At 33.7% G+C, this 258342-nt stretch overlaps 1 long non-coding RNA gene across 1 annotated transcript; it reads right to left on the reverse strand.

Annotated features, from left to right (window-relative positions):
- Positions 1-98092: 98092 nt before the first annotated feature.
- Positions 98093-238107, reverse strand: LOC141516161 (uncharacterized). The gene is made up of 3 exons (XR_012476620.1): positions 238035-238107; positions 232730-232899; positions 98093-98148 (listed from the first exon to the last, which is right to left on the reverse strand). It is a non-coding gene; the product is annotated as an uncharacterized LOC141516161 (long non-coding RNA).
- Between the last annotated feature and the right edge of the window lie 20235 nt (positions 238108-258342).

Genomic DNA, 258342 nt, shown 5'->3' on the forward strand with positions numbered 1-258342 from the left:
GAATGGAGGATTGAGCATAGGACCTGATCTCAGAGGAGCTGAGCTGTAATCCCTAACTCTAATATTCTGATTTATGACCTGTGACTTGGAGCAAGAGACTAATAAAAGATTTCCTACTTCTCATAAGTTTATTTTGAGGATCACCTGTATCTGAAAGTACTTTGCAATTATATGCACTACTTAAAAGTCAACTATTATTTTCTTTGGGTAATCATTACTACACTTGTGAATAAGAGATTGTTCTAATATCTGAATTTTTCTTAATTATTAGTTCCCTTATCAGCAAGAGGACTGATTTTCTCCCAGTTTAAGGTAGGATTGAATGTTCATGGAAGGTGAAACCCTTCCAAGAAATTTTTAGGTTTATAGAAAAAAGAGGGTTCAAGAGGATGTGGCTGATTGATTGATTATAATCATGGCCATAGTTTACTCTAGCTTTGATGATCCACTTAAGGAATGATCTGTCTAAAATTTTCATTTATTTTCACTGTCATTTTTTCTGGGGCAGGTGACTTTATCTATTTCCATTACCTCTCCTTCCTTTGCTTCATTGCTTCCCAGTAAACTAACCATGAGTTTTCTGTCTTCTTAAATATATGTTAGGGGTGTTTTGTCTCCAGATGAATAATTTTTTTAGAAAGATTTTATTTATTTTGAGTTTCACAGTTTTTCCCCCATTCTTGCTCCCTCCCCATCCCCCACAGAAGGCATTCTGTTAGTCTTTACATTAGTTCCATGTTATACATTGATCTCAGTTGAATGTGATGACAGAGAACAGATGAATAATTTTTAGAAAAGCATTTTTAAATTAATATATTTTATTTTCCCCAAATATATGTTAAATTATTTTTTTAAGTTTTAAGTTCTGAAATCTATTGCTCCTTCCTGAGATGGTAGGCAATCACATATGAAAATCATTCTGTATTTAAATAATATCACTTCTTTTTTCTGAAGGTAGAGACTATAAATTCATCATTAGTTCTTTGGAATTGTCTTAGATCAGTGAATTGCTGAGAACAGCAAAGTGATTCACAATTCTTCACGGTACCATATTACTATGACTATGTACTAGGTTCTCCTGATTTAGTTCACTTCACTTTGAATCAGTTCATGTAACTCTTTCTGGGTTTAAGAACCATTTATTTTTTTAAAACTTTTTTCTTATTTTTAAAAATATTTTTATTTATTTGCTTTCCCAACAATATGCAATGGTAGTTTACACCAATTTTTTTGGAAGGGTTTGAGTTTTACAGTTTTCTCATTCCCTCTCCTCCTTCCTCCCCCTGACATAAAAGAATCTAATATGACTCTACATGTGCAATTATGCTAAACATAGATCCATATTAATCCTGTTGTGATAGAAGAAATAGATCCAAATTGAAGAAGGGAAAAATATTAGAGGGAGAAAAAATATAACTATTAAATTTTAAAAATTGTAGATAGTAATCTTTGGTCTGATTTAAATTCCACAGTTTCCTCCCTAGAAAGGAAAGGTATTTTCCATCATAAGTCTTTAGGAATTGTCTTTTTCCCAAGAGAAATGCAGAAACTGTATGAATACAATTACAAAACATAATTCAGAAAAGATCCAAACAAATTGAAAAACAACAATCGCTTATGGTTAGACCAAGTTAATATGACAAAAATGGCAATTCCACCCAAATTAATGGAATGTAATAAGTTACAGGAAATCAACCCAGGATCATGAGATACTTAGCTGCATAAAGCTTTTCCAACTTGCGGGTGGGATGGACTGAGGAAAGGTCTCATTGACCTGGTTCTTGAAACAAGGAAATGATTTCAGTAGATGGAGGTGATTATGGAATCCTTTAAAAGAACTGGGGATAGCTTATACAAGTCCTTAGGTAAAAAAATGGCCAGGATAAGTGCCAAGAATAGTTGGTAAGACTTTGACAGGAAACTTCATGAAAAGAAGTAAAAGTAGTTTGGAAAACTAGACTAGAATCAGAAGATAATAGCCCACCAATGGAAGACATAGAATTCTGTATTTTCTCTATTCTGAGTTGATGACCACCAAGAGCTTTTGAATGACACAAACACATGTAAGCCTTAGCAATATGAATTTGACAACTGTGGGAAGCATGGATCTGAGGAGGAGAGAAGTTTAGGAGCAAGAAGTCTAGTTGAGAAACTTAAATAGTCCAATGGAGGGAAAATGAAGCCATGAAGCACTATGTTGGTTTTACCCCCCAAAAAAAATCTATATTTCCTCTATTTTTAGCACAGTGCCTTGCATCTAGTACATGTCTAATACATTTTAAAATTTAAATTGGATATAAGACTGTAGCAAGGAAACACTTTAAAAAAAATTCCTAATAGATTTTTCTCTAAACCATAAATAAAATGAAATGCCATTGAAGTTAAACCTCAAGATATCTCTCAGTAGAAATACGTTTCCTCTGAAAGTAGTTAAAATATACTATTTTGATGTAAATATTCTTCTATCAAATATTAATTTAAAAACTCAAATAAGGAGTTTGATGAAAAAGAGTGGTCATTATTGTCACTTTTTCATCAACGTGTTTTGTTAAATGAATGAATGTTTCTATTTCTACCCTCATCCCCTTAGCCAACAAAAAAATCTCCTTTTCCCAAACACCAAGTCAAATAATATTAGTGAGAAATATAGATGGCACAGCTTGGAGTATGTTCATGAGTGGTATGATGAACCTGGAATTCCCTTCTCTTTCTCACTCTTCACATGCAGACATACAAGTGGCATTGCCCAAACAGGTGACCTAAGGGTATGATACCACTTTTTTTTCTTCTTCATAACATCATTTTAATTTCTGATTTTGTGTCACTGAATTATACTCCCTCTCTCTCTCTCTCTGTCTGTCTGTCTGTCTCTCTCTGTCTTTTACTGTCTCTGTCTCTCTTTCTTTCACACACATACACACACACACAGACATACAGACACACATACATAAAATACAATATTAGGACTTTAAATATTCACCAAAGGTCTGGAACCTAAAGAAGCAATTTTGAAAAATAGATTATTATTTTTTAAATTTTTTCCACTCAATTCCCAGGAGGTTATTAAAAGACAAGAAAATGACAAAATTATCCCTACTCATTCTTCAAGTCATAATCTGGTTGTTTTGTTGTGTGCAACTGTCCACCTTGTTTGGATCATAAAATTAACTTTTTGTGATAATTAAGACTTAAAGATCCAAATTCTCTTTTTTTTTTTAGATTTTTCAAGGCAATGGGGTTAAGTGGCTTGCCCAAGGCCACATGGCTAGGTAATTATTAAATGTCTGAGGTTGGATTTGAACCCAGGTACTCCTGACTCCAAGGCTGGTGCTCTATCTGCTGTGCAACTTAGCCGCCCCCTCCATATTCTCTTCTACCAAAGAATGTGAAGCCAGATAAGTAAAATGATTTGCTTATAGACATATAGGTTTGTTCATTCTAATCTGGACTCTAACCTGACTTGTGCTAATGCATTAGTATTTTACCTTTGCACAACTTGAAGGTCATTCCCTGTATATACCTAGGTTACTTTTGCCTTTACTGTTCCACTCAGTACTAAACACCAAAGCCAGTCTAACCATAAAAGCTAAAAGTTTGCCTATACCCTCTAGTTTGGACTAATACCCAGTATTCTAAAATTCAAATTTCATCTTGACTACCATTTTCCCAGTTCACCTCCTGTCCATGGTCCCTATCCTGATATGAACCATGACCTGATTTGGGTATCAAGAATGTCAGTTATGTTTTAATTGATAAAAGCATGAATAAAAAGAAAAAAGCTTCAGATTTATTCATTTAAGATTGAAATTACCCTCAGAAAGAAAATAGGAACTACATTTTTCTTGGATAAATTTTCTAATATCACCTTGCAAATGGCAAATTCAGCATACAAAACTTAATATACTCTAGAAGCTTGTGAAATTTTGAAGGAGATAATGAGTTGACAGAATGCAACCTAAAAGGTCAATGAAAGATCAAATACAAGACTTTTAAAAAGGTAATGTAGATAAAAGACCATATCCACTCCCTGACTTTAATGACATTTTGCAGATGACGGGATAAAGCAAAGAGCAATATGAGCAATACTGAAGTATTTGCAAGCCTATGAAATGCCATTTGAAAGCATCCCTGGACAGAGCAATCAACAGATTATACATCTCTCACAAAGGGCACATCTACATTAGCTGTTTCAATTGAACAGTGGGGGAAGGGATTGTAGCAGAGAGCAGACATGATTTGATAATTCTTATATCTTCTATTGATTTGAATTCACTTCAATGTAGACATACCCAGAGGGAATACCACTGAGAATTTTTAACAACCCCATTTTTCACAGCTGAAAAATGCCTAAGAATCCATATTGTGACTGCTTCATATTTAATGAAACACTCCTGTGAATTAGGCCTGCTCAGGTATAGATTAGAAAAGATTAAAGAAAGTGAATCGACAGAGGTCACTTGAGTTGTCATGGAACCAGGTTGAGAAAACTGTGTTTATTACTTAGTTCCCAAGTCATCCTGAACCTTTAGTGTTTTACAAGAAGAGTAAAAGGAGAAAACTCTCTCCCTGTGATGAATATTATATGACTGTAAGTACAAGGACAGTTCATTTATTCTTAATCTGAAATAGATCATTCTGAGTTACTGAAAAATTTGAATGGTGGACTTCAAGCAATTCCTGGGTTAGAAACAACATGTATTCCCAAGGTTTAGTTGTAGGAAAATGTTTATCTTCCCTCCTCCCTCCTCCTCCCTCTCTCCTCCCTACCCCTCCCCTCCCCTCCCCTCTCCCTTCCCTTTTCCTCTTCTCTTTTCTATTCCCTTACATCTATTTTTTTCCTCTTTTTTCCCCTTTTCACATTTTTGGTTGGGGTTGGGAGAGGGGGGGAAAATGAGAACTATGTAAAATTTCCCAAAGGAAAATTCTTTCATAATTTTCAGTCTCTTAGTTAAACTCCTTAAATAGGGGAGTTTAAAATAACTAACATTGACAGTAATGAAGTGGCTCAAGATGATGTCTCCAGTTAGGGACCAGAAATCTCCTGCACCTCTCTCATTTCTCTCCCCAACTTTTCCTCTACTTCCTTTACTTAATTTTCAAAATTGTTTTTGAGTTCTAAGATAGTTGAACACTGTTTCTATTTTTCCTTGGATGCTTTGGATAAAGAAGCTTGGATTTTGTCAACTTCTGGGTGTGAATTTTGATCCTCTAGGGGACCAAGTAATTTTCTACAATCCAGTTCCTTTTTTTCCCTGTTTACTCATTTCCCCAGTTTCTGCCCTGGTTTGGAAGTGCTTCCCGAGTTTTTGAGTGCTATTGGGACACTCCCACAAGGACTTCAGTTCGTTCAAGGTCTTATGAGAGGCTCTGACTGCTCTCCTGACCTGTACTTTGGTCTGTGGATGTCCACAAACCCTCCCTTCTTCCCTGGAACTGTGAGAAGGGTCTCTGCTCCACTATGGCAATGAGTGACCCAGAGTGTGACCAGGGTCTGAATGTGGACAAAGCACCAGAGTCCTGTCCCAGGGACAGAGAAGAAACCTCAACAGTTCCCCTCCCACACACACACATACCCTTACCTTCTGTGGACTGAGTTCTCTGGGGGAGAGCTGCCAGGTGGCTCCTGCTGGGCAGCTCCATGGGCCTGTTTCTGTTTCCTGGGATCTTGGCTGTGCCAAGGTCCAAGCCGGATCCCCACTCACTCTGGCAGTGGTTTCCCTGCTGATCTTCCAAATGTTCCCTGAGTTGGCAGGTCAAGGAACAACTTCTGCCGCCAGGAGCCGGGACTTGCCAGACCATGAATCTCTGATGGGTATTGAGAGTCCAGCCTTAACCTAGGAAAAGTCACTGCCTCTATTGTGATTCCAAAAGTTACTCTATAGTCTCCTTCCAGAATTATGGGATACCAGGCTATTAAAGATAGAACCTTATACATCCAGACCTCAAAGATAAGATCAACAAGAGTTATTTATGAGAAATAATTTTAGAAAAATAAATGCAGTCTTTAAAAGAATTTATAAAACTTATAATTAAGCTGAAGTAATACAGTCGTGAAATAAGATTCCTTGTGTCTGTTTTTTCTCACCTTCTGACTACCAGAATAATTATCGAAAATAGAAGCCAAGTTGCATATTCTCATACTTATTGCTTATTTATATACCATTGATCATAATCTCAGTAAAGGGAACTGTAGATATTTGAACCATAGGCTACCAAGGCTGAGTTACTCCAAGTCAAAACTTCTATTTCTCCCTTTTCTTCCTAATCTTCTCTTTCGAGAACCATTCAAAATCACATGTTAAAAAAAATCCACTTTTTTCCTGTAGTTTTTTTTTCTCAAGATGAAAGGGAAGGAAATACAACTTTTAATGTTTCTGTGGACAGTCAAATCTTTGAAAAAGGTGTTATATTGAAACATATGTTAGGATTAAAGAAAATGCACAAAATAAAATCTTCTAAATTTTTAGCTGGAATGCCACATCCTTGAATGGAAAAATCAGTTGAAATCTTGAGTAATTGGGACTCAACAAACCAAAACAACACAATAATTTCAAATATGTGATTTCTTTTTCCTTTTTTTGGAGTAAGGGTGTTAGTGGGAAAGTTGGTCCTTTGTTTTTTTTAATGAAAGATTTTATTTATTTTGTTTTATAAATTTGCCTCTATTATTGCATCCCTACCCCCACCCCTCACAGAAGGCAGTCTGTTAGTCTTTACATTGTTTCCATTGCATGCATTGATCTAAGTTGAATATGATGAGAGAGAAATCATATCCTTAAGGAAGAAAAATAAAGTATAAGAGATAGCAAATTTACATAATAAGATAACAGGTTTTTTCTAAAATGAAGGTAATAGACTTTGGTCTTTGTTCGGACTCCACAACTCCCTCTCTGGATACAGATGATATTCTCCATCACAGATAGCCCCAAATTGTGCCTGATTGTTGCACTGATGGAATGAGCGAGTCCTTCAAGGTTGATCATCACCCACATGTTGCTGTTAGGGCATACAATGTTTTTCCAGTACTGCTCATCTCACTCATCATCAGTTCATTCAAATCCTTCCATGCTTCCCTGAATTCCCATCCCTCCTGGTTTCTTTCTTTCTTCCTTTCTTTCTTTCTTTCTTTCTTTCTTTCTTTCTTTCTTTCAGTTAATATGACTTTATTTATAGATTGCTAAAATATTTTTGTTTAAGAATAAACATAATAGGGGTGGCTAGGTGGTGTAGTGGATAAAGCACCAGCCCTGGAGTCAGGAATACCTGGGTTCAAATTCGGTCTCAGACACTTAATAATTACCTAGCTGTGTGGCCTTGGGCAAGCCACTTAACTCCATTTGCCTTGCAAAAACCTAAAAAAAAAAGAATAAATATAATTCCCCCTCCCCCACAAAAATATAGAACTTCATGAGAAATAAAGTAAAAAAAAATGTGTTTCAGTCTGTGTTCTGAAAACATCAGTTCTGTCTCCAGTGGATCACATTCTTTATAATGAGTCCATCACAGAAGTTACTTCCATATTTTTCCACAGTTGTTATTGCTGATTATAATTCCCTCTATCCATTCCTTCCCACTACCATACAGTATATTTTTTCTCTCCTTTCACTCTGCCCCTCTTCTAAAATGTGTTGTAGTGTAGCTAAGTGGCACAATGGACAGAGCACCAGCCCTGGGGCCAAGAGGCCCCAAGACCACATACCACCCCAGAGACCCAGCAGCCACCTGTCCCTGTGGTCCCAGACAGGCCACCCAGTACCAGCACCTTGCAAAAAATTTAAAAGAAAATGTGTTATATCTGACTATTCTCTCCACGATCTACCCTCTCCTCTATCACCCACATCCACCCTCCTCCTGTACCCCTTCTCTCCTTTTTACTCTACATGTCTATACCTTATTACATGTATATGCTATTTCCTCTGTGAGCCATTTTTGGTGATAGTGAAGGTTCCCTCATTCCCCCTCACCTATCATTGCAAGAAAAAAAAAATTTATATGAAATAACTTAGCCTATTACATCTCTCCTTTTTTCTTACTCCTAGTACATTTCCCTATTAGTCAGTGACTCCATTTTTACAATATATCTTCAAATTCAGCTCTCTCCCTTGCTTCTTCTATAAAAGCTCCTTCTACCTGCTCTATTAAATGAGAAGGTTCATATAAGTATTATCAGTATCATTTTTCAATGCAAGAATACATGCATTTCATCATTATTAAGTCACTCATAATTTACCCTTCTCATGCACCTTCTCCATGCTTCACCTGAGTCCTGTACTTGAAGGACAAGCTTTCTGTTCAGCTCTGGTCATTTCAACAGGAACATTTGAAATTCCCTTGGTTCACTGAAAGTTCACCCTGGAAGAGGATGTTCAGTTTTACTGGGCAGTTGATTCTCAGTTGCATTCCAAGCTCTTTTTGCCTTCTGGAATATTATATTCCAAGCCCTATGATGTAATTAGTAGCACCTTAATGTAGGTGCTGCTAAGTACTGTGTGATCCTGACTGCAACTCCACAATATTTGAATTGTGTTCTTCTGGCTGCTTGTAATATTTTCTCTTTGATTTGGGAGTTCTGGAACTTGACTATAATATTCCTGGGAGTTGTTTTGTTTTCAGATCTCATTCCAGGGGAGATCGGTGGATTATCTCAATTTCTATTTTGCTTTCTGCTTCTAGGATATCAGGGCAATTTTCATGTAGGAATTCTTTAAAAATGAGGTCAAGGTTCTTTTCCGGATCATGACTTTCAGGTATACCAATAATTTTTAAATTATCTTTCCTGAATCTGTTTTCCAGATCTGTGGTTTTTCAGTGAGGTGTTTCACATTTTCTCCTAATTTTTCTTTTTTTTTTTTTGGTGTTGAAGTATTATGTCTTGATTTCTTGTAAAGTCATCAGCATCCTTTAACACCATTATACATCTGAAGGATTTGTTTTCCTCAGAGAGCTTTCTTATCCCTTCTTCCATCTGGTCAGTTCTGATTTTTTTTTTTAGGTTTTTTGCACGGCAAACGGGGTTAAGTGGCTTGCCCAAGGCCACACAGCTAGGTAATTATTAAGTGTCTGAGACCAGATTTAAACCCAGGAACTCCTGACTCCAAGGCCAGTGCTTTATCCACTACGCCACCTAGGCACCCCAGTTCTGATTTTTAAAGCATTCTTCTCTTCAATAACTTTTTGAACTGTTTTATCCATTTTATCCATTTGACCTAAGCTGGTTTTTAACATGTTATTTTATTCAGCATTTTTTTGGAATTCCTTGACTAAGCAACTGATTTCATTTTCATTTTTTTCCTGCTTCTCCTCTCATTTCTTTTCCCAATTTTTCTTCTATCTCCCTTACCTGATTTTCAAAATCTTTTTTTGAGCTCTGTCATAGTCTGAGTTCAACTTCTATTTTTCTTGGAGTCTTTTGATGCAGAAGCTTGTACTTCCCCATTTTCAGATTGAATATTTTCATCTTCCTTGGGATCATAGACAAAGTATTTGTCAATGTTCAGGTTCCTTTTTTTCTTTTTACTCATTTCCACAGCCTGTGCCTGGTTTTGTGGTGCTTTCTGAGCTTTTGAACTTTATTGGGACACTCCCACAAGGACCTCAGTGTATGAGTTTCTGACTGCTCTCCTGGTCTGTGAATGACCACAAGCACTAGACTGCAATCAAGATATAAATGAGGTCAGATTCCCAGATTCCTGTTCCAGTATAGAATTTGGAAGTCTCCCTCCATTCCCTTACCTTTGGTGGGCTGAGCACTCAGGGCACTGCTGCCTAGAGTCACCTGCTTGCTGGCTCCATGGGCCTGCTTCTGTTTCCTGATCTTCTGTTTTGTTCTGTTTTTTTTTTTTTATATATTAGCTCTCTTTGAATGTTAATATATTTATTGGAAAAATAAGTAATTGAAATGAAACATATTCTAATCATCTATATTTTCAATAGTTATTGTAACATAAAAAAGAGAACTTATGTTTGAAATGATGAATTTAATCTTCAATCACAAAAGAAAGATTAAATAACATCCAAATGTTTTCCTTCATTCTTGAAGATCATGAAATCAGGGAGGTGACAAGCACATTAATTGGATTTGAGTGAGGGAGTGCTGTGCTAAGTCACTTTCTATTCCAGAGTCATCAGGATCCAGTGACCAGATATGAATCAGGACCATTGGAGATGGCCCTGGATGTGAGACAATAAGGGTTAAGTGACTTGTCCAAGGTCACATAGCTAGGAAGAGTGAAGTATCTGAGATCAGATTCAAACTTTCTTCTTCCTAACTCCATCCTCTGCACCACCTAACTACATAACTGATTATATTATATAGATATTCCATGATAATTGAAGCCAAATTGTTTTTGGTCTTTCTTTAATTGACCACAAATTCATTTAGCCCAAACATTATAATTCTGAGAAATTCTACTTGCAGATTTCAATGTAGTTACTTGACCACACACACACACACACACACACACACACACACACACACACACATATACACATATATATTCTTGTAATTCTGCATAGTTCTTCATTTATATATTTAGCACTATTCATTTAACTGCCAAACACTTCTTTCTTTTTAAATTTATTTGCTTATTTTGAATTTTACATTTCCCCCCAATCTTGCTTCATCCCCCCATCCCCACAGAAGGCATTCTGTTAGTCTTTACATTGTTTCCATGGTATACATTGATCTAAGTTGAATGTGATGAGAGAGAAATCATATGCTTAAAGAAAAAAATAAAGTATAAGAGATAGCAAAATTACATAATAAGATAACAGGTTTGTTTTTTTTTTTAATAAAGGTAATAGTCTTTAGTCTTTGTTCAAACTCCACAGTTCTTTCTCTGGATATAGATGATATTCTCCATTGCAGATATCTCAAAATTATGCCTGATTATTGCACTGATGGAATGAGCAATCCATTAGGGTTGATCATCAACTCCATGTTGCTGTTAGGGTGTACAATGTTCTTCTGGTTCTGCTCATCTCACTCAGAATCAGTTCATGAAAATCATTCCAGGCTTCCCTGAATTTCCATCCCCCCAGTTTCTAATAGAACAATAGTGCTCCATCACATAGGTATACCACAGTTTATTAAACCATTTCCCCAATTGATCGACATTCACTCAATTTCCAATTCTTTGTCACCACAAAAGGCTGCCATCAATATTTTTGTACAAGTTTTTACCCTTTTTCATAATCTCTTCAGAGTATAGACCCAGTAGTGGTATTGCTGGATCAAAGGGTATGCACATTTTTGTTGCCAGTTGGGCATAATTCCAAATTGCTCTCCAGAAATATTGGCAGAATTCACAGCTGCGTCAATAATGTATTAGTGTCCCAGATTTCTCACATCCCTTCCAACATTGATCATTGTCCTTTCTGCTCATATTGGCCAGTCTGAGAGGTCTGAGGTGGTACCTCCAAGAAGCTTTAATTTGCATTTTTCTAATAAGTAATTATTTAGAGCAATTTTTCATATGACTATAGATTGCTTTGATCTCCTCATCTGTAAATTGCCTTTGCATATCCTTTCACCATTTGTCAATTGGGGAATAGCTTGTTTTTTTAAAAAAATTGACTCAATTCTCTTTATATTTTAGAAATAAGTACTTTGTCAGAAACATTAGTTGTAAAGATTGTTTCCCAATTTACATTTCTTTTGATCTTAGTTACAGTGGTTTTGTCTGTGTAAAAGCTTTTTAATTTAATGTAATCAAAATTATCTAGTTTTAATGATGTTCTCCTACTCTTCCTTGTTTATAAACTGCTTCCCTTTCCAGTAGATCTGACAGGTAAATGATTCCTTGATCTCCTAGTTTGCTTATATATATATATATATATATATATATATAAATATATATATATATGTATATATGTATATATGTATATATTTATTTTTTGTCTAAATCCTGTATCCATTTTGATCTTAACTTTTTTTTAGTTGGAATTAAATGGAGTTAATTGGCTTCCCCAAGGCCACACAGCTAGGTAATTATTAAGTGTCTGAGGCTGGATTTGAACTTAGGTACTCCTGACTCCAGGGCCGGTGCTCTATCCACTGTGCAACCTAGCTGCCCTGTTTTGATCTTATCTTGACAGAGAGTGTGAGGTGTTGGCCTAATACAAGTTTCTTCCATACTAACTTCCAATTTTTCCAATTTTTTTTTTATCAAAGAGAGAGCTTTTATCCCACTAGGTGGATCCTTTGGGTTTCTCAAACATCAGATTACTATAATCATTTCCTACTACTGCATCTAGTGTATTCCACTGATCCACCATTCCATTTCTTAGCAAATAGCAGAGAGTTTTGATGACTGAAGTTTTATAATATAATTTTAGATCTGGCTAAACCATGTTCTTTTGCTCTTTCTTCATTAAATCCCTGGAAATTCTTGACCTTTTATTACTTGCAACTTTTTCTAACTCATTAAATTAATTTTTTAGAATTTTTATTGGTAGGGCACTAAACAAGGAGTTTTATTTGAGTAGAATTGCCATTTTTATTATATTAGATTGGCCTATCCATGAGCAGTTGATATTTGTCCAGTTATGTAAATCTGATTTTACTTCTGTGAAAAGTGTTTTGTAATTATTTTCAAAAAGTTTCTGAGTCTTCCTTGGCAGGTAGACTCCCAAGTATTTTATATTGTCTGAAGTTACTTTGAATGAAATTTCTCTTTCTAGCTCTTTCTGCTGCATCTTGCTTGTCTTATAGAGAGTGTTAAGGATTTATGAGGGCTTATTTTATATCATGCAACTTTGGTAAAGTTGTTAATTATTTCCAATAGTTTTTTAGTTGAGTACTTGGGATTCTCTAGGGTTTGCCATCAGGTCAAACACTTCTTTAAAGAGATTAAAAAGAGAAACTTTAACACAGACCTAGTATGAATTGTCAAAGATTATCACTTCAGTGAATCATAATTAAAAATTAACCAATAAGCCTTTATTAAATATCTACTATTGGCTAGAAACCATAAATATAAGGACAAAAATGAAACGGTACCCACTTTCAAGGATCTTATATTCTAATTGAAAGGTCAACAATAGAATATTCAGATTTGGAACAGTCATTAAAGATCATTTAGGTTAAACCCTTCACTTTAGAATTGAGACAAGTAAGGCCCAAAGAAAATAAATGACCTGCACAAAATCAAGGAAATAAGTTTTAGTTCTGAGATTAGAAAGCCGACCTCTTATTCTAATTGTATTTTTTTCCTCTACGAGTGACTGTGTAAAAATTGACTAATCTATATTAGAAAAAAATTTAATTGACAAATATGATGCATTGGTATTCACATTGGAGTTTCACTGACTCATAATTAAACTTCAAATCTAGTTAATTTGCAAAACCCCATTCTACGACATTGCTTCAATTTTGGGAATTGAATTTAATTAATTTAACTTGATAATATTTTATCTGTAGATTAGCTACATATTTTGGACACAATACTTATGATTTAGAGCTAAAATATAAGAATTTTTATTATATACTCTGTATATTTTAACTAAAATATTGAATGATCTTTGTTTCCCTTATCCTTCAGAATCATACCTACAAATGAGCTTGTCACGAATGATGATCATTTTCCTCTTTTGCTCTTTTTGCTCAACCTATTTTGATATGAGAAATTACTGATTGCTGGATTTTTTGTGAAGTGTTTTTGTTGGTTCTTACTAATTTGTATGCTAATATAAATACTGAATATTCAGTAATCAATTGGCACATTTTCTGTAAAAAAAATGAAAGGAGGGGCAGCTAGGTGGTGCAGTGGATAGAGTCCTGTCCCTGGAGTCAGGAGGACCTGAGCTCAAATCTCACCTCAGACACTTAATAAGTGCCTATCTGTGTGACCTTGGGCAAGTCACCCAAATCCCATTGCCTTAAATAAATTTTTAAAAAATGAAAGAAGAAAATAGTAAACATTTCCATAATTCAAATGCAAATTAATTTTAAAAACCCAAAATGAATAATTATTAAAATCTGGTTTGTCATCTCCATTCCTCATTAGTCATCCATATTAAGTTATGCATTAAGCTGAATATGATATGCCCTGCTGAAAGTGGAAGGTGATGATAAATTCTCCCATTTTCTTCCTCCAATACATCAAGAATCATGCACTCATGGATGAAAACAATTTCTTCACTGGCAAATATGCATTCATACTGTCTCATCTTTTAATTTTTTATTTCTCACAGATCTTCCACTGATGAACTATTTTGTTCTGCGGGCCTTTCTCTAGATTTTGGCATTATGTAAATACCAAAACTTTAGTGTGTCTCAATTTCACCACATGACTAGCCCACCTTTTCCCCAGTCATTCATTGGATTTATTATATAAATGTGGGCTGAACAATGGAGAAATGGACCAATCTTTGTCCTGGTTTGAAGTGTCTAAACAGGATAGATTATCCTCTACATTCTACAGCATACCTCCAGTACTAGGGTCTTATGTCATCTGACTTTCATGGGGGATGGCTAGAATCTGGAGCAGTGGTTTGGTGTACTAATTGAGGTGACATCCTAAGATCTTCATGTACTCTTTGTAGGTGTGCCATAGACTAGACCTGCTTTGCTCCCTTCACTGGCGCAATCCCCAGCAATGGCATCCTTGCATGTCCACCCATAAACTCATTCCTAAGATTCTGCCTGTTTTTAGGTGGCCTCCTAATCCCTGGTTGTAAGGTCTCTCTTTAGTTCCACTTTCTGAGCAAAAGTTGCTACATAAGAACTCACAAAAACAAAAAAATGTAAAACTTAATTGTTTAGCCAGACCATATATGCCCATCAATAAGCTATCATTAAATATCAGATTGAACAAAGTAACATTGATAAAAAAAAAAAAAAAGTATTATTGCCTTCTGGAGACCTCTGAAAGACCAATAATTTTAATAACACAAAAGAAAAAAAAAGTTTGTGTCTTATTTATCTCCAAAAATCATGTTATTATCTTCTATCCTATACAATCAAGCCTTGATTGACCAAGAAAATATTGAGACAGGTTCTATAAAGACAAGTAGGAGGAAAAAGAAAAGATGCCTGCTCCTCTCCTTTAAGCAATATTAGTCAGATTATTTCAAAGACTTCAAAAGGCAGCAACCCTCCAGAGAACTGCAGGGAAGCAAAGCTCAGAAGGGTCTAAAGTATGGGTTTATGCTAGCACAGTGATGATAATAATACTTAGCACCTTTAGAGTGCTTTTCAACTTCAAAGTGATTTACAAACAACTCTCACAACAGAGCAGAACTCTGGGAGATTTTATGGAAATGTGTCCAAACCTTTTTTGGAAAGTTGATCCATTAGACCTCTCCAAAAGCCTGAATAGCAGTGTTCCATCAATCTTCACCCACCTAGACATGAAATCCCTGTGGGATGTCTAAGAATATTTCTCACTGCCAAAAATGAGGTCAAAGCCACAATTCTCACTAAGGGAGGTTTTTCTTCTATTGATTTCTAATGGAAAAAAGTTACCTTTTCAGTTTTTTAAAAAAAGAATTCATTCCCCAGTTCTTCTTCCCAATCCTCCCTATGTGATTCTACCCTACTAAGTAAAACTTTTCCTGGACAGGAGAATCTGTCCCATTTTCAGTTTATTCCTATGTATTAAAAATTTCCATTTACCAAAGAGGTGAGCCTAAGTTTCTTCAAATATTCTTTTCCACAAAAAGGTTGTCCAAGAGAAAGAACTGGAATTACTTAACTACATAAGGCAGAAGTATGTTGAAATTCTGGTACTGCAAATAGTTTTCCAGTGCACCTTTCTCCAGGACAATTAATCAATTAAGAAATATTTAGGTTCTAATAGTCACTGAGACTTCAGATACAAATCGAATGCCATCCCTCAGTGAGCTTCTATCTTATATTAAGGATATAACATACTTACAGACAAGTAAATATAAGATATATACAATATAAATACAAAGGATTTTTTTGGTGAGGAGTTATAGAAAGAAAGTGGGTAGTATTAATAACTGAGGAAATCAGGAAAAGACTTCTTGAGAGGTATTATTGGGCTAAGCCATTGATAGAGCTAAGGAATCTTACTTGAAGAGTTGAAGTATTCTGGACATGGGGAAGAATTTTTGCAAAGACTTCAAAAGGAGTCTTCAGCAAATAGGCCATTTTGGTTCGAGATTGCAAAATTTGAAGAGGGTCATAAGTAATTATCCTAAAATGATAGGTTGGAGGGAGATTTTGAAGGGTTCTAGTAAGGATGTTTCAATTTTATCCTAGAGCATATAGTGAGTCTTTGGAGTTTTTGGAATAGGGGAATGGCATGATCAAATCTATTACTTTGACAGCTATTAGAGCGGATTGAGTAGAGAGAGACTGAATAAGGTATATTACAAAAGTGATGGTAGTAGTCCAAGTGGAAATTAATAAGAACCTGATCTAGACCTCCCCAAGAAATGCCTTTCTAAATATTAGTGTGGGCAGGATCCTACTTTGTGTCCCAATTACTTCAGGGAATATGTAGTTCCACTATTTAAACAATGAAAAGAACCTATTGATTATATAAATGAAAAAAGTGAGAAGAAGAAAGATGAAGTTCTTCCTAACATCACAAAGCTAATTGGGATTAGAACTCTGGATTTCTCTCCCTCAAATCCTGATATTGCTCTAGTTCACCATACTATCCCATCCACCTGAATTGCATACATTTTATACAAACTCTCCAGTTTCAAATTCATAGAGAACTTGCTCTCCAGTAATGAGGTAATGAGTTGTGAAGATACATCTTTTATTAGCAACTCAACATTGAGGTTACATATTTAGTTTGACTGAAGTAGACTCAAAGGCTTCTCTAATTCAATCAACATTAAGGAACTGGAAAATAATTAAATTAAAATTATTCAGAAACATCAATTAAAATATATCAATTACTCTCTGTTTTGTAGGCTTCAACAAAAGATGTACCCTATGTAAAAACATTCCATTTGAAGCTTTTGAAATTTTCTTTTCTCTTATATGCAAAGAGTTTGCTAGTTTATAAGACTTCCACGTCAGCCATATTATTTAATACAATATGCCAGGTATACTTAGTTCATAGGAACTCAGTTTCACAATGAACTGCTGGGACTGTCAATATTAATGTACCTCAGTTTCTCAAATTCCATTTCTCCCATCTCATTAGTATTTTGGCAACAAGTTCCCAAAAGCCAAGATTTACAAACTGCATCCTATGCCATTGCTCCATTCCTTTTCATTCAATGACCTGAATCCTCTGGATGAGTATCTTTAAGGCTCATTGCAGTTTTATGGGATCATAAAAGATCCTTTATTATTACCTATCTAATGAGATCATATTTGTAAAAGTGTGGAGCATCATTTTTTTGTCAAAACTATGCTTATTCTTTTCCTTACTCTCAGGTGACCTTGGGCAAGTCACTTAACTTCACTAGTTCTCAAGGTTCTCTTGATTCAAACAATAAATGATTTCCAAGATCTTTTTTAGTTCCAAATCCTATAACCTTATAAATGTTATTAGCAGAACATGTTGTTCCTTGAGTTGAGGGTGCATAGGATATAGAATAGAACAACTCTTCCCCAGTCAAAATGATAGGTCACTCCCTAATCTTTATAGATATAGAAAGGAGAAAATATTTAACAGAATTTTGACTTGAACTATCTACAAGGTCAATTCACTCATCCTTCTCTAAAATGGTCTGCTGATAATAGCTTAGATCTCTTTTGCGACTTAGATGTCACTCAAATCAAAAGAAGAATGGCTTTTGAAGTGAAGGATGTAGGTTTCCCTAACATTGGTTGATATTCATTCAACCTCAGACTGTCAGTAATAAATTGCCACTAGACAAGAAAAACTTCAATAAAAAAAAAAACAACGTATGTCCCTTCTGTCCTTGGTCATACTTTTGAACTAACTATATAAGATTCAACATTTTGGTATGTCTATTACTCATTAGATCATTGAAAAATGCTTTCACTGGCTACAAAATGGAAAGGTTCCAAATTGTTATCTCTCCCTTAAATTCCTCAGCATGAGAGTGAAATGAAAATTAACATGAATTTTTGGATTCAGACACTCTGTTGACTATTTACATAGAAAATAAGAGGAGTGAGGCTTTAGTATCTTGAACACCAACCATCAAGATTGGAAATTCTGAATTTACATCCTGTTCCTGATTTAGCCTTGTTAGGGGTCATGTCAAATATCAGTTGATCTTCCCTTGCACTAGATAAATCTATAACTTATAAATGAGCAGGTGAGCTGTACAGATGGAGGGAGTTGTCACACTGGAAGTTTCCATTAACCATAAAATCACTGGTCCAAACTAAATCAAATCAAGCCAAGTTAATAAACAGCTATTATCTATTTACTATGTGTCAATATAGATAATAGCTGTTTATTTTGCTAAGTTTTGGGTATATAAAGAAAGTTTTATTCTCACCCCCCAAAAAATGAAGCTTTTTTTTCTCTCCCCACGCTCAAAGAGCTCATAGTTTAATAAGGGAGATAATATGCAAAGAACCATATAAAAATAAGATATATACAGTTTAAATGGGAAATAATAAAAAAAAATGTAAGAACTCTAGCATTGGGGGGGGGGGATAAGGACCACAAATGAAAACAACAGATGAATAATTCCATTAGAAATTTGTTTTTCCATCCTATATACCGCAGCCCAGAGACAGCCTGCCTAAAATAGTTTAACCTCACATCATGTGGCTTTTATCCAATTTGGTCTTTTTTTTCTCAACCAATTCACTCTATTAATATGGAAATAAATGGACTAACAATATTGTCAAAGAAAATGGCTAAGAATATGCTGCATAGTGTACATGACAAAAATAAGTATGCCCCAGCAAGATTTATAGAGAATAAGAATATATGTATATACATACATAAATATGTATATATATATATATATATACATACATACATACACACATACATATATGTTGCTATGTGCAGCTTATCTAATCCTTACCTGGAAAGATTTGATGCAGTCCTAGGAGTCACAACCTAAAGAACAGCTTCTTTTTTTAGGCAAACAGCTTAGGGCATTGTTCTTTAATAATCTAAACACTAATTACCTGTGCTTCTGCCAAAAAAAAAAGAGCTATTCTCAGTTGTTTGTATAAAGTGAATGTGCTCCCAAAATGGAATGGAGATGTTAACTTTGATTGTTCTATATGTTCTATGTATTTATCTCTGGAATACTTCCCATTCTTCCCCAATAGAATTTCTACCTTAAATAAAGTAGGAAATATAGTAGGAAAAGGGACTATAAGACTGATCTTTCTGTTCTCAGAGAGAGGAGTACTGGATTAGAATTTTTATCTATCTTTTCCCTATGTATTTCTAATCTAAAGCATGATTGGCACAGAACAAAAAAAACTGCTTTCCTGGATGCCTTTTCATGATGTGAGTATCCCAACTCACTGTACTCCTGAGCTTGATCCCTTCACACTATGTACTGATTACAAAAAATGTTATCACAAATAGCAAATGTTGATCAAGTCCATTCATTCAAACAAATAATTAGCAAAAAATAGAATAGAAATAAACAGAAATCAGAAAACATTTGAATATATTAAAAATAAAAAAGCAAGAATGAGTTCTATATCTAAGCTCAGCACAAGTGAAAGATTCCAATCTCACTTAAAGTGAAATTTCCTGAAGCAGGATATTGAGGATTTACTGAATCAGCTTCCTATACATGTCCAGAATAGTCTTTTTATCTTCCCAGTCCCAAAAAGCAGAATCATGTGTGTTTCTCTAAAAAAAAGAGATCCAGAAAGTTTCTTCTCCCCAAAGTTCTAACATCAACTCCATCACTATATATATATATATATATATATATGCATATATATACATATATATATACACATATATGTCAATGTGTCTGTATGTGTATGTGGTATGTGTGTATGTGCGTATTGCTTATCATTAGGAAAATTATATTTCCAGAGGATTATTTTTATTGTCAAATAAATATGGATGTTTTCATTGATCCATCTTGTTAAGATGTTATCTCTCATTGCAAGTTTTCTGTCAGAGACCAGAGACTAGATCATTATTTATCACAGTTGTTGTCAAGGAGATTATTGTCCAGTACCAAGTTGGAGTGGATGCCTCTGATGATTCCTTTAGTTCTGAGATTTTGTGATTTTTGTGACCTTAAAAAGGCTTATGTTTGGAAGCAGTACTTGTGATTTTTTAAAACTAGAATCATTTGCTCTATATTTTAATCTGCCAAAGTTAGTAAATAGCCAGTAGCTACAATTCTATTTACCCACTAACTTCAGTAAAAGATAAATAGCTTATGTAATTAATATAATATCATTTTAATTTATAACTGGAAAAATATCACCAGACACTAATTTCTTTAACTACTGAAATTTAATCAGTTCACAAAATTCTGGGATCTCAGAGTTGGAAGCAACTTCAGAAACCCTTGAGTCCTAATTCAATAAATATTTATTCATTTCTCAGTTTGCATAAAGCACTATTCAGTTCAAAGAGCTTTTTAGTCATTTAAAATCACTATTATTTTATCTTCAGAATTTTATAGTATAGCTAAAAATGATTCATATGCATGTGTATACAGAAATGTGTGTGTGTATATACTTTAACTATACATATATACACACATGTATACCTGGAAACATTGGGTAAATGATAATGAGAAACATATGGAGCCTATATATAGGAATATTATTACCAAAATAATTTAAAGCAGATTTATCACTTTAGAGAAATATGGTTTCACTCCAAAGTGACTCGATTTCATCAAATAACATTTAAGCGTTTTTACAGACTATGAGACAATATCTAATTTAGAATTACATGTAAAATTGGATTTGTAGCTTAATTAAAATTTATTCCTTTTACTGATATAAGGGGGGAAGAAATTTTTTTTAAAAATTCCAAAAAGAAAACCATATCTGGACAGAGGCAACTGTATATCAGGACCATATGTCAATATCATCTATTGTTTGGATTACAAGGAAGTGGCATTCTGAAATGTCAAAAAGCTGGATAATTCAAAGAGGTTTGTAAGAAAAGAAAGAGACAGAGGGTGACTAGTGGGAAAGAAGTAGGTCAAATGTGATGAAAGAGCAAAAGCTGATAGCGCTGTCAGAGGAAGCGAATAATAGAAGTTGGAGATGATAGCAGGAATGATGTGACTTGGAGATTAATGGAAGAGATTATGCAAAGGGCTTCATGTGGAGGTTCCTGAAGGAGCCTCAAAGAGCAAACTGAGGAGAAGGGTTATCAACACAGAGAACATAATGAAGTCCCTAGATAATGATGAAATTGGAAGAGTGAATCAGATGTAGAAAGATCATCTGAAGAATCTTAAAGAAGAGAAATCAGTTCTTTTCTACACTATAATGACATAGAATATAATGACAAATTTTCTCAAAATTCAATCCATAAGCATAAAATAGCTTGGTGCTGATGCATATGTAAGGTTAAACAATGAATCAGTGATCAATGTAAACATAGAAACTATTATTGATGATAGTTAAATATACCTTCAAAATCATTTCATCTCTAGTTTGAATGTTTTCAAACTTTTTTCTTCTGATTGCACAGTATTTTCACCACTAGGATTCATAGCAACTGAATGATGAAGTTGGCAATAGAACATACTTATACACATATAATTTCCACTCAATAAAAATAAGTTGTTTTGGTTGATTTTTGTGACTTTGAAGTCTGATATGCTGGTATTAGTGCAAACATTAATTTAGTAAGTTTTGTTATTTAGTGAATATTATTATTTACTTCATTATATATGTATCCTAGGTAAACTAAAAAATAGTGCCAAGCAAGTAAAAGATATTAAGGAAAGGTATTTGAACATTTTTATTTACCTGCAATATGACATCATTAAAATTTCATGGCAAAAGCAGGAAAACTCAACATACCCTTTTGGGAATTACCATTTTAGCTAGTAAATTGCTTTTTTTAAGGGAAAAAATAATGATTTTAGGGAGTAATATACTGTACATACTAATCTAGGATGTACCTGTTTTAGTTCATAGTATTTGTTCTTATAGTTTTCCTTAAGAGGTATTCTTCAGAGACACAAGTTGAACAGGAAAGTCTCTAACTCAAAGTCTTCAGAAATCCAATAAGAAGTGCTTGTCAAATTCTCATATATTTTGAACATTGGACTAGGCATTGAAAATATAAATACATGCAAAAAAGAAAGTCAGTCCCTGTAATCATCAGACAACATGAAAGAGAGAGTCAATAAACAGACAGGCAAGGGATGACAAAAGCCAGTCTGGGCCTATTCTCAAAATATAAGCTTTGGAAAATATAGTCTTAGAGAAGGGTACCAGTATAGAAGAATTTCCTCCATTAGGATCCCATCATAACTTTTATTCTTTTAAGTCAACTTCAGATTTTCCATTCCTTGGTCTCAAAATGATTTTGTCCTTTGAAAAATGGAGAAACTTTCTAGTTATAAAACTTCTTTCTTTGGCAGTGAGATAGGTTGGAGAATTATTATGGAATCATTACCTGGAAGTGATAAGATAATTAGATAAGATAAAAAGCCAGAAAAAATATATACTATAACAACATTGGTGAATAGTCATCCATCCTCTGTTCTAACCCTTTCAATGAAGTCAAAAGAATTATATGATGATGCATTCCATTTTTGACATGGCTTATCATACATAATTCATAATGAAAAGATCCTTCCCAGATACTTCATGAGGACATAGCCCTAAACCTAGCAGGGAACATTGGAAGTTATTTAATTTAATCCTCTTATTTTTACAGTTAAAGAAAATGAGATTGAGCTAAGTCAAATTTGAACACAGGACCTCTGATTTCCGAGTCAATTGTTCTTTCCCTGATTCTTTAATATTAATTGATTTTGGTTTGTTCCTTTTTCTTCTTCTTTTTTCCCTTCATTTCTTCCTTCTCTTTTTTTCTTCCATTCTTTCCTTAATCCTTTCCTTCCTCCATCCCTTCCATATATATTATGACAACTGGAAGCTATTTAAAAAAGTAATTGAAATCAAAGATAGATGAGAACAATTAATGAAGAATTAATTCTTGCAAAGAAAACAGAAACATGATTATAAGAATTATGTTCAAAAGGAACTTTTTGCCTACTTTTGTTTCTTCTTAATATTTTTAACTGTCTAGGATATTCATTAATATAGTATAGTCAGTTGTTAGATAATTGACCTTAGAATCAGGAAGGTTTGAGTTCAAACCCTAACTCTGATTCACTCTTGCTCTGAGACAATGGACCAGTCACAACCTTTCAAATATTTGAGGCATTTCTCTAAGAGGTGCCAATCTGTAGTGACAGAAGAGATTTCCTCCCCAGAAATTCCCTTACACCAATGAAACTACAAATCTTTACATTATCATAATCAAAATCATTATCATCATCATAGTTGTCATTATTATAATTGTTGTTATTTTCCCATTTTATTTTGAAAGAGTGCCTTCCCCGCGGATCACTGCTGGGCTATACCCACTAAAGGTGAAATGCAGAAATAAGATAATATTTGCCTTAGCTTTGCTAAAGCTATAACCTTAGAGCAAGAAATCCCTCATTCTTCTACATGTTCTATTAAATGAAAATTTATATATGATATGTATAAATATATATCATATATAATATATGAATGCATATTAATTGTTATTATTCAGTTGTTCAGTCATATCTAACTTATCATGTCTCTATAGACCACAGAATGCCAAAGCCTGTTCCACTATCTCCCAAAGTCTGTTCAAACTCATGTTCCTTTTTTTCCATGACATTATTCATCTCATCTTTGCCAATTCCTTTTCTTTTAGTCTTTAATCTTTCCCAACATCAGGTTTTTTTTTCCAATGAGTCCAATCTACTCATTATATACAGAAGTATTTAAGCTTCATCTTTAGTATTTGCACTTCAAGTGAATAGTCTGAAATAATTTCTTTAAGTTTTGAATGATTTGATCTTCTCACTGTCTAAGGGATTTTCAAAAGTCTTTTCTAGAAGCCAAAATATGAAAGTGTAGATTTCTGTGGGACTCAGCTTTCCTCAATGTCCAATTCTCACAATCACACATTGCTATTGGAAAAAAAAGAGGTTTGACTATATGAATCTTTGTTGGTAATGTTATTTTTGCTTTTTATTTAGCTTGTCCAGATTTGCCATAGCTTTAGTTTCAAGAAGCAAGCACTTTTTTTTTAATGTCATGGCTACATTTTCTGACTTTAGGGATCTTTAATCCAAAAATGTAAAATGTGAAACTGCATTCATTTCTCCTCCTTCTTTTGTCTGGAAGTGATGAACCAATTATCATGATCTTAGAGTTTTGTTGTTGTTTCTTGTTGAACTTCAAGCCAGCTTTTATACTCTCCTTTTTAACAGTTGGATCAAGAAGTTTCTTAATTCCTCTTCATTTTTTTTACAACCAGTGTTATTATTTGCATATTTGAGATTGTGGATATTTCTCCCAGAAACATTAACTCCAGTTTTTTTTTAAGTTAATCCAGGCTTTTTTTTTCATGATGCACCCTATCTAGAAGTTGAATAAATAAGGTGACCAAACAACATATAGCCTAGCCATACTCCTTTTCCGATTTTAAGCCAATCAGTTATTCCATCCTCTGTTTTAATTGTTGTATCTTGGCCTGCATAAAAGATCTTTAGGAGACAAAAATAAGATGATCTGGTATGAATATCTCTTCGATGAATTGACATATTTTATGGTGATTTACAAAAAATTGTAGTCAGTGAAGCAAAGGTAGATTTTTTTTCATGGAACTTGCTAACTTTTTCCACAGTCCATCAAATATTGACAATTTGGTTTTTAGTCCCACTGTCTCTTTTAAAACCAGTTTGTTTTGGTAATTCTTGGTTAACATATTACTAAGGCCTCACTTACAGAATCTTAAAGACAACCTTACTTGAAAATAAAATGAATGCAATTGTTAAGTAATTTGAACATTTTTTGACATTGTCCTATTTTAGGATTGGGATGTAAAATATCGTTTACAATTCAATGGTTCCTGTTGAGTTCTCCAAATATGCTGGCATATTGAGTGTAACATTTTAATAGCATTATTCATTTTTTGTATTTAAATAGCTCAGCTGGAATTCTGTTACTGCCACTATCCTTAACATGAACAAAAACTCCCTAAGTTTCACTTAATTTCATCTAATTCTAGATCAGTAATAATACCATTGTGATTATGGGTGATGTTGAGGATTTTCTTGTAGAGTTTTTCTGTATATATATGTGCCACCTGTTCTTAATTCCTTTTGCTTCTGTTAAATCTCTGCTATTTTTGTCTTTAGTCACGTCCATTTTTACAGGAAATATATCTCTAATTTTCTTGAAGAGATCTCTTGTTTTCCCCATTGTATTGTCTTCTCCTCCTCCCCCCCTCCTCCTCCTCCACTCCTCCTCCTCTTCACATTGGTCATTTTAAAAAAACATATCTTTCCTTACTCTTTGCAATTCTACATTCATTTGGGTACATCTTTCCTCTTCTCCTTTCCCTTTCATTTTCCTTCTGTCCTCAGGTACTTGTAAAACTTCATCAGACAACCATTTAGGCTTCAAGATCTTCTTTGTCTTTGGAATTTTTATTGCATAGTTGCTGTCACCTGTCCAATATTGTGAAAATCTGTCTAAAGTTCTTCAGGCATTCTATCAAGCTGAATCTATTAAATCTATTCATCACCTCTATTTAGTATTCATAAGGGATGCCATTTAGGTCATATTTATTCCCGCTGATGGTTTCCCTACTTTAAGTCTGAATTTTGCAATAAGAATCTGATAATCTAAATTATTTTCTGCTCCAGGTTCTATTATAAATAAATAAATAAATATATATATATATGTAATATCTCCACTTTTGGCTGAAAAATATCTAATCAGTCTGATTTTGATCTTGACCATCTGGTGATGCCCATATATAGAATCACCATTTAGGTTGTTGAAAAAGAGTATTTACTATGAGCAGTGAGTTATCATGACAAAACTCTATCAGTCTCTGTTATGCTGCATTATACTCCAAGATCAAACTTGTCTGTTGTTCCAATTATCTTTTGGCATCCTACTTTACCATTACAACCCTCTATGATAAATGTGACATTTTTAATGCCATTTCTAGAAGATGGCAACCATAAAAATGATTAACTTTTTCTTCTTCAACACCAGTTCTTGGAGCATAGACATGTATTTCTGTGATATTGAACACTTTGCCTTGGAATTAAACAGATATTATTCTGTCCTTTTTGAGATCACATCCCAATATGACTACGTTTTTTCACTCTTTTATTGACTATGAGGTTACTCCATTTTTTCTATGAGATTCTTGCTTACACTGTACGTAGTGATCACCTAAATTAAATCCACCCATTCTCATCCATTTGAATTCACTGGCACCCAAGTTATTCATGTTTGATCTGTCTGCCTTCTATTTGACAACATTCACATTACCATAGATCATAAAATTTATATTCCAGGTTCTTCTGCAATAATGATCTTTTGTTACCAGAAACATCTGCAGCTGAGTTTGCTTTCAACTTTGTCCCCTACTATATCATTAGTACCAGAGCTACTAATAATTTTTCTCCATTCTTCCAAAATAGTGTATTGGATACTTTCTGACCTGAGGCGTCCACCTTCCAGTGCTATATCTTTTATCATTTTGATACTGTCCATAGGGTTTTCTTGGCAAAGATACTAGAGTGGTTTGGCATTTCTTTCTTTAGTGGAACATCTTTTGTCAGAAATCTCCAAGTGATATGTCCTCCTGGGATAACTCTGCATGGCATAGATTCTAGTTTAATAAAATTAGGCAGTCCCCTCTGACATAACAGGACAGTGATCTATGAGAGAATGCATATGTATATTTCACCCTCCATTCTGCAGTTATCTATGAAATTGTTCTAATTGTTTTTTTTGCTTAGAGAAAAAGAGATATAGGAAAAGGGTCCATTCTTGAATATCTTCAGAAGTGTAACTTGATTGCCTCTCTGCAACCAAAGAACAAGTTGCAAAAAAGAAATCAAGTTTGTAGTTTCTTTGGTCATTGTAAAATAGCTTTTATTACTTTCAAACTTCCTTTCTAGGTCTATGCGGCCCTCAGCTACAATAAGATTTTTGGTCTTTTAATGTTTTCTCTTTTAACCTTTACTTTAAATGTCATGAGCACCACATTATCAGTTGTCCTTCCTACCATTGGCAAGCTGATATAACAATGACTAAAAGGAAATAGAGTGCTTTGTGAGGAAAAGAGGTAGCTGACATTAGTAGTCTAGGGTATCATAACACTCCCAGAGTTTTCACTTGGGATGCCTTTGAAAATGATTTTGAAGCATTATTCAATGTCTTTCTGTTCCTTTCCTTTCCTTTTACAATGCCCATTTCATCGATTAACTGTAGCCTATGTGACAGAGAATTAACTTGATATTTTTGAACAAAATGACTTCAAATTGGAGAGGCAGGTCGTGCCCCTCATTTTTTTTCCTGTTTTTGTAGAGATTCAAGTAAAGTAGGCCCAATTTAATTAAAAGAATAATGCATGAACAGAGAATGATATTTCTGATCATAGGTTATAATCAATGAAACAGTTTTATCATGATATCATTTGCTTTCTGAGGTGGGAAAAGGTTATAAAAAATTGATATGTATTATCTATTTTATTAGCTTATTTGAAATCTTTAGTAATTAAGGCCCCAGATAATTTGCAAAACAGAAATATAGTTCTCTCATAATAGAATATTACAAAAAGTATTTACATACACTCAGAAATTTTACTGAATTAAACTGTTTCTATTGAAGTCATACCAAGTAATTAAAAGATGACAATATAAATGATTAGAGGGAGGAGACAATGATTGCTTACTTAGTAAATTTAAAATTTACTCACAGACAGCATCTTAATAAATTTTATTTTCTTTAATTTTGAAAAAGGACCTTAAGTATATAAAGATATTGAAAAAGAAAAAATCGGGGCTCCTGTACATTAAAACTGAAATCATTATAACCCATTGTATGAGATTCACTGAAAAGTATGCTACAAAATAATAATAGCCACAATGAAAATTTCCAAGTCAGTGGAGGATTTGATCTAAGCATAAAATTCAGGAGCATTCAATGCAGTGTTGGTTTTACAAGATCAAATTCACTCTCAGAATTCACTTTTATAAATTTGGCTTATATAGGACTAATGGCTCGTTCTTTTGATAATAAATAATTAGTAATGAGCTTAATCAATATTATCTGGTTATAGGAACAAGGTAAAATTTTAATGGTAAACATGGGGAATAAAGAAGTTATTTAGGCAATGTTTCAAACCTTTGGTTTTGTGTTTGTTTGTGTGTTTGTGTGTGTGTGTGTGTGTGTGTGTGTGTGTGTGTGTGATTCTAGGTTAACAGAATCAAGATGGTAAATAACAGTCAGTTACTTATTTAGCTTTCCCAAATTGCTTTCCAGGTACTTTATATAATGCTTCAAAAATAATTCTGGATTGACAGAATCCACAAAACAATCAGGAGAAACAATTTTGTAGTTCATGACAACTTAGAAATTTGGCAGGAAAAAAAATCTGTTGTATTCAAGTTATAATGGTTACAGCGCAGACTTCCCCAGAATAGGGAAGCAAGCAATAGGCCTTGAGGATGATTGAATAAGAGGCTATAGTAGATGCATCCAAAGTTCTCAGCTCACAGAGTATAAGGGGGTCAGACAACTGATCAGAAGGAGATTATGAGGACCTCTTTGCAGGCATTGGATATAGAACTCTATTGTATTTCTTATGTGTGCTGCATCACAGTCCTGGATCCCAGTCCTAGAGTGAGAAGAAAGGCTTGCATACCAGAGCTTGCAGCCACAGGGAAACAAGGACACATTTCTGAGATGCAAAAGAGTTCTTGTGATCACATACAAACAAGAATATAGGCCAGGAGGGCAGTGACCACAATGATTTTTAGATCTTACCACTTTGGCAGAACTAAAAACTTACAAACTCTGAAAGAAACAGCAAAAAGGCCTGAATTGAGAAAAAGAAGGATCAGACTCCACTTTAATTCAGAGTTAAGAGAAAAGAAATGCTGAGTAGTGAGTAAACAATAACAAGAACAAGAGAATCTGGACAAATACTGGAAACGGAATTTCAAAATACAAAGAAAGAAGACAGAAATTCAAAATTGCCACACCGAAAGTCTTGAAGAAAGTATGAATTTGCCTCAGGTCCAAAGAGAAATTCTGGGAAAAAACTCAAATGACTTTTAAAAAATCAAAATAAGATAATTAGATAAAATTGTGAGAAAATAATAGTGATGTAAGAAAATCACAACAAAGTAAAAATCTTGATAAAATAGGCAAAAAAAATTACTGAAGAAAATAACATTTCAAACTGCAGAATAAATCAAATGGTAAAAGAAACACAAAAATCCACTGAAGAGAAGAAGACCTCAAAAAGCAGAACTGACCTAATGGAAAAAGGAACAAATCTTCACTAAAGAACAGAACTTATAAAGAAAAATTGGGAAAATGAAAAAATAATTACAAAGACTCACTAAATAATTATTTAAAAAATAAAATTGGTAAGTAAAGGCTAACAATTTTATGAGAAATCAAGAAAGAAAAAACAAAACCAAAAGAATAAAAATATAGAAGATAATAAGAAGTATCTCATTAGAAAAACAACTGACATGGAAATTATATCCAGGAGAGATAATTTAATAATCATTGGACTGGGGGGAGTTAGGTGACACAGTGAATAGACTGCAGGCCTGGAGTCAGGAACATCTGAGTTCAAATCTGGCCTCAGCCACTTAATAATTGCCTAGTTGTGTCACCTTGGGCAAGTCACTTAACTCTATTGTTTTAGATAAGTAAAATTTTAAAAAAATCACTGGACTGCTTGAAAATCATGATTTAAAAAAAATAGCCTAGACATCATTTTTTCTGGATCCTCAAGGCCCAAGGCAAATTGACCTAATATTCTAGAACCAGAAGTTTATAAAAAAAATGAAAGAATCCACCAATCACTTCCTGAAAGTAATCCAAAACTAAAAACTCACAATATTATAGCCAAATTTCAGAGTTCCCAGTCAAGAAGAAAGCATCAAAAAAAAAAAAAAAAGAAGCAATTTGACTTCTGGGCAAGATGGCAGAGAGAAGACAGGCAATGTACTAAGTTCTCCTGGCTTTCCCTCAGAACTAATAGGTATCAAATCTCTTAGCAGAAATTTGATCGACAAACTCCACAAAAAGAAGCAAGGAGAAGAACATTTAACAATAAGGTTTGTCTCTGGAGGTCATGGCTGAGGTGGGGGCGGAAAACAGAGAGCTAGCGGTGATGGGGTGAGATCTGGACTAACCTAAGATCAACCAAGCTTTAGCTGTTGGAGTCAAGGTCTGGGGAGCTCCTGCAGGGCTGGAGGGTGAGTTCCAGGACAGAGCATGGCAGAGTGCGGCTGGATATCAATCACCTGAGTTCAGCTCATCTGGATAACTACAGGCTCCTTATTTTCATTTTAGAGAATGTTCCCAGAACAAATATAGTAACAGCCTCCCACCCCTACCCACCAGGCTCAGGCTACCTCAGCTGAATAGAAAGATTAACTATCTTGCCCCATAGCACAACCTACATTGTTCAAGGATAACAGTATCCAGAAGAACCACCCACTCTCTCCAGGTCTAGTGAGAGGGTCGCAGACACTCCAGAGAAAGCAACCAGCATCCTCTATTGGCCCTCCCAATTGGAGTTACCAAGCCATGTGATCAAAACTTCTTGCACCCCTTACTGGTCGGCTCACTTGGAGTTACTAAACCCAATGATCAAAGCCTCTAGGGACCTCAAAACCAAAAGTTGGTGAACCAAAACCCTCCCCAACACAGGATCTTAAGGAAATGAAGAAAAGTCAGCAGAAAGTGGAGTCCATAGAAAATTGCCTTGGAGGCAAAGACCCTAACTCAGTGAGACCTAGAACTTCTAAGGAGAATATGAATTGGACTCCAGCCCAGAAAGACTTTCTTGAAGAAATCAGGAAGGAGTTTAAAAATGAAATGGAAAATTTGGGAGACAAAATTAACCCTTGCACCAAGAAAACAAATCCTTGGAAAAATACAATTGGACAAATGCAAAAAGAAAATAATTCTCTCAAAACCTCAATTGGTCAAATGAAAAAAGAAAATAGTTCTCTAGAAACCTCCTTCAAACTCCTTCAAACTTTGGAAAACTCCTTCAAAAAGATATTGACCATTTTGTGCACAAAAGGAAAACTCCTTCAAAAAGATATTGACCATTATCCAACATTTCTGGAGAGCAATTTGGAATTAAACCCAAAGGGCAGCAAAAAATCTGTATAGTCCTTTGATCCAGCAATATCACTACTGGGTCTATACTCTGAAGAGATTATGAAAAGGGGTAAAAATATCACTTATACAAAAATATTCATAACAACCCTGTTTGTGGTGGCAAAGAGGTGGAAATTGAGTGAATGTTGATCAATTGGGGAACTGCTTAATAAACTGTGGTATATGTATGTGATGGAACACTATTGTTCTATTAGAAACCAGGAAGGATGATAATTCAGGGAAGCCTGGAGAGATTTGCATGAATTGTTGCTGAGTGAGATAAACAGAACCAGAAAAACACCATACACCCTAACAGCAATATGGAGGCGATGATCAAACTTGATGTGCTCATTCATTCCATCAGTGCAACAATCAGGGGCAATTTTGAGGTATCTGTGATGAAGAATACCATCTGTAAGGGGAAGCTAGGTGGCTCAGTGGAAAGAGCACTGGCCCTGGAGTCAGAAGTACCTGAGTTCAAATCCAACCTCAGACACTTAATAATTACCTAGTTGTGCAGCCTTGGGCAAGACACTTAACCCCATTTCCTTTGTAAAAACTAAAAAAAAAAAAAAGAAATACCATCTGTATCCAGAGAAAGCATTTTGGAGTTTGAACAAAGACCAAAGACTATAACCTGAAATTTAAAAAAAAAAAAGTAATCTTATGTAATTTGGCTATCTCTTATATTTTATTTTTTTTCCTTAAGGATATTTCTCTCTCATCACATTCAAGTTAGATCAATGTATACAGAAACAATGTAAAGACTAACAGACTTGCCTTCTGTAGGGAGTGGGAGGGAGGGAAGGGAGATTAGGGAAAAAAACTGTAAAATTCAAAAACAATAAATAAATTTTAAAAATATATTATTGACCATTTGGAAAAGGAATTGCAAAAGCTAAATGAATAAAATTCTTCTCCAAAAAATGAATGAAGTCTGTGAAAACTAATGACTACATGAGACAACAAGAATCTGTTAAACAAAACCAAAAAAAATCAAAAAAAGAGAAGAAAATATAAAATATCGACAAAGTCACTACCCTCAAGAACTGATCTAGAAAGACAACTTAATAATCATTGGGCTCCTTGAAAATATTGAAGAGAAAAAAAGCCTGGACTCAATATTACAGGATTTAGTGATGGAATATTGTCCTGAAATCATGGAACCAGAGTGCAAAATAATTATTAAAAGAATATATCAATCCCCTCTGGAAAAGGATCCTAAAACGAAAGCACCAAGGAACATTGTGGCCAAACTCCAGAACTATCAGATAAAAGAGAAAAGCCTGCAAGCTGACAGAAAGAAACAATTTAGATACCAAGGAGCCACAGTACACAAGACCTGGCTGCATCAACATTAAGGGACTGATGGGATTGAATGCAATATTCCAAAGAACAAGGAAAACTGGAATGAAGCCAAGAATTCACTATCCAATAAAACTGAGATTTCTCTTCCAGGGGAAAAGATGAACATTTAATGAAATAGGAGATTTGCAAGGTTTTCTGATGAAAAGACCAGGGCTAAATAGAAAATTTGGACTTCAAACAGGAGACTCAAGAGACACATGAAAAGTTAAAAGAAAAAAAAGAGGTAAAAAAACTGCTATCCAATAAGATGAAAATGGCTCTATCCTCATCTGGGAGAAAGCCTCTCATAACTCTGTTGAATTATAACTCTATTAGAGAATATACTTAGCCAGATATAATGGACACTCATGTCTTAACTGTGTCTCTGATAGGAAAATCTAAAAACAATGTCTCCTTAAAAAAGAGAGACAGTAAAGAGACAGGAAGATGGAGGAGACTGAATGGGGTAAATCTCATTACATAAAGAGGTATAAAGGCCCTATTGTAATAGAGGGGAAGAAAGAAGGAAGTGAGAATCCTCTGACTCTAACTCTCATCAGATTTGACTTAAAGTTAACATACATATATACACTCAGTAAAGAAACTTATCTAACCTGTCAAGTATTAAAAAGGGAAAGGGGGGAGAGGAAAAGAGGAACTAACAGAAGGAAAGGTAGGGAGAAGGTAAAAGGGAAAGAAAGCAGGAGTTGGATATGGAGGCAAACACACTGAAGGTTGTGATATTCAGAAACAAAATACTGATGAATATGGATAAAGGGGAAATACAAAGAGAGGGAAGATAGCAAGTAGGACAATAAAAAGTTAGTAATTATAACATTGAATGTCAGTGGGATGAACTCTCCCATAAAAAGTAAGCAAATAGCAGAGTGGATTAAAAACAAGAATCCTACAATATGCTATGTACAAGACTCATTTGAAGCAGAGAGAGACACATATAGAGTAAAGGTAAAGTTGGAGCAAAATCTGTTTTGCTTCAGCTGAAGTGAAAAATGCAGGGGTAGCAATCCTTCTCTCAGACAAAGAAGCTACAAAAGTAGATCTCATTAAAAGAGATAAGTAAGGAAACTATAGACTCCTAAAAGGTACCATAGACAATGAAGTAATCACAAAACTAACTATGAATGCACCAAGTGGTATAATATACAAATTCTTAGAGGAGAAGTTGAATTAATTACAGGAAGACATAGACAGCAAAACTCTACTAGTAGGAGACCTAAATTAATAAAATCAAAAGCAAGAAAACTATTGAATTAATAAATAAAACCAAGTGTTTGTTTAATTAAAAGAACAATAAAATTGATAAACTTCTGGTTAATTTGTTTAAAAAAAAGAAAGAAGAAAACCAAACTGCGAGTATCATAAATGAAAAAAATGTGAACTCACCACCAATGAAGAAGAAATTAAAGTAATAAATCAGGATTATTGTGCCAATTGTATGTCAATAAATTTGATAATATAGATGAATATTTACAAAAGTATAAGTTGTTCAGGTTAAATGAAGAAGAAATTAAATACCTAAATAACCCTATCTGAAAATAGAAATTCAATAAGCCATTATTGAAATTGCTAAGAAAAAATCTCCAGGGCCAGATGGATTCACAAGTAAATTCTATCAAACATTTAAAATTGGTTCCAATTCTATATAAACTCTTTGGAAAAATAGGTGAAGATGGAACACTGTCAAAGTCTTTCTATGATTCCAATATGGAGCTCATATCTAAACCAGGAAGAGTCAAGACAGAAAAAAATCTATAGACCTATCTCCCTGATGAATATAGAACCAAAAATCTTAAATGAAATCTTAGGAAAATGATTACAGTAAGTTATCACTAGAATACTACATAATAACTAAGATCTGTCCCAGGAATGCAGGGTTGGTTCAATATTAGGAAAACTGTTAGTATAATTAACTATATCAATAACAAACCCATCAAAAATCATATGATTATATCAATACATGCTGAAAAAGCATTTGACAAAATACAGCACCCATTCCTAGTAAAAACACTAGATAACATAGGAATAAACTGATTGTTCCTTAGATTAATAAGATTAATAAGTAGTATCTATCTGAAACCATCAACAAGCACTATTTTAGATAGGGATAGGCTAGAGGTATTCCCAATAAGATAAGGAGTGAATAAAAGGATGCCCATTATCACCACTACCATTCAATATTGTATTAGAAATATTAGCTTCAGAAATAAAAGAAGAAAAAGAAATTGAAGGAATTAGAATTGGAAAGAGACAAATCTCTCACTCTGCAGATTACCTGATGGTATACCAAGAGAATCCTAAAAAATCACCAAAGAAAACCTACTAGAAATATTTAGCAACTTTAGCAAAGTTTCAGATTATAAAATAAACCCTCATAAATCCTCAATATTTCTATATATGACTAGCAAGATACAGGATAAAGAGAAATCCCATTCAAAGAAACTTCAGACAATATAAAATGCTTGGGATTCTACCTGCCAAGGCAGACTCAGAAACTTTTTCTCTTCAGAAACTTTTTGAAAACAATTACAAAACACTTCTCACACAAATAAAATCAGATTTAAATAACTGGACAAATATGAACTGCTCATGGACAGGCCAAGTTAATATAATAAAAATCTCAATTCTACCTAAATTAACCTACTTATTTAGTGCCCTACCAATCAAAATTTCAAAAAATTACTTTAATAAGATAGAAAAAATTGTAAATAAATTCATATGGAGAAATAAAAATTCAAGAATTTCCAGAGATTTAATGAGAAAGTGGAAAAGAAGGTGGCTTAGCCTTACAAGATGTAAAATAATTTTATAAAGCATCACTCAGCAAAACTGCTTGGTATTGGCTAAGAAATAGAGTGATGGATTAATAGAATAGACAAAGTTCAATAGCAGGAAATGATTACAATAATCTGTTGTTTGATAAACCTAAAGAGTCCAGCTATTGGGATAAAAACTCTCTCTTTGATAAAAAACTGTTGGGAAAATTGGAATTTAGTATGGCAGAAACTTGGATTAGACCAACACCCTATAGAAAGATAAGAGCAAAATGGAAACAGGATACAGACATAAAATGATAATATAAGCAAATTAGAAGATCAAGTTACCTGTCTGATCTATGGAAAGGGAAGCAGTTTATGACCAAGGAAGAGATGGAGAACATCATTAAAACTCACTAGATAATTTTGATTGCATTACAATAAAAAACTTATGCACAGTCAAAACCACTGTAACCATGATCAAAAGAAATATAGTAAATTGGGAAAATTTGGAAACAATTTTTATAACTAGCATTTCTGACAAACAACTCAATTCTAAAATATACAGCAAATTGAGTCAAATTTTTAAAGAAACAAGCCATTCCCCAATAGATAAATGGTGAAAGGATAAGCAGAGGCAATTTATATAAGAGGAAATCAAAGCAAATCTTAGTCATATGAATAATTGCTCTAAATTATTACTTATTAGAAAAATGCAAGCCTGGAAGGATTTGAATGAACTGATGCTGTGTGAGACGAGCAGAACCAGAAAAACACTGTACACCCTAACAGCAAAATGGAGTTGATGATCAATCTTAATGAAATTACTCATTCCATCAGTACAACAATCAGGGACAATTTGGGGGTATCTGTGATGAAGAACACCATCTGTATCCAGAGAAAGAATTGTGGAGTTTGAACAAAGACCAAAGACTACTAAATAAAATAAAATAAACTTTTCTTCTTTTCTTTTTTTTTTTAGATTTTTTTTTTCAAGGTAGTGGGGTTAAGTGGCTTGCCCAAGGCCACACGGCTAGGTAATTATTAAATGTCTGAAGTTGGATTTGAACCCAGGTACTCCTGACTCCAAGGCCAGTGCTCTATTCACTGTGCCACCTAGCTGCCCCTAAAATAAAGTTTTCTCATTACATAATTTTGCTATCTCTTTTATTTTCTTTTTTCCCTTAAAGATATGATTTCTCTCTCTCAACACATTCAATTCAGATCAATGTATAGCATGGAAACAACGTAAAACTAACAGACTGGAGCCTTCTGTGGGGGAATGGTTGGAGAGAAGCAAGATGGGGGTAAATTGTAAGATTCAAAAATAAATAAATTTGGGGCGGCTAGCTGGCGTAGTGGATAAAGCACTAGCCTTGCAGTCAGGAGTACCTGGGTTCAAATCCAGTCTCATACACTTAATAATTACCTAGCCGTGTGGCCTTGGGCAAGCCACTTAATCCCATTTGCCTTGCCAAAAAAAAATTAATTAATTGATTAATTAGTTGATTTGGAAAAAGTAATAAAAAAAGAAGCAATTCAAATATTGAGCTACAGGCAGGATTACACAGAATTTAGCAACTTCTTCCTTAAAGGATTGGGGGCTTGGAATATGATGTCTAGAGAGCAAAGGGGATAGGAAAATTAAAAAATCAAGAATCAAATATATAGCAAAACTTATTACAATACTTCAGGGAGAAAAATGAATATTCAATGAAATAGAAGACATTTAAGTATTTTCCCAATAGATATTTTATTTTATTTTTCCAATTCCATGTTATGAAAATTTTGCAACATTCATCCTCATCCAAATCCACATTTATAAATTACATAATTTCCTTCCCACTCCCCTTCCCCAGGCTCATGAATAATGTACGTATAAATTTGTATTTAACATATTTACAGATTAGTAATTTTGCATATTAGGAATTAGGACTAAGGGAAAAGAAAGAAAACCATGAGTTAGGAGGAAAAACCTAGAGAATTTTTAAAAAATTAACATGGTGCTAATTCAGATTATCTACTTTTTGGTTTTTGTTTTGTTTTGTTTTTTCTTCATCTGGATGTGGATTACATTAACCATAAACAACAAATCTCCCAGGTTTGTCCTAGCTCTCTGAATTGTTGAGAGGAGCTACATGCATCAAACCTATAGCTATTTAAGTAATTTATTTCCTCTTCTTTTAATCTAGGCAATTTGCATAGATAGATAGATAGATAGATAGATAGATAGATAGATATAGATATTCATGCATTTCATTCAGCATTATCAAACATATTGACACAATTGGACAAAACTCCAAATACCTCTTTAATTTCATTCTCATTGCTGGTAATTTCATTTTTATTTTTGATACTGGTAATTTGTTTTTTTCTTTTCTTTTTCAAATTAAATTAACACAAGTTTTATCTATTTTATTGGGCTTTTTCATAAAACATTCAATTTTCCTAGATCGAAAGGATTTTTTTCAGTTTTATTAAGATCTCCTTTGATTATAAAAATTTTCTAATTTGTTATTTAAATGAGATTCTTTAATTTGCTCTTTTTTCTAGATTTTATAGCTGCAAACCCAATTCATAGATTTCTTCTTTCTCTGTTTTATTCATAAAGTCATTTAGAGATATAAAATTTCCCCTAAAAATACTTTGACTGCATCACACAAATTTTAGAAGGATGTTTCATTATTATCATTGTCTGGAATGAAATGATTGATTATTTCTATGATTTGTCGTTTGATTCACACATTCTTTAATGTCCCAGTTAATTTCTAGTTCATTTTTACATAGCCCTTTATTGCATGTAATTATTATTGCATCATGATCTGAAAAGTATGCTATTATTATTTCTACCTTCCTGTATTTGTTTGTTAAGGTTTTATTGGTATAGGTACCATGTACTGCAAAGAAAAAAATATATTCTTTTCTTTCCCCATTCAGTTTTCTCCAGAGGTCTATCATATCTAAGTTTTCTAATATTTTATTCACTTTCTTAATTTCCTTCTTGTTTATTTTCTGGATAGATTTATCTAGTTCTGAGAGAGGGAGGTTGAAGTCTCCATTATTATAGTTTTGCTGGCTATGTTTCCTTGCAATTCAATAAATTTCTCCTCTAAGAATTTGAATGCCATACAACTAGTTGCATATGAGTTTAATGCTATAAATCCATTGCTTATAGTATATTTTAAGAAGATGTAGTTTTGGGGCAGCTAGGTTGCACAGTGGTTAGAGCCCCAGCCCTGGAGTCAGGAGTACCTGAGTTCAATTCTGGCTTCAGACACTTAATGATTACCTAGCTGTGTGACCTTGGACAAGCCACTTAACCCCATTTGCCTTGAAAAAAATCTAAAAAACAAAAAAGATATAGTTTTCTTCCTATCCTTTTAATGAGATCTATTTTTGCTTTTAATTTGTGCAAGACTAGGATTGCTTCCCCTGATTTTTTTACTTCTGCTGAAGCATAATTTATTTTGCTCCACCTTTTACTTTTACCATACATGTATCTCCCTGCTTCAAATGTGTTCCTTGTAAACAACACATAGGATTCTAGTTTTGAATCCATTATGCTATCTACTTCCATTTTATAGGATAGTTCATCCCATTCACATTTATTTCCCTCCAGTTTACCTTGCCCATTTGTACTTTTCTCTTTCCTCTTATTCTTCTTCAATAATATTTTGCTCCCTTTCCCCTTTCTTTTTTTCCATTTTCTTATAAATTTTAGCTTGAAGTTTATTTTCATTTACACTTTCACCTTCCCTTTTTATCAATTCCTTCTTCCCTTTTCTTTTCCTTTCTGCTTCTATTCCCTATAGGGCAGGATAGATTTTTAAACTCTTGGGAATGTATGTTATTCCCACTCTGCACCAAATCTACTTAATAGGATTTACTCAGTTTTCATACCCTCCCTTCTTTCCCTTTATTATAATCAATATTTGTAGTTCTTCACCTGGTACTGTTTATTCACTGCTGCCTAGTATAGTTCTTTTAATATTTCTTATTGTTTTAAACTTGCCTTGCATTTGCATCTCCTTTATCAAAATGAACTCCTTCTATCTGATCTACTAGAAGTATTTTCTCAAAGGTGACTGATTGATGGATTGACTGATAAGCAACATTACCTCATAGCCACTAAGTACTCTCCCCTCTTCTCTCTCATTATACATACATTTCTCAAAAGTTTTGAATCACATCCAATATTATAATCACTTTATATATACTCCTTTTTTCACATGCCTTCCATAGACACATAATCTTCATGCGCCAAAGCATCATGTAAGCCAAATTATTTCATGAACTATTTGTACCACCCATCCCCGAAGCATACTTTCTCCAATTATAACCAAAGTATCAAGCAAAGCACATCTCTTCAAGATGTTTTAATGTCCAGTCCCTTTAAATATACTCTCTCCATCTGTCTCTAAAATACTAAAAACATTGCCCCATAGCTCTCCCCAACCAAAATATAAGGTGCACTCTCTCCCACTGTCCCTTTAGCATCTCAAACATAGTACTAAAATACTTGTTAGCTAAAATATGGATTGAAATATGATCACTTCCTAATATCTATGTCAATTCCTTCTAAATATGGTCCCATCCTCTGCCCTTATCGTCTTACAAACCTCTAAATATTTAGTAATGTAAAGTCACTTCTGATTTAATTATGTATAGAAGCTTTATTTACTCTAAGTATTGGGAAACCCTGAAGGTCTCTCTGAAGAAGGTAAGGGAGATAATAGCAGAGGACTACTCAGCATTGGGTACTCTCACCAGAAAAAATGCTGAGCTCTATGAACAAGACAGAATTGAAGTAACTCAAAGAAACATGAGATCCATAAGTTTAGAGTAACCACCTCAGACATTCATTATTTGTACCCAAACTGTGGTAGAGCATTCTGAGCTCATATTATTCTGATCAGCTGCAGTTGGATACAATGTAATTTGTCTCAAACATAGTCTTATTTAATGATGAAGGACAAGAACCATTCATACCCATAGACTCTAAATACAAACTCTTCAACAATGTTCAACACTTTTAACTATTTTCCCTTTTAAGGTTGTATACAATTAATTGCTCTTGACTAAGATTTGTTTTTATACCATTCCATTTACCTTTTTATTCATCTCTTGAGTCTTGTACTCAAAGACTGAATTCTTTGTTCAACTCTGGTCTTTTTATCAGGAAATTTTTAGAAGTCCTCTCATTTCATTGAACATCTATGTTTTCCCCTGACAGAATTTGCTGGATTTTTCAGAGAAGTAAATTCTTGGTTGTAGTCCAAAGTCTTTTACCCCCAAAATGTCATATTCCAGGCCTTCTGATCCTTTAATGTTGAAGTTTATAAGCCCTGTGTAATTCTGATTCTGTTTCCTTTGTATTTAAATTGCTTCACGTCCACTTCTTGCAGTATTTTTTTCCTTTATTTGAGAATTCTGAAATTTGATTATGATAGTCCTTGAAGTTTTTATCCTGGAATCTCTTTCTGGAGGGTTTCTGTGAATTCTTTAATTTTTTTTTTCTTCTGAATCTAGTATACTTGAAAAATATTCTGAATGACATTTTCAAGGCTCTTTTTTTTGATTCAGATCTTCTGAAAGACTGAAAATTTTTAAATTATGTCTCCTAGATATGTTTTTCTGGTCATTTGTTTTTCATAAAAGGTACTTACATTTTCTTCAATTTTTCCAGTTTTTTGACTTTGTTTGATGGAATCTTAATGTCTCATAGATTCATTGGTTTCTGTTTGCCCAATTCTAAAAGTATCATGAGGTTCTCCACAAGGAGGGAAAACAAATAAATAAACAACAAGCTCAACTTTTTTTATATAGAGAAGAAATATTTTCTTGTTCACAATTATTTCCCACATATGAACTTCACTGTGAGGGAGCTTTCTATATTTGTGACCACTCTTCCCACAAACATTGTAAATTGTTTGTGAAGTTTACTCAGTGCTAATGGGAAGAATATTTTGCATCTATTAGTATTACCATGGTTTCTTAACAAATGAGTGGGATTTGAATTAATCATATATGTTGACTTATTTTAATAATATTATCTTTAATAAAGCCAAATTCACTATGAAAATTCATGGAGGCTCAGACCAATAGACTATATGTATAACTTCAGTAATCAGTAAGTAGCTCTTTGATTTCATTGTGGGTTGAGGGTAAAAAAGTTCCCAATTTGGTGAAAAGTCACATTCCATTGAATATTGAAGAAAAAATTTGGAGAATGTTATATTTGAAGAAAAGACATGCTTTCAGATATGCTACTTAGTCATCATGTACACAACATGTATAACAATTAAATAGCATACCATGAAATAAAATGGAAATCATTCACCTGGATGGTTCTCAGAATGAACAGGACACAATATGTTTCTGTTCTTTGTAAATAAATTGCAATTGAGTACAAAGGAAGCTCATTGCCATTCTTTGAAACTCTTGATATTTAAAAACTAATGATTCAAATATCACAGGAAGAACATGTAATTTTTCATATTTTGAAAATTATTTTTAGAAATAAAACAAGTCCAGATTTTTTCCAGCAACACTACCAGCATCCTTTGTCAGAGGCTTATGTCCTTGCCAAAATGGAATGAGAGAAGGGTTCCTGACTCCAAACATAAAACCAACTTGATCCCAGGCTTAAATATTCAGTCACATAAACATATAGCACCCTCATTATGAGAGGGGTACCTAAGTTGAGAGTTCCTGATCTTATATTTCTGAATAGAGGAGAGAATATTTGTTTACTAATATGATCTTAGAATTAAGTTAGCTAGTAAAGACCCTCAATCCACATTCATACCACATTTGGTCTGATTATTTGGCAATGAGTGTACCCTACCCCTCATATCTTGGGATTTACACAGTTTAGTCAGATGTATGTGACTCTCCTGTTAATAGAGATTTACTTTAGTGAAGCTTCATTTTAGTGAAGAAACTTGAAAGGTAGGATAAATAAAATGGAATAGTTTATCTGATCCTATAAGAGATCTGTAATTCATATAGCACTGGGAACTTTCTGAATTATATTATGATCCTAGATAATATCCATCAATTTTGATGAGTAAATTAACTTATGAAGAATCTCATATTAAGATAGAGAATACATGTTTAAAAGGAGTGCAAGCCAATAATGAAAACTCTATAAAGGAGAATATCCCATGCATTCTCTGCCCTAAGTACTGAAAAGAACTTTAATCAAAATACTAAATTTAGCTATATTATCTTAGGTAAATCTTCCACCCCAAGCCTATTTTCCATTCTGTGAAATGAGACTATTGGCCTGAATGAGTTTAAAGTACCTGCTAATTCTAAGATCTTTTATTCCGATCAATCAAAAGTCAATCAAAAAAGGAGTGTAGTGCAATGGAAAGGGTGCTCAATCCTGAAATAGTAGACTTGTCTTGAATCATATGACTTGCTCGATGTGTGAATTTGTAAAAAAGAACTTAATGTCTAAACTGAGATAATTAAAATAATATTGGCATGCAACTTTACAACTTTATTTTAAAAAGTCCATAGAAACACTTTTTTTGCCCTAGAAAATAATTGGAAACAAAGTAGATGCTTTTCAGTAAATGAATCAAATTTTGGAAAGTGAATCTAATGATATATTATATTCATAAGGAAAAAAGTGTGAAGAATTCAGAGAACTATGGGAAGGCTCACAAGAATTAATGCAAGTAAAAACTAAAGTAAAAGAAAAAGAAAAAATCTACACTCAATGACTACAACTACATATATAGAAGAAGTATCAACCACAAAAAAAAAAACTGAACATTATATAATTAAGATCAAGGTAAGATCCAGAAAATAGATGGAAAACATCCATTTATCTTCCTTTCTCGTAGAAGTTTCAAATTAGGGGTGTAAAAATGTTGCCTAAATACTGTCAGAAACAGTAAAATGTAGTGGTTAATTTTGCAGAACACATTTTTAATTTATTATTATTATTTTTTTTAGGTTTTTTTGCAAGGCAAACAAGGTTAAGTGGCTTGCCCAAGGCCACAGAGCTAGGTAATTATTAAGTGTCTGAGACCGGATTTGAACCCAGGTATTCCTGACTCCAGGGCCGGTGCTTTATACACTATGCCACCTAGCTGCCCCTATTATTATTTTTTAAAGAGATGACTGAATGGAGATGGTCAGGAAAGGTACATATATATGTATGCATAAATTATATATATATATATATATATATATATATATATATATCCTTAAACAAATGAGATGTAAAACAGAAAGTATAAAGTCAGATTTAAATTTTAAAATGCATATATAAATCTGTCATTACAGTACTTACACTCTCAGTCATGATTACCTACCACAAAGTTTGATTATTTGGCAATGAATGTACCCTACCCACCCCCCAATATATGGGGATTTACATAGTTCAGTCAAGTGTATGTGACTCTACTGTTAATAGATATCTGTATCTTGAGAAGTCTTTTTTTTTCCTTGTACCTGCTTCCAACACAACCTGCTTCCCTCCCTTCACTCTTTATTTCCCTTTAATTTTCTTTCCTTCTTTTCTTCTTTATTCTCTTCTCTTTTTTTATATAGTTTTAGTTAATAGTTGATTCAATTAACTACTGTTTTAGAAGGGTAACTAGGTGTTGCAGTGAATAGAATACCAACTCTGGAGTAAGGAAGACACAACTTTCTAAATTCAAATCTGGTCTTAGACATCTACTAACTGCCTGACCCTGGGCAAGTCACTCAATACTGTTTACCTGTTTCTTCATTTGTAAAATGATCTGGAGAAAGAAATAGAAAATACATATATATATATAAAATATCTAAATATAGTATCTTTGTCAAATGGGGTTACAGAGTAAGATACAATTGAAATGACTGCAAAAATGACAAAAAGTTTTAAAGACTGATAAGACTGTGAATTGTTCAGATTTCATGAAAAAAATTATACTCAGGAAAGATCTTTGAGGTTAATTTTTAGGAAGGAAAGTTATTTTATTTTAATGTTTTTCATAAAATATAAATTTAATGCATATTTCAATGTCTATGTGAACTCAAAGTTGTTTTGCAGGGAGCCTGACAACAAGATCTACCAGCCTTATAATGCATCATTTTCTACAGGTGTTTCTATATATTAATACTATGATACTGTTATAACCTATCTGTATTGTTGTTAGTGTTCCATCACTATTCCATAATTTAATTTTCCATTCTCTAAGCATTGAAAATATTAGCCATTTCAATTTGCTTTGCTTCAATGAAAGATGAGCTCTGGATATTTTTTGTACAGTTGAGTACATTTATTGTATGCTTAGGATAAAGTCCTAGTGAAGGAAATGTTAAGTTGAAAGGTATAATAATGTTCTATTTTTTAAAATCATTTTCTTTTGGCATAATGCTCTGCAAAATGTTTATGAAAGCCTGTGATCAAAACAACAAATTATTAGGACTCCTAATTCCCCACAGCCCTGCCACTTGGGATAAATATTTCAACAAAATGAAAAAAAAAAATGAGAGACAATAATGGGGAATTTTTTTATGGACAGGGCAAAAGTAACCTGAGATTGAAATAAGTCTCTGAAGCCAAAATTGATAGAAAGATTAATAACATGAATGCATATTTTTCAATCAATTGATTGATATCTATGTATAGATTAATAAATTGAGAGAGAAAAACAGTAAAAAAAAATCTAAAGAAGCTACTCTGCCTCATTTATTTCTCCTCTAGCCTTAATCACTGAATGTGCATTGCCTCAGTCAAACTGAGACATGTTAAAAAATTTAGCTTAAAAAGACCAAGGTCTCCCATTGCTTCCAGGGCCATCTCCAGTCATCATAAACCATTTCTGGTCACTGAACCCACATGGTGCCAGAGAAGAAAGTGAGACTGGTAACTTTGCACAGCACCTCCTCACTTAAATACAATTCACTAGCATGTCATGTCCATCTCCCTGATAACATGGATCTCTTCAAGAACAAAGGACAAACAACAAAATCAACTAAGTGTCAGGTACTGTGCTAAGTAATGGGGTGAAAAATACAAACAAGCAATATTGTTCCTATTCTCATGGAGTTTACTTTCTAAGGAAAGAAGACAACATATGAAGTAGGCAAAGAAGAAGGGTGAGGACAAAGTCTAAACACAGAACACTGAGTCTGAAGATAATCTTGGAAAAAATGCTATGAGGAAGATGAAATAGAAAAACAGAAGCCCTCCCTTGCCTTCCATTTAATACTTTCCAATTCAATTATTCTTGCTAATTAGGTGCTAAACTCTGCTATTTATATGATGCTGAAGGACAAAATTGTTGTCAATGTTCCTTTATGGCCAATGCAAATATCCATTTATGCCTGAGTATAACTATGGTCAAATATTATGTCTTGAACCAAGGTATTTCTTACTTCTAAAGGATAATTAAGTTCTTAAATGTAGAGAGATTAAAGTTTATGAATGAATTTTACTCCAGCATTTTTGGTCTGTTTAATTTACAAAGAGAACTTTCAGTTCCTTAACTGCTCTCATTAGCTTTTTGTTGTTCACACTTTAATTTTGGAACACCACTGATTCTCTTAGTGAATAATATATTAACTACGACATGTTACTTGGCATCTAAAATGCTAAACTTGAAATTTAATACTTCAAGAATTCATGATTTTGTTTTTCAGTGAATGAATGAAAAAAAAAAGTTTTTGAGCACTTACTTTCTGTAAGTAATGGAGCAAGCAACAAGGTGACACAATTGAAAGAGCACTGGGTGTAGAGTTGGAAGACCTAAATTCAAATTCAACCTCAGACACTTACAAGCTAGATGACCCTGGGCAAATCATTTAAATGCTTTTGTCTCATTATCCTTAACTGTAAAATGAACCGGAGAAGGAAATGTAAACCACTTCAGTATCTTCATTAAGAAAATCCCAAATTGGGGTCAGACATTAATACAACTGCACAACAACAATAAATGAGCAAAGCCCTTTACTAAACATTGAGGAAATAAAGAGAAAAGTGAGAGATCTTTATATACATCCTATTCTCTACAAATTCAGATCACCTAACCTACAGAGGAATTGATCATTTAATTAGCTGTTCTAGCAAAAAATAAAAAAACAGAAAAGCTTCACATCATGCTAACTATACCCGACCTTTCTTAGCTTAACTGACATGGGTCCTACAATTATGGAAATAAAGAACATAACAGAGAAGTGATATCATGAATAGAGATTTTGACTTGCATTTAGAATTTCTTAGTTTGTAACCTTTCTGTAATGTTTACTAACTGTGACCCAGGACAAATCATTTAATAGCTGTTTTCCCAAATTTACTCATCTAAAAATGTGAATAATAATAACACTATTTCACAAACTTATGAGAATAAAATGAGAAAACAGGTAAAGAACTCTGAAAACCTTATAATTCTATAGTTTCATCACTGGATTAGTTATTGATTTGTTATTTCACAGATTCATTCTCAAAACCTTTCCAGTTAGATAGTATGCATTACAGTGTGTTATACTTATTTAAGCTTACAGAATCTAGGATTTACTATATATCACACAGTGAAGGCCTTCCAAGGAAGAAAATGCAGAATATTATCTTCAAAATTCTGTTAGATTATCTTTGAAGGTAGCTCTACACATGGGTAGAAAGAAATGTGAATACTTAGGGAGGGTTATTGGAATGTTTTTTTGATGTGGGCCTCATTCAGGAAGGTCATATAATAACTCACACCACCCCACCTCTAAACTACCAACACCACCATTACCCTTTTCTTTTGGCATGCCATTGGAAACAAATAGAATATACGTTTCCAAGAAAACTATATGTGTATCTTGGGTACAGATGTGTTTTTCAACTTATTTATCTATTGAAATAGAAGAATAGCTTTATCTTTTATAGTTCATAAAGCTATGAACTCCAAGATACTTCAAATGTTGCAACATATAAAATATATTTTGGAAGTATATTTTCTATTTAAGGCTAAAGAACCAGTCCTAGAGTTGAGTTGGACAGTGTTCAAGTATTGCCTGTAATGTTTACAAGCCAGGAAAGTACACAATTGACTTTACCTTTCAGTATCCTGGCAACTATCTCACACTATAAATTGCTCAACAGTTGGAGATTTGCCTTCAATGAAAAGAGATCCCATAGAAGTAGTTTATCCCACACCAAAAGTTTAGACTAAAAATCTGACAAAGTATATTCACAAATAAAATTAATAAAATATATTTTCTCTCCTTGGTATTCAATTAAACAAATGTTGAATTGTTGTATTTAACTTATAATATTTTTACATACTTTTTTATAAAGAAAGCCTCAATAGTAAACACAACAATTCTCTACTGAATGAAAGTCAACAGAAGGGATAAAAAGAGAAAACATAGTTTCTTCTATCATATGGTCAATCTATTTAAAGATAAAGGATAAATATGCAAAACCCATAAGAATTATATGTGATTTTCATAAAGGTCTTAGCATTTAAAAATTGGGCTACTTCTGAAACACTATAAAACTTATCAAACTGTAATGTACAGTATATCCAAGATACTGATGAATTAACTCAATGAATTCCATCCAATTGACTATGACCATTTGGATAGTAAACATTTTATCAATTTGATTTTTTTAATGGGATAATTTAGGCTTAATTCATCTGGAGTTCTGTTTCAGGAACTAGGAGGGAAATCTGATAATAAAAAGTTGTCTGTTTTATTTATCATCTCTCAAACTCAATTTTTTACCTGTAAAATGAGTATAATTATAACACTCTCAATGTTATGAAGATAAAAATATATAGTATTTGTAGAGAATCTTACAGATCTCAAAGCATTAATTAAATTCTTCTATTATTATTATTGTACCCCAAGTTATTTGAGCCAGGCATAATGTTGACTATTCTACTGGATGAGTTTTTTAAGATGAGAACTTAATCTCATATCTTTACTGAAAAAATGAAGGTTTTAGGAGACAGTCTGCTAGAGCTCTGAGCCTAGAGTCAGGAATACCTAAGTTCAAAAGTGGCCTCAGACACTTATTAGCTGTGAGACTCTGGGCAAGTCACTTATCCTTGTTTGTTTCAGTTTCCTCATCTGTAAAATGAAAGGAATGGCACATTATCTACTATCTTTGCCAAGAAAACCCCTAAATAAGGTCAAGAATATTTGGATGCAATTGAGCAAAAATAATAACCTAGAGTAACAACTTTTCTTCTCCCCTCCTCGTCTCTCATTACCTTGATGCCTTCTACAAGAATCCTTTCTTTCAATTCTGATTCAAATAAGGAAGTAGATGTCCTCTTTACCAAAACCAATCATTACACATGTAACAGTGATCCCATTTTCTCCTCTTCAACAATCAAAGTTACCTTCCAAAAGCATAGGACTGACCATTTCACACATACCCACACACAAACACTCAAAAAAATTCCATTACCAGATTTGCATGCCAAAGAGAATTTTAAAAAGGGGAAAGAAGCCACATGAACAAAAATATTTATAGCAACTCTATTTGTAGTGGTGAAGAATTGGAAATTGAAGGGATACCCATTAATTGAAAAATGGCTGAACACATTATGATAATATTGTTCTACTAAAAAAAAGTGAGTAGACAGACTTCAGAAAAAACTACAGATATCTGCATTAACTGATGCTGAGTGTAGGGAGTAGAAGCAGGAAAATGTTGTACATATTGTCAGCAACATTGTATAATGATCAGTTGTTATGGAATCAGATCCTTTCAACAGTTCAGTTAACAATACCACACACAACCAGAGTAAAAAACTATCAACTCTAAATGCAAACCAAAGAATATTATTTTCCTTTTTATAACTTCTTTTATAGTGTTTTTTCTTTTTTTCATTTTCCTTCTTTAGTTCTGAGTCTTCTTTTACAATATGACTAATACAGAAATTATTATACATGTATAACCTACATCAGATTACTTGCTCTCATGTTGATGAAGAAGAAAGGAAAGAAGGTAGAAAAATGTGGAACTCAAAAGCTTACAAAAAAAGATGAATGCCAACAACTATCTATCGTGTAATTGAAAAAGTAAAATAACATAACACTTAAAAATTCCATTGTCTCTTTATCGCCTTCAGAATATAAAATTCTTTTTTTGTCATACAAAAACCTTAAATAATCTTTCTCTTATTCCATGAAAATCTCTCCTTCTTCTTACAGTTTGTACAATCCTCTATACCCTGTGATCCAGTAATACTGATGTCTTTGTTATTCCTCTAAAAAGACAATCTATCTCCTAATTCCAGGCTTTTTGCCTAGATGTCCCATACTTGAAATGCTCTCTCATCTCCATCTTTTTCTTAAAATCTCAACTATTTTTAAAAGCAAGTTTTCCCTCACCCCTCTTAATCCTTTTTAATACCCTTCATTCTGTCAAGTATTTTTATTTACACTTAATAAAGCTTGTTTGTGTATAATTATTTACCTTAGGCTATAAACTCCTTGAAAGTAGGGACAAATTTTTATTGGTGGGTGATTTTCCATTGTTTTTATAAGGAAGGATCCAATATGTAAAGCAAGGGATTTTCCCCTCAGAAGTGTCTATGGTGTAAAGACATAAATTTATCAATAAAATGAATTTTCAGTCACTTAAATTCCATCTGGGAATAGACAGCATAGTAATTATACTATAGTAATTATAGTAATTATACTACAGTATACTTTAGAATTATACTATAGCATACTATAGTAACTATAGAATTAGTAGGAAAAATAACAAAGAGAAAGGTATGAAATTTGCTGCAGAAAAATCCCACAGTTGTATATAAGATAGCGAAGGAAATATGTTTTTCATCTATCTGAAAGCTCAAATGATAAAGAGACAATTGCTAATCAGTCAATTATCCATCAGGTAAAGGTAGAATATTAAAACTGCAAATTCTCTATCCAAAATTCATAAGGAACAATTCTTCAGTGCCACATAATCAGATAAATATTTGGACAAGACCATCTTCATCTTATGCAATTCTAAAAGTATTGGTAAAAATTCTATTATAATACCAAATCTGAAGTACAAGGAAAATAGAACATCAAAGAATTTTTTTAAATTACATTTATATTATTCATTTAATTTCTTTTTCTCCTTGTGTTTATTTTACTTAGTCTTTCAATTGAACACCATCCATTTGGCATTCCCTACATGCCTTATAAAATCTTAACTCTAATACTCAGTAAGAGCTAAATAAAAATAAAACCTTGTTTGTTAATCTTGGATATTGCAGGTGGTTGACTTTAAAAAAAGACAGGTGGCTATGTACAAATATCTAAGCCTCAGTAGGAAAATGCTAATTCCCTTTCCAGCTGCAATCATAGTAGAAACTGTAATCACTTTAACACTTGCACCAAGGGATGCTTCAAAATGAGGAACATCAGTCAGTCTGATAATAGACTAAAAATGTTCTGAGTTTGGTTTACTGTCATATTCGAAACAAATCAGTATGTTCTTTGTAGAAGTTGGGTGCATTCTCTTTGGACCTTGCTTTGTCTTCTGTACTTTTTGGAAATGCATGTACTCTATCCTCACAGCCTTCATTTCTTGCATGGTCATGAAAAAAGATATGTGAATCTAAATATAACTGAGTGAGAATCTGTTCCTTCCACACTATAACAATAGCCCTTATTTCCTTGGGAAGTTCTCTTGCTATGAAAAAAAGAATCCCAGTTGTCTCTTACATCAAATAAAAGTGATGTAAAGCTGATGAATTTGGATGAACTAGGTGTGAGAGAAGTCTTGAAATGATATCAATCAATAATTATTAATCACCTACTATGTTCTGATTTCTGTTCTAAGTACTGGAGATTAATTAAAAAAGGCAGTCCCTGCCCTCAAGTGGTTTACAATCTTGAAAACATATATTCAAGGCAAGTTATATGTAAAATAAATTATATTTAATAGAGGGCAAGTACAAGTAATAGGCTTCCTTTAAGGGATGTAATTTCAGTTCAGTCTTAATGGAGAGCAGAGAAATCAGAACCCTGACTTGAAAAGGGAGACTATTCCATGCTTAGCAAGAAATCAGAGAAAATCCAATGAGGTGAGAGATGGTGTGTCTTAATTCTTGAACAGCATCACTGGATAAAAGAGTACATGGTAGGAGTATAATGCAAACCTGGGAAGATTAGAGGGGGTTAAAAGATGAAGGTCTTTGAAAATATAAGAAAACATTTTGAAAGTAATGGGGAACAATTGGAGTTTATTCTGAAGGGAAATGAAATACTCATACCTATACTTTAGGAAACTACTTTGGTGACTAGAGGATAGATTGAAGTAGGGAGAGACACAAGGTGGCCAAAACTAACAAGATATGAAGTAGTCTAGATGTTTGTATTCTTGTTCTTATTCAAAAGATGACCTATTCAAGAGATACTGCAGAGGAAAAATTGAGATTTCAAAAACAGCTTGGATATGGAGATGAAAGAACTCCACATTGACTTTTAGTCTGAGACCCTGAGGAACTGGGTGGATGGTTTTCTACAGAAATGGTGAAGAAGGAAGCAGAGGTAGAGGAAGTGTTTAAGGTAGAAAGATAAGGAATTCCATTTTGGATATGTTAAATTTAAGATGTCTACTGGATATCAAGTTTAAGATAGAGGCAAGATAGATAGATTTGAGAATCATTAACATAGAAATGGTAATTAAATCCATGGGAGCAGATGAAAACCCCTTGGAAATTAATGTAGAGCCAGAAAAGAAGTAAAGAACCCTGAGGGATCTATGTGGGTGAAGAAGTGGATCTTGAGGAAAATCTAGCAAAGGAGACGGGAGGAAAATCAGGAGAGCATGGTATCCTGAAACTTTAGAGAAATGGGAATACCAAGGAGAAGAGTGTGATCAACAGTGTCAAAGTTTTCAGAGAGGTCAAATTAAATGAAGATAGAAAAAAGATCTTTGTATTTGGTAAACAGATCAATAATAACTTTGGAAAGGGAAGTTTAAGAGGAATAATAAGATTGGAAAGTCGATTGTGAATTTGTTGTTTATTCATTGCACACACAGACTATATGTCATTTGGTTGAAATTTAGGATTGAATATTTGCAGGAAATGGGAAAAAGGTATCAGGTGATTTGAGTTGGGTTTGGAAACTGATCCATAAAAATTCAGAATTAATGAGGTTTGAAGAGTATGACCATATATGAAAACATTTCTTGTTGAATGGAAGGGTGCCATTCTCCCAAGGAAGATGGAAGATTTGCTGGAGGTTAATTTGCATAAGGTCACATAACCAGTAAGTATCTGAGGTTAAATTTGAGCTCATATCTTCTTGGGTCTAAACTCAGTGTTTTATTCATTTTGATACTTAGCTGCCTCTATGATACAACTGTCCCTTGAATGGATACGGTCAAACTTGAACTCAAGGAAATTCACTTTGGCAACTGAATGGAGGATAAACTACAATAAGGAGAGACTTATAACAGATCAGTAAACCAGCAGGATATTAAGTACTCCACTTTCAGATGATGAGGATCTACACCAGGGTAGTGGCAGCAAAGGCGTAAAAGAAGTTTAAGGAAAATATGTTACATTGATAAATTCAACAGGTCTAGGAAATAGTTTAAATGTGAGGGATGAGAGTGAAAAGTTGAGGATAACATTTAAATTGTGAGTTGAGCAACTGGGTAGATGCTGGCATTGAGAGTAATAGAGATATTAAGAAGATATTAGGTATTGGGTTGGGGGTAAGGTAGCACGAATTCAATTTTTGACATATCCTGTGTGTAAACAGAAAATTATTTTTGAAAAAAATACAAATTTATCAAATAGATGTTGCCATGAAGAAGTACTCATAAAACAAAATCCTGTGAGCAAAATTTCTTTCTTCTTGATTTACACAATTACATCAATAGTATTTTTTACTGGAAGTAAAATTAGTGTTATGATATGATTTTTCCCTGAAAATGAAATGATTAGCATTCTGAAATTTAAAAGACCACACATGATGACATTGGAGAAGTGTTTATATTTATCAATTTTCCTTTATACCAGTCCAAAATGTACAATGTAAAGAGATGAGAAAGCAAAAAAAAAAAAAATGGCAACAAAAACAGTAAAAAGAATGTTTGGGCAAAATAATACAAAGATATATACTGAAAGAAAGAAAATAAATACTATAATAACTACAATGAGAATTCCAGGAAATATAAGGGAAAACTCCAAATATTCACAAGGTAGTTAAAGGTAGTTAAAAAGTATAATAAAAGAATAAAAGGAAGATATATTGAATAATGCTAGACTTGATACATTGGGCTTTCAAATAAATCACTGAGTGCTACTAAAAGTGGAAGAGCTAGGACCTAAATGTGAAAGGGAAAAAAAAAAGGCATTGATAAAATGGGCAAGGATAATACAAAACAAAATGACTGGACTTAGAATTAAAAGGAAATGGGTTCATATCTCATCTCTAATATTTAAAAAAAATGTGAACATAATCAAGTAATTTAATGTCTTTGAAACAAATGAGGTGTATGAATTAGATGACCTCTAAAGGTTATTCCCACCCTAACATATTTGAGTTCAAGATTCTATGAAATAGCTGCAGCCATTAGTCCTGACCTGGGTTCCAAAGTCTACAGACGGAAGTTCACACTTGGTTGATTTGGGGCTTATTGATAATACCTAATCTAATTTTGTGAGCAAAAACTATGAAGGATGTTTGTCTGACCATCTCACTGCCATCTCAGTTCTTAATATAATGTCTGGCTCTTAGAGATTAAGAATAATGTTTGTGACATTCCAAAGCAACCAGTGCTGTCTAGAAAGTTATGAACTGATTCTGAATAACTAACACTTTTATAGAGCAAACAGACCCCAAATACCTTTGAATATTACAGCTATGAAAATGCTATGAGAAAAGATAAAAACAAATGCACTGTTGAATTCCTTTTGTGTGTTTTCACTAACTGAATTTAGAAGGTTTTTGACTCTAGACTAGGGAAAGAGTCAATCAAATCATGTTGCCTACAAATTTAGGTGTCACTAGATTCCCAGGGAGAAGGAGTAGGACATAAGGAAATTAAACATTTTATTATTATGATGGAATTTAATAAAAGCATTGTCTAGCAGTATTAGAACTAGATGGTAAAGAAAACACAAAAGTCACAGGATACCAAAGGAAGGAGCTCAGACCTTACTTGATTCTCTCAAAATAGCATTGTCTTTCTCCAGAAATTCCAAGTAAAAATATAAATTCTTATGTGTCACTAGGAAGAAATTATTCATTTACAAAGGAAAGTCATTCTACTATATACCTCAGCAGTAACAAATTACATTTAAACATAGAATCAAATATAATGAAAATTATTTATATATAAGTATAACTTCTCTACAACTAATCAAATACAATTAAAAAAATATTTTTAACATTTATGACTTCCAAAAATCCTTTTAGAGAAAACCAAAAGAATCAGTTTCTTAAAGAAACAAGTTCAAGTAGTCTCAAGTAGTAAGAAATGACCTTTGTCTTAAGGTGAAAGGAAAATAAGACTATGGTCATTTTTGAATTCCAAAAAAAGAAAGAGAACAAAGATATATAAATTATGTTCTTGAATTTTTCAAATAGAGATATTCAAGATAGGAAAATGGGAAATGGATTTAGAACATATTTGCTATCTTAGTGTCTTATAGGATAATAGAATCATAGTCCTAGGGATAAATGGGACTTTAGAATTTGTGTAGTCTAGCTCTGTGTTTTTAAGGTGAGGAACTGAAACTTAGGGATTTTCCAGAGACTTGCCAAAGTTAGCAAAGATTGTAAATGTTAGAGATAAAATTACAACTTAAGTACTCTGACTTGAGAACTAGTGCATTTTCCACAGTGAAGTATACTCTAAAAACACGTAAATAAATAAAGGGGGGGGTATTCTAAGATAGGTAGAGAAAAACTCAATTAATTATACTCTTCTTTTATGCAAGCAAGAAAATATAACCACATTATAAATCATTATACTTTACCTGAATCCAAAAGAAGCAAGAATGGCAAACAATGTTAAATGTAGTCATGATAAAGATAGATGTGGAAAAGATAGAAAAATGGGGATGTTAAATTTTGCTTAAAGAAAAGATAACTGGGGGCAGCTAGGTGGCGCAGTGGATAAAGCACCGGCCCTGGAGTCAGGAGTACCTAGGTTCAAATCCGGTCTCAGACACTTAATAATTGCCTAGCTCTGTGGCCTTGGGCAAGCCACTTAACCCCATTTGCCTTGCAAAAAACCTAAAAAAAAAAAACAAAGAAAAGATAACTGATAAAAACTTAATATTAAATAAGAATGCGCTACACATCTTGTCTTTTAAGCATTAAATGAAAAGTAAGTGAATTGTAAAAAGACTTAGATAGTAAGAAACAATTTATGAATAATTGCAACATGCCTCTTTCAGACATGGGAAAAATTAAGTGCCTGAAACAAATATTTGAAAAACTAGATCAGGTTTTTGATAATTAAAGGAACTTGAAGAAATAGCTATTTTTTTTTACCATAAAATATTTCTTATATAGAAAATGATAATTGGCTTGGCCATAAATGAAGTAATATAATAGCTATTTAAATGAACAAAACTGAAAGTTAACAAAAGTGAATTATTAAGAACAAATATGAAAATGGGGAATATAGAATGCATAGGCAGAAATTTTTTTAAAAAATTACCACAAACTACTGGTAGTTTAGTGTTAAAAAATAAAAATGAAACAAAATAAGAAATTTTGAAATATAAACACTCAAATCTCAAAAAGAAAAATCAAGGAAACCACAGAAAAATCTGGAAGAAAAGTTCTTCGTCATAATGTACTTTGATATGAAGTCTTAAAAATATTTAAATAAATATCATAAGCAATAGAAATTTTCCTACTAAAGTAAATGTCAGGAACAGCTAGGTGGTACAGTGGATAGAGAACCGGCCCTGAAGTCAGGAGTACCTGAGTTCAAATCCGGTCTCAGACACTTAATACTTACCTAGCTGTGTGGTGGCCTTGGGCAAGCCACTTAACCCCATTTGCCTTGCCAAAACTAAAAAAAAAAAAAAAAAAAAAAGTAAACATTGCCAAAACAAACTTTTTGAGACCAAACAAGGAGGAATAAATCATTTTTGCTAATGAATATGAATTCATTAAGTAAAATCTTTTTTTAGGTTTTTTTTTTCCCCAAGGCAAATGGGGTTAAGTGGCTTGCCCAAGGCCACACAGCTAGGTAATTATTATGTGTCTGAGTCCGGATTTGAACTCAGGTACTCTTGACTCCAGGGCCGGTGCTCTATCCACTGCGCCACCTAGCCGCTCCAGTAAAATCTTTATAGGGATGTTAAGAAAAATTAAAAATGAGTGAACAGATTGCTTATATCTGGAGATGCTGGAGATGCAGAAAAGTTTTCTGAGTTTTTTATTTTTTATTATTTTGATTTTTGCCAGGCAATGGTCACATAGCTAGGTAACTATTAAATGTCTGATGGTGGATTTGAACTTAAGTCCTCCTGACTCCAAGGCCTGTACTCTATCTTCTCTGCCATCTAGCTGCCCCTAAAGATTTTTATTTTTTTAATTGTTTTTGTAAGCCAATGGGGTTAAGTGACTTACCCAAGGTCAAACAGCTAGGTAATTAGTAAGCGTCTGAGGCTGGATTTTTGTGAGTTTTTTGTAAAAACACCTTTTCTTTTTTACAATATTAAGAAGCAATAAAATCAGTGGAATTCATCAAGATGACCAAATATCACTGTCTCATCTCAAGAACTAGCATTTTTTTTTCAGAACAGTAAAATAGTGGAAGATTTCCCAATAAGATTAGGAGTGACAAAAATATTCCTTTTGACCTTGCCATTATTTTTGGTATTAAAAATATTATCTAGTATAATAAAACAAGGAAAATAAATTAAGGGTACAAGTACAGATGAAGAGTAGACAATAGAAAAAAAAAATACTTAACAAAGTAGACCCACCAATAAGAGCTATGAATCCTGACCAAAAAAAAATGCAACTTTAAAAATACAATATTTCAATTAATCATTAAATCTAAGTGAAAGAAATACAAATCACTTTTGTAATAACAATCAGGAAAGAAAAATAGCATTTAAAAGCTTAAAAAAATCTGTTTAATACAGTTACCAACCACAATTACAGGGAAACAATTTTTGAGTAATAATGACTCTCTAACAATGAGATGGTTAAATTAATATGCAATTTGAGCAGGCATTTTTGGACATGATCAATATGGGAATTTTTATTGCTTAGCCATGCATTTTTGGCATGATTTTTGTTTTTATATCTTTGAGAAATGGGCAGATTTATAAATTTAAAAAGTAGTTTGAAAACTGTAGGGGAAAATATGATGAAACAAAAAGGAGTAGGAAGGAAACAAAGGTAGTGAAGCCTGTATAGAAACTCACAGCCGGTATAGAGAAGGAAGAGTAATTATTGTGTAAGGTGTGTTATATGATTCAGGTGATAGAATATTTAGCCTGAAAGTCTCATGCGGAACTGGCATAAGACACTTACTAGTTGTGTGATCCTAGACAAGTCATTTAACCCTGTTTGTCTCCATTTCTCACAGTGAGCTGAAGAATGAAACACACTTCAGTCTCTTTGTCAATGATACCCCAAACTGAGTGGCAAAGAGTCAGACATGACTGCAATAACTAAACAACAATATTTCTGAGTATCTAATCATGGAAATCAGTGTTTGATACACCTAATAAATTGGTTTTGTCTTCTACATTGCCACTGTATGAGAAAAATCATAATTTGATTTCTGTTTTCTTTTCCCTGATACTTATGCCAGAGTCCCAATGGAACAAAGTAATCTTAATGTCACAAGATACAACAAAATCAATAACAGAATATATTTCAAGTTTAATCAATTAATCAGTAATAAAACCATGGTTATCTCATGGATATATAAGCATAATCTAAGATTGGAATGGGACAAATGTGATACCATTGTTTCTCTGTGTGAATCTTTTTATTCTTATCTCTTAAATGGACAGAACAGATGGACCACTTGCTGAGTCCTAAATTGAATATTAGAGGAGAAGATCATATTCCATTTGAAAAATAGGGCAGTGATGATAGCAAACCTGCTGTGGGCCTCCCTTACTTCTGACTAGCTTGGAGGTATATTTCTGATTGAGAGACCTTCCTCCCCTGTGTCAAGAAGATAGATAGTGAATATAAAAAAGATTTTTTAATGTCATTAAAGCTATTAATTTTACACACTTGTTGGTAATGAAAAGTGGCAATTGTGCATTGGGTTACAAATAGATTTTTTTTAAATGATCAGAAAATGCAAAGACAAATTAATCATCTTATCCAACAAGTATTTGACTTTAACAATGAATGGCAAATAGGTCAATATAGAAACATAAAAAACTTCACTATAGGGTGAATGTAGTCAGATTTCATAAGTCTGGATGGATTTTAGTTTGCTTTATAAATTCTCCTTTAACATAAGTGAACTTTTCCACAAATCTTATCCTCCATTCATGCCCTCTCCCTGACTCTGGCTTTCCACAACCAGAGTAACTTTAGTGCCTGGAGCAGAGGTCCTTTAGTTTGGGGCATCACCTTCAGTGCTTTCCTGCCTCAACCCGCTGGAAGTCAGAATCAGAGATGGGAGACAAGTCCAGCCTTGGCCCTGAGGAGTAAAATTTATATAATGCAAATTTACATAAAGCAAGAACTATCCTTCATGTTCAATATTTTATTGCTATAATAAAGCAAAGTTTGGATTTTACTCTACCTTTCTCCCATCTGGCAATCTGTTTCATAGCTTAGCAGTTTTACATAATTGGTGCTTAGTAAATAGTCCCCAAATGGAGACAGTTCTATTTTTATCATTATGATAGAATGATTTTCCTCCATGAGTTCTTAAAACTATAATCAATTTATTGTTTATAGATTCAGTGAAATCTTATTTAGTATATAAAAAATACATCAGAACTTTAAATTACTGCTTGTATAAAAAATAGGAAATTTTAAACTATTCCATTCCTGTCATTATTTAGAGACTATTAAACTAAAGATAAAATTAGAGATGGTAGTTTAGTTAAAAGTGACTGATTCCTAGGATTAAACTTAAAGACATAATGTAATCAGGGTCAACCATTTACACATATATATTTCTTGAAGACTGTCCACATTTCAGCTAATCCCCTGTTTCCCCTTCTTTATTGCCTAAAGTCAAACTCAAGGACCTTAAGTAGATATAGATTCAAAAATTGGTTTTGCTAACCACTCACAAACTCCTTCATATGAATAGTCACAGTTTATCTGTCATTAAATTCTCACTAAATCATGAAAGAGCAAAAAGAAGGGGAAAATGCATTAATATGTAAAGCCCTAAATAGAGAACAATCACTGATGGGAAAGTACAGTCAAAGAACAATGTTTTTTTTTTTCCTTTTTTGCTTTGATACTTCTTTCTCAACTTGCCTGTTATGAAAATATATTTAATTTCATTAAACAAGTATAATCTATATCAGATCACTTGCTTTCTTTGAGGAAGGGAAAAGGAAGAAAGGGAAGGAAATAAATGTGAAATTCAAAATCTTATAAAAAGGAATGTTGAAAATTATTATTACTTGTAATTGAAAAATAAAATGAAAAATATGAATTAATCAAATGTAGGAGGGTGATAAAATGGGTACCAATAAAACTTGCAAATCTCTCAGATCTGAAATATTAATCACACCACACCAACTTTTACTTATCTTCTCAAGATCACTGGAAAAAAGAATCATTTTAAAATTATGCACTACACATTTAGTCATTTTAAATTAAAAGCTTTTTTAAAAATTGTTGATGTAGAATAAAAATATTCATTTAATAAGAAAAGACATTACACTGATGGCTCTGAGAAGGCATATCCTATTATATCTGGAAAAAAAAATGTATATTGGGTCTTAGGGCAGAAACCATGTCTCCTCTGTCATCCAAAGAACTGAATAAACTGTTCAGACTTAAGAAATAAAAGTTAATAATGATAGGAAATGAATTCAATTTAATCCTGATAGATACAACTTTGCAGACCAAGTTGACTTATTAAAAGTGCCTGATCAGCATTTCAGAGTCACTAACGCAGATTTTCTCAGGATTAAATTTTCACCTAATTAAATTAACATTTATTAATCCACAGCTCTGAAAAACCACATATCAAGGCATTACTCAGGGAAAAGACAATGCAAAAATTTCAATGATTATCTTCATACTTTCAAGACAGAGGTTTGATAGCATTATCTATTTCAAAATTATAAGTCATTTACTTCCAGTTTTGTTATTGTTAATTCATGTCTGATTTTCATGACTCCATGAACCACAGCACACCATTGTAGTTCTTACAGTTTTCCTTGTAAAAGATACTGGAATGTTTTGTCATTTACTTCTTCAGTGGATTAAGGTAACCAGAGGTTCATTCAACCAGAAGTCAGATTTGGTCCCAGATCTTCATGAGACAGTTATGTGAAACTGGGCTTAACCCTGTTTACCTCAGCTTCCTCGTTGGTAAAATGAGCTGGAGAATGATGTTTCTTTTTATATATTGACTCACTTGCCTAAATATTTGATAAATTAGACCTTTATAAGAGAAACTGACTTTTTTATATTACTTCATTCTCCAGTTGATAAGTGATCAAAGGATATTAACATGCAGTTTTCAGAAGAAGAAAAAATCAAAGATATGTATAGTAAAAAGAGAAAAGTTCTAAATCACTATTGATGAGGAAATTCAAATTAAAAAAAACTCTAAAATATCACCTTACATCTATAAGAAATGACAAATACAAGAGGAGATAAAAGGACAAAAATGTACATTAATAAATTGTTGATGGAATTTTGAAATTTTTGAATCATTTTGGAAAACATATTGGAGCAAAGGCTAAATAGATATAAAACTATGTATACCCAAAGAGAGCAAATGGAAGTGAAAGGATATATATATATATATATATATATATATATACATACATACATACACACACACACACACACACAAGATTTGGAATTGAGAGCATTCTCTTCTATTGGGGATTGGCTAAACAAGTTATGGTATAAAATTGTGATGCAATAGTCTTGTGTTACAAGAAATAACAAATGGGGTGGTTTGGGGGGGGGGGAGAAGCACAGTGATACTATTTGAGCTGCTATAAAGTGAAAAGAGAAGAACCAAGAAATCATTGTGGACAGTAATAGCAACAGTGCAATGATAATCAGATATAAAAGACCAGTTTACTCTGACCAATAGAAAAATCCAAAAAAATTTTAAAGATTTCAGTGAAAAACTGTTATCCACTTCCAGAGAGAGAGAAGTGATGAAACTTGAGTGCCTACTGAAGTATAATTTCCTTACATCATTTATTTATTTACTGTGATACAACTAATATGAAAATATGGTTTGCATTTAGAATTAATATCATTTCAGAGGGTATGGGAGAGAAGGGGCAAATGGAAGGGAAGACAGTTGAATTTTAAAAGAAAAAATATTTAAAAAATAAATGATCTCAGGGGGCAGCTAGGTGGCGTAGCGGATAAAGCACGGGCCTAGGAGTTAGGAGTACCTGGGTTCAAATCCGGTCTCAGACAATTAATAATTACCTAGCTGTGTGGCCTTGGGCAAGCCACTTAACCCCATTTGCCTTGCAAAAACCTAAAAAAAAAATGAAATACTTTTTTTAGCTCTTTTTTAAAAAAGCATTTAATTATTTTGAATTTTACAATTTTTCCCCTAATCTTGCTTCCCTCTCCCCACTCCCCACTCCCCACCAAATGCAGTCTGTTAGTCTTTACGTTGTTTCCATGGTATACATTGATCTAAGTTGCATGTGATGAGAGAGAAATCATATCCTTAAGAAAAAAAAATAAAGTATAAGAGACAGCAAAATTACATAATGAGATAACTTTTTTTAAAATTAAAGGCAATACTGGCCTCATACATTTCATAACTACCTAGCTGTGTGGCCTTGGCCAAGCCACTGAACCCCATTGTCTTGCAAAAATACCTTTAAAAAAAGACTTTAATCAAAGGTAATAGTCTTTGATCTTTTTCAAACTCCACAATTCTTTCTCTGGATATAGATGGTATTCTCCTTTGCAGATATCCCAAATGTGTGCCTGATTTTTGCACTGATGGAATAAGCAAGTCAATTAAAGTTAATTATCACCCCCAGGTTGCTGTTAGTTCTGGTTCTGCTCATCTCACTCAGCATCAGTTCATGCAAATCCTTCCAGGTTTCTCTGAATTCCCATTTCTCCTGGTTTCTAATAGAACAATAATGTTCCATCACACACACACATATTTTATTAATCCATTCCCTAATTGATGGACATTCATTCAATTTCCAATTCTTTGCTACCACAAACAGGGCTGCTATGAATATTTTTGTACAAGTGATGTTTTTACCCTTCTTCATAATCTCTTCAGGGAATAGACCCAGTAGCAGTATTGTTGGATCAAATGCTATATACATATTTGTTGCCCTTTGGGCGTAAAAATAAATGATTTTTAAATAAAAAAATTATTTGAAAAAATAGGATTATATCACTTATGCAACAATCCTGTGTTTGACTCTAGTTCTATGAAGCAGTCTATAAAGAAGCATTAATGGCTAAAAATCTAGCCATGATTATATTATTTGTATTATAGACAGCTCTGAGATATATAGATACAATTGATGATTATAGATATGGATTATATATAATCACTGAATTCTAAGAGTTGTGAAAGCTAAAAATATACTTAAGTGGTTGTTAACTTTTTGAAAAAAGATAAGGTGGAATACAATAGTGATCAATTATTTCATAACTGTATCTGAAAGCCACCAATGACTTAAGTACCAAGATTTGAAAAAATTTAGTCTTAAAGTTGTTGAAACTGTCACTTGGTTTTGTATTCTAAGCTACCTTAAATTCACAGATTTCCCTTTGTAAAGATAAGTTAAAATTTGCTTTGTGTACATCATAAAATTAAAAAAAATAGCTTAGTAAAGATGAAGTAAAAGTTCATGAAAATCACTAAATAATTCTTTTGGCAAGATATCCTAAATAAAAAATCTTTTTTAACTATTATGCTATCAGGCATTTTCTTTGAATACCTTCTCCTCACATTATTTTGTATGTACTTAATCTGGGTATATATTGTGTCTTCCCTTTCCTTCTTCCACTTCTACCCACAAAACAAGCTCTTAGAACTTATTGTCTTGTATGTTTTGGCCACTTAACAATCTAATTGATCCATCTAATTGAATTGTAATGGAGTTACTGACTTTGAATTAGAGAAATCACTCTATTTTATTTTTAGGCCTAGATATTTGAGTGATTCAAATGATTCAATCTTCAGTGAATATTTCAATGTCTATAATCCATCATTCAAAAACTATGATAAACATTTCAAAATATGAAATAAATGATTTTGATCACATTAAGTTAAAAAGATTTTGTACAAACAAAACTAATGCACCTGAGATTAGAAGAAAAAACAGAAAACTGGGAAACAATCTTTACAGTAAATGTCCCTATTAAAGGTCTCATTTTTCAAATATATAAAGAGCAAATATATAATAAACAAATTTATAAAAACACAAACCAATCCCCCAACTATAAATGATGAAAGGTTATGAACCAAAAATGACAAATCAAGGATACCTATAGAATTATGAAGGTGATCTCCAAATCACTTTTGATTAGAGAAATGCAAATCAAACTCATTTCACATCAATCAGATTGGCTACTGTGAGAAAAAAGGGAAATGATGTTGGAGAGTATATAGGAAAACTGGAACACTAATGTATTGTTGGTGAAGTTGTGAATTGATCTGATTGTAGTCAATGGCTATTTGAGTTAGGTTCTGCCTAGGAGGAATCATAATTCAGACTCAGGAAAGCATGGGTGGAATTAAAACAGAATTTATTTAAAAGGTTACTAAATGGGGTGGCTAGGTTGCATAGTGGATAGAGCACTGGCCCTTGAGTCAGGAGTACCTGAGTTCAAATTCGGTTTCAGACACTTAATAATTACCTAGCTGTGTGGCCATGGGCAAGCCACTTAACCCCATTTGTCTTGCAAAAAACCTTAAAAAAAAAAAGGAGGGGAGAGAGAGAGAGAGAGAGAAAGAACTGTCAAACAGTGTTGACTGGGCCATTGTCAGAGAAGACTGAGGCAGCCCTGAACCAGGGTCCAATCCAAGTTTTTATGTCTTGCCTCTCATCCAGAAGGCAAAAAGGTAAAATCCCTTCCTCTATACTGGACCTGGAATCAGGTAGAGGGTAAAGCCTAAGGAAAAATATACAAATTTTATATTAAACAATGAATCAATGATAATGGGGATCTCCACCCAATTTAAGCAGCCTTTTTTTTTTTGAGCAGCCTTTTAAGATTACAATTGTTTCTGTTACAATAAGCCTCTACTTCAAGCCAATTTACATCTCAAGAGTGGGTGGTAGTCAAAAACATCTCCACCCAAGTTCTACATTCACAATTCTCTTCATCTTTCCCCTGCATCATTCCCACCCCAAAATTTATTCAGGCCTTTTAGAGTCCATTTGGGGATGAAAGTATTACAGTGAGTCCTTCATTAAGGCAGGGTCCAGGGAATGACTGACTGGCAAAGCTAGTTGGCATCCTGCAGAGGCTGGTCTTGGAGCTATACAGCTAAGAAAAACAAAACTCAAGGGGAAAAATATTGAGCAAGCAAAACCCAGAGATATTGTAACAGAGAAGGCTATTTAATAGAGGTCCAATAATTAGGAAAAAATTAGAAGTCTATAAGGGGCAAGAATTATACTTTATAATCCTAAACCAGTATCAAAATTTTTATAAGAACATGGGTTCCAATACAACACAGATTCATTTGATGAATGCCACATAAGTTGTAAACAAAAGTTCAAAAATAGTATAAACAAATGTCCTGAAAAAGCATTTTAAATTGCACCTGTCCAAAAAATAATTTACAACAATATTTTCTATGGCTTTGGCCATGTTCTCTTTGAAGAATGGATCTCTCCTTTAATTCCATTAAATATGCCAATAGGCATTATCCTGATCCACTGGCTCACTCTCATACTTAATCATGAGGTACCTGGAATGATCATGGCAATTTGCTATTACAGAGAAGAGAGGGACATGGGTACAAGTTTCCTTCTGAAGTCATACAGACATTATTTCTCAATGGGCCAGGTGAGGGAACTTTTAAAAGAACCCTACCCTAGTTGAGGCTAGGGTCATTCTTTCAAAGGTCACTTACTCCATCTGAACATCAAACCCCATAAAGTTAAATGGCTTCATTGGCATATTGTCTTTCTGTTTTATCATACCTGATGTCAGGCAGATCAATATGTTGTAATATAGCAACTACCAATAACCAGAGCTTCAGGTGGCTTGAGCACTAAGCAGAATCAAGAGTGTGTTAGGATGTCATTTGTTTTAAGAGATCCAGGGGAAAAAAAAATCAGTTGCTAATGTAATTAAGGATAGTGCTGTAAATGAAATGCAAAACAAATTGACATGTAAAAATAATAGTTCTAATTCATATATACAAAATAAAATCAGTTATTAACTGTTTAAAATATCTAAATATCTCCATACTTCTCATATAGCAATTGACTAGAGATTGCCACAGAGAAATCTCAAATAATCATTTTATCTTCCTCATTTTACATAGGTGATTTTCCCTCAAAGCAAATAACCACAGTTTAGTCCCAGTTTACATATATATAGCTAGACATTTCTCTACATAAACTTTTTACTACTAGCCATCTAGTAGTTAAATACAAATTATTACTTTCAGAATTCTTAAAAAAAAAGCATTAGAACATCTTAGGTAACTTTAAATTCCTAACATGTGTTATGATTCCAAAGCAATTGAACAATAGTAAAAAGAACCAGGCATGCAAGTCAATTAACATGAGTTTACAAAATAATATTTCCATTATATTATGCTTGAATCCACAGATGCAGCCCAGAAGGGAGCTATAATTTGTGATATTTCCCTTACCACACCTTCAAAGCAATCACATGTTAATTCCAGGCTTTAACATTAGTGTTTACATAGCTTACATGTTCACAAGAGAACCAAACACTGTTAAGATTTCTTTGAAGTTACAAGAGATCACATAACTGACAAATACATATATATTCCCTTCCATAAACATGATGATAGATGATGAGACAAAAATTACAAATTTTCCTCCTTTATCACAAAAGACCTTGTGAGATTGTTGACAATTATCAATATTGGTTTAGCATCAAAACAAATCAGATTACAAAAATTTAGTACAGTATCTCTTCCCCAAAATAAATCAGTAGATATATATATGATTAAATATTCCCAAATTCCTTGATATACAATTTAATCCAATTATATTTTCCTTCTTAACAGATATAAATTCTCAAGACTTGTTACAAAATGTAGGTAACTAAATTACTCTGTTTCTTTTTTTTTTCTTTAAGCACAAGGTGGTGACCTTTTCCTATCAAAGGTCTTCCCTCCCTCTTTTTAAAGATTCTTGAGGGCAGAGAAACTAAACCTTAAAGTCTCCATTAACCTAAGTTGAATACAGCCTTTGGTCATTATTAAGTTAACAAAAGCTTAGGTCATACCTGAAACGGTTTCAAACTTTGGCACTTACAAAGTTTTCAAATGGTATAAGTGGATAGGTTCAGAGCCCAACTTCATTAATTACTTAAAATTAGACCTTTTTAAGCAATTAAATTAAAAATTCAAAGTAAAAGGAGTAACATTTAGCTCAAGTAACTGAAACTATTTCAGATCTTAATTACACACACACACACACACACACACACACACACACACACAGAACCGAAACAACTCTTTTGTATCAAATTTACCAAAGCTAAGAAGGATACCGTGGCCGGTACCAGATCTCAAAATATAGAAACATTTTTCCTACATCTCCAGGCCAATAGATAGATGTGAATATGTCCCAATGATGTTTAAATACATATGTACACAATATACACACACCTATATTAATATTATGTTTTTGAATGTACCAATTAAGACCAGTCAAAATAATAACTTTTAGAATCAATCAGAATTTTTTGAAGAACCTCATATATAGATGAGATAGAGATAGAGATAGAGATGATAGAGATATATAATAAAATTTTGAAATAGCCAACCGATACTTAAAATTGAATGCATTCTTAACTTTATAAAGTTCAAACACAGTTACTCTATTACAGAAATATTAGTTATTAGTACAGACTTAATTTAAAGATTAAATCTGAATTTCCTAGTTCCAGAAAAAGTTTTCCCCCTTTTTATCTTAACTAATTGACAATCAATCTGCCCATTTCCCCTTCCCCCTCCCAAGGGTGGCACTTTCTCAGCTCAGTTAAATTGATAAACTCCAGTAGCCTAAGAAAAATGTGGTCATTGACCCCCTCCTTCCCAAACCAGGAAGAAGGCATGGGGGTCCCCTGTTTTCTAAAACAATTTTTGGGGGGATCTTACCCTTGCTGCAGTGAAGCATGCATTCCATATGAGACATAGGTTGGAGTTTCAAAGTTCTACAAAGGGAGATTTCCCTTCTCCTTCCCCCTCTCTCTGTAGAGGTTAGGGGCCACAGAGAATGAGAGAGAGAGCATTTCAAAGAGAGAGAAAGAGAGCACTACCCAAGGGTAATTTCCAGGAGCTCAGTTGTTTTGCTTTTATCAAATCTAATTCCTTTCAAGGAACAAGCACACAGCTGGGGGAGGAGAATTGGTACCAGACATTCCCCCATATTTTAATTCTTATCAATTTATAGGTAGGCAAATATGTCAATTGGACATATACCAAACGTCCTTCCTTAACAACCCTCACTCACAGTGGGTAATAAACCAAACATACCTCAGAACTGCCATTCATCCAGTCAGTCTAAATAGGGCAGGTCCACAACAAGGCTACTGCCAAACACCATGTGGGTTCAGCCTTGCTGATAACCCAAAAACTCAACCTTTTTCCATTTTCCAGAAAAAGGCAAACACAGAAGGAGGGCTAGAGACCCAATAATATTTCTACTTTTCTAAAAATCTAGGATCTCTAACAAGAAAGGTGTGCTCGTCTACATAGCTTGATCCAGTTTCTGAGTCTAGGCAGTCTCCTACCTGGCTTGCCAAATATGTATCCAATGGCTACTTGAGTTCAGTTCTGCCTATGAGGAATCATTATTCAGATTCAGGAAAGCAAGGGTGGAAATAAAACATAAATTTATTTAAAAAGGCAGCAAGACATAGGAAGGGCTGGGGGGAAGGAGAGGGAGAGGGAGAGGGAGAAGGAGAGGGAGAGGGAGAGGGAGAGGGTAAAGAGGATCTCCACCCAATTTGAGCAGCCTTTTAAGATTACAATTATTTCTGTTACAAACATAATTCTCTACTTCAAGTCAATTTACATCTCAAGAGTGGGTGGTAGTCAAAAACATCTCCATCCAAGTTCTACATTCATAATTCTCTTCCTCTTTCTCTTGCATCATGATCATTCTGGAGAGCAATTTGGAAAAATTCCCAAAGGGTTATAAAGCTGTGCATTCCATTTGAAGCAGCAATATCTCTGCTATGTCCATATCTCAAAGAAATCATGAAAAGGGGGAAAGGAGTTACCTGTGCAAAAATTTTGATAGCAGTTCTTTTCATGGTGGCAAAATATTTGAAACTGTGGTGATATCCATCAATTGTGGAATGTCTGGACAAGTTGTTGTATGTGAATGCAATGAAATATTACTGTGCAATAAGAAATTATGAAAAGACAGATTTCAGAAAAACTTGAAAAGACATATAAACTCATGGAAAATGACATGAGAAGAATTGGGAAAACAATGTACATAATATCAGCGATATTGTGTGATGATCCACTATGAATTACAGCTCTTTTCAGTCACACAGTGATCCAAGACAAGAACAAAAAATTTCTGAAGGTAAATACTTTCCTTAACTACATAAAGTACTGATTGACTCTGAATGCAATTTGAAGCATATTTTTTCCAATTATTTTATTTTTGCTCATGTTTGTTTTTTTTATTTTTGATCTGTTTTTTTCTTCTACAACTTAGACCAATATAGGATTAGGTTTTATAAGATAGCTCATACGTTTTATAAAATAGCACAAGAGTAACTATATATCAAACTACCTACCATTTTCAGAAGAAGAGGAAGGAAGGGAGTAAAATTTTTATCTCAAATCTTGTAAAAAATAAACATTAAAATTTTCACAATATGAAACTGGGGAAAAATATAATACCATGAAAAAACAAGTTTATTCACATATACCCTATATCAGATTGCTTAATGTTACAGGAAGAGAGGAAGGAAAGAAAAAATTTTAAAATATGGAACTCTAAAGCTTATAAAAAGATCAATGTTGAAAACTATTTTTGTATGTAATTAATTGAAAAAATAAAATGAAACATTATTTTAAAATAAACCATAGGTCAAAAATGTCTGAAATTTTCCTTTATTATTATTATGTATGATATTGAAATCTCTGTGTGATCTATTATAAATCTAATGTTAAGGAAAAGATAAGTACTTTAAAAAGGGATCTTAATTACTTTTTAAATTCTTTGTCTGTCAACAACTTATTTGCAGTTGCGATTTGTGACAAATTTGTGATGTTTATAAAATTTTATTTCTATTTATTTATTGTGTTGCTTTCTGAACTTTCTCAAGTGAAAGTGTTTTACCATGGATAGAATTAGGACATTTGGAGTTAAGGTCATTGTCAGCCTCTTTATAAATATATGGCAAATAGGAAAATGTGCTAATCCAAAGAATGGCTAGAATGTTATCAGCTCCCAGGATGTTTAACTTTGTTTATATAAATTCACAGATCATTAAACAATTAGAAATCATCTAATCTAACCCCTCATTGCTCACATGAGGAAACTGAGACTTAGAAAGTGAAATGTCTCACCATGGTCATAATAATAATTTAGGATTTAATCAAGTAAAGTTCACCTAATTCAATCTCCACATTCCAATAATCATATTATACCAATTAAGTGTGTGATAAGACTCAAGATCAGTAAAATAAAGGAGTTAATTCTGTTAAAGGAGATAATGATGAATTCATCACAATATCAAATTCCCATTGATAGGTTAGAGATGAGAAATAATGATGTGATTATTAAAGTCAATAATGTTGGCTCTTTAAAAACAAGTATATGCAAAATTATCCCTAAAATTTTTTCCAGGGTCTTCCATTCAATATTATAAGGTCAGGATGATAAATGAGTTTTAACATCTATTTCCTTTTTGTTTCAAAAATTATCTGGAGAATTGACCCATAGGAAGGCCATCATTGCAAATTAGATTTCCTATAGACCAATCACATAATCTTGAACTTTTAGAGCTAGGAGTTCAAATCTTTCATGATCTTATTTTTTCCCTAAACTAGGGTTCTTAGAACTGCTTAAAATATTACAGACAAGTTCTATTCAGAAAACAATAAGAATTTTTATCTTCCTGTTGGAACTCCACCATTCATGTCTTAGCCCATTATGACATTTGTTTCTTCCTTTTTTTAACCTACTGTTAGTGACTTACATTGAACTTCCAATGACCTAAAATGTCATATCTTTTCCAAACTACTTTCAAGCAATGTTTTCTCATTCTGTATTTGTGAACTTGATATTTTGAACCTACATATGACATTTATCCATACTGAATTTCATTTTCTAAGTGGCCAAAGAATGTCCAAGGTTTATGGATCTTGACAATGATTCAATATGTTAGATTTCTGCCATGTACACATTTAATAATCACTCCATATATGTTCACTAATAAAAATTTAAAAAAAATAAAATAATTGGATCACATTACATAAGTAGTCCCTTCTATGCATTGAACCTTATTGTTCTATGATATTTTATAAAAGAGCATGGCGGGGGCAGCTAGGTGGTGCAGTGGATAGAGCACTGGCCTTGGAGTCAGGAATACCTGAATTCAAATCCCGCCTCAGACACTTAATAATTACCGAGCTGTGTGGCCTTGGGCAAGCCACTCAACCCTATTGCCTTGAAAAAATCTAAAATAAAAAAATAAAAAAATAAAATAAAGAGCAATGAGTTAAACACAGGTCCCTGAAATACTCCACTGGAGTTCTACTGACTAAGTGACATTGAATCATCAAAACTTACTCTATACACTCAGCCATTCATTCAGTTCTGAATTCATTCCATTAATATTTTGTAGCCCACATAACTTCATCTTCTCTTCAGAAACCAATTACTTCTGAAAGAATGATGGAATGTTTACGAAAGTCTAGATAACTAGATATCTATACTTTGCTAAAGTCTAAATAAAAATCTTCCTGTATTCTAGTAATTTAGTAACTCTTAAAAGAGGAAATAAAGCAATAATGACATAACCTATTCCCTATAAAAAAAAAAATTCTTAAAACCTGCAATCACCTAAAGAATCAGGACCAAGCTCCTATATTACATGTGTTGAAAGAAGCCTTGGCATAACTTTTGTTAATGTTGGCATTCAGATGTTCTTAAATCATTATGTCAGGTGCTTAAATAGAATGTTAAAAATAATCAAAATGTTTTCAAATATCTGAGGTGTTTGAAAGGATTGAAATAAATTGAAAGGATTAAAATAAACAGATTTTTATTCTTAGTTGCTTTGAATTAATGATATATATGAAATATTTGATATATGGCCTCATAAACTGATCCTCTGAAGTTAAATGAAATAAATATTATCTGTCCATGATTCTTGTATTGTTGCTGGATTTACAAAAGGATTAGAAAATTTGAACATGAGTGATTAATTTTCTAGAAGCTAAATCTTATCATGAAAGAAACTGTATTGGTTATTTCTCAAGACTAAATGAACTCTGATTTGCTTGGGGAAAAAAAAAGGAGAAAATTCAAAGAAAGAATAGTCACCAAAAGAGTTACTATTCCATATTAAATATTTTACTCCAAGACTTCTTCTTTGAGGTGGGGTGAGTACAGTAGAGCAATAAAAGTCAGACTAATCAAAATGAAGTTCTGACAGGTTCTAGCAAGGTTTCAAAATTTCAGTTATCATCTCTTAGATTTTCTATCATCTGAAGATGAGTAAGCAAAGTTTAAGGAAATTTAATAGTACAAGCTTTACCAACAATTTTCTTTGGCCTAAACAATACTTCAAGAACAAGAATGAATAGGCTACAGTCTTTACAGGTGAAACACTCAATTTGCTTAAATTACAGATATTTTGAGGTCATTTGGAATTATACATAATGTAACATGAACTTAGAGTTATCAAAAGAAAAGTAAAATTAATAGTCCAACATTTAAGGATTAGAGATACTTAACTATCTTGATGGAATGATTATTGAACTTGGAATCAAGATACCTGAGTTTGTAATTTACCCTATTATTTCCTAGTTGCTCAATTTCCTCATGTATAAAATGACAATGGAATTTTTATCCTACTTTCTTTTACAGGATTGTTGTGTTTTGCAAAATTGTGAATGCCATAGAAATATGAATTATTAAAATGATGAGATGTCCGTTATAAAAATCACATCACATCTTAAGCAAAACAAGCAATAAGAAGCATTTCAATTTTCACATTTCTGAATTTTAGGTCCTTGTGATAAAAAAAAAGTCAAACTTCAATATGATATGACTAGAGTTTCCAAATTTGTCTAGTAGAATCTGACCTGAATGATCAAATTAATAATTAATTAATCAATTACAATTTAATATCTCCAATGGAATAAAGATTTTCATTCACTTTCAATAAGAGTATAATTTAGATCAACAGTATCAAAATTAATTGTACTTTAGCTACTTGCCTGTTCTATAAATTTTTTTAAAAATGTATTTGTTTTATTTTCTCCAGTTACATATTAAAAACAATTTTTAACATTCATTTTTAAAGCTTTCAGTCCCAAATTCTCTCCATTACTCCTCGTTCATCCCCAGTAACTGAATTTTTTATACATATGTAGTCTTGCAAAACATTTTCATATTAACCATATTGTGAAAGTAAACAAATATAAACAGAAAGAAATAAAAATTCAAGAGCAACCAAAGGAAATTAAAAATGCATGCATCAATCTATATTCAAACAAATATAATTATTTCTCTGGGGATGGATAGTATTTTTCATCATCAGTCTTTCACAGTTATCTAGGATCATTGTTTTGCTGAGAATAATAAATTCATTCATAGCTGATCATCTTACAATATTGTTGTGTAGAAAGTACACAGTACATTTCACTTTGTATTAGCTTGTGTAAGTCTTTCTGAGTTTTTCTGAGATCATCACGCTCATAATTTCTTAAAGCATAAGGGTATTCTACCATATTCACAAACCAAAATATTTTCAACCATTCCTCAATTGATGGGCATCCCCTCAATTTCCTATTATTTAACAAAGAACCACTATAAATATTTTGTTGTACATATGCATCTTATATATTTTGTTTTTTTCAATTCTCTTTTAAGATACAAACCTGGTAGTATTATGGCTAGGTCAAAGGGAATATGCATGCTCTTACAACCCTTAGAGCATGGTTACAAATTCCTCTACAAAATGGTCAAATCAGTTCACAATTCCACCAATGATGCATTAATATCTCATTTCCCCCATATACCCTCCAATATGTCATTTTTTTTTGGATTAGCCAATCTACCTCAGAATAGTTTTAACTTGCATTTCTCCAATAAATAGTGAGTTAAAGCATTTTTCAGATGATTATGGACAGTTTTGTTTCCTTTCTGAAAAGTGTTCATAACTTTTGATCATTTATCATTTTCAGAATGGCTCCTATTTTTAAAATATTGATTGTTTTTGTATAATTTGATAAAAAAGTATTTATTAAGAGAAATTTGCTTGAAATTATTTTTTCACTGTTATGACTATTAACTGTATTTCCCATCAACATATTTCATCACCCCCAATTATTCTGTTCTTTCTCTCTTTTCACCCTGTACTTTCTCAAAAGCTCTTTGCTTTTGCCTATCCCAGTCTGCCCTCCCTTCTATCATATCCATTCATTCCCTTTCCCTCAGACTTTCCTACAGGTTAAGACAGATTTCTATGCCCAACTGAGTGTGTATATTATTCCATCTTTGAGCCACTTCTGATAAAAATAAAGTTAACTCACTCCCCCTCAAACCTCTATTCTTCCTCTTCACTGTATAAGCTTTTTCTTTTTCTTTCTTTCTCTCTTTCTCTCTCTCTCTCTTTCTTTCTTTCTTTCTTTCTTTCTTTCTTTCTTTCTTTCTTTCTTTCTTTCTTTCTTTCTTTCTTTCTTTCTTTCTTTCTTTCTTTCTAAGGTTTTTGCAAGGCAATGGGGTTAAATGGCTTGCCCAAGGCCACAGGTAATTATTAAGTATCTGAGGCTGGATTTGAACTCATGTACTCCTGACTCTAGAGCTGATGCTCTATCCACTGCGCCACCTAGCCACCCTTGTGTAAGGTTTTTCTTGCTTCTTTTATATGAGATAGTTTACCTACTCTATCTTTTCATTTCTCTTTCTCCTAAAATATTTCTCTTGCTCTACAGTTTTGCTTTTTGTGGATAGCATCCCTTCATATTCAATTCACAATTTGCCCTCTGTCTATATACGCTCTTTCTAATTGCCCTAATAATGAGAAAATTTGTATGATTTATCAGTATTATCTTCCCGTGTAGAAGGGAGAGTTATCTATTTCCTGTTTACTTCTTTATGCTTCTCTTGCATCATGTATTTGAAACTTAACATTTCTTCTACCTCTGATCTTTTCATCAGAAATGTTTGAAAGTTCTCTATTTCATTGAATACCTATTTTTTTTCCATCAAGCATTATACTCAGCTTTGCTGTGGAGGTTTTTGTGTTTCTGCTTGCTTGCAATATTTTCTCCTTGACCTGGGAGCTCTGGATATGATCCTGATATTTATATTTCTGGGTATATATATATATATATATATATATATATATATATATATATATACATATATATATGTGTGTGTGTGTGTGTATACAGATATATATGTGTGTCTATATATACATATAAACATATTTGTATATAGTATATAACCTTATAAATGGATATATAGATAGATAGAAGATGGATAGATAGATAGATAGATAGATAGATAAATGTATGGATCAGATAATATTGCATCTTTCAGGGTATGATAGGTGAATTTTTTCCCATTTCTATTTGATTCTCTAGTTCTAGAATATCAGAGCAGGTTTCCTTGATACTTTCTTGACAGATGGTGTCTAGGCTCTGTTTTTGAACATGGCTTTCAGGTAGTCCAATAATTTAAAATTATCTCTACTAGATGGTTTTTCTAGGTCAGTTGTAGATATTTCCCATTGTATTCTATTTTTATTATTCCTTTACTTTTATTTTTCTTGATTTCTCATTAAGTCATTAAGCTTCCATTTTTACAATTCTAATTTTAAGGACTTGTTTTCTTCAGCAAATTTTTGTAACTTGTTTTATTTGCCAAGTTCTTTTTTAAGTAGATTTTTTTTGGCCTTTGGTGAATTTTTGTTCCTCTTCTTTTCATTTGGTCAATTTTACTTTTCAAAGTATTCTTCTCCTCATTGAACCTTTGTACCTCTTCTTTTGTACTTCTTCATTTGACCTAGTCTGTTTTTTTTAAGAACTTACTTTGGGGGGAATTTATACTGCCAAATGCAACTTGCCCTCAAAACATGTTAATTGAATGATAAAATGAGATTTAGAGAAAGCAGAAAGGTTTACAAACATTTCACAGGATTGTTGAGAAGATTGAATAAGATCATTTTTGTTAAGTGTTTTCTTCCTATACGTAGATAACTAGATAGATATATAAATAGAAATCAATATATAGATACGTCTTTTATTTATTTAGCAAATTGTTCTAAATCAATATTGATATGTCTATATATTTCTAAATGAATACCACATATTATTTGCTTAGTTTTTGGATTTGATTTGCAATTTTATTGATACAGAGAACTTTGATAGAATAAACACCTTTAAATGTAGATGTATATTTACTCTGAAATCTATAGAATTAATATTGCCTGGAACATGGACAAGTTGATTGATTTAATTAGCATCACATAACCATGAAATTTCAGGGATGGGATTTGAATCTTGTTCTTTCCAAATCTGAAAGAACTATCTGCAATACCTTCCACCTATCAATTATTATTATTATTATTAGTCAAAAAACTGAAGTTATATAAAGTATTTAATATTATTTTTTTGTCTCTGATCCAAGATATGTGGCAAACTATGTACTATGCATATACTACTTAATTCATTACTTGCTCCTGGTATAAAGAAAGTGGAGTTGATCATGTTTTTGCAATTTGGTTTAGAAATTTGACAAGAATCAAACCAAACTAAACAAGATTTCACTTGTGATTTAAAATGTCTATTTTTTATATCATCTCCTTAGGTTAGTCAATAGCACAGTGGTATTAAATTTGTTAAAAGGGCTATTAAAATATATGCTTATAATTAATCACATATATTCTCTTTAATGTAAACTCAATAATTATATATACATATATATATATATATATATATATATATATATATATATATAATCCTAATGTAAAGGAAGTCAGTCTAATGTGGAAGTCAAACTACAAAAAACCATTTACCAAAAGGTACATACAGGTTAAATTGGAGATAACCTGAGGAGGAAATTATTAAGATTAAGAAGAACTACCAAGACAAATCCAGAAATTACGCATACATGATTGTAAATCAATTTATACAAATGAAATCAGATTTAAATAATTGAAGAAAAAGTAATTATTCATGGATGGTCAGAGTTGATATAATAAAAATGATAATTCTGCCTAATCTACTTATTCAGTGCCATCCCAATTAAACTGCTGAAAATTATTTCTGAGATAGAAAAATAATAATAAAAGTCATTTTGAACATCAAGACTATCTAGTGAATTAACAAAAAATGTAATGGAAAAATTTTTTCTTAAACTGTTTTATAAAGCAGTATTTATTAAAATTGTCTGTTACTGGCTAAAAAAATAGAAAGGTAGATAAGTGAAAGAAAGTAGACATACAGTGATGTAACTTTGTCCAATGTAAAGATTTAAGTTTCAGCATAAAAATAAACTATTTGGTAAAACATCATTGGGGAAAATTGGAAAGCAGTCAGGCAGAAATTGAGTATAGATCAATATCTTATACCATTTGCCAAGATAAGGTCAAAATGAAAAGCTTTCCTAAATATAAATGGAGAAAAGACAAGAAAACTCAAACATTGAACACATTAAGTATCAAAGTTTTGCTAGGAAAAATATTGTGAACAAATAAGAGAACACTGTGAGATGCAATATGAATAATTCTCATCCCATTAGATTTTGTAAAATATGCAAATAAAGCCAATGTAGTCAAGATTAGAATGAAAGCAGAAAGCTGGAGGTGAGGGATTATGAATCATTTCTTTACTACAAGTCTCATCTCAAATATATAGAGAATTTTGTCAAATTTATAGTAATTGAATCATTCCTCAATTAATAATTAATCCATTGAACTTTTTTAAAGATCAAAATTATATATAGCATATGAAAAAATGGTTTATATCATGATTGATTTGGAAAATGCAAATGTAAATAACTGTGAAGTATCATCATCTCATACCTATGAATTGCTAAAATCATGGAAGTGCAAAATGACAGATGATCATGTGGGAAACTTGGAACATTTATACACTGTTGTCAGAACTGTGAATTGATACAACTATTTTAGGGAATAATCTGGAATTATGCCCAAAGTGTTTTGAAACTGTGTATGCCCTTTCACCCAGAAATAACACTATTAGGTCTGTTTCCCAAGGTGATCAAGTAAGAAATGGAAAAGGACCTAAATGTTCTAAGTATTTAAAACAGTTGTCTATGTGGTGCCAAAGAACTAAAAATTTAGGGGATGGCTAAAACAAGCTGTGGTACATGATTGTGACAGAATACTACTCTGCTGTAAGTATTGATGAGCTGGCTTATTTTAGAAAAACATGGAAAACCTTATATGAAATAATGAAAAGTGAAGTGGATAAGCACCAAGAGAATGTTATATCAGTAACAGCAATATTGTCCAAATATAACTGTGAACAACCAAGTTATTCTGAGCACTGTAAATACTCATTTCACATATAAAGGGACTCTGAAGGAAAATGTCAACCTCCAGAGAAAGAACTTAAAATAAATATGTATAGAATGGTTTTGCACATATTTATAAATCTTTCGAATTATGATCTTCTTTACTGTAGAGTGGAGATGGAGGGAGGGAGACCATTTGAAACTTAAAACATAATAAAAACTTTTATTTAAAAAAAGATTAAGAACTGACAATGGTTATTTGCAAAAGGTGAGAAAGGAGTTAAGACTTGAAGGAAGTCATGGATACTAGGAGGTAGAAATTGAGAAGCATACTATTTCAAGTATGACGGACAATGTAAATTCTAGAAGTTGGGAGATGGCATGCAATGTAGGAGGAACAATAAGGAAATCAATGTCACTAGATCATAGTGGTCTTGAGAGAAGATAAAAAGGACCAGAAAATTTGGAAGTGTTCAGGTTAAAAAGTCAAACAACAAAAAATAACATGTTGTCTGAGATAATGGTAAGTCATTGTAGAATGTGATATATATATGTATATATATGTATATATATATATATATATATATATATATATATATATATATGATAGCTAAATGAAAGATAGTCTGGAGGGGGTGTGTGTGAGGTAGAAAGACCAACCAGTAGGCTATTGTAGTAGTCCAAATGATGAGTGGATTTACCACTGATGTCAAAGGAGAGAAGAGGATATATATTAGGTATGGTACTTAGGTAGAAATGACAGGTCTTAGAAGCTGATAGTGGTATGAGAGAGAATGAAGAGTTAGGGATGATTTTAAATTGTGTATCTTGGGTGACAGGACAGATGGTGGTGATAGGGGAAATTTTAAAGAAGGAAGTGTTTTGGTGAAAATTTTGGACATCTTAAATGTAATATATGTGAATGTGTACATTTATCAGTTGAGACATTTGATACTCAGCTCCCTATTGGGATGAAAAAAGGTAGTTCACAGAGATTTTGAGAAGCATTCAGTGTTAGCAGGTAGATAGACTGTAGGAATTGGGAAGAAGAGAAAAGAAGCAGAAAGGCTAGAGCAATGTGATTGTTCCAGGAGGAAAAAGAAGTCATTCTAATCTCAGGAACTGAGTTGATGACTGACTTCCCCAATATATGCAAGAAATATACCAAAAAAAATAGGTGTATTTCAGTTGTCCAAAATGGGGGAAGGATACACAATCCAAGATCATACCCAATAACAGTCTCACTCAACTGACAAGCTTCCAATACAATATCCAGGTCAGAAGGGTATTGACAACCTTCCTTGCATTTGTTTTTCCCCCCTAAATATTCAAAGTTACATTAGTGCTTAATCAGGTAGTTGTCAAAATAGGGTCTAATTCTTTAGATATGTTTAGTTTCTTTGTTTCCCCTGACTCTCCTCCTTCCATCCTCCATTTCACAACTTTATTTTCCTTCTCCTACTAATTAAATTTTTATTATTTGTTTCTGCAAAGCAATGGGGTTAAGTGTGACCCAAGGTCACGCAGGTAAGCATTAAGTATCTAAGGTTGAATTTGAACTCCAGTCCTGCGGACTCCAGGGCTGATGGTCTATCTGTTGTGCCACCTAGTTGCCCCTCAGCAATTAAATTCTGACATTATCTACTGCCATTGGGGTACTTTTCTATGTATAGTCCAGAATCTTTGTGGGTGTTATAACAATTTGGATGAATGTCTCATGAGAAAGGAGATGTTGAAGACTTCATGCTATTCCTGTTGAATATTCTTATCTAAACATATTTCTACATGCAATGAGGTTATATATTGTCATGGAAAGAGTATTGAATTTAACTTAGTGGAAAAAAAGTCCTAATCCTGTATCTTATGGATAATTGCATAATTTTGAAAAAAATTTGCTATCTCTCCTGACCTCTGTTTTTTGAATTGCAAAATGAAAAGTGTAGATAAAATGAAAATATTTAATCCTATAAAAAGGACAAATCAGCAGTTTATTATTATTATATACTACATATTACACATAAAATATACATATGTACAAACATAACAAACATGTACATACACAGACATTGTTGTGTATATGCTTACACATACATAAATTATATATATAAATATATACATACATATTTATAAAATGTGATAAAGAATTTTCTTTGTCTAAGGAAAACTAAATGAGTCAATGAAAACATCTCCATTTTTATATAATTGCTTTCATTCCATGTAAAGAAACACTATCATATTTTTGATAACAAAATATTAAGTATTTGAATTTTTCAATGACCACTGACAGATAAAACTTTTGTTATTTTTTTTGCTTGTATCTATAACCTTTGTGTTAGGAGTCCTATGAACAAAAGGATAGTTGATATGAGCGAACCAGTCACATTTATCTTGGGTTATCCCATGCAGTAAACTGAAATAAATCTCTTCATTGTACAGCTTATACCAATTCTACCCTAGAAAGTACTGGCCATAATAGAGATTTTTTTTAAATTTAATGATGAAAGTAAAATAAATGATAAAACTATTATACAATCAAATTATTTTAACCCCTATGTCTCACAAATTACATTATTTTGTTCTTCAATATGACTTAGTTTTGAGATATGAAGATTCCTCTCTTTTGGAGGTCTGGATATCATAGATCACCTCTTCAGTGAGGTCAGTTGTGGTTCCACACAGTTCAGATAGTATATATATACATACATACACACACATGCATGTGCATGTGTGTTTGTGTGTATATGTGCATATATGTTCTTATGTAAGTATATAGACAGATCATATGTTTGTGTGTGTGTGTGTGTGTGTGTGTGTGTGTGTGTGTGTGTATGCATTGTATATTGTATATTGTCTCCATTTGTGAGTTACTTGGGGTCAGGAATTGTTTGTTTTTGTTTATTTTACTTTATGTCTCCAGAATTTAACACAGTGTCTCCATTATAGAAGGGGCTAAATAAATGCAAGTTCACTCGACTGACTTGCCTTATCATTTTCATAAACTCACTCCTATTCCAGGAGCCCTTGTATGAAATTATTAACATCATTTAAAACTACTTTCAATCCTCATTACTAGCCCCACAGTCAGTAAACTGCTACTTCACCTGTTCTAAAGTCATGCAAGCTTTCTTACCATTGAGCCTGCATCCTCACACAACAAAAACTTCAGTTCATAATTATCTTTTGGCCTATATGGGAATAAGAAAGGGAGGGAGGAACAGTTTAGACTAAATAGTTTTTTTTTTACTCCACTATTTATTCATACTTCTATCAAAGGATGCAAAATATAAGATAGACTTGATAAAAAATGTAGGTCAATCCATTTAGCTGCCTTCCTATAGTCTTTATTTTAAAAAATGACCAAGAATAAACAGAGTTTGACTGAAACAAGCTCATTAAAACCTTCATTTATCCATATTAACTCTCTCCCCCAGTTAAGAGAGCAAGCTTCTAGTAGGAAAGACTTCATTGATGTTCCAAAATTTTTGCCTGATAAAAATCATAGGACTTCTGGTCAAGATGGCAGAGAAAGGACAGGAACTGTCCTAAGGTCCTCTGGCTTGCCTTCAGAATTAATATTAATCAAGCCTCTTAACAGAATTTAGATGTACAATAGAAGAAAATGAACCTAGGAGAAGAACATCAACCAACAAGGTCTGTCTCAGGGGGGCTTGGGTGAGCAAGGGCAGAAAACAGAGAGCCAGTGCAGGGGTGGTAGAATGAGACCCATGGACTAACCTGAGAACAGGCACATTGGCAGTATGAGCAGTGGGCTGGAGAGTTCCAGAGCAGCAGGCAGAAAATCTCCAACATGGTGCATAGACATCAATCTGGTCAGCTCAGCTGGTCTGGAAGATCAGGGTCTCAAGCCCCCTATTTTCAGCATACTCCCCATGGTTCCAGTTGAATCCCTTCCCCTCCTCATACTTCCCTGTGGGCGAAAGGGATTCTTCCCAGAATGTAACAACCACTTTCCCCAGACTCAGGAGTGGTCAGCAGATCTCTCTCAGTACTGAGTGAATAATTAGATTAACAATATAGCCTGAGGGCCCAGCACACATGGTTTAAGCATAATTTAGATCCTATGGCTCCCCACCCCCTGACTCCCCCAGGCCTATGGACTGAGCTACAAATCAAGGTCTCAGATGCTTCAGAGAAAGCTTCTAGCAAGCCTTCCTGGCCAGACTACTTGGAGTTACTAAACCCAGTGAACTTAGCCTCTAGGGATTTCAACTACAAAGGTTCATGAATTAACCTCTCCCCCTCTTCCAACACAAGATCCTAGGAAAATGAAGACAGTCCAAGGTGAAGGGGGTCCATCAAAAGCTACCTCAAATACAAAAATCCTAACTCAGAAAGCTAGAATTTTAGAGGAGAATATGAATTGGTCTCCAGCCCAGAAAGAGTTCTTAGAAGAGATCAGTTAAGAGTTTTTAAAAAATTGGAAAAATTAGGAAAAGACACACAAGAGAAAATTAACACCCTGCAACAAGAAAACAAATCACTGGAAAATATAATTGGGCAAAGGTAAAATTTCTTCAAAAACAGAACTGACCAATTCAAAAAGGAGTTGCAAAATGTAAATGAAGAAAATACTTCTCTAAAAAAAATGATTGGAATCTGGGGAAATTAATGATTTCATGACACAAAAAGAATATGTTAAACATACCAAAAAGGGGTGGCTAGGTTCAATGCATAGAGCACCGGTCCTGGAGTCAGAAGTACCTGAGGTCAAATCCAGACTCAGACACTTAATGATCACCTAGCTGTGTGGCCTTGGGCAAGCCAATTAACCCCATTGCCTTGCAAAAATCTTTTTAAAAAACCCAAAATCAAAAAAACTAGAAAAAAATGCAAAATACCTTATCAGCAAAATGGTAGACCTAGAGAATAGATCCAGAAGAGAGAACTTAAGAATCATTGGGCTTTCTGAATTATTGAGAATAAAAAAAAATAATCCTAGTATCAATGTTTTAGGATTTAGTGATGGATAATTGCCCTGATATCAAGGAATTAGAGGGTAAAATATTTATTGAAAGAATACATCGATCCCCTCCTGAAAGAGAAGCTAAAATGAAAACACCAAGAATATTGTGGCCAAATTCCAGAGCTATCAAATAAAAGAGAAAATACTGCAAGTAATTAAAAAAAACAATTTAGATACCAAGGAGACATAGTAAGTTTTACACAGGACCTGGCTGCATCAACATTAAGGGAGTGAAGGTCTTGGAATATTATATTCTGAAGAGCAAGGGAGCTTGGAATGCAGTCAAGAATTTACTCTCTGGCAAAACTGAGCCTTTTACTTCCTGGGGAAAAGATGGACATTTAAGGAGATTCAAGAGACACATGAAAAGGGAAAAAATGTAAAAGAAAAAAAACTGCTATCCAGTACAATGAAACTGGCTATATCCCCACCTAGGAGAAAGATTCTCATAATTCCTCAGGAATTGTAACTGTATTAGAGAGAGAATATGCTTAACCAGGAGTAATAAACACTCATTACTTGTCTGTGATTCTGATAGAATGATTTAAAAATAGTATCTCCTTAAAAGGGGGATAGTAAAGAGAAGAGAATATGGAGGAGACTGAATGAGATGAATCACATTACATAAAGAGGAACAAAGGATCTATTGCGATAGAAGGGAAGAAGGGAGGACGTGAGCATGGCCTGAATTTTATTCTCATCTGATCAGCTTAAAGAAGGATTAATACACACACACACACACACACACACACACACACACACACACACACACATTCAGTTAAGAAATTTATCTTACCTCTCAAGTATTAAAAGTGGAAAGAGGGTGGGGGGAGGAAAAGAGAAACTAACAAAGGGAAGGAAGAAGAGATAAAGGGAAAGGGGAAAGAAAGGGGAGGGGGTTTGGATATAAGGCAGGAAAACACACTGAAGGAGGTGATATTCAGAAGGAATATATTGGGGAATATGGATAAAGTGAAAAAAGGGGGAAAATACAAACAGGGAAGATAGCATGGGCAATTAAGATTTAGTAAATATAACTTTGAATGTGAATAGGATGAACTCTCCCATTAAATGTAAGCAAATGGTAGAATAGATTAAAAATCAGAATCCTACAATGTATTGCTTACAAGATATTCAACTGAAGCAGAGAGATACATATGGAATAAAATTAAAAGGTTGCAGCAGAATATATTTTGCTTCCGCTGAAGTGAAAAAGGCAGGGGTATCAATCCTTAGCTCAGAAAAAAGCAACTGCAAAAATAGATAGCATTGAAAGAGATGAAAGAAACTACATTCTCCTAAAAGGTAACATAAACAATGAAGTAATTTCAATACTAAATATGCATCACTAAGTGCTATAGTATCCAGATTCTTAGAGGAAAAACTGAATGAGTTATATATAGAAAGACATGGACAGCAAAATTCTTCTGGTGGAGGAAGGATTGGAATTCAGGAAAGTCTAGAGGGATTTGCATGAACTGATGCTGAGTGAATGAGCAGAACCAGAAAAACATTGTACACCTAACAGCAACATGGGGGTGATGATCAACCTTAATGGATTAGCTCAATCCATCAGTGCAACAATCAGGCACAATTTGGGGGTATTTATGATGGAGAATAACATCTGTATCTGGAGAAAGAACTGTGAAGTTTGAACTAAAACCAAGGACTATTACCTTTAATTTAGAAAAAAACTGATAGCTTATTGTCTGATATTACTATCTCTTTTACTTTATGTTTCTTCCTTAAGGATATGATTTCTCTCTCATCACATTCAATTTGAATCAATGTATACCATGGAAACAATGTAAAGACTGGCAAATTGCTTTCTGTTGGGGGGGGCAGTGGGAGGAGGGAAGTAAGATTAGGAGAAAAATTGTAAAACGCAAAAATAAATGAAATCTTTAAAAAGAAAGATAAAAAAACTCCTTTGGTGGGAGACCTCAGCCTACCTCTCTCAGATCTATATAAATCTAACTATAAAATAAAGAAGAAGGAAGTTGAGGAGCTAAATAGAATGTGAGAGAACTTAGACATGATAAGACCTTTGAAGAAAGTTGAATGAGGACAGAAAGGAATATATTTTTTTTTTCCTGCAGTACATGGCACTTACAGAAAAATTGATCATGTACTAGGGCATAGAATCCTTATAGTCAAGCAGAAAGGAAAAATAGTGACTACTTCCTTCTCAGACAATAATGCAATAAAATTCATGTGCAATAATGGGTCATGGAGAGATAGACTTAAAACTAATTGGAAACTAAATAACCTCATTTTAAAGAATGAGCAGATCAAACAACAAATCATAGATAGAATTAATGATTTCATCTTAGTTAATGACAATAATGACACAACATACCAAAATTTATGGAATAAAGCCAAGGAAGTAATTAGGGGATATATTATATCTTTAAATGCTTACATGAATAAAATAGAGAAGAAGGAAATCAATGAACTAAGCATGCAAATTAAAAAATTAGAGAAAGAACAATTTAAAAACCCCCAATTAACTACTAAATTAGAAATTCAAAAACTTATAGGAGAAATTAATAAAACTGAAATCAAGAAAACTAATGAACTAATAAATAAAATCAAGATTTTATTTTATGAAAAAAACACTAACACTGATAAACCTTTGTTTAATTTGATTAAAGAAAAAAGAAAACCAAATTCTAGTATCATAAATGAAAAAGGTGAACTCATCACCAATGAGGAAGAAATTAAGGTAATAATTCTGAATTATTTTGCCCAACTGTATACCAATAAATTTGATAATCTAAGTGAAATGGATGAATATTTACAAAAATATAAGTTGCCCAGGTTAAATGAAGAGAACATTAAATTCTGAAATAACCCTATTTCAGAAAAATAAATTCAACAAGCCTTTCCTTAGGAAAAAAATCTGCAGAGTCAGATGAATTCACAAGTGAATTCTATCCAACATTTAAGGAACAATTGTTTCCAATTCTATATAAACTCTTTGCAAAAATAGGTTAAGAAGACACTCTGCCTAACTCCTTCTAGGATACCAATATGGTGTTGATACCTAAATCATGAAGAAACAAAACAGAGAAAGAAAATTATAGACCAATTTTCTTAATGAATATGAATGCAAAAAAATTAAATAAAATCTAAGCAAAGTAATTACAGCAAGTTACCAATAGGATAATATATTATGACCAAGTAGGATTTATCATGGGAATGCAGGGTTTGGTTCAATATGAGGAAAACTGTTAGTAAAATTGATTATATCAATTACAAATCTAACAGAAATCATATGATCATCTCAAGAGATGCTGAAAAAGCCTTTGAGAAAATACAGCACCCTTTCCTATTAAAAACACTAAAGAGCATAGGAATAAGTGGATTGTTCCTTAGAATGATTAGCAATATCTATCCGAAACAATCAAAAAGTATTATATGAATGGAGATAAGCTAGAGGCATTCCCAATAAGATCAGAGGTGAAATAAGGATGCCAACTATCAGCACTACTATTCAATATAATATTAACTTCAGCAATGAGAAGAAAAAGAAATTGAAGGAAATAGAATTGTGAAGGAAGAAACAAAACTCTCACTTTTTGAAGATGCAGTATCCTTAAAAATCATTTAAAGAACTACTAGAAACAATTAGCAACTTTAGCAAAGTCACAGGATATAAAATAAACCCACATTAATATTTAGCATTTGTAAATATTACTAGAAAGATATAGTAGCAAGACTTAGAAAGAGAAATCCTATTTAAAGTAACTTCAGACAATATAAAATACTTGATAGTTTACCTGCCAAAGCAGACTTAGAAACTCTATGAAAACAACTATAAAACACTTTTCACACAAACAAAAACAGATTTAAATACCTGGGTAAAATTCAACTGCTCATGGATAGACCAAGCTAATATAATAAAATTACAATTATATTTATACTAGACTACTTATTTATTGCCTTACCAAACTTTCAAAAAATTACTTTAATAATTTAGAAAAATTGTAACTAAATTTATATGGAGAAACAAAAAGTCAAGATGGAGAACATCGTTAAAAACAAATTAGCTAATTTTGATTACATTAAATTAAAAACTTTGCACAAACAAAGCCACTGAAACCAAGATCAAAAGGAATGTAGCAAATTGGGAAACAATTTTTACAGTTAGCTTTTTTGACAAAGGACTCATTTCTAAAATATACAGAGAACTTGGAGAAATTTATACAAAAAATACAAAAACTAGCCATTCCCCAATTGACAAATGGTCAAAGGATATTCAAAGGCAATTTACAGATGAGGAAATCAAAAGCTATCCAGAGTCATATGAAAAATTGCTCCAAATCATTTCCAATTAGAGAAATGGAAACTAAAGCATCTATGAAGTACCACCTCACACCTCCCAGATTGATCAATATGAACAGAAATGACAATGAACAATGTTGGAAGGAACTGGGATATTAATGCATTGTTGGTGGAGCTGTGAACTGATACATTTTTTTAAAAAAAATATTTATTTTTATTTTTGCACAAATTATTTTTTATACATTGCTAAAATATTCTTGTTTAAGAGTAAACATAACACTCCCCCCCCCAAATATAGACCCTCATGAGAAATAAAGTGAAGGAAAGAGAAAAAAAAAAGTGCTTCAGTCTGTTCTAACACCACTAGCTCTGTCTTGGGTGAATCACATTCTTTATGATAAGTCCATCACAAAAGCTGCTTCCATATTTTTCCACCATTGCTGCTGCTGATCGCAACTCCCTCCATTCGTACCTCCTCACTACCATATACTATATTTTCTCTCTCCTTTCACTATGTCCATCTTCTAAAATGTTCTGTAGGGTAGCTCAGTGGCACAGAAGACTGATCACTGGTCCTGAGATCAAGAGGCCCCAAGCCCACATACCACTTCTAATGCCTAGCAGCTACCCAGCCCCATGGCCCCAGACAGGCCATCCAATCCCAGCCCCTTTCAAGAAGTAAAAAAGAAAATGTTATATCTGACCACTCTTCCCCATGATCCACCCTCTCCTCCATCACTCACATCCTCCCCTACCCCCGTTACCCTTCTCACTTTTTACTCCAGGTGTCTATACCCCATTCAGTGTATATGCTGTTTCCTCTCTGAGTCATCTCTCATGAGAGTGAAGGTTCCCTCATTTCCCCCTTGGCTTCTCCCCTTCCATATCATTACAATAGCTCATTGCAATAAAAAAAAAATATTATTCTTAGCCTATTCCACCTCTCCTTTCCCTTACCACATTACATTTCCCTTCTAGCCATTGACTCCATTTTTACAATATATTATATCTTCAAATTCAGCTCTCTCCTGTGCTTCATCTATAAAAGCTCCTTCTACCTGTTCTATTAAATGATAAGTTTTGTATGAATATTATAAGTATTATTTTTCATTGCAGGAATACATGCAGTTCATCATCATTAAGTCCCTCATAGTTTACCCATCTCCTCCACTCTTTTCACCTGAGTCCTATATTTGAGGGTCAGAGTTTCCATTCAGTTCTGGTCATTTCAATAGGAACAATTGAAATTGCCCTGATTCATTGAAAGTCTATCTTTTCCCTGGAAGAGGATGTTCAGTTTTACTGGGTAGTTGATTCTTGGTTGCATTCCAAGCTCTTTTGCCTTCCAGAATATTATATTCCAAGTCCTATGATGCCCTTAATATAGTTGTTGCTAAGTCCTGCATTATCCTGACTGAAGCTCCATGATATTTGAATTGTGTTATTCTGACTGCTTGTAATATTTTCTCTTTGACTTGGGAGTTCTGGAACTTGGCTAATATATTCCTGGGGGTTGGTTATTTTGGATCTCTTTCCAGGGGAGATCAGTGAATTCTCTCAATTTCTATTTTGCCCTCTGCTTCTAGGATATCTGGGCAATTTTCCTGTAGTAATTCTTTAAAAATTAGGTCAAGGCTCTTTTCCTGATCATGACTTTCAGGTATACCAATAATTTTTAAATTATCTTTCTTGAATTTGTTTTTCAGATCAATTGTTTTTTCAAAGAGATGTTTCACAGTTTCTTCTAATTTTTCATTGTTTTGCTGTAGAATTATTGTCTTGACTTCTCATAAAGTCATCAGCTTCCTTTAGCTCCATTCTAGATCTGAAGGATTTTTTTTTTCCTCAGAGAGCTTTCTTATCTCTTTTTCCATCTGGCCTATTCTATTTTTTAAAGCATTCTTCTCCTCAATAACTTTTTGAATTGTTTTATCCTTTTGGCCTATGCTGGTTTTTAACATGTTATTTTCTTCAGCATTTTTTGGATCTTATTGACTAAGCTGCTGACTTCTTTTCCATGTTTTTCCTACATCTCTCTCATTTCTTTTCACAATTTTTCTTCTATCTTCCTTACTTGATTGTCAAAATATTTTTTTGAGCTCTGTCATAGCCTGAGCCCAATTTCTGTTTTTCTTGGAGTCTTTAGATGCAGGAGTTTGTACTTCCTCATCTTCAGATTGAGTATTTTGATCCTTCTTGGGATCATAGACAATGTATTTCTCAATGGTATTTCTCTTTTTTCTGTTTACTCATTTCCCCAGCCTGTGCCTGGTTTTGGGGTGCTTCATGAGCTTTTGAGTATTATTGGAACCCCCCCCCCACACACACACACACAAGGATCTCAGTGTGTGAGGCTCTGTCTTCCCTCCTTGTCTGTGAATGACACCTTTCCACCATAAGGTTGAGATGAGGGGGACCCTGTTCTATGAGGGGCCTAGACTGTGATCAGGATCTGAATGTGGTCTAAGCCCAAGAGTTCTGCTCCAGGTATGGAGGACAGACCTCTTAAGTCTCTCTCTACTTCCCTACCTTCAGTGGGCTGAGTACTCAAGGCTCAGTTGCTTGAGGGTTCCTGCTTGCCAGCTCCATGCCTGCTTCTGTTTCCTGCATCTGGGTTGCCATGTTGCCGCTGCTACTGCTGAGGTGACCTTGCTGCTGCAATTTCCCTGAGGGCCTGTGGTTCTTGTGCTTGCTCTGGCAGAGGTTCCCTCTGCTGATGCTTCAATTTGTGCCCCATGCTACCAGCAGTATAGGTGAGCAAACTGCCCCCACTGCTGTGAGGCATGGCTCCCAGGCATCCTGGGGCTGCCTCTGGGAGGCTGAAGTTTCTTCACTCTGGCAGGCAGTCCCTCTAACCCCATGGAGTGGAGTTTTCCCACTATTTTCCAGGTCTGGAGAATTGCTTCACTGGATCTTTCTGTGAGTTCTGTCTCTCAAAAATTAGACTCTTAATTTTCTTTTTTTTTTTTTAAGGTTTTTGCAAAGCAAACGGGGTAAAGTGGCTTGCCCAAGGCCACACGGCTAGGTAATTATTAAGTGTTTGAGACTGGATTTGGACCAAGGGATTCCTGACTCCAGAGACAGTGCTTTATCCACTAATGCCACCTAGCCACCCCTAGAGTCTTAATTTTAAGATTTTTTAAATATTTTGGAGAGAGCACCTAGGAGTGGCTCTTATGCCACCATCTTGACTCTGCCCCCCCTATCCAACTTTTATGAAGAGAAATTTGGAATTATGCCCAAAGGGCAATAAAAATGTGCATACCTTTTGAACCAGTAATATCACTACTGTGTCTATACCCTGAAGAAATCAGGAAAAAAAGTAAAAACATTACTTATATAAAAATATTCATAGCAGTTCTGTTTGTGGTAGTAAAGAATTGGAAATCAAGTGATTGTCCATCAATAGGGGAATGGCTGAACAAATTGTGGTATGTGTGCATTATGGCACATTATTGTTCTATTAGAAATAGGAGGGATGGGATCTCAGAGAGCCTTGAAATCTTGCATGGACTGATGCTGAGTGGGATGAGCAGAACCAGAAGAACATCGTATACCCTAATAACAACATGGGGGTGTTGATCAATCTTAATGGACTTGCTCATTCCATCAGTGACAATTTTAGGGTATGTGCAATGAAGAATACCATTTGTATCCAGAGAAAGAACGTTGGAGTTAAAACAAAGACCACTATCTTCAATTTTTTTTAAAAAAGTGTCTCATGTACTACATAATTTTGCCATTTCTAATATTTTATTTTTTCCTCAGGGATATGTTTTTTTTCTCTCCTCTCAACACATTCAATTTTGATTGATGTATAACATGGAAACAATGTAAGATCATCAGACTACTTTCTATGGGGCAGTTGGGAAGAGAGAAGGGAGGGTAAGAGAAAAATTACAAAATTTAAAACCTTATAAATAATTGATAAGTAGAAACTACCATAGTATATAACTGGAAAATAAATAAAATGTTTTTTTAAAAATCAGGGCTGAACTCATTCAGTATATCCATGTAAGGCATTTTCAGACTTTAAAAATTTTACCAATGGAAAGATATAAAGAAAAAGATAAATGTTATAGATATATAAATTTACCACATATATGTTTATATGCATGTATATATGCACACATATATGTATGATTATATATGTGTGTGGATATATGCACATCTACACACACACACACACACACACACACACACATATATATATATATATATATGTATGTATATGAAAATAGCTCTCAGAAACAAGTCACAGGATAAAGTTAGATGTATTTTCCTGTAGAATACTATTATTCTAAGAGTAAAACTGAAAACAGTGAAATGATTTTTCTCACTTTTATAGCTGGTGTGTGACAAAGAAAAAAACTAGGACCCATTTCTTCTCACTCTTAATCGAGCGTATTTTCAACTGAGAGAAAGGAGAAGGCCAAACATTTGCCATATCTAGTGAATATTTATTCAGCATTTTTAATAGAAATTTCTATTTCTACAAACATTATTTTAGTACAACATTTCATTAAGGATGAAAGTATTAGACTTCACACTGATCCTGCCTTCATACTTTCAATCCCCCTAAAATAATTCTTCATAACATTGTCAGAGATCTTTCTCATTTGTAGATTTCATAGATAGATATATGACTCCAATGTTTAAATCTCTTCAATGGTACTTTTTTGTCTTCTACATGAAGTTAAAAATCCTTTACCTCGTGGTGGTTATTTTCTCTTTTTTTGCAGTTAAGGGATTTATTCATGGTCACACAATTAATAAGCATTAAAAATGGCAGAACTAAAATATCTCATACTTTAATACTTAATACTTCAGTAATTGCAATAAATAAGAATATTATGAATTGGTGATATTTTTGTCTTATCATCTATCAATCTATCCCATCTTTATTTGTTGGTTCATTTATTTATATTGATTAAACCCACTGATCTAACTGGTGTAAAGAACTCCCAGGAAGCTCCCCCTATTAATTAACACCAATAACTGGCTTTATAAATTATTTGAACCAAAGTATTGCTAACTCTGAAGTCAGTTCTTTATCCTTTATACCACATGACCTTTCTAACTTTATAATATTCACTATGAGTCTTTCTTCTAAAATTCCCTCATATCAAAATAAGATTACTTAAGTTAATTGAACACCAGTCTTAATAGAAAATATTACAGGCAAGCTTCATATTAATTAAGCATATAATCAATCAACAAGAATTTAGGAAAACATCCAATGTACTAGGCACCAAGGTAATAAGTAAAAAAGAATGAAATAGCTCTTACATTCCAAAAGGGTAGGCAACAAGTCTACTGAATGCATGTATATACACATATATCCATTGTTGTCTACCTATATTATATGTGTATATTATATTTCTATATGATATGTGCACATATAAATGTATGTGAAGATATTGCATGAATAAATATGAATATAGAGAACGTCACTGAATAAGACAAGGAAAATATTGTGACCTCATTGTTGTCAAATTGTAATATTGGCATTACTTGGCATACTGCAAATTATTTAATGAAGTATATAGTATATAGTATGACCTTCTTAAGGAGGTGCTTGAAGTTAGAGAAGGGAGAGTAATGGGACATCTCAAAGAATGGTAGGTTTTTCAGTAAGTGGCAAAAATCCTCACCTAAAATTATTATCAGCAAATTGTATAACCTTAGAGTATCCATACTCATTAGGATTCTGGTCATTTACAGTCTTGTAATAAAGGAAGCCTTTGATCTGATACTTTGATCACAACTTTCAGAAAGATGATCTTTGAGCATGACAAATTAAAGATTTCATACAATAATAAAATGCTGGCTGACATGAACTGGAAAATTCAGACTGGTTGCTCTATGCTGAGTGCTGAAACATGATTGGTACTGCTATGAGCTGAGTATTTATGATTTTTGACATTCTGGAGATAAGTACACCAGAGGTAATAGTCTGCAGGGTATCACTTTGAGAAAAAGAAGATATGTAAGATAACAAGAAAATCTGTTATAAATCCTTCTTATGTGAAGTCCTACTGGAAATAATGATTTCACAGTTCTCTTGAATTTAGGGTAGTAAATGTGCCTCAATGAAAAAACTGTTTTCTTTTTCTCCAAAAAAAGGGGAAGAATAGCAGTGTGCCCAAGAAAACAAACCCTATTAGGTTAACAATAAGAATGCTTAAAATGTAGCCAAGTCAAAGCAGGCAATTGCAGGAAGCACAAAAATTGAAGGGGAATGGTATATATGTTATTTACAGTAAAGTTTCATTTTTGAAAGATTTATTAACACATTTTATTTAAAAAATAAAATGTTCATGCAAGTTCTCAGGGAAATGTTGGGAGTCCTCAGTCTCTACTATTTGATCAATTTCAGGGCACTATATACAAACTAACATTCTTGAGTGAGATCAGAGCTATTTTCCATTATCATATTAGCACTATACTCCTATCCTGGACAAACTAAGGCAGGAGGTAAAACAATAATTATAATAACTAACATTTATGTAGTGTTTTAAAATTTAGAAAGTACTTTGAAAATGGTCTCATTTCATCCATATAATGATCATGGAATGTAGGTGCTTTATAAATAACATTCCTGTTTTTCAAATTAAGAAACTGAGGAAGAACAAGGTTAAATGATTTGCCAGATGTCATATACTTAATTGGAATCGCTCATCTTCTGATTCCATCCATCCTTCTATCCACTATGTCATCTAAATCCTGTTAATATCATTCTTTTATTAGTTAAAATTAATCTCTTTTGTAGCATGGACCCTTTCTGGCAATTTAGTGAAGACTTCTCAGTAAAGTGTTTTTAAATGCATAAAATAAAATATATAGGATTATAAAGAGAAACAATTTGAAACCAAATGACCAAAATGGTTTTAAAATCCTGCTACACTTCTAATCTAAGAGGAAATTCACAATCCCATTTTCAGGTTCAAGAAAGTCCAAATTGCTCTCTTTTTGTCTGCCAACAATCAGGAAGACAAAGTAAGAGTTAAATGAAAATAGTCATTATTAACATCCTTGAGGTAGTCATCTGTCTTTTTCTTTCTCTAAGGTCAATTCCTAGCCTACAAAATCAATTCCAGCTCAAACTTCTGACTCAGTGCTTCTAAATGATCCCTCATACTGCAACACTAGTGATGTTTTCAGGGAGAGAGCATAGTAGAAACAGGTGAGACCCTTGTAAATCTGAGTAATGGAATTCTTGAGTGATTTTCTCTGTATCTTTGAGTTTTTGTTACTCTTTATTGTGTGTGTCCTTTGGGAGAACCATGGACAGTGTACTGTGCTGCAAGTTTAAGGCTCAATAACCACAGGTCAGTGACAACAGCGTCTCATAAGGTCAATGGTTGTTGGATCTTTGAGAATAACTTTTGAATATTTCCCCTATTCTTTTAGGTGAGTCTCTTACACAGGTCATAGGACTCTGACATTCTTCTCTCTCATTTTTTTTAAATTGAGCTCTCTACCAATCCCCCTCCCTAAATCCAAGATCCTTGTCTTGTCAGAAGAAAAGCATCACGCAACACAAAAGGATAAAATGCTCTTTACCCTTCACTCATGATAATGGTAGTTTATATTTTTTTATAAACTTTCTCATTTACAAAGAGCTTCACAACAATGACGTGAAGTAGATAATATATACATTATTCCCATTTACAGATAAGAAAGTTAAGTGATTTATTCAATGTCACACACACAGCTACTATAATGACAGAACTCAAACTATCTTTTAATTCTTTAATCTTTCCTCTATAGTTACTACTCTCTTTACACTGAAACGTATTTTGTACTAGACTTGTGACTTCTCCTAAAGAGTGGGAACAGGAATGGCAGGGAGGGGAGGAAGAAAAGGCGATGTCTGCCACATTTTATCTAAAATTTGGAAAATTGTTCCAACTCCTCCTAATCTTGGACTGCCCAGTCTCTGACATTTCATTGTAGTCCCTACAAGTCATATCAGCTCTCTGTGTCTCAATTGCTGCTATGAGAAAAATGGGAGAGTAACATCTGTACTACCTACATCAGGGGTGGCTTGGTAGATAGAGTACCAGCCCTGGAGTCAGGAGTACCTGAGTTCAAATCCAGCCTCAGACACTTAATAATTACCTAGCTGTGTGGCCTTGTGCAAGCCACTTAAACCCATTTGCCTTGCAAAAACCTAAAAAAATATATAAAAAATATGTACTACCTACATCAGATCACAGTGTTAAAGGAGAAATATTAGGGAAATATTTATCTAGCCTTTCCTTTAATATTAACTTGTCTGATATTTTCTGTGGGCCTCTGACTCTTTCTCCATTGTTTAGTCCACCTCCTGTGCAAAGAGGAGTCAGGGTTAGGTGAAGGAGGGATAAGGGGAAGGGTCTGAGGTTGCTTTCTATCATCTTGGTGAATTTATATTTGAGAAGAAGGTTAAACTAAACAATGGAGAGGGTGTCAGAGGACCATAGAAAATTTCAGACAAGCACAGGTAATTGTTTCTTAGAAAGGCTAGACAGGCTAGACAAATATTTCTCTAAATTTTTCCCTTCAACAGTAGGACCAGTCACTAAGCATTTACTGGATTAAGTTCTCCAGATGCAAAAAAAAAAAGGAGGAAAAAGCAACCCTTGTCTTACAGGAGCCCTTGTCTTGCAGAAGAAGCAATCTATTTTAAAACCTTCATTTTTACAGGGAAACTGAAGTTCAACAAGTTGAGTAGCTTGTCCAAGATAGTAGAGGTAGCATGCAGCAGAGCCTGCATTCAAACCTATGTTCTCTGATTCTAAAACCAGTGGGGTTTTTTATAATATTCTGCCACATCCACAGCATGACAGAATTGTTAGCAATAAAATAATTTATAAATTATATAAAACAGCATGAAAATGTGACTACTGATATTATTTATGGAGACAATTGTGCATAATGGACAGAAATAGATTATTTTGAGATGACGTAGAATGTTACTCAGTCATATAAATATTATGAATTTGCTTCTAATTGTTATAAATATCTCTTAATAATAAAACTTAGCCTGGAGTGGTTGCAGAATTTTTATTAACATCACTGCAGAAACAGGCAATTCCCCTATCAAGAAAGGTCCTGAATTGTGACAATGTCCAATCTTATAAAGCAGGCTGTCTTACCATACTTGTAAAAGTTTTTATTGAAACAATAGATAATATATTTTGATTTGCTATTTTAAGTGAGAGCTCTGCAATAACTGGGCTTCATTTATTAAAGCATTAAGTAAACCCACAGGTAAGTCAAATAAAATCACCCTGGGGCCAAATTTTGGAAAGCTCTGAAACATAGGAAGGCTTTTGTTCTCCTCCCTTTTGAGTCTTGATAGGTCCTCATCATTGGGGGTGCAATCCAGAAGACACACTCACCTTATGACACCTCTTTAACATATTTTTTCTTGCATTGGTCATACAATGCATGTTATATACTAATGAGTTTCAAACTTCATGGGGGAGTGTATAATAATATGCATGGACCTCATTAAGCAAGCACACTTGCAAAGGTCAGAGACTTTAGGTCAACTTCTGGCTAGTTCGAGCCACTTTTTGGCCTCCCCCTGGCTAAGGAAACTTCATTTCAGGTTAAAAAACCTCTCCCAGTTCAGTGATTGGACAGGGTCATTGCTTTTATGACTTTTTCCTCTTTTTTAACCTCCATATTCCTGCACAAAGGCTTGAGTCTTTTCAGCTTAACCAATGACCAGAAACTCTAACCTTTGTTCTGTATAGTTCCAACAGATACCTGTGAGATCCTAGCAATATCCTCTTAAATCCTATGGAAATCAAGCATCCTATAATTTCTCACATGATTTTATTCTTGTGTGGGATCAAAAATGCCAACAAGTAAAATCTGAGACAAAGTTATGGTTCAACACTAATTTGGCTTTCTTTTTGCTGTTTTTTCTCTTTTGGAGGGTATTGTATGTACTCTATATATTAATGGAAACTTGGAGTAGCCACAAATTAATTATGTATCCCCTTCCTGTCTCCTCTTCAACTGGTAGGCCAGTGATTCAAACAAGACTTGTTGTGATCTTGTGAGAAGGCCATAGAAATTTAGACTGCTGAGTTTTGAACTCTAAGGAATAGGAACATACAATGGGAAATCCCCTTTCTCCTCTTCATTCTTTCCTTAGCATCACCATTGTACTCTTCTACCACAAGAAGTCCCCAGGGAGAGACAAATCCTCTTCAGGCATTTCAAAAGAAGAAAGGGAGGAACATGAAAAAGAGAAAATGTCTTAACAGCTTCAGAGCAGAAATGCTGAAGCGATTGGGTGGAGTAAATTAATATTAATGCTAGGAACACTAATGCAATCACAGTGATACAACTCTCCTTCCTTACCTGTCTCCCTTCTTACTTTACTTCCCTTGATTTCTCTTCATAGTATACTTGAAAAACAGCCTGCAAAATACCAAATAGGAAGAATAGTTTCATGAGGAGAGAGATAACTCACAAAGGGGCGTGTAATTTCAGATTGGACAAGAAAATGTGATTAAAAATTAGAAAAAATGAAGGGAAAATAAACTCTTTCTTAATCACAGAGCATCTCTGAGAGGTAACATGGAAGAATAACAATAACAAATATTATTATTGTAATAATACATTTATATGATACTTTTATGTTTGAAAAACCTATATTTATATATAGGAATGTATAAAATATGAGCTTGAAAACAACTCTGAGCTATATTGTATTATTACTCCCAATTTCCAGATGAAAAAATTAAGCTAACTCAATTGTCCATTGTCATATACATGGTAAGTTTATAAAGTCAGATTTGAACCTAAACCTACCTGATTGCGTGTCTATCCATGTTTATTACACACTGATACAAAATAGATAGAGCTCTTTGGTTAGGAAAACTAGCGCTTAAATTCTACATCTGACACTCACTACCTGTTGTCATCAAGGACAAGTCACTTAATTTCTCCAATGTGTTTCCTTTCCTATATAATAAGTATCAGATTGTTTGTATTTAATGCCTCCCTCACAGGACATTTGTGTGGTGCAAATCAGGTAACATGGGTATTTTGCATCTTCAAAGTTCAATAAAAATGTCCTTTGCTGATATCTCTTTTTGCTTTAAAGAGACGGGGAAGGGGCAGCTAGGTGGTGCAGTGGACAAAGCACCGGCCCTGGAGTCAGGAGTACCTGGGTTCAAATCCGGTCTCAGACACTCAATAATTACCTAGTCGTGTGGCCTTGGGCAAGTCACTTAACCCCATTTGCCTTGCAAAAAAAAAAAAAACCTAAAAAAAAATAAAGAGACGGGGAAATTAGGTTTGATACTTGAAGAGAGGTTGAACTTTTCTGCTGTCATGGAGATAGGTCTTCTTAAGAAGCATGTGAAGTCTAGAGGACTTTGCTGTGGTTTAACAAAGAAATTGGGGTAGAACTAGACAGGATGATGTCTATATAGATCTATATAGATAGATAGATAGATAGATAGATAGATAGATAGATAGATAGATAGATAGATAGATAGATATAGACATATAGATACAATAAAATAGGGAGTTTATTAGAAAGGAATTATAATTTGACTTTGTTCAGTCCCACAATTAAAATTTGTCAGAGTGCTTTGTCCCAGGGTGCTTAACTCAAAGTAACAAAAAAATTCAACTTTCAGTATCCTAGAACCAACAGTTAGTTCTCTAAAATGCAAGAATAATTAGTTATTATGGGAAGTTTGCCGAATAAGCCTGCTTCCCTGTTTATCCTGCTGATGCAGGGAGTTAGAGGCATGGAGAAATAATATAATTAGAAACAAATTTTTGTAATCTTTTTCTGCATTGTTAGAGTGTTTAAATCTTGTAATAATAATATATATATATATAATGTACTAATATATAGAGATATCTAGATATGTAAACATATAGATACCTATATCTATGAAGATATCTCTTTAGATATAAAGAATCTCTGTATAGATATCTAGATAAAGATATTTGGAACTGATTTTTGTAATCTTTTCTGCACGGTTAAAATGTTTCCTTTTGACCTTTATTTTGACCCTGGCCACACCTCACCTGTGGATCAAGCAAAATTGCTCAGGAATGATAGAATATCCCTCTAAAAGAGGTAGGATCCCATCCTACTGCCATTCTTCCTACAGCAGTCTCCCAATTGGAGATGCAAATTACTCCTCAAAATGCTGCCCCTTCCATTGATGCTGGAGGGGAATTTAAGGAGAGTTTGGATTCATTCTCTCTTACTTGCCTCTTCCCTGGCTTCCTCTAAATGATTTAGTCAGTAGCTGTACTGTCTGAGTTAAACTATCACTCCCAAACCCCACATGGCCTTTCAATGATTTTTAACTTCCTCTTTCTTACTTTATTTTGTGATTGTAGCAACTTTTTAATAAATCTGCTTTTTTTCTTTTTACATGCACACTCCAGAGTCAGATGATCTGTGCATTTTGCACTTAGAACAAATCAGTCCCCCCATCACTCACTGTTCCCTTTTTCCTCCTACCCACATTTTTCCAGCAAGCCATGTGCTCCAGGTAAGAAGTGATATGCACTCCATGCATAAAATTCCTAGTTACAATACTATCTTGGATTTTTGGAGAGGATTTGACTTGACCCCACTTTCTGCCAGAGACTAACAAGCTTAGAGGAGTCTGTTAGCCACAAACTGATGTAAGGAATAATCGAGTTCTAGATTCATAAAGTGTCATGCCTTAGTAGGCACAGGGACTGACCTTCTGATTTTATTTAGTAAAAGAATCTCCAAGGTAAAGAAATTTAATCTAAGATTGCAGTCCAGCAAACTCTACAATTTACCAGCTTAAAGAATTGTCTGAAATATCAAGTAAATTGTCCAGTATGATATATATATAAAGCCAGATTGTTTCATTTACAGAGCTTGAATCTTAAGTCTTCATGACTTTGAGGTCAACTATCCACTAAAGCATGCTACCTCTATATGACAACACTCAACATACTTTGTAGTCAAGGTGATCTCTGCTACTTTCCAGGACTGTTGTCATTTACACCTTATTATACGTTAATGCTCTTTGATTTTTTCCAAATTCCTCCCTTACATGGTAAAATAAATTTATACACTTTAAAGAAGTGGATGGTAGATTAGAGAAAGTCTTATCCAACTCACTCAGTTTTAAAGATTTATAAGTTAAGGATTTACCCAAGGTTACAGAGACAAATAATTACACAACTAGGAGTCAAATTCAGGTTTCCTGGTTCCAAATTTACCACTTTTTGTCCTATTATACTTTGCTTTCATGCTTCTATTCTCTTTTCTGTGGTCCATTCTTTGTAAAAAGCGATACAGGTATTTTACAATGAAATCTATGCTTGAGATCTAAAATCTTTTATGCATATGTATGTGTACATAAATCTACATATATATGCAAACACATTTTTATGTTTATATGTATTTATGTGCCTACAAGTATATATGTATGTATATATTAATATATGTATATATAAGTACATAGATGATATATAGATATAGATATGGATATGGATATGGATATGGATATAGATATAGATGATATAGATATAGATATAGATATAGATATAGATATAGATATAGATATAGATATAGATATAGATATAGATATAGATATAGATATAGATATAGATATAGATATAGATATAGATATGGAAATAGGAAGGAAAGGCCATGTTGATGATTAATCCAATGAGAAGTAGATGTAGATGTCCACTGTTGTTGCAACCTGGCATTACTGCAATATTGTGGTGCCAGTACCACATTGGTATTCCAGGAAAACTCCTATTGATGATAAGTCCATCAAAAAACATGATTGAATAAATCATAAGTCAATATTTTGCCACCAGATATTACATACTGACTCTTCACACACCATCACTGGAGCACCAAGTTGCTTCATAGATCTAGTAAGAAAAATCCTACTCAAAGGCAAGGATTCTCACAGTCTCCAGACCATCACCAAAAGTCCTATTTCCTATAAAAATCAAGCCAGGGAATGAAATTGTTATGGAAAAAATCAAATGAAAAGGATGCCTTAGCACAACATACACTTTACAATGATAAACATAATGTGCAAGCCATGTCACCATCAACTTGATTGTCATAGTCCTTTTTCAATACAAAAGGCAACTATCATAATGATGCTGCTCATAATGAAGATGATAGAGATATATAGTTTCTTTTCTGGAAATTTGAGAGGAGCTGTTGATGGGAGCTTAAGGAAGATCATAATCAAACTTTTAATTTTATAGATTTTGAAACTAAGGCACAGAGATATTAAAGGATTTTGTTAGGGCTAATATAGCAAGTAGTGGAGTTAAGATCAGAAACTGGGTCTTCTGAATTCAGAATCAGTGCACCATTGTGAAGTTAGTTTGGGTATGAGTGTGTTGGGACCTTATGGTAAGGTTCTCTTATTCTCTTATTTGACCCACATCTTGGGGCACTAGGAATGGTAAAATAAGAAATGGCAACAAGAATTATGTAAAACAGTAGTGGGGAACCTCCAACCTGCAGGCCATATCAATTTGCCATTGCCAAGGCAACCACAGGCAGGACCTGAAGTTCAATAAATCTAGGAGACTTTTAAGGGTGAATTAAATATTTAACTAACTATAACCTGTGAATGATATGGTTAGGCTTCATTCTCATAGAATGTCAAAATTAGGTCAAGATCTTACCATTTATAGGCAAAGACCTTATACTGCTTTTTGTCAATGATTCTCTTAATTCTGTGTCACATAGCAAATATATTTTTGACAGTCATCCACAAAACAAGCAAAAACAAATCCCTTCATCCTTAAATATGCAGAATTTTCAATTGTTGTGGATTTATTTTTAGTGTTTTTTTTTTTGCAAGGCAATGGGGTTAAGTGGCTTGCCCAAAGCCTCACAGCTAGGCAATTATTAAGTGTCTGAGGGTGGATTTGAACTCAGGTACGCCTGACTCCAGGGCCAGTGCTCTATCCATTGTGCCACCTAGCCGCCCCCGTTGTGGATTTTTAATTCTGTTCTACTCTTCATGAGCCCACTTTTAAGCTGTCTCAGCAAAGACACTGAAATGGTTTGTTATTGGAAGTGGAAGTGGAAGCCCATTTTACAGAAGAGGAAACAAGCAAACCTTCAGAAATTGAATCCCAATAATGAAAAGGATAATAAAAACAGGATTGCTCCCCTAAATGACTGTGAAAAGGGAATGATCTAGAGCTGAATGTTGCCCAGATCATAAGCTTCCTTTTGCAAAATTCAGACTTAAAATGAAGAAAGTAAGAAAAGTTATCAGTCCTTATAGCTATGGCCTAAATAATATTTCTTACAAATTTGAAGAGGAAGTGATGACCTAGTAGATAGAGTACCTGAAAAGCTATGAACAGAGAGGTTCAAAATATTATACAGGAGGTAGCAACAAAAAACATTTCAAAGAAAAAGAAGAGCAAGAAAATGAAATGATTACATGATAAGGTTTTACAAGTATCTGCGAAAACAAGAAAAGTGAAAAGGAAAGGAAAAAAAGGAAGAATATGCTCAACTGAATACAGAATTCCAAAAAATAGCAAAGACAGGTAAGAAGGTTTTCTTAAATAAGCAATGCAAAAAAAATAGAAAAAAACAATAGAAATGGAAACATAAGACAAATTCAAGAAAATTTGTGTTATCAAATGAAAATTTCATGCAAAAATGGATATAATTAAGGACAGAACAATAAGGATTAACAGAAGCAAAGGAGATTAAGAAAAGGTAGAAAATATATACAAATGAGCTACACAATAAAGATTTGTTATTGGTAACCATAGTATGGTTTTTGATGATCAGACATGGTGGAGAATGAAGTAAAGGGGACATTAGAAAGCACTGCTAACAATTAGGCTAGTAAATGTGATGGAATCCAGCTGAATTAATCCAGCTAATTTAAACCTAAAAGATATTTAAAGTGCTGCATTCAATATGCCAGCAAATTTGAACAATACAACAGTGGTCAGTAGATTGGAAACTTTACAATTTTTAAAAAGGCAATGCCAAGGAATGTTCAAATTATTGAACAATTATGGTCATTTCCCACATCATCAAGATTATGTGTAACATTATGCCAACTAGAATTCAACAATATGTGAATTGAGATTTACAATATGACCAGAGAGGTTTTCAAAGGAACTGGAGACGAAATTGCCAACATTTATTGGAATGTAAAAAACAAGGAAATTTAAAAAAAACTCTATCTGCTTCATTGACTACCAAAAAGCCTTTGAATATGTGGATCACAGGAATATATGTCTTTTTCTCAAAAAAATGGGAGAATCAGATCATCTTATTTATTTCGGTGGTTTTCCTTTGTTTTGTTTTGTTTTTTTACTAGGCAAATGGGTTAAGTGACTTGTCCAAGATCACACAGCTAGGCAATTATTAAGTGTGTGAGGCTAGATTTGAACTCAGGTCCTCTTCAGGGCCAGTGCTCTATCCACTGCACCACCTAGTTGCTCCTCATCTTATTTATTTCTGGAGGAAACAGTTTAAATGGTACCCCAAAGGAACAGTTAGGACCATATATGGAACAACTGATTGGTTTAAGATTGAAAATGAATATGACAATAATGGATGAATCAAAGGTCAAAATTAAATTTATAGAAATAATATGCAGATTATATCACTTTAATAGCAGAAAGTATAGAGGAATTGAAAAGTTCTTGATGAGAGTAAAAGAAAAGAATATAAAAGCTTGTTTGAAGCCTAATATTGAAAGTGTTGAGAATTTGTCCCATTACCTACCAGAAAACAGAGGAAGAGAAAAGGGAAGCAATGACAGATTTTATATGCCTGAACTCAAAGATCACTGCAGATAATGACTGCAGTCATGAAATTAAAAGACACTTTCATCTTGGAAGGAAAGCTATGACAAATCTATACAGCATACTAAAAAAACAGAGATATCACGCCTTGTTACCAAATCGGTTCCTTATAGTGAAAACTAAAAAGTAGCAATGCATGTCTATGAGAGTTGAAATATAAGAAAAGCTGAGCCCCACAGAATTGATACTTTTAAATTGTGGTGCTGGAGACTTTTGGAGAGTCCCTTAGATAGCAAAGAGATCAAATCACTTGATACTTAAAGAAATTAATTCAGACTATTCATTGGAAGATGAATTACTAAAACTGAAGCTTAATTTTTTTTTGAATGAGAAGATGGAACTCATTGGAAAAGACCTTACTGTTGGGATAGTATGAAGGAAAAAGGAGAAGAGGAGTACAAAAGATGAGATAGATAGATAATATTATGGAAACAATAAAATTGAACTTAGACTTTGAGAGACAGTGGAGACTAAAAGGTGTGCAATGGTCCATGGGATCACACAAAGATGGACATGACTCAATGACATAATATAATGATAAACAACAACAAATATATATATATATATATATATATATATATATATATATATATGAGGGGGCATAAATACAACAAACAGAACACTTATACTGAAACAGAATAATTTTTAAAACCTTGAAACTGCTGTAATCATAAATGAACATTTTCTAATATAATATTTGACTAAAAGCATAAAACATTTCTGGATCTACATATAGCAGTATATGCATTCATCACCATAAAAAGAACCATAGGAGGAAAGGTATATCAATAAAGTTATTCCCCTAAGAACAGGCTTGAAAGACCACTTTGGAAGAAGCAACTTAAGAAAAATATTGAATATCTATGGAAAGAAAGTAAATACTTTATCTAGAAAATAAAAAAAAATGTAGAAAATAAACTGGGAACAAAAGTATATCAAAAGTCCTAAAAGGCTTAAACTTTCAATTGAAAATACTAATGGAAAGATTAAAGAATCAAAGGAAGACTAATAACAAATACACTAAATAATATTATTTTTCCCCCTGTGAAATCTTGAGAAGTGGAGAAAATCAAGGTAAAAATAAATCCATATATATATATATATATATATATATATATATATATATATATATATATATATTTATGTTACTATCTATAGGCCATGTAGCTGATACCTTTGATATTGATAACTAAAATTATAATTTTAGTTATCAATATCAAAGGTATCAGCTACATGGCCTATAGATAGTAACATACAATTAAATGTGAATGGAATTCAGATTATAATGTGAATGGAAAATATTTAACAAAATAAATAAAAATGCAAGAAAACATAGATGACATTTTAAAACAAAATCAATATATGACCTACAGGGATCTTTATGGATACCATTCTACTTGAATTGGACTATACAGGATTATGCTGTTAAATAGCAAAGGGGTACTTCTCAAAACTGTTAGGGTAGAAATTATACAATAAGATAAATATTGTATAGATAATAATTTCCTTAAACATGTTTTATTATTTAGTTTTGATTTTAGGATGCCACTAAGTCTCCTAGTGCATGCAATTTTAGCTTTCTTTTTTTTGATAATTATGTTTTTTATCTTGCTTAGAAAAATAATTGTACTAAATGCATTTATTCATTAGTTCATGATCACTTCTGAAATATAGTTCAAAGTTGTTAATCTCTATATTTCCTTGGCAAATATTCAGAATTTTACTTCAGTCCAAATAACATTTTGATGCCATTAGATAAAGATTTAATGTGATAAAGGCCTTTTTGATGTTCTTTTTGGGGAGGTCCTATTCTTTGATGTGTCATTCATGTATATCAAATGTTTAATAAGAGGAAACTCAGATAGAGATAAGTGCTATATACAATTATTAAGACAATTATTGGTATCCAGCTTTAAAACTGTCCAGGGATCAATGAATTTATATGCATCTGAAGGAACTGAGATCCATAACAATTTTTAAAAAGTCAGTATCAATAGCAAGATAACATATACTTAGAACAATTACATGTTCTAAGGTACTGTGACATGTTCTAAGGCACTGTGACATTAATGAAATCAGAAGAAAGAAAGAAAAGAATTACAACTAAAGATCTTGGGGAATAGAGTGGTTGGTTCTTTTCCTTCATTATCGAAGAAGACCAAAATGACATCACCGATTGACTGTGGCTGATTAGAACAATACAAACTCATAATGCTCTACCACAGGTTGGGTGCAAAGTCCCTGTGAGCACATGGAGTGGGTGCTCTAAACTTAAGGATGTCATGTTTCCTTTGAGTTGCTTCAATTCTGTCTTCCTCATAGAGAGTAGCACCCTCACTGATGAGAGCACGCCATGCTGTGCCATTGTTTCCCATGTACAATCAATTCTAAAGTTCTTCAATGAGACATTCAAGGTGTCTCAATATTGCTTTTCCTAACCTTCTTGTGAGTAATTACCCTGCATGAGTTCTCCATAAAATAGTTTTTTTGGCAAATGTATGCCTGTCATTCTAACAATGTGTCCAGCAATCTCTATAGCAATGTTGAATTGCTAGGCAGTTTAGCTCAAGAAAGGACCTCAGTGTCTGGTATCTTCGAATCTTCCTAAGACAATTTAAATGGTAGTGATACAGTTTCCTGACATGGTGCTGGTACTGTCCAGGTTTCACAGATATATAGCAATAAGGTCAGCACAATGGATCTGCAGACCTTCAGTTTGGTAGTCAGTCTAATAATACCTATTCTTTCCCATACTTTCTTTTGAAGTCTCCCAAATACTGAGCTTTGGGAATAGAGTAAGTAATATGGAGGTCTACCAGAAAAAATCTCAGATACAATATTCAGAACTCTGTATAAGGAACAATAAAAAGCCTCTTAATGTTAATGCCTTCCTTTTATTTATTATCTCCATTTTTTTCTTGTCTTCTTTGAGCATAATTGTTTTCATGTTGCCTCACCTTTATTAGAATAGAATTCTCTAAGATCGAGGCTTCTAAAATTCTTTCTGTTTCCAGTACTTTAACATAGTATCTGGCATAGACACTAATATATTCTTGCTCAGTGACTGAAGGCCAGAGTGACTGAAACAGATTAACAGTTTGTAGACTATTTATAAAGCAAGAGATATTTTCTTTATTAACACAGAAATGTACTCAGTGATTAATTAGGTTATTTCTTTTCTGTTCTTATGACAAATCTATTTATATCTGAAATGGTAATGAGAGTAGAGATTTCATATGAATGATTAAATCTGACCTCATTCTTTCAATCAGGTCATTGCTCTTACATATCCCTTCCTCAGAGGTCTCTGAAAGGGGTTCAGTAGTTTCTCTTATTATCTATTAGTTTGAGTTATCAATAACTGTGTACCCCACTTCAGGAACCTAGGGGACTAGAACCCCAGTTAGTTTAAACACTTAACATCTGTTTAAATTTTACAAAGGTTTATCTATTTCAATGATGTAATAAGAACAAATAATCAAGCTTAAGCCCCCCACACTACAGGGATGGAGGAAAAGACAAGAAAAACTAGATTTACAATTTAGCCTAATTCCAACATAGAATTGATACCATAAAGTTCAAATCCAAAGTTAGCATAGCTACAGCCTTATTCTGATCTAGATTCCCAAGTATTCCTTATTAATCAGGTATTAGTATTGGGCTTGTTGTAACACTTGATCCTGAATTCCTAGACTCCTTAATTCCTAGAATCCTTCAATTCATGCTCTAGTGGCCCACACCAGAGACTATAATCTTCGCCCTTCTCACAAAGAATAAATGAAAAGGTCCCAAACTATTTTTGTAGGCTCTATATTGTCAGAGAAGGGAATAGGAAAGCCTTAAAACTTTTATCTCTTACTACTATATGGTTTCATTGACTTAAAGAAACCTCATTCCCTCAGATCCAAATTCAGTAAAGGCAGGCAAGTGATGTCAAGACATTTTGAAAATGGCAAAAGTCAATGGGAAAAGTCACCTACTTGCAAACACAAGTCAAACCCATATAGAATGTCTATATATGCTTTAGTTCCCAAGTAGCTTATCTCAAGAATCTTATGCCATCTAAACATGTGCCAGGCCACCCTTGCATATATGTGTTCTAATGTTTAAAAGATGGATTGTAGGGATGGAGTCAAGGTGGTGCAGAGAAGCCAGGAATTTCCTAAAGTTCTGTTGGATTTCCCTCAGAAATAATATTAATCAAGACCCTGAATAGATTATGAAGCAACATACCCACAAAAGAACAGAGTGTAGCATTTTTGAGCAAGGATTGTCTTGAGTACAGGGAGACAGGGAAATAAAACACAGTCCATGGGTGGTGAGTAATGGTTAGGATCAATCGGAGATTCTTAGCTATAGGAGACATCTGCAGTGAAGACCCCTGGAGTTTGCATTCAGCCCGCCAGTTACAAAGCAGGTTAGCTGGGAAGGCTCCAAAACGTCCCCCAGACCCTTATTCAGCTTGCCGCACTTTGACGGCCCTAGACCAGTGAGCTAGCTGCTGGTATTCTCAATGAGGACAACTCAAACAATTGAATAAGACTAAAGTTCTTAATGTGTAAAGTCTTCAAGTGAGCTCCTCCCCAATACAAGAAACTTGGGACAATGCCCAGTAACAAAATTCAAAATGAGTAAGAAGAGCAAGAGAAATATAGAAAGTTAACTTGGAGGTAAGGATGAAAAAAAAAATCCATCTCAGAAGAGGAAGGCAGGAAAAAGTAGCACATGTGAAGTTACATAGGAGACTATGAATTGTTCTCCATTTCAAAAGAGACTTTTTGAAAGATCTTAAAAAGAATTTTAAAAATCAAATTGAAAAATTGGTAAAAGGAATGGAAGAGAAATTCATCATTATACAAAAGGAAGTACAAAAATAAGTGAAAATATATCCTTTAAAAATACATTTGGATAAATGGGGAAAAAAGGAAAAAGATAATAGATCCTTTAAAAATAGAATTTACCAAATGGAAAAGGATATGCAAAATTTAGTTAAAGATAATTCCTTGAAAGACAAGAGTGAAGTAAGTGGAGGCTAAAGAGTTTATGAGACATCAAGAATCAATCAATCAAAAAGAACACCAAAAAAGAAAAAAAAAATAGGAGAAAATGTAAGATACCTCATTGGAAAAACAGTTGACCTTGAAAATTGATCCAAGAGAGATAATTAAAGAATTACTGGACTACCTAAAAGCTAAGATTAAAAAAAGATCCTGGACAATATCTTTCAAGAAAACATCAAGGAAAATTGCCCTGATATCCTAGAATCAGGAGGATTAATAATCAACTATGCCACAAAACTGAATGTACTTTTTCTAGAGGAAAAGATGGACATTTAACAAAATAGATGATAATCAAATTTTCATGGTGCAGAAAATAGGACTGTACTAAAGAAAATTTAATTTTCAACCAGGAGATTCAAGTGATACATAAAAAGGTGAAGGGGAAAAGAAAAAGATTGAAATTCAAAAAGATTAAATAGTCTACATCCCTACATGAGAGGAAGATATTCATAACTCTTGAGAACTTTAACTCCTTTAGAGGGTGTATACATAAAATGAAAATACATACATAAGGCAATTTTGATGGGATGATTTAAAAATAATTGAGAAAAAAGGATAATAATGGGAGTAGGAAGGGGAGCAAGAATGGGATAAATTACATCACAAATTACATTACAGGAGAGGGAAAGAAGGGAGGAAGTTAGAATTGTTTGAATACTACTTTCTTCAGATATGGTTCAAAAAGAGAATACTATATACACTCTTTAAAAAATTGATATTGTATTTTTCCAATTACATTTTTTTCAACATTCAACATTTTAAGTTACATAATATCCTTCCACCCTCCCTTCTCACCCCTCTCCTCTCAATGGGAAACAGTCATGTGAATATTATACATGCATATTTGTATTTAACATGTTTACAGACTAGTAATATTTAGTATGAGGAATTAGAATTAAAGGCAAAGAAAGGAAACCATGAGTTAGGAAAGAAATACATAAAATAATTTTTTTAAAAGTGAATGGAGTATAACATATATTCTCAATTGGGTCTAGAAGTTTATCTTACTCTTTAAATATTAGAAGTAAAAAGGGGGAGAAAGAAAGGAGGGACTGATAGAAGGAATGGAAGGAGGGAAGGGAAAAGTAAAAGAAGAAAGGGGAAAGAAAATGAAGGGAGCTGATAGAAGGGGGCAGATTGAGGGAGGTGGGATTCAGAATCAAAGCACTGATGAGGAGAGATGGGGAGAAAGGAGCAAGAAAAGTACAAATAGAATAGAGAGAGAGGATAGAGGAAAATAAAGGTTAGCAATTATAATTGTGAATGTGAATGTCATGAACTATATCAAAAAATGGAAGCATATAGTAAAGTGAATGAAAAATCAGAATTTTGGGGGGGAGGAAGCTAGGAGGCACAGTGGATAGAGCAACTGCCCTTGGAGTCAGGAGGACCCAAGTTCAAATCTGGCATCAGATATTTAATTACCTAGCTGTGTGACCTTGGGAAAGTCATTTAGCCTTAATGCCTTGAAAACAAAACAAAACAAACAATAAAAAAATCAGAATCTTACAATATGTTGTTTACAAGAAGCAGATAGATACACACAAGGTAAAGGTTAAAAAGCTGGAGCAGAATATAATATACCCCAGCTGAAGTGAAAAAAAGCAGGGGTATCAATTCTGAATTCACGCAAAGCTAAAGCAAAATTAGATCTCATTAAAAGGGATAAGGAAGGAAACTACATCTTCCCAAAAGGTACCATTGACAATGAAGTAATTTCAATACTAAATATATATGTATCAAATTGTACAGCATCCAAATTCACAGAGGAGAAGATAAATGATTGCAGGACCACAAAGACCAAAATACTTCTCCTAGTGGTGAATTTCATTCTCCCTCCCTCAGAATTAGAGAAATCTAAACACAAAATAAAGAAGAAGAAAGTTAAGGGGGTGAATAGAGTTTTAGAAAAGTTAGACTGCCAGAAAAAAAGTGAATAGGGAGACAAAAGAATATACCTTTTCCTCAATGGTACATGGCACCTACACAAAACTTAATCATGTATTAGGGCTTAAAACCTTATGCAAAGAGGCAGAAATATTAAATGCATTACTTTCAGATCAGGATAAAAAAGACATGTAATAAAGGGTCATGAAAAAATAGACTAAAATTTAACTGGACACTAAACAACCTAATTTTAAAGAATGAGTGGAATAACAAATCAATGAAATATTCATAATTTCATACAAGACAATGACAATAATTAGACAAAATACCAAAACTTATAAAATACAGTAAAAGAAGATGTTAGGAAAAATATTATATCTCTAAATGTTTTTAATGAATAAAATAGAGAACAAGGAGATCAATGAATTTGGCATGCAATTTAAAAATATTTTTAAAATGAATTAAATTAAATTAAAAATACTAAATTAGAAATTCTGAAAATCAAAGGAGATGTTAATAAAATTTAAAATAAGAAAATTATTGAAATAAATAAATTTAAGAGTTGGTTTTATGAAAAATATACTTTTAGTTAATATGATTTTTTAAAAAGAAAGAAAACCAAATTACCAGTATTATAAATGGAAAGATTGAATTCATCACCAATGAGGAGTGAATTAAAGTAATAATTCAGAGTTATTTTGGCCAACTGCATGCTAATAAAATTGGTAATCTAAGTGAAGATATTTACAAAAATATAGATTAACAGATTAACAGAGGAGATTAACATAATTAAAATAGGAAAAGGGAGAAGAGGAAATTAAATACTTAACCCTATTTCAGGAAAAAAAAGGAAATCAAACAAGCCTACAAGAGAACTTTCCTAAGGAAAAAAAAAATCTGTACTGGAATCACAAGTGAATTCGACCAGACATTTAAGGAAAAATTAATTTCAATTCTAGATAAATAATTTGAAAAAAATAGATGGGGGCAGCCAGGTGGCACTGGGGCAGCTAGGTGGTGTTGCAATGGATAGAGCACTGACTGTGGAATCAGGAGAACCTGAGTTCAAATCTGGATTCACACACTTAATAATTGCCTAGCTGTGAGACCTTGAACAAACCATTAACCCCTCTGCCTTGCAAAGCCAAAAAAAAAAAAAAAATAGATGAAGGAGTTCTACTAAATTCCTTCTATGACAGCAATATTATACTGATTCCTAAACTAGGAAGAGTAAAAATAGAAAAAGAAAATTATAGACCAATTTCCCTAAAGAATATTTACGAAAAATTTTAAATAAAATATTTGCAGAACAACTGCAGCAAGTTATCACTAAAATATACTGATCAAATTGAATTTAAACAAGGAATGCAGGATGAGTTCAATACTGGGAAAACTATCAGTATACTTTATCATATCAATAACAAAACTAACATAAATATGATTTTTTTTTTAGGTTTTGCAAGGCAATGGGGTTAAGTGGCTTGCCCAAGGCCATAGAGCTAGGTAATTATTAAGTGTCTAAGGCCGCATTTGAACTCAGGTACTCCTGACTTCAGAGCCAATCTTCTATCCACTGCACCACCTGCCTGTCCCAAATATGATTATTTCAATAGATGCTGAAAAAGTTTTTGACAAATGCAGCACCCATTCAATATTAAAAGCACTAGAGAGCATGGGAATAAATGGAGTTTTCCTTAAATCGATAAGCAATATTTATCTAAAGCTAACAGCCAGCATTAAAAGTAATGAGGATAAGCTAGAGGCTTTCCAATAAAATTAGGAGTGAAATGAGGATACCTGCGATTGCTCAAAAATTATATCAGAAGTGTTTAGCTTTAACAATAAGTGAAGAAAAATTGAAGGAATTAGAATAGGCATTGAATAAACAAAACTCTCACTATCTATAGATAATAGAATGTTATACTTAAAGAATCCTAGAAAATTGACTAAAAATTTACTTGAAACAATTAGCAGCTTTTGCAAAGTAGCAGGATATAAAATAAACTCACATAAATTATCAATAATTACATATATTGTAAAGACAATAGCAAAGGATAGAAAGAGAAATTCCATTTAAAATAACTGTAGACAACATAAAATACTTGGGAGTTTACCTGCCAAGACAAACTCAGAAACTATATGAAAATAATTATAAAAGCACTTTTCATGTAAATAAAATCAGATTGAAATAATTGAACAAATGTCAATCACTTATGGGTATGCCAAGCTAATATAACAAAAATGACAATTCTTCCTTAATTAAATTATGTATTCATTGTCATATCAATCAAAGTACCAAAGTTTATTTTATTGAGTTAGAAAAAATAGTAACTAAATTCATATGATAGAATAAAAGGTCAAGAATATCAAGTGAATTAATGAAAAAATTGCAAAGGATACTGGCCTAGCCCTAATAGATTTCAAGCTGTATTATAAAGCAGTGGTCATCAAAACTGTTTAGTACTAAGAAATAAAGTAGTGGAGAGATGGAATAGATTAGATAAAAAAAGAAACTAGTAAATCACCATACTTCTGTTTGATAAACCCAAAGACTGTAGCTTCTGGGATAAGAACTCACTATCAAAAACTTCTGGGAAAACTGAAAATAGTATGACAGAAACCAGGTGTAAATGAATATTTTCTATCCTAAACCAAGATAAGATTGAAATGGATACAGGTTTTGGATATAAAAGGTGATATCCATAAGATAATTAGGAAAATAAAGAATAGTTTATCTCTCAGATCTATAGAAATGGGAGCAATTTATGACCAAAGAGGAGTTAGAGAAAATTATAAAATGTAAAATGGATAACTTTAATTATATTAAAAAGGTTTTGCACAAATAAAACCAATGCAACAAAGATTACAAGAAATGTAATATGTTGTTTTAACAAGCACTGTTTCTGATAAAGGATTCATTTTTAAAATATATATGGGGAACTGGATCAAATTTATAAAAATATGAACAATTCCCCTATTGATAAATGGGGATATGAATAGGCAGTTAAAGGATATGAATAGGTAGTTCTCAGATGAAGAAATTAAAGCTACATATAATCATATGAAAAAAATGTTCTAAATAATTATTGATTAGAGAAAATGAAAATAAAAACAATTTTGAAATACAACCTCACATCTATCAGATTGGGCAATATGATGAAAAAAGAAAATGATCAATGTTGAGGGGATGTGAGAAAGCTGGAATACTAATACATTGTTGGTGGAATTGTGAATTGATTCAGCCTTTTATGGAGAGTAATTTAAAACTATTCCCAAAGGCCAATTGAACTATTGATACCCTTTGATCCAATATTAGTTCTAGGTCTGTATCCCAAAGGGATCACAAGAAAGTGTAAAAAACACACATGTACAAAAATATCTATAGCAGCTTTTCTGATAGTGACAAAGAATTAGAAAATAAGCTGATGCCCATTACTTGGGAAATGGTTGAACAAATTGTGGTAGATGAATGTATAGGGACAGGACTTCAGAAAAGCCTGGAAAGACTTGTATGCATTGATGCTGAGTAAAGTGAACAGATCCAGGAGAACACTGTACACATTAATAGCAACACTGTATGATTGTCACCTATGATGGGCTTGCCTATCTCAACAGTAAAATAATCATTGACAATTCTAAAGGAGTTGTGATAAAGAAATATATATATATCATCCAATTCCAGAGAAGAAACTATGGAGTCTGGATGCAGACCAAAACTGATAATTTTCCATTTTTAAAATTTGTTTCATATTTTATGTTTTGTTCCCTTTCAGTTTATTCCTTTTTGTTTACAATATGTTGAATATGAAAAAATGTTTAACATAGTTATACAGATATAAATCATATTAGAATGCTCTCTGTCAGGGGAAGGGGGAAGAAAGTGAGGCACGGAAAAAATGCGAAACTCAAAAAACTTTACAAAAAAATAATTGTTGAAAACAACCTTTGCATGTAATTGGATAAATAAATAAATCAATTATAAAAAATGATTCTTTCTAATTTTTTGTTTTTGCATCATTGATTCATTTATGCCTGAGTGAATGTCATCGCAACCAAACTTAATACAATAGAAAGGTTTGGGAATGAAGCAAAGAGCTAGGATTGGATAAGATCATACTGAATGATATTTTAAATGATTTCTCAAGAATGAAGCAGTTGACTGTTGACTCTGTAAGAGTATGTTTCCATAAATATATCAGAGAATTGTGTTATATCTGGATGGTAAAGTTTAGATCATATATTGCAAATTAGGTGGTTAGGATTATATTTAGGAAGACAGTACAAGAGAAGAACAGACTGAACAAGAAGGGAAGGAATACATTCCTATTTTCTCCTAAAAACATTTTTACAGTTCTTGGCAAAGGGAAGCTAGGCAGAATATAATCTACTCCAGACATGGACTGGTTTTGCTGTTGTCATTGTCATTGTTTTTGGATATCTAGCACTTAGCAAATTACTTCATACATATATACCTAAAACACATTTGTTCAATTGGATTGGATCATGGTCCTTCTTATTCCTTGGGAAAAAAACACAACCCTCAGAATTTCCATTTCAGGTACTCCATTGCCATTACTCCAGGACAGAATAACAGATGTAAATGGGAGGAATTTAAGAAAAAAGAAAACTTGTATTTAAAGTTTTCAGCATAAGTTTGTAAATATATGCATACATATATGTATATATATATATATAATATATATATATATATATATATTTGACTCCCCTGCCCATATTCACTCAAAGATGATAGTTATATTTAATGTATGGTTAGTATGTAAAATAATTTAACTTTACATTAAAAAAACAAGGCTAAGTAGAAAATGTAGGAGAAGAGAAGAATGTAAGGAAATATTTCAGAGGATCATAGATGGAGAACTAGGAAGAATCTTAGAGACCATCAAGTTCAGCTTCTTCTTTTCTTTTTTACATATGATAACAAGGGTACAAGGAGGTTAAATGACTTGCTTTGTGTCCTGAAGCATGATTTGAACTCAGGTTTCCTGACTCCATAGTCCAGTACCATATATACAATAACACATAGATATCATCTCTCCCCTTGATCTAGAATATGCTGATGACAGTATTCTTTTGCACATATCATTTTTCATCATAGAGAGGAAATAAAGTTAATTAATTTATCTGGATTCTACAAATGCTCTATAACTAAGCATATGTCTGTTCCATAATATTTATTAACTTACAGAAAATAATTCTGACAGAAACAGTTCTTGTATTAGTGTCAATCAATCATTCAATAAACATTTATTAAGCATCTACTGAGTACCAAACATTGAACTAGATTGCTGGGAATACAAAAAAGGCAAACAATAGTCATTATTCTTGAAAAACTCCCTGGGAGACAACATGAATATATAAATATAACATATGTAGGATGCCAGGAGAGAATCAGCAGAGGGAAGTTATTAGCATTGAGGAGAATCAGGAAACATTATTTTGTAGAGGGTGAGAATTTTTTGTGGTTTGTCTTTAATTCTGAAGGTGGTGATGTCATGCATAACTTGAAAGTGAATTGATTTAAGTGAGGATGAGCTGCATAAAGTCACAAGTCTCACTTTTTGCTCTGGAGTCATCTAGGTACAGTGGCAAAATCTAGATGTGGTTGACTAGAAATGGCCCAGGATGCAGTAGGAGACCATGGTCTTTTTAAACTAAGTTCTTTCAAGGTCTCAGTTTGAGGAAATGTCCAACCAGAGATTAAGGCTAGGGAAGAAAGAAATGAGGCCAAGAATGTCTTCTTTTACCTAATCAAAAAAAAATAAACCTGGGAGGGGGAGTACCCTCAGGATTTCTGATCAAAACAGAAATAAATGCTAACTACATTAACTCTGAGCAATCAGGGCTCAAATAATGACCAAGTGAGGTTTGGGCTAGAACTTATTGTTGGCCAATCAATGAAAGTCAGAGTGATTTAAGTTTAACGTCTTTAAGGAAGGAATGTAGCCCCATAAACTTCAGGATATCTTGCAATCAAAATTTACAGTTTTTTGGGGGGGCAGAGGCAACTGCAGTTAAAGATATGATAGCCTATATGAGGGAGAGGAAGAATGGGATACTGCTGAAGTTTAGTTTAGGCTTCATGCAGTGAAGATAAATGATTCCAGAGTTATGAGGAACATAAAATTTATTTCCACTTCTCCAAATGATCTGAGTTCCAGAAAGGAACTAGAAACTTTGGAGGGTACAGATAAAGACTTTCGAAGGAAAGTCAAGTAAGGCAGGCTGAGTTGGGAAGATTGGGCAGGACTTAGGGAGGATGTCTTCTGCACAAAGTGTGATTTAGGGAATCACATCAGAAATAGTCAAGGAGAGTTAGCCCATTATTTGGATAACATTCTGTTATTTTAACATTACTTGGGATCTCAGTCCTTTTTACATTCCTGGGATATAAGAGCTTTGATATGATTTATAGGATACAGGGTAAATGATTAATGGGAAGATTTCCACCAGATGCAGGGTATTAGATATAGACTCAACTCACAGAGAGGCAAAAACAAGTTTTTTTTCTGAGATTTTAGAAAAATAAAACATTTCTTTAAGTTACACAAGATGGGATTTTTGTGGATAGAAAGTCAGCATAGAGATAAATTAACTATTTGCTACCTGCCTGGCATTTCCTCAATATTATTTGAGAGTTGAAGGAAGCCAGAAAACCCAGAGGCAGAGCTGAGGAGGGAGAGTGTTCTAGGCAATATGGATAGTAAAAATCCACAAAGTTGAGAAACAGATTTTCTTTTATGAGGAAGAGCAAGATTACATAAAAAGGGAATAAGATGTAGAAAATTTAAGAGAGGAAAGATCTAAGGAATTTAGAATGCCAAGCAGATTTCACATTTGATACTAGAGATGATAAGAGAGTCACTGGAATTTATTGAATGGCGATGGTAGGGTACCAGTGACACAGAGAATTATGTGCATAGAGGTTGTGATTAGAAACAAATTTTGTGGAAGGAAAAATATTGTTTGTGCCTATGTGGGGAACTCTGTTGTCAGTTACCTCAAGGGAAGTGGCCTTCCCTTCCTCAGTTTGATTGAGGAAATGTCCAACTGATGATTAAAGCTTCATTCCCCCTTTCTCCAGCTTTCAATTTCCAGATACTGAACCTGGGCCATTGATAGGCCACATTTATTCTGTGGTGACAGGGAATGATATGTTGGATTTAAAGGTCAGAGGTCACACACCTGGGAACAGGATGGACCAGTACATAGCCTGCCTATTGGAGAATACCTGAGCCAGGTGTTAGACCATTCCCCAAGAGCCATCTTTGTCCAACCCACTACAGAAATGCATTTACATCATCTGGAAGAGAAGTGCCAGCTCACTTTTCACTCTTCTTCACCCCACCTTTACCTTGCAAGGATTACTATCTCTCTTTTGTTATGAGACCACGTGCTTCCAGTTGAGATCCACTAGAGAACTATGGACCCTTATACCATGTGGCTGGACAAAGTTCTCTCTCTTTCTTCTCTCTCTCTCTCTCTCTCTCACATACACACTCACACACACAAACACACACACACACACACACACACACACACATAAACACACACCCCTTGCCTACTCTGTCCTCAAAGGGCTTACTGCTTCTCCAAGAGAAGAAAAGGTTTCAATCTGTACATTTTATAGGTTTCTATAATAAATCCTGAACAGTTTAAATTCCCAAGACTATATGTGAATTCATTCACTTTTACCAACTCTCAATCTCTACTGGAGACACCAAACTCTGGTAACACCATTGTCAGACTGGTATTTAGGATAATTTGGCAGTTGATTGAAAGATGAACTAGAAAAGGGCTGTTCAACTTTACTTAATTTTTTGTTAGTGTTTACATTGGTTCCATTTTATACATTGATCTCAGTTGAATGTGATGACAGAGAAATCATATCCTTAAGGAAGAAAAATAAAGTATGAGATAGTAAATTTACATAATAATATAATGATTTTTTTTCCTAATTTTATGGCAATAGTCTTTTGTCTTTGTGCAAAGTCCATAATTATTTCTCTGAATACAGATGGTATTCTCCTTTGCAGATAGCTCAAAAGTGTCCCTGGTTCTTGCACTGAAGTGATGAGCAAATCCATCAGGGTTGATCATCACCCTCATGTTGCTGTTAGGATGTACAATTATTTTTCTGGTTCTGTTCATCTTGCTCAGCATAAGTTCATGCAAATCTTTCCAGGATTCCCTGAATTCCCATCCCTCCTGGTTTCTAACAAAACAATACTGTTCCATGACATACATACACAGTTTGCTAAGCCATTCTTCAATTGAAGGACATTCATTTAATTCCCAATTTTTTGCCACCACAAACAGAGCTGCTATAAATAATTTTGTAGTGATGTTTTTATACTTTTTTATCATCTCTTCAGGGTATAGACACAGTAGTGGTATTGCTGGATCAAAGGGTATGCACATTTTTGTTGCCTTTTGGGCTTAGTTCCAAATAGCTCTCCAGAAAGGTTGGATGAGTTCACAGCTCCACCAACAGTGTAATAATACCCCAGATTTCCCACAACCCTTCCAACAATGATCATTATCCTTTCTGGTCATATTGGCCAGTCTGAGAAGTGTGTGAGGTGGTATCTCACAGATGCTTTAATTTGCTTTTCTCTAATAAGTAATGATTTGGAGCAAATTTTCATATGACTATGGATTGCTTTGATTTCCTCAGGTATAAATTGCCTTTGCATATCCTTTGACCTTTTGTCAATTGGGGAATCACCTGTTTTTTTGAAAACTTGACTCAGTTCTCTGTTATATTTTAGGAAGAAGTCCATTGTCAGAAATGCTAGTTGCAAAAATTGCTTTCCAATTTACCATATTTCTTTTGATTTTTGGTTACAGTGGTTCTGTCTGTGCAAAAGCTTTTTAATTTAATGTAGTCAAAATTATCTAGTTTGTTTTGAATGATGTTTTCTATCTCTCCTTGGGCCATAAACTGTTTCCCTTTCCATAGATCTGACAGGTAAACTACTGCTTGATCTTCTAGTTTGCTTATAATATTGTTTTTATGTGTAAATCCTGTATCCATTTGAATCTTATTTTGGTATAGGGTGAGAGGTGTTGGTCTAATTTAAGCTTCTTCCATACTAACTTCCAATTTTCCCAACAGTTTTTATTCCAATAACTGGACTGTTTGGGTTTATCAAACAGCAGATTACTATAATCATTTCCTGCTATTGCACCTAGTCTATTCCACTGATCCACAACTCTATTTTTAGACAATACCAGACAATTTGGAGGACAGATGCTTTATAATATAATTTTGGAAGGCTAAGCCACCTTCTTTTTTTCATTGAATCCTTGGAAATTATTGACTTTTTATTTCTCCATATAAATTTCCTTACAACTTTTTCTCACTAATTAAAGTAATATTTTGGAATTTTGATTGTTAGGGCACTAAACAAGTAGTTTAGTTTTGGTAGAATTGTCATTTTTATTATATTACTTTTGACCTATCTATGAACAGTTGATGTTTGCCCAGGTATTTAAATCTGATTTTAATTATGTGAGAAGAGTTTTGTAATTGTTTTCAAAAAGTTTTTGAGTCTTCCCTGGCAGGTAGACTCCCAAGTATTTTATTTTGTCTCAGGTTACTTTGAATGGGATTTCTCTTTCTAGCTCTTTCCCCTGTATCTTGCTAGCCATATAGAGAAATGTTGAGGATTTATGAGGGTTTATTTTATATCCTGCTACTTTGCTAAAGATGCTAAATATTTCTAGAAGTTTTTTAGATGCCTTTTTGGGTTTCTCTAGGTATTCCATCATGCCATCTGCAAAGAATGAGAATTTTGTCTCCTCCTTCCCTATTCTAATTCCTTCAATTTCTTTTTCTTCTCTTCTTGCTGAGGCTAACATTTCTAATATGATATTGAATAATAATGGTGATAATGGGCATCCTTGTTTCACCCCTGTTTTTACTGGGAATGTCTCAAGCTTAGCCCCATTGCATATAATGCTTGTTGATGGTTTCAGATAGATACTGCTTGTTATTCTAAGGAATAAACCATTTGTTCCTACACTCTCTAGTGTTTTTATTAGGAATGGGTGCTGTATTTTCTCAAAAGATAGGTATATTATTGATATAATTAATTATACTAACAGCTTTCCTAATATTAAACCATTCCTGGGACAAATCCTACTTGATCATAATGTATTATCCTAGTGATAATTTGTTGTACTTGTTTTGCTAAGATTTTATTTCAGATTTTTGCATCTATATTCATCAGGGAGATAGGTCTATAATTTTCTTTCTCTGTTTTAACTCTTCCTGGTTTAGTTATAGCACCATATTGATGTCATAGAAAGACTTAGGCAGAGTTCCATCTTCACCTATTTTTCCAAATTTTACATAGAATTGGAACCAATTGTTGCTTAAATGTTTGATAGAATTCACTTGTGAATCCATCTGGCCCTTGAGATTTTTTCTTATGGAGTTCAATAATGACTTGTTGAATTTCTTTTTCTGAGATAGGGTTATTTAGGTTTTCAATTTCCTCTTCATTTAATCTGAGCAACTTATATTTTTGTAAATATTCATTCATTTCACTTAGATTGTCAAATTTATTTGCATAGAGTTGGGCAAAATAATTTCGAATTATTACTTTAATTTCTTCCTCATTGGTAGTGAGTTCACCTTTTTCATTTATGATACTAGTAATTTGGTTTTCTTCTTTCTTTTTTTAAATCAGATTAACCAGAGGTCTATCAATTCTATCCTTTTTTCATAAAACCAGCTCTTGGGGGTTTTTAATTTGTTCTTTCTCCAATTTTTTTAATTGCCTATTTAATTCATTGATTTCTTCTTCTTTCTCTAATTTATACATGTAAGCATTTAAAGACATAATCTATCCCCTGACCGCCACCTTGAGTGTATCCCATAGGTTTTGGCATGTTGTATTATTATTGTCATTATGTAGGATGAAATAATTAATTCTTTCTGTAATTATAATGATCCATTCATTCTTTAAAATGAGGTTAGTTAGTTTCCAATAAGTTCTGGGTCTGTCTCCCTGGCCCAGTATTACATATGATTTTTATTACATTATGATCTGAGAAAGACTATTTTTGCCTTTCTGCAATTGATCATTAGGTGTTTATGCCCTACTACATGGTCAATTTTTGTGTAAGTGCCATGTATTGCAAAAAAAAAAGTATATTCCTTTCTATCCCCATTCAATTTCCTCCAGAAGTCTATGCTATCTAAGTTTTCTATCAATCTATTTTCCCCCTTAACTTCCTTCTTGTTTATTTTATGATTCAGTTTATCTAAATCTGAGAGCCGGAAGTTGAGGTCTCCACTAGTAGAGTTTTGTTGTCTATGTCTTTCTGTAACTCTTTCAACTTCTCTAAACATTTGGATGCTGTCCCATTGGGTGCATACATGTTTAGTATCGAAATTACATTATTGTCTCTGGTACTTTTGAGGAGGTTATAGTTTCCTTCCTTATCTCTTTTAGCACTATCCATTTTTTGCAGCTGCTTTGTCTGAGATAAGGCTTGCTATCCCTGCTTTTTTCACTTCAATTGAAGTTAAATATGTTTTTGTCCATCCTTTAACCTTTACTCTTTACATATCTCTCTGCTTCAAATGAGTTTCCTTGTAATCAGCATATTGTAAGAATCTGGTTTTTAATTCACTCTGCTATATGCTTAAGTTTTAAGGGAGAATTCATCCCATTCCCATTCAAATTTATAATTACAAACTCTTTATTGCCCTCCATGCTATCTTCCTTCTGTTTGTATTTTTCCCCATTTTTCCCTTTATCCATATTCCCCAGTGTTTTGTTTCTGAATACTGCCACCTTCAGTGTGTTTGCCCCTTAAATTGACCTCCTCCCCCTTTTTTCCCTTTCCCTTTTCCCCTTCTTCCCTTCCTTCTGTTAGTTCCCCTTTTTCTCCCCTCCCATCCCCCTCCTCTTTTCCCCTTTTAATGCTTGAAAGGTAAGATAAGTTTTTTAACTTGATTAAATGTTTCTAAGTTAGCTTTAAGCCAAGTCTGATGAGATGAAGATTCAGGTGTTTCTCACATCCTCCCTTCTTCCTCTCAATTACAATAGGTCTTTTGTACCTCTTGATGTAATGAGATTTTCCCCATTCAATCTCTCTCCAACCTCCTTTCTCCTTATTGCCCCCCTTTTTAAGGAGGTATTATTTTTAAATCATTCTATCTGAGTCACAGAAAAGTTATGAGTCTCCATCAGTTCTGGCTATGTATATTCTCTCTAAATGATTTACAATTAGCAAGAGTTATGAGACTCTTTCATCCAAGTGAGTATATAGTCAGTTTCATCTAATTGTATAGCAATTTTTTGTTTTTGTTTTTTTTTTTTTACCTTTTCATGTGTCTCTTGAGCTTCCTGTTTGATGTCCAAATTTTCTATTTAGCTCTGGTCTTTTCATTAGGAAATGTTGGAAGTCTTCCATTTCATTAAATGTCCATCTTTTTCCCCTGGAAGAGAAGACTCAGTTTTGCCAGGTAGAGGATTCTTGCCTGCATTCCAAGCTCCCTTTCTCTTTGGAATATTTCATTCCAGGCCCTTTGATTCCTTAATGTTGCTGTGGCCAGGTCCTGTGTAATCCTTACTGTGGCTCCTTGTTATTTAAATTTTTTCTTTCTGGTTGCTTGCAGGATTTTTTCTCTTGATAGTCCTGGCATTTGGCTACAACATTCCTTGGTGTTTTCATTTTACAATCTCTTTCCAGAGGGGATCACTATTTTCCCCTCTGATTCCATGATATCAGGGCAATTTTTCATCACTAAATCCTGTAATATTAAGTCCAGGCTTTTTTTTTTCTCTTCAGCATTCTCAGGAAGGCCAATAATTCACAGATTCTCCCTTCTCTATCAGTTCTCAAAGTCTGTGATTTTGCTGATGAGGTATTTTACATTTTTTCTATTTTTTTGATCTTTTGGTTTTGTTTAACACGATCTTGTTGTCTCATGAAGTCATTAATTTCAGCCGATTCAATTCTTATTTTTAGAGGAGAAGATTTTTCTTCAATTATCTTTTGCAACTCTTTTTCCAGTTGGTCCATTCTATTTTTGAAGAACTTTTCTATTTGCCCAAATGTAGTTTTGAGAGAATCATTTCCTTTTTGCATTTGCCCAGTTTAGGATCTGAGAGAATCATTTTCTTTTTCATTTGCCCAATTGAAGATGTGAGATAGTTATTCTCATTTTGTATTTGTCCAGTTGTTTTTTCCCAAGAATTTGTTTTCTTGTTGTGAGGTGTTAATTTTCTCTTGCAATGTATTAATTTTCTCTTGAGTTTCTTTTCCCAATTTTTCCAATTGATTTTTATACTCCTTCCTGATTTCTTCAAGGAAGTCTTTCTGGGCTGGAGACCAAGTCATATTCTCCTCAGCAGTGCTAGATCTCTCTGGGTTAGAATCTGTCTCTTCTAAGTATTTCTCAATGGGTCCCCCTTTTCTCTGACCTTTTTTTTCATCTTGGGTTGGAGGTGGGGAGCTGGCGCTCAGAGGTTTGCTTTTGAGTATCCTAGAGGCTTTGTTCACTTGGCTTAGTAATTCCAAGGACCAGCCATTAGGGGATGCTGGTTGCTTTCTCTGGAGTGAGGTCCTCAGCAGCAGGGGCTGATTTGACCTTGAAAAATGGGCTGGGTCCTCAGGGAGGGAGTTAATCTCTTTCTGTTGAGTGAGCCCTGTTGTGCTGAGGGGTGGGGGGGGTGCAGTTGTTCTCGGCAAAGGGTTCCACAGAAAATATGGAGCTCAGGTCCCTGGCCCAGCTGGTTGTTCTCCAGGCATGCTCTGAGACTCTATGTTGGAACTCACCCTCCCTTAGCTCTTCTCCCCCTGGCTAAAGACTCAACAGGTAAAGTTGGATCTTGCACCCTCCACTCACCAAAGTCTCCACAGCTGAGGCTGACCCTCTGGCTTACCCCAGCTGCCATCCCCAACACTGATCTTCTGTTCTCATCTCCTGGTTCCCCCATGGTCCCCTGAGACAGACCTTCTTGGTAGGTGTTCTTCTCCTAGCTTCTCTTTCTGGGTTTTGTTGATCAAAGTTATATTAAGAGGTTTCTTTCATGTTATTTCTGAGGGGAAAGAGAGAGCACCTATCACAGTGTCTGTCTTCTCTCTGCCATCTTGGGCCAAAATCCTCCAACTTTACTTTTAAAAGTTTTTATTTAAACAATAGACAGTATACTTTGATTTGCCATTTTAGTGAATGCTCTGCAATAGCTCAGCTTTGTTTGCTGAAGTATTTTTAGTAAATCCTCCAGGGGAGCTGTATAAAATTGTACTGCAGTTTTCATGCCATCCACATTTTGGACAGCTCTGAACTAGAGAATTGGTAAAGACTTGGGTCAGGGAGATGAACCAAGAGGTGTGTGTATGCATAGTACAGTGAAACCCTTTCATAATCCCCCAAACTAGCTACTTAATATATTCATCTCTCAATAGCTATATTTATTGATAGCATTATATATCTACATGTAGGTCTCTCAAATGGTTGAGAAACTTTTTACTATGCTGTTAATCCCATTAATATTCCAAGTGACCAATTTGTATGTTAAATTACCCATCATAATATTACATTATACACAATGTATATTTGATTTAATGGCTATAAGCCCACTAAAATGGAATTTCTCACTCAATTGTTTCCATAGATCCAAAATTCTAGAGTGATTCCTCTTAGAACTTCATAACAAATAAGTATCCATAAGTACTATAACTGTTGTCATAAAATTTTAACCAATAATTCTCATAAATGATGTTTCCATATTGCCAGTATCCTTCTATTTCACTTAAGATACTGCTAACTGTCACTGGGAATTTCATCCCTTTTAGAGTGGAATTTTATTTCTTTGCTAATCCAATTATTCTTTCTCTAGAGTATTTGCATAGAGCTTCATAGAATGTGACAAAAGATTTTCTATCACCATTGGCTATGAAGTCATAAAAAAATATCATTTTGCCTCTGAAGATAAGTATTCTAGAAACTGCTGGTGACTATACAAAATGATGATATCTTATCTGTCAATCATTTTTCCTAATAATAAATTTGCAATTTTCCTAAAAATAATTCCTACAGATTTTTAGGAGTCATATTTCTTTCAAGAATAGTCAAATTATAGAATCAAAAGAATTTTATTTGAATACTTTAGACTCTAATAAGATATAGATATTCCTTGTATTCATGAGTTATTAAAGTCAGGGGCCATACATGTAGAATAGAGCTGATAGACACCAAATAAATTTCATAGAAACTTTAATCAGATGGGGGGGAGTATTAGATTTTGATGTCAAGAAATATAGATTTATAGTAAATGGCTTCATTTTTTAATATAGATAATTGAAATATGCAAAATTTCTTCAGTTCTCTTTAACTCAATTTCTTCTCAGTAATGAGACTAGATTATAGATCATAGGTTTAGAGCTAGGACCATCTCATGTCATCTAATCCAACCTAACATTTTACCTGTGAAGAAGCTGAGGCCTAGAAAAGTTAAGAGAATTTCCCTAGGTCAAATAAGTGATAAGTGGAAGAATGGAAATTAGAAGTTAGGTTCTAAATCCAGGGTCCTTTCTATTGCACCAAACTAATTCCTTCTTCTAGGGCACTTTTCTAGAGTCTAAAATTCTATATGAAAGCAAAGACATTACCCATAGGGAATTTAATAGAAATCATTTGGCTCAGTTCACCAAAGACTGCTTAATCAAGAACTGACATTATTGCTAATGGGTTAGCAAAATATGCTTTTGAAAATCAACTGCAAAAACTTAACAAAGAAAATGAAGTTGAAGGAGTAATAATAGCCCTCTCTACAATCACTCTAACAAAGAACTAGGGAGAACACCAGCTGAAGTAGTGATCAGAAAATTGAAAGGGATGCCATAATAAGTAATCTTTCTAATCCAGGTAAGTATAAGGAGACAGTCAGAGGATTATGGACACTAGGGAAGTAATTTAGCTAGTTGTTGCTATTTGTCCTTCATTCTCGAAGACCATGATACCAGGAAGGTGATCCCTTAACATGTACATGAATTGGATTTGAATGAGGGGGTTGCTGAATTAATTCACCAATCTCAGTTTCTCCTCCAGAGACATCTGGGTCCAGTAATGAAATATGAATCAGTATAAATGGAGATGGCCTTGAATTTGAGACAGTCAGGGTTAAGTGACTTGCCCAAGATCACACAACTAGTAAATGTCTGAGGTCAGATTTTAACTCTGGTCCTCCTGACTTCAGAACCAGTGTTCTTTCCTCTGTACCACATAGCTGCCCTACCAGGTATTTTATTAGGTCAAGAAATGGTAAAAAAGCCAAAAGGAATAGGTCCTGATACATACTGTGCATTGAATGGGAAAGAGAAAAGTCACCTGTGTCAATTGGACCCTTGAAAAGTATCATGTTTAGACAGGGGTAAGGAACTGCAGGAATGAATTAAATGGCAAGAAGGAATAATGGATGCATTCCAGGGAAAGGAATGTTATAAACCCAGATTAAAACTGTTGAGAGGCTAGGTATGATATAAGGAATGAAAATGTCATTGAGCAATAACTTTCAGACTCTGACACCATGCCTGAATTGCTGATTCCATCCACAGACTAAGACTAAGACTAGTAGCTGAATAATCTGGATAGAAATCTGGATCAAGGGGGAACTTGCAATTTTATCACTCTGGAGTTTCAGAAGCTTCTAATTAGCTGCTGATCTCAACCTTTGCTGACGGTTCAATTAGCGGCAAGTCTGAAGTCATGTTACCCAACCCCAAACCTGTAAAACTCAGAAAAGAACTGCAGTAATCAGACTTTATCACATCTATTAGAATATACTCACAATTTTCAAATGTTTGACAAAACCTGATTCCTCCTCCTGCCCAGATCCCTGTAGAACATAATAATACTCAAAGAAGGAAGCTAAATGGTCTCATGAATATGAGTCACAAGAAGATAAAGGCTGGATATTTCCTCTGGAAGTGCATAGAACCTGGCCCTAAAACAAAGAATAACTTTGGGAAATAAAGATAGAAAAATAAACAAAAAACAGGGACATCAACACAAATCCAGAAGAGATTAACTTCAAAACTAAAATGCCCCAGAGGCTCTAGAAGTCTATAGCATTCTTATAGGAATATCTGAATGCTGAAAAGTTCTGAACGGAATAACCTAGAAGGGATTGAACCCTGACAGCAATGTGAGAACAGACATAATAGAGAGAATGAAGTATATAGAAAGGGTCTAGGAAATCAAAATCCAGATTAATGTGGGTTTGACTACCTATCCAAGATGGTCAAATGGGCAGACTACGTTTTGAAAAAAAAAAACAGCAACCAAATATGGACATGTGAATAATCAGAAGACATTGGCCACTATGAAGAATGTTTTCACTTCAAAAACATATATTAAATATTTATTTTGGGCCAGACACTGTTAAGTACTGGAGGTACTATTAATAAGAATACAACAATCCTCATTTGCAAGGAACTTTATATATTTTTATGGAGAGAAAGCAAGAATGTATAAAATATGAACAGCATAAACTTACATCTAATAAACACAAATGTATGCAAAGAAGTTAAATATAAAGTAGTTTGAGAATAAAGGCAATAGTAGTTGGGAGAATAAAGAAAGACTACATTCTAAAGATGAAATTTGAGCTGAGTATAAAAGAATAGAGGGACTCATGGGGCAGAGCTTAGGAGAGAGCTAGTTATGTGGGCCAAGGAAATAAACCGATAGAAAAGAAAAATTTCCTCAAATTAAAAACTCTTTTTCAAAGAGGAAAACATGGTTTGGCCATAGCTCTACAAGAATATTTATAAATAAATTAATAATAAATTAAAAAAATAAATTGGAAACAAAATATGAAACTCAGAAGAAAGAATTAGAAGGAAAATAAAACAAGTAGCATTCCTAACCTCTCTTTAATGCAGTAAATATATGCATGCAAATATATATCTAAATGCATACAGATAGATGAAATTAACTCCTTTTCATTTTCCTTAGTTTACCAGCTCCAAATGAGTTTGAATTTTATAACTTCCAACATTATTCTAAAAGAACTGATTCAGGCTTTCATACCCTTCCCTTATCCTAGTCTTTGCTCTATACCCATACCTAGATGATGATGATGACGATGATGATGATGAAGATCATGATGATGATGATAATGATGATGAAAGCTATGAACACACAGAGGAATGTCTCTTTAGGTAGATCTTCCACTATTTGTACTTTAGAGTTGTAATGAAGTGTAGTTGTTTTTGCAGTTAATGGATGCAGGTTCAAATCCTGCCTTCATTATTTACCATTTGATTGACCTAATGCAAATTACTTCGTCTCTCTGGATCTGTGTTTCTTCATTTGTAAACTAAAGAGGGTCAGAGATGCTATCCACATCGGTCTGTCATTATTCTTTTAATTGATCCCATTTATTTTGTCCTAATCTCAACAGTAGTATTTCATCCGATTCTACCATCACTTTTCTGAATTTTTTGAAAACCATTCTCCCTGAATCTAGGATGTCAAATTTCATTTACTCTTCCTTTTTCTCTATCCCAGATTCTACTCATTTGCTAATTAGATTGCCATTTCTATCCTAGCAATCAATTATTCATTAGGGAGGAGTAAAAATCCATGTTCCCTACAATTTGAAAAATGAAAATAGTAGTATTAGAACAAGCCAACAATTCATCAACTACTCTGCTTTTGGCAAAGATCTCCAATATATAATGAGAACATTGATGTCATTCCTCAACACTTATTTTGCCTATATTTAGATTGCTGTTAGAATCAAATGAAAAAAGGGATGTAAACACTTTGAAGAATATACAATGTTAAGCAAATGCAATTTTTATTTTAGAACAGAATTAAAATCTCTGTAAATATTCTTCTTGGTATATTGTATAAAATTTTTTAAAGTGTAATTGAGTGAAACTTTCTTATCAATTTCTCTGGGGTAAAAATAAAATACAGCAAATTTGGACCTCTAACTTTTTTTTGCTCAACTAAATGCTAGCAGAGCTACTTTACAACTAAATAAGAATTAACATAATCAAAGAAATTTTAAAAAGGGGGAAAAACTGAGTAATATGAATTTAGGATGGGGAAAAGGAGAATACAATAATAAATAAATAAGTGGTGTATATATTTTTTCCTTTATTTTTAGTAGAATTGATTTTTTCTTGGAGATTCAGTCCTTAAAGGAAGAAGGTGTAAAAAGATTCCCCTTCAGATAACCTCAACCTTTTTCATTTATGGCCTACACTAAATTTTTTTAAAATGTCGAGAATTTTGCCTTAAAAATGTATGCAGAACAAACATAATTCCATTTAATTTCTTAAAAGTGTTTTTTAACTTTCCTCCAATTACAATGAATCACTTATAGAGAGGGAGAGTAACTTTGTTTTCATTGATTTTCTATAAACAAATAAGTCAATTAAAATTTATAATATCATAAAAGCAGTTAAAAATTCTCCTAACAATAGACTTTCAAGAGATTCATAGTTTTGTCTTCAACTCAACCAGAAACTGAGGCATAGGAAATCTTTGGGAGAAAAAAATCCAAGGAGTATACATTCCTTTTTTTTTTGGAAGATTTTATTAATTTTGAATTTTACAATTTTCTCCTAATCTTGCTTCCCTTCCCCCACTCCCCAAAGAAAGCAGTTTGTTAATCTTTACATTGTTTCCATGGTATGCATTAATCTAAGTTGAATGTGATAAGAGAGAACTCATATCCTTAAGGAAGAAACATAAAGTATCAGATATAGCAGAATTGCATAAAAAAGATAAGAATTTTTAAAAATTGAAGGTAATAGTCTTTGGTCTTTGTTTAAACTCCACAAATCTTTCTCAGGGTACAGATGTCATTCTCTGTTGCAGATATCCCAAATGGCTTAATAAACGATCAACCTTAATGGATTTGCTCATACCAACAGGGCAACAATCAGGCACAAATTTGGGATGTCTGCAATGGAGTATACATTTCTTTAAAAAAAATTTTTTTAAACTCTTTACTTTTACCAAATGAAACATGACAAAGATTCTCTGAAAATTTATCATTAAATTTCCATAAAAGTATTTGTTTTATTGGACAGTAAGCCATTGTATTCAAACTAATTTCCTTAATAATGTAAACCGAAGTAATTAAGTAGGAGTTAAAGAAATCATTTCAGTAAACTTTCTCTAAAAGCCCTCTGAAAAAAACATATGAAATAGAACATTTATTTGATATATGATAAAGAAGTCAGTAAGATTCATCCAGTACATCAAACAATGTTTATTTCTAATTTATTTTAGAAATAATTATATCACCAGAAAGGAACATGTAATTTATCTTTTTATTTTGGCATAAAAGTGGTTACATTTCTTGTGATTTAAGGTCAATATTTTAGAAATTATAAATATGAGAAATAAACAGCTGACTACATTATTGCCAGCTAAAAAGATTGAATTTCTCTTTATGATGATTTTCCAAAATGATCCCATGGGAAGACAGGTGATGTCCTACTCTACCACAAAGTAAACAATCTTGCAGTTTGTTTCCAATCCAGATTTATGATCCTTTTACCCGGTTATGTTCAACATCTCCCACTGCTCTTCCTCCAATTGTTGACCTTAGGGCTGTGCAAGCCCTTTATCTCTTCCTTTCTATATTCTAGTTGCTAGAGCCTAAAGGTATACCCAGAAAAAAGTCATTGGGAAAATTGCACCCAACTCACTCATAATCTCATGCCTATAATAGTGAGGAACATTCTGCAAAGACTTCACTTAATAATTGGTGAGTCAGAGTCTCCAATTCCCTTTTTCATTTTAATAAGACAAGATAAACATATATAAATGAATTGCAAGTAGCATTACAGATCTCATCACATTTTCTTCTTGCCCCAAATTGTACCCTCTTCTAAGATTCCTTATTTCCATTGAGGTTGACACAATGCTGCTTATTTCTAAGGTACTCTACCACATTTTTATCCTTGACTCTTCACTCAACTGAAATGATATTATTCAAAAGTACCAGTAATCTCAGTTTTTAAAGCTCTTAATTCTTCTTGATATTTCTCTACTATTTCTTACTGTTGACCACCCCCCTTTCTGGCTTTTATCTCTTCTCTCTGAGTTGCTTAAAAACTTAAAAGTAAGCTTTTCTAAACTATTTTTTTTAGGTTTCTGCAAAGCAAAAGAGGTTAAGTGGCTTGCCCAAGGCCATACAGGTAATTATTAAGTGTCTAAGGCCGGATTTGAACTCAGATACTCCTGACTCCAAGGCCAGTGCTCTATCCACTATGCCACCTAGCCACCCCTAAACTATTTTTAAGAAATCTTTCAAATGAAAACATTCAAAAGCTTTGTTCATCAGGATCTGATTTTGTATCAATTCATAAAACTTTTCTTCCAGTCCTCTATATCATTCATGACTGCCATTTATTACTGAATAATATTACATTATCTTCATTTCCTGGAATTTTTTCAGCCATTCCCATAACAGTGGATTTTTACTTTACTTCCAATTCTCACTACTGAAAAGACCACAGCTATAAACATTTCACTATTTTGTTATGAATTGAACTACTTATTCAGGTTTTGACATCTTTGGATTATATACCCAACAACAGTATGTCTCAAGATATAGACATTTAGGCGATTTTTTTTAATGTAACCTATGTATTAGTACTCTTTCCCAGGACTAAAAAGTTTAAGTTTGGAATGGGGGCATTACCACTCATCCTTAAACTATATCTTTTTCCTCCCACTCAGCAACCCTACTCCTTTGTTATAGCCTTCTCTTCAATAAGCAAATAAGCACATAGAGGGAAAAATAAGAGAAAAGATAGCATTTCTCTCCAGCACTCAATCACTATATCCCATGGCTTTCAGAGCTTTGAGTTTAACCTAAATTAAAAGACAAAAGAGGACCTGGATTCAGATCACATTTACTATTGAAAAACATTTTTATTTTGATAAATCAAAATTAGAGAATTCATTCTCACTCAGCTCAACCTCCATCTGAGAGTGGAGAGATCAACTCTAAAGATAATCAAAAATCTTTCCTCTTATCTTACTGTTCTTTTTTCTGACTCTATCTTCCACAATTCATTCAAAAAGAACAAATAATGGTTACCAAGTTGCTGTGATCAGTTATAGAGCACCAGACTTGCAGTCAGGAAGATATGAGTTCGAATCCAGGCTCATTTTTGTGATCCTGGGCAAATCACTCGACCCTGCTTGCCTCAGTATTCTTACCTATAAAATAAGTTGGATAAGAAAATGGCAGACTTCACTGGTATCTTTGCCAAGAAAATCCCAAATGGTAAGGCAAAGCCAAGATGATGAAGGCAGGAAATCCTGGCAGTTCTTCCCCTTATCACTCCAAATACTTCTAAATACCAACTGTAATCAAATCTAGAGTGGCGGAAACCATAGAAAGACTAAGTGAAACAATTTTTCATCCCAAGTTAACTTGAAGATCCACAGGAAAGGTCTGTTACACTGGGATTAGAAAGGACCACATCACAGGCTGGGTCTTCATTATTACCATTTTTATTCTTATATGTACAACTTGCTATTCCTTTTAAATACAAAATTTTATTTGCCTTCCCCCTCCTTTTTTTCTTCTCTCCCCCCAATTTGAGGCAGTTAAAAAACCCTTTTAATATCAAATGAGCCAGTTTCTGAGCATGTGGCCCCATAGCATCAGAGAAAGAAAGTTTCTAGTCGTGTATGGCCTAATCAGGTATAAAGACAGGAACACTGGTTAATATGTTTTAGAAAGATTTTCAACAGTAAATGTCAAAAATCTTATGGATCTCATAAACACAAAGTTAAATTAACTGCAAGTCTTCTATATCTCTAGGTTCATTAGTAAGGTTTTATTGTAGCAATCTGAGAATTCACATACTTTTCAAAACAACCCGTGGGAGTGTTTGATCTTCCAGAAGCATCCTGAGCAATACCATTTATTCCACCAAAGAAGTGAACAGTCCACGGGACACCTGGGTCCATGGCAGCAGGGCAGTTTCTAGACTTCTCAACCCATGGATTGTCAAAGGAAAATCTTGCCAGAGCAGTATAAGAGTGGGAGCCCAGTCTAGCCGGGCCTCAACATAGACCTGGCCCCAGAAACCTGGAGCAGGTTTGTGGAGCTACCCGGCAGGGAGCCATGGCCTGCTTTCAGAGCACTCATCCTACAGATGGTAAGGGGGTTGGGGAGAATACAAAGGTCTCTTTGTCATCTCTGAGGCTCCATGGCTTTGATCATACTCAGATCTAGGTTGCAGTCTGAGACCACAGTCTCAGGAAAAAAGTTGCTTTATTAGCATAATGTGGTAGATTCCTTCCTCATAGCTCCAGGGTATAGGAGAGTGCTTGTGATCATCCACAGACCAGAGCATAGGTCAGGAGAGCAATCAGTTTCTCTCATAAGACCTTGAAGGAATTGAGATCCTGGGAGATGTCCCTGAAAAAAACTGCCAAAAAACCCTCAAAAGTTTGGGAAAGTGCACTACCCTGGGAGTAGAGCCCCATCTTAACAAAGAGTTAAAATCAAGTCATAGTCTAAAGAAATGAGCAAACAACAGAAGGAAAAAAATACGATTGCAGACAATTACTTTGATTCAGTGAAAGACCAAAATACACACTCAAAAGATAATGAAGTCAGAGCTTATGTATCCAGTCTCCAAGAAAAATAGGAATTGATCTCAGGCTATGCAAGAGCTCAAAAAAGATTTTGAAGATCAAGTAAGAGAGGTAGAGGAAAAAAATAGGAAGAGAAATGACTGAAAAAATCATTAAAGCCAAGTCAGGAGCTTGTTGAAGGAGATACAAAAAAATACTGAAGAAAATACCATCAGTTTTTAAATTTTTTTTAATTAAAGGTTTTATTTATTTTTAATTTTACAATTTCCCCCCAAGTCCTACTTCCCTCCTCACCCCCCCCCACAGAAATCAATTTGTCAGTCTTTACATTATTTCCATGTTGTACATTGATCCAAATTGAGTGTGATGAAAGAAAAAGCATATCCTTAAGGAAGAAACATAAATATAAGAGATAACAAGATCAGACAATAAGATATCAGGGTTTTTTTCTAAATTAAAGGGAATAGTCTTTGAATGTTGTTCAAACTCCACTGTTCTTTATCTAGATACATATGGTATTCTCCATTGCAGATAGCCCCAAACTGTCCAGGATAGTTGCACTGATGAAATAAGCATGTTCATCAAGGTTGTTCATCACCCCCATGTTGCTGTTAGGATGTACAGTGTTTTTCTGGTTCTGCTCATCTCACTCAGCATCAGTTCATGCAAATCCCTCCAAGCCTCCCTGAATTACCATCCTTCCTGGTTTCTAATAGAATAATAGTGTTCCATGACACACATATGCCACAGTTTGCCAAGCCATTCCCCAGTTGAAGGACATTTACTTGATTTCTAATTTTTTGCCACCACAAACAGGGCTGCTATGAATATTTTTGTACAAGTGATATTTTTACCCTTTTTCATCATCTCTTCAAGGTATAGACCCAGTAATGATATTGCTGGATCAATGGGTATGCACTTTTTTGTTGCCTTTTGTGCGTAGTTCCAAATTGCTCTCCAAAAGGGTTGGGTGAGTTCAGAGTTCCACCAATAATTTATTAGTGTCCCAGATTTCCCACATCCCTTCCAACATTGATTATTGTCCTTTCTGGTCATATTGGCCAGTCTGAGAGGTGTGAGGTGGTACTTCTGAGAAGCTTTAATTTGCATTTCTCTAATAAGTAATGATTTAGAGCAATTTTTCATATGACTATATAGTGCTTTGATCTCCTCACCTATAAATTGCCTTTGCATAACCTTTCACCATTTGTCAACTGGGGAATGGCTTTCTAAAAAAAATATGACTCAGTTCTCTGTATATTTTAGAAATGAGTCCTTTGTCAGAAACATTAATTGTAAAGTTTGTTTCCCATTTTACTACATTTCTTTTGATCTTGGCTACAGTCATTTTATCTGTGCAAAAGCTTTTTAATTTGATGTAATTGAAATCATCTAGTTTGTTTTTAGTGATGGTCTCCATCTCTTCCTTAGTCATAAACTGCTGCTCTTTCCATAGATCTGACAGGTAAACTAGTCCTTGATCTTCTAATTCTCTTATAATATTGATTTTTATGTCTAAATCCTGTAACCATTTGGATCTTATCTTGGTATAGGGTATGAGGTGTTGGTCTAATCTAAGTTTCTTCCATACTAACTTCCAATTTTCCCAGCAGTTTTTATCAAAGAGAGAGTTTTTATCCCCATAGTTGGACTCTTTGGGTTTATCAAACAGCAGATTACTATAATTGTTTCCTGCTATTGCACTTAGTCTATTCCACTGGTCCACCACTCTGTTTCTTAGCCAATACCAAACAGTTTTGATAACTAATGCTTTATAATATAATTTTAGATCAGGTAGGGCTAAGCCCCCTTCTTTTGCACTTTTTTTCATTAAATCCCTGGAAATTCTTGACTTTTTATTTCTCCATATGAATTTACTTATCACTTTTGCTAACTCATTAAAGTAATTTTTTTGAATTTTGATTGGTAGGGCACTAAACAGGTAGTTTAGTTTTGGTAGAATTGTCATTTTTATTATATTAGCTCTACCTATCCATGAGCAGTTGATGTTTGCCCAGTTATTTAAATATGATTCAATTTGTGTGAGAACTGTTTCATAAATTTTTTCAAAAAGTTTCTGAGTCTGCCTTGGCAAATAGATTCCCAGGTATTTTATATTGTCTGAGGTTACTTTGAATGGGATTTCTCTTTCTAGCTCTTCCTGCTGTATCTTGCTAGTCATATATAGAAAAGTTGAGGATTTATGAGGGTTTATTTTATATCCTGCAACTTTGCTAAAATTGCTAATTGTTTCCAGTAGTTTTTTGGATGATTTCTTGGGATTCTCTAGGTATACCATCATGTCATCTGCAAAGAGTGAGAGTTTTTTCTCTTCCTTCCCAATTCTAATTCCTTCAATTTCTTTTTCTTCTCTAAATTGCTGAAGCTAACATTTCTAATGAGATATTGAATAGTAATGGTGATAATGGATAATATTGTTTCATCCCTGATCTTATTGGGAATGCCTGTAAGCTTCTCCCCATTGAATTTAATGCTTGTTGATGGTTTCAGATAGATACTGCTGATTATTCTAAGGAACAGTCCATTTATTCCTAAATACTCTAGGAATGGGTGCTGTATTTTGTCAAAAGCTTTTCCAGCATCCATTGATATGATCATATAATTTTTGATAGGTTTGTTGCTGATATAATTGATTATACTAACAGTTTTCCTAATATTGTAACAGCCCTGCATTCCTGGGATAAATCCTACTTGATCATAATCATATTATCCCAGTGATAACTTGTTGTAATCATTTTGCTAATAGTTTATTTAAGATTTTTTTGCATCTATATTCATCAGGGAGATAGGTCTTTAATTTTTTATCTCTATTTTAACTCTTTCTAGTTTAAGTATCAGTACCATATTGGTTTTATAGAAAGAGTTAGGCAGAGTTCCATCTTCCCCTATTTTTCCAAAGAGTTTGTATATCATTGGAACAAATTGTTCCTTAAATGTTTGGTAGAATTCATTTGTGAATCCTTCAGGACCTGGAGATTTTTTTCTTAGGGAGTTCAATGATGGCATGTTGAATTTCTTTCTTCTGAGATAGGGTTGTTTAGGTATTTAATCTCCTCTTCTTTTAACCTGGGCAACTTATATTTTTGTATATATTCATCTATTTCACTTAAATTGTCAAATTTATTGGCATAGAGTTGGGCAAAATAATTTCAAATTATTACTTTAATTTCCTCCTCATTGGTGGTGAGTTCACCATTTTCATTTTTGATACTAGCAATTTGGTTTTCTTCTTTCTTTTTTTAATCAAATTGACCAGAGATTTATCAATTTTATTGGTTTTTTTCATAAAAACAACTTATGGTTTTATTTATTAACTCAATTGGTTTTTTGCTTTTGATTTTATTAATTTCTCCTTTAATTAGAATTTCTAATTTGGTATTTAATTGTGGATTTTTAATTTGTTCTTTCTCTAATTTTTTTAGCTGTATATTTAGTTAGATAATGACATCTTAAAAACCATTTTAGGTCAGAAAAGAAAAAAAGCAGTCCAAAAGGCAAAGAACAAAAATACCTTAAAAAAGCTGAATTGGCCTGATGGCAAAGGAAATACAAAAGCTCTCTGAAGAAAATAATTCCTTCAAATGTAGACTGGCACTAAGGGAAGCTGATGACTTTGTGAAGAATCAGGAAACAATAAAACAAAACCAAAATTATGAAAAACTAGAAGAAAATGTGAAATATCTCATAGGAAAAAGAACTGAGCTAGAAAAATGACCCTAGAGAGATAATTTAAAGATAATGATCAAGAAAAGAGTCTTTACTTTATTTGTAAAGAAATTATCCAGGAAAATTGCCCTGATATTCTAGAAGCAATAAAATAGAAATTGAGGCAATCCATCGAGATACCTAAATAAAAGTTCCCAGGAATATTATATTCAAATTCCAGAACTCTCAAGTCAAGGAGAAAATAATACAAATATCCAAAAAAGAAACAATTCAAATATCATGGAGCTACAGTCAAGATAACACAAGATTTAGCAGGTTCTACATTAAGGGTTTGTAGTACTTGGAATATGATATGCTGGAAGGCGAAAGAACTTGGCTTAGACCTGAAAATCAACTACCCAACAACACTGAACATCTTCTTTCAGGAAAAAAGATGGACATTCACTGAAACAGGACAAACAAACTTTGCTCTTGAAATGACCAAAACTGAATAGAAATTGATCTTTGAGTATAGGACTCAGGTAAAGCATAGAGAGGGTAGACAGCAAGGGTAAATTATGAGAGATTTAGTGATGTTGAACTGCTTGATTTCCTCCATGGGAAGATGATACTAATATCTCATATTAACCTTCTTATTTATTAGGAAATTAGAAGGAGCAAATTTAGACAAGGCACAGGAGGGAGCTGAATAGATGGTATAATACATTATAAGGATGAAGTCAATGGGGGAGAAAGGAATGTACTGAGAGAAAGGGAAAGAGAAGTAGAATGGGCTGTTACTTCACATTAAAGAACCAAGAAATAACTTTGCAATGAAGTGCAAGTGAGGAAGGTGAGGGGGAGTGAGTAAACCTTTACTTTCATTGGAAGTGACTCAGAGAGGAAATAACTTAAACACTTAATTTGGTATTTAAATATATCTTACCCTAGAGGAAAATAGAAGAGGTGAGGGATGGGAGAAAGGAAGGGGGGGGGGGGCAGTAAGTGATAGAAGAGAGGGAAGATCTTGAGAGAAGTTAGTCAGATATAGTACACTTTTGAGGAGGTACAAGGAAAAAGCAGAGAAAGAGAGAGAGAGAGAGAGAGAGAGAGAGAGAGAGAGAGAGATGAGGAGAGAGAGAGAGAGAATGAACAGGGGAGGAGAGAAATAGGATGGAGCAGAATAATACAATTTGCACTAGCAACTGTGAGGAAAATATTGAAACAATTTCTTTGATGGATTTATGACAAAGAATGCCATCCATCACAAAGACAGAGCTGATGATATCTGAATACAGACTGAAGCACACCTGTTTTTCCTCCCTCATTTTATTTTTCTAGAGGTTTCTCTTTTTTTGTGGGGGGAGGGGGGATTATATTAACTTTTACAACATGACTATTGTAGTAATGAAAAAAAAGAAAACCCCAAATGGAGTGACCAAAACTAGACATGACTGAAATGACTGAACAACAATCAACATGATCAATTTTAAACTTTTAAGGGTCAACTTTAATTGTAAATTATGTTAAACTTAAAAGACTAGGTAAATCTTTTGAGTAAATGACTGCCACCAGGAAGGGATATTGGGAGGAGTTTGTGGTGGTGATAAACAGATGATGGGTAGAGAATGTCCTAAATAACTGATCCTGTCAATGTCCATTAAAAATAGATGCTTCATTCCATATCTCATGGTTATCAGTTCCATTCAAACTCTCAGTCTTTTTGTCATGTCACAAATTCCTTTTCCTCCATGAGGGGGAAGCCAAATGTTTTCTATCCATATTTTAGTGAGTAGAAATCCATGCATGTAGATTCTGGGATTCTTCTGTCAGACTAAAGGGGACTCTATCTCTCAAATCCTTTTACAAAGATATCATTCCAATATCTATAGCTATATAGATATCTAATATATGTATATTATGAAAGAATTCCCCCAACAATATATTGCTATGCCTGTTTTCCTATAAAATTCTTACCTTTTTTAGTTTTTGCTTATTTTCAGTTATTTTCCAGTCATATAAAACTCTGATTCCAATTAGTGTTTTCTTGGGAGAGGTCTGGAAGTGATTACCCATTTCCTTCTCTATCTTACAGATGAGAGAACTAAGGCAAACAGAATTAAGATACTTGTCAAGTATCTCAAAGCTAGTTACTGTCTGAGATCACATGTGAACTATTCAAGAAGATGAGTCTTCCTGTACCCTGGTGTGATACTCTATTCTTTGAATATTCTTTTTTTGTTATCCTTGCAATTTGCAAGCTACAAGGTGAAACTCCAGTTGTTTTAATATGTTTTCTTTTACTATGGTAGCATGCTACAGTCATTTATATTCACTATTTTGTAGAATATTTATTTTTTATATCCTTGCACTATTGAAGTATATCTTGAGGACTGGTTTATATATTTATGTAAATTCCTTTTATATGTTATATATCACATCTTTCAGTGATTTTTATTTTTCCCCACTTTAATTTTTTTTAGTTCATTTTCATTGCTTTTATCTATACAAAAATTTTCTATGAGAAATGGCAACTAAATCTTCTTTACACTGTTTGATTAAGAACTTTCCCTCTAGCAAACTCTTGTCCATTTGGCTAAGAAAATAATACGTTTTATATTCAGGTCATGAATCTGTTCTGAGGTTTTTAGGATTTTAGCTTCAATCTGATTTCTACTATAAATTTTTCTTATTTCTCCAGAAGCTTATGTAAAAAAAAACAGTTTTTCCAACATAGGATTTCAATTTTTTTATGTATTCAGAGTTAGATTATGTTCATAAAGATTATAGAGTCAAAATTGAAAAATTTATAATTCCATGAACTTCCAGAAGGCTTTTATTTAAATAGATATAAGATCAATGAAGAGGATGCTAAATACCATGAAAGGATAATTTGAGGTATATTTATTTAGCTCAGGAAGAAGTTGATGCCTATCTTAATAATGTGAATATGATATGGAAGACATAAAACAAAACGTATTAATTCTATTTTTTATTTCAAGTAACGATTTCCAAATTTGAATAAAATGATATGAAATTGAAGCCCTAGATAAGTAAGAAGATTTTTATTAGAATAGCTTTTCCTAAATGAATTTATATCCCAGAGTTCAGAAATAACCCAAACATGTCATTGCAAAACTGCTATATTATTATGTGGAGATTCATAGAGAAGGGAAGAATTAATAAAATACTGGAAATTATTTTTATTTTCAAGCATAAAAGTTAAACTATGAAAATGTGATTATAATAATGAAAACACTTTAGAAAATGAAGCAAATGGTTTATGAGTTCCCAAATGAATGGGAAATGATCTTTAGGATAGAGCACCAGCCCTGGAGTCAGAAGGACATCAGTTCAAATCTGGCCTCAGACACTTAGTAATTGCAAAGCTGTGTGATCTTGAGCAAGTCACTTAACCCCATTGCCTTGCAACAAAAAAGAAAGTAAATGATCTATATATGGGTTCACTATATATATATATATATATATATATATATATATATATATATATATATGTATATATATATATATATATCACAATAAATGATGGAAGATACAAAAATTTGAAAATGGCAGGAAAAGAACTGAATTTTGTATCTTCCATCATTTATTGTGAAAGTGTGAAAGTGTATATATATATATATATATATATATATATATATATGTATATACATATATGTATATATAAGTGTATATATATATATATATATGTATATATTTGAGCTTCACAAATTTATTGATATTTTAGTAAAGGCATTCATCTCAGTCATTGCTCTCTCTTGAGTTGACCTTAGGTGATCATTTCATTTGAGTCAAGAAAACATTCAGAAGAGGAAGAATTTTTACTTTAGACATAACAATAAAATGGAAAAAAATGGAAAGTTTGCCTAGAGTGTCTAAAGATAAATTTATGAATTTTGATACATTTAATATACAATATATTTTAATTTCCTCCAGAAATTTCACAAAGTCTCTAACAATATATAGTTATTCAATATCTCCCATAATTTTCTCATAAATGAGGTTAGGATACAGATTAGTCCTGTGATTTCATTGGTACGGAGAGCTCCCTCATGAGGAAGCTCCCCAAAACCAGTAAAGGTCAGTAATATCTCTGCAACTTAAAGTCTTGGAGAGCTGCCTAGAGATCAAATTACTTGCCCCTGGATTACAGGGATTGTGTTAGACACAGGACTTGAATATAAATATTCCTGACTTTGAGACTGACTTTCCATCCACTATATCCACAGTAGAGTTGTGAGGTTGAAACGGGAAAATGGTTGTAAAGTAATAAGCAAACTTCAAAATGTTATATAAATATCATAATAAATATAAATCATTTTTATTAATCAAAAGAATACTAAATATTATAAAATCAAAATAATACTAATGAGGACGGCTAGGTGGCGCAGTGGATGGAGCACCAGCCTTGGAGTCAGGAGTGCCTGCTTTCAGATCCAGTCTCAGACACTTATTAATTGCCTAGCTGTATGGCCTTGGGCAAGCCACTTGACCCCATTTGCCTTGCAAAAAAACCCCTAAAAACATAATAGAAATGTATATTTCTAATAGATATAACTATTCACATATGTATGTATTTTATAGTATTATATGTATATAATTATAATGTAGTATCATATAATAAATGTATTATCACTATTATTTCCCATAATAGACTTCAATTCTGGTGATGATTTCATACCCTGCACAGGTATTAAACTTCTGGTGAGCTCAAGTAATGTTTATAAAATAATATAGGAATGTGCTGCTAAATGTTTAATAATTAAGTTTAGGAGAGGTGAGTGAATGAGGGAAATTTTCATACATATAGATGTAATGTTCTAGCTTAATATGCATTATCAATACTTTCTTAAATCTGGACTACGTTTTGGAAAACAATGGCTAAAGGAACGAAACTAGTTCATTGACTAGTTTTTGAATAACCTGAGATCTAAGAATAACTTACAACATTTTTAAATGAAACAACACTGTATGAGTCCCTCTAAATATAGAACAAATAACAAAAAATAGATCAATGCAGATATAGTTTGTAGAATACTTATCTAGGCAATGAACAAAATAATACCTCCAAAATTGCAAATTTCTTTCTGAGGTTAAATACAATGAAAATTTGACAATCAGTTCTCCCTTGACAATTAGACTTTGCTCTAGGCACATATCAAGTATCTCTTCCCAGCTGAACTATTAGAACAAGTGATTTACGTCAGTCTCAAATTCCCTTATTCTCACTCACTTGTCAGTTCCTTTGCTTCAAACTTCATCATTGCTCTTCTAAAGTTATCAATTTGATAAATGGGATATTTTTCTTCCCCAGTCTTTATCCTTTTTTGTACATTTGAAGGCATTTTTGATTGCCTTCTCCTCCTGGATATTTTATGGAAAGGAAGCATAGCTCCTGCCATTTCCTTTAGCATTAGGAAAGTGGGAGGAAGAAAATTAGAAGTAACCTGAAAAGACTTGTGAGTTTATTTCCTAATTGTTGCTGTTGTCTAAAGTCTAAAACTAGAATATAGGCTTCCACAGATGTATTCTCTTGAGAAATATTGCCATCATATTTTCTTCTGCATTCCAAATTCTGCCATTTGTGAATATTAATGATGATGTTTGCCTACCCAATATTCATCCCAACACTGTCACTTGTGCAGAATGTAAGTCAGTTTCGAATCAAGAACACTCTTTCTGTAAATATCATTTTCTCATTCCTCCCTCCTTTAAGATTTAGATAAAAATAATGATTGACAAAGCCTCAAATTATTCCTCCCATCCTCGATCCACTATTCCAAACAGCAAGAACCTAACTTTCTATCATTTGCATGACCATATTTTCAACTACTAAAAGAAAATCCACACCAAGGAAATCAAGCACCCATAAAATGTAGTTCTACTATTTTGTTTTTATGCTTCACATAATCGTATTTTTGTCTATATTTATGATATTTCAGAATAAAGAACAAATTTTCAGTTTTTTCATTTATAAATATTCCCTTTACAATATTTTTAACTCAAAGCAGAATACTACTTAATAAAAGCATCAGTTGTTAATTAAAAGCTTAATGAAGTGATTTTTAAAATCTCAGATGTTACTACAACAAGGAAATTCTTCATATTGGCAGCAAAACAATATCAAAGGAAATCAAGAAATTCTAGGTATATTGAGGCTAGTGATACTCCTAATTGAAAAATCTATAAATAAAACTTTATAATGGAATTAGCATGGTAGAGCTTAGACCCTTGCTATTATTTTACATAATTCAGGAATTAGTGTTTTTTTGTATATTATTACAACAGGCAGAATTGTTTAAACAACCTATATCTTTTACTGTAAAGAAAACTCCTACAGTCTCAAAGCAAATAAATTAGGAAGAATTTATTATGAATCAATGGAGCAACAATCCCTCTAGTTCATTCGACATGTAATTACACTTACTTGAAAAGTGCCAAAGAAAGGATTTAAATTTATCACTGCTCATTAAACCTGTAAAAGACTGTGTTAATTGAATGTCAACCTTCCTAACTCACTTACATGCTTGCTAACAATAAGAACTATAAGATTTAAGAGCATCTGACAAGAAGACACAGAGAATATTTATGACTTTCTAAGGTCCATAACTTGAAGATAGATCATATGTGAGATTGAGCCCTTTCTAGAGTAGATAATAGAGAATGAGAAAAAGTTCAACTTTTAAAATATTCTTGTAAAAATATATATATGTTTTTAACTAAAAAATAGCAGCTTAAAGCTGTAAGGAATGCAGCATAAAAATTCAGATCATGATAGTGAAGACCAGATATGAAAATAGTTGTCAGAAAGGCAGAGTCAAGATGGCAGAGCAAAGGCAGGGAGTTGCCTGAGCTCTTTCCAAAATGACTCCAAATATCTTTAAATAATGACTCTAAACAAATGCTGGAGTGACAGAACCCACAAAAAAGATGGAGAGTAACATTTTTATAGCCCAAGACAACTAAAAGTTTGGCAGAAAAGGTCTGTTGCACCAGGGTGAAAGAGGAGTTCAGTCCAATCTGGGACATACCAGACCTCAGAAAACCAGGAACGGGCCTCAAGGTGACTGAATCAGAGGCAGCAGTGTTGGTTTCCAAATATCTTTTCCCAGAGATGCCAAACTCATCAAGAAGTCATCAGGAAATGTCTGTCACAAGTGGGTGACAAAGGAGTACAGTACAACAGAAGCACAGTACAAACCCAACAAAGGCCTGACCTAGGAGCAGGCCTTGGGAGCCCCTAGATCACTAGCAGGAGCAGTGATTTCTGGAGCTCTGTATATAAAGATGGCAAGAGAGCCAAAAAACTGCCCAGAAAGATCCCTTTGCTGTCACTGGAGGCAGAACTCTGTTGCTTCACCCATACCCAGATCTGGTCTCAGTCCTTGGTGGCAGTCCCAAGGTGAGAAGTACTGAGTACATTTGCTCTTGCAACTACAGCGGAGTAAACACTCTAATCACAGTTCCATGTCAGAAAACAATGCTTGTGGTTGCTCACAAACCAGAGCAGAGAAGTAAACATGCCTCTCCTTAGATCATACCATTTTGGAAGAACAGAAAATTTTCAGGTCTCTAGAGGCATCTTTAAAATCAGCTGCAACCCACCCTCCCCCAACCTGGAAGCAAAGAGTTAAAGTCAAGTAATAGTCATTTCCCTAATGAGTAAACAATATGAAAAAAATATGAGCTCAAAAGGTGACAAAAAAGGCTCTAAAACACACTCAAAAGAAGATAAATTAAAAATGACTGTATATCCAAGTCCTCCAAAAAATATGAATTGATTTCAGATCATATAAGAACTCAAAAGGCATTTTAAAATTCAAGCAAGAGAGGTAGAGGAAAAATTGGGAAGAGAAATGAGAATGGTGCAAGAAAATTATGAAAAATTAGTCAATATCCTGGTAAAAGAGACATAAAAATACCGAAGAAAATGGCATGTTAAAAAACACATTAGATCAAATGACAAAAGAGGTCCAAAAAGTTAATGAAAAGAATGCCTTAAAAAGTAGAATTGGTCAATTGGAAAAACAGATGCAAAAATTCACTGCAGGAAAAAAAAAACTCCTTAAAAAGTAGAATGGGTCAAATGGGAAAGAAGGCAGAAAAATTCACTGAAGAAAATCATTAAAAACTGGGATTGAGCAAATAGAAGCTGATGACTTTATAAGAAATCAAGAAAGTATAAAATTCCCAAAAGAATGGAAAAAATAGAAGACAATATGCAATAATTCATTGTAAATATCTGAAAAATACAGGAGTGATAATTTTAAAATTATTGAACTTCCTAGTAGCCATGATCAAAGAAAGAACTTAAATATCATCTTTCAAGAAATTATCAAGGAAAACTGCCCAGATATCTAGAACTTTGTGAGTAAATTACAAATCAAAATATTATACTGATCACCTCCAAATAAAGATACCAAAATGAAAGCTTTCAGAAATATAACTAAATTTCAGAGCTGCCAGGTCAAGGACAAAATATTGCAAGCAGTTAGAAAAAAAAATTTAAATATTATGTAACCATGATCAGGATAATATATGATTTAGCAGCTTCTACATTAAAGGATCAGAGGGCTTAGAATATCATATTCTGTAAGGGAAAATATTTTGAATTGCAAGCAAAAATCAACCACCAATCAAAATTAAGCAAAATCTTTCAGTGGAAAACATGAACATTCAGTCAAATAGAAGACTTATAAACTTTTGTGATGAAAAGACCTGAGCTGAATAGAAAATATGATCTTCAAATACAAGACTCAAGAGAAGAATAAAAAGGTAAAAAGGGCAAAATGTGGGTTGAATATGAAGGGATAATATCTAAAAAAAATAATTAAAGGGTGAGCGTGGAATGTACTAGTAGGAGAAAGGGAAAGGTAGAATAGGATAAATTATCTCATACATAAAAGAGGGGGTGGATTTTCCAGGGGAAGGGAAAGAGAAGGGAGGTTTGGGAGAGTGAGTGAACCTTATTTGCATTAATTCAAAAAAAGTAATAACATATATATATATATATATATTCAATTGGGAGAAATCTATTTTATCATTCATAAGAGAGGGAAAATTTGGGGTGGAGGTAGTCAGAAGCAAAACACGTTTTGAAGTATTTGGGTGAAAGGAGAGAGAATAAACAAGTGGTGAAACAGGATGGAGGGAAAATACAGTTTGTAATAATAACTGTGAAATAATATTTTGAAGAAAACTTTCATTTCCTAAACATATAGAGAACTGAGTAAAATTTACAAAAATATAGCAACCTTTCCCCAATTGATAAATGATCAAAATATATTGTTTTCAACTGACATAATCAAAGATATCTTTAAAAAATGTTCTAACAATATGGATTGAAGAATTGGATATTAAACATTCTTGGGTATTGACTCATATGTATTAGACTGATCAACAGGAAAGAAAAACAAAGTTACAAATGCTGGAACAGATATGGGGAGGAAAATGGGACATTAAAGTAATGAAGGTGGAGTTGTGAATTGGTTCAACTATATAATTTTGAAATGTGTCCAAAGGGCTATTCAAAACATGTATAGTCTTTGACCTAGCCATACCACTTCTAGGTGGTATCCCCAAAAAGATATAAAATAGAGGGGGAAAGGTCTTAGATGTACAAAAATATTTATAGCAGTTCTTTTCTGGTGGCAAAGAACTGGAAAAAAGAGAGGACACGCTTCCATTGGGGAATGACTTATGATTATGATGGAATATTATTCAGCTATAAGAAATGATGGGCAGGATGCTCTCAGAAAAAAAAAACTTAGAGTTATATGAGCAACACAAAGAAAAATGTACTGTGTACAAAGCAACAGCAATATTGTAGGATAATCAAATGTGAATGATTTAGCTATTCTTAGCAATGTAATGTTCCAAGACAACCTGAAGGACTTAGGATATAAAATATCACCCATTCAATAGAGGATTTAGACATAAAAATATTACAAGCAAAGTAGAAGATCAAGGAGTAGTTTACCTGTCAGATCTATGGAAAGGCAAGCAGTTTATGATCAAGGAAGAGATGGAGAACATCACTAAAAACAAACTAGATGATTTTGATTGCATTAAATTAAAAACTTTTACACAGACACAGACACAACTACTGTAACCAAGATCAAAAGAAATGTAGTAAACTGGGAAACAATCTTTACAACTAATATTTCTCACAAAGGATTCATTTCTAATATATATATATATATATATGTATATATATATATATACATATATATATATATATATACAGAGAACTGAGTCAAATTATTTTTAAAAAAGAAGCTATTCCCCAATTGATAAAAGATCAAAGGATATGCAAAGGCAATTTACAGATGAGGAAATCAAAGCAATTCATAGTCATAAGAAATATTGATCTAAATCACTTTTTATTAGAGAAATACAAATTAAAGCTTCTCTGAGATACCACCTCACACCTCTTAGATTCGCCAATATGACCAGAAAGGACAATAATTGATGTTGGAAGGGATGTGGGAAATTTGGGACACTAATAAATTGTTGGTGGAGCTGTGAACTCATCCAATCTTTCTGGAGGGCAATTTGGAACTATGCACAAAAGGCAACAAAAATGTGCATACCCTTTGATCCAGCAATACCACTACTGCATCTATATCCTGAAGAGAGGATGAAAAAGAGTAAAAACATCAAAATACAAAAATATTCATAGCATCCCTGTTTGTGGAGGCAAACCATTGGAAATCAAGTAAATGTCCTTCAATTAGGGAATGGCTTAACAAACTGTGGTATATGTATGTCATGGAACACTATTGTTGTATTAGACACCAGGAGGGATGGCAATTCAGGGAAGCCTGGAAGGATTTATATGAACTGATATTAAGTAAGATGAGCAGAACCAAAAAACATTATACACCCTAACAGCAACATGGGGGCGATGATCAACCTTGATGGACTTGCTCATTCCATCAGTGCAACAATCAGGGACAATTTGGGGCTGTCTGCAATGGAGAATACCATCTGTATCCAGAGAAAGAATTGTGAAGTTTGAACAAAGACTATGGACTATTACCTTTAATTTAGAGAAAAAACTGATATTTTATTGTCTGATCTTCCTATCTCTTATACTTTATGTTTCTTCCTTAAGGATATGATTTCTCTCTCATCACATTCAATTTGGATGAATGTATACCATAGAAACAATGTAAAGACAATGTAAATTGCCTTCTTTGGGGTGTGGGGGGAGGGAAGCAAGATTAGGGGGAAAATTGTAAAACTCAAAATAAATAAAATCTTTAAAAAAGAAGAATACATATATATATATATATATATATATATATATATATATATATATATATATATATATGTATATATATCATCCATTCCCAGAGAAAGAACTAATGGTGTCTGAATACAGACTAAAGAATACTTTTTAAAAACTATTTTCTTTTCTTTTTTTTTCACGAGGTCAATCATTTTATTTAGAACCTGCTTTGTGGTCAGCGTAGTACTGAAGCAATGATTTTCATAAAATATTTAAAAGTATATTCTCTACTAAACTTCCCATCAATTTGTAGGTTGCTTTTTAAAGTTCTTAAAATCATCTTGATGTTGTGTGAATATTTATTCTGTTAGGACCTTGAGGTTTTGGGGGATCGCCCTGCTAGTGGACATGGAGGGTCCTTTAATGTCTAAGAAGCAAGCAGCAGGATGAGAATCAGTAGTTATCGGTCCTTAGATTGCTGCTCTGTTCCACCTTCTTATGGGGAATCAATGGGAGAAGAAAGAGGACAGTCTTTGTCTTTGGCAAATTCCTGTCTTCCATTTATTCCTGGCTGGCTAAACATCATCAGGTCAGTCAGGGACAGCATAACCCCCACTAACCAACAGCCACCATTTTATAAATTATAAAATTTGCAGTAAAGTGGATGATCATTTAAATGGTCACAGGGGTACATAAGGATAGTGATTCATTTATAGATTGAACTATATAGCTATCTTAACTTCTGATTTTATGAAAGCCTTTCAGGTCAATGGCACATATCAACTCTATAACTATTTTTGTAGATCCCTTAGAATACAATTCCTGCAAATAACTCTAAATCAGACTTCTCAACTAAAGTATTATACACTTCCTATGGCCAAGAACAATATTGTGCCCCCTTTGTTCTTGGTGTCTCTTTCCCCTCTCCCCAGGCTGTTAATGCACTCCCAAAAGCCCTGGGCATATCATTAATGTTATTAACAGTCTGATAGAATGGTGTCTTTCAGCCATTGGCCATCCAAGAAAGTTTCCTCTAGAGAAAAATGGCAGTTGCATGGGACGAGATGAATTTGACTTATTGCTGCCATGAACTTGGTTTATTGCTGCCAAAGGATGGATTCCAGATAGATCTTTGCTGGAGGGTTGGAGGTGAGAGGAGGGAGGGTAAGTAGAACATGAGAATGAGAGGAGGCAGAACACAGTTTTGAAAGGGGAAAACCTAGGCGTCTTGGGACCAGGTACAGTGAATTTCTAGAAAGCCTCAAATGTAGAATAAACATCAGAGACAAAGCAGAAGTCCTGGGGGCTCCCCTATGGGGCATTGTTAAAGTGCTGACAGTTGCAAGAACAGGTGCATATCTTCACGCCCTTTGGAGCTTCCCTCCCTCCTATTTCCCTAACTTTTGCTGATGCCCAGAACTAGGCATGTTTGCTCATTGCAAAATTGCCTTGGGTCTATCAAGAAGGTGAAGAAAACATCTCCTACATCCATCCCATCACTATATGTAGAACCCATGGAAAAGTAGAGGCAAGCAGGGAGGTTTTTGGCCAATAGAAGGCTGTGCTTAGCTTAGTCCAAGCCAATCTTCCACGGTTGGCATACAACCTGATTTCTGCCTGAAAGGGTGAGGCATAAAGTTAAAAGAAGAGCAGAGGGCAGTGCCCAGGCATGCAGCATTGTCCCTCTCCACCCCACTTGGCATGCTCCCACATCCATTGCATAAAGTGCTAAAGAAGCGCAGGGGTATGGTTCTGAGATGTCAAGAAATGTCCTCTCCACTCTTGGCAGTTACAAGCTACTTGAACACAACTGCAGGCATTCAGCTTGGGCATTTGTTACAATACCCAAGTCTCAAGACAAACCTGACTTAAAATGAAGGGACCAGTTCTCATAGGCAACCTCAACCCCATGCCCAAGAGAGTCGCAGCCCAGCTTGAGGTCCCAATGATACCAGTCATCCTCCGGATAAGAAAAATTACCTCCCCAGCAAGGGGGTAAGGGAAGGCTCTGGAGAGAAGGAACAAAAGGACTGCCCTCTCTATACTGCTCTCTTGTTCACAGCCAAATCTCATCACTGCTCATACTGGATGCCCGATAGATTTAGCCCAGCATTGGAAGATGTACAAAACCTTGGCTGGTGAAAAGGACACCATTCTCAGGGTCCACGATGTCAGGCCTTCTGGTGTTCTGTATTATCTGTCCATCAGCTGGTTTGGCTCTGGCATTTGAAGTGAGATCATTGAGTTGCAGGTTGGAGGGGAGGGACATGTTTTCCCGGGGGTAGTCGAACATTATTGAGTTTCAGGTTGTTGGAGTCCCTGCAAAGTAGGTAAATGCCAGTATCACCCCCGACAGCTGCTGAGATGTATTATCCTACCAATTTCGAATAAATCTCCCCAACACCCACACTGTGAATCATCCTGCCCATTGTCTGGCAACCCATCATACTACCCAGAGGGAGGGCATTTTACCTGGAGGGAAGAGATGGTCGACGGGAGGTGCGTGAGCTCAGCGGGGCCTGGACCAGCAGCAGCCTCGGGGGCCCACACGGTCCGCGACGCCAAGGCGGCCCCGTCCCGCGGCACGCGGGCTCCCCGGCCCCGGCAGCCCCGCGACGCGCGGCGGGCGGGCGCTGAGCCTCCTGCGGGGCTCCTCCGGCCGGGCTCTGCCCCAGCCCCGGCCCCCACTCACCCGGGACCCTCGCCAGGCCCGGGGGGCGGCCGCCCCTCGGGGCCCATGAGCGCCGCGCAGCGAGGCGGGGGGCGGCCGAGGCCGGTGCGGGGCGCAGCCGGGCCCTCCTGGCGGAGCCCGCGCGCGCGTCCGAAAAAACTTATTTTCTTGAAATTTCTTTTGCCTATATTTTCTTTCACAACATGACTATTATGGAAATGTTTTGCATAAAATATGTATAACCTATATCAAAATATTTGCCTTTAGAGAACTAGGAAGGGACAAAATTTGGAGCTCAAAGTTTTTAAAATGAATGCTGATGGCTTTTACATATAACTGTGGAAAAATAAAATATTAAACTTGAAAAAAAACAGTTGTCAGCATTCCAATGAATATGGTCATTGAAAAGGCAAGATAGGAGTAAAGCAATTAGGGAATCTAAAACATTAGATATATTAATTGTACTCTGCTTTCAATTTTAGGTCCTCAAAGACTCTCAAACCATCCACTCTCAAACCATCTATTCTTTTATGACGTAGTACGTATTAGCATATAATTGCCTATGTACTTGGAAAGCTTATGTAGCTTTAATAAATGAGTCTAAATTTGCATTTAAATCTTCAATGAGATATAGAAGAGAGGATATTTAAAGTACAGGTCTATACCATACAGGTCAAACTGGACTATGACATATAATGTAAAAATATTTTATGTAACAGGAATGATCTTTAATCATAATATGAGTATTTCTAAATAGGGAAAATCCTTGAAGATGGAATATCTCTGCTCAAATAAAAATAAGAAACTAGGGAACAGATGATCCCCCATAGGGTTTATGAGAATAAAAGACAATTGGATGTAGTCTGAGAGAGTGAATTTCAGAGGATTCAGAGAATCGGTTTGAATATCAGAAGCCCAATATTTTGGAAGGAGAAGTTATCTAAGAAATTTGGGAAGTTCCCCAAAGTGATTAAAACACACACACACACACACACACACACACACACACACACACACACACACAGAGGCACATAGTCAGAAATGCTTCAAATAAAGGGGAAATGGTCATGGTCTAAATGCACCAATGTGGTGTATTTAGATACATAGGGGCTCCCTGAAAAATACATGTATAAAATATTGAACGCAAAGGTAAATAATGTGAAGGTGAATGCAAAATCATGAACAATCCTAAAAGAATTATTCCCTAAATGAATTGTAAGTTATATCCCAGAACAGGTTCAAACATGAATGCAATCAACTAAAAGAGTTGTTCTTTCTATTTATCTACATTGTTGTTCACAGTCATCATCAAAAAATGGATGACAATTTCTTATGCTTAAGGAGATGATAAGGTAACATATGAAGTTAAGAAATCTGTTACTTTTTTATTTTGCTTTTTTATCTTTCAAGATAATTTTTTTTACCCTAGGGAAGGATGAACTAAAATGATTGACAGGAACTATAAACCTGAAGGGAAGAGACAGAATATTTGTAGTTATACCATGAGTTTGAGTCAAAAAACCGAAGGATTGGGTGGGGCAAAAAGCTCAGAGATCATACTGCTGAATACTTATTTATGCTATTTGAAACATCTCAAAGGATGGAAAAAGATGTGTGGGAAGGCAAAGTATTGTGTGAATTTTCAAAGAAAGGGATAGGAGTAGAATGTTAAATTTATGGAATAATGATTTCTCTTCCTAACCAAATTCTAGCATGACTTCATCAAGAACAAGTCTTAGGAAGCAGAGCTAGAGCACTGGTCCTCAAATCATGATGAACTGAGTATAAATCCAACTTCAGACACTTGACATCATGTCTTGTCTAGGGTCACAGTGTCAGGTGTCTGAAATTTTCAACATTCATCTTTTTGTAAGCTTTTGAGTTCCACATCTTTCTACCTCTCTTCCTTCCCTCCTTCTCTCCAGGACAACATGCAGTCCGATATAGGTTAAATAGTTATGATTAAACAATCATGTTCAACATATTTTAATATTAGTTATGTTGTGAAAGAAAAAATCAGAACTAAAGGAGGAAAAACATGAGAAAAAGGGGGAAAAAGTTTTAAAAGTGAAAATTCTATGCTTTAGCTTGTATTCAGATTGTCACAACTTTTTCTCTGGATATGGATGGCATTTTCCAACACAAGTATTTTAGAATTGTTCTTGGTCACTGATCTGTGGAAAGAAGCTAAATTCCATGATAGTTGATCATCACACAATGTTTACTGTTAATGTGGGCAGTGTTCGTTCTCATTCTTCTCACTTGTTTCCTCATTAATAAATGGACTAGATCTGTAGTATCAAAATTAAATAGAAATGGAGCTATTGATTTATACACATAAGAATCCCTATAGGCTAAATATTAACTTAAATTTACAATGAAATGTCATCTAGGTTTTATTGAATTTATATTTCTTTTGTTAAATATTTCACATTTACATTTTAATATGGTTTGAGTAAACACTTCACAGTGTTGCTGGCCATATATTTGACATCTCTGGACTATATGATTCCTGAAATCACTTCAGGCTCTAAATATGTGATGTTATTATTCCTTTTGTCAGGTTAACCTAGAGCAATGAATAAGGTGAATTGCACTCAATAGTGCATACTTAGATTTCAGCAAGGAATTTGACATACATGCAAATAATGTGTAAATTTATGAGACAGATCATAACATATGGATCCATAACTACTTAAATTAATGAATCCAAAGAGAAGTCATTATTCAGTTCATCTTAATGTAGACAAAGTTCTCACACAGACTGTTTCACTAATCAGTCCTTAGTCTTATGCTATTTGAAAGTTTTATCAATGGCTTAGATGAAAGCATAAATTGAATTCTTGTCAAATTTCAAAATATCATGAACCTATAGGAATTTATAATTAAGCTAGAAGACAGTTAGGATTAAAAAAATGTCTTGATAGGGACTGTAAAGATGCACCAGACTGAGTATGATGAAACTAATAAGGAAAAATGAAATGACCTATGCTTGATTTCAAATGTTAATTTTGTAAATATAGTTGATGGAAAAAGGTATGGTTAGTCAGCAATTACCATCCAAAAAACTGGGAGTTTTAGTGGTTGTTAAGGTCAATGTTAGTTAATAGTGTTCCTTGTTAACCAAAAGAGCACCTCCACCACACACTTAAGGAACACAATGTATAAATTGATATGAATATTGGCACATATTAAATTATGGTCCTTTTATTAAGAACATTATATGAGCAATCTTTTCTAATGGAAAGGAATTGGAAATCAGAGTTGTGGAATAGTTGAACAAATTATATGATTATGATGGAATTCTGTTATAAGAAAAGATGAGCAGCATGCTCTCAGAAAAATGTGGAGAAACATGAGCTGATGCAAAGTGAAATGCACTGTCTAAAAAATAACAGCATTATTGTAAGATGATCAACTGTGAATATGTTAGCTTTTCTCAGTAATACAGTGACCCAAGACAAGTCTAAACGATTTGTGATGAAGACTGCTATCCATCCACAGAGAAAGAGCTGATGGTGTCTGAATGTGGATTGAAGTAAACTTTTTTTTAATTTTATCTTTCTCATGGTTAATATTTGGGGAGGATCTGTGTTTTCTTTCACAACATAACAAATTTGGAAATTTTTACATGACTACACATTTATTACCTATATCAAATGGCTTGCTTTATGGAAAGGTAGAGTTGGAGAGGGAGGAAAGGGAGAGAATTTAGAACTAGAAGTAGACAAGTGGAGAATAATGACTCCATGAGAATAAGAACCAATAAATTAAAGTCAAAAGAATGAATAAAATTCAAATATGTAAAATGTCTCATCAGAAAAAAACCTGACCTGAAAAAAATAGAACAATACATCCATAACTGATAGCCAGGAAAATAAACAAAAACAAGCTAGACACCATATTTCAAAAAATCACTGGAAAACTGCTTTGATATCTTAGATTCAGATAGTAAATAGAAGTAAAAAGTAACCCTCCAATCACCTTCTGGAAGTGATTCTCAAAGTAAAAAAATGCTCAGTCATATTATAGTGAAATTTCAGAGTCAGATCAAGAAGAAAACATTGAAAGCAGCTATTAAGAAACATTTAAAATATTGTGAAGTCACAATCAAAAACACACAAGATTTAGCAGCTTCCATATTAAAGGAATGCAGAGTTTGGGATATGATATTCCAGAAAGCAAAGAATCTAGGATTGCAGTCAAGAATTGCTTAGCCTGGGGAGGCTAGGTGGTGCAGTGGATAGAGCACCAGCCCTGGAGTCAGGAGTACCTGAGTTTAAATCAGGCCTCTGATACTTGATAATTACCTAGCTCTGTGGCCTTGGGCAAGTCACTTAACTCCATTGTCTTGCAAAAAAAAATCTAAAAAAAAAAAGAAAAGAATTGCTTAACCAGTAAACTAAATATAGCTTGGGTAAAAAAACAGACATGAAATGAAATAGAGAACGATCAAGCATTCCTAGCAAAAAGACTAGTGTTGAATACAAAAATTTGATGAATACCAATCAAGAGAAGTCCAAAAAGATAAACTTGAAAGAGTAATCACAAGAAGCTGAATTAAGTTAAACACTACATTTCTATATGGAAACATGATGCATAAAATTCCTAAGAACTTGATCATTGTTTTAGCAATCAGTGGGAATCTATATACACAGAGGTCATGAATATGAATCAATAATGCTTGGATGGACTCAAAAAAATCAGGTATTAGAGCATTGCACTGGGAGAAAGGGGTAAGAGAGAGGTAGAATGGAGAAAATTTTCTCACATATAAAAGAAACACAAGACAGAGACTTTATAAAGGAGAGGGGAAATGGAAGGGGTTGAAGTGGGGAAAAGAGCACAATGTTTAAATCTAATTCAGGGTGGAAATGGTTCAAAGAGAGAATAGATGGATATAGAAATCTTTCATATCTAATTTGGAAATAAAGGAAGGGGATAAAAGATGTGAGAGAAAAGGTGGTAAAAAGGAAGCAAAGGAAGAACAAGGAATGCAGTGTGGAAAAATAACCCAACTATTGAGTAGAAACCAGAGAAAAGAACATAGAAAATTTTATATATATGGGAAAAATATGGTTAAGAAAAATACATTTATTAATCATAACTGTGAATATGCATAGGATGAACTCACTTATTAAAGAGCTGTAGATAGTAGAAAGGATTAGAAACCAGAAGCCAACAAAACATGTTGTTTACAAGAGACACAATTAAAATAGAAAGACACACACAACAATTTAAAATGAAAAGCTAGAACAGAATCTATTATGCTTCAGTTGAATTTAAAAAAATATAGGGGTAGCAATCATTATCTCAGACAAATCAAAAGCAAAAAGTCATATTTAATTTAAAGAGATCATCAAAGATACTACATTTTGCCAAAAGTATTCTTAAACAATGAAGTAAAGGGAAAAAAAATAAAGGAAGAACTTTTTCTAATAGAGGTCCACTTCTTCAAATATAAAAAGAATTGAATCAAATCTATAAGAATATGAGTAATTTCCAATTGATAAATGGTCAAGGGATATAAACAAGCAATTTTCAGAGTTAAAAAATCAGTCCTATCAATGGTCATATAAAAAATGTTCTAAATCACTAATGATTAGAGGATTGCAAACTAAAGTCACTCCAAGGTACCACCTCATACCTATTGGAAATGACTAATGCTGGAGGGGATGAAAGAAAATAGGTAAAATAATCAGCTTTTGCTAGAGTACTTGAGAATTATGGAGAATAATCTGGAACTATACCAAAGGGTGCAAATTGATATATAATTTTTAATCCATCAATATTATTACTAGAAGGTCTGCATCCAAAGAAATCAAAGGAAAAAAAATCTGTAAGTACAAAAATATTTAAAACTGGTTTTTGATGTAGCAAAGAACTGGAAAGCAGATGTGCATCAATTAGGAAATGTCTTAAAAGTTGCAGTTTATGTTTATGATGTAGTACTATTGTGCTAAAAGAAATGATAGAGTAGTTTCACAAAAACCTGGGAAGGACTATATGAACTGATGCAAACTGAAGCAGGAAGAACCAAGAGATCATTATGTACAATAACAACAATGCTGAAAGATCTGGTTGCTCTGATCAACACAATGATCTGTGAAAACTGCAAAGGACTCAAGATGAAAAAAAATGCTACCCAGATTCAGAGGAAAAAAACTGATGAGCTCTGAGTACAAATTGAAGTATAATTTTCTCATTTTCTTTATTCTATTCTATTCTATTCTATTCTATTCTATTCTATTCTATTCTATTCTATTCGATTCGATTCGATTCGATTCGATTCGATTCTATTCGATTCTATTCTATTCTATTCTATTCTATTCTATTCTATTCTTATTCTGCTCTATTCTGCCCTATTCTGCTCTATTCTGTTCTATTCTGTTCTTATTCTGTTCTGTTCTGTTCTATTCTATATTCTATTCTGTCTATTCTGTTCTATTCTGTTCTATTCTATGCTGTTCTATTCTCTTCTGTTCTATTCTCTTCTATTCTCTTCTCTTCTATTCTATTCTATTCTATTCTATTCTATTCTATTCTATTCTATTCTATTCTATTCTATTCTATTCTATTCCATCCCATTCCATTCTATTCTATTCTACTCATTCATTCCTTTATTTGATTTATCATTTATTTTGTGATATGGCTAATATGGGAATGTTTCACATGATTTCACATGTATAACATATACTGTTTACCTTCTCAGTGTCAAAAGAGATATGGAAAGGTGAAAGTCAATTGGAAGCATAAAGATGAAAAAGAAGAGAATTCTAAAATATATATATATATATATAATATATATATGAAAATATTCTCTTTAATTTCTTCACATTAAACATAAGGAAAGTTAAAGCCCTGCTTATGCTACCTACTCATCTAAGTGAGAATAATTGAGCTAGAGTACAAATTCAGTTCTTCTGGTTCTAAATCCATTTTTCCCATATGAGCTTTTTCATGACATAAGATTGTCTTGCTCCCTGCATATCTTCTGAAATCCAGAAGACCAATTTTTTCTGTTGATTGTCTAACTTTATTGTCTTCTACCTATGCTATTATTGGATAACACAGAAAGTTTTCAATTATTTGATATACTTGCAACATACTCCTTTTCTCACTTATTTTAATGGAATTGAATAAGTTCATGACAGAAAAAAAATGTGAAAAGCCAAAACTCTGACCTTCATTTTCCTTATCTCTAAAGTAAGGTGAATGGGAGTGGACAAGAAATTTTTAAGTTTTCTCAACTCTAAATCCATAAACAATGTGCTGTGCTGAATCAAAGCACAAAGAGTTCAAATTCTGATTCTGTCATTTATTACTTCAGTGACCTTGGGTAAACTATTTAACTTCTCTAGGCCTCAGTTTCATCATCTGTAAAATGATGTTATTGAACCAGATACTCTTTTTTTTAGGTTTTTGCAAGGCAAAAAATGCTAGGTAATTCTTTAGTGTCTGAGGCTGGATTTGAACTCAGGTACTCCTGACTCCAGGGCCAGTGCTCTATCCACAGCACCACCTAGCCTCCCCTCAGATAGACTCTTAAGATTTCTTTTCACTCCAATATCTATTTTCCTAATCCCTAATCTTTGATATTTATGAAACAATGAACCAAATTCAAGAGGTTTGCAAAGAGGAATGCTCAAATGGATACTAATTAGAAAAACAAACTGGAAAATAAAAATTGTTGAGAGAAAAAGAAACAACAATATAACTTTAGAAGATGGGAAGTTTTTTAGGACAACTCTATACTCAAGGAACACTTGAATAAACTACTTAATGTCATTAGAATAATTGATTAGTTACAAATAACAAGGTTTGTTACATTCATGAATTGCTATAGGAAAGGAAGGCTCCAGGATTTCTTTGCAAAGATGACACTGGAAATTATTATTCTTTTTTGCAAGGCAATGGGGTTAAGTGGCTTGCCCATGGTCACACAGCTAAATAAGTATTAAGTGTTTGAGGCTAGATTTGAACTCAATTTCTCCTGACTCCAGGGCCCGTGCTCTATCCACTGCACCACCTAGCTGCCCCCAAATTATTTAAATTGAGGCAAAAATAGTTGTTGGAGGGATGAGGGTGTTATAGAAGAAGTGGAAGAGAAAAGCATTGCATGATAACTTTCAAACAAGGGTCTAGGTTCACTAGGAGAAGGAAAGCTGCCTGTAGGGAAATACTACATGGAAGCCTACAAGGCTAGTTGTGGCTATCACCATGGATAGCAAATGAACTCTGCTGAATGCCAGTACCCAGGCACTTTATTAGTCTGTTAGCTATGATCTCTCTGATTTATTTCAAACTATGTCTGAGAATAGGAAGAGTACCAATGATAATAAATACCTCACATACACATGTGTATATACATATATAAATATATGGATCTGTACATATATATATATATATATATATATACCAAAATTTTGCATGCACAAACATATATGTGTACATTGAGAAAATCTAATTTCAATAAAAATTGCAATCACCCAAGGAATCAAATGACAATATTTGGTGATTTTAGGTATGCCCTCAGCATAAATTATACATAAAATATAAGGTAAAATTTTCTAAATATAATGCAGACCTTTTCAGTGTCTTTGTGAAGAATCTCCAAAGAGGGTCATGAAGAATTGGGCATCCTGAAACAACTCAAAGTAGCAAGAAGTCCTGAAGAATAATGTGCCTAAAAGGTCAAATTACCACCACCAATTATTGGCTATTTCAGAATTTTTTGGAGATAACTTAAACTCAATGACCAAGTGTCATAGGAATTGCAGTGTCCTTCAAGTCACCTGTCCTTCCATTCCAGCCCCACTAACCATTATCCAATGGATTAATACTTTAGAGGAGTTCACCAATTCTTACACTACCAACACTAGCTTCCAATCAGTTGTCTTACATTGGTTTGTGAGACCAAGAGTCCCAGGAATACCAATACCTCCCAACATCACCCTTGCTACCAGTTCAGTCTGCCTGCCCTCCTTAAGTAGAGGGGCAACTCATCTGGAAAGACATCTATCAACTCCTTCCTCCTCAGCTACTGAACATCTAGGAGAGAAAGCCTTGTCACCAAAATCCTTCTCACTGTCAAAAGATTCAATATCTGAAAAATGTGTATGAATTTATGTATACATATGTGTATAGACACACATACAAATTTAAAGGCTATTTCCTTTTATAAAGGTTTGTAATGGTAAATAATATTAAAGATATAGTTATCACTGACTTTAACACTGTACCTTAAGATTCATAGTGTCTTTCTATCTGAGCCCATTTTGTATTTCCTCCCTTGTCTACGTTTCTTAAGAACAGTAATAATCTTGCTTTTCTATTTCTATCCTGAAACCTTAGCACAATTCTTTGTCCAAAGTAAGCACAATGCTTTTTTCTCCATTTCATTCATTCATTCTGGTGTAGGAATTATATTTGAAACCGCATGGTCACAAAGCATTCATAAATGTAACGAATTCCTCCAAGAACACTGTGGTCAATGCACATATCCACTTATACACCATTTTCAAACATGTGCATATGCCTACATCTTTTGAAATTGGGATCCGATGGATTGTTGAGTTTTTGTCAGATATATATGTAAATGATTTAAAGCTTTTTGAGATGCAAATCTTTAAGAAGCAAAGCAATAACTTTTAGTTGATTAAAGTTTCCTGAAATATTCTAACACAGGAGCTAAGCAGAGACAATAGGCTTGATTACTCCTTTTTAGATTTTCATTTCATTTTGTCATACCTGATAAGCATTTGTTTTTTTCCATTCTTGATGGTGGGTCCCATGCTATTGATCTTTACAATTCTGCATTTTAAAATGTCAAAATCAATTTCAGAGTCAGAAACTGAATAACAGGAGATAATGCCAAGTGATAACTCCTGGCTAGCTCATCTAAAATGGTTGAACCTTGCAGAGAGGTTATGGGAATCTGGTGACAATAGTAAAATCAAAGTAATCAGTGCAGTTAATATAAAACACAAGATGTGTTATACCTGAAGAGTGTATCAAAATATTCTTTGCACAAGCACCAAGCGGGGAAGTATGTCTTAGCTTGTAAAAATCTGAACAAAGAACTGGAAATGACATTTTTGTTTCTTGTTTTTAGCAATCTGTAGTACTTTACTCATGAATCATTTTCAGAATTCAGTTTAGGAAACGGACTTATTCTAGGACATGACTTCATTTCCAAAGTTCTGATTCTTCTCATTCTTTAAACATCTACTCTTTGTCAATCTTTTACTTATGACTAATATCCTTTTTGAGACTGTTTTATGCCACTGTCTCTGGTCATTTCTCTATTCATTTCAATGGATATCCCTTTTCATCTTTTTCATTTTTTTTCTTATTTAGCAATGAACTGTATATTAGCAATATAATAGTTGGTAACATTCCCAGAGACACAATATGTATTGGGAAGAACTTTAGATTTAGAATAAAAGGATCAATGTTCTTAGATTGGGAGCAAGTCACTAATCTTCCAAAACCTTGCTTTTTCATATGTAAAATATAATAAATATACCTAAAACAATCAATAAGAAAAGCATTTTTAAAATAGCCTTATAAGTAAAAGATGTAATTTTTTTCACCTGCTTTTACATGAATATGTTCTTTGGGGTTTTTTTCACTTTAAAAGCTGCCCACAGGGCAGCTAGGTGGTGCATTGGATAGAGCACTGACCCTGGAGTCAGGAGGATCTGAGTTCAAATTTGACCTCTTAATAATTGCCTAGCTGTGTGATGCTGGGCAAGTCACTTAATCCCATTACCTTAAAGAAATAACATTTTTTAAAAGTTTCCACAGCACAAATTCTCAGTTAATTGCTGAAAAATATTGGCTATTGATCTTTTTTTGGAAGACTTGAAACCATCCAATGACCCTTGATCAATAGAATGGAAAAATTTATATTTCAGGAGGAAAAAAATGCTGTCATTCACTACTAATTATGCATGAGATAGTTAGACAGAATACTAAATGTTTGATTTACTATCTTATTAATGTGATGATATTTTTTTCAAATTCAAATAGTGTGGAATTCTTTATTTGCAACATTTGGCTTTTTGTCTTCTAGGCCTTATTTTCACTAGATGATTTCATTGGCTACTGGATCATTCCTTATTTCAACATTCAAGATCTTCAACAGTATTACTCTGACCATCATTTATAGCCACATTTTATATTATGCTCTCTTAGATACTCAACAGTTCATTTACCTGGATGGCCAGCCTCTGAGGTTTTACAAAACATCATTTTCTATGTTAATGATGCCTTTTTTTTCTACTTCCCATCCATATTTCCATGTGATAAAATCCTGTGCCTCCAGAGAATAAGTAAATGAACAATTAAATAAATGAAGGAATGAATAAATGAAAAGGGTTGTATTAAGTACTTACTGTATGCTGCCAAATACTATGCTTAGTGTTGGAGATACAAATACAAAAGTAAAACACTACTCATCCTTAAAGAGAATACATTCTAATAGGAGATCACACATATGGGTGAGGTATTGAAATGAAGTATTTTCCTGTATGGAAAATAGTAGAAGTATCAAATCCTGATTTCATTCTATATTTCAAGCTACCTTCTAAAAAGAAAGTACTTGAGAATGTCTAGCTCCAAGTTGAAATATAGCATATCTAAAACTGAATGCATTATCATTGTCTCAAAACACTTCCTTCTTCTACACTTCCCTATCTTTATTGATAGCACTAACCCACCTGCAAGTCAACAAAGCATCTTAGTAGTTTTCATTCCTTCTCCCTCACTTCCTATTTTCACTTAGTTTCCAAATATTATCATATCTGTCCCTAATCTCACATGTATTACCATCTTTCCACTTCTCCCACAACTAGGGTTAGGCCCTTCTCACTTTTCATTGATACTATTGCAACAATCCAGTGACTGATCTCCTTGCCTCCAAGCTTAATTCCATTCAATTCATTGTTCACATGGCTGCCAAAATATTCTGTCATTTTAATATATTGGTCTGACCATATCACTCTCCTGCTCAGAAACATTTAATGTTTCCTTCACAACTAATAAAATAAAAACTCTTTATATGGGTTTGATGACCTATGGTAAACCAAACCCAATCTGCCTTTCACATTTTCCTCCATAATTCTTGTTTCCCTTAATCAATCCTATGTTCTAACCCAACAGATCAGTTCTCATACTATGGACCCATATTCCTGGTTGGTTAAAGTCTGTCATATCTTGTGCAGGTCCCAGACCCACCCATTGTTCTTTGTTCATCATCCTGTCATACTGTACTTCCTTCCTACTTTTCCCCTTCTCTTTCAATTGCCTTCAATTATGATAGTTCCTGAAACATAAGTACTAAACATTTTTATTATACAATGATTTATTTTATCAAACATCTAAATGTTCTCTTATTCTTATCTCTTATCCCCTATCTTCATGCATGGAGATGTGAAGAATTTCTCTAAATTCCCTCCTACCTCATTTGTCACTTTTCAAAATCTTTCTCCTCAAGATTATGCTAAGGCATCACGTTTTTATAAAAACCGTTTTAATGCTTCCAACTTGAACTTTTCTAAGGATCTTCAAATTATGTTAGAGTATCATCCCTGCAGCTTTCCTTTGTCTTCCTTTCTACATTAGAACATGGGCACATGTTTCTTTTCCCTCATATTTCCGCTTCACCTTGGGAGTAAGAACTATGCCACTTTTTTATTTTATTTTTTTTGCAAGGTAAATGGGGTTAAATGGCTTGCCCAAGGCCACACAGTTAGGTAATTCTTAAGTGTCTGAGGCCAGATTTGAACTCAGGGACTTCTGACTCCAGGGCTGGTGCTCTATCCACTGTGCCACCTAGCCACCCCTACTCAGTGATTTTTACAATGCCATAATTAATAGCTTATGAAAAAACTTTGTTAGATTATTGAATTGAATGTTCTTTCTTTATTTTTCCATTGAAATATTTGTTTCAATTGCCAGCGTACATAGGTTCTAGAATGGAATGGACTTTAAATGCCTAGATAAAGACCAGTATTCAAATTTTTAAGTGGTCTTGGGGGATGTTTTAGTAGTTACAATGTAGCAATATTGGGGAGGATGGATGTGTTAGATGTCACTGGAAATAGCAATTAGATGGTTATTGTAAAAGTATAGGTACAAGATGATGATCTTACCACAGAATTTGCTATGTGAATGAAAAGAGAAGAAATTGTTGTGAATAGACAATCAATGTAAACTACTATTGATTTCAAATTTATGAGAAGGGAAAAAAAGGAATGTGGAAGAAAACCAAAGTATTTTGATACAAAACACTTTGTTCAACATAAAATATTTGATCTTAGTTTGTAATTACTTTTTCTTAAAGTAAAATAGAAAACCTCAATGTGCCTGATCCAGAGTTGTTATTTAAAAAAAATAAGGGGGCAGCTAGGTGGCACAGTTTATAGAGCACCAACCCTGTAGTCAGGAGTCCCTGAGTTCAAATCGGGCCTCAGACACTTAATAATTACCTAGCTGTGTGGCCTTGGGCAAGCCACTCAACCCCATTTGCCTTGCAAAATAAAATAAAATAATAAAATAAAATAAAATAATAAAATAAAATAAAATAATAAAATAAAATAAAATAATAAAATAAAATAAAATAATAAAATAAAATTGGCAAGCATTGTGTTCTCTTTCAGGAAGGAACATTTCTTTGTGTATGAATTCAAACTATAAAGAACTTGTCTATTGTCAGTTGTCAGCTTCCATCCAGAAATAAAAGAGGTTATGATTTGAATTTTTTCTTCTCTTACTCTTTTTATAGCCATGTTCTAAGTCTATTTTATTAAGTCACAAAAATAAATGAAAATTTCAATATGTCTTTCACATTAGTTATGACATTTCTTTAGACAACTGTTAAAAAGATATCTATGACACTGATTATGAAAATCCTTCTTAGGTCTTCTTTAACTTCAGACAGTAGTCTGATTAGAATATTCCTACCATTTATTCTCTTTATGAAACTTCCACTGAGTGGTGGTAAAAAGCACAAGCAATCTTAGCTCTAAGGAAGGAATCCCTAAACACTGGGGACAAAAGAATGCAGTATTTGCAAGAAAGACTTGCTACAAGAAAATATTTTCTTTCCTTTCTTCTTATTTTTCCCTTTGAGACTAGTTATCTTTATCTTACTCAGGCTGGAAGTTCAATGACTACTGCCAAGCCTGAGCTCTCTGCTGACAAACATTGAGGTTTTGACAGGTTCTATTTTTTACCAAGACCATTTGTTCCTTTTTAAACAGCAAAATACTAATCCCAATACCTGAGGGATTTTGGTCCCATTGGAACTAACATCCCCTATATTCAAGTGATCCTCCAACCTTAGGTTCCCCTGGTAGGAAGTATTTCGAATGTTTGCCATCAAATGCAGTTTCTTAACTAATGAGAAACCACAGCATGGAGTTATTTTTGACTCTTGTTTATTCTTATAAATAGGAAATAGGATTGACTAATGACCAATGATTTTGACAGAAATAATAACTGAAATACAGGCTATGACAACTTTGCCTCAGTGACTGTCAGCAGTTAAATTGCATTCATCTTCCTTGCAAGGACATCAAAGATACTTATTGGACTGTGTCAGTTCTAATTTATAAGGGTACAAGACAGATAGGCTAGAACATCAAAATAACAGTGTCTTTCATCTTTGTTGTAGGTTTTCCCAGTTGGTGATACATTATCTTGAAGAATAAAAGCAGATTAGCTTTTAACATTTATTAAATGTTTTGACTGATTTGACGATTTGCATTGAATAAAGGTGAATATCATGACACCACTTTCTCATTTGTGATTTTTTTTTTGAGAAAGAGGATTTGTCTATCATGTGTCTTCATTCTTGTATGTAGTAAAGAAGTGGAATGTAACAAATCTTGTACTCTGATAATTCTAGAAATACAGTACTCTGATGGAAGCTAGAATAAAGGGTTTGGGAATCAAAAGAAAAAAGTTTGGATCCAACTTCCCTTATACCTGCTACCTGTATTAACCAGTACCACTTATTAAAATTTCTAAGACTAACTTTGCTCATTTACAAAATTATGAGGATATTACTACCCACCCTTGCCCTGCCCCCCCAGGTTTTGAGAAAATCATTTTGAAAACCTTAACATAGTAAATGATGTTAGCTCTCGAGCTTATCCTCCTCTCTGGGGCTTTAGTGTCTTCAGTGTGTTTTCAATGGGCTAGGTACTTTTTCCAATCAGATAGAGAGACTAGTTCTGGGCCTTTTTGTCACCCTATTCGGTCTTAGAAGTCTTGCTGCATGAAGGATTCATTGAACATCAGGAGACCTTCCTTTTCATCTTTTGATTACTTCAGAATTTCATATCATTTTTACCATCTGATCTGCTGTGTTTCCACTCCACAAATATGATGCTTCCAAGATAAGCTCCTATCCAGAAATATCATGATGGAGACTATTTCAGCTTGGATACTCATCACCTTCCCAGTTCCTTCCATTGTCCAACACCTCTGATTTCTTCTGATTGGAGGGCAAAACAAGACAAAAAGATCCTCCCAAAACTTTGTTTGCTTTTAACAGAGAGTTCAGAATTTCCTACCAACTTTTCATTTCCCCCAGCTGCTCTGATTGATCTGAAATTCATGATCATTATATCTGCCACTATCCTTGCTGTATTAGGTACCTTTACTGTATTGTCTCTCTCTCAGCAGACTGAAAATTCCTTGAGGTCAGGAAGTATTTATCTTTTTTTCTTATTTGTCTCTCCAGTACTTAGCACAATGTCTGGCAAATAACAAATGCTTAATGAATTTTTATTGATTATATCTGTTATAATGATGACTGGTCTGTATATAACCTATTTCTATTTGCAATATGCTTTACAAATTAATTTTATCAGTCCAACAACCCTGGAAAGTAAGTATTCTTATTGTCTCCCTTGACAGATGAGGAAGCTGAGAAAAAAAGTCAGTTGACTTGCTCAGAGTCTCATGACTATTACTATTAGTGTTACTCATAACTATAACTATTAAAGCCTGTTTAAGTCCATCAAGTCAATTTGCATTGCCAATAGTTTAGTTTAATCATTTTTTTGTTTTTCCATTTTTTTCCTTAACCCAGACATAGGAACTAAAACAGAGATTTCAGTGATTTCAATAAAATTAACCATTAATTTCATTTATTTCACTCGATTTCCAGATATTAAATGTCTTTGGATACTTGAGCACAAAGTAAATTGTCACTATGTACCAGACACAGGACTTTAAGTCACATTTCTCTGATTTCAAATCTAATCTTACTGCTGTTCCTTCTTCATATAAACTTTGTGAAGGCCCAAACTATTTCCAATAATCTAGAAAATACTTACTGATTAAAAGTAATTAAATGGGACAGCTAGGTGGTGCAGTGGATAAAGCCCCAGCCCTGTTCAGGAGGACCTAAATTCAAATGTAACCTCACATATACACTAAATACTTACTTAACTATATGACCAAAGCAAGTCACTTAACCCCAGTGCCCTACAAAAAAATTTAAAAAGTAAATTGCAACATGAAAAATGGTTTCTATAGTAAAAGCAAATCACGACAATCATATTCAAAGGCTCACACTTGTATTATTAGATGAAAATGATCAGTATTTCAGAGATATGCCATTATAGTATGCCATCAAACTTACAATGAGAAATGATAGTTTGAAGAAATCTACTGCCTAAAAGAAAGTATTTTATGGAGAAGTCAATACTGATTGGAAGACTTTTGAATATATAATATATATATATATATATGTATATTTTTTAAAATGAAAGTATTTTAATTACGCAAGGAGTAGATTGATTACAATAACATCCAATACAGCAACTAATACATTAAAGACAATGGGTTAGTAATACTATAATCAAAGTAGAAGAAAAACATAAAGATAACATCACCAATTCGGGGGAGCACCAACTCTGAACAGTCCGTGGCTGGGGGATCCCAAGTTCTTGTCCATCCTTTCTGTTAAGTCCCAGTTTGGGAAAGAAAGGAAGAAAGAAGGAAAGAGAGAAAGAGAGAGAGCGAGAGAGAGAGAGAGAAAGAAAAGTCCCAGGCAGAATCAATTCCCCATGGGTGAGATTCCCACCAATGCTTGGAGCCTCAGAGTATTTATCAGTGGAGAACAGAGAAGGCTAGATGCTAATTTAGTTGGGAGGGAGTTCCTTTAACAGTAATATGGGAAAAGCCTACAAGTCTAGCAGTTTGCAGACTTCAAGGAAATGCCATAGGGGGCCAGAAGATTTTACTTTGAATAAGGTCAATACTGTGAGAATAGCCAGTTCTCCCCAGTACTACCTGTGTATTCTAAGGAGTGGCTGGCTCCTGGAGTCTTTGGAATTCGGCCAAATCACCTATGGAATGTCGGGGCGGGGGGGATTTGTGAGGAAGGCACATCCTCATACAGGCTCCAGAGAACTTACTTATAAGAAAACTTCATTTTCTTATTCATTTGGCCTTAAGGTCATGAGAAATGTATGAGGATGGGACTATAGGAGTAAACCTATTGTAAATTTGTTTCCTTTTAATATACATATAAAAATTACAAAGGCATAATAATAACAAGAAAATCATTAACAACAATATAGGAATAGCTAAACTGTTAAACTATCTAATAGCAGTTGCTGGTTTAAACAGGAAATCATACCAATGGTGATTAGTAGCAGAAGTTACTAAATGAGAGGCTTCGACTAAATGTCCTGCAACTGTGTGAGTCTGTATTGGATGTTCATTCAAAGTGCGCTGATCAGACTCTAACAGCTTCTTTAGGACATAAGATTGAGTAAGAATAGCAATTAAAGGTTGTAAAGATAAAGAAGTATGGGGAAGAGATAACAATTTGGATACCCAAGTCAAATTTTTAACAACAACATCTGTATCAGGGAAAAAGTAAAAATCATCACCCTGCCAGTGTAAAAAAGAGATGTTAGTAAAACATCCAGAAAAGGGAGGTTTCTGAGAGACAGAAGCTAAATCAGTACTATTATTAGAGGTTAAACAAGTGTGTTGAGAAGATATTTCATATAACATTGAAAAGTTAGAAAGAGGATAGACAGTTAAGTCACAAAGGTTAGAGAAGGCAAGGCTCCATCTGCCTATTCATCATCTCACACAGGATGCCTTTGTTATTGAAAGTACAGTCCTGTAAAGTATAAGTTACATTGTCTTGATCTATATAGTTACTATTTATACATGGTAAAGCAAAATAATCATGTAACACAAAAGGAATCACATGGAATTGACACATCATTTTCCATATATGAACTTGATAATATACTACAGTCCCACTACAACAAAGGGAGGTACACTGAGCTTGTTCAGGCTTGATCTGTTTCCAATAATTTGCCATATAGGGTAATGCTACATCCCAAATGTTGGTATCTCCTTCTTGTAATAACCTTTGAGCATTCTCTTTTTGTATTAAAGTGTACATGTTTTGCAAAGAACATTTGGTCCAATTAAACAGGGCACTTATATTAGCATCAATCCGTATATTAGCTAGAATGCTATCATTAAAAACTTGTAAGAATTGGCCTTGGCATTTTAAAGTATTTTGGTGTGGCAGGATCGTCGTGGGAAACCAATTAGCATTAATTGTCAAAGCTTGAGATACATCCCATCCAGCACCGCGCAGTCTGCTGGCCAAGGTCTCAAGATCTATAGAATTTACTATACCCAAACCTGTTCCTGCCCTGCCAAGTAGGGTGTCATACCAGGCTCTTTTAAATCTAGTACAAGGCAATAAAGGTGGAAAGGACACATTATAATGAAGTACAATTTTGTGCTGAGCAATAGAGGCATTAATACATGATTTTGGGACACGAACAACAGATAGAGGATGATCGGTGGGTAGTGTTTTGGGCAATAATAATGAATAATGTACTGAAATATTGCGATTGGTTATTACAGAAGCATTGACACAAAACAAATATTGATTATTAAGGGGAATAGTTATACTAAGGGTGGAGTTATTTATATTCCATGTAGTACAATTTTCAGTTAATCTTTGTCTTATTACTTTATCCCGTAATGTTGGGAGTGTAAAGTGGAGAGGAGTGATACAACATGAGATATTAACCAATGAAGAGATAAGAATAGTTATAGGAGAAGCTCCTGTTAGGAGGGCAGACATAGGTAATGGGGTTCTATAAAATTTAGCATCAGTAGTAGACTAATTAGCAATAGTCCAATTAGCAATATTACATTCGCTGTATGCAGGACAGATGAAATCTCCTTGTTGTCTAGATTTAGTGGCGTATTTCCATGTCAACCGGATCTGGATTCCTGAATTTGCTAGTTGAGCTCCCGGAGTCTAAGTCTGTGCTTCAGTATAAAGCCAGAAGCCTATGAGACACTGTAAGATGCAAGAGCGCCAAGATGACCTGCAGTAATGTGAATCCATTTTCCCAGCGTCAAATCGTCCCTATTCTCCAGGGGCATCATTTGCAGGAATTTTTCTTCTTCTTTTAAGAGTTCATCAGCTTGGGCATTATACTCATGTTCCAGAGTGTCCACACACTGGCATGAGTATCAATTTGGGGGAGCACCAACTCTGAAACGTCTGTGGCTGGGGGGATCCCAAGTTCTTGTCCAGCATTTCTGTTAAGTCCCGGTTTGGGAAAGAAAAGAAGAAAGAAGGAGAGAGAGAGAGAGAGAGAGAGAGAGAGAGAGAGAGAGAGAGAGAGAGAGAGAGAGAGAGGTCCCAGGCAATTCTCCATGGGTGAGATTCCCCTTGAATATATATTTTTAATAAATGTAAACAGAATCAAAAAAATACATTAGGACTCTTTAAATTTTTATTCATTTTAATAAGTATTTACTGGATGTCTAAAACTGTATTACATATAAAGACAGTTCAGGCATTTGGGGAATTTATGGAATAAGTCATACACAGTAAGTATATTAAAGAATGAACTAGCATAGGTCTTTTCTAAATAGAGGGAGTGTGGACTACCATGCTCTTCTTTTGGAGTAGAGTTCTTAACCTGGGAACTGTGAATGCAATTTTTAATATTTCAGTAACTATTTCATTATGATTAGCTTATTTTTAATCTTAGGTATTTTATTGCATGCATATGAAAATATTATTCTTCCTTTGTCTTTCTCAGTTAAAAATTCCATCATATATTTGGATCATCTAGTGATTATTTGAAAGATAGGAGATAATAGTGACTTGAGTTGTACATATATTCTTATATACATTTAGCAGGATAATATCTCTACATGATTTTTAGGTTATGTAATATGCTATGTAGCTAGATAATAGAAGTGTTTACAGAAGATGATCTGACATTATCATAAAGGTGTTATTATTTATCTCCTCCTCCTCTTGCCCCTCAGAGGAAATAAGTCATTTTAAGGAGCAATGTCATGTTCATCAAACCTTCTTTCCAACACTATAATGAAGTTAACTGAGTATATACATACATACATACACACACACACACACACACACACACACACACACATATATATATATATATTACTATAGTAAATTCTGAAATTTGCTAACACTGATGGGATAGTTGATGGAGGAATTTAAAGTCATTTATTTCAAGTTTTAATCTGGCATAGAGGGCAAACAATATCACATATTTAGAAATGTAGTTTGTATCTGGACAAGATCTGATTTCCTATTTTTTTTTTACTTTAATAGACAGCACCAAAAGAATATTGACCAATTTAATAAGTAAATCTTTTGAGAACTTATGTCCATTTTTGCTATACTGTCCCACTAAACTCTCCTTCACCTTTATGTCTGTATTATAAAAAATTTCCTTTGTACACACCCTACTTTTCCATCAAACTTACAAGATATTTTCCTCATCTTCTCTTGTATTTTTCATCCTTTGTACATTTAGTCCATTTATCATGCAACTTCCAGTCAAAGTCTTCTTTCTTCAATGTCCAGTTTAAGTGGAACCTCTTCCAAGAAGCATTCCTTGATTTTTCCATCTATCAGGGATCCTTCTTCTCTACTCATATTTTCCTATAACAATCTCTCTACATCACACTTTTGCCCTAGCAAATTTAATGAAATTACAAAAGAAAAAGTTCCAGAACCTGAACCATTTTGTAAATGATAAGTTAAGAACATGTTTTCACCATCCCTGGGTGGTTGTAAAGTCTGATTACAATTCTAAATAAAAAATGTGCTCTCTAATGGAAAAATACTACTATGCTTAGGTAAAATATCAATGGTTTTCCATAAAAGAAGTATTTTCTTATAGAGATTATTTCTGTTTCCTTGACTATTTGTCATTGATACCCTTGTATCTGTCAGATCATTTTTCTTGCCAAAATAAAAATGGTCCATCATTTCTTCATCAATAAAGTCTGTATTTGCTATACTTTCTCCACATTCAAGTAAAAGATATATCAATCAATATTTTCTTCCTTAATACATACCCTTTAATCATGACAGTCCCAAAGCAAATATTAAGGGAGACTATATTTCTTCCTAAGATTTATTAGTTTATCTTTCACAGACCAGGGTTACTTTGATTAGTTTTGTGCAGATGAAGATTAAATAACAAGAAGATTTGTTCAAATACTTTTATGAATCTAATCCTTACTTACAAAATGTAGACCAACTATGCATTATTTATATGTTAATGGTCAGGGTCATGCAGTGAAAGCCATTGCTGAAGATTTGCTTTCTCACTCTTTTTTAAAGATCTTAAATAATTCAGTTGCCTCTAAAGAGAAATTGGATGAGTTGTTGGGCAAATATCAAAGCAATCTAAATCTACTGTGTGTAGAAGACATATTGTGCAATGACACAAGCAGAGTTATTATTTGGGGAACATTTGTGCTTGTGCGGCAAAGTTTGATAGACCACTGACTGTGAAATGAGATGTCTTCCACTTACGAAGTTCCCCCTCCTTTCATTTTTGGTACATTTATAGTGTCTACTTTTAGACTCTAAATATACAATATTGCTTAACTTACCTCTATTCCATACATGTGTGAATTAAAGAAACCAAATACTTTGAAAACCATATGAATTAAGAATCAAGAATAGAAGGAGATTCATGGTATCTGCCTAGTAAACTTAACCTATTAAAAACATGCAATATGACAGTAACTTATCAAAACAGAGGTATACTGCAGTATATTGACCAAAGCTATTCATTCCTCTGAGGCAGAGACTTGATTGCAGAACTACTCAGCAAAATAAAACAAATTACAGTGCTTATTTTTCAGTATTCCTACAGATCTAACCACTGGAAAGATTATTTTTGAAATAACTTTTTTAAAAAGATGAGGAAAAAGTGGTTTTCTTGACCTTGGATTAAGAAGGGCCTGGGTTTTTTCATATATTGTGTGATAATAATAATAATGATGATGATGATGATGATGATGATGATGATGATGATGATAATTTTAAACTCCCTGTGGTCCAAGTTAATTGTCTTGGTATCTTGAGTTTTCAGGAACAATTCCAGATATTGGCAAAATTGTGGATCAGATAAAAAATAAAATAAATCAAATGAAGTGTTGCAAATCAATTATTTTAAAAGTAATAATTTAATGAATTAAACAGCATTAATCATTTTATTAATCATAATTCAGAGAATCAAAAGCACAATTAGAAGATGAATGAAGCCAAGCTATCTTGGGTTCATCTTTAAAACAGAGATCCCTGATTGGAATCCACAAATGGGAGAGTGATGATATGGTAGAAGAAATGTCCAGGATGAGAAAATAACTGTGTCATGATGATAAAGTCCATAGTTTCAGAAGCATGTGTAAAAACATGGGAATGAATTTGGGTCTTTTCTCAAAATGGAATGCTTTAGAATTCATTCAGAAAATAGAAGGGGACCAATATGGAAGAGGGCTATTCCAAGTTGAGAGGGTGCTACACAAGGATGGAAGTTCTAGGGTTAGAAGGCAACTGAATCATCATGGCAAAGTAGAAGTCAGAAGCAAGGCTGGGAAAGCAGTATTTTTTTAAATTTTATTTATTTTGAATTTTATAATTTTTCCCCCCTAATCTTGCTTCTCTCCCCCACCCCTTACAGAAGGCAGTCTGTTAGTCTTTAAATTGTTTACATGGTATACATTGATCTAAGCTGAATGTGATGAGAGAGAAATCATATCCTTAAGGGAAAAAAATAAAGTATAAGAGACAGCAAAATTACATAACAAGATATTTTTTTTAATTAAAGGTAATATATTATCTTTGATCTTTGTTCAAGTTCCACAATTCTTTTTCTGGATATAGATGGTATTCTTTATGGCAGTTATCCCATAATTGTGCCTGATTGTTGTCCTGATGGAATAAGCAAGTCCATCAAGTTTGATCATCATCCCCATGTTGCTGTTAGTGTATACAATGGTTTTCTGTTTCTGTTCATCTCACTCAGCATCAGTTCATGCAAATCCCCCCGGGCTTCCCTGAATTCCCATCCCTCCCGGTTTCTAATAGAAAAATAGTGTACCATGACATACATATACCACAGATTGTTAAGTCATTCCCCAACTGAAGGACATTCACATAATTTCCAATTCTTTGCTACCACAAACAGAGCTGCTATGAATATTTTTGTACAAGTGATGTTTTTTTACCCTTTTTCATAATCTCTTCAGGGTATAGACCCAGTAGCGGTATTGCTAGATCAAAGGGTATGCACATTTTTGTTGCCCTTTGGGTATAATTTCAAATTTCTATCCAGAAAGGTTGGATGAGTCCAAAGTTCCACCAGCAAATGTCCTAGATTTCCCACATCCATTCCAGCATTGATCATTGTCCTTTCTAGTCATATTGGCCAGTCTGAGTGGTGTGAAGTGGTACTTCAGAGATGCTTTAATTTGCATTTCTGGGAGAGCAGTATTAAATGTATGAGACTGAATTTCAACTCTGTTCCTCCTGACTCCAGGACCAGTGTTCTATCCACTGTAACCATCTAGCTCCAATTTAAGCTTAAGTCTTAAAGGAAATAATGGAATTCAGGAGAAAGAGATGAGAAATGATAGTATTCTAGACAAGAATGGATCTATGTTCTAGTAGCTACAAGCAGAGCAGGATTAGGATGCTGTCCAAAACAAAATTTAACATCCTTATATAAAATATATCCTAAATCAAATCTTTAAAAATTCTAATATGTTTTAAAATTAATTTTAGAAAATTATAATTATTATAAATAATTATGTAACTACTGAGTAAAATTTCATGTTTATTAGTGTTGGATACCAGTCAATATACTCTATATAGTAGATGGTTTTTGAGAAGTTTCTTTTCTGTTTTTTATTTTCCATTCAAGATTTTTAAAAAGCTGTGCCAGGAATCATCTTTACAACAACAGCAAAAAGCAGCTATTGCCTCTTGCATAGACACACAAACACACACACACACACACACACACACACACACACACACACAAACACAAATCTATGACATTAATCCAGAAACACAGTCCCCTCCAATAGGTATCAGTGGAAATGTGAATTTATTCATCATGTCAACTTGATTCATTAAGAACTTTCTAGATTATCAGAGATTGTAGTAAGTTTTATCTGCTGATGCATTTTAAAATTGCTAAATGAGTTTTAAAAGGTCATTTCTATGCAAAGAAGTGATATGGCTCAGTGAAGCATTATTCAGGGATAACAAAATAAAAAAGCATTACTTTTATAACCATAGGAAATCTGACAAAGCTAAGCTGTCATGAGTTAATTGATACTTTAATGTAATGAAAGAAAATGTCCATAAATCTATTCTTCTGAAGCCCTTATAATAGAAATGACCTTAGAATTAAAATTCATAAGTATAATTATAACTTGGAAAATTAAAGTTTAGTTCTAAATGTACTTTCCTCAGATTGAGGGTCAAGATGGGTTAGAATTCCTGTTTATTGCTTTTCAAGGCTATAGTTTTTTTTTCCTAAGCTTTCTGAAATTTAAAAAGGATTGTAAATAATAAAGGTTATAATATGCATTCAAAAATATGGAATGTTTTAAATTCAGAAGCATGTGGATTATAGAATTAATTTCTTTTCTTTTCACTGCTTATAAATATAATGTTGTTACAGCAATCCATAAGTTTTTTCTTCCAAATGAGGAATATAGCAATTACTTTACAATATTAATAAAAAATATAAAACAACTCTAATGCTTATTTGATTGTGTGACCATATAGACTTCCATAAACTAAAGGAGGTAGGTAGTGTATTAGAAGATCACATCCTAAACTTATAATATTTAATATCTATATATAGAACAGGAAAGGTAAGAGAAGACAACAAAGAAAGAATTATATAAATTTATTGCTTCTAATTATTTTTCTTCTGAGACCTTAATAATGAACAGATAGAGATTACAATATACAAAGGAGAAAAAGAAGTTTGAATAAGAAGTGGATTTTTAGATTTCCATTGAAATTCAACCTCCTATTGAGCAAGTACCACTTTTTTGTTTGCATCCCCAGATTGAGTAAACTGCCTGGCTCATTGTAGGTACTTAATTAATATCTATTGGTTGCTATCCAATACTTCTTGAATTATTTAATTAAAGGATCCTCTGCAATTTATAGTTTATTTGCCTGAATTATTTAATTAAAGGATCCTCTTTGCAATTTATAGTTTATTACCAACTAATAACAAGTTCAAAGAAATGGAAAGAGTGAATCACTGAACCTAGCATCCAGGAAAGAGGAGGTCAGGGGAATCAAGTAGATTTTTATCATGCAAATCAATTTTATTTCTTAGTGTTCTTGTGTCTTGTACACTTGCTTCTGCTATAAAAATGAAGCTAAGTTCATCAATGAGACAGTGGGTTTCACATCCAAAGAAGCAGGAGGCAGCATGTGGGAATCATAAGATCACTGATTTAGCAAAGAAAACTTATAGATCACCATAACCTCCTTCCACATTTTACAAATTAAGACCCTGAGGTCCATAGAGGATAAGTGACTTGCTCAAGATTACAGAAGATGATAGATCTGGAACTTCAACTCTGGTCCTCTAACTTCAGTCCCAACATTTTCATGTTTCCCTCTCTGTCAAAAAACAGCATTAAATCAGAGTAGACAAAGCTCTTTAAATATTTTTTCCTTGTGCTTCTTGTTCTTTCTGCCAAATAATTTAAACATCACTCTAAATGACACCATAAAGGTTAGGGTACAAGGGAAATAGGGGTAAATACCTGGAGGTAGATGATAAGGTAAATGTTGTCTAAAAGAACTACCAAAAAGAAAGGAAAAATGTAGTATGTTTTTACAGAAATGTTGATCATTTTAATTAAATGACTTGAATAATAATAGCAAAGTTATCAAATTTTCAGATAATAAAATCTTTGAGATGCCTGTAAATTAGGATGGTCTAATCTCAGCTCTCACTTGCACTGTTGAGACCAAAGCATGGATATTATGCCCCCCACAACCTTAGGATTAACTATTCATATTATTCATAAGTTCCCATCAACATGATTTCCACCAGGATTATCAGTAGATTTATAGAAAGAATATTTATTTAGGTAGTAAGAGTAACTATCCCTCCAAAAAAGTCTAGCACATTTGCTTTAGAAATAAAAGAAGAAAAAAGAATTTGAAGGAATTAAAGTTGGCAAGGTGGAAGCAAAACTCTCTGCAGATGATATAATATGATGATGTATTTAGAGAAGCCTCAAAATCAACTAAACAATTACTCAAAACAATAAGGAACATCAGCAGAGTAGCAGTATATAAAATAAACCCATATTATACTTAATATTTCTATATATGAACCACAACACCCAGGAATAAGAGATAGAAAAAGAAACCCCATTTAAAGTAATTTCAGACAACATAAAATACTTCAGAATCTAGCTCCCAAGACAAACTCAGAGACTAAAAGGAGACAATTACAAAGTACTTTTCACATACATAAAGTCAGATCTAAATAATTGAAAAAGAACATCAATTGTTCACGGTTAAGTTGAGCAAAATTAATAAAAATGACAATTCTACCCAAAGAAAATTATTTATCCAGTGCCACACCAATTGAACTACCAAAAAACTATTTTATAGAACTAAAAAAAATGATAACAAAATGCATCTGGAGCAACAAAAAGTCAAGAATATAAAAAAGTAATTTGGGAAAAAGTGCAAAGAAAAGTGGCCTAGTTAACTAGATCTATAACTATACTATAAAGTGGCAGTAATCAAAACTGCCTGGTGTTGGTTAAGAAATAGAGTAATGGACCAGTGGATTGGAATAGATTCAAAGCAAACATTTGTAAATGCCTATAGTAGTCTATTGCTTGACAAACTCAAAGACATTAACTTCTGGGATAAGAACTCACTATTTGACAATAACTGCTAAGAAAACTGGAAAACAATATGGGAAAAGACTGGCATAGATCCACAACTCATACCCTCAAAATAAAGTCAAAATGGGTATGGGATTTAAACATAAAGGGTTATATCATAGACCAATTAAGAGATCAAGAAATACTCTGTTGAATTTTGAAAAGGAGAGAAATATATCATCAAAAGAAATAGAACATTATAAATTGAAAAATGGATGATTTTGGCTATATTAAATTAAAAAAGGTTTTGCACTAATAAAACTAATGCAGGAGCAGCTGGGGAGGTACAGTGGATAGAGTATCGGCCTGAAGTCAGGAGGATCTGAGTTCAAATCCAGTCTCAGGCACTTAATAATTGCTTAGTTGTGGGACTGTGGGCAGGTCACTTAACCCCACTACCCAAAATAAATTTAAAAAATTAAAAACAAATAAAATCAGTGTATCCAATTTTAGAAGAAAATCAGAAAGCTAGGAAACAATTTTCACAACTAATAAGTATGATAAAGATCTTATTTCTATACTGTATAGAAAACTGAATTAAATTTAAAAGATTACAAGTCACTCTCCAATTGATAAATGGTTAAAGGATATGAACAATTTTCAGATGAAGAAATTAAAGCTGTATGTAATCATGAAAAAGTGCTCCAAATAATTTTTGATTAGAGAAATGGAAATTAAAATAACTATGAGCTACCACCTCACACCTATGAGAATAGTTAAGGTAACAAAACAGGAAAATTGTCTATATTGGAGATGATGTGAGAAAACTGGGATATTAATTTGCTGTAGGTAGAGTTTTGAACTGATTCAGCTATTCTGGACAGTAGTCTAGAACTATGCCCCCAAAGCAAAAAAAAAAAAATGACCCAACAATTCCAATATTAGACTTGTATCTAGGAAAAGCTCATAAGGATAGGAAAAGTACCTCATGTTCAAAAATATTTATAGCTTTTTTGTAGTGGCAAAGAACTAGAAATTGAGAGGATGCCCATCAATTGAGGAATGGTTGAACTAGTTATAAAATATGAATGCTATGGAATATTACTTTTTTATCAGAAACCTTGAATGATCAATCATGAGAGAAGCATGGAAAGAATTACATGAACTGATCCAGAGGGAAGGCAGCAGAACCAACAGAACATTGTACATATTAACAACAACATTATGAGTTGATCAACTAATGATGGATGCAGCTCCTCTCAACAGCTCAGAGATCAAGGACAGCCCTGAGAAAATTCTTATGGACAATGTTATCTACATCTAGAAGGGGAAAAAAGCAAAAGAACAAAATTACAGAATCTGAATATGTAGTATGTTTATGTTTTCAAAATTTCTCTTATAATTTTCTTTCCTATCTTATTATTTTCTTTCATTTCCCTTAGTTCTAATTTCTCTTACACAAAATGACTAATATGTAAATATGCTAAACAACAAATGTACATGAGATAAGAATTAGTTGTTGTATTTTTTTACCAGACTGTTCACCATCAATGGGAGGGGGCAGGGAAGGGAGAACAATAGAAAAATATATAACATAAATTTGCAAATGGATGAATATTGAAAAATTCCCAAAGCATGTACTAGGAAAAATAAAATGTTAATTTAAAAAAATCTGACACCTTTTTTTCCAAAAAATCATATAGAATCCAGGGGGAAATGTACCAAAAAAGTAATACAGTTCCTGAAAGTCATATGCTGAAATTCTCAAAATGTTATTTTTTGCTCAGGTTTATATATAACCCTGAAACTATCGAATCTGTCTCTGTTCCTGATGGTAATAAAGACATTACTATCAAATGAACCAGGAATGGGAATAAAGTAAATAAAAGTCACTGCTCAAAAAAAGGTTGAGGTAGAGACTGTATTATTTGCTCCTCCACCCAAGCAGTTTCCTCTTAATGAGTTGGACTGAAATGCTGTCTTCCAGTTTCCTGAATTTCTTGAATTCCTAATTCTAATTAGGTTTAAGAAGATATGATTTAATCCCTCAAGAAATCTGAATAAACTTCTTGTCTCACTTAGAGTGGTGTTCAGGACTTGTCAAGCTTAGGGGAAAATATTTTATTTTATTCATATTTTTATTTTCATCTAATAAATGTATTAGAGCACTGTTGAGTGGGGTGAAATCATCACCCTGAGTGATAAGTAATGGATCACAGGGTCAAAATATCTCAACAGTGAAACTTATTGAATCATATTAAATCTAATAGGCTTAAATATAAAGTTCAGCACTTACATTCTAAAAATCATATTCATAAGTACCAAATGTGTAAGATAACAGTTTATATGAAAATGATAGGAGATTTCAAGGAACTCAAATATAAAATGAGTCAAAAGACAAAAGCCAAAAAACAACAAATTAGATATTTGACATTATTCTAAGCAACATTTAGAAAGAGTCATATTATCTAGGACTATGGAAGTGATAGTGTTCTACCACTATGCTCTTCCCTGTTGCACCCAGGGTCATACCCAGTTGCTCTGATCCATATCTGCCACTAGACTGACATGGTTCTGGAGGAGAAAGAAAAGCTGGTAACTTTACAAAGCACCCTTTACTTAAATCCAACTCACTTACTTGTCATGTCATCACTTCTCCGATGTCATGGTCTTCTTTGAGAATGAAAGACAAACAAGAAGTCTTCCCTGTTCATATCACATTGTATTCATCTCCAGGTATTACAATTTAGGAAGAATATAATGTTTGTCCTTTATTGAAGAAGGGTGTCCCATCAGGGAGGTGATGGCATGACAAGCATGTGAATTGCATTTGAGTGAGGGGGTGTTTTGCTCTGTCATCAGCCTCCTTTTCATCTCTAGAGTCATCTGGATCCAATGGTCAGATAAGAATGAGGACAACTGGAGATAAAGTGTCAAGTATCTGAGGTTGAATTCAAACTCCCTTCCTTCTGACTCCAAGGCAAGTGCTCTATTCACTATAGCTGCCCTAGGAAGGACATGAATAAGACAGAGTTTGCCAATAAGAATGCAACCAGAATGGTGAAGGGTCTCAAAATCATGCCATAGAAGGATTGGTAGAAAGACCAAGGGAATAGCTAATTGGAAGAAGAGAAAACCTACAGTGAAATGTTCTATATTCAAGTTTTTCAACAGCTTGTTATGTAAGAAGAATGATACTTGTTCTGTAGGAACTCATAAAACAGACCTGAAAGCAAGGGTTGGAAATTACATAGAGGCAAGTTTCATCTTAAGAGTATAAAAAAAATGCTAATAGATAGGGCTGATCAAAGTGGAATGAATTGCCTCTCTCCCTTATTGGAGATTTTTAAAATAAATCAAGATCATGTTTGGAAATGTTATAGAAAGCATTCTTGGTTAGGTTTAAATACAAAGCTCCTGCACAATCTTCCATTTTCTTATTTCAAGAAGTTTTATGAATAGGAAGAAGTCAATGCAAATCAAGTAAAGGAAAGAAGGAATTATATAATTTATTAGGGGAGGGTTATTTTCTTTTTTGTGAGCTCTGACCTTAATAATAATCAACAAAAATGAACTTTTAATTATATAAAAGAAAACAAAATACTTGTGTGAGGCACTGTGAACACTATTCACAGTTTTTTGAAAGTACATTTTATATTATGCACAATTTAATAAAGTAGTGACCTCTGTCTTACTTGTGTCTCTTTTTCATTGTTTCTTCTGTGCATATTTAAGAAATTATTGATGATTGTTTTTCAGACCTTTTACTACCCACTAACTTACTGCCTCTATTACTCTTCCCACATAGAAATTCTTCAAAGTAAAGGATATAAGCAAACAATAGATCCACACATTTATCAGTTTTTTTTTTAAATATGCATTTCTTGACCAATTCCTTCTTTCTGTGAAGTGACAGGTAGGATTTATTATCATTCTTCTGAAGTTACTATTATTTGCTGATTAGTCAGAATTCTATGCAATTCTATAGTTAATTTTCCCTATTTTTATTTTAAGTATGTGAATTACTTTGTACACCTTTCTCATTACATTCTTTGTCAGTTCTTATGTGATTCTGTTTCTCAGAATCTGCCGTATTTATTATGACAAAATAGCATTCAATTGTATTCAAACTCAATTTCTTTAGCCATGACATGTTCATCCACCTTTGGTATAAACTTTCACCAGTTCTCACCTGTGGCTCCCAGAAGTTGTAGCAGATACAGTGGCCACACTAGCTGTTCTGACATTTGCCCTGTCTTTGGACTTTGATGATTCAGGAAGAAAAAGTGAGGCTGATGATTTTGTTCAACTCTGTCTCAACCACACTTCAATTTGATTCACAGAAAATTTACAGGTCATCCATCATCTCATGATGTCATTGGTTCTTTGAAAATAAAGTACAAAGAGCAACAATAATTCTATCCTATCATTTGAGGATTACTCCCCACATCCTAAAATAATAGGAAACAACTGAAATAATTTTTATCCTAATAATCTGTCTGCTAATTGATATTGGTTTACTTTTGCCCCAGGAAGATTCAAATGATAGTAAGGCCATTAAGAAGGAAGGCACACCTAGGTTAAAAAGGCTCTGCCAGAGGCAGCTAGGTGGCACATTGGATAGAGCACCAGCCCAGGGGTCAGGAGGACCTGAGTTCAAATCTGTCCTCAGACACTTGGACAAGTCACTTAACCCCATTGTCTTAAATAAATAATTCTTTAAAAGGCTCTGCTGGGGTGGCTAGGTGGTGCCTGGGGAGGCTAGGTGGTGCAGTGAATAGGGAGTGAGGGGGTGACTAGGTGGCTCAGTAAATAGAGCACAGACCCTGGAGTCAGGAGTATCTGGGTTCAAATCCGGTCTCAGACACTTAATAATTACCTAGCTGCATGGCCTTGGGCAAGCCACTTAACCCCTTTACCTTGCAAAAACCTTAAAAAAATCTCTGCCAGTCCTCACCTGAAGTCTTTAATAACAAATTGATCATACTCAAATTGTTGACTACTGTGGAGGCCAATTTGACCCATTTTGTTTATTATATGTGTCACTGTTAATAAACTGTAATTTTATCCTGAGAAAATCATGCCTCAGTTTGCCTAAATGTCATTTCACTTGTCACAAGATAAAGAAACAAACCCAGGCTCATAAATCCATGGTGATGCAGAACTAAAATCCAAACCCAGCTCCTTTCTATCCAAATTCAGCAGAACCCATTCTCTGGGAAACTAACTCCCTGAGAGTATAAATGACTTGCCCAAATTTTTCTTCCAAATCAATTTACAGAACGATTAAACCAATTTATAGCTCCCCAATAATTTATTAATGGCCTGGCTGTACAAAAATCACTCTAATAATTATTGTTATCTTTGTGAATTAGCATTTAATAAATGTTTGACAATGATTTAAAAAATCAGATGAATGTAAAAGAGAATCAAAAAAGTAATTTAATTTATTAATTTTTTTGAATTGAAGCATTTTCTCATATGTTTGCTAATACTTTTTATTTCTTCATTTGAAAATTTATTTATTAAGGAACAGCTCTTGTTCTTATGTATTTCTTTTGTTTTTTTGTTTTTTTTTTTTTTTTAGATCTTGAGTATAGTACCTTTAGGGAAATTAGCTGCAAAGATTTTTTTCTCCAGTTGTTTTCCTTTTATTTGAGCTGTATTTATTCTCAACTCTAGAATTTAAAACTATAGAGATATTTAGTAAAAATGTAGTTTCATTTTTAGATTGCAGGTTCAAAACTAGAAGGATGTAATAAAGGGCCATGGAAAGATAAACTAAAAATTAATTAGAAAAAAAATAGAAGGAACATTTTGGGATCATCTATTTCAATTCCCTCATTTTATAAATGAGTAAACTGAGGTCCAGAGATCATAATTCCAGAGATCTATTGATGTATGGATCCAGAATTCAAACTCATGTCTTATAAGTACCAATCTAGCAGGACTTCTTTCACTGAAGCATGCGACCTCCTTCTCTTTCATTTTATAGATTAGAAAACAGAATCTCTGAAAGGTTAATAGTTTGTTCAAGACCACAAAGTTACTGAATAGCTAAGGCAGGATTTGAACTAACATTCTTTAACTCCAAGTCATCATATTAATCAACTCCAACTCTGGTATTTATGCAGATAATTAGTTAGATAGCAAGTTAGGTGAATAAACAAATAAATACAAATATACATCTATAGATAAACATATATACAAATATGTATGTATATTGGTATGTGTGTAGCTAGAGAGAGATACATACATACTCACACATACACACACAAACACACACACACACACACACACACACACACACACCTCTATATAGTGATCTGGGAAACAGTTAACTCTGAAACCCATTTCATATTTCAGAAATCCAATTCTTTCTAGGAATAAGAAATTGGGATGGATATACAAAATTGACCAAATTGGCAAGCACATCATGTACTTTTTGCATTTGCAAGTATCTTTTCCAGGTGAACTCCAATGAGCAAGGGCAAGGGAAGGCAATTATTATTATAAAAATACTTTTATTAAGCATACTCCTATGCATAGTGCTCTGAAGGAATTTCAGAAAAGTAAAGGACCTTCTGACTCATACCTTCCTACCCTAGCTTCACAGACCACCCTCCATCCTTCTAAGGAAGTTTTCTATCTCCTTGAAGAAATAACTTTAGAGCTATGATTCCACTTCTATATTAATTTCAATAGTCTTATTTGGTGAAAATGTGGGTTTTAATGAAATATATATATATATATATATATATATGTATGTATTTGCAAGCCATCTATTTGATCTTTCTAGATTAATATGAAGACTGTGATAGAAAATTTTGTGTTTTAAATAGATGAAACAAAAAGAGAGTTGCCACACTTACAAATCACTTTGATCACATGCTACTTTATGAATGTGGTAGATCACTGCCTCGGACATACTTGCTTTGTTCCTGCCTTTTGCTTCTAAGTTGGGATCATCACTGTTTCTCCTTACGTGATTAGGATTTTAACTCTGGGGAAAAACCTCAGGAATAAATGTCTGCTTGCAAAAAGAATAGCAACAATTTACTTGTGTTCTTTCATTCGAATGCATAATACACATTTAGCAAATAGCATTATTTGTAGCATTCACTGTTCACACAAATGCATTCTATGTGGCAGCAATTTTTATCCCATGGGATATTTCTTTTGGTATATATTTCCTTTATTCTTACTTGCCTTCCCTTAATTTTTAATTTTAAAAATAAGTTATATAATTGCCTTTTGGTTTTATATTTATAGATATTTCGATTTAAAGACCTTCACTCCTAAATCAACAATAACAAATGGAATTAATTAAGCAAAACCAGCAGACACAATGACTATCTGTCAATGTAGTCTACCTCCATAGCCTTCCAACTACCTCTATCCAGAGGGGCTTTCTCTTAATCTCTTAGAACATCTAGGGGGCAAAAAGAATCAATTCTGTTTCTTTTGTCTCTAGCAAGGAACACCAGATATTCTTCAGCTTCAGTCTTTAGTGCGTGACAACTAGATTTGATGTTTACCTTCAATTCTGCCCTCAACTCATGGCATGAATAGGACCATTACTTCTGTCCAAAGGATGGATTTTCTTTCATGGCATCTATTTGGTCTGACATTTAGGGCAATTTGAATACACTTCTGTCGTGAAAGTTATGATTTTTGTATTTAGGCTTCCTCTGAAATTATATACTAGGTTTGACTTGTCTTCCATTAAAACAATTTAGTATCCCACCACGTACAAAGTGCTTTAAGTCAAAGTTTCAGCCAACAGGATAATAGTATGTGAATCAAATCCCCTCCCCCATCCATTCTAGCTTTACAAAAAAGACCCACAGTACTTAATGTTTATTTTCTCTTTCCCATGTACATTTTCACATATACTATTAATGACCCTTTCCAGATATAAGCATTTTCTGAAACCTTTAACAATTTTTTAAAAAAATAAAAATAAAAATGGTCATATAAGAGCAATGTGGTTCTGATAATACATAAAGGTACTTCAAACTCTCCTCTACCTCTGAAATCATCTCCTATAAACAAAAAAATATGAGGAGGTAAAACTGAAATGGTGTTACATTTATTTCCTACATTTACATGCTATGTATCTCCATTTTCTTTCTATGCTTTAAGATGTTTTGAGAGGAAAGGAACAATTTCCTATGAGAAAATATAGTTCACTTAAATTTCAAAAGTTTTAAAATGAAATTTCCTCCTTTATAGTCACACTAAATTAATGAAGTTTTTTAAATATAAGAGAATATTTTTATTGCAAGGGAGAAAAAGGGAGGAACAAGCCAGTCCAGTAGTAGTTATCTACTAAGTTAAATGAGAGAGCTACTCCAAGGCATTTTTCTTTGAACAAATATTCTTTGATATGGGAAATTACCCCCTTCTCCTCATAAAAATCCCTGACGCATACTGTGCTTTTTTCTCCTATAAAGTTATATCAGTATATGTGAGCTCCCCCCAAAATTGAGTTAATGTAATTCTTCATAATCAAAAGCAAGTTTGCAGAAAAATACCATCTGAGATGACAGCACAGCGGAACCAATCCCACAGGGTCCTGTCCTTGAGACATCCTTGAAATCAGGTCTAGAGTAAAGTTATATACAACTGATAATGCATCTTAAATAGGTGTTTTTAACCACTGTTAAAAAAGGTTTTCTAATTAGTCCATAAGATTAAAACCAAGGGATCTTTGACCCTTTTTTTCTCCTATTTCCTTTATTTTTTTCACTCTCTCCCTTTCCTTCTTCCATTATTCTCCTTCTGCTACCCTTTCTCTCCTCCATAGCTTAGTGAACCTGGATAAATACTTAAACCTCAGCTTCATTTCTGTTTTGGAAATCATAATTAACACCTCCTGTGGAGAGTTATTGTGATGACATAATGTAGTTAAAGAATTTTGCAAATCTCAATTTCATACGTAAATGTCATCTATTATCACTCTTTTTGTTTTCCCTCATTCTCATTTTCTTTGATGTTATAGCAATTAGCAATTAAGATTTAGAACAGTTGTGATAGGTCCTGTTTTCATCCTCTCTCCTAGTGCTTTAGAAGCATAGGACAGGAGGACAAAATTAGTAAGGAGAATGGCAAAACTATGGCCCCTTTCAAGACCTTACCCCATTAATATGTTATAACAGAGTTGTCTATAAATTATATTAATGGCAACATAAGCAAAACAATATTAAACCAGCTCATTGTTAATAAATTCACTTTCTACACAAAATGCTAATGGAAAAATCTGGGAAAGGACAAAGATATATGATATTATGACTCTAAGAATACTACTTTCTGGTTCTCTTAATAATATTTATTATCATAAAATAAAAAAGAAATAGAACATTGTTGGAGCAAAAAAAAGAAAAGTCTTTTTAAGATATAGAAGCACAGGAAATGTTAACACTAAGAAATTAGCATAATACCATGTCTACTTTATATCTTGTCTATTTGTAATTGTGAGTTCCTTTCATTAAGTTTAAATTACTCACAAAACCTCTAAATGTATTTAGTCAGGTAAAATAAAAGTCCAGATAAGTCCAAAATGGCATATTGCATAATATTTCCACGGTGAATATGAGTATTTCATCTGCATATGGAATAATGTAATCAGATTGAAATCTTTATTTTAGACACAATTTAGAACACCAAATCCTAATCTAATTTATATTGTGTCTGGGGTCAGAGGAAGAGGTTTTTCTATAATGTTCAGCATCTGGGAGCAAGCATGTGGTAGAGAAGGAGACAGGAATTCAGAAAGTAAAGAGATAACTATGGGAGAAGAAGAGGTGGGTCAGAGAAGATGCTTCAATCAGAAGAGAGAAAATTGATTATATACATATATATGTGCATATATATACATGTATTTATGTGCACATATATTTATATACACCTTTGTATTTATATAAATACATTTCTATTTTTATACAAATATACATGTATAATATAGATATGTTTATATACATATAAAGATATATTTTATGTATCTATATATGTATATACATGAATCTTTCACATTTAGTTAAATGTAAAATTCGTAAGGGATAAGATAATCCCACTCTTTTCCACTTATATTCTCAATATTTATCCAAGTGCATGATATAAAATAGATGTTTCGTGAACATTTTATTGACTGAAATAAGGAACAGTATAATTCTGTACATTCTTTAAGGAAATCAGCCCTCAATTAATGATCTCTGAAAAAATGTCTTCATTGTCAAACAATTTACCAAATTTTACAAAATGAAGTAATTTTTTTTCCTACAGAGAATCATAGGAATATATTACCCATATGCTCCAAGTAATGAATTTTGAAGATGCTATTTGATCCAGGATCTTCAACTCCTAAGTTCTGGTGGGTATAAGTTGGGTTGAACACTATACCATGCATGTCTTTATTTGCTGCAAATTAAAGTATGGATTACATTGTTTACAAAAAGAAAACTTGAGGAGACAATATTAAATGCATACAAAAGCGTTATAAATATAAATAAAGATCATAAAAATAATGCTGAATTTACATAAACTATTATACAGGGAACAAATTATTAGCTTCTTCCAGACAGGGATTATGTATTAATTCCATCTTTGTATTGCTCACAGCACCTAGCAAAGAGTCTTTAAAATTGCACATAGTAAATGTTCATTGAATGAGGTAATGAGTTAATGCATATATGTAAATTAATAGAAAAGAGGACTAATAAAACAAGTTTTGGGGGGTTTATGCTCTTCATCATAAATAATGATGCTTCATTTTTCAGTAAGTTAGGAAACTCTAATCAATCAATTCCCTGCTTCCCCCTCTCCTTTTATGGGTATATCTAACTGATACCATCTTGACTATTTGCAAAGTTAGTTAAGTTCTTTAGAATTACTTTCTAATGCATATTTTACTGTTGCTATGACTTTAATTTGACTTATGAAATTTGAGTTCCAAAAGAGGAAGAATATAGAAAGATAAATAGGCCAACAGTATTTGAGGTAGCATAGTTGCCAACAATGACAATTTCAAATTCAAATGGATTTATGACAAACTTAATAGCACCTCAAAACTATTTGTAAAATTGATAGACATACAAAATAGCATTATAAGCTGGATTTATGATCACCTTCTCAAATAATATTCACAATTGAATCTGCATTTGGCAAACTATATTCATTCAGGGTTAAGAATATGTTTAATTTGGTAGTGGCCCATTATGATGGTGTATGTTTCAAAAATGTGGTATACTGTAAAAATTGGAAAAGGAATTGAAGACAGTCATCAAGCTGTGTCAGTGACCTAAAATGAATAGATTTTATTGTGGTATAACAATATGTAGTATCATACACTGATACACAGTCTATTTCTGGAATGATAGACAGTATAAAGGAAAACTGTTCAACAGAGTCAATTATCACTGTTTCCATTGCTTCTTTCTCAGGGTAGTAATGTTCATTAAAAAGAAAGCATTCACAGAAGATGAGACTATTGATGTAATATGTTATAGAACAAAGAGCAATTTTGGAAATTGTTCATCCTAAAAGTTAATTGAAAATTTCCTTAATACATTTCAAAGCAGCTGTCACAGAAAGAGTAGTGTCTGGCAAACCATCAGTAGGAGAAAACATTTAGAAACAACCATACAGTTTTTCTGTTGCCCTCGGGAATTTTTAAATCCTTTTAGAAATCTCATAGAACTATGCCTAAGTACAAAGCAGTCACAGAACCAAGAATATTTGAATAAGTAATAGAAAACAGACTTGTAAACAAAGTTATAAATACAAAACATGTTCTCAAATCTCTGATGAATGTGCATTCAAGACTGCTTATTTCAAAGAGTAATTCTAAGGGATTTAAACTAAAAGAGAAAAAATAAGAGTAACTTGTCACCAACTGATTTCTAAGGCAAATGCTTTTTTACACCGAGTTACCAATTCATTCTATACTGAATGATTTTTAAATTCTGTCCCTATATCCTCCCATATCCATATCAAACTTTGACAAAATAAGTATAAATTTCCATATTCTGTGAACCTGGTACAAATTTAAGAATGTCAGTAACATGAACAGTCCCTTCAGCTCATTTTGCCTGAACTGTTCAAGGGTCAAAGCTACAGTAGATAGCATCCTGTCATATCCACTTATATTCAGAAAAGTACAGACCAAGAAATTTTCAGGGCACTTGAAATTCATGGTAATATGTCCTGAAGGTCACTGCTTTTTCTCTACTGTAGAACAAGATCCTGGGCAGAACTAAAAGAATGTTTTATTTTACAATCTATAGTTAGAAAAGTTTGGGCAGCAGGATGATACTGAGGATATAGGGCTAGAACTGGAATTAGGTAGTCTCACTTTCAATTCTGACCTCAGACACTTACTAGTTTTGTGACCCTGAACAAATCACTTAACTATTTTTGCCTTTGTTTCCACATGTGTAAAATGAGTTGGAGAAAGAAATGGCCAACCACTGCAATATATTTATCAAGAACACTCCAAATAGGATTACAGAGAGAAAAACAATTGAGTAACATTTAAAATGTTATGTATCCAAAAGTAGTGATAAAAATGCATTATCTGACTATAAACAAGGTATTTACAATCCTTGAGAAAAAATGCAACACAGATATGAATATGTGAAGAAGGACTAAGAAATGACCTGCAAATCTTACTAGCTTTTTAAAATTTTCCACAGAAGGCAGAATAGTTAAATTCTACCCTGTCTTTGCAATGCAGTCTGAAGCAAATTAAAGTATAATTGGGAGTTGTTGAATAAAATAAATGCCACAGATAATGTTAATTATCTATTTCTAAGTCAGTATGTTCCCATGGGGATCCATTTCTATTGGATTTTTATACTGCTTGAATGAGGTATATTTATATTAAAACCACCAGATATTACTAAGGTATAATAACTTTAAATGTAGAGATTCTATCATAAGGATCTGTAAACAATAAAGTACTTAATAAATATTGACTGAATACAATGTATATATAATATAATACTAATATATATTATACATAAGCATTACATATATTATATATTTGGTATATATAATACACACATACACACACACACACACAGAGCAAGATATCAGATTGATTCAGAGGACATGGAGTCATCATTAAAACTATGATGAAGATCTAGAAGAACTGAGGGAAAACCAAACAAATAAGTTTGGAGCAAATAATCATTTCAGGACAAGGGAAGTGGTCTGAGACATAAGAGAGTTAAGGGATCCAATTCTAAAATCCTGCACAAACTAGGAGTCAGAAGCCAAAGGAGGTATCATAAGACCACAGGGCTTGTGATCAGCATATCTGAGCATTCCAAAAAAGTACTGTTGATTCAACAATGTTGAGCTTAATTTTACAGATGAGGAAACTGAGGCACAGAGAAATTAAATGACTTGCCCAGTTCATAACACAGTTCCTGGCATGAATATTAGTGGTCATTATAACTATTATCTAAGGCTCAATTTGAACTCAGCTTTTCTTAATTCTAGGCCTAGCACTCAAGCCACTTAGCTCAGATAGAAAAATGAAGATAAGAAGTACCTATAATACATGGATACCTGACCAATAATTTATTATTTCTTCACTGAAGTACTAATCTTATTATTGGTCTTGTTGTAGCATTGACCCTGGCAACAGCAGAAGCAAAATCAAAGTTACTACTAGCTATTGAAATCTCCATCACTACCCCTCAGTCAGTCTCCCCCTGATAATGTTCAACTCCCTAAAAACTTTAGCACATTAAAAATATTTTTTAAAAATACCTATATGACAAAAATACTTATAGTAGCTCTTTTTATGGCAGCAAAGAATTGGAAAATGAGGTTTTGCCCATCATTTGGGAAATGGCTGAGCAAATTATGGTATATTATCGTGTTTGTATGGGTATTCAAGGAAGACCAGTATCTCTGCTGTAAGGATTGCCAAGACTCTTTCAGGTCTGCTTTCCTCCTTCAGTGTCCACCTGTCATTCAGCTCTCATCTGTGCCTTCAAGAAACTGTAGAATTTAGTTTTCTATTTCCATTTCCATTTCCATTTCGATAGATGAGCTAAATCAGGTTGAGAATAATCAAGGAACTTCAAACCCATTTGTGAGTTAGGCAGGGGTTCCACTCAAGCTTGTGAATATTTCCCCAGTGCAATGAGCAGAAGAATATAAAGTGTCCCAAAAGCCATGAAGGTAGCACAACAAGTGTTGTGCAGTGCTTCTAAGCACTTGTTCAGACATTGGAGATGCCAAGGTCATTCACAGCATCCTGAGTCATTGCCAATCTTCAAGACTTTTGTCTTGCTACTGGAATTCAATGACTCTGGAAGAGAAAGTGAAGCTGACGACTTCACAGGACCATGCCTCTCATACATCAAATTCAAACATTAGTCAAAAGACATCACTCATACTATTTTTAGATTTTTATCTATCTCAAAGTCCTGTGCCTAGGGGCAAGTGAGGAAGCAGGAGGTGCAGATACATTGGGAGCTGCAGTACAATCCCAGATACAGGCAACCCAGTACATGCCATTTCTCACTGGATTATAGAACCAGCACCAGTGGAATTCAGCAGTCCCCTGGGTATCTGAGCAGTCTTTTCAAAAAGATTCAAAATGATATTTCTCATCTTGTTAAATGGTGCCCTAAAAATTGTTTGCCTCACTAATACTGTTCCCTTTACCATGGGGAGAGGGGAGGTAGGGAGGAGGTTTAGGCTGGAGGGAGAGGGGATGCTGCCCTCAGGTAAAAACATGTGAAAAAATGCATAAAATCTTCTGTAAAGATGATTCTACTCATCATCATCATCATCAGTAAAAAGAATATGTGCTCACTTGTGAACAATATGAAACTCAGTGGACCTGAAAGGCAACCAGCTCTAGTTGCAAGAGAACTCAGCAAGAAACATGTCCAAATCTCTGAGTGAAACAAAGCTGACAAATGAAGACCAGCTTACTGAAGTCAGAACTGGATACATGTATTTCCACAGTGGTTGCATCAATGGGGAGCCCCATGAAGATGGTATAGATTTCACAGTGCAAAGTAGTCTAGTCTCGTATACCTCCCAAATTGACAAGTCCATGACAATATGATTTCCACTTTCAATAAAGTACCATGCCATTATTATCAGTGCTTATGCCTCCCCCCGATGATGAACCCTGAAAAAATTCTATGAAGACCTGGATATCCTCTTTGTGAAAGTGGTAAAGAGACCAAATTGTAATTCTGTATGACTTTAATGTTAGGAATAGATACAAACTATCAGACATGGTAAGGAATCCTTGGGAGGAATGGAGTAGAAAAGTTTAAAAATGGCCACATGCTTCTGAAGACATGTGCATCGCCTGATCTTCTCAACACCAAGACTAGCCTCTATTTACCTAAAAGCAATAAAACTTTATGAATGAGCCATTGCAGTGAATATTGGTATTTAGTAGACAATGTCATTTTAAGAAGAGGAGACTAACAGGATGTGAATGATGAAGATGATGTATAATGTAGATTGTCAGAGGGATCATAGACTTTTCCTCTCCAAGTTAAACATTTCCATTCAACGAAAGTGGCAGTCTCAAGGAAATAAATTTACCAGAAGACTTAGTATTACTAGATTAGAGCATTTCTCCCAGTAGCAATAGTTCAATGCTATCTTGGAGGGAAAGTTAAGTCAAAACATGGTTGGCAGCAGTGGAGGAAAAAAAATGGGCAACTTTCAGAAATTTGGTGTATAGCACCACATTCACTCATCTAAGACAGAACATTCACAAATAAGATTGGCTTGGCAAAAAAAAAAATTGGAGAAATTCATAGGCTGCTAAATGAAAAATGAGAACTCCACAGGGGTTTATCAACAATAAAAAGAGTTCATCCATCTCTAGGAAAACAACATTTAACTGAATCAACAGTAAAGTGTAAGTAAAACTTAGAGAGAGGCAGGAGTCTTGGTTCAGTATGAAGGCATGAAGTTCAGTATGAAGTTTTTTGCTGTAGTAACAATCCAAAGAACTTTTATGATGTCCTGAAGACTACTTATGGGTTAAAGACCTGTGCTGAAACCCAACTAAACAGTGTTGATGGAGAAATATTGATTACAAGATCCTGGAGAGATGGGCCGAACACTCACAAATATCATAAATCTCCAGTCAAATACCTTACTGAAGAAGAAGTTTTGAATGCTATTAGGCTTTTCTCATGTGGAAAATCATAGTACTGATTCTATTCCAGCAGGGATTCTCTGTTCATACAAAAACTAAGATCTTCAAGTTATATGGAAAGAGGAGGTGATTCCCCAGAAATTCAAGTGTATCTCCATTGTCCTTAACTATAAAGGAGCAGAAAATAGGTTGTCCTGTGACAATCGGGGGTGGCAGAATTTTTTCTCTAAGTCTTTGTTGACAAGATTCTTGCTAGAGTCTTCCTTTTTTCCATATAATAGCATTTTATTTTTTCCCAACTACATTTAAAGATAGTTTTCTATCTTCATTTTTGAAAGAGTTTGACATCCACTTTTTTCTCCTTCTCTCCCTTCCCTCTCCCCCTCCCCAAGACAACAAAAATCTAATATAGGTTAGACATGTACAACCATATTAAATGTATTTTTACATTGGTTGTGTTGTGAAAGAAGAATTGGAACATAAAAGGAAAAAGAAGAAAATAAGAAGAAAGTGAAAATAGTATGTTTTTATACATATGTATGTATGTATACACACACAAACACACACACATACACACACAGATATGGCATTTGTTTTTGCAACTACTATGTAAAATGGTAGTTTTTAACCAATTTTTTTTTTGAGAGAAGTATTGGATTCAAAAGGAAGAAAGAAAACATTAAGGATAATAAAATAACATAATATATAAGATAACTTTTAAAAATGGAAGATAATAAGCTTTGGTCTTGATTTAAACTCCACAATTCCTTCTATGAATATGGATGGAATTTTCCAGCACAAATCTCTTAAAATTATCCCTGAACATTTCACTGACAGAGTGAGCAAATCTATCAAGGCTGTTCAACGCCCCCAAGTTGTTTTTAAAGTGTGTAATATTATTCTGGTTCTGCTCATCTCACTCAGCATCAATTCAAACAAGTCTTTCCAGGCCTTGCTGAAATCTCATCTCTTATGATTGCTTGTAGAACAATAGTGTTCCATCACATCTATATACCACTATTTCTTCAGTCATTCCTTAATTGATGAACATCCCCTCAATTTCCAATATTTTGCCACTGCAAACAGAACTGCTATGAATATTTTTGTACACTTATAATTTTTACTTTTTCATGATCTCTTCAGGATATAGACCTAGTAGAGGTATAGTTGGATCAAGGGGTATGCACAGAACATAGGATGTTTCTATCTATATTCATACTCCATAATTTTTCTTTCTTTTTATTAATATTTAGTTTTCAAATTAGATACAATAGTAGTTTCTAACTATTATTTTTGTAAGGTTTTTGAATTTTACAATTTTTCCCACCACCCTCCCTTTCCTCCCTCTACCCCCCCTCACAAAAGGCAGTCTGATAATCTTTACATTGATCAAAATTTAATGTGTTGAGAGAGAAATCACATCCTTGAGGGAAAATGTATTAGAGACAGAAAATTATGGAATACATGACACTTTTTTTAAAAAAAGTTGAAAGTAATAGACTTCAGAATTTCTTTAAATTCCACAATTCTTTCTTCAGATATAGATGGTATTCTCCTTTGCAGGTACTCTAAAATTGTCCCTGATTATTGCATTGATGGAATGAGCAAGTTCATTAAGGTTGATCATCACCCCATGTTGCTGCTACAGTGTACAAAGTTCTGGTTCTGCTAATCTCATTCAGCATCAGTTCATGCAAATCCTTCCAGGCTTCCCTGAAATTCCATCTTTCTTGGTTTCTAATAGAACAACAGTTATTCTATTATTCTAATAGAATAACATACATATACCACAATTTGTTCTGCCATTACCCAATTGAAGGACATTCACTTGATTTCCTATTCTTTGCCATCACAAACAGACCTGCTATGAATATTTTTGTACAAGTGATGTTTTTAACCTTTTTCATGATCTCTTCAGGGTATAGACCCAGTAGTGGTATAGTTGGATCAAAGGGTATGTGCAGGAAATAGGATCCTTCTATCTGTATTCAGACTCCATAGTTCTTTCTCTGGATGCAAAAAAGCATTTTCCATTGTGAGTCTTTTGGATTTTCTTTAGATTAATGTATTGTTGAGAAGAGTTAAATTAATTATAGTTGATCATTACACAAAGTTGCTGTTACTGTATACAATATTCTTCTGACTCTACTCACTTCACTCAACATCAATTCATAAGTCTTTCAAGGTATTTTTCTGAAATCTGCTGCCTCATATTTTCTTTTAGAAAAACTGTATTCTATTACATTCATATACTGCAGATTGTTCAGTTATTTCCCAGTTGATGGACATTTCCTCAAATTTAAAATTCTTTGCCACCACAAACAAAGCTCCTATATTTTTGAACTTTTATACAAAAGGCCTCTTTGATATCTAGGCCTAGTAGCAGTATTACTGATTCAAAAAATATGACAGTTTTATAGCCCCTTGGGCAAAGTTCTAAATTGCTCTACTGAATGGTTGGGTCAATTCACAATTTTACCAAGAGTGCATTAATGCCCCAGTTTTCCCACATCTCCTCCAACACTTATTTTCCCTTTAGTCAATCTGTTAGGTCTGAAGTAACAAGTAACAGCTCAGACTGTATTGTATTTCTCTAATTAATAGTGATTTAGAGATTTTAAAATTTATTCATCTAAAAACTACTAATTAATATCCTTCGACCATTTATCAGTTGGGGAATGATTTATATTCTTATAAATTTTGCTCATTTCTCTCTCTCTCTCTCTCTCTCTCTCTCTCTCTCTCTCTATATATATATATATATATATATATATATATATATATATATGTGTGTGTGTGTGTGTGTGTGTGTATAAAACCTTTATCCGAAACACAGATAAAGCAATTATTTCTTCAGTTAGCTTTTGTACCTCTTTTCTCATTTGACCTATATGACTTTTAAAGAAACTGTTTTCTTCAATGAATTTATTTTTCATTTATCTAATTCTATTTTAATAAGTTGTTTCTAGACTCAATTTTTAATTTTCTTCATAATTCTGCAGAATTCTCATTTGTTTTCTCAATTTTTCTTTTATCTCTATTACCTGATTTAAAAAATCTTTTTGAGTTCTTCCAAAGGACTTTGGCTTTCAAAAGTCAAAGGACTTTTGGGGCTTAAGAGAAATTCATATTCCTTTTTGAGGCATTTTAATAGACATTTTAATAGTGTTGTCCTTTTCGTTTTGATCTCTGTCTTCATTGTAGCTTTCTATGGTCATGGATCTTTCTTTGTTTGTTTTTGCTTATTTTTTCAAGTTATACTGTTATACTGGGATACAGAGGACACTGTTCCACATTTCTTGTACTAGTGGCCGGGGTCCTGGTAGCTGGCTTTCCATGCTAAGGTCTCAGGTAACTTAAACTTGTGACTTGAACACTGTTATCAGGTGACCTGGCCTAGTCATGCCTATAGGGCCAGGGCTCCCAGGCTGACTCCCAGGATTGCTTTTCACACTGGAGTTGTTTTGTCATTCCACTAGCCTATGGAGTCAAGATCTAAGATTCCTCAGTTGTTATTCTGTTCTTGATTAAAGAACTGGCTTGCCCAGAAACTGCCTGTAGGGGACTGTGATCCCTTTTTACCCAAGGAAGACAAACCTTTCTTGAAATCCCTCTAAGTTTTCAGAGGTAGAACCTGAGTTCAAATCTAACATCAGACACTTAATACTTGCTTAGCTGTGTGGCCTTGGGAAAGTCACTTAAGCCTAATCCATTGCAAAAAGAAAAAAGAAAAAACTGATGGTTTCAGAATGCAGTTTGAAGTAGACTTTTAAATTTTTTTTCTTGATTTTTTAGTCTGTTTTATTTCACAACATGACTGGTATAAAAATATTTTTGCATGACTGTACATGTATAAACATATAAAATTTCTTAAAGAGGGGTAAGAGGAAGTACAGGGTGAGAGGAAGTAAGGAGGAAAAAAATTGATTTTCTTAAATTTAGAAAAAAGTGTTAAACATATTTTGCATGCAATTGGGAGAAAAATAAAATATTTGGGAAACATACTCTAGGGTGTGACTCAATTCCTGTCTTCTAGGTCAAAAAATGAAGGGGGAATGCTCATCCCTGCTAACCATAAATTCAAGAAATTTAGTCAGTTCTCAAACTTTATTACATTCAGGAGTACTTGAGTATTAGTTATTGTCTTACTCCCATTAGGCAGTTGCATAAAATATAAGCCTTGATTATAAATTCATGAAGGACAGAAAAAACAGTTATGTCTATTGTAAAAATAACAATAATTTAAAATTCATAAATTTGAAAGAGTTTATGCATGTGTCTATATCTGTATAGATATAGATATCGATGTATAATGCAGTACTGTTTTTAAAGAATAAAAGGGGGGGCGCGGCTAGGTGGCGCAGTGGATAGAGCACCGGCCTCAGACATCTGGCCTCAGACACTTAATGCTAGCTGTGTGGCCTTGGGCAAGCCACTTAACCCCACTGCTTTGCCCCCCCCCCCAAATAAAGGGGCATATGTTTCAATGGTTCATCATGAGAAGCAGTACAATTTTGGACTTGAAAGGATAAAAGTTAGCTTTTTAACCATATGATTTAGTGTTGAGAATAGGAAGTAATCTCAGATAGCTAGTCCAACTCCTATCAGTAAGGTTGATAGGAGGATCAAATAAGAAAATAGATACATAAAACACTTTGTAAACCATAAAACTATGTAAATGTTAGCTGTTATTGTTATTTTATAGGTGAAGAAATTAAAATCTTTTAATTTCTCTTAATCTGTATTTCTGGAATATCAAAGCCTCCTTTGTTACCTTACAGAATTGATATGAAAATTGAATGAAATAAGTGTTTATAAAAGGGCATTGTAACCATAATTCATTTTGTAAAAATAAGTCACTACCATTTTGAATAAATCATCTTAACAACAATTCAGTCATTTCAAATTCTCTCAAGGAATGGTCCGTTAATTTTTTAAAGAGTCTTTTGCAACTAAGTAACAGGGAGAGTGATGCTCTGTTTTTCATATCAGCAAGAAGCTAAAGTGCTTAAGAGAAAAGAGGAAAGAATGGGAAATAGTCAAGAAATGTTCTTGGGCTTGGACCCAATTGGATTCAGCATGAAGACAGGTTTTGACCAAAGTTTTATTGAGGCTACCCATCTCCTGTGCAGAGAGTTGGGGCAGGTCATCAAAGCTTGACCCACCTGAATCTGACTGAAGTCAGGTACCCACCTTTTAAGAACAAGAGCCAGAAAAGTAGAGGAGGGGTAGGGAAGAACTAAGACTATTTTCTATTATTTGTATTTATATTTATATTTAAGATGACAGTTATACTGAACGATGGAGAGGGAGTCAGAGGCCCACAGAAAATATGAAACAAGCACAGAAAATAGTTCTTTAACATTAAAAGGCTTGTAAATATTTCTCCTTCAACATGACTCCCCATCTTTCATTTTTAAAATTCAGTCAAATCAATTTTCTTCCTTTTGCTTCATTCTATCTCCTATTTCTATACCTTTTGCCTGACCTTTTCCTCCTTCCCAGATTATTCTCCTTCTTCATCTCCACCTCACAAAATGACTAAATTGTTTCAAGTCAAAACTCAAGGACCACCTTTACATGACATTTTTCTTGGATCTCCTTCTTGTCCTAGTGCCTTCTCTAATAGTCCATATTATATTTAAGTACTTTACAATTATTTTGAATTTATTCTGTCTGTGGCAGAATATATGCTCCTTGATAGCAGTATCTTTGTATTCTAAGACCTAGAACAATTTCTTACACAGATTACTGATCAATTTCCTGTTTGATAAGATAATCATTTTTAAACTGTGGCATTGAATTTGTTTGAGAAGCAAGATAGTATACTGTAGAGAGGTCCAACCTTAAATTTGGGTAAACACAAGTCATGGCCTGCCCTTCAAAAGTGCTAGCTGTATAAACTTGGTTAAATCAATTAACCTATCAACCCCAAGAACTCTTTAAGACTACATATTCCTAAGTGGCATCTGGGCAGAGTTTCCAAACCAAAACTTCCCCTCATGATTAAATTATGGATTTTATCCTTCATATCATATTTGAATGTACTTAATTATACCTTATAGTCTATTAAATATTGAGTATTTTCTTTTTTATTATTAGCAGAGAAGAAAAAATAAAACTATGACAAATAAAGTCCATAACCATCAACCTACAATTGCATAAGTAAGATTTGGGACTTTCCATGTCAAGAAATCAGTTCTCACTTTAGTTAAACTGGAAGTGACAAATTCTTATGAATAGAAATTCATGTGTGTGTGTGTGTGTGTGTGTGTTCATGCATGGTTGTCCCACTCCTCTACAAACACATACATACACACACACACACACACACACACACACACACACACATACATTTAGCTGAAAGGGATTATATTTGGGAACTCTGAATAAGACCTGCCAAAAATGTCCCCTCCAATATATCAGGAGTGAATAAATCGTTCATTTCATGCTCTACCACTTTCTTTTTTAATTTTCTCAAGGACAAATGACCAAAAGGAAATTTTAAAGAAGAACTTAGTATTTTAAAATAAACAGAAACATAGGACATTTTACTAAAAAACTGTTAAAGGAGATAATGAGTTTATTTCATCAGCTAACTTTTCAATTCCTCTGCCTAAAGTGCTTCTATCTTTTATCTTAGCATTGAATTGCAGTAATAAAGGTGTGTCAGTGGTGAAAACACAACTCAGTTGACCCATGAATGCAATGAAACAGTGATACATTCAGTTCTGAAAGAGTATGCACAGTAAATTGGATCCAACTTTAATGGTATAGGGGAGCAGGGAAGATGTGTTTTCAGGCAAAACAGACTCTATGACTGTATTTCTCTGATAGAAATAGGGAGAGTTCATTACCAGGCTCCTTTTTAATATATTTTCAACAGGGCTATCACTTTACTATGTCAGTATTGTTTACCATTCAACATAAATGCTAGAGGATTTTTTTGTGTTGCTGCTGCTGCTGCTATTTTCCAGACAAAGGCCAGTCAACTTTGAATGTACTTCATTTTGAAATGTCAACAAATGTTAGGAAAACCATGAAATACTGGGAAAGCACTCTGCCTTCTTTCCCAATCCTGCCTTTGACACCATAATATTTTTAAATGAATCTAGCTATTTGGCCTAATTCATAAATGTCCCTGTCAACTACAAGGTACAGTAAATCCCAATTTATTGCTCCAAACAGAACTTTACTAACACTAGATGCTGGTTAACAGATGTCATTTTGTTTTGTTTTGTTTACAGTCTTTCACAAAAGCATGCAAAGGTGGTATATATATTGAAAGGTAAGCCTTAATTTCTTTGGCATATTTAGGTTGTTGAGTTTAGAGTATATAGCTTCTATCATTAAAGGAAAGAGAAAAAGCAAAAAACACAAAATAAATGTAAGTTGCTATTATTTATTACTATCATTGAAAAAAATCATCTTTTTCATCTTGTTCAATAGAGTTCACATAAAAATTGTCCTGGAACAAGTCCCTGAATTGCTATTATTATTTTATATTTAATGTTTCACAGACTTTTACACAAGTGGAAAATATGACTGTCTTTTATAGCTGAATAAAGGCATGATTAGGCTTATCCTCTCTTGACTCACCAATCTCCTTTTTAGTTCTGATCCAAGTTCATAGATCATTTGTAATATTTACCAGGATATATATCTATTCTGATTGGCTGACTCTAGAGTCCAAACAAGCTCATATATTAATGATATTCAGTAGGATACTACAATGTTTTAGGGCTTAATGCAATCAGCACTGTTTTCAGCGTACAATGTATCTGAAAAATCAATGCACACAAAGAATTTTTTTTTAAATTGCAATCTTAACTGGATATCCTTTATCAGAATATCATATACCTCAGTCACCAAAATAATTCTTTAATTAATTTTATTTAACTTGTGGGTCATTCAAATGACCTTGGAGAATCTAGCCTGACTTTACTAACTTCCTGCTAGTCATTTTGAACTATATGCTACATGAGTATGCCTAACCCAACATGTCCAAAACAGAACTCATTTTCTCACCCCACATACAATCCACTCTTCTTCTTTACATTTCTATTTCTATTGAGAGCACCATTGTTCTCTACTCACACAAGGTCACAATCTCAGTATCAGTATCAACTGATAAATATCTATCATACTACAAATCCAATTATCTACCCAACCTGTATCAATTAGACCACAACAGCATCTCTCACATCCATTAACTTTTCTCCATTCATACCTAACGGTGTGTACACCTTCATCTAATTAAGGTCATTTTCTCTTCTTTCTTGAATTATTACAATAACCTCTTGTAGGCTTATGGTCTGTCTCCTCTGTAAATTCATCCTTCACATGTATTTTCTTAAGCATTGATTCTTCCCTATTCAATAAACATGTGTCACCTGATTACCAAGTCAAAGGATTTTAGGACTATGGCAGGGACCTCAAGGAATGTCTAATTATGCCCTTTCATTTTGTAGATGAGGAAAATGATATTTAGGGATGGCAAATGACTTATCTATAATTCACTAGGAGCAAATACAGCATTCAAAATGTCACAGTTTGTTCTAATAAATCTTTTTGGGTTTATTATCTATCACACATGATACTACATAGAAATGTGATTATACATGGGAATGTGATGTCATTTCCATTCCTGTGTACCAGTCTTCCCTAATGCCTGGAATGAGCTACTTTCTTGCTTTTGTCTGAGAGAATTCCTGGTTTGCTCCACATTTCACCTCAAAAGTTACTTTCAACATTAAATCTTTATTTCCCTAATGGATCACATTTTGTTTCCCCAAATTATGACTTTGTATACATTTATGTATGTATTTTTTGGTGCAATAGGATAGAAGGTCTTTGAGGATAAAGACTGTTTTATTTTTGTCTTTGTATTCTCAATACCTTATATAGTGTCTAACACATACCAGGAACTTAATTAAATCACATCAGCACACTGAATTTTCATTTTCTCATTTATTGGATTGGATCAATGACCTCTTATGTCCCTTTCAATTTCCAAATCTATGGTACTGTGATCCTGTTCCTTTGCTTGTCAACTGATTGATTGAGAGACACATGATGGACATGAGTTCACTGTACCCAAGGGGGTTGTTTGGAAAGAATGGCATTAAGGATATTTTCAGCAGATATTTTACCAGAGAGCAAGTAATAAATAGCCAATGGATAGGAAGTGTCATCTGTTTTACATGAAGTTTCAAGAAATCTCTTATAGGTTGAATGAACCCATTATCTACAATTAAGATAAAAATCACACAGGATAAAAAATGTAGATAAATTTTGATTTATATGTTTGGAGGGAGTGACTTCATTCAAATTCTCATGTGTTTATTTAAACATGGAACAGATTAAAGAAGTCATGGGCTCAACAAAAAGTCTAAGATTTGCTTCACAAAGGAATAATAAATACTGTAAATCTTTTCTCCTGCCTTCATTTCATCAAAATGCATCTCCTTTTTGTTGTATTTGTCTTCATGTTTTCAAATATTCTTTGCTATTTTTATAGTATCTGTGGAGGGACCAAAAAGAATGAAATTAAGTTATTTATTAAGACCTCTTTTTTTATTTGATCAAGTCCATCACCAAAAGAGGTCACAGAAGATAAAATACTAGTCTATGGCTATCACCACTAGGAAAGTATAAAACTGTAGCCATATGGCATTGTTACAATTTATAACAAAATAACACTATTGTCAGCCTGTTTATTTTAAAGTTAGGCAAACTCTTTTCATTACAAACAAAAATACTACATTATTTTCAAGATATGGAAAATTGATAATTCAAAATTAGTTTTATTTTATTAGCTACAAGAGAGTGGGAGTTCAAATCCAGTCTCAGACACTTGACACTTTCTAGCTGTTTGACCTTAGGTCATTTACTGAATCCTAATCACCTTGAATCCAGAGCCATCTCCACTCATTCCAATTCATATCTGGCCACTAGACTAAATGGATTTGGAGGATAAAATGAGGCTGGTGACTTAGCACAGAACCCTCTCACACAAATCCAATTCATGTGCTGATGATGAGATCACTTCTGCTGATGTTATGGTCTTCTCAGAGAATGAAGGACAGACATCATCATCATTTATTATCCATGTAGTAATGAAGAGAAATTGTTTTCTGGAATTTTAAGGAAATATGTTATATATTCTTGAATAGCTTTATATTACTGATCAAATCACTAAATGCTAAGTGCTTGAAAATCACATTTCAAACACTATAGTTGTTAATAACTGCAAAAAATAATAAACTATAGCTTATCCTTTTAAAACACACACACAAAATCATTCAGTTTAATTGCTCTTGAGAGTCTAAAGTGAAATCCAGCAGAAAACTATACACAATTATGACTTTCAAAGAAAGCATTCTATTTAATTCAATTCCACTAGCATTATGATTTGCTAACTTTATGCAAGGCAATTAAAGATGATATATGAATATAGATAGAAAATTTAACTCAGAGTCAGGAATAACTGGATGTAAGCCACCCTGTTTTTGATGCAACCTGGACTTAGAGAAGTCACTTATCCTCACACTAATGAAGTTAACTCTCTAAAACTTAAGTTGTAAATCAAAGTGTCTATTAAGTTCCCACTCTGTTCCAGGTAAATGCAAAGAACATTACAAATATCATTTCATTTGATTAGAGGGAGTTTCCATACTAGGAGTTCCTTCTACAATGAAATCACAGATCCAGATTCCTTTCCTTCAACGTACAATCACAACATTTAAGGCATCATGGTTAAGAGCTGGTGGTAAAAAGACAGAAAAAGTATAAACCCAATTCTCAAGAAATATACAATTTATTTGGGGATAGGGAATCCAGGAATATAAATTATTATGACACAAAAGTTAAAAAGTGAAGAAGAAATCTGTACAATGTACTCTGAGAGATTTGATGAGGAAGCAAGCAATTTCAGGAGGCAGGATCAGGGAAACCTCCATGTAGGAAGTGACTCCTAACTTTAGCCTTGAAGGTAAAGATGAGAACTTTTATGAATAGAGATAATAATGGGGTAAGATCATGGATGGGAAATACATTGAAGGAATGTTTAGCCAAAAAAGTGTTCCATTTGAGTAAAACATGGAACATATGAAGAGGAACATTATTAAATAAGACAGATTAATGGGGTTTAGTGCTATTAAGAAACGCCTTAAAGACTAAGATTTAGGAAGGGAGGAAAATATATTTAATTCAATTCACAAAGGAGGTCCAGTGAAAGTTTTACTATAGCTTAATGCTTTGTGTCTGAGTGGGGGGGATTAAAATATAAAAACTGAAGTCATTAAAAATATAGTCATGTTGGGGTAGCTAGGTGGTGCAATGGATAGAGCACCAGTCCTGGAGTTAGGAGGACCTGAGTTCAAATCCAGCCTCAAACACTTAATAATTACCTAGCTCTGTGTCCTTGGGCAAGTCACTTAACCCCACTGTCTAGCAAAAACAAACAAACAAACAAACAAACTACATATATATATATATATATATATATATATATATATATATATTATATATATAGTCATTTTATGATACATAAGTGCCTGTATCAATGATCTTAATTTTCAGACTACCTAAAACACTTAGACTCCAACACTCAACTGAGAGGGGAAAAATATAGTTTTGCTGGGTTTCCTATTAAAATGATTGTATGAGAAGTCCTCACTAATTCAGACTAATAGGTCAGGGGTAAACACAGTGGAATTCAGTGAAAAATCTGAATTCTAGAACATTTTAAAAGAAATGCAGCTTTCTTACTTTCAAGGATATGCTATAATTCAGATTAACTAAACTGCTAACAAAAGTGTTTTGAAGCAGAGGTCCTTTGAGGCTTGCTTTCATGAATGCATCTTACTCATTTATAATAAACAAAACCATTTGCTTATAAATAATTAATAGGCTAGCATTTTTAAAAAGCAGTTCATTCTTTTAAGTAGGTTGAACACACTCCCTATGATTTCGTGTAGTCTATTAAATTGCTTACCAATCCTTTCTTCCAACTGGTACAAAGGCAAATTTCAGCCTAGATTGAACTGAAAAATTCCAAACTAGTGGATTCTCCTGTATTACAAGTAAAGTGTCTTCACTCACTTAGGAAGCAGAAGAGATTAATGCTCAATATTTTAGCATCAGATGAAATTATCAAAAATTATAGATACTGTAACTCTTGAGAACTGGATCTCTATTGGGATATACTTAGGTAGAGAGTGTGGGCATAAATTGATTTTGATGTGATGATATAAAATATTAATGCATTAAAAAAGGATTGTACTGAGAAAAGAGGAAAGAGGGAAGCAGAATATGGCAAATTGCATCACAGGGAGATATGCAAAGGATCCATTACAGGGAATGGAAAAAAGAGAGAGGATAAGAATTGCTTGAATCCTGCTCTCCTTGGATTTGGCTCAGAGAAGGAAATATACTCAGTTCAGAAATTTATCTTACTCTTCAGGGAACTGGGAGAAGAAAGAGGAAAGAAAAAGGAAGGAGGCTTATAAAAGGGAGAGCAGGAGGCAGGATAGGAGTAGAAAAGGAAAGGGAAAAAAGGGAGGGGGCTGGGGAGGACAGATTAAAGGAGATAGTGATCCTTATGAAGAGGAGGGATATGGTAAAAGGAAGGATAAAAGAACAAATTAAAAGATAGCATAGAAAGTCATATAGAATTTAGTTATCAAAACTGTGAATATGAGTGGGATGGATTCTCCCATAAAATGTAAGTGAATATCTGAGTGGCTCAAAAACTAGAATCCCACAGTATATTGTTTACAAGAAACACATTTGAAGCAGAGAGATACACGCAGAATAAAAAGGTAAAAAGCTGAAGGAGAATATATTATTCTTAAACTGAAGTTAAAAAAATAAGTGGTGGCAATCATAACATCAAACAAAGAAAAAGCAAAAGTTATCTTAATTAAAAGTGATAAGGAAGGAAAATACATCTTCCTAAAAGATGCCATAGACGATCAAGTAGTATCAATTCTAAACATATACGTGTGTGTGTGTGTGTGTGTGTGTGTGTGTATATATATATATATATGTATGTATACTAACTACTATAGAATCCAGATTCTTACAGAAGTTAAATGAATTAAAGTAGGACATAGACAGCAAATCTATACTAGAGGGGAACCTCAACCTCCCTATGTCAGAATTAAATAAATTTAATTCCAAAATAAATAAGAAGGAAGTTAAGGAGATGAAGGAATGGTAGAAAACTTAGAGATGATAGATTTCTGGAGAAAATTTAATGGAAAGAAATACCTTTGCTGGGTAATATATGGCATCTACAGAAAAATTGATAAAATTTGGGCATTAAAACCTCACAATCAAATGCAGAAAGGCAGAAATATTGCATATATATATATATATATATATATATATATATATATATATCCTTTTTTTTAGATCATGATACAATAAAAGCTACAAATAACAAAGGGCAATGGAAAGATTAAAAACTAACTGGAACCAAAAACCTAATCCTAAAGAAGGTATGATCAAATAAAAAATCATAGAAAAAATAAATAATTACTTCCAAGAGAATAACAATAATGAGACAACCTATGAAAACTTATGGAATGGATACTTCCATTGGGATGTCAACATGTTTGTTGGGAGTGAAATCCCCAAACTGACTCTCAAAATTTTTTCTCCTGATGCTTGTCTTCCCTTAGGAGGTCAGCCTGCTCTTGGGGAGCATGATTCCCCAAATAAAGTCTCATGCTTCTATCCCTTTCCTTACTACTTATGCTCTTTAGATGTTTACTGTTGCTACTGTTGCTACAGCTGCTAATCTCTCTCTGTCCTTTAGCTTCTGCTAACCATAGAAATACATAAACTTTTCCTGCCAGTTCTCAGGAGAAATTTTATGTCTCTAAATAAATACATGAATTAATTTTATAAAGAAGAGATCACTGATTAGGCTTACAACTATAGAAGCTAGAAATAAAAACAAATTAAAAATTCCAAATTAAATACTAAATTAGAAATTCTGAAAATCAAAGGATAAATAAATAAAATTGAAAGAAAGAAAGCTATTGAACTAGTAAATAAAACTAAGATCTTATTTTATGAAAAACAATATAGATTAATCTTTGGGTAATTTGGTTTATAAAAAAGAAAGAGGAAAATCAAATTACCAGAATCAAAAGAAAGGGGTGAATTCACCACTAATGAAAAAGAAATTAAAGCATTAACTTGAAAGTATTTCATTCAGCTTATATGCCAATAAATATAACAAATTAAGTAAAATGGATGGATATTTGTGGAAGAAACAAAATACTAAAATATAATGACATTTCAGAAAAATAAATTGAACAAGTCATCAATGAACTCCCTAAGATAAAAATCTCCAGAACTAGATGTATTCACAAAATTTTTTGAAAAAAAAAGTGAATGAGTCCTGACAAATTCTTTCTACAACATTAATATGATACTGAACCAAGAAAATTCAAAATAAAGAAAAATGTGGACCAATTTCCCTAATGAATCAATGTTGGTACAAAAAAATTTAATAAAATATCAGCAAAGAGATTACAGCAAAATAACACTAAGACAATACAGGTGGGATTTATACCAGGAATGTAGGGGAGGATTCAATATTAGGATAACAATCAGCATAATTGACCATATCAATAACAAAACTAACAGAAATCAGATGATTATCTCTAAAGATGCTGAAAAAATCTTTGACAAAACACAATATCTATTCCTATTAAAGTATAATTAAAGCATAGAAATAAAGAAAGTTTTATTAAAATGATAGATGATAGATCTCTAAAACCATTAGGAAACATTATATGTAATGAGATAAGCTAGAAGCATTCTCAATAGTATCAAGGGTGAAATGAGGATGCCCATTATCAACACTATTATTCAATATTATATTAGAAACATTAACTTTAGAAATAAAAAAAGAAAAAGAAATTGAACAATTGGAATAGGTAATAAAACTCTTGCTCTTTCCAGATGATATGATGATACACTTAGAGAATCTTAGAAAATCAAGTAAAAATTACTAGAAATTAATGATTTTATCTAAGTTAGAGGGAACAAAATAAACCCATGCAAATCATCAGCATTTCTATATATTACCAACAAATTCCACTTGCAAGGGATAAAAAGAGAAATTCCATTTAAAAAGTTCTAGACAACATAAAATACTTGTGAATTTCATGGCCAAGATAATCCATATACCATATGAACACAATTACAAAACACTTTTCACGTATATAAAAGCAGATCTAAACTATTGGGAAAATGTCAATTACTCATGGGTAGGCAGAGCTAAATAAAGAGAATTCTTCCAAACTTAAATTGTTTATTCATTACCATACCAAGCAAATTACCAAAAAATTATTTTAAAGGACTAAAAAAACTTAGTAAAAAAAATGCATAGTCAAATAATCTAACTGAACCAATTCTAAAATTGTACTATAAAGGAACAGTGATCAAAACTGGTACTGGTAGAGAAATGGATCAGTGTAGTGAGGTACAAAAATGACTGTACTAATCTGCTCTAAGATAAACCCAAAGACTCCAGGTATAAGAGCTCATTATTTGACAAAAACTGCTTGGAAAACTGGAAAACAGTATGGCAAAAACTAGGATCTCACACCCTATTGATGCAGGGAAAAGATATAGAGAATATGAATGTAGCAGAAACAAAATTTGTAATCTTAAAAGCTGTTAAATCTTTTTTTTTTTTAAATTGGGTGGAGGTTTCACATTCTTGAGATGTAAATCGACAGCTATTGTTTAATGTAAAATTTGTATTATAATCCCCTCAGGTTTCAACCCTCTACCTAATTCTGGGTCCAGGAAGGGGGAAGGGAATTCACCCTTTGCCCTCTGGATAAGGTACAAGACCATAAAAATCTGGGTTGGACCTCCTCAGTCTTTGACTCTCTGGCCCAGTCATCTCAGCTTGACTGTGCTTTTATCTCTCTTTCCCAGTACCTATCACTTTCTTTGGGTTGTAACTTATTTCAATAAATCTTTATTTTCTTTTCATGCTTGCATTCCAGGGTCTGAATTGTGATTCATCCTGTGGCAGTAATCAAACCCAAGAAGCCAGTGGCTATGCTATAACAAGATAAGGTCCACATAAAGGTTGATACTATAAGCCAAGTAGGAGAACAAGGAATAGTTTACTTGTCTGATTTATTGAGAGGGGAGGAGTTTAGGAGGAGTTTGTGAACAAGCAAATGGGCAAAATGCAAAATGGATAATTTTTATTACATTAAATTAAAAAGGTTTTGCACAAATAAAACCAATGCAGCCAAAATTGGAAGTAACATAGAAAGCTGGAAAACAATTTTTCTAGCTAACATATATGAAGAAAATTCATTTCTAAAATATAGAGAACTGAGTTAAGTTTATAGGAATACAAGTCAGTCCCCAACTGATAAATAATCAAAGGATATGAAGAGGCAGTTTTCAGGTTAAGAAATTAAAACTTTTTGAAAAAAAGATACTCCAAATCATTATTGATGAGAGAAATGCAAACAAAAATGACAAAAAAAAAAGGAAAATGATCCATGTTGGAGAGGTTGTGAGACAACTGGAACACTAAACCATTGTTGGTAGAGTTGTGAACTGATCTCAACAGTCTAGAAAGCAATTTTGAACTATAGCCTAAAGGGCAATAAAACTGTGGGTACCCTTTGGTTCAGCAATACTACTATTAGGTCTGTATCCCACAGAAATAACAAAAAAGGGAAAGAGATCCAAATGTACAAAAATATTAATAACAGGTTTTTTTTTTTTTTAAGTGTCAAAGAATTGGAAATTGAGGAGAGGTCCATCTACCGGGGAATTACTGTGATGAAATATTATTGTTTTGTAAAAAATCAAGAACAAGTAGATTTCATAAAAAACTGGAACAATTTACATTAACTGATGCTGAGGGAAGTAAGAACAAGGAGAAAATTGGGCACATTAACAGCAACACTGTGTGATGATTGACTATGATTGATTTAACTCCTCTCAGCAGTTCAATTAGCAAAGGCAGTTCTAAAAGACATTTGATGGAAAATGTTATGCACTTTGAGAGGAGAAAAAAAAATGGAACCTGATTGTAGACCAAAGCAGACTATTTTCACTTTTTACATTTTGTTTTCTTTATTTTTTTTTTCTCATGGTATTTTCCCCCTTTTGCCCTGGCTCTTCTTTCACAACATGACTAATATGGAAACATGAGAGTTTTCATATATAATCTTTATGGAGAGGAAGATGGGAGGGAAGGGGAGTAGGAAAACATGGAACGTAATCTCTTACCAAAAAATGTATTTTGTAAAACTAGTTTTGCATGTACAGTGGTAATTTCATACTTGTTGGCCTCATAACCTGTCAAACTGATTTCTTGTCACATTTTTTTATGAGAAAAACATGTTTCTTCACTCCATGCTTGCTTGAGACTCATTGCATTTGCTAGAATTTGTATGAGTCATGATGCCACCCGGCAAGAGGAAATGATTTATCACTTGTTAGTTGCTCCCTTTCTCACCATGGTATCCCTTTCTCCTGATGAGAGATTGAGAGTGAATCTCAAGGTAGCTTACAGATATTGCAGAACCCCCCAGGCTAAGTCCACTTGCTCATTATTTGGACCTTGATTGTCTCAGAGTGAATGAAAAATGCAATTATTTCTGTTTTGGCCCCAAAACCTGAGGGCTTCCCCTCCCAGACTGATATATTTTTGACTATAAAAAGAGGCCATTCTTTGTTACTTTCTTTTCGTTCCTGCATTAATTACTGAGAAGCCCTGAGGACTAGTTTAATTTTTTTTTTAACTAAATAGAAGTAATCATTCTTGACTTAGCCTTATCTCTAGTTTACCTAGCCTTGATTACTGAATGAATTTTGCCTCAGTCAAACTATGACCTGGGGATTTCTTTACCTTTAAAAGGTCAAGATCTTTCACTGTGTCCAAGGCCTTCTCCAGTTGTCCTGATCCACATCCACATTGACTGGGAGGAGTTTATGAGCAAGCAAGTAAGTAAAATGCAAAATGGATCATTTTGATTACATTAAATTAAAAAGGTTTTGCACAAATAAAACCAATGCAGCGAAAATTAGTTGTAACATAGAAAGCTAGAAAACAATTTTTGTAGCTAACATTTATGAAAAAAATTCATTTCTAAAATATAGAGAACTGAGGTAAATTTATAGGTCATAGCATTCAAATGACTTTAGAGGAGAAAGTGAGGCTAATGACTTTGCACAACATGCCCTCACTTAAATAAAATTCAAATTGTATGTCATATCTCTGTGATGTTATAGTTCTTTTAAAGAGCAAAGGACAAACTATGGTTCATTCTTTCAGAAACTACTCTTAGTACAAGTAAAGAGAAGTTAAACTTGATTTTTATGCAATTAATTAATTACTATTTTATCCATACCTATTTAGTTTTAAGGCTCTGTATTACAAAACAACCTCATTACTTAATGCCCAGTAAAATGTGAAAACTCTAGGGCACTTACACAAATTTTTTTTCCTAATTAAGACTTTGATTTTATAGAAGAGAATGTAAAAGTTGATTCTTCAATGAGCTTTTCTATGTTCCAGTTGCACAGACTCTTGATGATGTACTATAATCTTCATCAAAGTATCCCTTACCTTCTTTACAAATTATTGCAATTTCTTTTAAAAAACCAAGTCTACATTGTTTGGAAAGGAGAAATTTGTAGAAAGGAGAAAGTTGTAGAGTCAGAGTTCCTAAATAGAAACTTCTGGACTGCTCTCTCTTACAAGTTCATTCCATGTTAAAATGCATTCTTTCACTGAATACATGCAGCTGCATTTGGAAAAGACCAACTCCAGTGAGAAACCCTATGCACAGACTCTAAAGAATCATGAAATTAATCGAAAGTCCAAATAGCCAGTGAAACTTGTATAACACCCTGAGCTTGAAAATAAGGGGAACTCTCATAGAGACAGATAAGCTCAGGATGAAGAGTTTTCTTTTATATTCACTGGACAGTAGACTCTGCTATGAGTGGGGACAAAGATAAGGAGTTATCTTTTGAAACCCATTCCCTAATCCCATATTACAGTAGGAACACTGGCCCGTTATTGCACAAGCAATTAATTCTCATATATTTTAATCATCCATCTTAATTAACAATAACACAGGAAAGTTGAAGAGTAATGGCACTGAAGGTTCTTAGCCAAAACACAATTATGTTGACTAAATTTGCAACATTACATTTTGATTAACTGCATGCCAGTCAGGATAACTGAAAAAAGAAAGGTCTAATTCCCATAAATGTACTTGAAAGAATTATTCAGCAAGTTTTCATTAAAGTTAATTTGGGAAGGGGTTACTTAGAGAAGCTATCTCAGAAATGAGAAAATAACAAATGTTTAAGACAAATTTTTGCTAAATATTGAATTCTTACTGATGAAAGTCTCCCTTTTCATATGATGAGTTTGGGACTTGGAATCAAAGAACTTAAGTTTGAATCTTTGGCTCTACTTGCTTTTTGTGTGACCTTGCAAAATCATTTACATTCTCTAGACCTCAGCTCTCTATCTGCAAGGTGAAGATTTTTATTAGTTGAACTTTAAAATATCTTTCCATTGCAAATCTATAGTCCTATGACTATATTGTATCTTTCATTTTCTTAATTCTCAGGATTGATAATGATTTTTGAAGGTCTTAAGGCAATCATTTACTTCTGTCCTATTCACAGACTTCCTGAGGTCTTTCATCAGAGATGGGTGGGCAGAAGTGTTCATATGATGGTAGGTATGTCTGACTGTGACTGATAGAGCAATATAGTGGGGCACAAAGATCCATATGAACATTTGGACTGGAAATATTTGTAAATTGATACATTCGCTGGGTGGTCCTATATCAGTGTTTTCAATGTTGCACAATGTCGCACAAAGTGCTTCAGAGAGACCTTGAGATGTTACTTAGCTTTTTTTTACCTTAATTTCCCCATCTAAAAATGAAATTGAAACAGAAAGCTTCTTGGTTCCCTCTTTGCTCTAGTGATCCAGGGATGTATTGGAGGAGTTATGGCAGAATACTTAATGCACATAATGTGATTAGGGGCACAAGAAGAAATCTATAAAGTAAGGAGTAGTGGGAGGAACAGGTTTCATCTGAATCTCACTTTGAAATGATTTAGAGGGAAGTGAGCAGAACTAGAATAATTTATGTTATGACAATAATGTTCTATTTTTTTAGAAAGAAGATATTTGATAAAAACAAAATCATACATGATACCAGATAGTTAATTTAGAATGTTGCTAATCTCCTAACAGAATTAATGGAATAAACATGAGGGCTAATATGGGAAGCAATTTTGTTTGATTCTGTCTGATTATTGCAGAGTTGTTTTTTTGTTTTTTTCCTCTGTAGGAGTCATGTTGAAAATAAGCTATAGAATGATTTTTTTTCAGGATACTCATACTATAAGCCCTACATCAAAAATAAGTCCCAGTTATGTTTGTCAAGCAGATGGATGAATTTAGTACATCCATTTCAACACATGACAGACATATTGAATTATAAAAGAATATAATACAAAATTAAATTTAAATAAATAATATTGTTAATAATACTTAAAATAAATTAAGATATAATTTATAGTTAAGTATTTTCAAATACCCAAGTGGATACCTTTGGATAACAGATAAAAATCTCTGTAAACATATGAACTCAAAACTTACTGCCTAATATTCTTGGAGTACAGATACAAAGCATGAATAATGTGCACGCTTGATAATGTCTTAATGGAAAGAAAGTCCCACCTCTAATCATCGATAAGGGCAAGAAAAATAAGATTAAATATTTAAGATATTTATGTTCATGAAACTGAAAAAGGCTGGTATGCACAAGCAATAATAAGGAAGTAGGTGGATTTAATGCTGCCACTTGTCTTGTGATGTGGCTAGCCTGGGATTCAGTCAGCATTCATCAATGAAACACATGAAGGACTTCTTTGCAAAGAGAATAGTTCAATTAATGATTCCCCACAGGAATGATTGTCTGTTTCCAGACATACCATGATAATAAACCCTAAGGCATCTTTTGGAGCAAAAGTTAATAAAAAAAAACTGGTCTTTTTTTTTGGGGGGGGAATACAGTAGCTGGGAAAAAGAAAAAAGGTTTTGCTGTGTTCACTCACTTCAGTTTTGTTCAACTCTTTATGAACCCATATGAGTTTTCTTGATAAACATAGTGGCAATGTTCCCCATTTCCTTCTCAATGAATTTTACTGAAGAGGAACTGAAGCAAAAAGGGTTAAATGACTTGCCCAAGGTCACACAGCTAATAAGTATCTGAAATCTGTTTTAAACTCAGGACATTGAGCCTTCCTGAATCCAAGATCCAGGCTCTATCAATTATGCCACCTATCAGGGCAGAAAGAAAGCAGATGTTTCTTAACTGAAAGTTTTTGGCACAGCTGAGGGAAAAAGAAAAAATCTTTTTAGAAGGTAACCCTTGAACTGAGCCTTTAAGGAACCTAGGAGCCTCAAGAGACAAAGATGTGAAAGAAAATCGTTCTAGGTATATGGGAAAACCTAAGAAAAAGCATGACTGGGGAGGGCAGAGGCAGGAATTCCTGGAAACCCATCCCACAAAAAACTCCCAAAGCCATCAAATTATGACTCTATCCAAAATTTAGAGGAGCAGAACCCATAGAAAAACTGAGTGATACAATTTCCCAGTCCAACTTAGAAGTTCGGCAAGAAAGGTTTATTCCACCAGGACAGGGGGATTAGTAAAAACCACAACTGCAGCACAGAAAGGTAGGTGCCTGGGTCCCTGGCAGAGGGGGCAGTTTCCAGACCCCTGGCCCAGTGATCTTTAGGGACAGCTAGAGGGGTGGTGAGCGAACTCTACAATGCCAAAGTGAGAGTAGAGTGGAACACTGACCTCAGAGCAGCCCTGTAGTGAGAACCTGCAGCAGGAGTCAATAATGCCACCAGCACACCCACAGCTCTCAACCCATAGATGGTAAGGGGGTCAGAAGGAGACTGCAGAGGTCTCTCTGCTCTCTCTCTGGGGCAGATCTCAATGATTTGCCCACACTTAGATCCAGGTTGCAGTCTGGGCTCCCATACAACCTTGGTGAAACAGGGATCCTCCTCATAGCTCAAGAGCAGAGGGGAGGGCCTGAAAATAGGCAAGAGAGTGGTTAGAGCCTCTCATAAGACCTTGGAAGAATTAAGGTCCCTGTGAGTTGCCCCAAAACCCCCCAAAGCCTTGGAAGTGCAATAAATCAGTCATAGGCTGAGGAAATAAGCAAACAACAGAAAAAGAATTTGACCATAGAAAATTATTTTGGTCTCATGGAGGACCAAAATACATACTCAGATGATCACAAAATCAAAACTTCTGTGTCCAAAACCTCCAAGAGAAATAGAAAATAGACTCAGGCTATGATGAGCTCAAAAAAAGACTTGGAAAAACCATTAAGGGAGGTAGAGGGAAAAATTGGCAGTAGAAACGAGTGCAATGCAGATAAATTATGAAAGCCAAATCAGTAGAATGGTTAGATGGCACAATGGATAGAGCACTTCCCCTGCAGTCAGGAGTACCTGAGTTCAAATCTGTCCTCAGGCACTTACTAATTACCGAGCTGTGTGGCCTTAGGCAAGCCACTTAACCCCACTGTCTTGCAAAAATACTTAAAAAACAAACAAAGAAACAAACAAAAACAAATCAGCAGTCCGGTGAAAGAAAAACAAAAAATACTGAAAAAATATTATGTTAAAAACCAGTTTAGGCCAAATGGAAGAAAAGTAGCACAGAAGGAAAATGAAGAGAAGAATGCTTAAAAAGCAGATTTGGACACCTGGAAAAAGGAGATAAAAAAGGTCTCTGAAGAAAATAACTCCTTCAAATGCAGAATGAAACTATAGGAAGCTGATGACTTTGCAAGAAATCAGGAAAAAATAAAACTATTCCAAAAAAAGCGAAAAATTAGAAGAAAATATGAGATATTTCATTTAAATAAACAGCCAATCTCAAAAACAGATTCAGAAGAGATAACTTAAAAATTATTGGGCTACCTGAAAGTCATGACCAGGATCAGAGCCTAGACTTTATTTTTCAATAAATAATACAGAAAAATTTCTTTAAGATCCTAGAAGCAGTGGATAAAATAGAAATTGAGGGAATTCACCAGTCAGCTCCTAAAGGACATCTCAAAAGAATAATTTCCAGGAATGTTATAATCAAACTCCAAAACTCCCAAGTCAAAGAGAAAATACTAAAAGCTGCCAGAAACAAATAATTCAACTACCATGGCTTTGTAGTCAAGATTACACAGGATCTAGCAGCATCTATGTTAAGGGCTCGTAGGCCTTGGAATATGATATTCCAGAAGGCAAAAGATTTTGGTTTTCAACTGAGAATCAGCTACCCAGCAAAACTGAACATCCTCTTCCAGGGAAAAAGATGGACTTTCATTGAAACAGGGGATTTTCAAACTTTCCTATTGAAACAAATTTTATCTCCAAGTACAGGACTCAGGTGAACCATAGAGGGGGTGGAGGAGAAATGACTACTTATGAGGAGCTTAATGGTGATAAACTCTTTGAATTCCTGCATGGGAATAAGATAGAGATAACTCATACAAATCTTCTCATTAGTTAGAAGGAGTATATATAGACAAGGCACAGGAAGGAGTTAAATATAATGGTATAATATGGTAAAAAGATGGAGTCAATGGGTGATAAAGGAAAGTGCTGGGAGGAAGAGAAGGGTGAGGAAGAAGGGGCTAAGATATTTTACAGAAGAATCATGAAAAAGGTTTTACAATTGAGTGGAATGGGGGGGAAGGTGAGGCTTAATTCTCATCAGAAATGGCTCAGAGAGGAAATAATATACACACTTAATAGGGTATAGAAATCTATCTTACCCTAGAGAAACATGAGAGGAAAAGGAGGGGATAAGGGAGGATGGGGGAGTGAAGGGGGGTGTAGGTGGTAGAAGAGAGGGAAGATCATGGGAGATGGTATTCAAATACAACACACTTCTGAACAGGGAAAAGATGAAAGGAGAGAGAGAATGGAATAGATGAGGTGGGGAGGAATAGTGTGGAGGGAAATACAGCTAGTCAAACCAACTGTGGGAAAAATATTGAAGCAACTTCTCTGGTGGCTATGTTGGGGAAGGCAACTCATCCCAGAGACAGAGCCATTGGAATTCGAACACAGACTGAAGTACATTTTTTTCTCTCACTATTCTTGAGGTTTCTCATCTTTTTTTGGGGGGTGGGGGCAGGGTTATGATTACTCTCACAACAAGATTATTGTAATAAAATAAAATAAATTTTAAAAAAGAAAAGGCTTGACTATAAGAAATGGAATCTCAAATTAAAGGATGATGTAATAGATCATTTTGATTGACATTTAGAGTGAATAAGGAGAAGTAATGTGTAGAGGTATTGAAAAGGCAGGCTGAAGCTTGCCGATAGAGGAGGCTATATTTTATCTCAGAAATAATCAAAAGATACTAGATATTCCTTGAGCAGGAAAATTATGTGATCAGACTGATGCTTTAGGAATATCAGTTTAGTGACTGTGGAAAAATATTAAAGAAGAACATTTGGAGGCAAGGAGACCAATTTGGAAGTTATTGTCATAAACCAAGTGAGGAGTGAGAATTTTGAGGTGATAATGGTTTTATGAGCAGAGAGGAAGGAATTGATGTGAGACTGATTGAATTCAAGGGATGTTTGATGATAAAGAGGTGAGGATCATGATTAGATTGTTCAACATCCTTTTTCCATTAAACTTGGGGAGATTTTCAATATCAATTTTAGAAAGTCAGACAAAATCAGTAGAAGATTAATAATGTTAATTTATAGCAATATGTCAAGGATATGTCATTTTTTGTCTATATAAACATAGATATTTAAGTAAGTTATTTTTGCATATAGTAACATTATTTATGCTTAGTTTAGCTTATTTCTCTCAGGGTCAACAGAGCTGCTACTGTCAATATTTAATTATTCCTTAAAGCATCTTAAATTATTAATTGCTGAATCAAAAGCATTAAAAAGAGAAAATGTCATTCAACTAATTACTATCTGTGCAGGACTATATCTTGATTTATCCTTAGTTTGGCCTTTTCAGTTGCAAACAAAGCCACAGTTAGTACAATTGAAAGCAACTATAAGGAAATAAAATGTTACTTGATGAATTTTGTAATTCAAAATATCCCCCATTTGACATTCTGTTGTCCTTTTGCTAAAATGATAATCATTTTCAGTTTCTTTCTCATTGACTTTCCAGTTAATTCTAAAAATTGTCACAGTATTTTTGCACTGGTTTTAAGAACTTAATTACTGGAACTATTCCCTTAAGCTTGATAAAGTATCATTTTTCTCATTTTTCTCTTGTGAATATTCTACTATCTACCTCAGGTAAACTTTCTGATTAAGCTGTCTGGGAGACTTATTGCTGAATATACTAGTGTTTATGGGGGTTTTTTTAATGTGTTCTATTTTATTTTTAGAAACTCACATACAATTAGATAATTCTTTTAATTCTTTGAAAAAATTCAAAACCTCTCACAGTCAGCATCTAGTACCAGTCACATTCCAATTTATATATTTTTGTCATGTGTTAATCCTATCAGTCTCTGCCTGAGATAAATGGAATCTTTCCTTGATCTAACTAACCCTAAGTTTGTTTTATTTGTTGTTTTTTATTTTTCCTTCTGGAGTCAGTTAAGGAAAGGTACATTAGGGAAGTTGGTTCCCCATTTTCCATACTTCTGAACTGAACTGGTGTTCACCAAACAAAGTTTTTCTTAATTTTATGGATTTTAGGGTGCTCTTCTCTCAAAGTACCTTGCAATATATATTTATATATATATATATATATATATACATATATATGTATATATATATATATATTTTCTATGTCTTTATGTATACCTATATGTAGATATCTCTATATAATATGTGCTGTGTTTTTATGAATATTATGCCATTTGATTCTTATAGTAACTCTGGGAATTAGGTGCTATTATTATTATTTCCATTTTTTATAGTTGAGGGAACTAAAATTAATAGCAGTTAAACAAAAATTAAAGTTTCATAAAAAGTACATATCTGGGGCAGCTAGGTGACATAGTGGACAAAGCACCAGCCCTGGAGTCAGGAATACCTGGGTTCAAATCCAGTCTCAGACACTTAATAATTACCTAGCCATGTGGCCTTGGGCAAGCCACTTAACCCTGTTTGCCTTGCAAAAAAACCTTAAAAAAAGTGCATGTCTGAGACAGATTTGAATTTATGTTCTTGACTCCAAAACAAATGCTCTAGTCCTTATTCCTAGCTGCTTTAGCAGAGTTGGTTTCATTGTGATCCTAAAGACAATAATTAAAATTATTAGATGAGATACTTGGCCCTATATTAATCCCTGGGGAAACTAGAAGAAGCATAAGGTAGTCCAGGCCCTCATGGAGCTAATTATCTAAAAGGGAACATAACTAGCAAACAAAAAAGTATAAACAAATTATATACAAGGCAAGTAGTAAGCAATTAAAAGGAAGGAGCTAGAATTAAGAAGAATTAGGAAAGACTTCCTGCAGGTGGTGGAATTTCAGCTGAGACTAAAGGGAGACAGGAAAACCAAGATGAAGAAATAGAGCATTCCCAAAATGGATAGAGTCAGAGAAAATGTCTGGAACCTCTATGTAGAATATCTTCTCTGTGGAATAGCAAGGGAGCCAGTGTGACTAGGTAGAACATAAAGTAAAAAAACAAAATAAAACTAGAAAGCCAAGGGGAGAGGTGTTAGACTATGATTCAAAGTTGCTAAAAGAATAATATTTTGATGAGTATTAACACCAGAGTATTTTATATTTGATCCTAGAGGTGATAGGGAACTACTGGACCTATTTAGTTGGGATTAGGTATGGGATTGGCATGGTTGGACCAATAACTTTGATAGCTAGATATAAGGTGGATTGAAGTGAGGAAAGACTAGCCAACATACCCTACATAACCATAGATTTTTGCAATACTACAAGGTGAGATGATGAATCTCTCTCTCTCTCTCTCTCTCTCTCTCTCTCTCTCTCTCTCTCTCTCAGTAGTGGAAATTTCAGAAGACAGAAAAAAGATAAATATTCTAGAGATACCACAAGAGTGAAACTAACAGGTTTAGTGAAGATTGGAGAGGGGTGGGGTCAAATCATTAGAAATAAAGTATAATACCAAGATTGTGAGTCTGAAGGACTAAAAGGAGGGTGTTGCTGTCTATGATAATAGGGAAGTAAGGAGAAGAAGGTTTAGGGAGAAAGACAGTGTGTTGTGATTTTGACATATTGCATTTATGATTTCTACTAAATTTCTACTTTGAGATGTCAGAAAGGCAGATAGAAATTGGAGATCAAAAGAAAGATTAGAATAGAATAGCTAGATTTGAGAACCACCAACATAAGATAGTAATTAAATGCATGAGAACAAGGAGGTCACAAAATGAAGTCAAATAGAGGGAAAAGATAAGAGCTACAGAGCCTTTTGAAACACCTGTTTTTAGAGGGGATTACCTAGACGAAAATCAAGCAAAGTAGTAGTCTGATAGAGGAAAGAAGGATAGAATAATATCCAGAAAAACTAAAGAGAAGAGAATGTCAAGGAGGAGAGGGTGGTCAACAATGTCAAGGGCTACAGAGAGGTTATAGAGAATGAGTATTGAGAAAAGGTTACTGAATTTGACAATTAAGAGATCATTGACAACCTTGAAGAGAGAGGTTTCATGGAATGACAAGGTTAGAAGTTGAATTGTAAGATTTAATAAGTGAATGAGAGGAGAAAAAGTAGGGGCACCTATTGTAGATAGTCTTTTCAAGTGAAAGAGAAATAGGTTAATAAATGGCAGTTTCTTCCTTTGTAAAGTGTGGGAATTGTTTCTGGGAAGTAATTTATAATTATGTATAAAACGTTACCAAAGTGTCTGTATTCTTTGACCCAGAGATTCCACGATAACATAAAACCCAAGAAGAATGAAGGTTGAAAGGAAGTTTACAAATATAAACAATATTCAAACTGAGTTTTTATGATACTAAAGAAACATAAAGAAATTAAGCACTATTGATTGAGAATTAGTTAATAAAATATGAAATACTACTAGGCCATAAAATTGTGATTATTATTGAGAACTCAAAGGAAGATAAGGAGGCCTACATGAAATAATGGAAAGTGAAAAAAAAACTGGGTTGGGGGAGAGAAAAATATAAAAGTGTAATAAGAAAGGAAACTAAAACATATTAAATTCCGTGTGACAGTAATAACTAAATTTGTAGCTAGAATTCAGAAAATGTTCTCCCAGCTTTCACTGAAGACTGTGGAGAGTAGGAATATGGAATGAAACATGTATTATTTTGTTGATAGGAGTTAGTTGACTTTGCTAAATTGCTTTAAAAAAATCTTGATGGTAGAGGGCAAAGGGAGGGATGCTGCAGTAAAGGACCATTTTCAGAAATGAATATGGGACTTCCAGCCAAGATGGTGGAGAGAAGACAGTCCTTGTGCTAAGGTCTCTGGATCTTCACTCATACATAATATGAAACAAACCTTTTAATGGAAATCTTTAATGGAAAATCCAGAAAGAGAAGCTAGCAAAACAACACATACCTCAATGTCTTCGGGGATTGTGGGTGTGTCCCGAGTGCAGAGCACAAACATCCAGTGGGGGAAGGGTGAGACACAGATAAGCCTAAAATCAGACCCAGAGGCATTGCTCTGAGAAACAACCAGAGAGTGGGGGTGGAGCCATCGAACTGACAGTCAGGAACTTTCTGGAAGGACTGGAGGGTGGTTCCAGCCTCTAGTAACTACCGACTGGTCAGGAGGAAATATTACACTCAGTGAGCAAAGCCTCTAGCACCCCTACTGGTCAGCCCCCATAGATTTACTAAAACCAATGAGTAAAGCCTCTAGGGATCCCAACACCAAACCTTTGTGAACCATTCCCTCCCCCAATCAAGATCTTAGGAAAATGACAGAAAGGGGGGTCCATAGAAAAATTCCTAGAAAGAAAAGATCCTAACTCAGAGAAATATAGAACCTCTAAGGAGAATATGATTTGGTCTCTAGCACAGATAGACTTCCTTGAAGAAATCAGGAAGGAGTTTAAAAAATAAATTGGAAAATTTGGAAAGTTTGGGAAAAGAAACTGAAGAGAAGATTAACACCTTGCAACAAGAAATCAAATCCTTGGAAAATACAATTGGACAAATGCAAAAAAGGCAATAATTCATTCAAAACCTCAATTGGGCAAATGGAAAACTCTTACAAAAATAGAATTGACAAATTGGAAAAGGAGTTACAAAAGGTACCAATGAACTCATCAGACAACAAGAATCCATGAAACAAAACCAAAAAATTGAAAACATAGAAGAAAATATAAAATACCTCATCATCAAAACCACTGACCTCGAAAATAGATTGAGAAGAGATAACCTAAGAATTAGTGGTCTTCCTGAAAACATCAAAGACAAACAAAAAGCCTGGACTCAATATTACAGGATTTAGTGATGGAAAATTGCCCTGATATTATGGAACCAGAGGGCAAAAATAGTTATTGAAAGAATACATAGATCCCATCCAGAAAGGGATTTCAAAATGAAAACTCAAGGAATATTGTAACCAAATTCCAGAATAATCACATAAAAGAGAAAATCCTGTAAGCAGCCAGAAAGAAAATGTAGATACCAAGGAGCCACAGTAAGAATTACACAGGACCTGGCAGCATCAACATTAAGGGATCAAAGGGCCTGGAATGCAATATTCCAAAAAAGCAAGGAAGCTTGGAATGCAGCCATGAATCCATTATCTGGCAAAACTGAGCCTTATCTTCCAGGGCAAAAGATAGATATTTGATGAAATAGAAGACTTCCAACTTTTTCTGAATAAAATACCAGAGCTTAATAGAAAATTTGGACTTAAAACAAGAGACTCAAAAGACAAATGAAAATGGTAAATAAAATAGAATGGGGGGGAAGAGAAAATAGTGTTATCAAATAAGATGAAACTGTCTATATTCCTACCTGAGAGAGACTGTAACAACTCTAGGGAATTGTAACTTTGTTAGAGAGAATTTAATTAGCTAGAAGAGGTAGACATTCATGACTTATTCAAGTAAGTGCTATCCAATAAGATGAAACTGGCTATATCCATACCTAAGAGAAAGACTCTAATAACTCCCAAGAAGTGTAACTCTATTATAGAGAATTTATTTAGTCAGAAGTGATGGACATTTGAGAAAATGACTATATCCTTACTTTGGAGAAAGACTCTAATAACCCTCAAAAATTGCAATTCTAGTAGAGAGAATATACTTAGCTAGAAGTGATGGATACTCATGACTTTTCTGTAACTCAGAATGATTTAAAAACAATACTTCCTTAAAAATGGGTACAGTAAATACAAGGGAGGCTGGAAGAGACTGAATGTGGTAAATCTCATTACATTAAGAGGTACAAAGTACCTATTGCAATAGAGAGGAAGAAGGTAAGAGGTGAGAAACACCCCAATCTTACTCACATCAGATTGGAATAAAATTAACACACATATACTCAGTTAAATTAATAAATTTATCTTGCCTTTAAAGTGTTAAAAATGAAAAAGGGGGAGAGGAAGAAAGGGGAAGCAACAGAAGGAAAGGAAGGAAGAAGGGGCAAAGGGAAAGGGGAAAAAGAAGAGGGGGTTAGATATGGGAGGGAAAACATACTGAGGGTGGTGGTATTCAGAAACAAAGTACAGGGGAATATGGATAAAGGGAAAAAGGTAAAAAATACAAACATAGGGAAGATAACATGGAGCACCATAAAGAGTTAGTAATTATAACTTTGAATGTGAATGGAATGAATTCTCCCTTAAAACATAAGCAGATACCACAGTGGAATAAAAGCCATAATGATATAATATGCTGTTTACAAGAAACTCATTTGAAGCAGAGAGATACATAAGGAATAAAGGTAAAAGGTTGGAGCAAAATACATTTTGCTTCAGCTAGAAGATAAAAAATCAGGGGTAGCAATCCTTATCTCAGACAAAGAAGCTTCAAAAACAGATAGTGCTAAAAGAGATAAGGAAGGAAACTATATCCTCATCAAAAGTACCATAGACAAGAATGTAATTTCAATACTAAATATGTATGCACCCAATGGTATAGAATCCAAATTATTAGAGAAGTTGAAGAAGTCACAGGAAGATATAGACAACAAAACTCTACTAGTTTGGAGATCTCAACCTCCTGCTCTCAGATTTAGATAAATCTAACCATAAAATAAACAAGATAGAAGTTAAGGAAGTAAGTAGACACAATAGGCTTATGAAAGAAATTGAATGGGAATAGAAAGGAATATATATTTTTTTCTACAACACATGGTACTTACACAAAACTTGACCAAGTACTAGGGCATAAAAACCAATCAATTGCAGAAAGGCAGAAATAGTCAATACATCTTTCTCAGATCATAATGCACGAAAAATCACATGCAATATTGGGACAGGAGATATAGGGCCAAAACTAATTGGAAACTAAATAACTTCATTTAAAGAATGAGTGGATCGAGGAATAAATTATAGAAAGGATTAATTAATTATTTTATCCTAGAATAACAATAATGAAACAACATTCCAAAACCTATGAGATAACTCAAGGGGGCTGTCAGGGGATATATTATATATTTAAATGTTCACATGAATAAATTAGAAACAGAGGAAATCATTGAACTAAATATGCAACTAAAAAATTAGAGAAAGAACAAATTAACCTCCACTCAGTTAAATACAAAATTAGAAATTCTAAAATTAAAGGAGAAATTAACAAAATCAAAAGAAAGAAAATTATTGAAACAATAAATAAAACCAAAATCTGGTTTTATGAAAAAAACCAATAAAATTGATAAACCTCTGGTCAATTTGACTAAAAAAAGAAAGGAGAAAACCAAATTAGTTATAATAAATGAAAAAGGTGAGCTCACTACCAATGAGCAGGAAATTCAATTAATATTTTAGCATTATTAGGCCCAACTCCAGACCAAGAAATTTGATAATAACAAGGAAATGGATGAATATTTATAAAAATATAAGTTGCTCAGGTTAAAGAAGAAGAAATTAAAGACCTATCTCAGAAGAATAAATTCAACAAGCCATTACTGAACTCCAGAGCCAGATGGATTCACAAGTGAATTCTATCAAACATGTAAGGAACAACTGGTTCCTATTCTATATAAATTCTTTGAAAAAATAGGTGAAGATGGAATTCTACCTAACTCTTTCTATGACACCAATATGGCACTGATACCAAAAACAGGAAGAGTTATGACAGAGAAAGAAAATTATAGACCTGTCTCATTGATGAATATAGATGCAAGAAAATATTTTATTATCTTAGCAAAATGACAATAAGTTATAACTAGGATAATACATTATGATCAAGTATGATTTATCCCAGGAATGTAGGGTTGGATCAATATTAGGAAAACTGCTAGTATAATTAATTATATCTATAACATACCTATCAAAAATCATATGTTCATATCAATAGATGCTGAAAAAGCTTTTGATAAAATACAGCAATCATTCCTACTAAAAACACTAGAGAGTGTAGGAATACATGTTTTGTTCCTAAGAATAATAAGCAGTATCTATCTGAAACCATCAACAAACATTATATGCAATAGGGATAGACTTGAGGCATTCCCAGTAAAATCAGGGGTGAAACAAGGTTGCCCATTATCACCACTACTATTCAATATCGTATTTGAAATGTTAGCCTCAGCAATAAGGGAAGAAAAAGAAATCGAAGGAAGTAGAATAGGGAAGGAGACAAAACTCTCACTCTTTGAAGATGACATGATGGTATACCTAGAGAATCCCAAAAAGTCATCAAAAAACTATTAGAAATAATTAGGAACTTTAGCAAGGTCACAGGATATAAAATAAACCCTCATAAATCCTCAACAATTCCATATATGACTAGCAAGATATAGCAGAAAGAGCGAGAAAGAGAAATCATATTCAAAGTAACTTCAGACAATATAAAATATCTAGGAGTCTACCTGTCAAGGCAGATTCAGAAACATTTTGAAAACAATTACAAAAAACTTCTCATACAAATAAATCAGATTTAAATAATAGCAAATATCAGCTGCTCATGGATAGACAGAGCTAATATAATAAAAATGACAATTCTACCAAAATTAAACTACTTGTTTAATGCCCTACCAATTAAAATTCCAAAAAATTACTTGAATGAATTAGAAAAAATTGTAAGTAAATTCATATGGATAAATAAAATGTCAAGGAACTCCAAGGTTTTAGTGAAAAAAATAGGGCAAAAGAAGGTGACTTAGCCTTACCAAATCTAAAATTATATTATAAAGCATCAGTCATCAAAACTGTCTGGTACTGGCTAAGAAATAGAGTGGTGGATTAGTGAAATAGACTAGGTGCAATAGCAGGAATTGATTATAGTAATCTGCTATTTGATAATCCCAAGAGTCCAGCTTTTGGGATAAAACCTCTCTCTTTGATAAAATCTGTTGGGAAAATTGGGAGGTAGTATGGTAGAAACTTGGATTAGACCAACACCTCACACCCCTTACCAAGATAAGATCAAACTGGATTCAAGACCTAGACATAAAAAACAATATTATAAGAAAGGTAGAAGGAATAGTTTACCTGTCAGATCTATGGAAAGGGAAGCAGTTTATATTCAAGGAAGAGATGGAGAACATCATTAAAAACAAATGACAATTTTGATTACATTAAATTAAAAAGCTTTTGCACAGACAAAACCACTGTAAACAAGATCAAAAGAAATGTAAATTGGGAAACAATTTTTATGACTGGTACTTCTGACAAAGGATCATTTCAAATATACAGAGAATTGGGTCAAAAAATTTTTTTAAAAAAAAGCCATTCCCCAAATGACAAATGGTCAAAGGATATGCAAAGGCAATTTACGGATGAGGAAATCAAAGCAATCCATGGTCATAAGAAAAATTGCTCTGAATCAGTAATTATTAGAGAAATACAAATTAAAACATCTCTGAGGTGCCACCTCACACCTCTCAGACTGGCCAGTATGAGCAGAAAGGAAAATGATCAATGTTGGAATGGATGTGGGAAATCTGGAACACTGATATATTGTTGGTGGAGCTGTGAACTCATCCAACCTTTTTGGAGAGCAATATGGAATTATGCCCAAAGGGCAACAAAAATGTGCATACCCTTTGATCCAGCAATACCACTACTGGGTCTATACTCTGAAGAGATTGTGAAAAAAGGGTAAAAATATCACCTGTAGAAAAATATTCATAGCAGCTCTGCTTGTTGTGGCAAAGAATTGGAAATTTAGTGAATGTTCATCATTTGGGGAATGGCTTAATAAACTGTGGAATATGATGGAATACTATGTTCAATTAGAAAGCAGGAGTGATGGGAATTCAGGGAAGTCATTTGCATGAACTGATGCTGACCAAGATGAGCAGAACCAGAAGAACATTTTGCACCCTAACAGCAACATGGGAGTGATGATCAACCTTAATGGACTTGCTCATACCAACAGGGCAATAATCAGACACCAATTTGATGTGATAGAAAATGCCATCTGTATCCTGAGAAGGAATTGTGGAATTTGAACAAAGACTTTAATTTTAAAAAATGTTATCCTATTATCATACTTCATGTTTCTTCCTTAAGGATATGATTTCTCTCTCATCACATTCAATTCAGATTAATGTATACCATGAAAATAATGCAAAGATTAATAAACGTCTTCTGTGGGGGGGTGGGGGGAGGGAAGCAAGATTGGGGGAAAATTATAAAATTCAAAATAAACAAAATCTTTCAAAAACAGAAATGTATGTGATATAAAAATTCATGACTTCATTCATTTATTTCATTGTAAAGGTTATCCTAAGTAATTTCTAGCAATCCTTAGAACTCTATGATTCTATGAATCAGCTCAGAAAAGTCATTTTCTTTGCTAAAAAAGACTGTTCCTTATCCCTTGTCTGCATTTTCACAATTACAGTTAAAACCAAGGTTACAAGGGCCACTAATTTTTAAACAAATGTAGAATTCATTGAATTAATATTATTTTCTTATTTTTTAATCTTTAGGTTTTTTATTTGTGATAGTTGTTTTAATATATAGTTGCTTCTGTGTTTTAAAAAATATTTAAAAATAGGATTCAAATTATAGCCTTGCTACTTACTAATTGTGTGACCTTGGGATAGTCACTTAAATGGTAATTGGTTTCATTTCCCCATCTGGAAATAGACACAATAACATTTGCCTCCCAGGATGGTAGTGAGGATAAAATGAGATAACACATATGAAGCTTTTAGCAATTGTAAAAGCTTTTATATGTCAGCTATTATTGTTATTATTATGCTATTTGGGTTTAAAAAAAATTTTTGTTAAAGCTTTAATGATAGAATTTATCAAAATAAAAATCCCAGCCCTTCAAAACCTCACTGAACTCTAACAAGTCCTTTGCTGTTAAATTCTATTACAATCATCAGAAGAGATCGTTTTCTTTAAATTTCTTTTAAAAGCATCTCATTTATAATGGAAAATTTCACCCAGTGATCTTTCCTGTGGAGTTTTTGAAACTACATAATGACCTAATAATCAATCCTCACAACACCACTGTGAAGTGAGTCATTGCAGTTGTATATACAAAGGTACAAGGGAAAAATCATCTTTTTGCTCTCCAATAGGTTCATTTATTTGACTTTATTCATTCTTTTGTGTCACCCTTACTTCCTGAAATAGAGGAGGCATTCCAAAAAGTCACTCTCAGGTGGACAATCTCTATGAGGTCCCTTTCAAGAGCACAATGAAATATGAGTCTATTAAATATGATTAGGTCTGCCACCAATTGCTTCGAAGTAGCAAATTGGAAACAACACTGGTAAAATTAAGGTAAAATGGAACTTTTGCACAACAAAGTTCTGAATTTAAAATATGGATTTAGGATTCAGAGGAGAAGATAAATTTAGGTATCATATAGATCAACCCTCTTGTTTTCCAGATAAGAAACCTGAGGCCCATGGATAGGTCATATCTTTGTCAGGGCCACACAAGTAAGCAACCATAAGAGCTAGGGTACAGTAATCACAATAACAACAAAAGTAGCAACTATCTCCTCAAAATCCTAGCCAACCAGTTTGCTTTTGTGGATTCTTCAAGAAGGGTAATCTTACAGGACTCAAAATCAAAAGTCTTTAAGTGTGTCAACTTTTGTCTTCATGAAGAAAGATGGATAAGGACAATTCCACTTCAAGTTCCTAGAGCAAAAGACAATGGGAAGACACAAATGGAGCAAGTTGTCTCCATCATGTCCCTATTCCAAACTTGCCACTCTTATAGACCCCAGGGAATTTTCCTTTTGGTAGGATATTACAAGAGACAAGTTGGGATCAAATATCTGTACACTTTGATCTTCTAAGCAGACTGTACAAGACAAGAGGATAGAGGTAAGAGCTCCAGTGGATTGTGCCCTCTGTTGTGGATTTTGAGGTTTTTGGTTTCAGGTTGAGATTGGAACTCAACAAGAAGAGAGGATGCTTACATGCATAGTTGTGATGTAGGGTATGATCAAGGTGCAATCCACCGAATCCAACTTACTTTTTCCCCAACCATTCAGAGAAAGATATGAGAAAAATTCTCTGTAATAAAAAATTCAGAAACTACCTCACATAATCCATCATCCCCTTATGTTATCAACCATGGTGATGATACCTAGAAAAAAGAGAAAGATACAGATGTGTGTCAATTACTGAACTTTTAACAATAAGACTAAAGAGGACCACTACACTATGCTGTAGGTAAGATGCCCTAGATTGTCAGTGAACTTTAGTCTTGGACTTGTGTAGCAGATTCCTATATCTGAGAATAACAAAGAAAAGATTGCTTTCATCATTCAGAAGTCTTCAAATTGGTTGACTGTTAGAGAACTAACACATACAAAGTAATCGAAAGACTAAGCAATTTGCCTATTTACAAAATAGCCCCAGAGAATGGACCAGATTTTATTAGGGCTATTCTGTTCAAAGTGCTATTGTGCATAGACATTTTTTAGAAGAGTAAGTGGAGCGAACTAATGAAAAAGAAACTGTTGGAAAGTTGTACAAAAATTTTATTCAAATATGGGTGTTGGAAATCATATATGAATGAAACCATGTATTATTATATGATAGGTCTTTTCATTCTGAGATCTACTACTACTTCTTAGGATTATAGATATTTAATCTATGGAACTTGAACATACTGGCCAACCTAGCATGACTGCCTGGTAGACACACAAGTCTACAATGATTTTGATGGTCATATTGTACAAACTACTAATTAACTTAAGAGGTACCTAAAAAACTTGAGATGATGCAGTATTCTAAGTTTAGTCCTTAAGAACATTTATATTTAATTCCCATCTAGATTAGTCTTCAATTATTCTGCTACCATTAGAATTGCAATAAGCATTTATACACAAAACAGGTTTATTATTAAAAGGGGAAAAATATGCTACATTTAAGATTGAACTGTTGGATCACAGTGGCCTCTGAAACACAAAGCTTGATTCTGGAATGTAGCAATGCCCAAAGGGGATGGGAGCCCATTCCCCTCCACATGTCTCCCCAATCCCTAGCTGATAACTTGAATTCTTCATAATGAAGCTCCTCCTTTCCTCCTCATGACTCTATTACCCAGGAGCCTCACTGACAACTTTGTATCCCTAGGATTTTTCTTCCATTCTGACTATAAGATAGGTAAAAGTCTGTGCAAATTATCTTAACATTGTTAAAACCTTTCTTCCAACAAAATTTTTATTTTAATTAAATGTACTTTTAATTGAAATTTTATTTTATTTGTCCAATTACATGCAATGGTAGTTTTTCAACATTCATCCATTTGCAAATTAATGAATTACTCATTTTTCTACCACTCTCCATTCCCCGCCCCCTTCCCTTGGTGGTAAACAGTCTGATAAAAGTTGAACATGCATTTTCTTTTGTTTTAACATATTTACATAGTAATCATTTTGTGAAAGAGGATATAATTCTTTTTTAATGATTTTTTTCTATGCATGCCTATGACAAAAATGTTTCTTTACTAGACACAACCTTTATATAAAAAAAGAGTCAATGGAACATGTCATTGGAATGGGGGTCCAAATCCCTCTTCATATCATATGAGTGACTTTGGTGATATCACTTTGCCTAACTTGATCTGTTTTTTTTCATACATAAAATGAGAAAATTGAACTAGATGACTTTCTAATTCTCTAGCCTGCACTAATGGAGGGTCTATGTACTAGGGAAGCAGTGAAGAAGTAGGAGCCTTGAAACATTAACCAGTTGGTTCAGGCAATGTTGATGTTGGATTAGGACACTGTCCAGTGTGATATCATTGGACCTTTGAATCTGAAAAATACATGGGATGCAGGTTGATCGTAATCAAAATTATGATGATGACCAGTTTAATATAAAGGAGAAGGGAATGAGTGGTAGTGATTCTTCATCCTCTGGCATTATAAGAAGGCAAGATATATCAAAACAAATCGGACATACCAATTTCTCACCTAGTGAAATTGTTTCATTGTGGGTGGTACTGAACACTAAAGCAGTCAAGGCAGGAAATGTTTTAAAGATACAAAAGTTTTATTATATTTCAGTACTATATCATAACAAAATTGGCAATGCATATTAACACCAAGGATGGGCATAAAATACCACTATAGTAGAAGAAGATTGGAAAAAACTAATAAAGATTTATGGGATGATCTATCTGGTATATACAGTAGAAAATTTGATCACATAGCTTACTAAAAGGCAATAAAATGAAGCTAGGAGAGTGGAACTTGGAAAATTCAGTAAAGATGAAATTCCTGATACAGTTAACCAATAACTGAAAGTGAGAGTTACAAAGGTTAAGATGATTCAAGGAAATAAAGAAACAAAGAGAACAAAATAAATCAATATTAATTAGCAACTATGCTAGCAAGAGTCTTGAGAAGCAAATAAATTAGAGGAGATAATATACTCAAATTGTGCCAAGAAAGAATAGCTATTGGAATCTTGGAGCTTTACTGAAGATGTTCAATTAAATCAACAAGGGGATGTTTACAAATATCTTGTTTTATATATAATATTATATATAAGGATATCAATGAGAAAAACAAGTCATATATTTTAGAATAACTGGCATCCTGGAATCAAAATTTAATAAAAATAAAAATTATCAATTTACATCTATGTAGTTTCAGTTTCAATGCATATTTTTGGTACAGAAAAATGAATCTAGAACAGGAATTTGTAACCTGAGGTCCATTAATTTTTAAATGTTTTGATAATTCTAATTTCAATACATTTGGTTTTCTTTATAATCTTATGGGTGTTATTTTATATCTTTATAAGTATTATTCTTAGATGTGTTCCACAAGCTTCACTCCTCCAATTAAGAATCCTTTATTTTGAAGATAACTAAACAAAATCTATTATATTGTTAATGAAAGATTCTTTCAAAGGTTCCTTTTTTTCAAGGTAGATAAAGAAAGATGGGTATTTCCTCATCCAAAACAGGATAAAAATTTGTGGATGATTTTATAGCACACAAAGCAAGACTTTTCAAGATAAATCACACAGTACGGACTGGCAATAGTTATATGTCACTGGATTTTCTATGTGTTACAAAAACTGATTTATTTCTAAATGGGAGACTATGGAATTAGAAATATTATACACTCAGATCAAAAAGCCCTTCATGGATAACATGCACATAGAATTAATGAATGTAAACAAAGAAATATGAAACTAATAACTAAGTCAATTAGATATGCTTATAGAAATGAGAGAATTTACTACAATGATTCAGGATCAGATCACTGTCACAAGAAATTCGAGAAAGGTTGTATTTAAGGATCTTGGATTTAAAAAATCATGTAGATTATGCAATATAATGCTGGAAACTGTGTAATATATCACTTCTAGTAGCAAAAATTTAGCATTTGTCAAATGCTTTGAAAGATTTGTCTAGAATTTGGACTCAATTTTGGCTAGAATTTTAGTTAGAATTTTACCAGCTGCTCATACTCTTGTAAATTATCAGATGACAGATTCTGGTTCTATCAATACTAACCCAATATATATATATATATATATATATATATATATATATATATTTGAAAATGTAATAAATAAGGTGTAACATTATAGGCAGAATTTCTATCCATAACCTATTGGCTATGAAATTAAATCATAATAATTTAAATTATGTTTTAATAGATATCCTCATGTTAAAAGATTATAACCTCCAAAATTATATTGAATGAAATTCATTATTTTTTAATATTTTATTTTTTCCAATTACATATAAATATTTTTGGCTTTTATTAAAAATACTGAGATCCAAATTTTCTTCCTAAATCTTTCCCTTGCCTTCTCAGTGAGAAGGTAAGAAAACTGAATACAGACCAAAAGAAATCCAAGAAAAATTAAGTTTTGAAAAGTATACTTCAACAGTGCTTCAGTCTCCATCAGTTCTGCCCATAGAAGTAGATAGCATTTTTGCCCTGAAGCATTTAGAATTGCCTTGGATCATTTTGTTGCTGAGAATAGCACAGTTGATAATCATTGTTATGGCATATCAAGTTATCTTGATTCTGTTCACTTGATTTTATATCACTTCATGTTAGTCTTCTCAGTTTTGAAATGCTTTCCAAATTATAAACATTTACTGTAATAAACTAAACTCAATGGCAAGAGATTATAGTACACTTAATCCCATCATCTTTTGTGAAACTAACGTTACTTAGAGTGCTCCCTTAAATGGTCTTTCAAAATGAACAAAAACAATCAATTTATCCATCTATGTAATATTACATACCAAAAAATGAAATCAAAATAACTATTTGTTCCCATACCATTTCTATTGAACTCTTCAAAATAGATAAGAATAAGATAACAATTATAGTAATGACAACATTGAGAGCTAACAAATTTTCAACAGCTTCCAATTACCTAGAAAGCCTAGACTTAATGCTCAATATTCAACCTACAATTGCACATTAGAAGATCATTACCTTTCACAAAAACAATAGATAATAAATCCTTATGTCATGAATAAAATCTTCAAAATGCCCTTGGGAATTCAACAAACAAATGTTACCAGAACTAGTCTACTCTCATAATATTAACTATAATTTTCAGAATATAGTATGTTCTTTATAAGATGTCTATTAGAATCTGAATCTTCAAGCTATATGTCATGAATAGCTTTCAAATTAAAAATAACTAGAAAAAGAAATCAAAATAATATGGGGACAGATCTAAAGCTTTTCAATTTCTTTGCTATTAAATTTGTTCCAAAGATGCTATCAGTTAACCCACACAAAAGGAATCTAACTTTTTATATGTTTATTCAGTTACAAGAATCAAGATTATCCAGGGGTGCAGAGCCTAGATGGGGCATACGGGCAGGATTTTCCAGAAGTTCTCTTCCCAAATACTCAAAAAGCTTAAAATTATGACTCTAAATTTGAAAGGTAAAGAATACCCATAAAGACCCAGTGAAACAATTCTCCAGCCCAAGGTAACTTGGAAGATCCATGGAAAGGCTCTGTTCCATTGGGGTCAGAAGACATGGCAGTGCAGACAAAGTCACATTGCGCTGGAACAAACATTCCATTCAGCCTTCCAGGAATAGCTCATGGGGATCCTGAGGCCCTGGGAGTGCTTGCTGGTGACAGCAGAAACCATTTCCACACTTCCTAAGCCAGGGATAACCAAGCCAACTTGGGAAATTAGCAGCAAATCTCTGCCAGAATGAGCACAGACCAGCATGGCCCTCAGCAACCCCAGTCCCAGGAAACAGATACAGACCTGTGGAGCCACCCAGCAGGGAGCCACCTAGCAGGAAGCCATTCAGCAGGGAGCCACTCAGCAAGGAGTCATCCAGAAGGGAGTCACCTAGCAGGGAGCCACCCAGCATTGAGTCACTAAGCTGGGAGCCACACAGCAGTGAGTCACACAGCAGGGAAACTCCCAGCAACATCTTCCAGAACACTCACTCCATGGAAGGCAAGGGGTCGGGGAGACTGTTGAGGTCTCTCAACTATACCTGGGACAGGACTCTTGTGCTTAGATCACATGCAGACCCTGCTCGCAGTCTGGGGCCCCCTATTGCCATAACAGACCAAGGACCCTCCTCACAGCTCCAGGGCAGAGGGGAGTGCTTGTGGTCATCCGCAGATCAGAGCATAGCCAGGAAAGCAGTCAGAGCCTCTCATAAGACCTTGAAAGAATTGAGGTAAAAGCTTAGAAAATACTTCAAAACCAGGTCATAGGTTAGGGAAATGAGTAAACAGAAAAAATAAAAAGAATCCTACCATAGATAATTACTTTGATCCTAGGGAGGTTGAAAATACATGCTCAGAAGATGACAAAGTCAAGGCTTTTGTATCCAAAGCCTCCAAAAAAATAGGAATAGGTCTCTGTCTATGGAAGAGCTCAAAAAAGATTTTGAAAATCAAGTAAGGGAGGTGGAAGAAAACTTGAGAAGAGAATTGAGAGAGATGTATGTAAATCATGAAAACCTAGTCAGCAGTTTGGTCAAGGAGATACAAAAAAATGGCAAAGAAAACCATTTAAAAAAACCAGTCTAGGTCAAATGGAAAACACAATCCAAAAAAAGTTAATGAGGAGAAGAATGCCCTAAAAATCAGAATTGGCCACATGGAAAAGGAAATAAAAAAGCTCTCTGAAGAAAACAACTCCTTCAAATGTAGAATGGAGCTAAGGGAAGCTGATGATTTTGTGAGGAATCAAGAAAAATAAAAGAAGAATGAAAAAGTAGTAGAAAACATGAAATATCTCATTGGAAAAACAACAGACGTGGAAAACAGATCCAGGAATGACAATTTAAAAATTATTGGACTACTTAATGTCATGATCAAGAAAAGAGCCTTGATTTCATTTGTAAAGAATTTCTCCAGAAAATTTCCCTTGATATCTTAAAAGCAGAGGATAAAATAGAAATCGAAGGAATCCACAGATCACTTTCTGAAAGAGTTCCTCCCAAAAAAACCTACCAGGAATATTATAGCCAAATTACAGAACTCCCAAGTCAAAGAGAAAATATTACAAACAGCCAGAAAGAAAGAATTCATCTACCTTGGTCTACAGTCAGTTATATGTCACTGGATTTTCTCTGTGTTACAAAAACTGATTTATTTCTAAATGGGAGACTATGGAATGAGAAATATTATACACTCAAATCAATTTGTGTAGGCAAATCATCCTCCAACTATTGTGTAGTTTTGTTAATAATTATGCATCTTGGTGAATAGCAAATATTTCTTTACCTCTCATAACAAAAAAATGGATGTGTCAAAGACAAATGAAATCATATCTGTTAGAAGGTAGCAGAAACCATAGGTCTGGGATTATAGGTAATTTTAAAAGGAAGAAGGAAGCATGGAATGGAAAAAGTGGAAGGGACCTCAGAGTGGTTCTCTAATTTTTGGATTTAACAGACAGATAAACCAAGATCCAGAGATATTTGGGGAAAATTTAAACTGGAACTACAAGAGACTTATAAATTATATTATATTATAATTATTGTTATATATTATCATTATATTAAGAGATTATATTAAAATATCATGGTCAAGAAAGGTCTAGGCTAGATATATAAACCATTAAGAATCATTTCTCAAACTGGATGGTACAAAATGCTTTAATTACCTTCAGCTAGCTGTCTTATAAGTAAACTGAATTACTCTTTTTTTTAGGTTTTTGCAGGGCAAATGGGGTTAAGTGGCTTGCCCAAGGCCACACAGCTAGGTAATTGTCTGAGACCAGATTTGAACCCAGGTACTCCTGACTCCAGGACTGGTGCTTTGTCCATTACACCACCTAGCTGCCCCCACTGAATTACTCTTAATGGTCAATGACTAATCTTAACAATCATCATCATCATCATCATTTCATTTTTGTATTGGGATATTGTTAGACAACCTTTTGAAACCTTAGGAAAAGAAGATGTTTTACCTCCTCTGTCATGGAGATACACACATTGAAATTCAGTCATAAATGTTTAATGTGTTATGATCTATGAGCTAAAGAAGCATTGTGACTTAAATATGTATTATTTATCCTCATCTTTTGAAGAGAAATAAATGAGATTTTCATGGAGTTTCTGTGTTGTTCTGGTTCAAATTTCAGAAGATAAAATCTTGAGAAGAGGAATTAACAGGCAGGCACAGGAGTGTTAGTATGCAGACCCTATAGCTCTACTGGACCTCCATTCATTATAACTGATGCCACAGCTTGAAGCCTAAAGGAGAGATGATATTGAAAGTTAGCTCATCATTTGCAGGAATTTTCCTTCCTAAAATTCCTTCCATATCCCTTTATTTCTTCACAAGCATGTAAATGAAATCCAAATCTTACCTCCTCTTTATTATTTCTTTGTATTTCTACTTAATTAGTAAAGAGGCCTGGCGTTAGATTGGTGATGTGATAATTTGTGGTCCTTATGGGTTTTATTTTGGGGAGTAGGGAATCAGAAAGAAGAAAAATGTTCTAGATATATTAAGAAAAGAAAAAATATACTTATTGCATTTAGGACTATATTTCCTCCACCCTGACCCATACTCCAGCTGAAGGCTATGAGCTAAATAAAAGAGAACTCTATTGATTTTATATTCTCTAACTTTCCAAATCAGAACAAAAACCTGAGTCTGAGTTTTCCCATAGGAAAAAGGGCAAGGCATTGGTAAGTTTTAAGTGTCAGAAAGAGGTTTGGTTTGTAGCAATCGAAGGTCAACATTGGAGAGAAAGTAACTTTGAAAAATCTTGCTTTCCTATTTTTCTTTCTGGTCAGACCGAAAGGGCTTTAATGGTCATGGCATGTCCATATTCACTTGGGAGTTATAGAGAAGGGAATTGGAAAAGGATGGTTTCACTTACAAGAAAGTGAACATTATGTCAGTTTTATTGGATTTAAGTAGGTAGGGGGGGTGAGACCCAGGGAATGTGAGAAAGGATAACTCTACATAGCAAGGTAATTATGTTGGTCCTTTAAAGGGGCAAGAAATTATTTGATTTTTTTCCACTTGAAGTATTTTTGGTAGGGAGAATTAGTGTGAAGAAATTACAACAGAATTTCAAGCTCAAGTTGTGACCTTTTGGGGTTCTTGACTTGATGGTTGAGGAGTAGATAGGGAAGCAGCATTCTATAGTCTTTTTACTTGGAAATTCAACTTTGTAAAAAATAATATACACATATGCATTTCACAAAGCAGGGTACCTATCACCTCCAGCAACATTACACTACTTAAGGTTTCTATATTTCTTTTCTCCTTTTCCCCAAACCTTTATCAATTGTCAATTATTTCTTCTTTGACCAGTCTTTGACCTCCTTTCAATCTTCTCTTCTGCTAACTCTGTATACATATTCGTACATTACTTCAAACATTTATCAGTCTGTCTACAAAACCTTGTTACTTTTTGTGATTTCATATCAATCTTCAGTCAGCTATAATTTTCCTAGCTCATCCCATTCACTGTGATGACCAACCCCTTCCAATTTCTCTAAAGATAGTCAAATATCATCAATTATCATTGGCAATATCAAATAAAATTTCAAGAATCTGTACATGAATTTCATCTACTTTCATGGAATATATATAGAGAGAGCTATAGCTATAGATATATAGATATAGATATAATTAAGCTATTTTTGCCATGATGGTTATGTAATTTCCAGTATAAATGATTTTTAAAATGTATTAAGCACCTTCTATGTTTAAATTCTTTACTGAGCACTAGATAAACCGAATCAAATTAAATAGATCCTGTTCTAAAGAAGTTCATTTCTAGAGAGATAAGACATTAAGCAAATTTCAGTTCCAAGTGAGATAGAAAAATGCCATTGTCCTTCAAGATGATGAATTGTCTGTCAGTGCCAAAAATTGTCTTGGCAAGATTTTTTTTTTCTGAGTCTCCAGTCATGGTTCCTGTAGCATCTACTGGAGAAAGTAAACAATTTACATTATGTACCTAATGTTAGTAGTTAGAGCTTCATCTTTGTTTCAACATGCTGCAAATTTTCTACCATATTTAGCAATCTATTACATCTTCAAGACACTTTTCCCATTTCTTTCTTGTTGTTCATATTCAGTTATTGTGACTTATTGACCCTCATGTCTCTTAAGAGTGAGAAACACAGAATATGGGAATCTTAAATACCACTAGATGCAAGAATTTCTAATTTGTGATGAATGGCATCTTTCAACCATGTGAATTATGGGATTTCTTCTTAAAGTGAATGCATTGGAAAAACAGGCACCAGAGATGCTTCAAACTAATTATTTGTTTGTTTTTTTTCCATTGGATGTTGGCAGCTATCATTGACAAACTTCAGACTTTGAATGAGATCTCACTCTCCTAATTGAATCTTTCAGGCTGACCATATGGCATGACCAGTTCTTATTTAACATCAAAATCCTTGGAATTTTTTCTTAGCTAAAAGAATGATTTTTACTAATCTAATAAACAATAACTCTAATATGTTTCATTATGCTATATTTCACAATTTTAACAATGTAACAAAATAAATTCATGACAGTAAATAAATGAAACATTCCCCTAAGTATATTCTATAATGTTTGTTAGTTATTTTTGCATGTATACACACATATGTTTATGTACAAATTTGGATAATAGATGCTTATATGACTATACAATTTTTTTCCATTGCCTACATTTTCTCATCTTTCAGATTTTGGTTGCATATGCCTTTATATTCCAAAAGTGATGCTAATATTTATTTGCCTACTTGTCTATATTTCAAATCACCAAAGTTTCTGGGTCCGTAGGGATTTGCATTAATTTGTTGGGAGAATAACTAGATTTTGTTTCTTTTCTCAACAGTTGCAAGAACAAAAGATATGTATTCTTCAAACTTTCTTATGTTTACTCATGTGAACCTCAGAAGAGAACTGAGACAGTATGGGATGTGCTATAAGCAGCTAGCCCCAGAGCCAGGAGGAACTCTGTTCAAGTCCTGCCTCTGAAACTTACCAGTAGAGAGATCCTGGACAAGTCACTCATGCTTTCAGTCACTGGGGCATTTATCTGGGATTATAAATTGGAAAAAATATTTCAGCCTTCCTTGATGAATGGAGTTCACTTAGAACTCTCTATTTAAAAGGAGCTTGGAATAAATAAACTAGGAATTTATCTGGATCATTAAGGAAGCAAGGAGGTAAATATGAAGAGGAGAGCCTTCCAGGCATGGGGAACAACCAGTGAAAGTGATTTAGAATGAAGATTGAGCATCTTGTTTGAGGGAATAGCAAAGAGGAGAGTGATACTGAAACAAAGTGTATGTGGTGAACTCTAAGGTGTAAGAAGATTAGAAAGATGTGATGGGGCAAGGATCTCAGTTATAAAAGGTTTTAAACATCAGGAAAAGATTTAAGGTATTTCCCCACTATTTCTAACTCTTACTCATTGAGTCAGGTATAAATGAACAAGCAATCACACTGACATTACAGTTTTGTATCAATTTAGTTGGGAATTTTTCACACACTATGAGCATTGGGTATCTCTATCACACATGATGCAGTGCCTAGTAGTAAAAATAATACTCCCTGTGCTGTGGAGGTGGACCCAAGATGGTGAAGTAAAGGCATGAACTCAACCAAGCTCTCCCCCAAACCACTACAAATACCTTTATATAATGATTCTAACCAAATTCCGCAGAGGCAGAAACCAAACTGTGAATGAAACAATTTTCTTGCCCAAGATAACTTAGAAGATTGACAGGTAGGATATGCTGCATCATGATGTGGGAGGAATGCAGAGCATCACAGGCTGTGCTAGAGTGAACTGACCCAACAATCTAGGAGGGGACTATTGGGCTCCTGGGTCAGTGGCAGTGGTGGCAGTTCCTAGAAGTCTCAGCCAAGAGACTGTCAAGGACAACTTGGAAGATCAGCAGGAAAATTCTGCTGCCCCAGGGGGAGAAGCAGTCAAGTGCAGGCCTCAGCAGCACAGACCCAGGGAGCCACTGAATCAGCAGAGGCAGCTGCTTACAGAGCTCTCAGTCCATGGATAGTAAAGGGATCAGATAGAGATTACAGGGGTGCCTTTGCTATCACTGAAGCAGGACTCTGGTGCTTTGCCCATACTCAGATCCAGGTGGTGGCCTTGGGTCCCAGTCCCAGGAAGAGGAGGAGAAGCACAATAGAGCTGAAAGTCCTAGTGAAGCAGGGGCTATCCTCAGTTCCAGAGCAAAGGGGAGTATTTGGGGTCACTAGCAGACCAGAGCAAAGGCCAAGAGATTAGGCATAGACTCTCCTTAGATCATAAGATCTCAGAAGAACTAAAAATTTTGCAGGTCCCTAGAAGTATCTTTTCTTTTTTAGAAAGATTTTATTTATTTTGAGTTTTATAATTTTCCCTCATTCTTACTTCCCTCCCTGCACCCCTCCAGAAGTCATTCTGTTACTCCTTACATTGTTTCCATAGTAAACATTGGTCTCAGTTGAATGTGATGAGAGAGAAATCATATCCTTAAGGAAAAAAAAAATAAAGTATAAGAGATAGCAAAGTTACATAATAAGGTAATAATTTGGGTTTTTTTCCTAAATTGAAGGTAATAGTCTTTAGTCTTTGTTCAAAGTCCACAATTCTATCTCTGGACACAGAAGGTATTCTCCATTGCAGAGAGCCTAAATTTGTCCCTGGTTGTTGCATTGACGGAATGAGCAGGTACATCAAAGTTAGTCACCCCCATGTTGCTGCTAGGATATACAATGTTTTTCTGGTTCTGCTCATCTTGGTCAGCATCAGTTCATGCAAATCCTTCAAGGTTTCCCTGAATTCCTATCCTTCCTGGTTTCTAATAGAACAATAGTAACAATAGTGTTCCATGACATATAAATATATATATATATATATATATATATATATATATATATATATAATATATATATATATATACACACACACACATATATACACATATACACATGTGGTATATATATGTATATATATACAACAGATTCTTAAGTTCATCACATAGTTTCCAATTTTTGCCACCACAAACAGGACTGTTATGAATATTTTTGTACAAGGAATGTTTTCACCATTTTTCATAATCTTTTCAGGGTATAGGCCCAGTATTGCTGTACCGAAGGGTATGCACCTTTTTGTTGCCCTTTGAGGATAATTCCAAATTGTTCCCCAGAAAGGTTGGATGAGTTCACAGCTTCACCAATAATATATTAGTGTCCCAGATTTCCTGCATCCCTTCCAGTCTGAGAGGTGTGAGTTGGTATCTCAGAGATGGTTTAATTTGCATTTCTCCAATAAGTAATGATTTAGAGCAATTTTTCATATGACTCTGGATTGCTTTGATTTATTGAGTTGTAAACTGCCTTTGCACATCCTTTGACCATATGACAATAGGGGAATGGCTTGTTTTTTTGAAAATTTGACTCAGTTCTCTGTATATTTTAGAAATGAGTACTTTTTCAGAAATAGTAGTTGTAAAAATTGTTTCCCAATTTACTACATTTCTTTTGATCTTGTTTACAAGTGGTTTTGTGTGTGAAAAAGATTTTTAATTTAATGTAATCAAAATCATCTAGTTTGTTTTTAATGATATTCTCCATCACTTCCTTGGTCATAAACTGCTTACCTTTCCTTATCTCTGAAAGGTAAACTACTCCTTGATCTTCTAGTTTTCTCATAATATTGTCTTTTATGTCTAAATCTTGTATCCATTTTGATTTTTATCTTGGTATGGGGTGTGAGGTGTTGGTCTAGTCTAAGTTTCTTCCATACTAACTTCCAATTTTCACAACTGTTTATATGGAAAAGAGAATTTTTATCCCAATAGCTGGACTCTTTGGGTTTATCAAACAGCATATTACTAAAATCATTTCCTGCTATTGCACCTAGTCTATTCCATTGATCCACCACTCTATTTCTTAGCCAATTGCAGTGAGTTTTGATGACTGATGCTTTATAATAGTATTTTAGATCTGGTAAGGCTAAGCAATGTTCTGTTGCACTTATTTTCATTGAATTCCTGGAAATTATTGACTTTTTATTTCTCCATATAAATTTACTTATAACTTTTTCTAACTCATTAAAATAATTTTTTGGAAATTTTGATTTGTAGGGCACTAAATAGGTAGTTTAGTTTTGGAAGAACTGTCATTTTTATGATATTAGCTAGACCTATACATGAAAAGTTGATGTTTTCCAAGTTATTTAAATATGATTTTATTTGTGTGAGAAGTATTTTCTGATTGTTTTCAAAAAGTTTTTGAGTCTACCTTGGCAGATAGACTCCCAGGTATTTTATATTGCCTAAGGTTACTTTGAATGGGATTATTCTTTCTAGCTCTTTCTGCTGTATTTTGCTAGTCATATATAGAAATGTTGAGGATTTATAAGGGTTTATTTTATATCCTGCCTCTAAAGTTGCCAATTTTTTCTAGTAATTTTTTAGATGATTTTTTGGGATTCTCCAGGTATACCATCATGTTATCTGCAAAGAGAGAGAGTTTTTGTCTCTTCCTTCCAAATTCTGATTCCTTCAATTTAATTTTCTTCTCTTTTTGATGAAGCTAACATTTCTAATAGAATATTGAATAGTAGTGGTGATGATGGGCATCCTTGTTTCACCGCTGATCTTACAGGAAATCCCTATAGTCTATCCCCATTTCATATGATGCTTGTTGTTGGTTTCATATAGATACTGCTTATTATTCTAAGGAACAATCCATTTATTCCTACTCTCTCTAGTGTTTTTAGTAGGAATGGGTGCTGCATTTTGTCAAAAGCTTTTTCAGCATCTATTTGATATAATCCTAGGATTTCTGATAGCTTTGTTATTGATATAATTAATTATACTGACAGTTTTCCTAATATTGAACCAACCCTGCATTCCTGGGATAAATCCTACTTGATCATAATATATTAGTAATCATTTGGCTAAGATTTTATTTAAGATTTTTGCAACTATATTCATCAGGGATATAGGTCTATAATTTTATTTCTCTATTATAACTCTTCCTGCTTTAGGTATCAGCACCATATTGGTGTCATATAAATGGTTAGGCAGAGTTCTGTCTTCACCTATTTTTCCAAAGAGTTTATACAGAATTGGAAACAATTGTTCCTTAAACATTTGATAGAATTCACTTGTGAATCCATCAGACCCTGGTGATTTTTTCCATAGGGAGTTCAATAATGACTTGTTGAATTTCTTTTTTCTGAGATAGGCTTATTTAGTTTTAAAGTCCTCTTCATTTAATCTGCTCAATTTATAATTTTCTAAATATTTGTCCAGTTCACTTAGATTTTCAAGTTTATTGGCATAAAATTGGGCAAAATTATTTCAAATTATTACTTTAATTTCCTCCACATTGGTGGTGAGTTCACCTTTTTTTTAATTTATTATACTAGCAATTTGGTTTTCTTCTTTTTTTTAAATAAAATTGACCAGAGGTTTATCAATTTCATTGTTTTTTTTCATAAAACCAGCTTTTGATTTTATTTGTTAGTTCAATAGTTTCCTTGTTTTTGATTTATTAATTTCTGCTTTTATTTTTATAATTTCTAATTTGGTTTTTAATTGGGGGGTATTAATTTGTTCTTTCTTTAATTTATTTGGATGCATATTTAGTTCATTGATTTCTTCTCTATCTAATTTATTCATGTAAGCATTTAAAGATACAATATGTCCCTTGATAGCTTCTTTGAGTGTATCCCATAGGTTTGGGTATGTTGTTTCATTCTTGTCATTATCTAGGATGAAATAATTAATCCTTGTCTGATCTACTCATTCTTTAAAATTAAATTAATTAATTTCCAAATAGTTCTGGGTCTATAGCTCCCTGGTCCAATATTGCATATTATTTTTATTGCATTATGATCTGAGAAAGATGTATTCACTATTTCTGCCTTTCTGCAATTGATTATTAGGTTTTTATATCCTAAGTACATGGTCATGGTCAATTTTTGTGTAAGTACCATATATTGCAGAAAAAAAGTATATCCCTTTCTATCTCCATTCAATGTCCTCCATAAGTCTATCATATTTAGGTTTTCTAACTATCCATTACCTCCTTAACTTCCTTCTTGTTTATTTTATGATTAGATTTATCTAAATGTGAGATCAGGGGGTTGAGATCTCCCATTAGTAGAGTCTTGCTGTCTATGTCTCCCTATAGTTCTTTCAACTTCTCCTCTAAAAATTTGGATGCATACATATTTAGTATTTGAGTGCATACATATTTAGTATTAAAATTACTTTATTGTCTATGGTACCTTTTAGGAGGATGTAGTTTCATTCCATATCTCTTTTAATGCTATTTTTGCAGCTGCTTTGTCTGACATAAGTATTGCTACCCCTGATTTTTTTCACTTCAGCTGAAGCAAACTATATTTTGCTCCAACCTTTTATCTTTACTCTATATGTATCTCTCTGCTTCAAATGAGTTTCTTGTAAGTGGCATATTGTACGATTCTGGTTTTTAATCCACTCTGCTATCCACTTACATTTTAAGGGAGAGTTCATCCCATTCACATTCAAAGTTATAATTACTAAGTCTTTATTGCCCTCTATGCTGTCTTCCTTCTGTTTGTATTTTTCTCCTTTTTTTCCCTTTATCCATACTACCCAGTGTTTTGTTTCTGAATACCACCACCTTCAGTGTGTTTGCCCTCCCATATAAACCACCTCCCCCTTTCCTTCCCCTTTCCCTTTCTTCCCTTCCTTCTGTTAGTTCTTCTTTTTCTCCCCTTCCTAGTCCCCCCTCTTCTTTCCCCCTTTTAATACTTGAAAGGTAAGATAAGTTTCTTAACTTAACTGATTGTGTCTAAGTTAACTTTAAGCCAAGTCTGATGAGATGAAGATTCAGGTGGTTCTCACCTCCTCCCTTCCTCCCCTCAATTAAAACAGGTCTTTTGTACTTCTTGATGTAATGAAATTTACCCAATTCAGTCTCTTCCATCCTCCCATCTCCTTACTGTCCCCCCCCTTTTTAAGGAGGTATTGTTTTTAAATCATTTTATCTGAGTCACAGAAAAGTTATGAGTATCCATCACTTTTGGCTCAGTATATTCTCTCTAATAAAATTATAATTCCCAAGAGCTATAAGACTCTTTCTTCAAAGTGGGTGTATAGCCAGTTTCATCTTATTGAATAGAAGTTTTTTTCTTTACCCTTTTTTTAACCTTTTCATGTGTTTCTTGAGCCTCTTGTTTTATGTCCAAATTTTCTATTTAGCTCTGGTCTTTTCATCAAAAAATATTGGAAGTCTCACATTTCATTAAATGACCATCTTTTCCCCTGGAAGAGAAGGCTCAGCTTTGATGGTTAGTGGATTCTTGACTGAATTCCAAGCTCCCTTGCTCTTTGGCATATCTCATTCCAGGGCCTTCGATCCTTTAATGTTGATGCTGCCAGTTCCTGCATAAACCTTATTGTGGCTCCTTGGTATTTAAATTGTTTATTTCTGGCTGCTTGAAGAATTTTCTCTTTAATCTGATAGCTCTGGAATTTGGCCACAACATTCCTTAGTGTTTTCATTTTAGGATCTCTTTCCATAGAGGATCGATGTCTTCTTTCAATAACTATTTTGCCCTCTGGTTCCATGATATCAGGGCAATTTTCCATCACTAACTCCTGTAATATTAAGTCCAGGCTTTTTTCCTCTTCAATGTTTTCAGGAAGGCCTATAATTCTCAGGTTGTCCCTTCTTGATCTGTTCTCAAGGTCAGTGGTTTTGCTGATGAGGTATTTTACATTTTCTTCAATTTTTTTTCATCTTTTTTGCTTGTTTAACAGAATCTTGTTGTCTCATGAAGTCATTAGTTTCCATCGATTCCATTCTTTTTTTTAGAGAAGAATTTTCCTCATTTACCTTTTATAACTCCTTTTCCAGTTGGCCAATTCTATTTTTGAGGGAGTTTTCATTTGCCCAAGTTTAGTTTCAAGAGAATCATTTTCTTTTTGCATTTTCCCAATTGAAGATCTGAAAGAATTATTCTCATTTTGTATTCATCCAAATGTATTTTCCAAGGATATGTTTCCTTGTTGCAAGGTGTTAATTTTCTCTTGAGTTTCTTTTCCCAGTTTTTCCAATTGAATTTTAAACTCCCTGATTTCTTCAAGGAAGTCTTTCTGGGCTAGAGACTAATCCATATTCTCCTCAGAAGTGCGAGATCTCTCTGAGTTAGAATCTGTTACTTTTAGATATTTCTCCATGGGCCCCCTTTTGTGCTGCCCTTTTTTCATATTTCTGGGATCTTGTTTTGGGGTTTCTGGCTCTTGGAAGTTTGCTTTTGAAGATCCTATAGACTTTGTTCACTTGGCTTAATAATTCCAAGGGCTGGCCTGTGGTGAGTGTTGGTTGCTTTCTCTGGAGTGTTTGGACCCTCAGCAGCAGGATCTGAGTTGACCTTGAACTGGGCTCTAGGGGAGGGAGTAAATTTCTTTCCCTTGAATGAATTCTGTTGCCCTGAGGGTGTGGGGGATATTTAATGATAATTAAATGCCTTTTAAGGAAAAACTTAATGAATTCAATTGACTGCCATGCCAGTTAATTTGATTCAATAAGCATTTATTAAGAGAGAAATAAATATTTCCTGCCCTCTGGGAACTTGTGTTTCACTGGAAGGGTTTAGATTCCTTGATTTCTCTATGAGAACTCTAAAAAATCATTTCCTGGTGAGTGTCCAGGTGATTTAACAAACTAGGGATGTATTTTTCTCTTTAGAGAAATAATCTTCATTCTGCAAAAGGACCCATCACAGGTTCCTCTCAAATGGCAATTTAAATGAATATTTTTTGTAAAAACAGCTGTCATATAGTGCCATAAGATATTCCCAGCACTTTATAAACAGCATCTCATTATGTAGATACTTTTTTGAGCAGTTCTCTTTTATTATGATTTTGATTTTGATTTTGAAGATTGGTAAACTGGGACTCAGAACAATTCAGTGATTTGTCAAGATTCATGCAGAGAGTAATTATCTGAGGCAAGGTTGGAATTTTGGTCTTCTTGATTCTAGCACTCTATCTCCATCACCCCCTCTTATATGATTCTATTTATATTGAGAACTTAAAAAAACAGCAAATATGAAAATCAGATATATCTATTTGGAATTACATTTCCTCACCTTTTTTTATGTCACCATATCATTGATTTCTTTCCTTAGTGTTCCCTAAGGATCTATGATTATTTGTCTTCTGTAGAAGTTTCTTTCCTCTCACTCATAGCACAGGGAAGCTTTCCTAAAAGAAAATATAACTAGTCCCCATAACCTGACTGGACTATGTTTCCCTGATGTATGTTTTTGATCATATATGTACATAAAAAGCCAAAGAAATCTAGGCTTCTCAGACTTGGTAGATGCCTAAAAGCACATTAGTCACCATAACTTAATGGCTTGCTGATCAGATAGGAGATAACATTTATCAACGTTGATTATAAATGCCACTGTATTCTCATTGTATAGATTTGTTGTGTTAGACCAAATAAATCTCCTTATGTTAAATGTTTGATGATTTAAAGTACTTCATTTTGTCCTCAAATTGAACCTGAATTAAAACAGTACTGTCTTTAGAATCTGCATCTCTGACAGAATATTTTAACACTATCATAAAAAATGTAAATACAACTCTCTAGTAAAATGTGATTTAATGGTGACAACTCCTGATTTGAAGGATACCCATAACAATTAACTCTACTGGTTTGAATAATGAAGTCATTCTTCAGGACTACACACTGTTTCCAAGAGAAAACAAAATGAAAGAAAGGTCTGATTTAATAATTGGCTAGGTATAAAATTTGACCATTTTGAAACCTTCTCTTCTCTTCTCTTAGCTTCTCTTTCTAGGCTTTGTCAATTGAATTTCTATTAAGAGGTTTCTTTCATGTTGTTTTTGAGGGGAAAGAGGAGCACTTAACACAGTGCCTGTCTTCTCTCCCCCATCTTGGCCCAAAGTTTCTCTTAAAACAGCTGCAAAAACCCCAAAGTTTAGGATAGTGAGTCCTCTACTCTGAAAGGAAAGTCCAATCTTGACAAAGAGATAAAATCAAGTCATGGGTTGGATAAATAAGCAAACAACATAAGAAAAAAATCTGACCATAGACCATTAATATAGTCAAGAGGAAAATTCAAAATACACATTCAGCAGAAGATAACAAAGTCAAATCTTCTACATCCAAGGCCTCCAAGAAATATGAATTGGTCTCAGGTCATGGAAGACCCCAAAAAGGATATTGAAAATCAAATAAAGTAGAAAGAGAAAAAAACTGGAAGAGAAATGATGAGGAAAAATCATTAAACTGAGTCAATAGCTTAGTGAAGGAGGTCCAGGAAACAGAGAAAAAAGTAATGTCTTAAAAACCAGACTGGGACAAATGGGAAAAGAGGTCCAAAAAGTCAATAAGAAGAAGAATGCATTAAAAAGCATAATTGGCCAAATGGAAAAGGAGATACAAAAGCTCACTGAAAAAAAAAATTTCCTAAAATATAGAATAGTGCAAAGGAAAGTTGATGAATTTATGAGATATCAAGAAACAATAAAATAAAACCAAAAGAATGAAAAACTAGAAGAAAATGTGTAATATCTCATTGGATAAATGAGTGAACTGGAAACAGATTCAGGAGAGATAATTGAAAAATTATTGAACTATCTGAAAACCAGGATCAAAAAGAAAGACCCTAGATATCATTTTTGAAAAAAAAATTATCAAGGAAAATTGCCCTGATGTTCTTGAAGCAGAGGGTAAAATAGAATTTGAAAGAATCCACTAATCACCTCCTGAAAGAGATCTCAAAGTGAAAACTGCCAGGAATGTTATAGCCAAATTTCAGAGCTCCCAGGTCAAAGAGCAAACATTGCAAGAGGCCAGAAAGAAGCAATTCAAATATAGTGAAGCCAAAGTCAGAATATACACGATTTGGGGATATAATAATTAAGGGATAGGGCTTGGAATGTGATATTTCAGAAAGCAAAAGAAATGGGATTACAACCAAGAATCAGCTACCCAACAAAACTGAATATACTTTTTCTGGGGAAAAGAGATTTTCAATAAAATAAAGGACTTTTGAAACCTTCCGGATGAAATGACCAGAACTGAAAAGAAAATTTTATCTTCAATTATGAGACTGAAGTGAAACATAAAAAGGTAAACAGGAAAGGTAAATCAAAAGGGACTTAATGATGTGGAACTGTTTATATTCCTGCATAGGAAGATGATGCTGATGACACATGAACTTTCTCATTTATTAGAGCAGTTAGAAGAAGGATATATAGACAAAGTATAGGTGGGAGTTCAATGTGAAGGGAAAAATTATTCAAAAGATGGGAATTAATGAGTGTGAGAGGAATGTACTAGGAGAAAGGGAAAGGAGGGAAAGAAATTAATGGGGGTGAAGGGAATAGGATGGAAGGAAATACATAAAAACTATAATAACTGTTGTTAAAAATATTGAGACATGTTTCTCTGATAAAGACATAGTTTTCAATATAGAGAAGTGAGTCAATTCTATAAAAAAATAAGAACCATTCACCAATTAATAAATGATCAAAAAGATGAACAGCTTTCAGAAGAGGTATCAATGCTATCTATTTAAATCATTTAAAAATGTCTTAACTTACTATTAATAGAAGAAATGTGGATTCAAACAATTCCAAGTTACTACCTTTTACCAATTGGATTCAATAATAGGACAGAGGGAGGTTTCTAATGTTGGTGGGGATGAGAGAAAAAGAAATTAAGGTATTGAAGGAGTTGTGAAGTGATATAATAATTCTGTAAAGCAATTTGAAATTATGCCCAGAGGGCTATAAACCCATTCCCTAGTCCTTGAGCTAACAGTGCCACTATTAGGTCTATATACCAAAAAATATGAGAAACAGGAAGGGAAAGGATCTATGTTATATAGCAGCTTTTATCTTGTGGTAAGGAACTAAAGATTGAGGGGATGCCCATCACTTGGTGAATGACTGAATAAATTGTTTACTTGTTTATGATGAAATGCTATTCTATAAAAGAATAAATGATGAACATGATGTTCTCAGTAAAAAAATTTACCTGAGCACATGCAATGGGAAATGTACCATATATAAAGTAACAATAGTATTATAGGATGATCAGCTGTGAGTGACTTTTCTCAGTAATGCTGTGACCTAAGACAAATCTGAAAGATTTATGGTAAGAATACTATCCATCCCAAGACAGAGCCGATGGTGTCTGAATGCAGATTGGTGCATACCTTATTTTTTAACTGTATTTTTCTTGAGGGTTCTATTTTCTTGGGAGGGGTTTATGTTTACCCTTACAACAAAATTATTATGGTAATTTTTTTCATGACTACACATTTCTAATCTATATCAAATAACTTGCTTTCTCAATGAGATGGATTGGGGTGGGAGGAAGGGAGAAAATTAAAAAAATCAAAGTTTTAAAAGTGAACATGGTAACTTGGATTTTTTATGTAAGCAGGGAAATTTAATAAAATAAAGTAAAAAAATGAAAATAAGTGTTAATACCACATGTGGAAATAAAAGATCAGGGCTCAAGTCTTAGCTCTTACACATGTTAATGAGTTTGGTGACAGTGTGGTTGTGTCACTTCTATGAACCTATTTTTATTCATCAATTAGAAGAAAAAAGATTTCTACTATTATAGAATTACTATGAGAGATATACTTTGCAAATGATATAATAGAAATCTATTCTTATTAGTGATCTGTGGGATATCAAGCACTTTAAAAACAAAAATGAATTTTAAGATGATTTTAATTATGTGGCTATCAACTCTTCACAGCCTCAAGCTGAACAGAAAAAAAGAAAATCTCTTATCTCCAACCAACTTCTTTTCAGTGTCAAATCTTAAAAGTCCTGAAGCAAAAAGGATGTAAGTGCTTCTCAGTGAGAAGGGAAGCTAAGCAGTCTGTAAGTCACAGGACTCAGTCAAGTTAATATATTCTCAATGACTACAATATTAGGAATATGAAATAAATATTCATGGTCTTTATTTAAACTAACATTTTTAAGTATAGAAGGTTTTTCTTTTTATTTTATTGCAAAGCTAAAAGAACTGTCAGGGAATTTAATAGAAGTAATTAGGCTAGAGAAATGAGGAGAAAAGGGATAGAAAATTAAAAAGTTAAAGTAGATAATGCTTGCAACTAAAGTGGAGCTGTAGCTGATAGAATTTAGGATTGCTATATAAGTACAGGAATTTTGGGGTCACTGAAAAGCAAAGGAATTTGCATGCTCTGTCTGGGATTTAAAACTGTTCAGGACTTTATATTATAGCAAATCATTACAAATATACAGGTTAAAACTCCTAGAAAAACAGTAACCAATTTAAGAATAGGCTAGGTGAAGTGAAGGAGAGAGAGAGAGAGAGAGAGAGAGAGAGAGAGAGAGGGAGAGAGAGAGAGAGAGACAGGCAGCCATGAGGCTTGGCTTAATCTGGCCATGTGGCCTGGGGGAAGACCCATGGGGCTCCACATGGCCTATGAGAAAAACCCATCCTGCTAAAATTACAGAAAAAGAAAAAGGAGTAGGAGGAGGAGGAGAGGAGGAGGAGGAGGAGGAGGAGGAGGAGGAGGAGGAGGAAGAAGAAGAAGAAGAAGAAGAAGAAGAAGAAGAAGAAGAAGAAGAAGAAGAAGAAGACATGGTGCTTCCTTTTAAATACTCTTCTGTGGTAGGTTGGCCAAGGGGCGGTGCTTAGAGTGGTCTTATACCTTAGACCAGGTATCTTCCAATGGTAAACCTTGTACTGGTCTTCTCTGTCCCAAGGTGTTCGATCCCCAAGTCCAACACGCCATTTCCTATCACACCAGTGTCTACAGTTAAGGTTAGGTGAAGGGGAAAATGGGGACAAGATAGAAAACAAAAGGGTCAAGGAGCAACAGGATACAATCAACAATCAAGGTCAGTTTACATCTCAGGAGCAAACAAAGTTCCACAACTAACAAGATTTTAACATCTTTAAAGCTACATTCATAATTCTGGACATCAGGACTAGGGCCTTTGTTTCAGGGTATTGAATTTAAAAGGAGCTAAAGGCACAAGCTTCTTCTCAGCTGCATAGAAACAATACAATAGCACTTCGCAAAAATAATCAAAATAGAGAAGCTGCTGGATTAAAGTTAGAGTAAACTATAAGGAATTATCTAAGTTATGCCAAAATTAACTGTTAGGAATTTCTAAAGAGAGATAAGAAGAAAAAGACAAAAGGATTGAACCTTGATGGTGGACAAGTAAGTCATATTGAGATTGCAAACCTGATTGCAATCCTGAACTCCTATTTGTCTGTATCCACTCCCTAGTCATAATAGCCTTATGAAAAGTAACCTTGCTGACATGTGGTTTCTGTTAGCTACCTACAAGATAATATCCTGTTTCCCTTAACTGTTCCTTTCCCTGAGTACAAAAACTCCTCAAAAAGATATTTGGAGAAAACCTATGAGATTGATTACAGATTCACAAACTAAGCAGAAGTATAATTTCAGAAACCTAGAATTGGTCATTATTAAAAATCAATTATTTTTATTTGCACTGATTGGTTTAATATCGAAAAATAAATGAACCAGTGGAAGAAATTTCTACTGAAGATAAATCTTGGTTTTCCCATATCCTTCTCACAGGATCCTAGGTATTCTTCCCAGGGATCATTTGTTGATGTTCAGTTAGATGGAACTCGGAGACTCAGATGCACATTTAAAGCTATATTTCTTTTCTGTGTGTGAGTTACATCTTTGTAAACATCATCATTATGTTAGTTCAAAGGGGAAAAACACTGAACCTTAATCTCCAGTTCTCAGTCTAAAGCTCAATCTCTTTGCCTCCAGGTTTCTACCTTTTCTGATGAGCTTGTTTTGTTATTGTTGAGTCATTTCAGTTATGTCTGACTCTTTGTAACCCAATGAGGGCTTTCTGTACAAAGAGAACTTTGCGATTTCCATCTCCAGTTTATTTTACAGATTAGGAACTGAGGCAGACAGGTTAAGTGATTTAGGGTAACCTAGCTTGTAAGTGTTTGAGACAAGATCTGAACTCAGGAAAATGAATTTTCCTGATGCTAAGCCTGGCAGTCTATCTATTGTGCCACCTAACTGCCTCTCTTGCCATCTAGAAACTTTTAGGAACCCTGTTCATACCAAGGATTACATCTTTTCAGCTACTACTGCCTGTGAATGAGGTAATTTTGGTACCAAGGTTTTGTATTTCTTTCTTATAAAGAGACTTCAGAAAAGTTTCCTGGTTTGCAGGTTTATTTATAAAAATGTGTGAAGTGGGGGGGAGACATTCTCACTTTATGTGTGTAAAATAGAGGAATACAATATTCTGCCATTCAATTTGCACCTCACTTGAACATGTAAATGATTCAAATCTTCATTGTAAAGTCCCACATTACTTTCATTGCAGTGTCAAAAAAGACTATTCTCTTGGGGAATCAAGCATTGAAACTAATATTATTTATTACTCAAGTTTTAACAAAAATTTCCAGTCCACATAGTTTGTTCTTGTTTTAAAATTGTTTTTTGTTAATAGCCTTCATCTATCTATAATTTATTCCTTCCCCCCAACAAACTATCTTGCACTCAGAAAATTAAATTGGAACACAAAGGAGGAAAATTATTTGCATCTTATTTACAAATAAATCAATGTTTTATAATTCAGCAACCCTTCTATGTGAATTACTATATGGGTCAAAAACAAAAAGAAATGCAATCAATAGCATTGTCACCTTTGTCAAACTTATCAGCAATTTCCAAAAAAATGTATCCTTTGCATCTTAAAAATATAATATTGTTAAAGTCACTCAAGTGCTTATAAATTTATCTCCACCTCTCACCACATATAACCCTAAATAAAATGCACCCTGGGACAAAGGAAAATTACTAGGCAAATTTTCTAGGCATTCCATGTCACTTGCAAGTCCAAAATCTTATGGCTTATGGAAAATTCTGTACCCATAGCACTCTTCATAGCACTCAACTAGGATTAGATGTTTCTGCATCTGTTCTCTAGGAACAAGATTGGTCTTAACAAATGTTTTTTCATTGATTGTTTACTATTAACTCTAGAGTTAAAAAGGACTTCAGAGATTAGTTATTTCAAACACTC

Source organism: Macrotis lagotis, chromosome 3 (genome assembly GCF_037893015.1).
Source record: "Macrotis lagotis isolate mMagLag1 chromosome 3, bilby.v1.9.chrom.fasta, whole genome shotgun sequence".
NCBI lineage: Eukaryota > Metazoa > Chordata > Mammalia > Peramelemorphia > Peramelidae > Macrotis > Macrotis lagotis.